At 39.7% G+C, this 274,955-nt stretch overlaps 10 protein-coding genes across 15 annotated transcripts; 7 read left to right on the top strand and 3 right to left on the bottom strand.

Moving 5' to 3' along the window:
- The first annotated feature begins 7,882 nt into the window (after positions 1-7,882).
- LOC127537272 (lactase/phlorizin hydrolase-like) lies at positions 7,883-10,684 on the top strand. Its single transcript, XM_051959428.1, has 4 exons — positions 7,883-7,891; positions 9,371-10,347; positions 10,398-10,524; positions 10,664-10,684. Exons 1-4 carry the CDS (start codon positions 7,883-7,885, stop codon positions 10,682-10,684), a joined length of 1,134 nt encoding a protein of 377 aa, XP_051815388.1.
- A 188-nt stretch (positions 10,685-10,872) lies between these two features.
- Positions 10,873-14,553, top strand: LOC110970898 (lactase/phlorizin hydrolase-like). The gene is given in 6 exon segments (XM_051959427.1): positions 10,873-10,932; positions 11,054-11,111; positions 11,114-11,343; positions 11,428-11,626; positions 12,473-12,675; positions 14,539-14,553. Coding segments are annotated over 6 exon segments (765 nt in total).
- A 1,805-nt stretch (positions 14,554-16,358) lies between these two features.
- On the bottom strand, positions 16,359-25,400 carry gjc4b (gap junction protein gamma 4b). 2 transcript variants are annotated; one of them, XM_051959199.1, is made up of 4 exons: positions 25,095-25,400; positions 21,316-24,298; positions 17,857-19,036; positions 16,359-17,754 (listed from the first exon to the last, which is right to left on the bottom strand). In XM_051959199.1, the coding sequence occupies exons 3-4, from the start codon at positions 19,004-19,006 to the stop codon at positions 17,741-17,743; spliced, it is 1,164 nt and encodes a 387-aa protein (XP_051815159.1). In that variant the 5' UTR covers positions 19,007-19,036; positions 21,316-24,298; positions 25,095-25,400; the 3' UTR covers positions 16,359-17,740. The 2 variants fall into 2 exon arrangements, with proteins under 2 accessions (XP_051815159.1, XP_022076908.1); XM_022221216.2 differs by lacking the exon at positions 21,316-24,298 and having other exon boundaries at positions 25,095-25,396.
- Positions 25,401-47,296: 21,896 nt separating this feature from the next.
- On the top strand, positions 47,297-48,873 carry cxcr2 (chemokine (C-X-C motif) receptor 2). Its single transcript, XM_022221218.2, has one exon. The coding sequence runs from the start codon at positions 47,297-47,299 to the stop codon at positions 48,371-48,373; it is 1,077 nt and encodes a 358-aa protein (XP_022076910.2). The 3' UTR covers positions 48,374-48,873.
- Positions 48,874-54,082: 5,209 nt separating this feature from the next.
- On the top strand, positions 54,083-61,217 carry faima (Fas apoptotic inhibitory molecule a). Of its 3 annotated transcripts, none has more exons than XM_022221214.2 (5): positions 54,083-54,224; positions 55,652-55,773; positions 55,875-56,103; positions 59,430-59,479; positions 60,087-61,217. In XM_022221214.2, the coding sequence occupies exons 2-5, from the start codon at positions 55,660-55,662 to the stop codon at positions 60,234-60,236; spliced, it is 543 nt and encodes a 180-aa protein (XP_022076906.1). In that variant the 5' UTR covers positions 54,083-54,224; positions 55,652-55,659; the 3' UTR covers positions 60,237-61,217. The 3 variants fall into 3 exon arrangements, with proteins under 3 accessions (XP_022076906.1, XP_022076907.1, XP_051815036.1); XM_022221215.2 differs by having other exon boundaries at positions 55,649-55,773; XM_051959076.1 differs by lacking the exon at positions 54,083-54,224 and having other exon boundaries at positions 55,411-55,773.
- Positions 61,218-61,653: 436 nt separating this feature from the next.
- Positions 61,654-71,584, bottom strand: parp9 (poly(ADP-ribose) polymerase family member 9). 2 transcript variants are annotated; one of them, XM_051959075.1, is made up of 8 exons: positions 71,473-71,584; positions 66,139-67,035; positions 65,675-65,890; positions 65,240-65,455; positions 64,771-64,840; positions 63,594-64,066; positions 63,236-63,395; positions 61,654-62,620 (listed from the first exon to the last, which is right to left on the bottom strand). In XM_051959075.1, exons 2-8 carry the CDS (start codon positions 67,018-67,020, stop codon positions 62,346-62,348), a joined length of 2,292 nt encoding a protein of 763 aa, XP_051815035.1. In that variant the 5' UTR covers positions 67,021-67,035; positions 71,473-71,584; the 3' UTR covers positions 61,654-62,345. The 2 variants fall into 2 exon arrangements, with proteins under 2 accessions (XP_051815035.1, XP_022057455.2); XM_022201763.2 differs by lacking the exon at positions 71,473-71,584 and adding an exon at positions 70,854-71,109.
- LOC127537172 (protein mono-ADP-ribosyltransferase PARP14-like) lies at positions 71,134-84,600 on the top strand. Its single transcript, XM_051959074.1, has 17 exons — positions 71,134-71,308; positions 71,497-71,597; positions 72,255-72,285; positions 75,742-76,026; positions 76,580-76,804; positions 76,937-79,179; positions 79,412-79,642; positions 79,897-80,118; positions 80,281-80,359; positions 80,577-80,726; positions 81,176-81,238; positions 81,441-81,614; positions 81,848-82,093; positions 82,186-82,800; positions 82,992-83,128; positions 83,657-83,831; positions 83,972-84,600. Exons 1-17 carry the CDS (start codon positions 71,134-71,136, stop codon positions 84,253-84,255), a joined length of 5,436 nt encoding a protein of 1,811 aa, XP_051815034.1. The 3' UTR covers positions 84,256-84,600.
- Positions 84,601-87,878: 3,278 nt separating this feature from the next.
- On the top strand, positions 87,879-110,747 carry esyt3 (extended synaptotagmin-like protein 3). The gene is made up of 23 exons (XM_022201764.2): positions 87,879-88,352; positions 91,778-91,819; positions 93,644-93,778; positions 93,930-94,006; positions 96,795-96,864; positions 96,948-97,037; positions 97,124-97,179; positions 97,275-97,395; positions 97,617-97,793; positions 98,429-98,511; positions 98,869-98,917; positions 99,693-99,782; positions 99,963-100,025; positions 100,107-100,166; positions 105,573-105,644; positions 105,853-105,939; positions 106,283-106,432; positions 106,643-107,004; positions 107,147-107,245; positions 108,332-108,463; positions 108,620-108,725; positions 109,007-109,056; positions 109,492-110,747. Exons 1-23 carry the CDS (start codon positions 88,023-88,025, stop codon positions 109,529-109,531), a joined length of 2,541 nt encoding a protein of 846 aa, XP_022057456.1. The 5' UTR covers positions 87,879-88,022; the 3' UTR covers positions 109,532-110,747.
- Positions 110,748-111,080: 333 nt separating this feature from the next.
- LOC110956356 (dynein, axonemal, heavy chain 7) lies at positions 111,081-197,456 on the top strand. The gene is given in 76 exon segments (XM_022201760.2): positions 111,081-111,213; positions 111,469-111,519; positions 115,020-115,113; positions 115,285-115,465; positions 115,817-115,871; positions 116,085-116,265; positions 116,514-116,586; positions 116,851-116,976; positions 117,841-117,960; positions 118,582-118,765; positions 118,926-119,105; positions 119,491-119,763; positions 120,076-120,203; positions 120,559-120,637; positions 120,998-121,222; positions 121,407-121,553; positions 122,092-122,271; positions 124,688-124,828; positions 124,983-125,350; positions 126,449-126,635; positions 131,214-131,407; positions 133,620-133,818; positions 134,047-134,187; positions 135,387-135,599; positions 135,714-135,823; positions 141,334-141,502; positions 142,267-142,369; positions 143,030-143,157; positions 143,300-143,512; positions 144,420-144,518; positions 144,840-145,088; positions 146,138-146,287; positions 149,372-149,554; positions 153,009-153,185; positions 153,490-153,621; positions 156,929-157,150; positions 158,232-158,429; positions 160,610-160,765; positions 160,943-161,111; positions 162,489-162,615; positions 163,503-163,722; positions 163,948-164,500; positions 164,503-164,573; positions 164,850-165,095; positions 165,295-165,524; positions 165,734-165,767; positions 165,769-165,877; positions 165,880-165,968; positions 165,970-166,065; positions 166,174-166,207; positions 166,210-166,519; positions 166,906-166,939; positions 166,942-167,026; positions 167,029-167,087; positions 167,478-167,523; positions 167,526-167,662; positions 169,250-169,413; positions 170,275-170,285; positions 170,288-170,428; positions 172,877-173,067; positions 175,001-175,134; positions 175,249-175,584; positions 175,805-175,931; positions 176,234-176,428; positions 180,748-180,840; positions 181,002-181,178; positions 181,407-181,568; positions 181,695-181,895; positions 182,051-182,212; positions 183,002-183,187; positions 185,531-185,668; positions 187,612-187,842; positions 189,172-189,324; positions 191,724-191,901; positions 193,158-193,261; positions 196,513-197,456. Coding segments are annotated over 76 exon segments (12,018 nt in total). The 5' UTR covers positions 111,081-111,144; the 3' UTR covers positions 196,720-197,456.
- On the bottom strand, positions 197,116-231,871 carry slc39a10 (solute carrier family 39 member 10). Of its 2 annotated transcripts, none has more exons than XM_051959144.1 (11): positions 231,804-231,871; positions 222,277-222,356; positions 217,523-218,728; positions 216,634-216,811; positions 208,764-208,939; positions 204,627-204,791; positions 204,323-204,431; positions 203,907-204,227; positions 202,196-202,276; positions 199,888-200,078; positions 197,116-199,702 (listed from the first exon to the last, which is right to left on the bottom strand). In XM_051959144.1, the coding sequence occupies exons 3-11, from the start codon at positions 218,705-218,707 to the stop codon at positions 199,550-199,552; spliced, it is 2,559 nt and encodes an 852-aa protein (XP_051815104.1). In that variant the 5' UTR covers positions 218,708-218,728; positions 222,277-222,356; positions 231,804-231,871; the 3' UTR covers positions 197,116-199,549. The 2 variants fall into 2 exon arrangements, with proteins under 2 accessions (XP_051815104.1, XP_051815105.1); XM_051959145.1 differs by lacking the exon at positions 231,804-231,871 and adding an exon at positions 231,271-231,772.
- Positions 231,872-274,955: the final 43,084 nt, after the last annotated feature.

Below are 274,955 nucleotides of genomic sequence, written 5' to 3'. Positions count from 1 at the left end.
CTCCATTTGCATCAGCAACAGTAGCGCCAGGAGTGTGAGTGTACACATCCCAGTTACTGGGCCCCTTTCCATCAGCATTCCAGCCTCCTTCAATCTGGTAAGCTGAAGACGAAACTCCCCAACCGAAGTCTTGTGGGAATGTGCCATAGTGGTACATGTGTCTGTCGAATTTTGACTGATGTGAGAATTTCTCCCAGACGACCTTTGATTTAGATGGAACCTCTGATGGTGGTAAAGCTGGTGCACGGCGAGGCAGTTGCATCTTCACCCCTTCAAAAACATCAGCTTTCTTCAAAGCAAAACCGTTTTGCTCGATAACCTGTGAGTAGAAATATGCAGACTGCTTTGGGGTTCTCGGCCTGTCTGGACTTTCAAAGTCGACATAATGAAGACCAAATCTTTCACTGTAGCCTTGTTTTCCCTCAAATCCATCCATGAGTGACTGCACTGTGAACCGCTGAACATTCACTCCATCAGTGAGTATTGCTACAAATTGGGCACAAAACAGCACATTAAAGATGGAAGTTTATACCAACTATGTTTAATAAATGTTTTTTGTATCAGAGAAATCTCGGACACTAACCTTTCAAAGCCTCATTGATGTAGCCCCTCATGTACTCGATTCTGCTGGTGTCATTGAAAGTGTCCCCACTGTACTCTGTTGGCATCCCATTCCCAGTTATGTAGATGGGCACATTGACAACATTCAAGTACTCTTTGGAAATATAGTTTAGAAGCATTCTCAGTCCTGAAGGATTAGAAATGATCCAGTCAGAAGCTGTGGAAGACCATGAAGGGTCTGTGCTTTCCTGGAAGTCACCCACTCCCTGAGGACCAGGAGTGCAGCCACCATCACTGTCACTGACCAACCGGGACGTGTAGTGGTTCAGTCCAAAAAAGTCAGCAGTTCCATGTATCCTCTGGCTCTCTGAGAGAGTAAAAACTGGAAGTGTTGCAGGCTCAGAGCCGGGACACTTATTTCCTTTCAGTTCAATCTGAGTTTTGAGTTGTACAGGATAATCTCCATCTACAAATATAGGGTGTGCAAACCAGCCCAGCATGAACTGCAGGTAGCGATCTGCAGCTGCTACGTCTTCAGGTCGAGCGGGGTCTTTGGGTTCAGCCCAGTCAGAGTTGAGTGCAATGCCCACTTTCCCTCCTTGTGTCTTCCTGTAATTGTCATTGTAGACATGCCAGGCTTCAGCATGGGACTTGAGCATATTGTGGGTGACCTGAAAAGGCAAAATATGGTCAATGGACCAGAACAACAATGAAAAAAAAATTAATAAGCCTATTATAATATCATTTCTGTTACCTGATAGGAAGAAACCACATAGTCTTGTATTCCAGGGGCATGCTCACCAGTACCATACCCAGCATGGCTCACCACCCAGGGACTACTGAATGTGTTCCAGGTCTTGACCCTGTCTCCAAACCTGGAGAAACAGAAGTCTGCATAGTCCTTGAAAGCTTCAACAATGGACGGGTTGGTCCATCCACCAGTATCTTGGAGTGCCTGGGGCAGATCCCAGTGATAGAGAGTGACAACAGGTTGTATGCCAGATTCAATGAGAGCATCGATCAGCTTGTCATAATAGAGAGCCCCTTTCTGTGATAGGCTGCCTCGGTGGCCTGAGGGGAAAATACGGGCCCAGGAGATGGAGAACTGGTAGGTGTTGACTTGAAGACCTCGCAGGAGGTAGACATCGTAATCTATCTTGTTGTAGCTGTCACATGCTAAGTCAACGGTCTGATTTTGAAAGGCTTGATCTTCATGACCAAAACGGTCCCAAATGGTTTCTCCCTTCCCATCTGCTACCCAGCCTCCTTCAACTTTTAAGGACTCAGTGGAGGTCGCCCACTGGAAACCAGAAGGGAAGGATTCCTTCAGGAAGGATTCTCGCACAGATGAGGGCATGGTGGCAAAATGGTTTAAAGTTTTGCAGTAAGTCGTTGAACATGATGATGTAAGTAGATTGTTTCTGTTGTCCAAGGCATCTCTTTGATTTTATTGTGTGACAATCAAAGGAACAAGAAAAAAAAGTTAGCTGGCGATACTTACGGGTTAATGCATATATTTAGAGCCATGACAATAGAAAATACCTTTTTGGAGGAGAGCCAGCGGGATGCAAAATATTCACCATGTCAATTCCAACAATAGTTTGGCCTCTGTTACTCACTTCTGTAAAAGTAGAATAAAAAGAGTTATTTTGCATCTTTCCTTCACTGCTTTAAAATTACATTACGTTAACAGTGGTAAACAGTTCAGTTATCCATGAGGCTATGGGAGATCACTGCAGGTGAAGGTGACTGTACTGGAATCACTCATTTAAAAATTGCACTCAAAGTACACAATACTGACTGCCATTTTGATCCAGAATAATAGTGTCAATGTGAATATGAACTTTACAGTACAGTATTTAAGCATCATATGAATTATTCTACCTTCTGCATTTTACATTAAAATGACCTTAGTTTGCAGGGGTTTCCACTAAGCTTCACTAACCTTTCTTCAGGGATCACAAAATAGTGTAAATGTAACCCATTTCATTGTGATAAGAAATCAGTCAAATCAGTTGACAGAGAATTGGATTCTGAGAATGAACCTGCAAGTAAGATTTCAGATAAACTCATCCTGACATGTAGCTGGTTAGTTTCAGGGCATCACTGTATTGTGTTCCAGTTAAACCTGGCTTCTGGTGTCGCTGCTTTCCTCTGAATCAGTTACTCATAGGAAACTGTAGGATTTGTATTTCCCCCATTTACTGTGTACATTGTGAGGAAAATATCTCCATTTTTTATGTCCCTCCTCCCAGAATCCAAAAACATTTCAGAATCCTCACTGGTTACCTTTAACCTATCAGAGGATTGATTTGCTATGTTTTTGCAAACCAAGAGGTTTAGTATCAAGATGCTGATAATAGTTTATGATGAACACTGTGATAGTCATCACGTACTTGAGTTGGTCAAACAATAGTAAAGGTACAGTTAGTAAATAAACTTGACTGTGATTCTATCTCACACATTTCACTTGCCATTGTTTGTTGAATGCAATTTAAAAGATTACATGTAGGTTCCATATTACAAAAGAAAATTAAAATTTTGTGACAAAACTGTCACTATTTTTAACTTATCATGGCTACTAAGATGTATTACTCATACTGGGTTCAAATCTATATATCTGCTATATTCTCTCTCCTAATACTTAAAGAACAGACATGTTTAAAGCACATTGCAAATGCACATGTCCTGGTCTTCAAACGTGACATTAAGATGGGGATGCAGTTATCTCTTGGATGAGTCCAGAGTCTTTCGGAGCACATCACAGAGCTGCAATAAAACACTCTAACATGTACAGGTGGCAGTGTTTTATTGCAGTGCTATCTAGATGTGATTACAATCTTAATGATGTAACAGCATAATAAGAGGAAAACAGAATACTGTTAAACAGCTTTTCTATCAGTGAATAGCATCAGTTTATCCAATTCAAGGCACCATGAGGACGCTCCTGTGGTTTGTGTGTCTGTACATTTTCTGTCTGTATTTTTGTCAGAAGAGTGGGGTGAATGGGCAGGAGGACTTCATGCTTCTTGCAGGGCCTCTTACAAACCAGGTGGTCAAAGGCTCAGGTAGTGAAGTTAATAATGCCTTTGACTGCAGTCATCCCATACCTCCAAGTTCTAAGCAGTACTTTGAGTATCTCAAGAGCCGAGGGGTGACTCACTTCAAGGTACCGCTGTCGTGGACTCAGCTCCTTCCTTCAGGCCTCACCAGCCAGCCCCAGCAGGCTGTGGTGAACTGCTACCAGACCCTGATGAAGCAGCTGCACCAGGTGGGACTTGAGCCTCTGGTCATCCTTCATGGATCCACTGTACCAGACTCTCTGAGATCAAGGTATGGAGGCTGGGAGAGCAAGAAGCTGGTCCAGATGTTTCAGCAGTATGCAGAGTTTGCCTTTCAGGAGTTTGCAGCATTGGCACACTCATGGGTGACAATGAGTCACTTGGAAGATGTTTGGCGTGATGTGCCTGCAGGTGCTCCCAGTTCTCCACAAAATATCCTCCATCTCACCAAGAACATTCACCACCTCTATCATCAACAATTTCCAGACAAAGGTGAGTTAAACTGGCCAGAGATGGACAAAATTAATGAAATGACTAATTTATGGTGTCAGAATTTTCTATTTGTCATTAATTTTAATGGGTAAATGCCAGTGAAACGTTGATTGTAATGCTCAGTCCTTTAATTACTGTCATGTAACCATCAAGTTCTTGTGTAATATATATAGTCTTTTCTGTCACTTATTAAAATATTACCTAATGATTACCTGATGCTGACACCCTTCTCTACATTATTAGCAGCACTATTTAGATGAGTTATGTCATGTCTTAGTCAGCAATACATCAGTATCAGAGATCATTGAAACAGTTTTACATGCATGTCATTGTCCAGCTGTACCCAATTGACTTGTCTTGCATAACAGATATTTTGGCTTAAGTTGTGAAACTATATGTTCCTTCCACTGTGTTATGTAAAACATATCATAAATGCTTCTGTTATTACAGGGAGACGCCTGTCAGTTGGGTTGAGAGCTAAAGATGTGGGTTCTGTCTCCCAGATTAAAGATTCAACAACAGTAAGATGCATCAGCATTTTTTTATGTGTCCATCTTTCATTATGTTGGGCAGAAATAATAATTATAGTAAAAAAAAAAAATAAAAAAATCAGAACTTGATAAATCACTTTTTTTTTTTTAAATGGTTGTACGTTTGAACAGTGCATCTATGGGAAATTTTGTGACAGTTGTGTTGCTCCTAAAATTTATTACAAAGAGCGTCAACTTGTGGGGAAAAGCCCTTATGAGAAATAACTCAATCTTTCAAAACTCCAGTTGGAACTTCCACTTAATACCAGTAATTCATTCCTTTTATGGTACCTGTTGTTTAAATGACAACTATACATGGCCAAACATGTCTATAAGAACTTAAAGAGCTAAAAACTATTTTTAAAATGCCAAGTTACAACTTAAACTTTTAGACAAATGGCATCACAATATTATAAAACTATAAAACCTAAAGTTGAATTCATGAATGCAAGCTGCCCAGTCCCCAAGGCAGCAAAGCAGCCCCAAACCAGAGCATTTCCACCACCATGTTTTACATTTGGTCTAGGAATCTTGTCCTTTTAGTATAACACCAAACATATCTACTGTTAAGTCCGGCGAAACAACCCTGCAGTATTTCAAAAGGTCTGCTTTTGACCTGTATGTTTACTGAAAAACTGAGGTTAAAGTCTCATGTTTTTTTTAGCATGCTTATTGGAATGCTTGCCATGCAGTTCAAATTCATACAATCTCTTTCTGATAGTATCCTTCAGCACTGCAGTTGATGATTTACCTGCAGATCCTGCAATAAAATGTTGGGGTTCTTGGAGAAATCTTTTTTCATCAAATGGTTTGCTCTTGGGCTGAATTTGCTTTGTTCAGTGCAAAGGTTAGATTTCAGAGGTTTAAATAAGATAGGTTCTACCTGTCAGGAGATTTTAATCATTGGCATGTTATCTGGAACCCAAATCTATGGATTTGAATGTGTAATAAATGTGGGCGTTGGTCTTATTCGTTCACGTTGTTGATCAGTTTTTTTGGTTTGCTTTTGCTGTTTGTTGTTCAGTTGTGGAAAGACTTTGAAATTTTCTTGCTTGTTCAAATATGTTGAAAAATTGACAATTTCCACATTGACTTCATTACAATAAGCAGTTGTATATTACTGTGCAAAATGTTACAGACATGTATTTCAATAGTAAATGCCTATTTGTTTCATTGTACAAGCATTTTGTTTTTCTACAACAGGCATGAATGTAATGGCATACTGTGTTGTGCAACATCTCCTATTTTGAACAGATGGACTTCTTGTCAGTGCAGATTGAATATAACTGTACTTTCTCGTCAAACTTTGCAAAAGAGCTGAGGAACTTACAGGTACACTACACATCACCACATCCTTTTTTTTGTAACTTTGCATTTCATATTTGACATTGCTGATATTCTTCAGCCACATGTTATTATGTTGTAGGTTTCCACTGGGAACTTGCCCATTTTGATATTCAAGATAGATGTCCATGATTGCTCTGACAGTCAATACCAGCTTCTTGGAGATTTCCTCCATGGTAAATATCATTATGGCTCATTTAATATGACACAGTTATTCATTTATGTTCATACTACAGATATATTTAACATATACCAAGAACATGCAGTACTGAACATTCTCTGGAAAGTTTTTTGAAATATATAAAGAACTATTATTTCAGGTATCTTCCCTGTCTGATATGTAAAAATGTGTCTGCAGGACATCACCTCTCAGTTCTTTCATCAAATTGACTACATTTTGGGCCTGATAAACCAGTTGTAACCGGAGCATATCAACCTGTAGTTGTTATATCAATGAATGTTGTGAAACATGTCAGATGTCATAAAGAAACTTGGTGGTTTATTGTGCTTAAACAGCAAAATCTGATGTGAATTTTCATGGCCATATTAATTATTTCAAGTATCTAAAGACCTTAAGTAACATCAGAACAATGACAAACACATTGTTAACCTGTCCTGAGTATTTAATGACCAGATTATGAAGGAGTGTCAAGCTTTCAAATCAAGTTGTAAACTGCAATATCGTAAACTTATACAGTACCATAATCATAAAGTTCTTGGGAGTGTTATCATATGGCAATGGTGTTATTGCTATGGGCCAGTAAAGTTGTATAAACAAAGAGTAAAATCACACTCATTGTGGAGTAAAGCTTTAGGACCTGGTTTTTAGAATCTATCCAGCAGTCAAAACATTAAAAAAAATTAACAGTTGTCACTGCTTATTAACTACACTGTGATAAATAAAGGTCAAAAGTTGGATGAAGATTCAAGTGTACACTTTAGAGATTTTAGTTGAGGTAGTTTTCTTAAACAAACTAGCAAATACAAAAAATATGAACCTAATGTGTAATTCTAAAGACTGTATTTCTGGATGTCTCCAAATTTTATTAATGTCAATCATAAAGCACTTGCTAACTCTGTCTTGAACACATGACAGTCCTGAAAAATGATGGCCTGAATATTATGGGATGTGACATGGAGGACATGTTGGGAAAGCTAGAGATCCAGAATCTTCCCATCAGGTAAAAGTTTATGTTATTGATTGACATGTCTTTAAATGTTTTGTTCATGTTTTTTTAATGTTCTCTCATGGGTGTCTCTTTTCTAATAGCCAAGATATTCCAGATTTCACCAAGATGACAGAATTTGAAAACATTTATCAGAATGTTTGGCGTACGTTTGGGGCTCAGACCACAACTGAACGAGATAGTTTCCTCAAGGAATCCTTCCCTTCTGGTTTCCAGTGGGCGACCTCCACGGAGTCCTTCAAGGTTGAAGGAGGCTGGTTGGAAGGCGGGAAGGGAGAAACCATTTGGGACCGTTTTGGTCATGAAGATCAAGCCTTTCAAAATCAGACCACTGACTTAGCATGTGACAGTTATAACAAGGTAGATTACGATGTGTACATCCTGCGAGGTCTTCAAGTCAACACCTACCAGTTCTCCATCTCCTGGGCCCGTATTTTCCCCTCAGGCCACCGAGGCAGCCTATCAGAGAAAGGGGCTCTCTATTATGACAAGCTGATTGATGCTCTCATTGAATCTGGCATACAACCTGTTGTCACTCTCTATCACTGGGATCTGCCCCAGGCACTCCAAGATGCTGGTGGATGGACCAACCCGTCCATTATTGAAGCTTTCAAGGACTATGCAGACTTCTGTTTCTCCAGGTTTGGAGACAGGGTCAAGACCTGGAACACATTCAGTAGTCCCTGGGTGGTGAGCCATGCTGGGTATGGTACTGGTGAGCATGCCCCTGGTATAAAGGACTATGTGGTTTCTTCCTATCAGGTAAGACAATTGCTAATATAATATATAATAGGCAAAATTATTACTTTTTTCATTATTGCTCTGGTACACTAACCAAAATGTACCTTTCTTCTTATCAGTTGGGAGAATTGTTAAAAAAAAAAAAAATATATATATATATATATATAGATATATAGATATATTGCACACCCTATATATATATATATATATATATATATATAAATGTTTATATATATATTTATATTTATATATGTATATATTTATATATATATGTGTATATATATATATACATATATATAAATACTTTTTTTCATTGTTGTTCTGGTCCATTGACCATATTTTGCCTTTTCAGGTCACCCACAATATGCTCAAGTCCCATGCTGAAGCCTGGCATGTCTACAATGACAATTACAGGAAGACACAAGGAGGGAAAGTGGGCATTGCACTCAACTCTGACTGGGCTGAACCCAAAGACTCCGCTCGACCTGAAGACGTAGCAGCTGCAGATCGCTACCTGCAGTTCATGCTGGGTTGGTTTGCACACCCTATATTTGTAGATGGAGATTATCCTGCACAACTCAAAACTCAGATTGAACTGAAAAGAAATAAGTGTCCCGGCTCTGAGCCTGCAACACTTCCAGTTTTTACTCCCTCAGAGAGCCAGAGGATACTTGGAACTGCTGACTTTTTTGGACTGAACCACTACACGTCCCGGTTGGTCAGTGACAGTGATGGTGGCTGCACTCCTGGTCCTCAGGGAGTGGGTGACTTCCAGGAAAGCGTGGACCCTTCATGGTCTTCCACAGCTTCTGACTGGATCTTTTCTAATCCTTCGGGACTGAGAATGCTTCTAAACTATATTTCCAAAGAGTACTTGAATGCTGTCAATGTGCCCATCTACATAACTGGGAATGGGATGCCAACAGAGTACAGTGGGGACACTTTCAATGACACCAGCAGAATCGAGTACATGAGGGGCTACATCAATGAGGCCTTGAAAGGTTAGTGTCCGAGATTTCTCTGATACAAAAACATTTATTAAACATAGTTGGTATAAACTTCCATCTTTAATGTGCTGTTTTGTGCCCAATTTGTAGCAATACTCACTGATGGAGTGAATGTTCAGCGGTTCACAGTGCAGTCACTCATGGATGGATTTGAAGGAAAACAAGGCTACAGTGAAAGATTTGGTCTTCATTATGTCGACTTTGAAAGTCCAGACAGGCCGAGAACCCCAAAGCAGTCTGCATATTTCTACTCACAGGTTATCGAGCAAAACGGTTTTGCTTTGAAGAAAGCTGATGTTTTTGAAGGGGTGAAGATGCAACTGCCTCGCCATGCACCAGCTTTACCACCATCAGAGGTTCCATCTAAATCAAAGGTTGTCTGGGAGAAATTCTCACACCAGTCAAAATTCCAGAGAAAACTGTACCACTATGGAACGTTTCCACAGGACTTCAGTTGGGGAGTTTCGTCTTCAGCTTACCAGATTGAAGGAGGCTGGAATGCTGATGGAAAGGGGCCCAGTGTCTGGGATGAATTCACTCAGACACCCGGCAATATTCCTGCTGATCCAAATGGAGATGTAGCCTGTGACAGTTACAACAGACTTGATGAAGACCTCTACATGCTGAGAGCTCTGAGGGTGAAGTCATACAGATTCTCTTTGTCCTGGTCCAGGATCTTTCCTGATGGTACTCGTTCCTCTCTGAACCAGAAAGGTGTTGACTATTACAATAGACTCATTAATGGCCTGTTAGCAAATAAAATCACTCCCATGGTGACAATTTACCATTGGGACCTCCCTCAAGCTTTGCAAGACCGTGGTGGCTGGGAGAATGTAGACATGATTGACATTTTCAATGACTATTGTGACTTCTGCTTTGTCACCTTTGGTGACAGAGTGAAACTGTGGATGACCATCAACCAGCCTCACTCAATTGCATGGCTAGGATATGGTCTTGGAACGATCCCACCAAAGATTAAGAATCCAGGAACTGCACCATACATAGTTGCACACAACCTGATCAAAGCTCATGCCAAGGCTTACCATACATATGATGACAAGTATCGCGCATCCCAAGAAGGTCTAGTATCCATTGCCCTCAATGCAGATTGGATTGAACCGAAAGATATCAATGTTCCCCGTGAAGTGAGGGCTGCTGACCGCGCACTGCAGTTCCAACTGGGTTGGTTTGCACATCCCATTTTCAAGAATGGCGACTATCCTGATGCGATGAAGTGGCAAGTAGGAAACAAAAGTGATCTGCAAGATCTGTCAGAGTCAAGACTCCCATCCTTTACTGAAGAGGAAAAGAACTACATCAAGGGAACTGCTGACATGTTCTGTATAAATCATTACACAACAAAGATATCAAGTCATGTTACAGGTCAGCTTTCCCCTTATTCATATGAACAAGACAAAGACGTGTCAGAAACAGAGGAAAGTGATTCACCAACTACAGACATCAAAATCAGAGGGCTGTGGCATGGGGCTTGAGAAGACTCCTCAACTGGATCAAGGAGGAGTATGGAAATCCACAGATTTACATTGCTGAGAATGGAATGGCTACGAAATCAAGCACAACTTGGGATGATAGTGCCAGAGTATTTTATTACAAGACCTATATTGATGAGGCTCTAAAAGGTGCACTGATATCTACAGATTTTGTAAGATACATTTTATGATTGTCATGACAGTGTTTGGTCTTAATCTTTCACCTGTATGTGTTTGTTTCAACAACAGCCTACGAACTTGATGACGTGAGGGTAAATGGGTACATAGCGACATCGCTCATGGATTCTTTTGAATGGCTAAATGGGTACGAAGTTGGATTTGGGCTGCACCATGTTGATTTCAGTAACACAAACCGGCCAAGAACTCCAAAGTATTCAGCTCATTTCTACTACAATGTCATAAAGGATAATGGTTTCCCCACACCAGATGATGAAAAGATGCTTTATGGACATTTCCGAAAAGATTTCCTTTGGAGCACTGCAACGGCATCATACCAGGTGCTGTAGCTGTTTAGATTAAGCCTATTCATTGACCCTGAATCAAGTAACTGCACGAGTTCTGATCTGTGTTTTATCTATTTAAATAGCTTTTGTTTTTTGTTGTTTTTTTTATTTCCAGATTGAAGGGGGCTGGATGTCAGATGGAAAAGGTCTCAGTATTTGGGACAAGTTTGCTCACACACCTCTCAGAGTTTTGATGATGACAATGGAGATGTAGCCTGTGACAGCTACAATAAAGTAGAAGAAGATGTTGCTATGTTACAACAACTTAAGGTGACCCATTATCGTTTCTCCATTTCGTGGCCGAGAGTGCTTCCTGATGGCACCACCAATCATATTAATGAGGCTGGACTCAACTACTACCACAGACTAGTGGATGCACTGCTTGCTGCAAACATTCAGCCTCATGTATGTGTAATTGAAGTATCTCAAAAATATTTGCAATGGATGGTTGGTGAATTATTTAGTAAACTTTTTTTCTTTTTCTGTCAGATTACTCTGTACCACTGGGATCTTCCACAAGCCCTGCAGAATGTTGGTGGATGGGAGAATGAAACTATTATTGCCAAATTCAAGGATTACACTGATCTCATCTTTAGTCGTCTTGGCCACAAAGTGAAATTTTGGATCACCATTAATGAGCCATACAACATAGCCAATGTAGGCCATGGCTATGGAGTAGCTGCCCCAGGTATGCTTGAAGTAATGTTTTGCATCTGATACTCTACATCACCCAAACTATGGCTGGTTATTAGCCTAGCCGCTCTAGACCCAGGTCTGAAGACACAAGGGTCTAGGAACTCTCGACAGGGAGGGAGGCGGGCTAAAAGGTTGTCTTTCAAATCACTCTGCAGCAATTGGGTAGGTATACAACCAATCAGCGCAACGAATAGGCTGACGTAGTTCCTAGAGCGCCGGAAATCAGAGGAGTTCAGTGAAGCCTTATTTATATAGTCAATGGGTGAAGCTCAAGCATATTACAGACATGTTAACAGAAAGATTATTCAGAGTCGGTGCTAATGGAGCGCAACGATTGTTGTCGTTTTTATTGTCGACCCTGGCAGAGAATTAAATTCGTTGCCGTGGGTTGTCTAGCGCGGCTAGACTAGTTGTTTCCGGTTGTTTCTGTCAGAATCGTTGCGCCTCTGTCATCACTTAGTTATGCCCGCCTTCTGACTCTACACTTCATGGTGATTCGTCGACCAGTTTTAGGAGCATCCAACCTCGAGGCTTACCGAGGGTAACTAGACCCACCCTGGCAGAGAATTAAATTTGTTGCCGTGGGTTGTCTAGCGCGGCTAGGCTAGCTGGTTATGGGTTTAGTTTAAATTTAGATTTTAAGTGGAATTAACAGAACACTTTAGGACTGGTATTAGGAATGTTCTATAAGTGCCACAAAATTATAGGTTGTTCAAGAAACTTAAACTGTAAATTGTATATCAATCTGTAATAAATCGTAATATTTCCAAACCACAATGACAGAAAGCATACACCATTTAGGTGGCAAATGTTATTTTTACTCACTGTGTGTTTGCAGGAATCAGTTTCCGACCAGGCACTCTGCCCTACATTGTTGGTCACAACCTGCTTAAAGCTCATGCTGAGGCCTGGCACCTCTACAATGAAAAGTACCGGGCCAAACAGAAGGGAATTATCTCTCTCACCATCAACTCTGACTGGTCAGAACCCAGAAATCCCTATAAGCAGGAGGACATTGATGCTGCAAGACGTGTGGTGCAGGTACACCAGTCCCTTTCATATTTTAGACAGACGTGTGTGGTGGTAGTTTCCAACAGTTGTTTTGTCTTTCTTTGTGCAGTTCTACATTGGCTGGTTTGCCCATCCCATATTTAATGGTGACTACAGTGACACAATGAAGACAATCATTCGTGAGCGAAGCCTAGCTGCTGGTCTGCCAAAATCTCGGTAGTAGAAAAACTAAACATACAGTTAAAAAAAATAGCATTACTTAAAATAACTTATTTCAATACCTATAAAAAGTATTCACCCTTCTTGGCCGTTTTCCTATTTATTGCTTTTCAACTTTGAACCATTTGACTCTGACAAAAATTTTCAGCAAAAAATGTAATCTTTCATGTCCGTGTGAAAACATTTTTACAAAATGTTGTCATCTGATTGAAAAAAAAGTAAGTGATTGCATCAGTATTCACCCCCTTTAAGTCAGTATTTTGTAGATGCATCTGTAACTGCAATTACCACTCCGTGACCCTGATGAGGATTAAGTGGTGTATAGATAACAGATGGATGGAAAGATGGATATTTTGTATAAATTTGTTTTCATTTAGAAAAGAAAAAGTGTTTATTTTTTTGCAAATTCTTGTAGAAAAAAATGTAATTAAATTGACCATGATTCAATGTGTAAAAGCAATGAAAACTGAAAACTTCCAAAGCTGGGTTAATATTTTTTATAGGCTCTATATGGTTTTCTAAGCTAGTCTCTACTCCATAGTTGCCTATAAAATAGTCTGAGGAGTACATGTGATCTCTAATATGTATTGTTTGTTTTGGCACATAGTATAAAATATATTTCACATTACAAGTTTCTTTTCAATCTCTCTAGGCTGCCTGAGTTTACTCCAGAGGAAATTCAGAGAATTAAAGGCACCTATGATTATTTTGGGTTCAACCATTACACCACTGTCCTTGCTTTCCCTGTGGAATATGGAAACCTTCAGCACTATGATGCTGACAGGTAAGCAAGTGCCAGCCAAAGAAAAAGAAATGCCTAATTTTGTTTTCGAGCTACTGAAACAATCCAATATATCCAGCACAATTAAATGTATATGAATGTCTTTATTGTGTACTTGATTTGAAATTTAAAATCTAACATATTTGATCTTCACAGAGGTGCAGGGACAATTGCCGATCGTACCTACTTGGATTCAGGTTCATCCTGGCTGAAAATCTCACCCTTTGGATTCCGCAAAATACTGAACTTCATTAAGGAGGAGTACGGAAATCCACCGATTATCATCACTGAGAATGGTGTCTCAGAGCGAGGGCCTGTTGACCTGAATGATATTCACAGGAGCTACTACTATGAAAAATACATCAACCAGGTGTTGAAAGGTATCCAAATACCGTACTTTCATGGAATATATTCAATACCATGCAGGGCAGAGAGAAAGACGAAAAGTGCAGTAAAATGTTTATTGTTTGTTAGACCAAGAAATTAGATTTAATGCACAACAGTGTGTCCATCCTAAAGGTGCTGTTTTCTCTATTAAGCTTACTTGCTAGATGGTGTTGATGTCCGAGGCTACACAGCTTGGTCACTGATGGACAACCTGGAGTGGGCTACTGGCTTTTCTGAGAGATTTGGCCTTTCTACGTCAATCAGTCAGACCCAAAACTTCCTCGAGTGGCAAAGAACTCTGTAAAACTCTACTCCACTATCATAAGCTGCAATGGATTCCCTGACCCTGCTTTAGGACCCAATGACTGCTTACCTGAAGGTAAACTGACACAGAGTTGTTGACATGCCTGTTTTGATTAATGAACTGTTAAATTCAAATGCACAAATGAAAAAAAACAAAAACAGCTCAAAGTAGCTCTAACAGTTTACCTGGTTCTTTGTTTAAGCAAAGAACCAGCTAAACTGTTTTGTCTCGAGTCTCGAGCTAACTGTCGCATGCTATAGTTTCATATACACTCCTATTCACATTCCTTATCTAATTGTGGCAAGAAAGTGAATAACTGTATTTTCCCAAATGTCTAACCATGCAATGTAGTAAAAAAAAAAAAAAAAAAAGATCAAGTCTAAGTTTACAGTTACTGTTACTGTCAGCAAACTGTTCCAAAATAATAAGACAGCTTTGGTACTTATGTGCTTTCTCTGCAGAACCAACTCAACCGGAAACTGACAAGCCTGTGAAGTTCCTGGGAATGAAGCTCTCTGTCAGTGATGCTGAGACTGGACTTAACATCACGTTTGCTCTACTGATTGTTGCATTGTTCGGAATCCTTTGTTCATTTTCATTTTGCTTATTTAGGAGGAAAAAAAGTCCAAGGAAATGCTGATGCTGTTAACGTTCACAGCATCAAAACAGACATGTAGTGGAAGTCTTCAGCAGGAATACTTCAAAAGTTTAAATCCTAAATGAAATAATACATTCAACTGATACATTTGACTTTTCTTCTGACTATTGCTGTGTATTACTGTTGTTCTTGAAACTCAGCTTTGGCTGAAAAAAAACACACAACATGATCCATTCTATTTGATTCATGACTGTTGTCGTATTATGCAATTAGAACCACTGTAAATCCTCAAGATCTGCTTATTAGTACTGCTTCTTCTTGAAAGCACAAGAAATTAAGTCCATTGTGGTGTAAAAATACTTTCTTTAAGGATTCTATTGGTACTATCTGTATTATATTGTGAAAAAAAACATTTTGTTCCATGCATGCTATATTGGATTGGGACATTTGTTTTATTATTTAACAATACTTTGTATTTTTTGTTATAACCAGTTTCTCTGGGTTGGGAATCAATTCTTATAAAGATGGATTTAAACCTGTGGTCTCTTGAACTATCTTGCTACATCCTGAGAGACTCCTGTTGAAACTGCAGCTGCAGTTCGTTGTAAATGCTGTTGCTGTGATCTGTAGAAATCATCCAATGTCACTAGAGGTCACTGTAGGAGTACAGTGAATCTAGTGCATGTCTATGTTAGAAAAAAAGAAGAAACATACTCTACGAAGCCCCAGGAGTCTGAATATGCTTTTGAGACCGTTGTCAGCACACTGCATTGTTCAAGTGAATATACTCAGCTGTGGTGATGACTGCTTATTTAATTCATGCATTGTCTTATCCAAACAGGATGTAACAAACACCATATGTATACTAATGTGGTTAAATAAACACTTAAAGGATGTCTTTAATGATATAAATGGTTACTTATGTTATTGTGCATATTTGTCAGTGTTTTCCGGTTCTCTCCTCACGAAGTCAGCGTTAGCAGGAGCTGAACTACAAAGTCGGAACCTAACAGCTTAACAACTTTCCACGTCAAAAGGTGGGAAGTGGAAACCAATCTAATACTCTCCATCAAATTCAGAATGTCTCCTCATGACCTCCAGCATAGCTGACTGCACCTTTAAAGTTAACTTTAAATACAACATTATTCGTCGTCATCCAAATCACATCAGGTTTAACTCGCATTTTTCTGGAGTAGATTTTCCTGAGAAATTTAGGTTGAACTTGGACACAGCAACGACCTCTTTAAAGGGCTTGCAAAATACGACAGTATTTATAATAGTTTGTTAGAAATCTGAGTAAGGACTTCCACAGTTTAGTGTTCACCAAAGCCAGAAATCATCTTATATTAGCAACTGGCTGACGTTCTCCCTGATAACAGAATCTTTGTTATAAAACCAGACACAGACCAATTGAAAACACGGCATTTGTTGTAAAAATTTATTTCAAAAACTAACCACGAAGTACTATCAATACAAAAAGTATAAAAAGTACAAAAAGTATTGGTCAAAAATAACTTGAGATGACAATATTTGAGTTGGCACTGTGGGTATGATTCAGAATACAAAAGATGGCATCTTATTAGAGCCCGTTCAAGGCATTGAATTCACATTGAAATACTTACATCTGTTTAAAACTGTCATTTAGATTATGGAACAGTGATAATCAAAAATCTGCACTTTCAGATACAGAATATGACATACAGTACTATCCCTTACTTAAACAGAAACAATTAAATGTGGGTCTTCTTGAAAAAAAAAGACTTGCATCTAACATAGTAAGCTAGATTGACAAAAGAATGTGATGATTAAAATGTAATTGAGCTCAGATTGTATTTTTTTTTAAGGAACACACCAGTCCACTGACAAAATCTGGTTCAGAAAGGTAAGACAGTAGTGAACGGTATTCTTTTAAAACTTAATTAAAAAAAAAAAAAAAAAGGTCTTTGCCACAGTGACAAGGGCCTTTCGCCAAAACCACAATACTTAAAACTAACAAAATAAAGAACAGTATCAAATGTTTAAAACAATACAAGACAATATCAAGAGATACATGTGTTTCAAGCATTACCCAGGTTTGTTTGTTCCTTTGGACAAAGGCACCCCAAGTGTGTTCCAGTTACCATCCAGGCACCAGACTTGGGAATGTTGACTGGTGCAGTGCCAACATTGTCAAAAAAAAAAGAAGAAGAAAAGAAATCTTTGTATGAAAATTGACACCTCGCAAAGTCTTCACCAGCATGACAATAACTCCAGTACCTTTCCTTTTTGTGTGGTGCCTTGTCCACTAAGCTTATGTTTGCATCTACAAACACTCACTCCTCACAAAGTACAAAATTCTTACAGTTTAAACTTTTTTTTCCTTTTGCACAACTGGCTTGACCTTACCTTAACAAAATGCCATAAAATGGAGTTCCAGTTTAGGTCTAAGGCAAACTTGAGATTCTCTCACTGAACTTTCAACAAAGGACATAAAATGACTAATAATTCTAAGTCTCATAATAAAAATATATATAAAAAAAGTAGCTGCCCTGAGGGAGAAGTACACGTTAACCTTAACCGTTCTTGTTGCACGATGGCAGTTTGTTAGCACTTTGGATCTTCAGACAGGCTGGTGTCTCAGAATTGCTGAGTTGAGACTCCTTTGACTTGATGCTGGACCACAGCTGGCCATAACACTGGAAGGCTTGGGCTGACTTCATCCACCTCAAGCATAATCACAATGTCACACTCACACATACACGCTCCCTGTTCCATTCCCTTCTGTCCTCTCATTGCTCCTCCTGTGAGCTGATCAGCTGACGAGAACCTACGCGCGGAGACCTGGGAAGACATTTTGTCGGGGTTAGCAAAGCATTTTGCTTTGATTACAGCAACAGTCAGAGCAACAGTAGTCATGACAGGATGCACAGGTAAAAGCCTCACCTTTCTCGCAGGTACTGCTCTGCTTCTCCTGGGCAAAGTTTAGTCTGTTCTGCTCCACTGCCGTGCCGTTGGACTCCGGGCTGCTGCTGCGTGACGGGCTGCTTTCTTCGTTCTGGTACGCCATATCCAGATGCTGCTGGGCCAGTTTTAGGTGCCTGCGCAGCCTCTCCAGCTCCCGTGACGACGCTTCATCTCCAAACGACTCGCGACCGGAGTCTCCCAGGTTATCCCTGAAGCCCAGTTTTCCTGAGGGGTCCTTCTTCAGAGCCGTGTGGTAACCTGGAGGAGGAGCGGAGGGCTGGCGGCAGATGGAGGACCTCTGGCTGGCCAGGGCTGGGTGACGGGGGGTGGGAGGCCGAGGTCGCGGTGTGCAAAAGCAGTCACGAATACCACTGATGCCAAGGTGAAGGATCTCCAACAAGGTAAAGAGTAGACACAAGGCGCTGACGGCATACATGATGAGCAGGAAGATAGTTTTCTCTGTCGGACGTGAGACGAAACAATCCACTGTGTGTGGGCAAGGAGACCGTGTGCATACATATGACGGTTGCACCTCCAGTCCATAAAGGATGTACTGTCCAAACAGGAACGAGACCTCAAAGATGGCACGCGATAGCAGCTGGAATACATAAACCTTCATCAGGCCATCTCTCTTGATGCGACGGCGTCCATCATGCTTTTTGCTGGGCTTTTCCACGACTTCCTTTTCTTTTTCTGGCTCTATTTCTTCCTGGATCATGGGATCTTCCTCCCCGTTATCCTCGGCTTCTTCGTAGTCGCGGTTGGCACCACGGCTCACAATTGGCATCCTTTTCCTGCCCCGGGGCCTGTAATCATCATCCTCCATGCGGGCGATCTTGTGCATAGCAAACCCAAGGTACATGATGGTGGGGGTGGTGATCATGATCACCTGGAACACCCAGAAGCGGACATGCGATAACGGCGCAAACGCATCGTAGCACACATTCTCACAGCCAGGTTGCTGTGTGTTGCACACAAATTTACTCTGTTCATCATAGTAGATCGACTCCCCTCCGACTGCTGTCAGCACAATCCGAAAGACAATGAGGAGGGTGAGCCAAATTTTGCCCACAAAGGTGGAGTGATTGGAAATCTCATCCAGCAGACGTGTCAGGAAGCTCCAGCTCATTTTGCTTGCGGGACAGGGAAGCTCTCAAACCTGGGCAGAATACGAGAGAAAGAAATGTGCGCTCAGAAATAAGAAAACAGTTTCAGTTAAATGATATGATGCAACCCGCCATGAAAGCACACAATGGAAACACAAAGTTGAGTAGCATAAACAGACCAGGTGTGCTCCCTCTCTGGCTCAGAAACAGTCTTGATAACTGAAGTGTGCTACTCTCCCTGCGGCTTTAATGCAGGTTTTCTAGGATGTGTGATAAACCTTCACCCTGGCTGACCTCCATGCATCTGCAGGTACTGTTACACTGCAGACAGTTTCATTGACCTAATTATTTACAGCATCTTACTGCTGCTCAGGTCACCTCAAAGCTGAATTGCTTTTTTTTACTTAATATATATCAACGTGAGAATATCACTTTGTCCATATTTATTTGTGTTCTGCCGGTCCTAATTAGAAACAGGTCGTTAAAGATGAGCATAAGTTATTGAAAACAACTAACTGCAAAACGTATGTGAAAGGATACGAGTCACTGATAACTCTGTTCTGAAAACCAAAAAATAATTGTATTGATTTGTTGTTGTATATGAAACCACTTAAAAATACTCATCTCCTGTGAATTAGTGCACCAGACAGCCACAAGGTGGAGCTACTGCATCACTACCATCACACATCCACAATCCACCCTCTGCTGCTGCCAGGAGGACATGCTCAGACAGGGAACTCTGAACTAATCCGAATAGATACCATCAACAAATTGTACAACTTCAACGACGCCGACATGTCCAGCTTGTGGAGTAAAGTTCTAAGCAGTCAGCCTGAGGCATTTATTAACATACAGAATATACAGGATGATCTGGTTTACAGAGGCAACGCCCTCGGGTTTATTAGAAATCACAGCTAAATGCGTGAAAGTTGCAGTAAATACCCATCCAAATCGGCACAGTCAAGCCCAATCTAGTCTCCACTCCACATTTTACACGCAGGGAAGTCCTCATTTAGTTGCTGGAAGTTGAGGTTTAATAATCTGACTGGGATCTAAAAGCATTGAAGCAGCAATCAAGAGGCCCTGCGGTTTCACACCATCTGGGGCCAACCTCACAAGCAACTTCTGCTGAGTAATTACACACAATTATAAACCACACTGCCACGCTTTTACCAAGTAGGTTAGCAACAATAGTTTTGTTTTTAACGTAGAACAGATGATACCGTTTTGCAAAGTTATACTGTGTCACATTTAGCTGTTGAATAAACAAGGCCCGCTCTGTGACAACTTAGCCACCAAGTGTTAAAGTCAATTCTTTGCTAAAACTGAGTGAATCAGCAATAGTGGTACGCACCAGTCATTTTAAAAATCAACTGTCAACAATATTGAAAATCAAATCATGTTAAATGTGATTAAAGCAGTTCAACAAGTCTGCGTGCTTCAACAAGTTTTCATGTAAATAAAAACGAAACCAAGTAACAGCACCGTCTTACTATCTGGGAGCAGTAGCACCGCACAGACAGTCCAAATACTTTATTATAGTTACAAAACCTGATTGTAACTTGAGCTCAAGACACAAAGTGACACAGTGTTGTGCTCTGTAGTGCCAGTGCAAACACAGGGCAGGGGAGGTGCTGGACATGAAAGCCTCACATTATTCAGCCTGTCCCAGGTTAAAGTGCTGAATGAATCCACAAAGAAATACTCCAGGTGTGTGCAATCAAAACTGGCCTAGTAGGGCCATTTCATACATTTTGTGGAACATCTGCATTATCCTAAGTAACTACTGATCAGATATATCTACCAATTCGATGGCATGCTGAGTTGCAATGGAAATTTCCATCTGGAAAGTTTACTTCTACTGCAAACCAAATACAAGAAAAGCGACAAAGTGCAGCTCAGCGATCACATAACGTTGTACCACAAAGAGAGAAGCTTTTAAACAGGATCCATTACTCCTCCCGGTGACCCAGGAGAGCTTCTTAAAAGGTCATCTGTACTGGGCGACTCCCATGTGGTCTGAAAAAAAACTAAACTGGTGAGTGACCAGCTTCAATTTTCCAAAAAAGAAACTTCTCTTCATGGCTGCTCTATGAACAGAACATTTTTTTCCTTTCTTTGATGATTAAGAGTTCCCATTCTGCTTGTAACCCGCATAAAACCTACAAAGAACAGAGACAACAACAAGCACAACAAGCTCTCCCGTCCTGTTGATCTGCTGTCTCTCCCAGTAATGCAGTGAAGCTAATTTCACCATGTCTCTCCACAAACCGCCTCTTCACAACTGCTGTTTGCTCACTGCTTTTATGTTGTTTTTCTGTTTATTGCTCACATGGACTACCGCTGTCATTATCCTTCATCTGTGGCTTTCTGCAGTGTTGACACTTGCATCCTGCATGAAAACAGTTAAACATGAGTGACAGCTCTTGACTGCCAGGTTTCCACACAAAGATAAGTGGAGGCATGTGGTGTGATTGTGTACGCTGCCGTTCAAAAGTCTGGGGTCACACAGGCAATTTCATGTTTTCCATGAAAACTCACACTTTTATTCATGTGCTAACATAACTGCACAAAGGTGTTTCTAATCAGCAGTTAGTCTTTCAACACCATTAGCTAACACAATGTAGCATTAGAACACAGGAGTGCTGGTTGCTGGAAATGTTCCTCTGTACTCTGTATATTCCATTAAAAATCTGCTGTTTCCAGCTAGAATAGTCATTTAAAAGATTCACAATGGCCAGACTGTATTTATTATTAATTTAATATTATCTTAATTGGAAAAAAAATGCTTTTCTTTCAAAAAAAAAATCAGGATATTTTTAAGTGACCCCAAAATTTTGAATTGTAGTGTATAAGGAGACAAATTTATGGCAAACAGTTTGCTTTATGAACTCCAATAAAGCTCTCTCTTAGGCACACTAAAGCTGCAATGGTTTCCGGATGACACCACTGGTGTCAGGATGCCAGAGATAGAGAAGGAGCAGAAGTCGACGGCACGCTCAGCTGCTTGTAATCTAGGTTAACGGTTAGAAACTGCACCAAGCTGTCGTCAGAGTTGCCACTTGAGTTCAAGGAACACCACTGACTCACGTGCAAGTGTGAGTCTGTGGCCAACTGTTAAGATAGAAACAGCAGAAAGAGGAAGTACATGAGATAACAATCCAAAACTTGCTGAATTTGGAAACTCATAGCCGTTCTGTTCAGCTGCTCTCCATAGTCGAGTGTAAGATTTAAAGAATGACACTGTGTTTGGACCTGGTGCTCATATTCAGTATTCTTGCGACAGTATCTGATCTGAAGTGCAGTGTTTTCTACTTTTTGCGTCTTCATATAATGAAAATAAATGTATATTTCAGCTTTTTCCGATTGCCTGCTCAAATTTTGTAAGTTAGTCAGTTGAGGACACTAGAGGGCAACACAGTGTGGATACTTCAGCTGTACTGGTATACTACCGTTCAAAAGTTTGGGGTCACACAGGCAATTTCATGTTTTCCATGAAAAGCCACACTTTCATTCATGTGCTAACATAATTGCACAAGGGTTTTCTAATCATCAATTAGCCTTTCAACACCATTAGCTAACACAATGTAGCATTAGAACACAGGAGTGATGGTTGCTGGAAATGTTCCTCTGTACCCCTATGTAGATATTCCATTATAAATCAGCCGTTTGCAGCTAGAATAGTCATTTACCATATTCATAACGTCTAGACTGCATTTCTGATTAATTTAATGTTAACTTCACTGAAAAAAAAAAAGATTTTCTTTCAAAAATAAGGACATTTCTAAGTGACCTCAAACTGTAGTGTACATCTGATTCTAGCAAAGTATGGACTTTTTCTTTTTATTCTAACAAGCATTTTTGGCAAGAATCCTTTGAATCTGGTTAAAATTGATCCTCAAAGTGCATCTAAATGCAAGACTCATGATGCAAATACTGTCCACAGCTGTGTTCCATAAATTACTTTTCTACATTTGCAAAAAAAAAAAAAAAGTCTTACTTTAGACGTTTTTTGATCAAAATAAAAACTTAATGTGCATAATGAGAGACGGAAACACACTTTTCAACAGTGAAAAAACTATTTCTGCATATTCGCTGTCTTTGCCAGCAGGAAACATGGCAAATACCAGCTGACATGAAATGATAATTACCACTTTCCCAAATTTTCTTAGCAGTTGGCAAACAACTGGTTTTGCTTCTAGCTTCTTCTGTTCAATAACAGCCATGCCAGACGTAGCCTTTGCTGCCACCTTCTGATGAGCCCAGTATTCCAAAATTTTGCTTCTAATTTACCTAACAATGAACCCACAGTGAATGGTGATACAATACGACACGTGTGCACCAAAAACGGGAGTTCAATTCAGTATCTAGTATTTTTCTTCTTGCAGAACTATTTCCTTTGAGTAGTTTTTTCCATACAGGTATCTTAACTGGGCAAAAACTCTCAGTTCAACCACATAAAAGCAACTATTTCTGAACAACTAGAAAACATTTACACTGATTTTGCAGCAACTCATAGATTTCGTATTATTGGCATCTGTTTTTTTTAAATATGTAAATAACTTTTTTTTTCATCAAAGTACGTTTGACTTAGGTTTAACTGAGGATTAGGTTGAAGCTCTTGTACAGACTCTTAAGGAATGCAGGGATAAAGTCTCTTTTTTGGGAAACAAGTTGTGCAAGCTGTTGAACAATGTAGGATGGAGCCAGAACCTTCAGCCAACAAACAAAAGGCTGGATGGACATAATGTGATGTCTCAACTGGGTTGGCATCTTAGCTGTGATTATCTTATGAGCTTCAGCAACAGTTAGATACATTTAGCAATTTTTAATCCATAGACAGTTTCATTTTTTTAAAAGTTGATTATACTGCATGTGGCACCTCATGACAATCTTGCCTAAGGAAATAAGACCGAAAATGTGCTTCTGCAGTGATTTGCCAAAAAAATAAATCAAAAAGACACTGCTTGATCTCACTTTCTGACTCTGTCACAGCCAACAAAGCATTTTAAACAATTTATCAGAGATTCTTTAATCAATCCTGCAATAAACACGTGTATTTCTCCTTTCCTAACACCACATGTGAGTATCAGTCCTCCATCTGCGGCACTTGACACCAAACAGTCTGTTTCCAAGCAGCAGAACTTGCACACAGGCCGATTGCTGACAGAACAGAGAGGCTTTTGTGGCTCCAACATCTGGGAGGCCACATCCATTTGACCCTCCTGTATCCCGAAAGCCCCGCAGGCGCCGGGCCCGAGCAGGGAGAAGCCCCGGAAAATAAGCGGAGGATGAGTCAAGCTGAGGAGTGACTCCTGGTGGGGAAAAGACAACTCATCTAACGACAGTAACAGGAACTCCAAAAGAAGGAGAATAAAGAAATGCACGGTGATAAATCATCCCGTTCTGATGAAATAAACTGTCTGTGAAATTAAAAGGAATCCTCTTTGGGAGGGGGTAAAAACGATCCTCGTGGCTAACGGGCCACGACGTTAGCACGGTGCTCCACATGCTCCCGCAACGTTTTACCGATGCTTAATGACGCTAAAGGTTGCGCCATATTGTTCGGACAAAGTGTGTGCAGAAACTTTAACCTATAAATATCCCAAAATTCAGAATTCAAAGCTTTACGCGCGGGCTTGTGCGCAACTTAAACGCGAAAAACAATCCTTGCGCGTCACCCCATCACCTAATCCACCCGATATACTGCAAAAAAAAAAAAAAACAACGTTTAATTCAGCTAAATATTCTCCATATCAGTGCAATTATCATCACATGTGGTGCGAATGGCAACATTTTTACCTAAATGTGTTCCAAACTGTTGATAGTTCCAAATAATAGGACCGATTGGTGCGTTTTATTTCGCGCTGCCAGCCAGCCTCTGCGCGTAAACCAAAGTTAGCGCTTAAACGATGCGTTTAAACCCGCTGGTTCTTTAAGCACGAGTTAATAAGACGCTGAAATTAAACTCAGAGCTTACGAAAGCAACTCCCTGTTCAAAAAGTTAGAGATAAAACTAAAGCAAAAGCCCCTTTTTTTCGATAAACCGAAAAAAATACGTGATGTTGCCGCGTCTCTGCGCCGCCGCTCTGTTTGTGTGGATCTTTTTACCTTCAGATTTCAGCTCCTCCGTCTCATCAAAGTTGTCTAAATCGAGAGCTGTTCCTTCGTCTTCTGTCTTGGTAGAAAGAACTCCCGCGGTATTATCAAGTCATCCAGGTTTTGTTCTTTCCTTGCGAGGAGCCTGCGTCCTTCTACAGTTGTGTGTTGCACTGCTGGGTGAGGACAAAGAATATTCCCAAATCCCCCCCTCCTTTTCTCCTCCCAGTTTCAGCCGGGCACCCCACCCCCTGTCTGCGCGGAGTGGAAGAAAACGATCGCCTGCCAGCATTCCTGATGCAATCTTTGCTTCAGTCGCTTTCTAACTTCAAGCCTGGACTCCAGATCCAGAGAGGACTCACTGAGATCTGTGCCAGGGGAAGCACTCACAAAGCATTAAATAACAGGATATCTTGTTTTCAATGGAAAAAACCCACAGACAATATGCCTAGTTTTGTTTTTTTTTTAATTTACCAGCAGAACAAACATACAATTCCAGTGAGGGTGCTTCATGTTAGAACCTGCAGTGTGTTATCTGCATCCACCCCCATTGTTCAGAGCTTCAGGTGAAGATAGCAGCAACCTGATGTTCCAGCCTGATGATGGTAGATTATCCTCTTCCTGTTGCTGCAGATGTTCGGAAGTTGTTGCTACCACGAGGTCCCTTCCTCTGTGTCACACTTTCTTTGGTTTCCTGACCCCCCTAAACATTTCTTTGACCCTACAGTGAGTAATGTCCAGTCAAAGAAGAATGAAGGCAGGATTTTTACCTCACATCATGAATCACAAAGTGAACAGAGTCGGTTATCTAAGCTCAGCACTATGCGGATTCTTATTCATGGGGGAGATGTGGCATCTGCACTGTGGTCTTGTGCTAAATCATAGGTGATATTTCCTTTAAGCAGCTGAATTTCCAGCCAGCTGACGCTGCACCTTTTGCAGAGCAGCGATTTAAATGAGGTACGTGCAGTCCACCCAGATTAAATATTGGAGGCATCCAGTCTCCATCAGTCTCCTGAGGTAGTCGCTCACGTTGAATGATCACATTGTTCTCCCCGGATCTCCTGAAATGCCAGTCATCATCATCACTCCCTTCCCTGCCTCTCTGCACAGACAAGCCCACGCAAAGCTCTCTGCTTTTACAAATTGCTTGTTGCTAATGCACCACCAAAGGCCGCTTCGTCGCATCTTTTTTGATAACCGGCTTTTTTCTGGTGACAGCACACACAAAGAGCAGCAGTTATTGTTTAATATCTGCTGCAAACAGGGGGTCAGTGGAGGAATGCATTGCCCTTCCCCCTTCTCAGGGTGCTGCCGAGGCTCTATTGTGAGCCACAAGCATGCTTTTATTCATAGGGTGTAATGTGGGGGGCACTGGTAAACCACAGTCCAAATGACAGAGAAAGATAATGTGAAGACTGAGCAGCCCAGCCTCGTGGCTCCTCAAACATGTTTTTTTTTTTTTTGCAGTCTTCCATCCATGCCGAGCATACACTGATGAAAAAAACAGGCCTTTTTTAAGAAACACCCTTCTGTGTAGATGGATTTCAAATCAGATAATCAGCGCTGAAATGCTGCTAGGAACACTGATCTTAGTGTGGATGCTGATTTATGGCTCACAATCTGGCGAAAAGCTGCTTGCTCAATTGCCCTGTGATTACACAATAGAGGAGGTTTAACATTCCTCTGGTGTTCCACTGTGGGCACAGTTTTTTAAAAACATAAAGAGCAGTTTATGATTCATCCACACTGATGTGGACATGGTTCTTACACCATATCTCTGCCACTGTTCTTACTCTGTACTTCTCAATGCCTCTTTGATCTTTTCCCACAAAAAAAGCTCCACAAATGTGATGTTGCAATATCATATTCAGAAAAAGAAGAGAGAGGGCTTGGCTCAACAGTTGCCCTCTTGTTTGCTTCAGAACCTGACCCACTGTGAATCATCCCCTTATGATGTTTGCTTTCCTGCGACACACAAATGCACACTTTTCCTGAAAGAGTCAGCCTAGAACTGGTTTTGTGCCTGAATGTTTGTGCAAGTTCTACTATGAAAGTCACAATGTTCCCCTTTTGGCAGCTGTGGTCAGCTCTTTTGACAGCAGACGGAGCTGAAATCTCAAGGGTCACAAAGATGGAAAAAATCTGACTTACTCTCCAGGACCCTAACAGACTGTATTTCCATACCCACTTTGTGTTTCAGAGAATGGACACATATATATATATTTCAGTTTCTGGCAAGCACAGACTTTTACTGCATGTCATTCTCCTGCTTCTTTTTCTCTTATATCCCATCTGTCTTCACTGTAGCCATCCAATGAAGACAGAAATGCCCCTCCAAAAATTAAAAAAAATGGAATTAATATTGAATGTGACTACCCTACTGTTCAAAAGTTTGGGGTCACCCAGGCAATTTCATGTTTTCCATAAAAAGCCACACTTTCATTCATGGCCTAACATAATTGCATAAGGGTTTTCTAATCATCCATTAGCCTTTCAACATAATTACATCATAGGAGTGATGGTTGCTGGAAATGGGCCTCTGTACCCCTATGTAGATATTCCATTAAAAATCGGCCGTTTCCAGCTAGAATAGTCATTTACCACATTCACAATGTCTAGACTGTATTTCTGATTCATTTAATGTTATCTTGATTGAAAGAAAAAGCTTTTCTTTCAAAAATAGGGACATTTCTAAGTGACTCCAAACTTTTGAACAATAGTGTATTTATACATCACCAGATTCATGATGGAGGAGTTCCCATCCTCTCTGTATTAGCACCACTTTTGCAGAATAGATGAACCACATTGGCCCACTAATGCAAAGCTGCAGTCATTTAAGGGTCTTGGTGTTAGCAGAAAGTGCTTGCTGCACGCTCTTGCTGGTTTTAATTTTTCAGCTTGCATTCTTGAGGCAGTCTCCCTGCCAACACACCCCGGAAAATGCACAAGGGCGCGACTCATTTTATTAAATGGCATTAGTGCAAGGTTAACCTGGCAACCGTCCAAGATGACTTTAGAAAAATGAGCAGCCATGTCTTTGCTGTGGGCCAGAATGGAATTCTTTTCTGTAGCAGTACTCGCTGTCAAACTCGCCGGGAAACTTTTTTTTATTATTAATTTGTTCCCTCCTCAAGCTTTATTTATATGCTGTGCAGTTTATTGCTACATAAATGTGACTCTTTATCAACAACACAGAGCAAATGTTAAAGTGTCAGATCTTCCTGCACCTGTGGATTTGTTGTGGCCAATTTTTCACTGGACACAGATTCAGCTGTAAACTCAGGCCTAAACTGTAACGTTTTATTTCACAGTACAACAGGGAAGTGGGTTTCTTCTGCCAACAAAACTAATGCTTTCCATCTGTGTGTTGTTTAGAAGTCTGTGTATCCCAAATAGTGCCTAATAAGGTTCTGCCTCAGATCAGAGTGACTCAGTATGACTTTAAACTATAGTGCATCAGATACAGGCAGACTGGACATATTATTATGTGTATAGAGTTTTAAAAGTTAAATGTTTTGGACATCCCGATCTCATATACCTACATCATGTCGTAAAATAAGAATATGGGCAGAGAAATATGCTTGCAGGCCTAAAAAAATCTGTGCTGTATATCACGCCTACAGTTTCATATGTAGCAGAAGAGCTGCCAGAGGTGTTAGTGCCATGCCAAGGAAAGTGAATGTAATTACAGCACTATGGCCACAAACTGCTTTTGAAATAACAAAAAACAACAACTTTGGAAGTCAGCACTTTTTAACCATTGCAATGAAAGTAATAAGTCCTCAGTGTGTACTAAGAAGCACGCCTTACTTATAATACTAGAATAGAATAGAATAGAATAGAATAGAATAGAATAGAATTACTTTATTGTTTCTGCAACAATTTCAGGTAACAATTCTGTCATTTCTTCACATTTTTTTAATTTTATTCATGAAATTAGGCCTAAATGTTGCAATTTCTGCATTTGAACCTCAAAATGTGATGTTAATTTGTATTTCTCTACAAACTGCATAAAAACCTCCCTTTGTGAGCTTTTATCTTCTACTTTACTGCTCCTTTCTTGTGTTTACTGCTTCCTGCTCCTTCATATCACCTCACTTCAGGAACAATCCATCAGGGGGACAGCGTGACTCGGCACCGGGGTAAAAGGGGGTGGGTGGGCTTAATTTGCAAGGTCACCTTCTTTTGAATGGGGGAAGGGGACTGATGTCCACAGAAGTGGGGTTCCCTATGAGTCTTTGTTTTCATTTTAAAGTCATCCGGAGTGTTTTTTCAGCGCTTCACATCCTGAAAGCATCTCATCCACAACACCACCAACAACAAACATCCCACTAGATCCCATTATGAAACCCCTTCTTTCTGCCATCCAGTCAACACCAGCACCCCTCAGTTGGATGGTCGGGTTACAGTTGGAACAGGCTGCACGTGGGACGCACAAAAGAAGCCTGGTGCTTGTAGGGAGGAGGGGTACAGCGTTACTATGGAAACAGACAGCCCTACCCCCGGAGCAGATGGTGGTGGTGAGGGTATCGGGGGCTGGGTGTAGTGATGGCGGGACCCAGAGATGATTATCTGTCCCAGGTTTCCCTCCTTAAACAACAGCATCTGTGTGTCTTCTTAACTAAACAGGTGGCTTCAGTTTGTGTTAAGTTGTTTGTTAATGTGAGAGTCGAGCTTTGTTCTGCAAGCGACAGGAAAAACTCAGCTATCAGTCACATTGTATTTAAAGCACAGGTAAATTTGCAACCACTTCATTAACTGCATCTTAACGCCAGTGGTTTGGTTACAGTTTTGATTTATTTATTTTTGTTTAACTGTGGAAAGTTGAAACGGTTTCCTCTAAAATTCACCAGTATGATATCAGTTGACATGCCTAAACTACAGTTCTACAATTCTACAATTTCATTTAGCAGACACTTTTATCCAAAGCAACGTCCATCTGAGAGAAGATACAACACAAGCAAGGATCTAGTCAGGAGAAAACAACCTGGATAAGTGCCAAAGAACAATCATGTACTACTGAAAGAGATAATAGTCGCTGAAATCATTCCTCATGTCATACTAGCTATTAAGAAATTCTTGCTTTGCATAAGTACATTGTGAGAGTCAGAAATGAAGAAGCCTCTTGGATGAGAGGTGAAACGTCTTCAAGAATCTACAAGAAAAGTCCAGTTGATTTCTACTGAAGAGCCTACCATTACCATGACCTGGATGACTGAGGATCTCCATTGAGTGGTGTGGTTAATCCACATTTCTTGTTCAAATCAAGTGTATTTTTCAGATTTGCAGTCTTTTTTTAATGCAAAAATCTTTCATCATTTTAGGGATAGCAACACAAAGAAGACATTTCCTTTCCTCTAAGTCCCTCTCTGCATCACAGCTACACATTTGGAATTTTTCTCCACGAAAACAATTCCTTCCTTCCCTAAAATGGCTTAAATGTCACTACTGCTACCTACACATGTGCAGATCAAATGAGATCCAGTGCGTCTCTCTTCGCCCACCTCTCCGCCACTTTCTGAAGCTCAAGCACACCAGCTCAAACATCACTCTACTCAAACTGTGTACAACTGCTCTATGGGAAGTTGTAATATTGCAGTAATTCAAGCCATAAGTGTTCAAACTGGAACCTAAAAAAGAAGAAAAAATGATACATGATGTTCCATCCAGCAACTTGATAGTGCTGGTTTGTTCAATTTGTTTTTCCTGATTATTGATGCATAGCATTTTCAAGGTGGAAGTGGTCGTCCATATTTTTGTCATGATATTTTTACCAGAATATTAATAACTTATATGGGCATGTTAAGATGGAAAATTACAAAAAACAAAGGATTTTTATTGGAGGGGGTCTTTAGTTCTGCTGTTTCTCACTGCTGAAACCTCATATCAGTTTCTGCTGACTGCATGTATCTCTGGGTGTTTCCACACCAAATGCAGCTGCAGGCAGCACAGTGTGGGTGCCAACACAGAGGCCCTGGAGAAAACGCAAGGAAAAGAACAACATGATCCCATTAAATCATAACAGAGGCAGTGTGGTGACCAATCATCCTGGTGTATTACTCTGTAAACTTACTGCTGTATTTAGACAGTTTACCTTATGATTATCCCAGGAGAATACATGTAAAATCCAGTCTCAGTCTGTTGCACAGTGATTTGGCATTAAATAAGCTTCTTTGTTCCTTAAATCGTTACTCAATGTAACCTTTCTAGGTAGTAGTTTATGTCCAACCACTACGTGAAACCGCATACCCACAAGTTAAAAAAGAGCAATCTTTGATTCCTCTGAGCCAGCGTGCTCAAGGCTGAAGAGCAGAGGCAATTCTTTAAAAGGAACAGAAAGAAGCACTTCAAGGCACAGGAAATGTGGTTATTGAGGATGGCCTCTGTGCTCTCCTGCCCCTGCTGCTTACAGCACTTCTCTGAGAAGCACACTTCCTTCCATTTGCATTCTCAGCTTCCATAAAAAGGCTTTAAATGATACTGAGACCTGAAAGTTTTGGAAATGAGGTAGAGAAGTTGATGTATTAATGATTTAGTTGCACTAAGCCCAACATATTGTTCATGCTGTTTTGTTTTTCTGGCATTAACGGGTTCCGCTGTCTATTATTACTTCCTTAAAACGATAGGAAAATTATTACCTTCAGTAAAATAGGGAAAAGGTTTTGTTTTTAGTGATAATGAATTGTACAGGAGTATTCACTCCCAAAAACAGTTATCTCTGTGTGCTTGTACTTTCCTTAACAGACTCCACTTGTAACTTAACTCTCCAGCTGCCTGCATCTGGTTTGGAGGTTTTGTGACCCAAGATAGTTTCCCTATTTCCACTTCTAATGAAACCTATTTCATTGTATGACGGAGCTCTTGACAGGCCACGTATTGAACAAATGCCACAGTATAGAAGTAATTGTGCTAAACTCAGCCTGTTAAACCCCTCTGCCTGTTTGTCATAAGCTTGCTGCTCTGGTCTGACGTCAACATGACTCTGCTAAGGAGTCATAAATGCGTAAAAGATTTGGCAGCCATTTTGCTAAGTCTTGGAGAGAAGTTGGACAGAGAGGAATTATGGGCTGAATAAAACTGCTGGGATCACCATTGATTCAGCATGTATAGCACCACTCCTCTAGATGACGGGAAAATGGGACAATTCATCACCGGCAGTAGGAGACGGCAGAGGAGAAGATGATTTGTGACTTAAAGCCACAAGGATACAAAGTAATCCTTGTGGCTGGGCTTCAGTATCACTGCAGAGCAGAATAATTAGAACTTAAGTCCAAACTTAGCTCAATTCAAAACCTTTTATTGTATCTCAGGGTTAATGTTGTTATCAATCAATCCCCCTCACACGTTCCTGTACAGCAACAGGTCAACAAAGAGAGCTTATTAAGCTTTAATCAATGGAATGACAATCAGTATGAGTTTGGGTGAGGAGCTGTATGTTTTTACACTTGTGTGGGTAGCTTGGACTTGGATTTTGAGTTGCACATGTGTTTATTCCATCTGGTCCTGCCCTCTCTCATGTCTGAGTGGTGATGTCATGAACAGAGGTTTTCGGGTCTCACAGCTTCTTGTTACACCATCCCACTAGGTCAAAGTTAGAAAGTTAGAAAGTCTATATGTTTATATGTGGGCTTGATGGGACATATTACACGTACTCTCCTCAAGGTCCAAAATATTCTACCACAGTAAAACCATGACTGCAATTACAAACCGCAAATTTACTATATTGAGTTACTTCTAGAAGTGGAAATAGTATTGCCAGCCATTGGAGGACATGACGAGCGTCTGGCTCTGTATACGTGGGTTTCAATCCCAGGGCTGAGCAGTTAAAATACAAAAGGAACTGATGAATTTTAAGAGGAGCCACATAGTCTGTTACTTTTCACAGTCAGTGAGTAAAGCTGTGGGAGTGGTATCTCCTTGTTCTCACCCCACTGTTGCTTCATAAATGAAAATAGGAAACCTGAGTGTTAAGAGGCAAACCTAATTGCATACAAATGACTTTCCCAATTCTCTAAATCTGAATGAAGCCATCCCGGTGTGCCATTGAAAACACAAATGCAAATGTGAAGATAACAGATCACCATTCTTGAAGGTGAGAATAGCAGATGCTGTTAAAAGCTACGACCTGGTATTTATCAAGCAGACATGAACTGAAGAGCCTATTGCCTGAACAGCAGAAGTTTAGGACCATGCAGCAAGGACACTGTGGCTGTTACTTCTGGATGAGGATGGAAACTTTCTGTTACTTTCTTTACAACATGTCTAGCCGGCATTGAGTCGATTGTGTGAGGGTGACATAAAATGTTCCTAAAGGAGAGGTCTGCCTTTTTTCTTTTAAACTCACCTCACACACATTGTATTCCCTTGCTGCAATAAACAGCCCATTGACAGATGGTCAGTGCTGTGAAGGCTGCAATTTTTTAAAAGTATTTTTTTTGATTTGGCGAAATGTTCCCAGTGCATGCTCAAAATGGAACTTGGCTTCCATTCAGCTCCTGTAATGAACTTACTTGCCATTCAGGGAGCACTGAAAATAGAATGCTATTACAGTAATCACAGAAAAACATGTAATGACTTGATCAGCGGGTCAATGTATGATTGATATGTCAGCAAAGATAGAGCTGGGGTCATTAAATTGTCAAAAATAATCGATGAAACTAAGAACACCAGGACATTCAAACAATGAACAGGTTTATTTACCTATTTGCTTGCAGGTATCTCTTATGTTTGCCAGTTTCATGCTGTCTTCCCATTGGACCTTATAGAGTACAGAACCTTGGCATCCAAAAAGCATCTGTTTCTTTGATCCTCGTGCCAAAGAACCTCCTACAACACTGATAAAACCTATCAGTGCCAGGCAATCCTCTGTATTTTGCTGTACATAGAACCATTAAATCTGGTGTCTGTGGCAACATTCCTGTACAGGCACGTTTGTAATGATGTGTTTTCCATCAATTATTGGTTTGCCAAAGCAAATAAAGGTAACAACTGTAGCAAAAGGAGATGGAATAAGCTCCAGCAACAAAGAGACATGACCAAGAAAAGTCTCTGCTGCTCTAGATTAAAAAGAAAGTACAGAGGTTTAAGATTAACCCTTTAAAATAGTTTACATGGACATTATATTTTAAAAAACAAATTGTTTAGGTGCATTTGTCATAAACACACATCAATGGTGTTCGACTGTATGTAAGGATGGATTAATTATTCATGATGTTACCTACAGGTTTATGGAAGATTTTTTAAAAACGTAGCTTGCTTACCATCTTGGCAGTGCCTGACTCTTATTAACTCCCATCTCATCCAAACCTGAGCAAATAGGTGAAGCGTGAGTGGAGCTAAGGTGAACCACGCAAACATGGCTGGGCCACTCCATATCCTTTGGCGACACCCACATGTCTCTCAAAGTTGTCCCATTTTTAATGATACATCTTAAGCCTTAAGACAGTTTGAAGGGTTCATGTATATGAATATTCACTTTTCAGCAGTTGTCATGAATGGGGAAATTAGCTATTGACATCCATGTTTTTATTTTGAAGTTGAGCAAACTTGTGGTCTACAGGGACTCACTCGCTTTTGGTGCCACCCTCAAGTGGTCATTTGAGGAACTGCAGTTTTAGAAAGTCACATCTTAGAGTCTTGTAGAATGTAATTTCTGCATTTAAAATCCAGAAAGGTGCATGTCATTACAAAACAGTTCGCAAAAATAAAAGCAAGCTTGGAAATACCACTTATATATGACAATGAACACAAAGGAAAAGTGACTCCAAAGCAGATTTAAACTTGTCAGAAATGTAAAACCTCAGTCAGATAGATGTGTCCATTTCAGATTGGTTCATATTGAAAGTGTATTTATAGTTAATTAATTGTATTGCTGAAACAATTAAATCCTGTTTCATTATGTGTAATCTTATGATTTACTATCTTTAAAATCCTTGTTGTGGGTCCTGATCCCAAAACTGGAAAATACTACATGTGCTATTGGTGTTTGATATTGTGGGGCTTCTTGCAGGAGAATGAGAAAAAGAATTTCTCATCTCTCACTGAATTTATGAAAGAACGACTTTTCAAAGACAGAAACTTTGTATTCCATTAATTCAATGAGATCAGTGAATCTGTTATTAATTAATGTAACAATGCTGGTTTGATACTGAAGAACTAGACTGGAAATGAATTGTGGTCACATTCTGAAAATCTCCCTTCTCACATAATTTCTTGTCACCAATCAAAGGAGGATCTGGTGGTTTGGCACATGGATCGGAGTATGAAAGACAACCAGACTTTCCTGTCTGATCTTCATGAGTAAACCTGCTCTTACCAGCTGACTAACTCAGTGAGCTCACATTAGTTAAACACTTCATCTTTCAGTTTATCCACATGGAGAATTTCCATATAAGCCTGACAAAAACAGGGGGAGGAGGTGGTTGTTTATAAAAACATGATCACAGATTTATAGTAACAGCTGTGTCCTCCTCCAGAAGAAGCTTGCTTTTCTTTCCAGTTAAGCAACAAAACAGCTGTAGGGTTTTAAAAAGTGGGGCCCAGCAGCATCCATAGCCTGATTTTTTTCTTACAAATGGACTGAACTCTTAACTCATCCAGTCAAGTAAACACACTAATGCTTGTCAACTAGAAAACATAATTCAGACATTTATGGGGGACAAACTCTTCCGTGTTGCTTACTGTAAGTTAAGAGCACAAACATTCTTCATTTTGGTAATGCTGGGTTGCATAGAATTCCACAAAGGAGATAAAATGACATAACAGCCATCTCTATCACTGGCACTAATAGTTAGCGTGCGGAGGGATGATTCCCAGGATGCACTAGCTCCACCTCTAACAAACAACAAAGCCACCTAATGAACCCTTTCCATTCAGGAAGTCTCTGCTGTTGAATAATTCCATATCTGTTATTAGACTGCAACCCCAAGCCATTTTTAGAAGACACACAATAAAGAGGCTGCCTGGTTCTATGTGCTTCCTTTCTGTTGCATTAGAGCTGATCAAGTTGCTACCAAAATATTAAGGACAGGTTGAGTAACGTCAGCGTCGTGACTCACTGTTTGAAGGCTGTTATTCAATCCCCATTTCACAGGTGTTTTTTATCATCTTGTCAGGTGACCAAGTATGATCTTGGCTGCCTTTGCAGATAGCGTTTTGGTGCAGAAGGATCATGAGATTCAGAAGGAACGCCTGAGGCCTAGCAAAGCCAGCTGTTTTTTGTTTTCTGGGCCGAGTAGCCTGTATGTGCACATACATGTCCCCCCTGAGTGTCTGTCCGCATGAGTGTGTGACACTCATGCGGACAGGGTTTGTTGTGTCTTGCTACACAAGGCTGTGCTCAAGTAAAGTTAATATAGAGGGACAAAGATATTGGTGTTACATTCAAATCCAACAGCATTACTCTAACAATGAAGAGGTAACAATAAACCACAAATGTCCAATCAACAGCCTCTTGTTGAACAGGCATGCAGTGCAAAGTCATCAGGCATGAGAGCATTGTGAATAAACTGTTGAGTCACCGATTGCTGACGCACGTGGTACAAGAAGAACTTTTATTTATTAAATGTGTCCACAGAGCTCGGCAGCTTTGGATGTGTGTCGAGTCACTGTATACTGAGTCAATATTGTGTCACTGCAAGTCCCGTATCTGTATTGTGGCTGCTATATGGTGTAGTACTCATTCTTGTTATATGAGGTCAGTGTGGTTTTATAAAGGAGGGGGTTCCACTGCATATAGAAGAATAAAGTTTCCAGGTCACTGAATGAATGTCAGATGGGCCTATTCTGTCTATGTCCTCTGGCACAAAGAGCTGTGGCCTTATGGGGTTTATTGAATACATCACAATGATCAGCTGCAACATTTAACCATCTTTCTATCATTGTGTAGCCCCCGCTCATGTCACCAGTAGAGGTCTAAACCGTCAGGGCATGAACACAGGACATCTGGAGCTTCGAAGGAGGTTGGGGCCTTTTCCAGCATGTCTCTTAGATAATCAATTATATTGGTATCTGGGGAATTTGGAGGTCGGGTCGATACCTTTAACTCTTTGTCCTGTTCCGTGAGCCGTTCCTAAGGAGTTTTTGAGGTGTGTCCTGCTGGGGGAGGCCACTGCTATTGTAGGGAATGTTCCCACATCACTGACTAACATTACTTATAAGTTCTAATAATCACTGAAAGATAATGCTTTAATCTCGATTTTTTTGAAAAAAAAAAAGAAAGCTTCATGTACAAAAGAAAATGTAAAGAATATTTATCATTTCAAAAAAAGGTTCATTTGTATACAGTTAAAGGTCAACCAAGATGTTATATTTTTAACTGCAACATTCAAAGAAAGTTTTGAAGATATTTCCAGGTTAACAAAGAAAAAACAATCGCATGCCAAAATTATAAAAAGAAATGTTTTCAAGATGTTATTGAGTGTTTAGATGACAAAACGATGTCATTAAATATTCCCAGAATCTTGCACAATGTCAGATGATATCAAAAGAGGGAAATTCTCTTTGCACTGCTCGGAAAATATTTTATGATGTTAGGACAAAAGAGTCCAACAGCAGGAACGAAAGTTTGCACTGAAACAAGACGATGAATGTTTTTCACTTCACCTGTCAGTGGTTTTAATCTGATCAGCGGATATGGAAAAATAATTCTCTGGAGGACACAAAAGTCACCCTCTTGGCTGACTTTGGTTCTCTGTCAATATCACAATCACCTTTGAATGTACCTGGCCACGCAGCATACACAATGTTTTCCACTCACTGAGAACACAAACATTTCTTGCGGCCTGTCAAATTGATGTGGCTTGGGCACTGATTTTATTGGTTCCCACACAAAGCCCCGCCTAGCATGATAACCTTAAGCTGTGTACTGCCTTCTTTGTGGTCCTCAGGGTGAATTGCACAATCGCAAAGTCAACCTTCTCAAAAATCTACCCTGCCTGGTTTGATTAGTCTGTCTACAGGCGCATGGGAGCTACAGCTGTTTGTCAGTCACCTTTAGATTAACTGTTGGAGTCAAAGTGCAATCTGTCCTGCCGTTGTTCCTGATATCTGCATGCTGTAAATGCAAAGGACACAATCACGTCATTCCAGCAATGTACAAAGTTATGGTGCCTCAGAACAAGACACTGTCACTCTGCTGTTGTTAAGTTTTCCTCTACAACCACATAATAATCTCCTGTATTGAAAAAAAGCACCATAGACATAGTTATTGCTCCAGTAAAGCTCGTAAATGTCATCCTCACATTTGGGCTACATTGCTTGTCTTGCTGTCCGTACAGCGTTCTTCCTACTCCAGCATTAACATACCGCTCACAACTTTAATTATGTGTTAAAGCTGCACTAATCAAAAATAACTACAAGTGTAATGAGAAAGGGATCACTCATGCAGTGCCCATCAGCTCTCCAGAGCCTGTTTGCTTCTTTTAGCACAATGGGCTGCGGGTTTTGTGGCCTGGAAACTCTCTTTTCATCACCATTGTTTCCAGCTGCTGTGGGCAGCTGCTTTCTTTAAAAAAGAAAAAAGAAAAAAAACTTTGAAGAACTGACTGTACCCTTCCTACCCAGCTAAAAGAAAACAAAAAATAGTGCAAGTCATTCAGTGAAAACAGCGACTATGTTTACATGCACATTATTCTATTACTATTATTTAGAGCATGAATGGTTGTCAGTTATTCAAGACAGGGCATTTTCCAACTAACAAGTTGTTTGAGTGTATTTGGAATATGCATCTAAGTGTTTTTTTGGTTTTTTTTTGTTTTACTGCAGTTTGTGACACATGGCTTTATGTCTGTTGTACACAAATCAACAGTTTGCACAGTAGTTTACAAGTAGATGCTTGTCCAAAAGGAAAGCCCACACTGGTGGCTGACAGGAGAAACAAACATACTTTAAAACATTATTGAAGTCTTGGGTATTAACAACTCTGTAGATATGTACAAAAGAATTGCTGTCCTTTTTCAAAACGTTGGCAGAAAGAATAAAGACAGAGGCTGTGTTCACACAGTTGAACAAGTCCACCACTAATGGAAAACATCCTTTCCAGTTGTGCCTGAGATTTTTAGGTAAAAGGTTTAATAACCCAGACTGTAATACAGATTTTCTGCCATGCTTTTCAGAATAAAAAGTGTTTAAGTCTTTTACAAATGAGATCAGCACTTGTGTTTTTAAGATGATTTGTGAGCAAAAACACATCAAAAATTCATTCATTTCTCATAATGACAAAAAAGTGTTCTTCTGCCATCAATGAAAAGGTCCTATTGTGGACACAATTGTTTACTTTCAGGTTGCCAGACTCTCAGGAGGAGTTCACATTTTGGCAAAAGGGTCACGTTTTTAGAGAAACCCAGGCACTGTGAGCCTTCCTCAGACACTTGAACACACAGATCTTTCACTGTTTCAGGCACACAAAAAACAACACGCCACCAGCGTGTGGGTTGATATTTTCTTTCCTTCTCTCTGCTCTGTGAGCTAACAGGCAATTTATTTTAAACTTCACTTGGACGCTCAAAAATACTCCTAAATGGCACAGTGGTTGACCTCAGTTAAGACATTGGTTTTGGAACTTATATGCAGTGGTTCAGGTTTTTGTGAATCATGCTGAGTGTAATATAAACCCAGAAATCCAACCCTGAGCCTGGCTTCTTGTGTAAAGGCCAGTAGACACACCTTCCATTGAATTACAAAAAAAAAGGTTTCGATTCAGTTATAAGACCATCTGATGTCATCTTAAATGTAAAACAGCTCCTCAGTAATCAGAGGCTTTGGTATTAAAAAATGGGGAAAGTGTCATGAGACTCTAACCCAAGAAGCAAGAGTACAAAGCAGATACCACAGATGACAGAAAAGAATGCAGACAGTGAAACTCAAAAAAGACACCTTTTACATAATCTGTCACTCAAAGTTCTTACATAAGTGGGCACGTTTGGCCTGTAAAGTTGAACAGACAGTGCATTGTTGTTCGCTTACAGTTTTTCTTTTCTTTCTTTTTACAAGCTGTTCCATGCTTCACAAACTTTAACCTTTCGTGTGCATGGATATTCTACTGATTGCCTCCTCTCTGGCTCCAAGCTTCTCTTTATGATCCTTTTATATAAACTTTGTTGATACTACTGCTACCACTAACACTCATTTTAGCTTTATTGCTGGATTCTGAGACAAAAAAAAATCTGCATAAAACTATCTTTATCTCCAAGTGTGACAAAACAGTGCAGCTCTATTGACTACAGCATTAAGTGGGTCTGTATTTCTGTAGAACGTGGATTCCTGTTACTAACATGCTTTTCACTTCAACCTTTACAACTGAACTAACTTCCTTCCTTATATTGTGAGTGTGAAGAACATCTGCTGCATGTCTTTGGAATAAACATCTGACATACACATAGGTTATAGAAACTGACTTTAAAGACAGAGCGAACCAGACACACTGTACAACAGCTATACACTAATTCTACTGCCGGCAGGCCAGGCCTTTCACCATTTCACAGATGAAAAAGAAGGATGAGACTTTTTGCACAATAGAGGCATTAATACAAGCACTAAGTCAGAGTGTTTATACTTCCAAGTATTTATGCTTGGAAATGTGACTAAAATATAGTGTGCGACTCTTACAAAATGTCAAGTATGGTTCATGGATAGTAAAAATAACAGTTTAAAGAATACTTTGTAGCTGGACGCTTAAGCCAGATTAAAAACAAAATATAACAAAGATATTACAGAAGCAAATACTGACTGCAGTACTGAATTCCTAAAATGCTGCTGCAGGCACAGAAAGACAACCAAAAGAGAGCTGTTTCTGTCCCAACAATAAAGATCTTTACTGAGTAAATGAAGTGCACACTCGCTACTGTTTTCTAATCCAACTTGACCCCAGTTTAAATAGGCACAACCTTTCAGTGGTGTGTCCACAACCTAATCTCCAGCCATCAAGTAGACAAATCAAAAGCAAACAGGGCTGGATGGGTAGATGGGAGGATTGTCTTGGTGGTTTGTTCATAAAGCAAACAGGCGGCTTTATGTGCTGGATTTTCCTTTGTGGCCTGAATGTTAAAATAGCAAAGCCTTCACTGAGACCTTATACGGATGCTGGAGGAAAGAATGTTTTGGAAAAAGCCTCCCTAATCATCAACGATATGAGGTTAGCACCCCTTATCACAGATAATTACACAAAACAGATAACATGCACCTGTTCTTTGGAAGTATCTTAGGAATCCAAAGCAGCTCCAGGAGAATAATCAAAATGTTTGTTTTGAACATGACGAAAGCATGTGATTTTCCTTGTGACAGACCTGCAGAAAAACACAGATTTATAATTCAGGCAGACCAGTATCACTTAAATCTTCAATGGATCAGCCTCCCCTAATGCCACACACTAACAGTTTATTTGTATTGTAGCTATAAAATGCTACAAACCACACAGGGGTAAAACCATCCAGACTTTAGCTCCCTTATATATTCAGGTTTCACCACGTTCCAAAAATCTAAACATTAATGATAATAAACAGATCTCTGTGCACTGAAGTGAAACCACTAGAGCATGACTGAGCTGCTGTTTTCAACAAAAGCATTGTAGTTCCATTTGCACATAGTCCCTAATCCTCAAGAGTTCAGCCTCCCAAGTTAAACTTTCAAAATTCTAGCTCCTAAGCATACAAGTCTGAAACTGTTGTACTGTGTGTTTTGAAACCCGAGGATATTTCCACGTGCTCATCAGACACGCTCCTCGTTGTCTATTTGTGTAATGACTAGTGCAAACAGAACCATCCTTCTCCCTCTGGCATCCTGGAGCACATGAGGTGCAACAAGTGTTTTTTGTAGCATCTTGATATTTGTATGTGTTTTCCTTTTGCTTTCCTTTTTTTTTTTGTATATTACAGCTTTTGGAATGTGGAAAATGCTAGTGTGCTCTTTTAATAATTTGCTATCATAGAAATTTTATTTTCTGACAGCAAGTGGTGTAATAAAATGTGTTTATCTTAGACTGTAAAGGATAATGCCATGGAACCTGAGGGTTATAAGGTAATAGCTTTGACTCTGCAGTTTGCTCAAGAAGACATAATCTTTTAAGAGGACCAATGAGCAGATGTTGCAGGTTAATATGCTGACTGTACAGGATTAAAAAAAAACACACATCAGGTGCTAATCTTCAGTAATATAACTCATTTTACTCTGGTACAGTCCAGCTTTAACAGAACATCCCATTCACAGACTGTCAGTGAGGACAGACTGAACCTTATACACAGCTCTCAGTATAACAGATTTTAATCTATTCTGTCCATGTTGCATCAACTTCTGAGAGCTGGAGTTTTCTTTGAAGTATGCCTCACTGGTGATCATCTTGTGATATGGTTCATTACAAGCTCAATAGATTGCTGTGTTGCCTAAACACACAACGAGTCACCAGATGCTCATTCAAATATAATGTGGATGATCAATATAATGTGTGGTCTGTTTGCTCTCAAGTCTGTGCGTTCGTGTGTATAAATAAAGTTATTGTGGCAAGGAACGCCAGGAACTGTTGGATGGAACTAAGAGAGGCCTTGTTTTCAACATTGTCATGTCGCAAGGGGCCTTGCACAAGGAATTCCTCTTCATAGAGCTGTGTATCAACAGAGGAAAAAAGGTCAGCCTAAGACCACGAAGCTATTACTTAAGAAAGTGTTTCCGAAGTTTCAGTTTTTTATCAACGTACTTGTTTTTCCGAAGCAAAGGAAATCAATATTACTTTGTCTTATTGTCTTTCTTAAGTAACTTCATTGAAAAGTTGAAGTGCTTTGTTCACATACTGTATGTGTTAGTTACAGCACATGGGATGTCTGCAGGACAAGGAAAGACATTTGGTTTCTGGCCAATCTTTCAGGACAGGATCTGCTGACTGGAGCAGAATCTGGTCCAACAGATGGAAAAAGGCAAAGGTCTTTAAATGGATAAGGCAGGGTTATTTATGCTGGGAAACTTTTTTGTTTAGTCAACATTCAGAGCAGGTAAAAAGATTGTATAGAGTCACCAAAACTTACGACTGAGTGAGTCTTATAGTGGTGAGCAGAAAACTCAGTGTAACATCTGTTTATGGTAGTCAGCTCTTGTTCATTAGAATGTCATTTAACTTTAATCTTCTATAGGTTTATCGCTACCACCTTCTAGCTGTTTTGAAAAGTTACTGTTTAGTAATGGATCTATGAATCCCTGTTATTGCCTGGTGGTAAGTGAAATAAGTCAAATATATGGGAATAGTTCAAAAAGTCAAATGATTGACCCTCAAAAGAGCAACAGACAAAAGTGATGTGCTCAAACAAGTGTCGTGTAAAATAAAACTTGACTCTTATTTTCACAATTTAAATAAATAGATAAGCAGATCAGAGGCTCCAGATTAGGTCCCGATGATTAGAACCTCCAGACAAGTTAAACCAGTCTGAATTAAACCTCTGACATCTTGGATCCACTGTTCTCTTTGCTGTTCAAGTGTGTGGTGTCATCATGCCAAGATCTAAAGAACTCTGTAAGACCTTCAGGGAAAGGGGATTATAAAAGACCTTCAAATCATTAAAAGGAAAATAAAGCTGCCAGTTTGTCCAGGACTGACAGGCCCTGCATATTCAGGTCAAGAGAGACTGTTTGATTTCAAAAGAAGTCTCCAAGAACCTTAGAACATCATCACTGGATATGCAGCTAACTCTTAAAACTGCTGCTGTCCAAGTTCATGTATCAGAAAGACATCACACAAATTTGATTTCCATCAGAGGTGTGCCATAAAAAAACTTTGCTGTCCAAAAAGAACAGCTTTTGGAGTAATGCGCTCCTACGTGTTTAGCGGTGTTTCAGAAAAAGTTCCTCAGACCAGCTGTGAAGCACTGAAGCGCAGATGTTCTAGTTTGGAGTTGCTTTGCTGCCTCAGGGACTGAGCAGCTTACAGTCAGTGACTTAACTCTAAATTTTCATCTATTTCTCATCCTGTCAAAGATTACTTGAAGATAATGTGAGGCCATTTGTCAGAAACCTAAACTTGAACTTGAAGTGAACATTTCGACAAGATTTATTCTAAGCAAACTAACAAATCTACCAATTCTTGAAAACGGAGAAACGTAGGGTGATGGAACGGCATGGCCAATGTCTAGATTTGATTTCCACCTTGCAACTGAAGAAATTTTGCATTGAAAAATAGTCCGAAATTTCAGCAACGTGATGCCAAACTGACGGACAATGATGTATTAGTCTGAAGAGGACATGCCTCTTTTCCCACAGAATAATGACATCTATTCATATTTATCACTGTCTCAAAGATGATTGAGGTTTGCTTGATCAAATATGAAAATGTAAACAGTTTCCATGAGATGTATTTATAATTTCCATTCGTATAGGTTACTGTAGACTTAATGTGTACCTGAAGTCACAGTTACAAATGTCACTATTTTGGTGTTTTGTTCCCAGGGTTTGCTGTTTGCTGCCTACTTAGTTCACGCACTTCAGACACAGACTTCTGTTGCCCCCATCTGGACAAATAGTGAACAAACAGTAGTGTTATTTACAGTTCCACTGTCAAGTTCTCAAGAGACACACTCTGATCAGAACATGCCGTGAGATTATTTTGATCTTACTGTATGCAAGATTAGATGTGTCATTTTGTTTTTACAAACCAGTTCCTGTTTCTGCAGCTGTAGACTGGATGTGAGATAACTTAACTTCATGTGGAAAGCTCCAGAATTCATCATGCTGATTTTAGGACTCCCCTGATTGTGGCAAAGTCATGTAGTCTCGTGAATCCAAATTAGATATTTGTTGCCATCAATTTAACAGGAGAACCAAGATGATGGAACATATTTAGATGCTAGAGGTTCAAAGCCACTGCTTCCATTATGTGATGAATTAACATACAGGACTGGTATAAAACAGTAAGCTATATGTGTGTGATGTAACTGTTTTATTAATGCAATAAGTAATTTTAAAGCAAGGTAATTCAATGTCATAGACTGTATATAGCATTTTTCATATTTTTATGAAGCCCAGTGAGCTTTATATTAAAACTAACACATTTAGAGGCTAAAAAAAATATTTTATTTGATTTGGATCTCTAATGCGACTTTAGTTTTGACAGATTTCAAATAATAATGGAAAGTTTCTTTCTTTAAACTCTGCTGGAAAGGTACACTTTGAGTCACACACTTCTCACAGTAAAGGTTACAGACTGTGTCAGTCATGATTTCATTCACAAGAAGTGGTTATCCATGTGAAAATCAGCAGGATGTAAGACAGCTAGAAATGGAAACGCTTTTTCAATTACCTGAGACCTTATCAGTCTGATATGGACTCTTTCAGTGCACATCAATAAACTGACAGAATAATGTACTGTACGAAATATTATTTATATAGTGTTTTCAAGTCACTAATTTTAAGACGGGGTTGATTAATGATCATCCAAAGAAGAAAAGAGAGACATATTGAAAATGGTTAGAGACCAATTTATACTTTCCTACTCTGTGAATTTGGGTGATTTTACACACACACACACACACACACACACACACACACACACACACACACACACACACACACACACACACACACACACACACACACACACACACACACACACACACACAAAAAAAATGTGTTGTGCAGCTGCAGTTACAACAACACACTCTAACAGCAGACTTTTACTTGCTGAAAACCTTTATTTAATAGAAAGGCAAAAGTTACATTATCAACATTTCTCTGCAGGTTCAGCTTATCAGCATCTTGTCACCTTCTGCATTCACCTGTGTGATCGAACACGAATGTTCAGGGAAGATAACATGTAGATTGCTAAATACAGATGAAGTCGGTGGTTTGCTGACTTCCTTTGAATCATCCACTTTGCTAATATATCAGCAGCGTCACTACTCTGCAAACACAACGCATACAGGGACTTCTACTACGTCTCCTTGACAAGCCGTGTTGTTCTTGTTTAAGCTGTGCACAGGTGAAATAAAAAGAGAGATGAAGCTGCAACTTTTCACAGTTACTCTATTGAAGTATTTGGTAGTAGCCAATCAGGCAGGTGGAGAAAAACAGGTAAGATATGGAATTCTGAAATTTTCTTATTTGTTGTGAATGTGATCTAAGGACAAAAGAGATGTGCAGCTGTGCACGTTGGACTGAGAAACAGTTCAGTGTCATTGTATTTCAGTAGAGTTGCAAATTAATACTGCTATGATACAGTGATATGTGACTATGTTTATAAAGTGAGATTATTGAGAATTTTAAATGGCTAACTGTCAAACAATGAAAGTTGCCTGAAGCTTTTTCATACAATGATCAGTCAGGATATTGCAGATGTAACTGCTGTGGACTTTTGCACACAGAATTTGTGTGCTTTGACGTAAAATAAGAGTGAAGAGGCATCTTGTTTGTTTAGTATGCAGAGGCAGTTCCTATCCAGGTTTCTCGACCACTGACTTTGTTCATTTCCAAATTATTTAGTGACTGGAGGGCCGATATCATTATCTTTTGACAGATTTGCTATTTTCCCCTGTTTCCACTCATTATGCTGAGCTCAACTCTCTCCTAAGTGGAAGATTATACATATGTGAGAGTGGTATTGATTTTTTCATCAACCTCTTGAAAGCAAAGATGTCAAACTTTTAAAGAAGCTAGTGGGTTTAAATTCACTATATTTATACAGGTGGAGCGCTCACTTGTGTTTAATTCTCATTATAATCAGTATTACTAAAATAATACTATAATTTCATGGTTGAAAAACACATTCATACCCTCTTGAAAACTGCATCCAAATCAGTTTCACATCGACTCCAGGTGTTACAACTGAAAGTCAAAATATAGCTTTTTGTTCAGCTTCACAATTTTTTCGATTGCCAAAGTATATTGTAGTTTCAACGTCAAAATTACACCAGCTTAATTTCACTGCCAGATTAATAGCAACAAGCATTTTTTCCCCCGGATGTGTGATCTGTTTTCAGAAATTTTAATAAGTGATTTCTTTTAAAAGTCCATTTTAGGTCAAATTTAAGGTCATAATCCAATAACTGAAAGAAAATATGAAATTTTCATTGAGCTTTTGGGTCATGACACCTATGTGTGGTTTAGGCTGATAGGATGAGAAACCTGTCAGCCTGAAATGTATTTTTCAAATTTCATTCAACGCTAATCTCTCCTGTGCTGCCTTGTTAATTCTAGCGCAGCTCCTTCTTACCAGTTGTAATGATTTTGTCTCTGTTTAGGTGATGTCTACTGATGAATCTGAGGGACTTTCCGATGATCAGTACTGGAGTTCACTTGAGAACATTACTTTTCCTTATGGAGACGACGAATCATCTACTCCCTGCAACATCAATGTGCCTGGATTTAACAGCTTGGGCCTGATGATCGTCTACTTCATTGTGTTTGTTTTCAGCCTCTTCGGCAACAGCGTAGTCGTCTATGTGGTCTGCAATATGAAGAAAGGCAGAGCCAGCACAGACATCTACTTGATGCACCTAGCGCTGTCAGACCTCCTCTGCTGTCTCACCCTGCCGTTCTGGGCTGTGGATACGCACTTTGGTTGGCTCTTCGGCAGCTTCCTGTGCAAACTCTTCTCGGGCTTTCAGGAGGCCTCAGTGTACAGCGGCGTGTTCCTGCTGGCGTGCATCAGCGTGGACCGTTACTTTGCCATCGTGAGAGCTACACGTGTGCTGCCCTCCCATCACCTGCTGGTCAAAGTGGTGTGCAGCATTGTGTGGCTGGTGGCAGCAGCGCTGGCCTTACCTGTGGCCATTAAGAGGGAGAGCATGTACGACATGGACCTGGAGAAGTTCGTCTGCTATGAAAACCTAACTAACGAAAGCAGTGACCAGTGGCAAGTCAGCATACGTATCCTGAGGCATACGATGGGCTTCTTCCTGCCTCTGCTGGTCATGGCGGTCTGTTACGGCTGGACTGTGGTGACACTGTTCCACACCCGCAGTCAGCAGAAGCACAAGGCCATGCGTGTCATCCTGGCAGTGGTGTTGGCATTTATAGTGTGCTGGCTGCCTCATAACGTCACTGTGCTGATTGATACACTTATACGAGGCGAAACGATTCAGGTGACGGCCTGTGAAACTCGCTACAGGGTGGAAGTAGTGCTACATTTGGCCACGGTGTTGGCCTTCATGCACTGTGCGGTGAACCCAGTGCTGTACGCCTTCATTGGGGTGAAGTTCCGTAACCAGCTGCTCTTAGCTCTCTACAAACATGGCTGCATCAGCAAGAGGCTCCAGATGGCTTACAGAAAGAGCTCTGCCAGCAGTATCAGATCCAGAAACACCTCTGTCACTATGTGAACCAAAAGTTTGAATGGAGGATTAGGTGGCGGCGATTTTAATTTCTACCCTCAGGTGGCTAATTGTTGTAATACAACCTGAAAAAAATAAGAAAACTAATATTTGTGAGAAGGTGGTTAGCACTTTCACCTTGCAGCTAGAAGATCCCCGGTTTGTGTCCCAACCTGGGCCTGGGATCTTTCTCCATGGAGTTTATATGTTCTCCCTGTGCATACATGGGTTTTCTCCAGATACTGCTTCTTCCCACAGTCCAAAAACATGCTGAGGTTATTTGGTCATTCTAAATTGTCTGTAGGTGTGAATGTGAGTGTGATTGTTTGTCTCTATGTGTAGCCCTGTGATAGACTGGTGACCTGTCCAGCGTGTCCCCTGCCTTTGCCCTAAGTCATCTGGTATAGACTCCAGCCCCTTGTGACCTTAATGGGGATTAAGTGGTGCATAGAAAATGGACGGATGGACGGATGGATGGATGGATGGATGGATGGATGGATGGAGGGATGGAGGGATGGAGGGATGGAGGGATGGAGGGATGGAGGACTTACAAGACTGCTAATAAAGTTCACATTGGTTAGTTACTTCAGACCCTCAGCATCCTGCCATAGTCCAGATGTAACATTTACATGCAGGACTGTATTTTTATTTTCAAATGATTTCATTACCATTGATCAGTGAGTCCAAAATGTTCAGACTCCAGAAGGAAAAAGCAAAAAACAAGCAAAAATGGAGAACTTTTCATCAAAGTGCATGATGAGAAAGTTGCCCAGCTCGTACTATTTCCATGATGCCATACTTACCCTGCTTTGAGAGCTCGTGCAGTTATAAAGATTTTACTGTTGTGCATTTTACAAAGTGTGCGTGTTTCTTCATGAAATGAAAGACCTTTAAGTCCCATATTAATGAATTGTCTTCAGACACTGCAGTGTCTCCATTTCAACACCTGATGTTTTTGTTTTGTTGACCTGAAAGCAAAAAAGCTTTTCTGCCTATCAGATATCTTAATCTTTTAAACAGGATGAAGTGGTGAAATCTGCTCTCTGCTTTCAAAAGCGGTGTACATTGCATCTCTTAGATGATGACTTTCATTTGTGCAACAATTCTGTAGAAGCTGTGGCTGCAGGAAACAAAACATTGTGGCTGATAATAAGTGTTGTAATAATACAGTGTTGCATGTTTTTCACTGTCCATCGACTTGCTTTTTCCATTATTAATAAAATATTTTCTAGATTTTTGTGTACAATGATCACATGAATGTCTGTGCATGTGCTGATGATGCAGGTTGATAAGTTCATCTGGATCCAAACCCACCTCTGATGGATTTGTGAGAATATGTGTTACAAGAAACTGTGCAGCAAACATGGTTGCAAAACAAAAATGACATGTAAAGGAAGGATATGTTTTACAGACTCTCATCATATGAATCCTTATTGGATTATAGTTTTAGTGTACAATCCAAAAAGCCAAAAGCAGATAAAATTGTTGAACTATACAACAAACATAGGTTTAGCTGATATGCAGTCTGGAGCTGTTATACACAGAAACCTGTCATAATAATAGATTATTTTGAAAAGACAGTGCTGGTTCTAACTCAACTGATGCTGGTTTTTAAAAACAAAGCATATTAAATAGAAGTGGTTTATTTATTTTAACTTTCCAGGCATATCTGCATTGTTTTATTTATTTTCATTAAAAATTTCAGCACTCCTCCATCAACCAAAATAAATACAGTTAAAATTATTTCAGTTATCAAACATTTGGCCATCCAAATACATTTCGGGATGAGCAAAAACAAGTTTTTCTCACCAAAATGACTGAATTTCTGCTAAAACTCCAAATGCTGTCTCATGAGTTGGCCATGTTCCTGTTAGTATTTGTGGTTTGACATTGCACTGATTATCAGAATGACTGTGTGAACTTACACAAGTACTTACCAGTAAACCAGCAAACACGTCTTTCAACAAATAATTCTCATTAAAAGAAACAAATAATCAAATTCATGTGTCCTAAAGAAAGGCAAAAACACAAACTGGATCTATGTCATGATTCATCGGGGTGCCAGTCGTGTCTGTAGGAGGAGGTTTGAATAATGTCTGCAGTAGAGGTTTTATGAGGTGAGGCTACTGATCCTGAACAAAGTGGGGATGGCTGAAGCGAAATGAATTCTGGGAAACTGGCCAGGTGCAGACAGGTCGTGAATCTATCCCATGGGAGGAAAATATATTGTGTCCATCTAGAGTCTTTACTCTTCACAAAGACTGACAACACAAGATGACCTGCAGATGATCACAAAAATGTTCCAGAAGTCTGTTGTTTTACTCCTGATAAAAAAAGAGGAACTTAATAGAAGAAGTAGGTTGCAGTATCTTTAAAAAAAAAACAAAAAAACAACACTCATTATTTAATATGACAGTTTACTTTCAGTTGTGATAATTAACAAGTTCATTTTCTAAAAGAAGTGTGACACAGTGTTTTGGTACCAGAGTCAAACTGCAATCTGACAGTTAAAATCCAATACTCCCTCCCAATCAAACACTGCACGGAAAATTGGTGGGAGGCTTTTTTTTATTGTTATGTTCAGTTTCACAACATCCCAGTATGATTGAATGTAAAAACATGAAGCTATCAAGAGTCATTATTACCTTGCAGTTAATTTTTTAAAGGTATTTGCTTGGCATTTTTTTCAGCTTTATTGATAGAACAGCAGTGACAGAAAGACAGGAAAGTGGAGAGAAGAATTGGGGAAGGACCTGCAGCAAAGGCCCATGAGCTGGATTTGAAATCATGACAGCTGCATTGGGGACTATAGCCCTTATTTATGCATTACCCACTCAACCTGTTGAGCCACCAGGGCGCCCCACTTTGCAGTTAATAATTAACAGTTATTTTATTTCAACATGAAATAAAGCAGTGTATAATTAATTGTCAAACATTATTTTATTTTGGTCCCCCACTTGTAAAAATCAGAATACACTACTGTTCAAAAGTCTGGGGTCACCCAGGCAATTTCATGTTTTCCATGAAAACTCACACTTTTATTCATGTGCTAACATAATTGCACAAGGGTTTTGGAATCATCAATTAGCCTTTCAACACCATGAGCTAACACAATGTAGCATTAGAACACAGGAGTGATGGTTGCTGGAAATGTTCCTCTGTACCACTATAGTTATACCATTAAAAATCAGCAAGAACAGTCATTTACCACATTTACTATGTCCAGAGTGTATATCTGATTCATTTAATATAATCTTCATTGAAAAAAAAACTGCTTTTCTTTCAAAAATAAGGCCATTTCTCAGTGACCCCAAACTTTTGAACAGTAGTGTATACTGAAATGGATATATGGACTGTGGGGAAATCAGTAGCGAGGTTAAAATCTCGATACGTAATCAGTGGTGTAATTCAGAAAAGTGGCGTTACGCCCTTGCTATCAATTCTCAACTTCCTCAAAGGCACAACCTGGTGGCAGAAGCTGCTTTTGCAAACATCAACACTTTGAAAATGTATCCTATTTCAATGGAAAGGGCCACAGGTTAAGATCGTGGTCCTGCTTCACTTCCACCAGCCAGAGCATGAAGCACCTGTCAGGAACACTCACATACGGGCTTTGCAAAAGTTCTGTTACACTCGGTTTCATGATCTTTAGAGACGTTTACATGTTGGAGTGAAAAATTCCATTAAATTCTATTGAAAGTTCTACCTTATAGGCAGGTGTCCTTAATACAATTTTTTTTCTCCAGTGAAGTTGTATCAAGATGGAAGTCAAAAGAGTTGAGATATCTGCTCTCCTTCGTGCTGAACATCAGCCGGATGACCGTCCACAGAGTCGCAGAGAGGCTAAAGAATGGTGAAGATCTTTCAGGTCTTCACCATTCTTGAAAGATCACTGAAAGATCTTCACCATTCTTGAGCCTCTCCGTGACTCTGTGGACGGTCATCCGGCTGATGTTCAGCTGCTTGGCTCTGTCAGACTTGTTGTGGCCAGCATGAAGGAGAGCAGATATCTCAACTCTTTTGACTTCCATCTTGATACAACTTCACCGGAGAACAAATTTGTATTAATGACACCTGCCTATAAGGTAGAACTTTCAGTTTATTTAATGGAATTTTTCACTCCGACATGTAAACGTCTCTAAAGATCATGAAACCGTGTAACAGAACTTTTGCAAAGCCCAGTACATGGGAGGAGCATAATCTGCACCCTTGATTAATTTAGGAAGGGGACCATATGAAGTGAGGTCTGGGGGTCCTGAGGAATTTCTGAGCTCCGGACACTTCAATTCCTGCAATCTGGTGAGTTTTGTGCACCAATTTGTTGTTTTTATACATCAGTTTGTAGTAAAAATGTCTTTATTTTTGAAAAGGAAACCACCAATTTCCAGGGTTCCTTCAAAATATAATGAAATATATGGTACAGCTGTGCCACTGCCACAGGCAGCTGGTCAGAATGGTCAAGAATCAGCCAGTCTGTAATGCATTAGATGCTGTTGGAACACAACTGTCTGTGTTTACAATCAGTTGTGTTTTATATCACCATGAGCTGCGAAGCTGCCATGCAAGAAGGAATACTGCTTTCCCTAAAAGTAGCACCTTAAAGCTTGACTGAAGCTTACTGCTGATCACATGGACAAAGAAAATGCCTTCTGGAGGAAAGTTCTCTGGTCAGATGGAACAAAAATGGAGCTATTGAGCCACAATGACCAGAAATATGTTTGGAGGAGAGAAGGTAGTCTTTAACTTGAAGAACATCAAACCTACCGTCAAGCATGGTGGTGGCAGTTTTGTGCTTTGGACCTGTCTTGCTGCCACTGGAACTGGTGTTTTACACTAAGTAAAGGGAGTATTGAAGAAGGAGGATTACCTCCACATTATTCAAGAAAACCTACAATCATCTGGCAGAATGTTGGTTCTTGGACACGTCTGGATGTTTCAACAAGACAATGAGACCAAACACACAGCAGAAGTAGTAAAGAAATTGATCATTTAGGCCAGAATTAAGAGCACAGACTGGTCTCCCCAGTGTCCTGAATTTAAAGTCCATTATAAACCTGTGATTTATGTTGAAGAAACAAGTCTGCATCAGAAAAAACAACAAGTTTAATTAACCTGCAGCAATTCTGTCAAGAGGAGTGGTCTGAGATAGAAGCAGAACATTACCAGGATCTTGTGGAAGACTACCAAAGCACCTAGTAGAGGAGAAAATGGGATGTTTAACCTAACATTAAATAAGATGTATGTATGCTTTTGACCCAAGTGATTGTGTAATAATCTCAGGAGACCTACAATAAATCTATGGCAGAACTAAAATGCATGATGTGTTGCAATGATGTGTATCAATAATTCTGTCAAGGAAGTCTGGCCCAGTCCCCAGGTAATTAGGGAGTTACTTCCATATGAAGTTATTTAACATATTTAGAAGCTTTTAACCATGAGAATAATCCCTTCATAGCTTGGCTAATATATCTGATGCATTCATGAGTTACATGTTACTGTCTATAATAGTCCATATATTCCAGTTGACATAGTGCTCACAGTAAACCAAAGCAGGACTGTTCCAGCACAGAAAATACTGGAGTATTTCTGGGATGAAATAAATTGGTGGATTGAGGTTCAACAGGAGCAAACAGTTGCTTTTTGCCCTTTTATTACAGGCTGGTGGCCACATCAGACCTGCTCTCTCCGCGGTGGGCGGGGACAAGGCTGCGCGTCGGCTGACATCATGTTACCATAGTAACAGCATAGTCGCAGCTCGTCCGTCGGCTTTGAGCAGCAGCTAACAGCCGCTGAATAAACTGGGATAAAGTGGTGCGCTGGTGAGCCACGGAGCAGCACGGATCATTACGGGAATATTAAGGTAGACCCACTGTATAAGGATGGATCATATTCTGGAGCTAACGTCTCAGCTTATCCTCTTAGCAGCGCTAGCAGTCAAAGCTAACATATCATCAATGGATCAACGCGTTACTGAGCTAATGCAGTAATGCTCCTGTTTCCTTTTCAAAATAAAATGCCGTTTTGTTCTCAACATACTTCTGATCGTAAACAGAACTCTGAACCCGTTGTATTTCATTTATGGAAACTAACATTTTAAGACATTATAAAGCTTAATCACTCAGACTTGGTTAAGAGAATATATTTTTTGTAATCTACTGGATGTCAGTTTTACGTAGAGAAGGAAAAAATAATAAAAATGCTGATGAAGTGCTGAAAAATAATCAAAATCCACACAATGCAATTTGAAAATCGCAAAGGCTGCAATTTAGGTTGGATATTATGCAGCACATCAGACTGAGGGTTTATTTTTTTACTCATTATTTAAACTTGATTGCAAAATACATATTAGATGCTGCTGCTGAACCGTAATGAACCTGCCTGGTCAACTCACCAGAGATTCTTCACCAAATGGTCCTATTGTTTTCTTATTGGAAATACTAAGATTGAGATGAACTTCTTTCCTGTCAGGTAGTAATAATCCATCACATTTTTAAATCTATTACATCATCAATTTTGAACAAGAGCTTTAAAAAAATATTACAACTCGCAATATATCTGGTAAAGTGACACCTAGACATCCAAGGGATTTCCACATCAACTTTTAATCTTTATACTGTCATCTACAGGTGTTATGTTTATAGATGTAATGTGCTTATACTGCAACATATTGTATGCACTCATGCTGTACCGAACAGGCTTTCACTGCTTCTTTTGCACTTCTGACTCCCTTTTTTGTGTTTTTATGCTCTGGTCATTAAGAGTGAATATAATCTCAGATTTTTTTTTTTTTTATGACCATAGAGATAACAAATGTTATGTATCGTAAATGTCTGTATGAGTCATTAAATCTCCTTAATATTTGAAAAATTTTGTACATATGTGGTACAGTTTGTAACTTTTTAAAGTGAAATAATTTTCAACATTAAGATTTCCAGGGTTGTGGGAAACCGCAGGACGCATTTTTTTAATCGAGTATTGCAACTATTATTTTGAAGGGTACTCTTTGACACCGGAAGTTCTGATGCCAGTCAGCAGCAACTTAACATTTTACCTTCAGCCATGTTTTTAGCATCTAACATTATGCCCTCTGCTTACTGTGCTTAGCCAGTTGTGTATGATGGTGGAGACACTCTTAAACTTACACACAAAAGAATTATTAGCTGTCATTTCTGTGTCACCGGCTAACTGTTAGCATAGTTTGTTTGCTAACGTCAAGGAAAACAGCTTTTAGCCATGCTCTTGTTTCGCCATTTAATTGTTTAGCTTGTTTGCTGTTGTCTCCAGCAGAAGCTAGCATGTCGAATGATCTGGCTGGTGTGTGGGAGGTGGCACTGAGTGATGGAGTCCACAGGATAGAGTTTGAACACGGCACGACCACCGGGAAGAGGGTCATCTACGTGGATGGAAAGGTTAGCATCCACAGTGTGTTGTCCTGAAGCCAAAGCTCTTGTTATCAATCAGTTTGTCATGAGAAGATGAGTTAAATGTCATTTTCTGATGCTACCTCCAGGAAATACTGAGAAGGGACTGGATGTTCAAACTGGTGGGGAAGGAGACATTCAGCGTGGGCCAGTCAGACACCAAAGCCACCATCAACATTGATGCAGTCAGTGGTTTTGCGTACGAGTACACCTTGGAGATCAATGGGAAGAGCCTGAAGAAGTACATGGAGAACAGGTCAAAGGTCACCAGCACCTGGGTGCTCAACCTGGACGGCATGGACTGCAGAGTGGTGCTGGGTGAGCTCCTCTGTGGTCCTGTGTTATTCACAATCTGTCATGATCATCTAGTTATATCAGTTACAGCCTAGTATTGGTGGAAAAAAACTACAGTGATGGTGGTGTTTGCTCACAGAATATCTGATGTCAAATGCACATTTAGACAAAGGATCAAGAAAACAGTGCCACCAAGTTGTTGCACATGGTGATGGTTAGGTGGATGGATGCCTTTTTTGTACATACTAAAGGTGGTAACAATTACACAAAGACAAAATAAATACAGGTACAGGCCTAATTGAAACATCAGCAGCACAAGCACATTGTGTAAAAGATAAAGTAAAGTAGGATGATGGTGGTCCAACTTTCACACACTATCTTGGCATTTTCTATTTTCTTCACAGTATTTAAACATAGGAATTTGATGCAGAGAAATAAAAAAAGATCCAAAATATACACAAGATACTTTCTGGAAAATGTTCACCTTATAATATAACAAAGGAAAAAAGTTAGAAAGTTATTTTTTACTCACAGTGGCCCTCAGTGCAGTGGTTTGGAGGTCATAAGGGCTTTCACAGGCCAGAAGGGTGGAGTTCTGTAACCTCTTGAGGGTGTCTAGTAGGATGTACAGTGCAGACTTATGGGTAGTGGTTTATAACCTACATATTTAATGCTTTTTCCAAAATAAATAATGAAGCTGGGAATTGATTTGAAACAACAATCAGCATCTGCCAGTTACTGTCAAAGCAATTCCACCTTTAAATATCACCACTGGCTGTCATTGTCCATTCTGATAATCAGCTGTGATCGATACAGAATTGATCATGGGCACAGTGTGATTCATGCGTCTTCAGGTCTGCCTTCTAACATCATGCTGGAGCTAAGGCTAAGCTCTTTAACTGCTTTAATCTCCACGCCGTCTTCAGCCACCTCTGTTCACCGGCCAAGATAATCCTTCTTATAATTGCACTGCTAACAGATGATCAGGTGGCACACACCCTAAAGCATGATCAGCACACAGGAACTGCCCATGCACATTGTTGGCAGCGGTTATCTATACATGTCAGCAGTAGAATCTTGAATATAAATATTTCACTGAAGTGGCAGAAATGTGAGTGTGGTCTGCAACAGCATTTTGTCACACTGCAGGTAATGTGTTTACAGACTACAGCTGATGATGATGACAAAGTTAAGAACATGCCGTCACTAAAACCACCAAGTCTTCCTCATTTTGGGGTACGAGACAGTCATTATTAGTGTTTTCTCTCAACACTAAACATGGATTGGACATGTTATCAAGATTAAGCCATGCTTCTTAAAATATTTTAACAAAACTTTGAGGACTTTGCATTCATTGTGTATTTTATTCTTACATGTGCCACTGCATTTTCTATAATGCATGTCAAAACAAGATATACACTGCTCAGAAAAAATAAAGAACACTTTGAAGGCAAATCATATTTAATGGGGGAAGAAAACAAGCTGGTTATCTACATTGCCATGGACTGGATAATGTATTAAGAACGAAAAGACAGCACATTGTTTGATGGAAATGAAAATTATCAACCTACCGACTGTCACTGACCCACCACCAGGCCGGTCATTCTGAACAGTGTTACAGGCAGCATAACGTTCTCCACGGCTTCTCCAGACTCTTTCATGTCTCTTACATGTGCTCAGGGTGAACCTGCTCTCATCTGTGAAAAGCACTGTGGCGGACCTGCCAATGCCAACCGACCTCCACGGTGCCGGGAAGTGAGCCCACTAGAGGACGTCAGGCCCTCAGACCACCCTCATGAAGTCTGTTTCTGATTGTTTGGTCAGAATCAGAAAAGGTTTTATTGCCAAGTAGGTTTTTACTTACAAGGAATTTTCTCTGGTGCTCTTGGTGCAAGTACAGATAAAATCCAATAAAATAGTAAGTAAAGAGATGTAAGAAATATGGATAAAATAGACAAGGTATGTACAGTTACTACGCAGTAGTAATGATTATAGTCAACAGGTCTGTAATCGTTAAGTCCAGTGGGTCTTGGCTTCTTCGGGACAGGGATGATGGTGGAGGTCTTGAAACAGGCTGGAATGTGGCATGTCTCCAGTGATTCATTAAAGATGTAAGTGAAGACTGGAGACAGTTGATCAGCACAGTGTTTCAAGGTGGAGGGGGAGACAGAGTCAGGTCCTGCTGCTTTGCAGGGGTTCTGCCTCTTGAATAGCCTGTTAACGTCTCTTTAAGCTGGGTTTCTGGGCGGGGGGGTCTGGAGTTGAGGTGTGGGGAATGGGGCCGGTGTGAAGAGGTGGGCTGGAGGTGTGAAGTGGGGAGATGGGGTCGTCAGCTGGCCATTGCCTGTCAAAGCGACTGTAGAACTCGTTGAACTGGTTTGCTTGGTGCAGGTCGTTGGTGGAGTGGGTGGACAATGGCTTGTAATTGGTTGTTTTTTGCAAGCCTTTCCAGACAGAAGCGGAGTTGTGAGCAGAGAACTGTTGTTGGAGTGACTCTGCAGTCAGACCAGTGGCCTGCTGGAGGTCATTTTGTAGAGTTCTGGCGGTGCTCATCCTGTGCCTCCTTGCACAAAGGAGCAGATACCTATCCTGCCGATGGGTCGAGGACCTTCTACAGCCCTGTCCTAGAGTAACTGACTGTCTCATGGAATCTCCTCCATGCTTTTGAGACTGTGCGGGAGACACAGGAAACCTTCTGGCGATGGCACGTATTGATGTGCCATCCTGGAGGAGTTGGACTGCATTTAGGGTGCAGATATGGCCTCATGCTGCCAGTAGTGACACTGACTTTAGCCAAATGCAAAATTAGAGAAAAACAGTCAGAAAACATTAGGAGGGAAAAAATGTCAGTGGCCTTTACCTGCAAAACCATTCCTGTTTTGGGGGTTGTCTCATTGTTACCCCTCTAGTGCACCTCTTGTTAATTTCATTAACACCAAGGCAACTGAGACTGATGGAAAACCACCGCTGTTACTTACTTGACCAGATCAGTATTCCAGAAGTTTAACTGACTTGATGCAATACTTGGATTAAAAAGTGTTCCTTTCATTTTTTTGAGCAGTGTATTTGCTATTTTTAGAAGACAAAGCCATCACGCCAAGTCCTGCAAGTAATTTAAGGCACAGAACAGAGACGAGTCAGGGCAGTGTTGTTCTGCTTAGTCTGGGAAACCACAAGATAATCAGATACCCTGAAACCAAAACCTAACAGCAATAGAAACAAACAGCTCAAAGCTGGCTGAACACATACTGTGAGTTGTTTAGCAGCTGTTAGCTGTCAGTCACACTGCATTCTTTTTACAGGCCAACAGTCATTTACAATCGATTCAGCGTCTGTTTACTTTCTTTCAGAGAAAGACACAATGGATGTGTGGTGTAATGGAGACAGGATTGAGACTGCAGTAAGTTAACATAAGCCACTTGACTCTGATTTGTTGCGCAATAACCCATTTCGTATGATCAGATGTGAAATTTTTATATTGTATGTTTTTTTTTTTCAGGACAGAAACTTTTTGCATTGTTCTGATTTTATAATTTGTTACCCCAGTGTGAAAGTACAATCAAAGGATGAGTGTGTTTGAATGAGTGGTTGACCACAGCACAGATAAATAAAGGATGTAGTATTTCATTTAAGAACGTATACTACCGTTTAAAAGTTTGGGGTCACTTAGAAATGGCCTTATTTTTGAAAGAAAAATGTTTTTTTTTCAATGAAGATAGCATTAAATTAATCAGAAATAAAGTCTAGACATTGTTAATGTGGTAAATGACTATTCTAGCTGGAAACGACTGCCTGCATTGCCCCAAACTTTTGCACAGTAGGGTATATGTCATTTACATCATTCCCTGTAGGGAAATCTAAAGCACCGTTTTTTTTTGTTTTGTTTTTTTTAAAATTTACCAAAAGTGACCGCTAAGGCCCAGTGGTTCTTCATTTTCTGCATAGGAAGAAGATCAAGACCTTAAAATATTACTCTTCATAAACACTTTTGTCATTTGCGTCTACAGGGGGAGTTTGTGGATGACGGCACAGAAACACACTTTACACTCGGGGAACACAACTGCTGTGTGAAAGCTGTGAGCAGCGGGAAGAGACGAGACGGCATCATTCACACGCTGCTCGTAGATGGCACAGAGATAGCTGAATGCACAGAGTGATTGCGTTACATGTGTTTACATTCGTATGAGAGCAGAGATCGGGTTTGTATTTGTGACTCTGCATCTTGAGACTGAGTGCGGGTGTGGATTAAGGACTGTAATTTAAATCTATTGGAGTCAGGGACCAGCTGACATAAATATGTGCTTCTAAGTGTTGATGGCTATACTGTGCAGGGTTTATTAGCCACATATGGGTAAAGGTTGTCCTATAGTTAATATAGAAAGAGTAGAAGGCAGGGCCTGCAGTCTGAGCAGTTTTAGAAGACAAAGTGCAGCCATACATGTCAGTCACAAATAAAGATTTACTGTCTCAAACTATTCACACTGGAGAAAAAACAACTTTATATTGATAGGTCTATGACCAACCTGGGTAATATTATTTACACAGAGAGATGTGCCACATTTATCTACCCAACATGTTACTGCGGGCAGCTGCTGTTGAGGTTGTAGTCTCAGATGTCATTACGATGAGAACTACCACCCACTTTACAAACAACCCGCCCTGGTAGACCCCACACTCTCTGCTCATCATGGTAGCTTGCTTGTATTTGTCAATATTGCACCATAGGAAGTTTACATACCAGGGTACGAGATTATTCCTTGAATGTAGCACCATTCCAACATGCACTGGAGTGGTCCTTGTTTCTGTCGACATGCTAAATGGTCTTTGTTTTATTGTTGAAATCAGTCGATATTACAGTTACATGTAATTAGCTTACTGCTGTAGATGTCAAAACATTTGAGGGTGCTTTGTCTACAATTTATTAGCTGTAACAGTTACACAGACAATCATTCCCATGTGACAATATTGCTAGTGATAAAATACACCTGAAATACACAAACACGTGCTGATATCTGGTCATACTTTCTGTTGTGTTTAGAAATGTGGGTTTTTTTCATTTTAATGTCAACTATTATTGTCATACATATTTTTGTAAAAATAATGGTTACAGATTAAAGATGGAACATTTCTCCAATGTATCTCAAGTGTTGTTTAAACAGAGGCACTCACTGTTTCTTCAGCACTGCTACAATACAGTGAAGATTTCTTTTTCTGTAAATATTAGTATGAACCCCTAAATTCCACTTAGGTGGCAGCTAAAAATGCCAACTAAATATACTGGAAAGCAGCTGAAAGCTCCAGTAAATAGACGCAGAGGGATTTTGTGTTCATTGTCATACAATTTCTAAAAGTTCAAAGGTGATGAACTTTGATGGTCAGTAGACTGTTTCTAGCAGTTATTGTATCATTATGATTACAGGGGATGTTTTGTTGATCATGTCATGTATAAAATCCTAGCCTTTAAACATTTATTTCATTTTGTATAAAGTAAATTGCAATTAATTTAATTAAATCCACGCAGCTGATGAGGTTTTGTTGTGCTGAGTTTCAAATATCCACTATTAGTAGACCAAGTTGGGCTTCTTCAAGCACTTTTTCCATTTTTTATTAAGTAGTTGAAACTTAATTACAAAATACAGAATGATTCAATACAAGTCTTCAAAAAAAAAAAAAATCTATCTGCCCCACGTGTGTCCTGTGCTCACATGGCAAATTTTGTCATTTCAGTGGACTTGACAATCATGGTGTATTTTACAATTATTACATTTGTTGCTGCTCTCATGTAGTCTACATTCCTGTCACCAAAAACTTTGTATGTGTTAGATGAAGAATAACATTGTAGTCTTGTTCTAAACTAAATGAAGCCAGTTCTGAATGATTTGTTGCTTTAATGAGGTTTACTGATACGGAATCATTTTGTGCCCCTAAACACACAACCTACACCAATGAACAAAGTATAATATTGCTGCTATAAGACATCACATTTGTAAAGCTGGATCACTGGTTGATACATAAATGATTAAGCCACTCCTTGCAATACCAGTGCTGCTATATAACGTACGTCAGTCACCACAAAAGAAACTCAAGCTACTACTGCAGTTACATAAATTTTAACTGTAAGAAAAATAAACCTAACATCTGTGATTTCTTTATAACTTTACGATACTAATCTCCATCGTGTGGTTACAAGAAATACTGCAAACAGTCATTTCTTTCTAGTAGTAAATGTGTTTGCAAAGGATGTACTCAAGCTTATTTAGAGAAATCTATCTCTTCTTACAGGTGATAATGTACCTGGGCAGAGCTTGATAGCCACTAAATATGACAGTGACATCAGTGCCTCCAGTCACACTGTCATATAAAATGTGGGGATCTTTCCCTTTGGCGGGTGGCAGAATGAGACCTGGTTTACCAGGGCAGGAGTCTCCTGTCAGCACCTCAGCCTCCACAAAGTAAAGATACTCTTCATTCCTCTCCTTCCACGTTTTCATGGCCGCCATCACAGTACTAGTGAAGTAGATGCCATCACCATATGCTGGATCTATATGCAGAGGGAGATTAATAACTGTAAGTTTACATCTTTATATCCCTTCTCACTTTGATGTTATGTTCAGAAAAGTTAATAATTAAAGGGAAAAAATAACCCTTGGCCCCAAAAGCTAGGGGATCCAGTGTCTCTGTTATACTTTCATTATGGTTTGGATTATTTTCTGTCCCCTTTGAGGGAAAGGTTACTGCGAGTCAATGTAAACTTGTTCTGAGTGATCACCTTTATCCTATGATGAAACGTGTACAATGATGGACAGTGGTCTCTTCCAAGAGGGTGGTACCATGTCTATAAGGCATGACGAGTGACTGAATGGCATATGCTATGGCCTTTGCAGTCACAGTCTAACTATGAGATATTTTCAAACAATGTACTAGACAGCACTCTCCGCCATCATCATCAAAACCCCAAATGAGGGAACATCTATTGGATCAATTCGGAAGAGTTCTAGGTACTTGTGGAATCAATGCCAAGGAGCACTGAAGCTGTTCTGACAGCACAAGTTGACAACACATCACTAAGACAATTCATGTTTGTATTTCCTGTAACTGGTCACCTGTCTGTATGTGTCAATGATCATTAATGCTTATTGTAGCATCATCATCATACCTTCAGGTGGTGCACACTCTGCATGGAATCCAACTTGGCTGACCATTTCACAGAACTGTGCAGGTATGCGTTGAAACATTCTTTGAGGAGTGGAGGTGCCCAGCTGTTTTTTCTTGAGGTCAAACAGCAGCTCCAGCGTAGAGTTCTCCACTTTCTCCACCTAAAAGTCAAGTATATCACTGGTCATGCAGTGCCTCAAAAGAGACACTTACACAGAATTTTACATAAATTAGTATCAACACTTCTCAGTTTGAGGAAAGAGTGCATCCCGTTTGAAACTCAAACTGTGATATTAACCAAATCACAAAACTAGTGTCCTATGACAACATCAAGCATGCTACATTTATACATAATGTACCTTTAATATTCTCGGCCAATGATTTTTGAAGGCAGGCTGTCTGTCTGAAAACTCTTGGCTTGAATAGTCAAGTACCGTTCTTTTAGGAAAGGACACTTTATTAGCCGTCAAAGTTTGCAATTCAGACTCTTCCTCTGAGACAAACTTCTTCTGGATGGTGCAGAGCATGGCCTCCACCTGCAACGCAGCCATTACAACATCTTCCCGAGAATCCCCGCTTATATTTATGCATGCATGACCCTTGGCAAGAAACTCCTCGATGGAGACACCCCTTTTGTGCAGACGAGTCAGCTGCCAATATTCTTCCTCGCTGAAGTGCTGGATGAAGTTGTTACAGATGGTAACAGTGCCAGAGGATTGGAAGAGGTCAGTGAGCCACTTCTCAGCCTCACGTGTTGATTCCTCAGAGAGGCCAGTCAGGCTCATCTGAGGAGATGGAGCTCTGCTGCCGTGGAAGTCATCTCTGGGCATTTCTAATGGAAAAGACAACAAAATCACTGTGGCAAGAAAATTATAACAAGGTGAAACAAGGTTAGTTAAATCATAGTATCTATTTTTTAAAAGAACTTTAGCTCGACTACATTTGTTTTGCTGAATTCAATGAAAGCTATTACAATAGTGAGATACAGCCAAGCTTTCTCCTTGTTTTGAAGTTTCTGTTATTTCAAGTAAACTTCTTTCGGGTATGCAAATTACTATAACTATATGAAAGTCTCAATATTTTACAAGGCCTATCCTGGTGACTTTCCACATTTTAGACCATAAAGAACAAATTTCACACCGTTACAAGAGATGGATATTAAACTAGCCAGCTTTTAAGAATGAGTCCCATTTTTGTAAGCAGCCAGCTTGTAAACTTCAAACTTGTTACATAACGATAATCAGTTTTCCACATTCTGTTGTCACAGTTAGTCTTTCTTTATTAACTATATTTATGCGGCTAGAAGCAGGGAGATCTGAAAACTCTTTGACTGTAATGTGGTGATATAATTTATCAATGAAATGACTTGTGAACTAGTGAGTTTCACAAGCATCATAATGAAGCTACAAGGAAAACAATGAGTGGCTGCAACATAAAATCTTTTCAGGATGTTTTTACTGTTTGTGGACTGGCAGTGCTTCACATAGTGTGTTCCACAACTATCCAGTGTCTGCTGAACTCAAATATTGTTGTTACCAGATGTAGGGCTGTGATGAGAGGCTGATGAATAATGTTGCTGAAGAGATCTTATTTTTTCCTCAAAAGCCTGGAAAGAGAAGATTATTAACACACACACACACACACACACACACACACACACACACACACACACACACACACACACACACACACACACACACACACACACACACACACACACACACACACACACACACACACACACACACACACACACACACACAGAGTATTCGTATGAGACAAATTATAAAGCATAAACAGCATTTCACTTAGTTACAGAGCACTGGTAGCTTAACTGGACATATCGGCATTTCTCAGAAGGTGTGAGGAGTGTTTCACACTACAGTAAAAACATAACCACTTTCCATCGAACAGATGAAGGGAAATATCAATGATACTTATTTATGACATTGCAATTTTAGTATCTTAATATCAATGTAAATCACGACGTGTTCTGAAACACAACCTGAAATGTGTCATCGTCATATGGAAATATGACAAAGTGAACTTCCATCATCCTTTGACACGATCGGGCGAAAAGAGCCACTGCATCCAACATGATCCTGGCAGATTCTGGTTTGGTAAAGCCGAGGGCTCCAGTGCCGATGGCAGGAAAAGCGATTGACTTGTGTCGACTTGCCGCTGCTCTTTGTAAACATTCCAATACAGAATTGAAAAGGATCTGAAATGAATCAATATGTGGACAGAAGCACAGACATACCTAAGCAAAATATAGAGTAGTAATAGTAATATTTATTACAGTATTACTTACTGTCATCAAGGAACTAACTCTTGAATTCTCTTAAACATTATTTGAGAGTGAACAGACCTAATCTAAATTGGATATAGTTACAGCATAATATGGACTGTTAAAAAGTCTCTTGACAGATTATTACTGTACCTCATTTGCTTTATGGTGCCACTTCTCAATGCAAAAAGTGTGATACACTTCTTTACATGGCAGCTTGTAGGATTTTGTAGGAATGACTTGGCCATTCTTATGAGCCTTATCCATTTCTTTTTGCATTCCATCACCAGCTTTCTGCAATAAAACTCCGGAGATTCGACCCGAGCTCAGGTTTCCATCTGGTGATGCAGTGTTCACAATGATATCTGTCTGAGGGGGCATGAAAAAGAAGAGTAAATATTAAAGGATTAGAACAGGAGTACAGACTGTTGTCAGATTTAGAAGTCCCCCAAAATCTAAACACCCTCTTGGATCACAACAATGTTTAACCTGAAACACATATTAATATACTGTACTGTAAATAACAAGTCAAACAAGCAGCTATCCACATTAAATTTAATAAAATCAGTAAAAATAAAAATAAAAATTGACATAATAAAGAAACATAACAGATTTACCTGTTGTTCTTCAAGTTTATCCTTCCTCAATTTCAGAAGGACTTTTCCAATCTGGACTGTAGGAGGTGGGGTGTTGGCAGGACCTCTGGATGCGCTTCCTGTTGCTTGACTGTAACTCATAGGCTTTTGGTTTGCAAGTATCTGATGGCACGCTCTCTCCATTTCCTTCACTGTGGGCTCATCGTGGTTCACAAAGAAGATTTCTTTAAGACGATGTCCTTTAGAGTAAGAACTCTGATAGTAACGCTTCACAGTTGACACTATGGTGTCGGCACATTCTGGCAGCGGGTAGTGGAACAGCCCAGAGCTAATAGCAGGAATGGCAACTGTCTTCAAATTATTTTCCTTAACCTTGTTAAGAATGCTCTTGATGGCCTTCTCCAGCAGCGATTTAGCTTGTGACATCTCAGACTTGGTAGGATACTTTGATAGATCTGGACCCACAGCATGAATTATCTTGTTGCATTGTAGTGTCCCAGCACCACTGATCATAGCGTCTCCTGTTTCTAATTTACCATGTTTATTGACATAATCATCACACTCTTTCTGGATTCTGGGACCACCAGCCTCAGACAGAGCTTGGGCAAGGCCACCACAATGCTGTAGATGTGAATTTGCAGCATTCACAACTGCATCCACTTTGAATTTGGTGAGATCAGCCTTCCACACAGACACCTGAACACCCATAGGCAGACTGAAAGTACACCTCTTCTCTGGGGCAACAGTCAGTGATGCAATGCTCCGATCTCTCTCAAAGTCCACGCCTTCAAAGGTAGCCACACATCCAAATTTGCAACTGAGTATATCGCTAAGACCATGTCCACGGCGTTTCACAATGTTAAGTGAATATCCATGAAGAGGAATGTCTAGTTTACTGTCCATGGTTCCTGAACAGACCTATGGAAACACAATGTGTTAGTAAATCATATAATGATGACAGTGTCACATCTTAAATATCAGAAACAGAACCAATGAGATATAAAGTGAAGAAAGACGACATCAAGTGACAATGAGTGAAGATGTCTCTATATGCTTCTAAATATGTTCAGATGAATAGGTGACCAATAAATATGGATATTGATTGAGGCAGAACTGGAGCTGGCACGAACAATAGATTAACTGTAGACTGTTGCATTTATTGCTAACTGTTTTGATAACTGATTATTTGGTGTAAGTGATTACTATTTTATTTCTTTTTTCAAAAAGAAAAACAAGTAAATATTCTCTGATTCCAGCTCCTTAAATTCAAATATGTTCTGTTTTCTGTACTCCTCCATTACAGTAATCTGAATATCTTTGGATTGTGGATAAAACGAGACTTTTCAGGAATGTCATCTTTGGTTTTGGAAAACACTGATAGACATTTCATAGACAAAATAACTAATTCATACATCCAAAATAATTCTCTGATTAACTGACAAAGAAATTAATTGCTAGTTGTGACTTTAGGCAGTAGGGAAAAGACCATCAAACTAAAACAATATAGATCTTATTAATAAATCAAAACAGGGGCATTGTGATGATTATTAGATATTAATGCAGTTATTCATCACACCATGGTCTTTAATTGAGATTATATCGATACATATACAAGTCTGCAGCTCAGAATTCCAACTTAACTTTTTTTGAGGCAGAAGTATAAACTATTAATCGCAGGACAAAATAAGGGATCACTTAAGGGGAAAATCAATCCCACATTTGTGAACACAAATACTAATAATTTCATACGTTGACAGTGTTATCAGGTGGAAAATATTCTGTTGTGCATTTGAAAATAATTTTTACTGGCCTACAGGTAACCCATAGTACACAGAATTTCCCTACAGTCCTTTACTTGCTCTCAGTAAGTGCATCCATCAAATCAATGAGTGGATGCATCAAAGATTTCTGCAGCTCAATGTAGACAAGACTGAAGTGATTCTATTTGGCCCCAAAAATAAAAGGTCTAAGATCAGTGCTCAAATTGACTCCATCTGGAATTTCCCTTGCAATTAATAAAGTATCTATCTATCTATCTATCTATCTATCTATAAGGTACAAATCAAGCCAGAAACCTCGGTGTCATTATTGACTCAGACCTGAATTTTAATAATTATTTGAAAACTGTTAGTAAGTCTGCCTATTACACCTGAAGAACATCGATAGAATCAAGGGTTTCCAGTCTAGAGAAGACACAGAGAAACTTGTTCATGCATTTATTTCTAGTAGGTTAGATTGTTGTAATGGTGTCTTTACAGGTCTTAACAAGAAATTAATCAAACAGCTGATCCAGAACGCTGCTGCTAGAGTCCTACCCAGAGCCTTAGAGATAATAAGAGTTGCGACACTCCCATAGGGTGCCGTTGTACGCTTTCTTTCGGTCTACTTCCGGGTTGTGGAGGCTTGTTTAGTTCCAAGCACGGCTTCGACAGTGATAGCCACCGTTCATTTGCACTGCAGGTTGTTGAGTATATGTGGAGGTAAGTTGATGAAATGCCTACCTCTTTTGAATTGTCAACTGCCTATATTTTATCAGAGGCTCTTTATGATGCATATGCTGAGCTTTATTTGTATTTGCGCAGCGTAATTATATATATATATTTTTTATCTTGGTAGACCACCGAATTTTTGCTACTTTTTTTTAGCTCGACTCTGCTGTTAGCTGTGAAGTTATCTCCAGGGATATATTGACGGATTAATTGTTGATGAGTCGCTACCTCTTTTTTAATTTTAACGTCTTTATATTATATCAGAAGCCCTTTTTGGTGCATACATTTATCTGTATTTGTGAATATTGGCAGATGACCGACTTTCAGGCATTGCCATGTGCTTGTTAGCTCTTCTTTGAAAGCTACCTAGCTACATCGCTACCTCTTTTTAATTGTCAAGACTACGTCCTTTATATGAGACCCTTTATAATGCATAAATTTATACTTGTAAGTATTTAACATATATATTTATTAATATCTATTGTATCTATCTATCCACCAGCATCCCGAGAGCCCTCACTGAAGACACGAAGACCCTCATTGTTTCTCCCATTGTCAATAAAACATACTATTTCATTCATCAAAGCATAATGAGTTGTTATTCTTGAATATATATTTTCTGTATGTCTTAAAATGGTTATAGTGAGTCAACTCCTGCCTCATCAGAAGTGGCTGGACACTATCTGCTGAATGGACTGTTGTTACTCTGCTTTTCAATAACTCCCAGACTACGGGTAAGTGAATCAGAGAAATATAGACATTGTCTGGAAATACAATCATCCAGCTGGGCAAAAATTAACATCTTCAATCATCTTACATTTCTGTGTAAAAGTCGATTTTCCATGCTAACACGAATGTGAAACATTCCAAACTCCAAAACCCCAAAAGTGTCTTTAATATGTCACCTTACGGCTCAAAATGTAAAACTGACATTTACATACATACTCCAATGAATTAATAATCAAACAAGAACTTGGAGGTGTGATTTTATTCCTTTTTTACCGTGAAATCGCCGCTCTCAGTCCCATAGAAGGAAATGACAGCGCTGCCTGTTTGGAACTATTCAGGCTTACATGAACCACGTGACCGCCCCGCTGCGAGAGCATGAGTGTCGCAACTCTTACTATCTCTAAGGCTCTGGTCCTACCTAACACCAGGAAACTGGTCCAAATTACACCGGTCCTCAAATCACTACACTGGATTCCTGTTAGTCAAAGGATAGAGTTCAAAATCTAACTCCTGGTCTACAAAGCACTGAATGGTCTTGAATCAGAATACATCCTGGACTTATCAGCTCCCTATGAAGCATCCAGAGCCCTCAGGTCATCAGGGACAGGTTTACTGTGTGTTCCCAGAACCAGAACCAAAAACAGTGAAGCAGCATTCAGCCAGCCAGCAGCTATTATGCCCCTCACCTGTGGAACAAACTTCCTGAACACCTGAGGTCTGCTCAAACTGTCAGCTCTTTAAAGATTAGGACTGAAAACCCTATTGTTTACTGCAGCTTTCTCTTAGATTGTTCAATCTATTTTCTTGACTTTTAATGCTTAATTATATATGCTATACAAATAAATTAAACGTCTTACACGTGCTGTTGTACCTTCCCTCCAGTAGATGGAGACAGTGACACTGAATGTGGAAGGTAATGACGCCAATCAGTAATCATTCACCCGCACAGAAACACAACCAGGATGTGTTCCTGCCCCAAATTACATGGAATAGACTGACTAATGTGCAAATGTGGTTTGGTTGTGAATGCAAAAGTCATTCACTTTACTTTTTGTCAAATGCAAAGTTTGGAAAACCTACACAGAAGAGAAAAAACAAATCTACTCATAATCATATATCACATAGGTTTCCCTGCAGTTCACTAACTGGGTACCATATTACATTGACCGAATTTGCACACGTCCCTGCATACATGCTTACAATAACTACGCATTTTTGCTTTTAGGGCTGGCATTATTCCAAACCCAATTAAAATGAGTATAAGTCTGCAAATGCATAATTTAGTTGACAATTTTTGTGACTTCCAAGTTTCCGAGTTCGCCATTTTTTCTTCTAAAACCTCAGACAAACACGCTGACGCACAATGTCCGCGAGACAACACAAGTCGCTGAATGCTACTTATTCATGACAAAACCTTATTTACGTTAATGTTAACGCTAATATTCAGTTCAAATAAAGCATACTTTCAGTTTTAAACAAACGAAGAGGTAGGTTTTTATGCAGAAATTAGATACTCACCGACGTATCTACGCCTGGAAAGTCCCGAGGTAAAGCAGAAAGCGAAAGAATGAAAGTAAGGGTGCGGACCTGCTCAAACTGCCCTCGTCGGGATGCAAGCCAACTCTAACTTAATTTTTTTGTCATACGACTTCTGAAAATATGACCTGCCTTTAGCAGCAGCCCAGCCTGAGCCAACCAGTCCTGACTATAGGGCGATAGGAGTAAACAGAACAACGTCTCATTTCCTAGGAAACAAAAGTGAAAGTAGCTTCAGGCAGACGGTGCCCGGCCAGCGACCATGGCTGACGCATATTGTTATCCTGTGCTCGTCGAGCTCGAAGACAACAACATACCGAAATTAAGAATTAAATTAGTGAAATACTTCCAAAGTAAGAAAGCTCGCGGTGGAGACTGTGAGGTTGACTATGAAAACGGCAGCAGGACGGCGCTGCTCCTCTTCCGCAGAGAGGAGGGTGAGTCTGGACTGAAAAACTACTTTCTGCACTTTGCACACTTTCGAAGAGCTTTTTTTTTTTTTAAAGTAAAGTTCGTTTTATTGAGTGATTTATTTGTCATTTTCGAAACAAACATACAAAAAACATTACCCGCTTTATAGTCAGTCGACTTCCTTACTCACAGTGTTTTCATGTCTTCCTCTCAGACCAGCGAAATGTTTTGGGGAAAGAAGCCCATCAGATCCGTTTGGATACAGGGGTTTTGAAGATGACAGTTCGTTTACCCCCAGAGGGGAAACCCACACAGGTATGTGCACAAAAAGTCACTAAAATAAGGCAAAAAAAAAAAAAAAATCAGTCAGATGTAGCAGAACTTGTCGGCAACAACTGTGTGATCTTTGACGTCAAATTTTAATCTTCAAGGTAATGAACAGATTATTTGTGGGACTCTACTTGGGCGTCATATAAGATGTGCCAGTGCTTTAAGACCTACTGTGTGAGGTTTCAGAGGAAGTAAAACCTGCCATAGTTTCACTCTGTTCTGCAAGATTAACTGTCTGTCTTACACGAAATTACACTAATATTCAAGTCGTTGTGATTTACATGGGGACGCTTGAATTCCTACTTAGACTTGAGTTATTTTCAAACAGAGATCAGTATGTTTTAAAACAAACTGATCTCTGGCCCTGCACTGCATTTTACTGGAAGTCATGTGAGTCATCATAAACTCAAGGCGGTGCTGTATACTTAGATTTCTCCACTCAGTTCCTGCTGTGTGCACAAACCAAAGTCTGAACCACAACACAAAGTACTTGATGAGCAGTATTGGCTTTTGTTATCTTGACACGGTGTTGTTTCACTTCCTCTTCAAACCAGCTCAAAATTGGGGTGTTGGCATACACAAGATGTCAGTGGAACCAAAAACAAAAGTGATTAAAATATATTTTTTATTTATTCTATGCAGGAACCTCCTTCTGATAAAGCCAACAAGAAATGTGAGTAAAACAAATGTGCAAAACTACACTCTGCTTGCACCAAAGGTTTGTCTGTCACAAATATAATTGTTTAATACAAATTTGCAATCTCAAAACACACACAAACACACATACACGTACACACAGAGATCTTCTCACATTATATAATTTACCATACATGTGCAAGGAAGTCAATTAGTGGTAACTAAAAATACAAATATTAGCCTCCCTGAAGCAGAAATAGGTTAATCCATTGTTAGATTTCTTTTAAAGATTTATAAAGCATACCGTAAACCTGTAACTTTGTATTTTGCAAAATACAAAATTAAAGTTTTACAAAAAGTTTGTTGAAGTTATTAACATGAATAATTTTGTTCACTATAGCTGCATATAATATGCAAAAAAACAGTGCCTTTCTGTGATAATTTAAACATTGTGGACCGTAATTCCAACTCCAATCAAGCTGAAACGGGGATGTGTTCATTGTCCCAGATAGAAATGTGTTTTCCTCCTTTTATTTAATCATGTACCTGTAGTGGAAATAGCCTCACATGTAAAAATATGTTTATATGTAGCAAAAATATTGCCTAATATATAGCCTATATAATTGTAGAAACTACACTTTGTGGTTAAAATTGCACTCATTACCAGGGACACTACTCAGATATTAAATTTAAGCCATTAAGACACCTTTATCAAAAATATTTCAGGTTGAATTACCGTACATTTATCCAATTTACTTGTGCTGAATAGTCTCATAATCAAAAGGCATGCACTCTGATTTCATTGACCTCCAGTTCCCCAAACAAAGAAATACATGGTAGAACTGATGATAATTATACACAAATATTTATTAACTAATACTACAAATAAACAATAAACAACAATGACACATTAACAACTGACAGTCAATAAATGAATGAATAAATGCAGATAAATTAACTACCAGTGATCGTCACTGGAAGCAGTTGGTAGAAAGCTGATGAATTTAGAATCACTCTGGAATTGGAAAACCAATTGTAATTTGGAAATTCACCTGTTTAGGAAAAGAAAAATGATACTTGCGTAGGCTTTGTAGGAGGGAGAGGGAGGACGCTGCAGGATGTGAAGCTGTGATTAACTGCTGGATGAGTTGGTTCAGGAACACAGTGACAAAAGAGGCACTTTTTCAAATTTGCATTGCGAAAGTGTGCCAAAGTAAAACTATGAAGAGTTGAACCTCATAGTTATGAAAAAAATGCACTGTTGCATTATTGAAGTTAACTTAAGAAGTTTAACTTTCAGTAAAACATTGATAAACAAAGTCTAGCTTAAATTGTAGGAAAGAATCCTGAATAATTATATGTTAAAAAAAAAAATGTGGAAACATACTCAAGTAACAAGCCCTAGTTTAAGCCATATGTTTTTAAAGCCATCATAAAAGAACAGAGTTTTAAACCTTTGTTTAAAGTCAAGTTTTAAGTTTTAGTCATCATAAAAGAGGACCTGTTGTGGATGTGTTCCTCCCAAGGGGTAGTGTTGAGCTTCACTGTCCACGAGAGATCAAAACCCAAATACCTTTCCAACTTACTTTGGTTCGAGTCTTAAACGTACCCATCCAATTGTTAAATATCTAAGATAATCACAGATCTGAAAAACAACTGAGAAAGTGATTAATACAGTTTCCAACATAAAATGTTTATCTCTTACAGTTCCTGAGATAATATAAAAAGTGTAAAAAGGAATACAAACTGTGGAATTTCAGGATACATGAAAGTAAATTTCTAATATAACTAAGACCACAAGCATATATTATCATTATCAAGTAAAGTAAGACTTAAGAGATCTGTATCCAGTATATGTTTGGAATAAGACTCTATGTATTTTATTGCAGTGACAGAGAGAAGGTAGTTGTTTGTATATTGTGTGTGTGTGTGTATCTTCCAGAAACACTCCAGATGTGATGCATTCTTTGATACTGGTCCTGATCAACCTGGTATCATAGATTGAATCCAGATGTTGAGATAATCACTGCAGTAATGCTTAATTTCCTTATTTTGTGAATTTAAAACTGTTCAGTTCATTGTTGTAAAGAAAGTTCTGGGTGTTAGGGAGAGAGAAAGGTCAGGAAGTGACAGTGAAGAATGAAATCTCCTCCTCTCCAGGTGTGTTTTTTCTCACAATTGGCACTTTATGACCCTTATCAGATCATGATTTTTCAGGTATTTGTCGTAGCTATGCTGTTGCGTTGGTTGGGGAGGAGGTGGACTGATTTGCCACTTGATTGACAGGGAAAGCACCTGCCCTGCAGTAAATGGAAATTTACAACTCTGATTTTCATTTCCTCTAAACACTTGAAGGCACCACTTTCACAGGATTGTACTGACAACGCACTGGATGGCCATCTGTTTGCCTTCAAGCTTTAAGTTTTCCAAAAGACAGCTTGTCAAGAATGTATTGCTGTTAATCACTGAACTCAACAGGAACAGTTTCTTTAGTTTTTACATGTTGTTTCTAACTATAGACACTTGAGAGTTTGTTCTACTTTGATACTGAATTTGAACAGGGTCAACTAGTGCCAAAGTATTTTTTTACATAAAGATTAAGTTTAAGGTTCACCTCTCTCCACATGTGCCTCATTTGTCTTCCTTTTCTCTCTCTCTGTCTCCACTTTTCTTTCCATTTTTGCAGTCTGTTTGTTTAGCAAGTTAAGTGTCATGTATAACAAAACATGAAAATCAATTTCACAGCCTTGTAATGTCTGGCTTGCCTGAAGTCACTGTGGTCAAATGTCTGAAATGGCTGTTAAATCACTCCTCCCTTCTCCAAATCAGTGTTGACTGGATGCATGTAGACTCTTAAATAATAACTAAGTAAATGCATGAAGACTTGCAGCCTTGTTTAGGATAGACTACATGTATTTTCAGAAAATAACATAGATGCAGTTAATTATGTAGTATTATCAACATCACAAAGCAACAGCTTCACTACTGCACTTAAAAAGGTGGCAAAAAGGAAACAAAGAGTGTGTAAAATTAACACTGGCTTGACCACAGTATCATATATATTACATTTTTAAAAACTTGATTTGCATATTTTTTGGGCTTGGGCCAGTGTTTTAGAGCAGTGGTTCTCAACCCTGTTCCTCAGGACCCCATGTCCTGCATGTTTTAGATGCTTCCTGCTCCAACACACCTGATTCAAATGATCAGCTCGTCATCAAGCCTCTGCAGAAGCCTGATGACGAGCTGATCATTTGAATCAGGTGTGTTGGAGCAGGGAAGCATCTAAAACATGCAGGACATGGGGTCCTGAGGAACAGGGTTGAGAACCACTGTTTTAGAGGATGCAACCTAAATAAATCTAAAGTAATGCAAAACATTTTGAACTAAATTTAAAATGTTTAGTGATTTTTATCCATAATTGATAGTTATCAATAATTGATTTTAGCGTAATAATTGAATGTTCTTTCATTTATCCTTCATGTCTCATTAACAGCGAATGCTGCTGTGACCAACAAACAGTCGAGTGCTGATGAACACCAGACTGAAACTAAAGCTGAGACAGAGGCCAAAGGCAGAGACGATGACACAGCTGATGAAGATCTGTGTTCCACCTCGGCTGTTTTAGGAAATATTCCAGAGACGTTAAACCAGGAGTTTTTGGAGATGCTAATAGAGAACATTGCAAAAGATCCTGAGACTCCATCTGACTCCCAAAACTTTGTTTTGGAAGTCTTTCGTGACAAATCCTCTGCTGTGGTGACTTTCCAGAGTGGAAAAGGTACCCATTTAGTGCACCCTTGTGTATGTGTGCAGTAATAGGTATAAAAGCTTCCTTGTGTATGTGTGCAGTAATAGGTATAAAAGCCTAACTTCAACAGTTTTCCTTGTACAAACAACCAAAGATGCCCTTGTATAACCTTTAGGGTATGTCTTGTGATTTTCAGCATTTAGAAATACTGCAATGTGACTTTCAGTGGAAAAAAATAACAACTAAAAGTTGAATCTGTGTGAACCAATGATAGACAATCAGTAGTACTGCTTCACCTTCGTATTGCAATAAGACACTGTGCGAAGGTGAATTGGAGTCACTTGTTAAACAACACAGAGGTCACCTCACATTGAATACTGTTATTCAGTATGACATTTCTGCTGTTAGTCAGCAGAAAACACACATGCCAGATGTTTATGACAGAGTGTACATCTAGTAATTCAGTAAATCACAGATTGCGCTCATAGTAGAAGCTGACAAATTGGTGTACTTATAACTAAATCAGCAATACATGTTAAAGGCACACTGCTATATTCCTTAACTTTTTATCCCTGTTTCACAGAAAACACTGACTTTGTGACAAGATGCCCTCAAAACAGGACGTTCAAAAATAGAGGATTAACAGTCCGACCTCTCGAACTAACAGAGGAAGTAGTTGTTGAGGACTTTGGAAATTTTAGGGAAGAACTGCTCCGCCTCTATTTTGAGAGTAAAGGTGTGGATGTGGAAAATGTCATGCTCAGTGAAGGGGAACAGTCTGCTGTTATCACATTTAAAGACCACCAAGGTTAGTTCAGTCAAACTACACTTTTGATGTTCTTTTGTGAATGCCAGTAATATACAGTGATAGTGATTACAACCATTGCATGAATTCTTGACAGTGTGACAATTGATTTTCTATTTTTTTTTCTTCTTGTAGCTGTTACCAAAATTCTGAAGATGAAGCATTGCATCAAGCAGCAAGAAGTCAGAGTTTATCCTTATTATAAATCTTTGGGAATAGTCCTCTATGGCAAAGACGAGCCTTCACTAAAACTTCCTGCTGCCCTCTCTGAACCCATCGACGGTGCTGTCTGGAGATACCTTAGTGACAATCAGTCAGCAGCAGAAAATATTCGTAGTGACTTGGCAAAACACTTCTGCAACGTAAACATCAACCAGACTAATGTGTGCTTGAGACCTGTTCCTTCACTACTACAGCAAAAGGAGTCCAAAGTCCTTATCAAAGAGTGGAGGGATACTGTGAGGTCAGGCTTTGCAGAAGCTATGTCAAAATTCAAATCACTGAGCTTCCATCCAGAGTCAAATGTAATGGAAGCATCTGAAGAGAAGATCAGAGAGATGCTTATGAAGGAAGATGTGGTTGTAGTGACTGATAAAGCCAATGGTGTCCTATCAGTGGGTGGTCCTGTGAGTATTGTCAACAGACTTGAGAAAGCTATTTCTGAAGTCATTAACAATATTGTGAAAAGGGCGCAGAGGGAGAAATTGAGTGTAACACAAGAGATCAAAGTGCCACCATCTATGTTCCACATCCTATGTCAAGATGGTCTCAAGGACAAGCTTCTATGTGTGTACCCAGAACTCAAAATGTCATTTGGAGAAGAGAGTTCAGATTTGAAAGTAACTGGCTTAAGGGATGAGCTTAATGCAGCAAGCAAAGCTATATTTGATGCAATGTTTGCATTGAAACGGCAAAATTTAGAGCTTGATAAGAATGTGCTTGACTTGCTGAGGAATGAACAACAAGAGGAGCTGACAGATGCTCTCCTCACATCTAAAGGAATAAATGCAGCATTTGAGATCAGTGCAAACAGGGTGCAGCTCGTTGCTGTTTCTGACACAGACCTAGAGGATGCTGAAGACCATCTGGGACGGCTGCTGATATCTGACTACATTGATGTTGAAGACACTAATGTCCTAGAGAAGCCAGAGTGGCAGTGCCTGGTCAGTAAGTTAGAGAATGACAACAGTGACTCGTACCCAAGAACTGGAATCCACACAACTGGTCAGCAAGTTGTGGTGTCTGGCCCAAAGGATAGTGTCAGCAAAGTGAGCTTTGAACTTGACAAATTCTTAATGGAGAATGCTCTAGTTGAAGACACTGTTGAGGTCGAGCCCAATGCCATCATAGAGTACATTAGAGATTTCAACATATCGCAGTTGAAGACATTGGAAGACAGGGTGGTGGTGTCATACAGAAAGGGTGCCATCTGTCTGAACGGTTCAAGAGTTGATGTGGTAGACTGCAAGACATTCGTTGAAGACTTAGTGTCTAATGTGTTCTTTGACACTTTAAAAGTCTCTAAACCTGGAGTGAAAAAGTTCTTCCAAGATAAAGAAGCTATGTATGTTTCCTCCCTCAAAAATGAAACTCGTTGCCTGGTCCAGCTGGTTGACGAGACTGGTAGTGGACAGGATCACTCATCCCTGAGACAAAAACCACAGCCAGTTTACCAAGTTCAGACAACAGATGGAGTAGAAATAGCTGTTTGCAAGGCTGACATGTGCAGTTACCCTGTGCATGCAGTTGTCAATGCTTCTAATCAGACCTTGAAACATGATGGAGGCCTTGCGGCAGCCCTTTTGCATGCTGCTGGCCCTCAGTTGCAGGATGAATGTAACAAACTAATTAGCTCGAAGGGACAACTCAAGCTTGGCGACTCTGTCATAACTGGTGCTGGAGGGCAGCTTTGTTGCAAACATATCATTCACGCAGTGGGACCACATTTTGATGCAACTAAACCCCAAAAGTCTGCGGCGCAGTTAAAAAGAGCTGTTAAAGGAAGCTTAGAACTTGCTGAAATGAACGGCTGCGACTCTGTTGCTCTACCTGCCATCAGCAAAAGTCAAGGCTTTCCCCTCAATCTGTGTGCAATCACCATTGTCAAAGCAGTTAAGGAATACTGTGATGAGAATTATGATGATATCAACTTGAAGAGAATCCATCTAGTGAACAACAACGACAGTGCTGTCCAGGCTATGGAGGCTGCTGTCAGACAAGAGTTTGGAAATAATGGTGTCAGTCATTCTCAACAAACTCTTCCCATCAAATCTGCTAAGTCTACACTTATGAAGTCTGCTGACACCTGCTTGTGTCATGTACAAACCAAGGAGGGCTTGGACATCAGACTTACAACAGGGCACATAGAGGCTGCCACGGTAATTAACATTTTTTTGTCATACTTCATTGAAAGCAAATAGAGTGAAATATTCTGAAGATAAGAATAAAGACTATTGCAGTTTATAGTCATAAATATTTTTCCTGTGCTCTTGCTATAAAGTATTACTCTCACTGAATGACTGTATGGGGCTTGACTGATGTTACTGACTGATTCCTGTTGTACTGAGGCTTGACTTTTCTGTTGTATAAAACGTGTGAATACATTTTCAGACGGCGGTGATCGTGAATACTGTATTTGAAGATCTTGCACTCAACAGAGGGGCAGTTTCAAATGCCATCCTGGGTGTGGCTGGATCCAAACTTCAGCAGTTGGTTAAAGCAAGCAAAGCCAATGGAACTTTTGGCGAAGTCATTGTCACTGACGGCTGCAAACTGAAGAGCAAGCAAGTTTTTCATGTAGTTTCACCTCACTGGGACAATGGCAGTGGCACTGCTGAAAAGGTAGAGTGTTACGTCGTGTAAAGTAAATGACCTCTGCAACATAAAGTTGATGATAATTTAAAACACGTCTTAAGCAATGTACTTAAGATCTAAATTGTTTAAGTTCTGTTTTCTGTGTAAACCCAATTTGTGTAAATGACTTTCAGCTATTTTCTGCACGTCACATCACTAACTTTCAATATACAGTAGTTCCATATATGCAGTATTGTTAGATATGAGTAGTAGCAGTATTAATATTTTGCTGTGTCTTTTAGACCTTAACTGGAATCTTCAAGGATTGCTTGGACAAGGCAGAGGATACTGGGCTGACCTCCATATCTTTCCCTGCCATTGGCACTGGAAACCTGGGTTTCCCAAAAAACCTCGTGGTTTCTTTGATGTTGGATGAAATTTTAGCATTCAGCAGTAAAAAACAACCCAAGCACCTGAAGAAGGTTGTCATTGTCCTTTACCCCAAAGATTCACAGACCATCCAGGTAAGCAAAGATAACAAGCTTTGATGGACTATCACACTCAGCTCTACAGGATAATGAGCTTCGTAACCCACCACAGCAACACTTTTTACGATCTTTTCTTGGACTTCTGCTTTTGAGTAATTGATATGTTTTGGTTGAAGAGTTCTCTAATTCTGTTTGTAGGCTTTCAGTGATGAGTTCAAGAAGAAGTTCCCCAATTCCTCCACTGGTTTACCGTCTACCAGTTCATCACAAAGTCCAGGTAGGCAACGCTGTTTTATGTCCACATGTTTGTGTAGTTAAGGTGTAATGTAGCAAATGCTTTTATGGAATGAAGCACATTAATTAGTGTATTCATATACCCAACATTTTTTAAATTTGATATTATAATACAGCGGGCAAATCTTAATGAAGCTGTATATTTACAGTTGTAAGTTTGGCATTTTTTTTCTGTAAACTCTGTTTATGTCCACTGCCAGGGGGCCCCTTCTCTAAAGTTGCCTCAAGCTCAGGAATGCATGAGACTAAAATGGGAAGTGTGACTGTACAGGTAGTCACGGGAGACATAACCAAGGAGACCACTGATGTTGTTGTCAACTCCTCCAATGAGGATTTTTCTCTCAAGTCAGGTAAGTAATAACATTAACTGGAATATTTCAGTCATGCAAAATAATTAAAATTTAATTCATCCAAAGGCTCCCACCAGCCAGAGATTTTCATAGTCAACTTTCAATCGCACATATATATTATCAATTTAGTTATCTAAATGTATTTTTTTTAAGAGTGGCAGAAAATAATTTGACTTCCAGTGGTGAGTAAATTACAGAGAAGTACAAACCTGGAGCCAATAAAACCTCAGTTTTAATTATCACAAGTGTATGTATGAATTAAGCTGCAGCAACACCAACAGAAATAATTGGCTAATGAACATGAATGTGTTTGAAAGAAACAACAAGGTTACTGAACATTTTGTTCATAAACCTAATCATATATCATCTTTTTGCTCCCACACTTTGAATTTCCTACATTAATTGTACACTGTGGATTTGTTTGCATTGGTTTATTTTTCCACCTCTAGGTGTATCTAAGGCTATTCTGGATGCAGCTGGTCAGGCTGTTGAAGCAGAATGCCAAACTCTTGGTAAGATAACTCACTTTATGACAGTATAACCAAGAGAAAACACCAAACTCAGTTTTCTTGCTTGATGATAGAAAGGATACTGAATTAGTAATAACCCATTTCTGTAGTCGCAAGATTGTCCAGAAAAGAAGTGTTGCTTAAATACACATATTCATGGTTGTCATGGTTTAAAGTCATTCAGATTTACTGCCTATACCCGCAGGTTCGCAGGCCAACAAAGGCATAATAATGACACAGCCGGGTAACCTGAAGTGTAAGAAGATCCTTCACTTGGTTGGTCAGACAGACCCAGTTAAAATCAACAAGGTTGTGAAAGATGCGCTCCAAGCGTGTGTGAAAAACTACACTTCTGTGTCATTTCCTGCCATTGGCACAGGTGAGCTGTATCAGCAGATTTCAGTATTGTATTTTGTTGAATATATTGACATGTATCCTCAAATATTATTTAGCTGACAGTGTTACATGCATAAATAAAACTCTGCAATTCTGTTTATGGCAATTTCAATGTTTAAATTGCATTTTGGATTGAAATTATTGCTAAATTGTCTTAAGAGTTCCTTCTTTCCGTGAAACAAATTTAATATCAGTTTTAATGCTGTGTCTCTTTAGGTCAAGGCAACGTACAGGCAAGGCAAGTGGCAGATGCCATGTTGGATGCAGTGATTGATGTGTTGAGCCAAAACACCTCCAGTACCCTCACAACAGTCCGGATAGTTATTTTCCAGCCACCTATGCTCAAAGAATTCTACAACAGTATGCAAGACAGAGAAACTGCTGACCCACAGTCTGCAACACCTCTGACTGACCCTAAGTACAAAGGAAATTTCTGGTTCAACATTGGCTCCAAAATCAAATGTAAATGCAGAAAAAAATAATTTGGGTTTTCACAGCTATATGCAATTTTGAGTATTTGATTCTAACCTAGGTCTTGCAATTTGTTCTTTCAGCAATATTTGTTAGTGAAAGTACTGACAAGCCACAAAAAGAGGGAGATTTTGTCATTGAAAGTCTGAAAGTGGACCCTGCCTGCTTTCACATCTGTGGTGGCACACAAGCTGATATAGACTCAGCCAAGCAGTGGATCAACGACCTGATATCCAAAGAACAACACATCCTCCCCATTTCAGACAACACCATCCTTTGCTTCTCTGATGCAGACCACCAGCACATTGTTGAGATACAAAAGACCATGGGCGTCTGCATAAAAACTGAAAGCAAGAAAACCCAAGCCTCACTCACAATTGAAGGCCTCACCAAGGATGTGCTCAAAGCCAGCAATGAGATCCATAAGATGCTGAGGAAGGTGAGAGATGACGAGGACATGAAGAGGAAGGTGGAGCTGGCTGGCACAGTGGCAGAGTGGCAGTACCAGCAGCAGGGGCTTCAGTTTCAGAGCTTCGATGCAAAGACCAACTTTGAGCTTGAACAAGCACTGGAAAAGAATCTACAAAATGTCAAAGTCAAAGTCAACGGTCAAGACTACACTGTCACCATTCCAAATGGACCAGCCACTGACAGCAAAGGAAATGCCCTGCAGATAAAGCGGATTGACAAACTAAAAGGTATTTCACAGATAAATGAGTTACCTCTCATTCTGTTTCTAAGTCCTCTCAAACAGACCACAAATCTGTTTCTAGTTTTTAGCTGAGTTGACTTACTGCTTTTGCTACAGGTCTGGCATCTGTCACAGATTTTCTAAGTCCCAACGTAATGCCAATCACATTGACATGAAATTTGTCTGTTTTGCCACTAGATGAAGACGTGCCTGAGCACTGGGCTATCATGCCGGCTAACACCACAAGTCTGGCTGTCACCATCAATGCTGGGACATCAGAGCACACTGAAATCCTCAATCTGTTCAAAGCTTCCTGCAATCGAGCAGTTACTAAGGTAGCATTAAACATCCATCCATCCATTATCTATATACCGCTTAATCCTCACTCGGGTCACAGGGGGGTTGGAGTCTATCCCGGCTGACTTGGGGCAAAGGCAGGGGACACGCTGGACAGGTCACCAGTCTATCACAGGGCTACACATAGAGACAAATAATCACACTCACATTCACACCTACAGACAATTTAGAGTTACCAATTAATTTGAGCATGTTTTGGACTGTGGGAGGAAGCCGGAGTGCCTGGAGAAAACTCACACATGCACATGGAGAACACGCAAACTCCATGCAGAAAGATCCCAGGAAGGCTGGACACGAACCAGGCATCTTCTAGCTGCAAGGCAAAGTGCTAACCACCAAGCCACTATGCAGCCCAGCATTAAACATTCTCACATAAAATGTTTTTTACGTGGCATCAGCAGATATTTGTTAAGAGCAGAAAACATATTGTGAGAATTAGATTTTTTGGGGGGAAAACGGTAAACTCATAGCAGATTGCACCAAAGTGTACTTTGCCCTTCTCTTAGATTGAGAGGATCCAGAACCCTCCACTATGGAAGAGTCTTCAGATCAAGAAACGTGACATGGAGGTGAGAAATGGTCATCAGAACAATGAGAGACGTCTTTTCCATGGAACCTGTGAAACCACAGTGACTACAATCAATGAGCTCGGCTTCAACAGGAGTTACGCTGGAAAAAATGGTGAGAAGTTTTGGGAATTTTTTTTTGCCTTTGTCAGAGACTTCATAGTGGAGAGATGCCAGAAAAGAAGTAATAAAATGAGAGTAATGTCAAATATGTTACCGATCAGCTCACTGACTCTGCTGCTGTTTCATTTTCAGCTGCATGCTATGGTAATGGCACGTACTTTGCTGTCAGTGCCAATTACTCTGCCCATGACACCTACTCCAAGCCAAATCAAAAAGGGGAGAAGTTCATGTACCTCTGCCGAGTGCTGACGGGGGATTTCACCGTTGGCCAACAAAACATGATCGTGCCACCATCCAAGGGAGCCGTCTCCGTTCAGAAATATGACAGCGTCGTGGACAAAATGGTCAACCCTAGCATGTTTGTTATTTTCCATGACAGTCAGGCTTATCCTGAATATTTGATTACATTCAAATGACACTGCCATGCACTGAGAAAAAAAAGATACTGCCTTAGATCACTAGACTACTTCTTAATAATCACAACATTATTCATGCATTTGTTTAACTGTCTCATTAAGATATCTAGTTTAAACTTGAAGTGAGTGCAATCATATAACTATTAGCTGTTTTCAGGTTTACAAGCAACAGGGAATGATCACAAAGTATTAGTAGTCAGACCCCGATAGTGCCTTGAAAATGTATCAGTGAACATGCCACAGATTTATCATGCAAGCAGAAATCTGTAAATGGAATAACTTCAGAACTTTTGTCTTCTACATTATGCACTGTGTAATTGCAATAAACAGGTTTTATGACTCACACTAGGCTGACTGAAGTACCATCTCTGTTCCAGGAAATCATGTGATTGCATAAGCTGGCCTGTGTTTGCATAAATCAAGTTAATAATCACCTGCTGTTTTGGTAAAAAACAAACAAACAAACTGCTGTTCCAACAAACAAGCCTGAACAAATGAAATGTATTGACTGTTTGGTGAAAAATAAATACAGCGGTGGAAAAACGTTTTTGGACACACTTAAAATTATTCACAATGTCAAATATTATCATGAATATTTGTGGAAAAATCTTTCGTGTTTCAGTGTGTGGCTGCATTAGACAGCCGCAAATACAAATGATATTTTTTGCTTATTTACAAGAAAAACGAACAAAACTAAATTCTACCAAAATGACCCAATACTCAAAATTTCTTACATTTATGGAACCAATCAATTTTCAGTTTTTAATGGCTTTTTTAGGATTTGTTTAGTATTATGGCTGTGATTGTACTAAAAGACAATGCACTTAAAGAGTGCACTTCAGAGGGATTCTTAATGCAATGTTTCACAAATGCATGGGGTGTCCGAAAACTGTTTTCCACCGCTGAGTATAATCAGTGCAACTACATACACTTGTGAACAATAGCTTACGTACACTTGTAAAGGCCATGCACAGTACATGTTCAAAGAAGGGACAAAAAATGAAATGGAACTCCCCAAACAAATGAAAAAGTCAAATGGTCAACTGGTCTTGAAACTACTCCAGTATTAGCGTGATCAGTGTTCGCCATCATACTGAAAATTAAGTCATCGCCTGAATCTCAGGCTGCTGCACTCTGCAGCAGGCATCCGAGCTTCAGTCAACCCTCCCTGTCTCAGTTCCTGAGAAACAGATCAGTAATGTGATGCTGCAACCACTAGGCTTCACTGCATTAGTGGGTGATGAGAAGAGACTGGTGCTCACCAGACACAGTGCTAAAAAATTCTGGTCAAACAACTTCACTTTTGTCTCATCAGATCAGATTCCTCTAATACTCTAGGAGTCCTTGCAGTGCAGTTTGTTTGACTCCATGTGGGCTATCATGCCTTTTATCCAAACTGGCTTTTGTCGAGCTGCTCTGTCATAAAAGATTGATTGATAAAATGCCACTGAGATTTTTTCATCTCTGTAGAGAGCTTTGGAAGATCTATTAGAGCTACAGTTAAGTCCCCAATCACCTTCCTGACAAAGAACTGTCCTGCTTGGTTGCTCAGTTTGGCAGACAACTCTATGATTGTGGCCACTGTTGTCTCTCTCAAAGCTTTAGAAATGGTTTTGTACTACTGCCTTCACCAGTGCCTCACCACACTTTTATTACAGGTTTACAGAGAGTTCTTTGGACTTTATAACCTGGTTTTCTTCCTGACATGCAGTGTCAGTGGATCTTATACACACAGGTCAGATAAACTTTATTGATCCCTAAACAGGAAAATTTCCATTTTAGGTGGGGAGATTATTATTTTTTCAAAAGTATCCCATTCAAAATCAAATTTACAGTTCAAAGTATACAGAAATTGAAGGAGTCTGTTTTGAAGCATCTTGCTGTCTCCAAAAAATTCTCACTTGTTAAGTAAAATTGCGGCTGAACCAGAAAATAACTGCCTTTTATTGGGCAGAATTTTCAGATACTACAAATCTTAAGCCATAGAAAAGTTGCACATGCATAGTTTACTCTCATGTTAAACAGTATTACAGAGACAAAAGAAGAGAGGTCACCCTCAAATGATACTCTTATTTAAACTGCAAAACCTCCAGTAAAAAAAAAAGAGAGAAAAGTTTTAATGCATTTTATCCCTTCATATATTGAAGACATTTTGCAACCACATTTGGTTCACTCTTGTCAGTTAATTTGGGGCTGTACTACCATTAAATATTCACATGTACTGTAAACAACAAAATCTTATTATTACCAATGGTAATACCATGTTTCTAAAAGCGTTTTCTTAATATGATGTATTTCTATTGTTGATGTTTTTATTGGTAGCACTTTGAGATTTGTTTTCAAATGTAAAGTGCATTATAAATTAAATTTCTTCTTATTATTATTACTAAGTTTCCAGACTCATCAATCACATGTGTCAAAGGGAAATCACAGACTTCTTATCACACAGCTTTATTAAAATGAGATTCTCTGCTGGACTCTCTGACGCCATCTGCAGGACAAACTGCACCAGTGTACAAACAGTTCCTCTGTATTATCTCAGCTCCACTTCCTAAAAGAACCAACCGTATTAAATAAATTAAATGATCTTATGAAATAAATTACTTTTCATGTCATTTATCTTACGATTTATTTCTTAGCCACATTTATTTATTTCATATTTCCTTATTTATTTAAACCTTAATAGAAACTCATGGAAACTCACTACATTTGATTCAGAATTTACCTAAATAAATAAATAATTTAAAATGAATCTTAAATAAATAACATAAGCAATAAAAATGAAAATTTTAAATGTGTTTTTATTTTTATTTTTAAAGGACAACTCTCATTTATTTAGGGATTTATTTCTTTTCTGTATTTATTTATGTCATGGGGATATTTTCTTATTTTTTATTATTATTTTATCTTTTTATTATTTGAAGAAATTCACAGAAGTCCACTGTATTTTATTACATTCAAATATAGACATAAATAAAAATAAATAAATTAACAAACCTGTAAAATAAATATTCAACCAAATAAAAAAATAAATACATGTAGGCTAATATATATATAAACTCATGTAACAAATGAGATAAATCGCTTTTTATTTAAAATATATATATGTCACGAAACTTTCATTTCTTCAGTTATTTATTTCATAGAAATATTTATTTATTTTTCTATACTGTGGTAGTCCATACATCCCATCTCTGTAACATAATTTATTGGTACAGTTATTGCTCCTCGGACTATTTTATCTCAATTTTAACCCTTAAACGAAGTTCACAGAAGCCCTCTACTAAGAAAATATAGAAATGAATGTCATAATTAATACATGTTTGCATGTGTAATTTTTTCCTCCTGCCACATTTATTTATTTCATAGGAATATTTATGTATTCATTACATTATTCAATATAAAAAAATAAAAAAAACGACATCTTTAATAAAAGTTTTCCCAGGCAGCTGCAGCTGCAGCACAAACAGACGTGATTGTTTTTGTTTTTTAACTTTTATTTTATTTTTATTTTTTTCTGAACACATTCCCCACCCATGGGTACAGGTGTGTCTGTACCTGCCTCTCAGACGTTACAAACACGGAAGTTTTGGGACTCTCCCGGTTCTACCACTTCACCGAGGGCGAGTTTGGCTGCCCTGTTTCCTGACAGAAAGCCGAGCCAGAGACAGCCGAAATAAGCCACACCTAAATCTGTTCAGGCACTGAGAGGAAGCAGCTCTTCTGGACCTTTTAGAACCGGGGTCCTTAGCGGGTGTAAAGAGTCCATGGCCGGGCAGATGTATCCAGGCAGCCCGGCGCAGGCGGCGGATCACGGGGGCAACTCGGAGCAGCTGAGCCCCTCCGCTGTCAACCGCGTCTTAATGGAGTTCCTCATGTACTTCGGGCGGGCCGTGTTCTTCTTCTACCCGGTGTACCTGACCGGCTACCTGGGCCTCAGTATCAGCTGGGTGCTGCTATGCATGCTCATGGTCACCTGGTGGAAGAAAAACCGTCAGTGGAAGGACGCACGGATCGGAGGTGCCATTGAATTTGTGGACAACGAAACGCACGTGATCAACACAGAGCTGAAGAGTGGATTACAGATGGCATCATGGGTGTGTATTCTGCTGGCATTTATTATCAGGGAGCTGTAGATACTGTAGATCACTGAGAGTTTCTGCCTTGCTTCAGAGCACTTCAGCAGCATTGATTCAGCAGCATTCAGGCATTACAGAGAGCGCCAACCTTCAATGTACTTTTTAATATCTTTATTGGTTGAACTGAAGCTGTAGGTTATGCAGTAATGCTTAGAAAAACCTTGAACTGTAGGACATCATGCCACTCTGTTGCCATGACAGCTGTATTTGCATGACAAGCCAGACTGAGGCTGAACCTCCAGCCAAATGTCGTGTTATTTTGCTCACCTCTTCACATTTGCTTACACCACACCCACTCCAAAAGTGACTCATGGGACCCACACAGGCAGAGACAATAAGAGAGAGCTTCTCCCAACATCAGAGGAATGTGATCTGTACAATAGATGTGAAATCAGATCACATTTTTACAGGTGGGGTAGTTTGTATCTTGCGGCCTTCTGTCTTTGTGTGTGTGTGTGTGTGTGTGTGTGTGTGACATACTTTATGGTTTTAAAAACTAAAATGCAGGTTTGAACACATGCAAGATTCCAGATCTATCATGTGATAAACAGATTAGCAGATCTGACTGATGATATCCACCCAATGTAAATATGTTCTATAAGCAGTGGAAGAAGTATTCAGATCCTTCCTTCAGTAAAAGTACTAATACAGCCAAGTTAAAAAAAAACTACATTTCAAGTGAAATGGGAAATCCTGCATAACTTCAAGTAGGTAAGTATTAGCAACCAGATGTAGTTAAAGTGTTAAAGTGTAGGTTTGGTCCTCTGACTGATATATTAGTATATATAATATCATTAGATTATTAATAGTGAAGCATCAGTGTGTCAGCAGCATGTTAATGTTGGAGAACTACTTCATATCCAGTTTTATATACAAGTATAACAAATAAATCTGAGGGCTTATCAAATAATTAATCAGAGAGACAAGAAGAAACAGCTGTTCTGATACATAAACCCATTTTAAATTTAGGTCTTTAGGGAAAAGTCATCATTTGGGAGAGCTGTTAATTCATAGACATCTGAAATGTGACCGACTACACACGCCTTTCTCTATTTTTTAAAGGTAGTTGTGGTTAGTTGTGTGGGATCTTTATGACGAAACTAACTAAAGCTGCCACATACACACGTGGACAAAATTGTTGGTACCCCTCAGTTAAAGAAGGAAAAACCCACAATTCTCACTGAAATCACTTGAAACTCACAAAAGTAACAATAAATAAAAATTTATTGAAAATTAAATAATCAAAAACAGCCATCACTTTTGAATTGTTGATTAACATAATTATTTAAAAAAACAAACTAATGAAACAGGCCTGGACAAAAATGATGGTACCTCTATAAAAGATTGAAAACTATTTGACCAGAGTGACATGATTAACTCAGGTGTGTCATTTAATTGACATCACAGGTGTTTCCAAACTCATAATCAGTCAGTCTGCCTATTTAAAGGGAGACAAGTAGTCACCCTGCTGTTTGGTGAAAAGGTGTGTACCACACTGAACATGGACAACAGAAAGCGAAGGAGAGAATTGTCCCAGGACATCCGAAAAAAAATGATAGACAAACATCTTAAAGGTAAAGGCTATAAGACCATCTCTAAACAGCTTGAAGTTCCTGTGACAACAGTGGCTCATATTATTCAGAAGTTCAAGACCCACGGGACAGTAGCCAACCTCCCTGGACGTGACCGCAAGAGGAAAATTGATGACAAATTGAAGAGACGGATCGTTGGAATTGTATCCAAAGAGCCCAGAGCAACCTCCAAAGAAATTAAAGGTGAACTCCAAGGCCAAGGTACATCAGTGTCAGATCGCACCATTCGTCGTTGTTTGAGCCAAAGTGGACTTCATGGGAGACGACCAAGGAGGACACCACTGCTGAAAAAAACTCATAAAAAAGCGAGACTGGAATTTGCAAAAATGCATGTTGACAAGCCACAAAGCTTCTGGGAGAATGTCCTTTGGACAGATGAGACCAAACTGGAGCGTTTTGGTAAGGCACATCAACTCTATGTTCATAGACTCAAAAACCAAGCATACGAAGAAAAGAACACTGTCCCTACGGTGAAACATGGAGGAGGCTCAGTAATGTTTTGGGGCTGCTTTGCTGCATCTGGCACAGGGTGTCTTGAAAGTGTGCAAGGTACGATGAAATCTGAAGACTATCAAGGCATTCTGGAGAGAAATGTGCTGCCTAGTGTCAGAAAGCTTGGTCTCAGTCGCAGGTCATGGGTCTTCCAACAGGACAACGATCCAAAAACACCCAAGAATGGCTGAGAGAAAAGCGTTGGACTATTCTAAAGTGGCCTTCTATGAGCCCAGATCTGAATCCCATTGAACATATGTGGAAGGAGCTGAAACATGCCATTTGGAGAAGACACCCATCAAACCTGAGACAACTGGAGCTGTTTGCTCATGAGGAGTGGGCCAAAATACCTGTTGACAGCTGCAGAACGCTCATTGACAAATACAGAAATCGTTTAATTGCAGTGATTGCCTCAAAAGGTTGTGCAACAAAATATTAAGTTATGGGTACCATCATTTTTGTCCAGCCCTATTTCATTAGTTTGTTTTTTTAAATAATTATGTTAATCAACAATTCAAAAGTGATGGCTGATTTTGATTATTTAATTTTCAATAAATTTTTATTTATTGTTACTTTTGTGAGTTTCAAATGATTTCAGTGAGAATTGTGGGTTTTTCCTTCTTTAACTGAGGGGTACCAACAATTTTGTCCATGTGTGTAAATGTACAGGAGTAGAAAGTAAAGTGTGAAAGTATAAAGTAACAAAGTGGAAATACTCAAGTAAAATGCAAGTATCTCAAAACTCTACTCAACAAGCCCTCAAACTCATCGTTGTTTGTGTTTTTGTTTTACTATATTCATAGGTGTTGAAAAATATCATTTGAATGTCAGGGAAGTTTTCCCTGGTTAGCGTCTGGCAGAGGTCTCTAATGATTCTTCAGTTTATGTGGATAAGATGTGGACCTATCAGATGCTGTGCATTAGAATGAACATTTCCTGTTTTACAGTCCACAGTTGTGATGCCACAAAGAAGCTTTGGTAAGCCTTTGCGCTGCTGTGCTTGTTTATAACTCAGGAATACTGTTCCTGGAATTTCTGGAATGTGAAACATCTGTGTAATATTTTCTGAGTTGGATCCACCCATCTTAAAGGCACTTGATTTTTCCATTTGACTGATTTCATTTTACTTTGACTCGTGACATTTGAAAATTTGCATGAAGGATGACGAAGAAATAATGAGACCACAACGTCTTCCATCGCCGCCATCATGCATGTCACTGTGTTGTTGTGTGATAATATCAATCAAAGTTGTTGTGGTTACGGACCAACTTCTAATGTCACTGCTTCTTCTCTCCAAAGGTCCATTTCACTAATGTTGAGAAAGTGCACTGGGTTAACAAGGTATAGTAAAACCATAAACTTATCCTACCCTGTCCTGCTTTTGTGGTTTTATGAGTTGATGTTTTATCAAGGCTAGGTTGGTGTCAGTCTGCTAAAGACAGCTGGTGTTTGTTTTTTATTTTTAGCTACAATTTAAGGTTCAGAACACAACCTAACCTAACCATTCCTGATTAAATAACTACATTTAAAACATGCCACTCTGGCTTCGATGTCGCTGCTTTTTTCCGTCTGTAATCACTACTTTGTGGTCTGGAGCAGTGTCTGCACTTAAAACGTTGAACACTTGGACAAAGCCACTGTCAGGGTCAAAGAGATAAACTGGCAGAAAACATGCAGACTACATATATTGTCAACTGCATTATTTCATTACGACACAAAACAACGTATCTTGACTGTAAAGGTTTCTGCACACCTACAGTCTTTTGTATAGAGGTGTGTAGGAGGAAATGTCCATTTGTTGGAGATGAGAGCTCTCCCACACACTGTCCTTTTACTTAAGGAAACTGGGAAACGCAGTGTTTGGATCATTCGACCTTCATCAGGTAAAAACAATATGCCAGACAGATATAGCCAACACTTCCTCAGATAAAGTCTGTCAGGAACTACGAGCCTGTATGCATTTAGCAGGTTAGAAGCAACATCCTTCCCTTTAAACTGGACTTTTACTCATCTACGATAAACAGAAATGACATCAATTTGTAACATAAAGGTTATAGAATTTCAACCAATTCATCCAAAATGACAATAGTAAAATTAGACTCATGGTAGATCTCCCTGTCAAATATCCATCCATTGTCTATACATCACTTAATCCTCATTAGGGTCACGGGGTCATGATGAAAACATTGTGCAATAGTCCTTAAAACACAGAACAGACAAGATTTGGGGACAAACATATTTATAGAATAATGCTGATTTGCAAGCAAAGAAGCAATTACCATAAAATGGATGACGAATGAGCTGCCTAAGGTTGAGGATTGGGTTGAGGTAGTACATTATATATATGTGATGGAAAGGCTAACTTTTTCTTTGAGACTGGGGGTGGACAGATTTGAAAGAATTTGGGAAAACTGGATAGAGTACATAAAACTGATCAGGTCTGGATTCATCTGAGATGCACATTGTGGAAAAACCCCTAATTCATAGCTACAGAAGTTGGAATGTTTGTTTCTGTTTATTTCATTTATTTATATTTTACTATAGTCACTACACTGGTAACATAGTGAAACTCTGTTTAACCGGTCAAAATGTATGCTGGAATACAAATAACCACTGTATCCTGGGCATCATTTTATTGTGTGCATTCTTTACCTTGATTTAAAGTAACACACTGTGGAAGTCTTCCCCTTTCCTTTTTTTTTTCTTTTTTTTGAACATCATGCTTAAAGATATTGCATCTGCAAAAAAAAAACCTCAGCCATTGTTTACCAGCTGTATGCAGAATGTATGCTCAATTAAAAAGCAAAAGAACACAGAATAGATACCTCTGAATGCATCAGAGGTAACATATAAATTTCATGTACTTGCTACATTCAAAGTGTTGGATATATCTGTCTGGGTCCTCCATTTTACCTGATCAAAGTCTGAGGACCAAGACACTGCATTTCCAATAATGATTTTGGAAAGCAGGGAGAAAATGTGTGGCCGTGGTCCCTTCTTTTATAAAATAAAATATGAAACCTAAATTCAAATATACAACGGGGTTTGATGCGACATAGTCTTAGTATTCACCCAACTGAACTGTACAGCTAAAGTTACATTAGCTATTTGAGCAAGGTGTTGAATCAAGGTGTTTTTATATGCTCTGTTTTGTCATGTGTTCAGGTGTTGGAGCAGGCGTGGCCTTTCTTTGGGATGTACATGGAGAAGTTACTCAAAGTAAACATCCAGGCGGCCGTCAGGCAGTCCAACGCTGCACTCAAGACGTTCACTTTTACCAAGGTCCACTTTGGCCACATTGTGAGTTGGCATTTATCCACCACTTCTTCTTAGTGTTCAGTTAAACAGTGGCCACACAGTGTTTTGTCAAACCAAGTGCATTCATGTGATTTTACAATCTTTAGACTGAGGAAGGTTGAGGAAGTTCCTCTCATTATCTCCCTAATTTCAGCCTCTCAGGATCACTGGAATGAAAGCCTACACCCATGAAGTGGATCAGAGGGAGGTGGTTCTGGACTTAAATATTTGGTTGGTGAAAGACATTTTTGGCTTTTCTTTGCTTCTTTATATATTTTCTCAGTAGGTGCTAAATGTGTCACAGTCTTTGTTCAGAGTTCACTTTAAACCTTAAGCAACAACTCAGTCATTTTCATCTAACCAGCCCAGCGGATGGCAAATGTTTGTACCAGAATCCATCAGCGCCTCCACTTTATCAGACGACTTAGGCTTTTTGGTATCTGTAGAGAAATCTTGTTGATTTTTTTGCTGTGCATCCATTGCATCCATACTTAGGTACAGAGTCACCTGCTGGTTTGGGGCTCTTACAGTCAAAATGTAGATTGATAACCTGGTGAAAATAGCAAGTAAGATCATGGGTCCCCATGCTCCACTCTTGCCATAAAACATGTTTATACAGGCCACCATCAGGCATGCAAACAGCATTCTGTCTGACTCATTACATGTCCTGTTGACAGAGTATGAACTGTTGAATTCAGGCAGGAGATACAGCGTACCACTGTGCAGGGTCAACCATTTTATAAACTCTCTTATCCCTCAATCAGTCAAGCTCATTAATGTGCAGTTAGGTGTAGCTACCAAAAGGAGGTTGTTAAATGTTGGGTATGTAAACTACCGTTCAAAAGTTTGGGCTCACCAGGCAGTTTCATGTTTTCCATGAAAAGTCACACTTTTATTCATGTGCTAACATAATTGCTCAAGCATTTTCTAAGCATCAGTTAGCCTTTCAACACCATTAGCTAGCACAGTATAGCATTAGACACAGGAGTGATGGTTGCTGGAAATGTTTCTCTGAACCCCTATGTAGATATCCCATTAAAAACCAGTTGTTTCCAGCTAGAATAGTCATTTACCACATTAACAATGTCTACACTGTATTTCTGATTAACGTCAACTTCACTGAAAAAAAATGCTTTTCTTTCAAAATCAAGGACATTTCTAAGTGACCCCAAACTTTTGAACCATATACGGTAGAGTAATTAAATGTTGGATACGTATGTATGTATGTACAGTCCCTGACAAAAGTCTTGTCGCATAAGGATATAGTAACCTTAAATGGCATATAACTTTATTTCTAATCAATCAGTTCTCACAAAAAATGGTTCATTTTAATGTCAAGGGCTTTTACATTAATAACTGGGTGCAAATTGAACCCGTTATAAAGTGTCCTGATGTTCACGTCTTGGCAAAGCCCATGACATCTGTTTTTGCTAGGACAAAAGTCTTGCCATGTCTTTAAATGATTCAACCAATCACAGATTAGAAGTTCACCTGTGACAAATACTGTAACTGACACATTCCCAGGTGTGTATAAAAAGAAACCCAAGACACAAGACCTTCATATGAATCCCACCCTGACCCCAAAAGCATGCCAAAGATCCAACCACAGACCAAAGTGCTGATCATCAAGACCCTGAAGACCAAGTCTGCTGCTGAGGAGGCAGACAGCTTTAATGTATCCAAAAGTCAAGTAGAGATGATAAGAAAAATATCTGAAGAAACTGGTGACGTTTATGACGAGCCCAGGTCAGGCAGACACCTGTTAGAGAAGAGCATTTGTTGCTTCGACAGTCCAGGGCCAGCCCTTTTTCAACTGCAGCAGAGTTACACATGAACTGGTTGCCAGAAATCCCTGTATCTACAAGAACAGTTTGTCAAATTCTCCCACACGGTGTTCTCCATAGTCAAAATAGTGCATAGAAACCAGCATTAAACAGAAGACAACAAAAAATCGTGTTGCATTTGTCAAGGTCCACAGCTTGCAGGAAGGATAGACAATGAAAAGTGGCAGAAGGTTGATTTTTCTGATGAATCATGCATTGAACTGCATCCCAATCAACGCAAATCCTGCAGAAGCCGCACTGACCCAAGATTCACCAAGAAAACAGTCAAGTTTGGTGAAAGAAAAATCATGGTTTGGGGTTACATCCGGTATGGGGTGTACGAGAGCTCTGCAGAGTGGATGGAAACATCAACAGCCTGAAGTATCAAGAAATTCTTGCTGCCCATTACATCGCAAACTATAAGAGAGGGCAAATTCTGCAGCAGAATGGTGTTCCTTCTCATACTTCAGCCTCCACATCAAAGTTCCTGAAAGCAAAGATGGTCCAGGAGCTCCACGATTGGCCAGCTCAGTCACCAGGCATGAACATTATTGAGCATGTCTGGGGTAAAATGAAGGAGAAGGCTTGGAAGATGAAACCGAAGAAACTTGATGCACTCTGGGAGCCCTGCAAGACAGTTTTCTTTGCCATTTAAAATGACTTTATCAATAAGTTATTTGAGTCATTGATGAGACATATGGATGCAGTCCTCCAAGCTCTGGAAGTCATACACAATATTAATTTTTTTGCAAGACACCATGACTGAATGTTCTGATGTTTTGATAGCATATGTGTATTCAGAATAAAGTGTATGTATAATTTCAACATAATTTTTGTATGCGACAAGACTTTTGTCCAAGCAAAATCTGACCTTTCTGTCCTAATTAAATGATAAAACTCAATGAATGATACAGAACTTTATTTTGGCATAATAAACATAATCTAGAGGGCTTTGTCATTCATATGAGTAATTTCTGATTTCAATTGATCAACTAAAAGTCCAGTTGGTATTTGTTGTTCCTACAACTTAAGAGAAGCTACAAGACTTTTGTCAGGGACTGTATGTATGTATGTATGTCAGTGTGTATTTTGTCTTGTGTGTTGCAGTGCAGCTGTTTTTTGCCTTCATCCAAGACTAATTTCTCCCATGGGAGACAATAAAATGAACTTGAACTTGAGCACTGTTTACTTTGCAGTTATGACGGTGATGTGGACATCGATGCTGAGGTGAAGTCGCCGATCACAGCTGGTGTGAAGGGACTTAAAGTGAGCAACTTCCCTTTGTCTCCATCACCTTTCAAGCATTTTTCAGCTGAATCCTACTGTTAACACTGCTGTGAATCTTCCAGCTCCAGGGGATGCTAAGAGTCATTTTAGAGCCTCTTATTGGTGAAGCACCGCTGGTGGGAGGGGTCACCTTTTTCTTCATTCGCCGCCCTGTGAGTGCTCACAGATGTGTTCAGTATTTTATTGTGAAAACTGTGTGATTAGACTTGTTGGTTTATTTTATTTTCTGTTTCTTCAGACGCTACAGATCAACTGGACAGGTGCAACCAACCTTTTGGACAGTCCTGCCTTTAGGTTATCTTCTACACAATTACCCTTATTATCATTCTTTATGGTCACTCCAGCCTTCTGGTGTTTAGTCTCATCTCATCTCATCTGTCTCTTTCCAGTTCACTGTCTGAGGACACGATAATGAACATCATCGCCTCTCTCATGGTGCTGCCCAACCGCATGTGTATTCCCCTCATAGATCAGGTCAAAGTGGACCAGATGAGGTTCCCACTTCCTCGTGTATGTAAGATACACTGTAACTTTTCCAATTTCCAGGTTTTTCCTTTTCTTTCCACCTGTTGCTGGTTGCCTTACTAAAATGCATTGCACATTTTCAGATGAAAAAACAAACACCCTACCAGCAAAAAATATAAAACTTTAATGTTAGTTTTATGCTGTTAGGTGTGCTTTGTTAGACTGTATTGTTAAATTGTGAATCCTCTGACTCCTGTGGTCCTCAGGGAGTGGTGAGAGTCCATTTGCTGGAGGCCAGAGACCTGTTGGCGAAGGATACATACATGATGGGCTTAGTGAAAGGCAAATCAGACCCCTACGCCACACTCAGAGTCGGCAACCGACAAGTCAAAAGCAAAACCGTCAAAGAGGATTTGCACCCAAAATGGAATGAAGTGTATGAGGTAAAGTAACACAAACACACTGCAGTTGTACACACTTTGATTTCAGTAATGATACTACCATTTCATTCATTCATTTATGGGTATTTAGTATTCTTTCAGTTCTCCCTCAATAAACTAAAACATGCATGATGACTAAGCCAGAACAAGATTTTGTTTTTTCAGCTAAAATTCCATCCCACAAGGCAAAGCTAAAGACTTTTTTTGTCGTAGATACTTGGATCTCTGTGACCAACTGATTGTTTGAAGGCAGAGGTTGACACATTCCACCAGTTTCTGTTTAGTTCCTTTGTCACTGCTCTTTCATATATAACATTAATTGTCCAATATAGACAGATGACAAATTACAGAAAAGCATGCATATAAATGCTAAGAAGTACCAGCTGATCCTGATTTTGTATCAAAATGGCAAAAAATTAAGTCACTTTTGAAAGAGCGTTTCTTGTTGGGGCATGAGGGGCAGGAGCACTTGCGGCCCAACACCTTACTGAGACACTTTATGTTGGTTTTTCATTTATTTAATCACCTATCTGTATCTTATTTAGTATATATCGTCTGCTTAAAGCCTTTGTCTCGGTGGTTCGAGCTTTACTGTCTCATCATTTAATTACATCCACTTTTTCCTTGTCTGTATGCAGTTTGTTGTGCACGAGGCCCCGGGTCAAGAGCTGGAGGTGGAGCTGTATGACGAAGACACAGATAAAGATGACTTGCTTGGAACGTAAGACACCATCTAATGACAGCAAAAACACATGTAGTTTATACTTTCTGAGTCACTTGTAATGTCTTCACAAAGTTTTTACAAGTCATCTTAGTTCTACTTAAAAATTAGAGATTTTATCACTTATTTATGTAGCATACTTGCCACTTCCTTTGCATTCATAGGCCACAATGGCATACTGTAATAAAATCAAAGGAAAAATGCAATTTTATTACCAAATATATATATAACAATACAGTTATTGTCTGAACATGTATTTTAAGTGCTGCAAATAACAAGCTCTGAATCTGAATCGAATCCTTGACAGGCTCGACAATGTCATTTTTGCATTGCATTTGAATTTACTTTCTGCTTTAGATATAACCTTGACTTCGGCGAGGTGAAGAAGGAGAAACAAATGGATCAGGTGAGCTTCTTTTAAACCTTTATTTAAGGAATTTTAACATTTTTATAAAATACATATAAAACGGGGGAGATGTATTTTGTTACCGGAAAAAAAATGACAGCAAAGTAGCATTCTCTTCAAATTTCAATTATTTTTTTTTGGAAAAGCTCAGTCCTCTAGACCTTAGAAAAAAGTCATCCTTTATGCTACAAACATTTCTTTAACTGTATCAATCCCTTGGGTGAGGCTTGAAGTCTTGTGGTCACTTTTTTCTTTTCAAACAAGTATTATTTTAAACAGTCTCAAGTCTTTTAAATCACAGCCTCTCCTATTACACCAAGATATAGATGATTTTAAAAAATGGATCAAGTTTGTCCACTCAAATACCCTGCACTTCTTTCAGTTTGCATAACACAGATTTCTATGCTGTTAGAAAGAGTGATGGTCCAGCATTGCAGTTCAGTGTAGGATGATTCATTGCTATTGCTTCTTCATATCACTCTCTGATCATTGATTTAACCCCTAAAAACTCATCTAAGCACCTCAAAGTTACATATTTTTCAGACTTTTCCATGAAAATACTCACTTCCTTCTTTAAAATGGCTTTGGCGCAGCTGTCCAATAGAACATACAGATCTATGAAGTCCCTGTCTCGTCTCCACCCACCTCTACCTGCTCATGGCAGCATTTTGAGTGTTTATTTCACTCATGTCAAGCTGATAGAAATGCATTACTTTTAATGGAGCTGCTCATAATAAATGTCCTGTAAATGAATGCATCTCTCCTTCTCTTGTAGTGGTTTCCTCTGGAGGGGGTTCAGTATGGGGAAGTTCGTCTCAAGCTCCAGTGGCTTTCCCTTCAGGCTGACTCCAGCCTGCTAAAGGAGGTGCGTTAGTCTTGCAGTGTTGCGTCAGTCACACTTATTGGGATCAGAACACTTTCATTTAATATTTTAGTTACTTTTAGCGTCTCTGCTTTCACCCCTAACTGTAAGTTGCAGCTGTGTATAGCTCAGCTCCTAGCGGTTGAAGTCAGCTGTATAAAGCATCCCATCACTCTCTTCCAGTCTACAGATGGGCTTGCTTGTGCTATGCTTGCAGTGTATCTGGAAAATGCCTCAAACATACCGGTAAGTGGCTTCATAGGGTTCATGTTCCTGTTGTGAGAAGATGATGCCAATGTGCTGAACTGTTTTCTTACTCGTCTCCAGAAAGACCACAGTGAGATCACAGAGCATCACAAACATGGGAAGCATTCAAAGGAAGCACGGGTAAGACGAGAGCTTTTTAAGTTTTCAGTGTTCTTACATAAGGCTGTGCTCTTAGGATTTTATATAGGGCCCTAGCTCCTCATGGGCCTTTAAGTATGTATCATGTGTCTGAAGGTTTGTTGCAATTTGCTTGACTGCTGATTTAAAAGAAGCATTGACTATTACAGCAGCATTTTATGTCAAAGAATGAGGACCTCACAGCAGGTCTTGCGTTATCTTGTTTTTGTTGTTGCTGAAGGGCCCTTCTTTTGTTTTGAACAAACTGCTATAACTTGTATGACCTTGTAAGATAAGCAACACACTGGTGATTGGGCAACTTTAATCTGTTGCAGTACTGAGGAAGAGAGAATTTGTCCATCATCTCTCTCAAAGAGAATTACAAACGAGACCGCTTCTTTTTAGAAAGACAGTCAACACAAAACAATTTTTTCCCCATTGGCTTATTTTACCCTCATAAAAGGCTGTGTGTTTGTTTATTGACTCTACTTATGTGGCACAGACACATGTCACATTACTTAAAACTGTGGTTAGCTTTAAACTGAAAATAAATAAACGTTTTATTCCTCTGAAAATAAGCAGACATGCATATGGTTGATAACGAATAGATGATCATCATGTAAATAAATGATAAACTATGAGTGTACAACTGAATTTGCTTTTGCACTATCAAAATTGACTTTGTGATAACCAAATTACCACAAACAGGTGATCAGCAGGAATTCGAAGCTAATTTCTGTCCCCAAGAAAGAAGCTTCATCTCATGAAAAAAAAAACTCTCTTCCTCACTGAAATGATTTTTTCCTCCATTATTCCTCTGCTCTGAATATCTTTTTAACCTTCTTTCTCTGTCTTTAGTTCAGTATTTTATATATGAGCTGTATTATCAATCATTAATTAGGTCCCAGAATAATATCATAACTCAAACTTAGTCCAGTTTCATTATCCTCATATTTTTAGACGCATTATCACATAAACTTGACCATAAACTTTTAATGGTCAAATTGACCTTAATAAACACAATATCAGAGGAACATGGAAAGTGCTAAATGGATTAATCAATTATAGAAGGACAAAAAACAGTTTTCCATCAAATTTCATAAATGGAGATCAGATTATTGATAATATGATGGAGATAGTTGAGCAATTCAATGATTATTTTGCAAATGTGGGCCTAAATTTGGCAAAACAATTAAAGGACAATCATTCGGTTGATGACCGATTAGATAGTTTGGTTGATGTAAACTCCAACTCAATGTTTTTAAGTGCAGTCACTCCAAAGGAACTCATTGATGTGGTTGCCAAATGTAAGGATAAATGGTCAACTGATCCGGATGATTTGACATGTATTTGATTAAGAGGGTCATTGATTGTATAGTTGAGCCGTTATGCTATATTTTTAATTTGTCCTTCACTACAGGCGTTTTTCCATCTAAAATGAAAACTGCTAAAATTGTACCATTATTTAAAACTGGAGATAACAAACAATTTAATAATTACAGACAGTATCTCTTCTCTCACAGTTATCAAAAATATTGGAAAAATTATTTGTCAGCAGACTTGATAGTTTTATTGACAAGCATGAATTATTAGCTGATAATCAATATGGTTTTCGAGCGAATCGGTCCACTTCAATGGCGCTAGTGGATGTCATAGAAACAATTACTAGTGCTATTGACAACAAAGAATATGGTGTTGGTGTCTTTGTGGACCTAAAAAAGGCATTTGACACAATAGATCACAATAGATTATTATTTAAACTTGAGAGATGTGGTATTAGATGAGTAGTTTTAGATTGGATTAAGAGTTATTTGGATGGAAGAAATCAGTTTGTTCAAATGGACAGTTACAAATCATCACAAAGGCGTACTGCATGCGGAGTGCCTCAAGGCTCTGTTTTAGGACCTAAATTATTCATTCTTTATATAAATGATATTTGTAAGGTATCTAATAAACTTAAGTTAACTTTATTTGCGGATGATACTACAATTTTTTGTTCTGGTAATGATCTGAGGTTACTTTTAGATTTAGTTACAAAAGAATTGACTAAACTTAAATCCTGGTTTGATTTGAATATATTATCAATAAATCTGAATAAAACAAAACTAATGTTATTTACTAATCGTAATGTTGATATTCCAGTAAAAGTTACTGTTGACAAAGTCAGTATTGAGTTGGTAGATGAAATAAAATTCTTGGGTGTCATTTTGGATGGTAAAGTCAGTTGGAAATCTCATGTTAAATATATTGGTAGTAAAATAGCAAAAAATATAGGTATAATGGGTAAAGTAAAATACGTTTTGAATGAGATATCTTTGTATATGCTGTATTGTTCTATGGTCTTGCCGTATTTGATGTATTGTGTTGAGGTATGGGGAAACACCTACAGAGCTACCACACAAAGACTATATATTCTACAAAAGAAAGCTATGCGAATTGTACATTGTGCTGGGTATCTAGATCATACAAATATACTGTTTTTGAAATCGAAGGCATTAAAACTGGAGGATCTTGTGGCTTTTAGAAGTGCTCAGCTTTTATACAAAGCAAGCAATAAGATGTTACCTATCAATTTACAAAAAATATTATCTTCAAGAGATGGGCTTTATTGCTTAAGGTATAAAAATAATTTAAAACAAAACTTTGGTCGAATTAAATTGAAATCGATGTGTGTTTCGGTTTGTGGGGTGGCTCTGTGGAATGGTCTTAATGAAGGTATTAAATCGTGTAAGAACATTTTGCAATTTAAAAAAAGTTATAGAAATATGATTTTGGAAAAGTACAAAAAGGATGAACAAAAGAAATAGTTGGTCATGATTCATTAACAAATGCATATATATATTTTGTTTGTTTGTTTTTTTCCGAATTGTGTTATTAGTAAATGCTGATCTAAGTTAAAATCTGATTTAATATATATTTAAGATGTTTTTAGTTTTGTGCAAAGGGGTGAGGGTATATAAGTACTAAGTACTTCTACTTACTCCTTTTCGAATATGTAAGAAGGTGAAGTGACTAAAAGTGTTGGTCACTTCATATTTGATGTTCGAAATAAATAAATAAAATAAAAAAAATAAAAAAAATATCATAACTCAAACTTAGTCCAGTTTCATTATCCTCATATTTTTAGACGCATTATCACATAAACTTGTTCTACTAAATCTAACACACTTTGCAGTACTGAAACATCATTGCTCCTAAAAAGGCAGTACATGTGAAAGATACAGCAGCTCCGTCCTCCAGATTTATAGCTTCTATCCGATGAGGATGGTGTTTCTCTTTCAGTATTAAGTGAGACATTCTGGTGGCTTTCTTCTTATTATAAACCCTTACAATTGATATTGTTTTTGTATCTTAATGTCTGACAAAAGCCTCAGTTAGATCAGATACTTTCTGTTAGTGCTCCAGGTGTGTTCGTCCCTGCCTGTAGCTTGTATTTCCCGTTTGTCTGGTGCATGCCTGTCATTTTCTGTGGGTGTGTTGTTACCAGCTGGTGTTCATGGTGCTAGATTTCCTCCTTAACCTGAGGCATGTTCAGTTTGACTTTCACAACATAAAAATAGTATGTGTTTAATAAGTAAATGTGCTTTTAGAGTGGATTTAGTTGTGGGAATTTGAACCATTTATTCGACAATCATTAAATCTGGACACATTTGTTAAGCAAACATAGCGATGTCTAAATTCACAGGTCGCTTTTAGTTTCTTTGGAACAGTTGTAAATACACTCAGTTTTACAATTTGCCAGTTGCAAGCTATGTGTGAAAATTATTTAGGAGGTTTTCCAATTTGCCACATGAAAAAAAATCTCAATCCAAGGTGTCCTAACTTGAACTGTCTACAAAAACCGTGTCCTCTGATCGCCCTCTGCTGGTCATAGTGTGAAAATACATTAAACAAAAGTGTGAAGGTCTGTTTAAGGTTCATTATCTTGGAATGTTAAAATGAAGGTCAGCCTTGAGTTGCATTCCATTCCCCTGATTCTTGTTTTTAAAAAGCAGTTTTATGCGTCCCAGGTGTTGTGATGTGTCTGCAGTCTGCTTGTAGACAAACGCCCTCCATACGTTTGTTTACTTCATTCACACAGTGTTTTGATGATAGCATTGTGCCAAATGGAGACCACACCAGAATAATTTTTCAAGTGCAGTTACTGTATATCATTGATCTACTATTACTACTCCTGGATGTTTAAAATCTGATTAATACTATAGATGTTCCTCTGTCACATGAGTTGTGGAGTTGTGCTGGCACCAGGATTTGAGGCTTATTTTATTGCATTCTGCGAACACTTGACCAGATTAGGATATGGCATCAGTTTGAAGGCACAGGGTCAATGCCTTGGTCTCCCCTCAAGCTGTTCCTGAGCAGTTTTTGCAGCGGGGCAGGGTATTTGATTTGTCACCCATTTGATTCTTAAAGTTGTCTCATTTCTCATCCAAGATGCTTCCTCAGTTCTAACTGACGGGTGGGGGATTCATCCCAGGTATATTCTACAATTCTACAATTTCATTTAGCAGACGCTTTTGTCCAAAGCAACGTACAACACAAGCAAGAATTCAGACATAAGGAAAAACCTGTAGTAAGTGCAAAAGTGCTTCAAGTGCGATTGGTCAAAGGTGTTGCCATCAAGTTGCGGAAGAATTGCTAACCACCCCCACCCCCCCTTTTTTTGGTGTTTTTGTTTTTTGTTTTTTCAACATTGTCAGCGATAAATAAGTGCTGGGTTTTGGACCACCTGACTTATTCTACCCCTAAGGTGGAGTCAGATTAAGTGCCTAGGTGTTCTCTGAACAATTGTCTTTTAAAAGTAGAAAGGGACTCAGCAGAACGCACAGAGTTTGGTAGTTTGTTCCACCATTTGGGAACAACAGAGGATAAGAGTTTGGCTAGAGATTTCGAGCCGTGCTGGGCTGGAAGCACCAGGCGTCTCTCACATGCATAGCAAAGTGGGCGTGAAGGGGAGTAGACCTGGATCAGGGAATCCAGGTAGGCTGGGGCCGTTCTTGTAAATATTTTGTAAGCCAGGAGGAGAGTTTTGAATTTGATTCTGGCTGCAACTGGAAGCCAGTGAAGGGAGATGAACAGGGGAGTGACATGAGGTATATATTCTCACCACCAATTGATGGTTGCCAGACTACCTGGAGACTCACCACCAGTCAGTTAAAAGTGAGGAAGGCTGCTGGATGAGAAACAAATAAACAAACCAGAAAGATGTCCAGTTGCCTTCTACTCAAGCCCTGAGAATCTACCCTGAAATAATTTCAGGACCCAAGATTACATAGAATTCTGACAAGATGATTAATATTATTCCCCTCATTTGCCAGTGGTTTGAATTTTGTAGCTCAGTGAAACAGTGGTAATAGATTAGAGTAGACAGAGCTGAACATGTACTCACCTGATTTGTTTTGTTTGCAGCTCACAAGGAGAACTGCCAATCCCAACTCCTTTGTGGAATTTTCCATTGATAAGGATGTTCAGAAAAGCAAGGTATTACTCTTTCTTCAACACACTGACACACCATTTTCCCTTTAACTGTTTATACTTTTTTGGTGTATTATATTTACTGCACAGCCTGGAAAATGTACAAATTCTAAATGTAAACTCTGCGGTGCTGCAGTCACACAGCACCGTAACTGTGTTGCTTTTTATGCCGATGAAACCATTCCATTGCAGTTCTAAACTTCTTTTTCAACAGGTTGTGTATGCATCTAAAGACCCAGTGTTTGAGGAGGGATTCACCTTCTTTGTGCATAGCGTCAAAACACAGCAGCTCACAGTTCAGGTTTGTCATTTTAGTATTGTATGCACTACATAAAAGATTTCTCTTTCCATAAGAGTGGTTGTTGAAACACAGTATGAAAACGCTTGCTGTGTGATAGTCTCCCTTTCTTTAATAACCACTGCCAACACCACAAAAATATAATGCTGAGTTCTTTTAGCGTGTTCCCACTTCTTTCTGTTTTGCTGGGGATCTATCAGTTGCCTCAATTGACAGTGGTCGGACCTCAATACAATTCAAATCCAATCACCATCTTTATAGTTTATGTACCAGCTACCACATGTCCGTTCCTCAAGGGGTTAATTGATTCACTGTTCTTCATGTTTTCTTTGTTCGTGTGGTTCAGGTCAAAGAGCCTGAGAAGAAGACTGCACTCGGTGTTCTGAACTTGCCTCTCAGTCGCCTGCTCAACACCTCCAACATGACTCTAGACCAGCGTTTCCCCCTGGAGCGCTCTGGGGCAAACAGCCATATCAAACTGAAGGCCACTCTCAGGGTTAGCACACAAGTTTGCAACCTCATACACATTTCCTTCCCTATTTGCTTAGTGTTCTTAGCTAATCATCTCTTTTTTGCCTGCTATTCCCAGCTAATATACTGTAGCTCATGTTATTCAACAAAACACCTCAATCATTAGAAAGTGAGGTCTGTCACACTGATGTCTATCGAGTCACTGAGATTAGTCATGTCTTCAAAACCACACCAGATTCTCACTGAGGACCAGCCGCCACCCAAGATTATTCTGGATCCTCCTCCACAACCCAAACAGCAAACGCTACAGAGCAACCAAGGAGGTGACGCCAGTCTCTCCACTGGTGTATCCTCGACTCCAGAAGTTTCCTCCAACAACATACCCGCTGCCTCTCCTCCGACCCGATTGGCTTATTCACAGAATGGCTCAAGTGAAGAATATTTAGCTCACCCCCATGGCTCCTACCTGGCTGGTGAAACCTGGAAGTCACCTTCTTCCCCACAAAACATGCGTCGATTCGACTCTCACAGCCTGCTGTCAGAGAACTCCATCGCTTCATCACGTTTCGACCTCTCAGACGGAGCCTGCTATCCAGAGTGAGTCCCTGACCTTTTCTGTATCTGTACACGTCTTTTTCAGGCCTTTATTGCTGACTTTCTTCAGATGTCTTGAACTTAGCGAAATGGGTTTTATCAAGCAGTAGAAGTGACATTTTCAAACTTATTTTCCCCTCGACAGGGCCATTAGAAAACATCAGGGTTCATTTGGAGAGATAAACCTGACTGTGCGGTATGCTACCCTGAGGAACAAACTCATCGTCATTGTTAACTCTTGCAGGTACGTCACTAAAAAAACATACTGACTAGTATTTTTAAGCTACTTGCCTGTGTATTTGCTACTGCATTTAAGATAAGACAAGATACACTTTACTGATCACTCATCATGAAATTTACTTGTTAATAGAAATCAGACATGGAAGAAGTAATACAAGCAATGCCATACAAGTACAAGAAAAGCACTCAGAGAGTGTAGTACTCTGCCAAGGCTGCTCAGTCGTTGTATCATTTCCGACGGTTGAAATCTTTAATAAAAAATGACCTTCCAGTGAGCACAGGTGTGTGTTATCCATGTGTACGTTTTATATGGATACCGAATAGTGTGACCTAAATATGTAGCGGGCAGCAGGAATTGATGGGACTCAGAAACACCTCCACAATTTGATCAGTTGTTCCTTGCGTGATTTTCTATGGAAAAGTCCCGATAAGTCCACAGCAGCCGATTTGTAGTAGGATCGCAATCATGTGATCATCAGCAGGCAGCTGCTGCAGTTTTCACTTATTGTCATGGTTACAGTGACACCATGCTGCTATCTGGCAATGATACAGAAATTTTTATCAAATCCATGGATCCAGACTTTAAGCAGCATCACTGCAAAAATCGAATCACTTGGTCCTTGTGCCATTTCTGACCTTCCCTAAAAATTTCATCCAAATCTGTTTTAGAGTAATGTTGCTAACAGACAGACAAACAGATGGAGAAACGTACGGTGATTGTCACGTAGCTCCACTGTGTTCCTTGGTGGAGTAACAAGAAGGCTAAAAATAAAGATATAATGAAGATTCTGTACAACTTTCACATGTACAGAAGTGGGACAATGAATATATATTTGTGTATGGACAAGACATGCCTTGTAAATTTTTATTTTAACCAGTTGTTGGAATGTCATTAACCAATTTGTACTGAGAAAACGTAGATGCCAGTAGTCAGTGTTTGTTTTGAATGTTGACACTTAAAACTAAATAAATAAGAGAGGAAAGTTGTAATTAAATACACAAATGATTTTCTTATCAAATTTCTCATGGCAGCATTATTGAAAAGAAAATGTGGCTATGATAAGCTGTCATGAGTATCTATTTCCTACAGGAACTTATTCCCCTGCAGTGAGAACGGCACAGACTCTTACGTCCGCCTGTATTTGCTGCCTGACCAAACCTGGAGACACCGCAAGAAGACGCATGTCAAGAAGAGGACGGTCAATCCTGCCTTCCATGACAAGTATGCTTACTAGATTTGTCGCACATTTTTGTCAAAAAAAAGAAAGAAAATTTGACACATTCATAGTTCATAGTTTCTGTATATTCAAAACTCAAAGGTTGAGACTGTATCTGTCACTTATATTTCCCTCTACCTGCCAACCCTCTTATATTGCAGGTTTGAGTTTGATGTGCCACTTCAGGAAGCACATACTAGGAAGTTGGATGTGGCAGTGAAAAATAACAGGATGTTTCACACTCGAGAGAGGAAAGACATTGGCATGGTGGGTTATGCTCCTTGTGGTAAAAACATGTATTTTTTATTCCTGAATCAAGATTTGAAAGGTTAGTGGCAGCTGAAATGCTTTATGCTGTTAGTCAGTCACTGGTGAGAGAAATATACAGCTTCTAATTTTACAACTTTGCCTCTTTATGGTTTATTGTTGTAAATGCTTTTATTTTATACATAATTTTTAGAATCAAAGTTCCCACCCCTTTCTTTGTTACACTTTTGCAGTTTTCTGCTTCGTCTGGATAATTGACTGAATTTTGCTCATGCCCACAGGTGATGTTAGATCTTTCACAGCTGGATATAGTCAAAGGCATCACAGAATGGTACGGGGGACATTTTTTCTAATTTTTCATGATTTGCGAAACACAGTAGCTGTACATGAGATGCAAGTAATGTTTGGTGTTTTATTCTGAATGGAACACAAAGTGAAATTTGATGTATTCGATAAGAACTGAGCACAAGTGTGCTGAATTGAAGCATCGGTGCTCCTTTCTGTAATTATTTACACTTTCTTGCAATCATCACTGTGTGCAGTATGAAACTGCCTAACCAGGTGAAAAAATAATATGAGGTTAATTAAATTTTCAGCAACAAAATCACTTTTTAGTACCGTTACACTGATCATTTGCTGTCTGGCCCAAGTCTCGTTGGAAGGCTTAGACCCTGTCTTGTGAAATAGTGACAAAGAATGGTTGTAAAAAAATCTTGTTTGGTTCAAATATAATCATATGAATATCTTGCATCTCTTTTCTCCTAAGGTTTGAGCTCACACTGCCCGGGCTGAAGAAATTGTTCTAGCAGGTAGACCTGAAAAGCTTTTGTTTGCCGCTGAAAAAGCCCCTCCTCAGCCACTGCAGTGCGAAGTGCTGACACGATGCTTCGAGAACTTACCATCACAGACTAGCGTTGTTTTTTTTCTTCCCAAAACACATCCCAGATGCTGGACTTCGCTTACAGTCATGATCACAGGCACATATAGTACCATTTCAAGCCAAAGGTTTTCTTAAATTCTTATTGGAATGTGATATTTAAGTGTGTATTGTCTCATTTTCAGATATTTCACAATTCAACATACTACCCAGATAATATTGGTATGATTTGTGTCAATTTATTGTATGCAATGTGTTTGCATTGACAGTAGAACACAAATAATGCTGAATAGGAATACTATTTCTAAGGATTTCTTTGCCCTGGAAGACAATAATTCATCAGAAAAGATTTGCATCTTAGGAGAAACAAGACAACATTTTTATTTTGAATATCTTTGGTGACAGATTTTCGAGTTCATCTGAGCCAGAGTTATCCTTTTGTATTTTCATGTAAATAATTTTATTGACAGTTTTTATGTAATATACTATAGGAAATAAAGTTACAACAAAATGTGTTAGCTGCAGCTTGTCAGAAGAGTCATTACGCCATGAGGAAGGGTTGCATGCTTTAGTACACATAAATGCTTTTTTACACATTGAAATGCTCACATTTGCAGCTGAAATAAAGAATTTACTGGAACTGAAACAGCTTTCAAACACACATCAGATAAAGTTCTTTGATCGAAAGCACTTTTGATTCAATCTCAGATTTCCAACAAAGTTATAGTCTCACTGTTTAAAATAATCTCCCACAAAATTTTTGGATGGCTTCCATGTTTCCGAAAAACAAACAAACAAAAAATAAACAAAGCAAACAAAACACTACACTTGATCTGCCTTTGTGCATTTCAGTTTAATAAATAAACATGACAAAAAAAGTACCAATTAAGCAGCACATTGCATTTATGTTTATAATTCATGAAGCTAATAAATTAATTACAGGTCCTTTTAGCTGGCCTGTTTTTAGACTGCCATAGGCTTATGAGTTATCTGCTAGAAACATTACCAAGTTGAACCTGGGATTTTGTCTTGATTAATGTTTACCTGTTTATCTGTTGTGGAAAATTACTGCCAATTCTGATGTAAAGTTGATGCTTTAAATTTTTTCAGCCTATATTTATGGCAAATAAACATGTTCAAACAAATATATGCTGGATTTGAAATGATCTCAATAACTGTGAATATGATCCATTGACTGGAGGAACGAATCTTTTTTAGCACGTGTTTATGGGACCAAAACAGAAACGGACTTTACCATTATTCAGTGTAAATGCTTACGGCTCCTGACTAATAGGGTCCTGGATGACTAATGCGATGGTGCAATGTTTAGTTTTAAAATATATGAATTACCTTTTATATACTAACCTTCGGCAGTATTTCATTGGTGCACTCTTTCCTCCCCCCGTACACTACAGATTAATGGACTATTCCTCGCTCGCCTAAACTTTGTCATTGCTGGGGGTGCCTTAGCAACGGCCCTAGCAACAACACAAAGATTTCGTTAAGGAGCCAGCGTTAGCTCATGGCAATTTTGCACTAAAAATGAATTTAGGCAAGAAGAAAGTGAATTTTACAAACACTCGACCACTTTTACCGGCAAGTCCAGCAAAGGTAAGTTAAAAAAAAAGGTATCATGTCGGTTAGTGAGTTTGAAAATGTCTAACTCTACAACATTTAACCGTGTGTGTGTGTTAACTGCCACCTAACTGGACATATTTTTCAATTGACTAATTGATTTAGCAACGCTTGAGTACCAGTTCATTTGGATACAGTAGTATTACGTAGCTACCAACCATAGACTGTATATACAGTGTATGCTACCAACAGGTGCTCAAGTGTTTTGCTAATATTATTATTAATATACAGCAGAACTATTCGCAGCTTCTTCCGCCGTTGGACGGTGCAAGTTCAGCAAAGGTAAGTTTAAAAAATATATATTTTGTCGGTTAGTGAGTTTGAAAACGTCTAACGCTACAACATTTAACCATGTATGTGTTAACTGACACCTATCTGGACATAGTTTTAAATTGACAAATTAATTTAGCAAAACACTAAACAAAACAAAGCATTATACAAGGCTTTTTGTAATGAACAGATGCTTACAGTGCCGTATAACAAAAATATTTATCTGTAGTTCTTGAAAATTATATGAAGTGCAATCTGAAAATTAAACACAATCAAAACAGAAAGGGGGGGGGGGGGGGGGGGGGGGGGAAGAAAGAGAGACAAAAACAAAACATAAAGCTTGGGCTGTCTTAGCAGATCATAATTCTCAATCAAATTGAACAGTTTCATTGCATGTTCACTCTTCATTTTTAAAGGGCTTTAGTGAAGAAGACAAAGTTCTTTTGAAACACATAAAACCTAGGATTTTCCCATCATGTGTTTGAATTTTCCAGCATTTTTAGCAAATCATAATCTTTGTTTTCTGATAGAAAATCATAATATCTTTTTTTGAAGAAAAGGTTCAAATAGAACATTGGTGTACAGCCAGTCATACACTGCTCAAAAAATTAAAGGAACACTTTTTAATCTAAGTATTGCATCAAATCAGTCAAACGTGGGATACTGATCTGGTCAAGTAAGTAAAAGAGGGATTTTTTAGTCAGCTTCAGCTGCTTTGGTGTTCATGAAATTAACTACAGGTGAAACTAGAGGGGTAACAATGAGACAACCCCCAAAACAGGATTGGTTTTACACATGAAGGCCACTGACATTTTATTCCCTTCTTGTGTTTTCTGACTGTTTTTCAATAGTTTTGCATTTGGCTAGGGTCACTGTCACTACTGGTAGCATGAGGCGATACCTGGACCCTACAGAGGTTGAAGAGGCAGTCCAACTCCTCCACAATGGCACATCAATACATGCCATTACCAGAAGGTTTGCTGTGTTGACCAGCACAGTCTCAAGAGCATGGAGGAGGTTCCAGGAGACAGGCAGTTACTCGAGGAGAGCTGGACAGGGCTGCAGAAGGTCCTCAACCCATCAGCAAGACAGCTATCTGCACCTTTGTGCATGGAGGACCAGGATGAGCACTGCCAGAGCCCTACAAAATGACCTCCAGCCAGCCACTGGTGTGAATGTCTCTGACCAAACAATCAGAAACAGACTTCATGAGGAAGGTCTGAGGGTCCAATGTCCTCTAGTGGGTTCTGTGTTCACTGCCTGACACAGTGGAGCTTGATTAGCATTTGCCATAGAACACAGGAATTGGCAGGTCTGCCAATGGTGCCCTTTGCTTTTCACAGATGAGAGCAGGTTCATCGTGAGCACGTGTCATGGACATGGAAAGGTCTGGAGAAGCCATGGAGAACGTTATGCTACCTATGACATGGTTTAGCATGACCGGTTTGGTGGTGAGTCAGTGATGGTCTGAGGAGGCATATCCATGGAGGGACGCACAGACCTCTACAGGCTAGACAATGGCATTCTGACTGCCATTAGGTATCAGGATGAAATCCTTGGATCCGTTGTCAGACCCTCCACTGGTGCAATGGTCCTGGGTTCCTTGTGGTGCAGGACAATGCCTGGCCTCATGTGGCAAGAGGATGCAGGCACTTCCTGGAGGATGAAGGAATTGACACCATTGACTGGCCCCAATACTCACCTGACCTAAATCCAATACAATGCCTTTGGAACATTATGTTCTGTTCCGTCCAACACCACCAGGTTGCTCCTCAGACTGTCCAGGAGCTCAGTGATGCCCTGGTTCAGATCTGGGTGGAGATACCCCAGGACACCATCCATCGTCTCATTCGGAGCTTGTCCCGATATTGTCAGGCTGCATACAAGCACATGGAGGTCATACAAACTACTGAGTACCGTTTTCAGTTGCTACCAATGAATTTCAGAAAATGGACCAGTCTGCTACATCAGTTTTTCACTTTGATTTTGGAATGTCTTGAATTTAGCCCTCCTGGGGGTTGATAATTTTCATTTCCATCAAACAATGTGGCATCTTTTCATTCCTAACACATTAACCAGTCCATATCAATGTAAATATCCAGTTTGTTTTTCCCCTGCATTGAAATATGTGTTTTCAAAGTGTTCCTTTAATTTTTTGAGCAGTGTATATATCAATCCAAAATGCTTCTGTGAAAAGACATCGAAAGAATAGATGATCAGTAGTTTCCCATACCCCAAGATGTGGAACACAGAGTGACATCCATGGAATTTGAAAGGATGCCTCTAATTAGATGTAAAATGGTGACAGGAATTACTTTTGATACGGAAGTGAAGGATGTACGATTGATATTTCGAACAAAAGTTTTCATGGGACATCATAAATCCTTCTCCATCAACAAAATGAATTACAGACCAGATGTTTTTTCACATCAATTCCTTGTTGTACAATCATTTGCTTTTGATCACAATATATCTGTTGTGTGAAATTGTGACTGTACAGTATTTTCCAATAAAAGAGAACTTGTTGGTGAAATAGGGAAAGTTTAACAAGTAATCTTTGAATGGTGAAATTACATCGTAATAATCGATCAATACCTCCTTATTTCTTGAAAATTTCTATAGTAATATGAAACCAAAAACTTAAAAGGGATTTTTACAAATTCTTTTTCAAAGTTCCATTTATGAAATCGAAGTCTATGGCTTGTAAAACTCCATTTTCATATTCTGTAGTCATTTCAGCTTTTTCAATATAGTGATTTTTTTTCTTTTCCAAATATAACCAAAAATAATCGGGTTAATCTTCTTGATGACTCTGTTAGAAACAGCTAAAGAATGCTCAGGATTTGTACACCTCAAGATTCCTTCCATCTCAGTCAGAAAAACCTGACCTAGTAAACTGGTATCTCTCAATAACCAGGAATGAAGTTTAGCTTGGTGATTTTCAAACACCTTCCACATTTTCTTGTTTTCTCTTTCAGTAATATGTTTTGACATATGTACACCAAAATATTTGACACCCGACCTTATAGGAATGTTGTATGCATTTGTTGATTCACAATGATGGCATAAGCTCACATTTGTTTAGGTTGAGCTTGAGCCTTGAGGCCTTGGAAAAAATATCAATGGTTTGTGTTGTCTTTGGGACTTCAGTTAGCTGTTTCATGCATGCAGTTGTATCATCCACTAGCTGGCTAGTAATTGTGGATTTGCCAAACTCATCTAAGGGAGCAATGTTCAAGTCCTTGATAAAAATAGAAAGCATTTCAGTAGCAATAATAAAAAGAAATGGAGAAGTTCCGAGGCCTAACTTGACATGACAAGAGCTTACTATCTCTGTAGTTAGTTAGCATGGAACGGTCTACACTGGCCAATAAAATACCTAAAAATAATGATTGTCTTGACCTTTTCTTTTTTGCATCGTCCCTTTTAAAGTTCTTAGGTCGAAACAAATAGATTTAAGCTAACTTGTTTGTGAAAACAACATCAAACTATTGCTCAACACCATTGCCCAGGTCAGAACAGAGCCATGGATGGAAGCAAAGCCATCATTTAAGCCGTTTCCTCTATTCAGCCACAAACCTCAAGGAGCCGAGGCAGCTGGGAAACGTGAGTTCAGTTTTCAAAGTAACATTTAAAGTTGAGTTGGTAATATTTTTTGGACTCAGATAAAATTGATGTCAACTCTAATTAGAGATGGTCACATATTATTATACACTGTTGAATTCTGTAAATGTTTTGGTTAACCAGTCAGAACTTTTTGCCCTACATGTGCTGTAGAAGATGTGCTGAGTGATTTGGCAACCAGTAGACCAAATGTAAGGTATGGCAGACCCCAGAGCCTGGTCAAGAGGAGAATGGCACAGCAGATCCGTGGGATGTCCAAACGCTGCATCAGAACTCGCTTACAGAACGAAGAGAAGCAAATGAATTTTCGTAGACTTTTGGTTAAATTAGCGTGGTGAGTTGGACAGTTTTCAAACAATCTTTTAAATTTAATTATTTGTCTGTTGTGACATTTCATTGAATGCATGTACCATCTCTCCATCAGTGAGTCCTCTGTATGGTTTGACAGCAAATGCAGGATGTGACTAAGTACTTAATTACTTAAATAAAATGATCCATTGAATTTGGTTTCTTAAGATAAAATGTCTAACCAGGCAAAACCTTTTTGACAGCGTCTTTTTACTGTGAGCCTCAATTAAGACCACGTCATATCTACTTTACACTATAAAAAATAGCAAATACCATCTGTATCCACAAAGTAACATTGGTTGTGACACCTGCTTTGCACTATTTCTATGCTTTTTAGCCATCAGGAGAAAGAAGAAGATGATGACCTTACAGCAAAAGCTCACTGTGAAAGGGTAAAATTCAATACACACTTGATGTTATGTGCTAAATAACATCCTTTCTTTTGTTGTGTATGTGCTAATAAGGAGGACATTGTGCACCATCATTCTTTTACATAATCTTTAACAGACACTTGATTTGTGACCATTTTTTTTGATGTGTTTTGTGTTGATGTGTTGCATTTATTGTTGCTGAAAATAATTTAAAAAGAAATGTTGTCCTGTCAGAAATATGACCTCTTCATCCAAAAAGGGATAGACCTAGAGCATGTGGTTCCCTTGGAAGTTTCTTGGCTGAAGAACATTCAGGAAATGGTCCCTTGCCACCTGAGGAGCATGAACACATCACTGGAGCAGCTGGTCGATGAGATCAAAGAGGACTATTTGTTCAGCATGAAGTCAGCAGTCTGTATGTATTTAATTACACTTCAAGCTATGGGCATTAATTAGATGCAAGCCGATAACCTACTGAAATCCATTTATCCATTAATCCAAAATCACTAAATATAACCAAGATAAAAACATTTACTCATATAACTAAATTTTTAAAAAAAGTATTTTTATTAACAATTTTATGCTTAAAGAAGTACAATTTTAATGCTTACAGCTGTATTAATAAAGTATTGTTGTTTCAATGTCCTGTGTCTGTGGTTCCAGTGAAATACACCTTTAAAGATCCAATGACATTTGGCAAGGACATCATAAAAGATCTGCCCCCTCACAGACTTGAGTAAGTCACTGGAATGGGTTGGGAGAATGCTGTATGTTTTTTCTGTGAGAAGTATGCTGTGCCTTTACTTATAAATACTACATCAGGTAGCTGTCATGACCAAACCATGTGGAGATTTCTTGTTTTTCTCTGTACAAAGAAAATCTGAGTTTCACTAAGCAGAGACTGGAAGCCTTTACTTTAAAATATAAATGGTATATTTTGTATTGGCTTCAGAAAAAATATATTTTCTTTACTGTCCCTCTGTTATTTTTCCACTGTCAGATTGGAGATCATGCCAAAACCATGGAAGAAATCTTTTATCCAGGCATGGAAGAGGATGAATGAAAAGCTTCACTCTTTCAATCCCACCATGCGGCAACTGCTGTACCTATGGCATGACTCTTATACGTAAGAATACACTGATATATTTTTATGTACACCTGAAATTCATTTATTTTTGCTCTTTTTAATACCAAATGCAATGCAGGCATTAGAGGCTTGATCAGCTTTTGTTAAATTATCTTTTTATTTTGAATAACTACTAATAAAAAATTATATCATATATTTAAAAATGACTTTGTAGGTAAATACATTTTGTAGTTTTGTCAGAATAAAACAACATGCCTGATGCAATATTTTATTTTAATATTATTAAAATGATTAAAATGTTATTTTCTAGTATTTGTAAGTTAGAACCAACATGTGAAAAGTAGACAGTACAAAGTAACCTACACAGGGTGAAGACATAAAAAGCACATACAGTGCCAAGGAGTGTATAGTGCACAATATGCATTTATGTAAAAGAATACATAGACTACATGATATTTTAAAAAAACATGGATAATGGCAGGCTGTATTGCACACTTGGATGATACTCCATACAGTGTCTTTTCCATAGATTAAATGAATCAAATATGGTAATTGTAGGTGTATTGATACACTTAAAAAATGCAATAATGGAACTAGATGGAAATGGCCCTTTTTGACCAAAAATAAAAAATATTCACTCAGAACAAATGCTGTACAAGAAATATATCTTTACCTGCTTTGTGGTCTCTCTAGCTCCTGATTTCTGAGGACCATTCTTTAGGCTCATATTCAGTTACAGAAAATGATGTCAGATCTAAGATTTATGTGTACTTTTTTAAAATTTGTGATCTACTGTATTATATCACATCACACACCCCTGTTGATCTTGGTAATAATGGATTATTTGTTCTGTAGATTCATATTTGCCTTGTAATCTTACTCCAGTGGTTGACTTGTTTGCAGCAATCTCCGTCTGATAGATGTGACGAAGTTCCACAGCAGAGATGAGTCCTTTGAGCTCTCTGTGTTTGAACAGATGATAAAGGAACAAGTTAATAATGCCAGAGGAATCCTCCTCAAAAAGTAAGTCCACATTATCACCTAACACCAACATATTTGTCTTCACTTAAAAAGTAATAGGAAGTGAAACTTCTTGAATAATTCAGAGTCATGCTCAAGAGTACTTTACAGTGCAGTTCAGCAGTGTCAGAATTGATACTTTGAATTTTAAAGCTCCATGACTGCCAGCCATTGTGAACACAGGACATCTTTAAAGTGCTATCAACTAAATGAGTCTCCTGTAGTATCAGTGAGTAGTAGGTTTATAGGAGGTTTACATGAACAACAATCAGTGTTCTCTTCTTCTAATTGTTCTGTGGAGGTTAGCTGATGGTATGTTTTTTAGAAAAATCCTTACCTCTACAACATGACCTGATGTAAGTTTTAAATTATTTGTCTTGTCCAACAAATACAAATCTTGCATCGGCATAGAGCTTTTAATTGAACAACCCAGAGCTGAACTAACTCTGCATTTTTACAAAGCTTGGACTCAGCAGCCAGTGAAATAACAGAGGAGTGACTTTATGTCCAACACTAATCTTACTGAATGGTCATTTTGCGGGTATAAATTGACTTTTGGATATTTGCATCTGTGGTTGACATTCCCTTAATTGGAATCTCAAGTATGACTTTTTTCTGTTCTAGTTGGGTTCCTGAAGTGCATAACATTTACTATCAAGCGTTCAGGCGCAAGCTGGTGCCTTTCACAAGCAACACAGCAAAACTTCAATCTTTCTTCAACTGCATGGCTGCACTGATGACAACCCAGCTGCAGAGTCTTGTAATAGAGTCGATGATGGACTATACACACCTAATTTCTCAAGACCTGGTAGGTGGTAGGAGGAAGCTTATGCAGTTTAGGGTAATGTAGCTTAGAAAAGTACAACCACCCTGGCTGTAATTTAACCCAGATAACTAGCTGGGCACTTAAAGTTGTGCTGTTTTTTTGGAAAAGAGGCTTTGTTTTAATTTGTTCTGCACCTTCTTAGCATTCAGATCGAGCCAGTGAGCACCCAGGCTTTGTTCTGCATCTCATCCTGGAGGACAGGGAAATCAAATATGACCCCGACTTCCAAATATATGAGGAGGCCCTTCTTAATATCTATGAGCTTATGCTCAGATCTGTCAGCATAGTGCCTCGTGTGGAAACCAAACTGTACCCTGAGTGGGTAAGAAGCCAAATCTGTGTTTGTGGTATATAGAGAACATTTAGTTGAGTTTATTTACTGAAAACTAATGCATCCTAATTTCACAGTATTGTCATAATATCCAGTTTTGTCTTCAGTGAAACTTCTTGTCACAGTTGTGGACTGAGAAAGATTTCTAATGCTGACACTCAATACATAGGATATCATTGAATCACACATGTTTTAAGTTCTAGTATTTAGCAGTGATTGCTATGTTTTTCCTCCTAGCATACGATTTGGGTGATCTTATTCTGTATTTTAGAATCACGTTAATTTATCATGGCATTGCATTCATCCCCTACTTTTATCACAGAGTAATACGTTTAGCTTTCTGCCTGAGTTTTTACCCTACTTCTTTTTTTTCCAGCCAAGCTCCCAGTTTGGAAGCACTCTAAAGCCGATCATCCTTCCAGAGATTCTTCAGGCCCAGCAGGACAAGGTGCGCAGGGTGTTCTGGGATGAGTGTGTCCGGCCCAAGGAGTATGTCCACGAGTATGATAAATATGCTGCACTGGTATCGAAGCAGACAGAGGAGGATGTGAAGCAGTTCCTCAGTGAACAGCACTCGTTTCAGGAAATTGTGGCAGAAGTTAAACACTACCAGCAGCTTGCTGACCAGATCCAGTACACACCATGCAAGGTACTTACTCAAAGAAGTCCTTCCCCCAAATCCAGCAAAGTCAAGTAACTTATCCATCTCTGGTAATTTGATGGATTTAGTCTTTTTCAAATGCAAATTGATGATATTTCATTGATGTCTAGCTTCACTGATAATTAATATTCCAAATAAAATACTGCCAAAAAGTCACAGAATTAGTAAAGTTTATAAGCCACAATCCTTGAATTCTTAAAGCAGACAACTGATTATGCCCATTTAAAAATCAGCTATATTCTAGATTTGTCACTGGACATTATAATTACACTGTAATAATTCTGATACTGCTGACTTTAGGTGGTACATTTCGGCATGTTTGAGGTCCGGTCCCACAAACTCATCCACTCTCTTGTCAAGCGTGCTCAGGAACTACAACAAAAACTGGTTACACGCATGCTGCAAGACCATCAGGACATCAACAAGAAGTGAGTTGTTTCACAGGAGTATTCTATATCCCCATCAAAACATAATTTCAAAGTGCTGCTGAAGCAAGTTCCCATTAAACCAATTCCAGACAGGCATCATTTTGACAGATGCTGCTGAAATATGTATAGTTAGACTTTAGTGTTCAAATCTAAATGTGTTACTCTTGAGAAGTAAACACTGCAGGTCAAAGGGAATTTACATAAATATGCTTTTTGGTTCAGAATCAGTGTTAGCTAGTGTATTGGCATCTGTCCCGATGGTGCTCTCCAGCTCCAAGCTGTGTCATAATGAGATTGTAAATCTGTGAAATCCTCTGTATATAGAGCTGAATTAATTCTGCTCTCCCTTTCACAGGCTCTGTGATGAATTTGAGAAGATTTCAGAGAAGGCACTAAGCACACCATGCGATACTCAAAAACTGATAGAGCTTAAGGTAACCGCCTTGAATTCACATCACACAGAGCAGCTTCTTGCATTAAGCCATTCACAACAATCCTTTGCATCTTGTCCGCAAAGCAGTTACGGATTGCATTTTACACTCAACATCTAGTCAGTAAAACCTTGAATTTTTATTTTTCGTCTTGTGGTTCTTGAAATAGGCCCCTGACCTGAGTCAAACCTCAGAATACAGCAAGAAAGGGCAATTCTTTATTAATTTACTGCTACTACTAACTAGCTTAGCATGGACAGTAGCAGTGGTAGTGATTAAATGCTTTATTTTCAAGTACAAACTACTTCTTCTATATAATAAAGTACAACTCTGATGTATGTTGTGTCTCTCTGCACCCTTCAGGCCTATATTAACAAGGTGAAGACCACAGAGATGCCACAGTTGGAGCAAAGATTGGCAGACTCCAACAAACAGTTATGTTCCCTGATAGACTTTGCCACCCTGTCACCAGCTGATATGAAGCTTAACACAGAAACCATCCACTGGTTTAAACGCATGCCATCCATCTTTGAGGAGCACCGGCAGATAGTTACTGAAAAGACAAAGCAATATCAGAGTAGCCTCAAGGTCTGTGTTTCTACTTTTTCCATGAATCTATCGTGTCTGTAGAAGTATTGAGATCTGCTGAACATAATCTGAATATTTTTCAATCCAGACTAGAAGAATTTTCCAAGTAAATGGATATTGTGAAATGACATGTGGTGATAGCTAGAAAACACAAAGAATGTTTCTGTGCATGCACTCTTTCCAGCTCTGCCGGGAACGCTTTGTAGAAGAACTGGAGAGCTACAGTTTACAGGTGGAAGAGTTTATTTCCTTTGATGAGCTGGCGGATCTCAGCAAGTACCTGAAGAAAGCCAAGGCCCTCAATGCCAAACTGGAGTTAGCTATGGAAAAGGTATATCTGAATAAAAGCTATGGAGAGGGAGGACAGGCCAATATTGGAGTTAAGTTGTGCAGAACATGGGCAGTTCTACTGAAAAGCAAGACACTGTATAATATAGTGACGCACAAAGTTGGTGACATTAACTTATTCAGGAGTGTAAGATCCTCTTTAATAGCATGACTCACAGTTATAGAAATTTTGGTTTTAGAAGTACTTTACATCCTAAATTATATTAAAGAATGTATGTTGCATGAACTACCACTAAAAGGTACAGAATAATAATTATTGTGTATAATTGCGTCGTATTGGAAGAGTAAAGTATGTGCTTGAAAATATTTAACCTCTAGAGGGCAGCATTGGATACAAAAAAGCCAAACAAAAAAGCAAACGCAACAGTCAGCAAAGATGCATTAGACTTACCTTGTAATTATTATGTGTGATCCATACATTGACAGGCATCTACTTTTCCAGCTACCTTTTCATTGTATGTCTTATTTCTTTCTCCTTAATGCCCTTACCTGTCACCCAAACTTCCTTCCACTCTGGAAAGATTGATGATTTCAATCAAGAAGAGGAGGCCTACGGCTGGTCTGTTTCCCAGTATCCGCAACGTAAGAAGATCCAGGACAAGTTGACACCCTTCCTGTGTCTGTATGAGACAGCAACTGATTTCCTAAAACAGTACGAGCATTGGCTCCATGGACCGCTCTCTGATGTGAACCCAGACAAGGTACAAGCAGTAGAAAATTACTTTTTATTCAATACAGATGAGACTTGGGAGTTTACGTGACATGAAATTGAGTTTAGCAGAGCTCTGTTTTTCACTATATGTAACAATGACATCCTCATTTTAGCCTCACTGCTGTTGAGAATACCATCATACAGGTACTGAAATATATGTATATGGATAATGAGGGAAGACCTGATTAAAGAAATGATAAAAAGTATGACCGAAAGTTATGTGTATTCCTGAAAGATTGTTTACTGTGCAACATAAGTAGTTCAGGCTGTTGTATAAACTGTATTATGAACTGTCAAGGTCATTAGGGACAATACATCACACTAGATATTTCTGTGGTGCTCTGAACACTTGGTACAGCCTTGTAAATATAAACAGGTTGCTACCCTTTAGAGTACCATTTGAGTATAATATTTACAAAGGGGTCAGGTTGAAAATATGATGTATGTCCCGTAAGTGACATGCAGATCATCTGCAGTATAAACAAGTGCACCTTTGTAGGTCCTCTAATCAGTGAACAGCTGAGCACTGTGTGCAAGGACAGGTAAACTGTTTTGCAGTAAGAATATTCCATTAGAGTTGAGACACCCGTGGTGGGTTTGTGTGCCCATAAATAAATTTTGATTGTCAGCAATACTGTTTTTGTTTAAAGCTTTGAAAACCATCTCCCTCATCTTTCAAACTGTTACCATGTGAAAACCTCCAGCTATTTAGGTTGCATCCATCGTAACTTTGCAAACTTTTTAGCACACATACTTGCATGCAGACACACTCGCATACATACACAGACGAATTTATTGAGCCTTTTTGGCTCATTGCATTAAGTCTTCAAACACACTGAATGTCATAAATCATATATGGCATACCATTATTTTCTGCCTCAATTTGCTGTGTCCACATAGCATGTGAAATGCACTACCTCGTGTTGGAAACAGAGATGTGTATGTGTGTAGGAAAGTTTGCATGCAGTATTCTCGTCTCCATTTTTTAATTGACGTCTCTGTTTCTGACATCGCAGTGTTTTATTGGCTTTTCTATGACAGCCTTTTTGTCTTCTTGTACAGTAAAGACAGAGCAAGGTAGGATGTGTAGGATGGTTCAGCATCAGCAAGACAATTCAAAGAACTTTATGTAAGACAAGTTACGAAGCCCAGTTATAAAAGAAACACAAGGCAATACAAAAAAGAGACTGAAAAAAGTAAGAAACTGACAATGGAAATTAGTTAAGAATAAAAAAACTAATTAAATATGAAAATAGTGCAGTTAGAATGTAGTGTGTAGCTGTACTCCACAGGTGAAACTAATAAGAATAATGACTTTGTTCTAACGAAGCTGCTCAGATGTAGTTTTAATAAAAAGGACCTTAGATCCATCTGTCAGCTATGCTTGCTTTATCTTGTAGAAGATTGTGAGTGGCTGGAGCCAATTCCAGCTGAGATTGGGCTGGATAGGACACCATTCCATCACATGGTTAACACAGAGAAAGACAACTATAGACACTTACACTCAACCCTACAGTCAGCTTAGAATCAACAATTAGCCTAACATGCATTTCTGTGAAAAGTGGAAGGCCACTGAAACCTCACAGAGAGAACATACAAACTCTACAAGCAAATTTCCAAGTGGTTTGTAGCGGCAGTGCTAGTGTTTTCCACTTCATGTTTCTACAGATTCTTTCTACAGAAACATATTTTGATCTGGCAGTCACTTAGTACTTATCCTGACAACCATCCTAAATCCCCATAGCAACCTCTCCCATTCATCCTTGCAGCTCCCTGAAAATACAAAAGTAACTATCTAGGACAGCAAAGCATCCACCTACAAGCCACCTGTTACCTTTTTAGCAACCACCTATAACACCAAAGGAATGACACATGAGCACACTAGCAAATGGCTAAACTGGCCACAGCAGCCAAATTTAACACCACAGCAAGTGCTTAACCACCATCCTAAGCACTCAGGCTGTGCACACAATGTTACAACTCCTTTCTGTCTTAAGTCTTTGAGACGGACTGGCTTTTATCTGTCTGCCTTTCTGTTTGTCAGACTGGTTTGTGCTTTTTATGTGTATTCTATCTTGTATCCATCAGTTTCTCTGATGTTCTCATATCTGCCTTTGATCTAATTCTCTTGTATTCATTTCTGCTTTTTCAGTACTTTTCTTCTGTCTTTTATTATAACAGCTTGTGCTGTTGTAGCTTCTCCACAGCCACTTTTAATCAGCAAGCAACTTGTAAGAATTCAGAAAAATCTGTTATGTCCACACTCGAATTTCTTTAACAGCTGAACTCACAGAAGAGACTGAAACATAAGAAGACATTGTTTTATACACAGTACTCAAGCTTATTCTAAACTGACATTCATATCCATTGTAATTATTTCCTGTGTAACCCCACCACTCATATAGGTAGAAGGTGATGTTGGCAACTACTGGCGCACTCTATACAAGCTGGAGAAAGGCTTCAGTGAAGTACCTAATGCCCTTAACATAGCCACTACTGTCAAAACCAAGGTCGAGGCCTTCAAGGAACATATTCCTATGATTCAGGTAACCCCTAAAGAGAAAGATTTGTTCTACACAGAAATCATAATTACTTTAATTTATGTTGCTTTGTTGTTGTAACTTAGTAAATCATGGTTTAAATGGAAATGTGGCTACATAAGAATCTTTTTCTTTTGCACTACCACTTCTTCTTTAACAGGTACTGTGCAACCCGGGCCTGCGTACACGCCACTGGGATGCCATGTCACAGTTGGCTGGCATCTCCCTGGAAACAGCTGATGGCCAGGCCAGTGTGGCTCACTTCCTATCCATGCACCTGGAACAGCATCTGAACAGCTTTGAAGGCATCAGTGAGGCGGCCAGCAAGGAATACTCTCTGGAAAAGGCGATGGAGAAGATGGCCAGTGAATGGAGTCATATGGAGTTCAGCCTGCTTGCATACCGAGAGACGGGCACCTCCATCCTATCTTCTGTGGAGGAAGTACAGATGTTGTTAGATGATCATATCGTGAAGACACAGACTATGAGGGGCTCACCGTTCATTAAGCCTTTTGAGGTGGAAATACGGTAAGAGACCAGAGAAACTAAAGAATCATAATGCATTACTAGTTTAGAAGCAGTTCCCTCACACCATGATGTACATAATGAGAACATTCCATACACTCATTGTTGCTACAGTCCTTTGGTAGTCTGTGTATTGCTTTCTGCTGGGCTACAAATACAGGCATCTGTGCCCTACCACTCTCACCGCTAACGTTTACAGATTCTGTAATTTTGCTGCCAAAATCGATCTGTTTTTGACAACAAGCTGTGCTGCTCTGGACCCCAGCAGACAAACTGAGAGACATATATTCATAGATGCTTGTAGTGAGTTAATGGTCTCTGTCCAAAAGGACAGCTGCTGAATAGATGTCACAGTATGTGGATTAAAGTTTCCACAACAATGCCAGTACAGATCATAGGAACTTTAATCTTTTTTTTGAAGTCTGAAGTGAGGTACAGGTCTGTTCTGAAATGATAATTGCCTAAATCTAAGTTACATTTATTTAGATATTGTTAGAATCTCCCAGGTTTCTGCCCTTGATATTTCCAGAGGTCAGTGAGATGTTTTATAAACTAGAGCATTGTACACAAATACAACAAGCTACATAACACACACACACAGATCTGATACCTCAGTCTGAAGACCTAAAATGTTTATCTGCCTCAGAATTGTTGTTAAAAAATCATTACTATTTAATTTTAATCTCCCACTGAGTTCAGCAAATAAAATTTCCCCATCCTCTATAATTGCTGAGCTTGTTGAATTATTATGTTACTGCGAGGCATAGTTTGTTACAGGATTCCTGCAGTCTTTAAAAATATATTGTGATAGATTGCGATGAAGGCTTGTGCAAGAAGATTTTGATCAACATTTGTAATATAACATTAAAATTTTATAATGCAATTATCTGGCTTCAGGGGGGAGAAGATGATACCACAGTAGGGATAAGGAAATCAGTTTGTCAATACCCATTACAATGCACACCTTGACTCAATCCCATCTACCTTTGCTCCTTATTGAAACTTTAGATTCGAAGAATACCTGACATTAAATGCAAGATACTACATAGACATAGCTACGGTTCACTTCATATTTATCATCATTGTTATGACTAATTTTAGGGAATGGGAAGGCAAGTTGCTGCTTCTCCAAGAGATCCTGGATGAATGGTTAAAGGTGCAGTCCACTTGGCTTTACCTGGAGCCTATATTTAGCTCACCAGACATCATGATTCAGATGCCTGAAGAGGGACGACGTTTCACAACTGTTGACAAAACATGGAGAGACACTATGAAACAAGTTTCCTTGGTAAGTCTAATACGTTTCTAATCACAGTAGTGTATAATTGGATTGCTGTTAAGAGGGAGCAAATAAGGTAAATGCTGAAAATGATTTGTAATATAGTCAGGAGTCTGGTGGCTTGAATTGCAAATGTATCTGCAAATTCAAGTACAACATATACAGCTAAGGCCTGTTATATATTACCAGGCAGCATACTCATTAGAATATAAGGTTGTCTAGTAAAATCACATCAAATTCAACGCACAGCTCTGGTGCATAAGGCAGCAGAAACCTGACCATGTGGGATGATATGCATATATATACACGGATACATGCACAGTGGCAAGAGTGACAGCAGAGGGTGGAAGTGGAATGCAGAGAAAACAAGGAATCTCACACAGATACAGTAGAGCATAAGAGAGTATTTAGACAAAGAGAAGGGAAGGAGAGAAGAGTGGGAAAAGGATAGAGAGCAAGGGAAAAACAAGAGAACGAGGATAGAAAGTGAGGGTTGCACCAGCATCCTCAAAGAGTTTCCAAAGGGTAATTGGCGTCCTCAGTAGACCTGAAATGAGACACATCAATTTCAGGCAGTGTCCTCCAGAAAGCCCAGCCTGACTGCACCATCAAATAGAAATTATGGATTTTGTCTGGAAGGGGCAGGGGTGTATGGAGCCACAAAGAAAATGAGGTCACCAAGGGACAGGGAGCCTACACACACAGATGAGCATGTGTACTGTCTAGTCTGCTGTTAGCTGTGTTCACTGTGTTATTGAGCATGTTGGTGCAAATGTTGTTGCAGTACTTTTTACACTTGGAATTGGCTAACCCACTTTCAGAAAATCAGGGCTCAGCTGAAGTCTATCTTGGGTTATTTCTGGAAACGCACAGTTAAACTGATTACTATCCATTATAAAGATGATCTAGACAGGAGCTATGTATACTTTACCAGACAATTCTTTCATTTTATTTCACTGAAAAGACAATTGTTTTTGGAGTGAGACAAAGCAAAAGTATCATTATGCATTTATGTAAGAGTATCATTGTAATTTTAGTGTATGAAGTTAGACAGACTATCACATGAAAACAGACATACCCACTCCTTTCTGCATAGCAAGTCTCGAAGAAATGTAAGATTTTTACTGCAGTTGTTTCCAGAACAATGGACTCACTAGTAAGTGACTGTGTATTTGCTATAACTTATACCACTATGGCTGGCGAGTTTTTGCTGTAAAAGACCAGATGGGAGACCATTGTTGCACAACATGCTGAAGTCCTTCTCTGTTTATTATTGGAGGCACTAATTACAGTTGTCAATCATTAATCATAAAAAACAAGACCCAGCACAAACCTGAGACTATCTTAAAACATGCTCAGGGCATTAAAACAATTTTTTATACTATCAATCAAAACATGTTGCTTTTAAACTTCATTGTGAAATCTGCGTGTTTTTCAAAATTTCGCAGCAGTTTGGAAAGCTCTTTATACATAATGTATGTTTATCATTGTGAACTTCTATTATAAAACCCCCAAAAATTATAAGTACTGAAGATGATAACAAAATACTACAAGCTGTCTGGAAAATGTGAACGGGGCAGAAAACTGGCTCCTTTTTTTTAAAGAACTGTCTTTCAATCAACCTGGTAAAGATGCTGCTAGTTGTGTTTGTAATGTGGCTATGGCTAACTTGAACGTATGGACACACCGGTGATGACAGTAAAATATCCTCTTTATAAATTTTGGAGGAAAAAGAAATTTTTGTAGGTATATAAGGAATGACCCCAAATGATAGTGGACATTACACATTGAGTTGCTCCCTATCACATTGGAACTGTTAGCTCACAGCTCTGACAGATATTTGATTGAATGAATGATTTATATTTGAGTTTGAATGATTTAAGAAACATAAATATATAGTAAGTTTTACATCTTTAGTATTCGTTTTAAACATTCTTAAATTTATGTTGGGAAACCAGTATTTTAGGATAAACAGTTATCAAAACTAAGATTGTGATTCACACGACATTCTTTATCTTTAATCTTAAACTTCTTGCGTGGTTTAAAGCTAATGATTCTGCCAAACCATACCATGAAGGCCAGCTATAGGAAAAAAAACACACCCCAGCATTGACTTGTACTGCATCAAAAGCTGACAAACGGCACATCCCTTCACTTCATCCGTAGCATTGATCAGCAGTGCATAAAATTAGAATCATCTCAACTACATATGATGTCAGAACAGTGTGAGCAAAGAGGCAGGCTGCAGTGCAGCTCTGCTACACGCACATCACATCAGGATGTCATGTTTTAGCCCTGGCTGTTGCCATTACATCAGCCACTAGGAGCTGCTCAAGATCCACTCATCTTCCAGTTCCTCACAGCCTCCACATCGCAGCATTTTCCAATTTATTTATTTTTTCTGGCTTTTTTAATGTGTCACTTACCTACTATTGCATGCACAGTTGCAGATAAAAACAGGGCCAAATCAATTTAAAAGATTTATTTTGATGAACCTGCGTCCTTTTACCTATGCAGCACACTACACTCTTACCCCTTCTAATGAGCTGGGGAAGGTAGAAACAGTTCATCTCTGAGCTCACAGAGAAAATGACTGGCATATTGTTTACCAACATACTGATGGATTCAGCCAATAACAACAACAGTAATATTCGGTAAACGAGTAGCTCGCTTAGTATTACATTCCCACACATGCAGATGTAATACTCTGCATGATTTACCTTCAATATACAAAGCTCTTTTTTTTGCCCGGGATGTGTGATTTGTGTTATTTGAGAACAAAGAAAAATATTTTATTTATGTCATGGTTTTCCTCCATGCAGATTATAGACCTGCCGTATCAGCTGAGGACAGTTGCTGTCCTCCATTGAAGCCATCTGTTTGGTGCATAAAAACTACATTATCACACATAATACATGCATTAAAACATTGTTATCCATTCAGTGCGCACATGAATAGCTTCCCGCTGGCACAGTGATGGCAAAAATAAACCTATTATTACATCGTCCTCTTAAAGAATGGGCCAAAATCAGAAATGTGATGACATTCATGAAAAGACAGAATTACAGTTCATCAGGCCCCCTCACCCAGTATAATTGTCTGTGCATAAAAATACAATCAAAACAGACCTTTGGCTTGTGCTTCATCTATTATACCTTTGAGATATTAAGCTTGATTATTTTATTTGTCCTTTAACTCTAGGCACTGTAGTTACTGAATCTTTTCTCTTTTACTGATATTGCCTGTTAAAAATCCCCTCATTATCAATGGTTTTAAACAGTGTTATCTTTTACTTGTATAAATGTGGTGATCCTAGAGGGAAAAGCCACATTTAAATGACTCTTCCATCTCTTCCATTTTATCCATACATTTTAGGATATCAAGAACAATCATATAATAGTGATGATTAAGTCACTGCAATGCCACATCCAAAGATATTTCTGCCTATCATGTCTGTTAGAATTGTTGAAGAATAAAAAGCAGTAATGGTATGTTGGTATGATATTCCGTGTTTTTTATTTTTTCAATTTTTGCCTTTGGTCAACAAAGTGGGCAGTCTGGAGGGAGACAGTAAATGACAGACAGTGCAATAGAGGACATACAGTCAGTTGTACCTTGGGCGTTATAACTATGTGTCATGCACCATAACCACTCGGCCATGTTACTCCTTGTTTTTCATGTTGACTTCACAGTAGTTCTGCATTTTGCTCCTTCCTGCATTTCATCTCATACTATTCATAAGTTGATCTCAGGCTTCATTTCAGAATTGCTAACACTGTCATGTGAGAATTCTCAGCATTCACTGTCCAACTTTGAAAATTGGATAGAATTTTTATTTAGACACTTCCTGGGGCTGACAGTTTCAGAAGATATTGAATTAGTGTAGAGATGAGACATATCAGAGCTGAAATATTTCATAGGTGCTAGACAGGCCTCAGGTGAAATCTCTATTACTGTCCCACTGTGGATTTTTTAGGGCGCTGTGTGACAAGTGAACCTCACAGTGGAACATAATGTGGATGTTACTCAGGAAGAAAAGGCAGTGCTTTAGTGTCACTTTCAAACAGCAGTGACAACACTGCATTGTAGAGAAAGAGAGTACAACAAACTTATCTTTCTGTCATTTGTGTCTTTAAATAACAAAAATGCACATTGCATTTTAGAATTTTCTTTAATTTTTGATCAGAAAACATACGTACATATGGACAACTGTGTCAAACATTTCATTTATTGTATAAAAGTTGAGCTGTGCCTGTCTGTATACATGATGTGTTTAAACTCCTGGTTTCTTTTAAGAACAGTCACTAGGATTGCTCCATTTGAAAAAGCTCAATGGTAGACAATAGGCCTAAAAAAAATATATTTGATTAGTTATCAACTGTAACAGTTTGCTGTCTTTAAAGAAGAGACCTGGAAACCTGAAATAACTCCAGATGGACCTGAAAGGGGCAAACTATATGCATTTTGAATGTGTGTCGTACTAACTGGTCTTGTAAATGTGCTGTAATGAGTTGATGATGAAGATGTAATTTCCAGCCTTGGTGCTTGGCCAAAGCTTTAAACACTATTCTCTTTAATCTGATGTAGGACAAGCACGTGTTGGCAGTGATAGCCATTGAAAAGATGTTGGAGCGGCTTAAGAAGTCCAATCAGTTTCTGGAACTGATCCTCAAAGGTCTTAATAACTACTTGGAAAAGAAACGTCTCTATTTTCCTCGGTTCTTCTTTTTATCCAACGAGGAACTGCTGGAAATCCTGTCTGAGACCAAAGACCCCACAAGGTAAATTGTCATGACTGTGTCCAAAATCATAATGATATTTTTATTCTTTTAATTATTTTCATGTCATCAATTACACTGTGTAGTGTCACTGCATCAGTGTTGCGTGTAGTTAACAACCCTTAATACCAGATGGCCAGCCAAAATTAGTTTGTCTGTGTACACAATTCTAAATAAGCTTAAATCAAAACTAGCTTTTTTTTTTTTACTGGAGACTTTAAATCTGAAAAGATCCAAAACGGAGATTTAGCATGTGAAAGGAGAAAATCCAGACACGGAAATAAATATAAAAGAAACTGGAAATTGATTTTACGGCAAGAAAATGTTCTGCTAGCTATGGTAAATTAATTATAGAAACCCTTTCTATTTCTCCTTTAGTTTTCACTCTGCTATTCCTCAATTCTCTCTCTGACTGCTGGGAATTCTCATTACACCAGTACAGACACACATAGTCATCAGCTTCTCTGTTAAGAAGGGATTTCTGCAGTAGAGATGTGGGCTGGCTTTTAGACTAAGCTTTGTTGGGAAGTTAATGCTGGGGAAAGCTTGTTTTTTGGGGGAGAATTTGAGTTATCGGTCACTGAATGCAAAGCCCTGACAAAATGACTTACTTTAGGTCTTGGGATACAGAGAAACAGAGGTGCTGAACTTTCAGTTTTAATGCTTTAGCTTTGGAAAACATCCACATTGAGGCAATATACCTACAAATAGCCTACAAAGCGCAGAAAAATAGGGATATTGAGTGGTATTGAAAAGAGGAAATTAAGTGTATATTAATCAAGAAGCATTACAAACATTGTAAGAAAACATTAAAAACTTGAAAACTTGAGGCTAGAGTTAAGTTACCTAGAACCAAGGACAAGTAAAGGATTTACATCAGCAGATACCACAGGACACAAAGTGAACGTGAATGAAAAATATCCAAATGAATCCCCTGCTGCGGATTTTATAGATGCAGCTAGATTCTATCAGAATTCCCCAGCTACACTGTAAGACATATTCTACTAAGTTGAGTCTTAAAATGTTACTAGAAGCCATAATCACAGCATGATAAAGCAGTGAACACCTTTCACATTTTCAGCCACCATTCACTGTGAACTCCCCACTAAAACATAATTTTGTGACCATAGGTCCCCTTTTGTTCCCCTGGCTCTTATTGTCATTTTTTGAACTGTACTGATAGTTACTTATATCTAGGATCTGATGATAAATATAAGTGACACTCAGAAACATCTGAAGACAAAGTGTTGCCGTAACCAGTGTTGCAGTTTCTCCCAATATCCTGCTTAGTTTAAGCTTGAATTTTAGCTCTTAACTTTGTTATTCCTTGCCTGCTTCATGTCCTGCTTCTTTTGCTTGTCAGAATTTCACAGGAAGGAACAGTCACTGAAATGGAGTGCATTGTTACCCATTTATTAATAAATGCAAATTTTAAAATCATTATCTGCAACAAATAGCATGCACACTCAGTGTATATGTAGGCTAATAGACCACCCTCACTCCAGCAGTCAACCGTATTGAGTAGAAGTCCTAATGTGTGCAATTTTCTGTGATTATAGTATTCTCTGAATTATTGTGTTGGCATACGTTTTTGTTCGTAGAAAATGAGACAATCCCGTTAATAATTAGTTCAGTTTTTGTGTTGCTTTGAGCCCATGTACTGCACTGCCTCTGCGTCAGATCTGCAGGTGTAGGAAGCAGGGATGCTCAACAGACATTTGTTTTCTTGCTCGGGGTCAGTTTGTGGTGAAGATCAACATTCATTCCACAATGTCTTTTTTTTATATAAAGTTAAATCAGAGGTTTTCAAGTCCTATAAATATGGGACGAAAGTGCATAAAAACAGAAATTTGTCTGGGTGATATTGAGTAGTATATCAACAGCTCAGCAGCAGAAGCTGTATTCCTCTGTCATTGTCCGTACTCACTACATTTATATTCAATTTTGGTGTGCACAAAGAGACATTTGTCAAAGCTCACATCCTGATACCTTGAAGTACAGCTTGGACAGGTACATAGCCAATGTAAATAGCACAAATTTTTAAGTTGAATGGAGATCAGGTTACAGATGTGAGTGTAATTGTTCATACTGGCAAGGCCATAGAAGGTGTGGAGAGCCTGTTTAAATACACTTTGGCCATTTGAACAGATATACTGCACTGTAGACATTAGGCAATACCTAAGTAATTCCATTTCCTTGCATCCCTCTCCATAAGGGTGCAGCCTCATCTGAAGAAGTGCTTTGAAGGCATTGCTAGTGTGGTGTTCACTGATGTACTGGATATCACCCACATGAAGAGCAGTGAGGGTGAAATGGTGCAGCTCCTAGATATCATTTCCACATCCAAAGCCAGGGGCCAGGTGGAGAAATGGCTTCTAGAACTCGAGAATGGCATGATTGCCTCCCTGCATAAGGTGCTGTGTGGATTGTTATTGCACTATTTTTATAGCTCAGCTCCTATATAGTGTATAGAGGTAGTTGAAAACAATGGTCTTTCTTAACTCAGGAACTGTGTTTTTTTGTAATGCTTTTAAGAAATAGACTCAGTTTTTAAGTTTTATTCGCTTGTGGGTGTTTCCCACCAAAATTGACCCTGTATGTTTAAGGATTTACCTTATCGCCTTTTCTAAAATCCATTGCAGGTAATAGGACATGCAATGGAGGCATATCCCAATGAGCTGAGGATCAACTGGGTGCGTGCTTGGCCAGGCCAGACCGTGTTGTGTGTTTCACAGGTGTACTGGACAAAGAACATCCATGAAGCTATCAGTTCAGGACAGAAGGTGATCAACTCTTTGTTGTATGTGTTGAATTATAGTTTGCATTCTTTCTATTATTGTCCTTTAACAAAGTGTAAGTGGACTCCTTACAGAGACTCACCTCTTTCCCTCTCATCTCAGCTCTGTGTTCCACAGCTAAGCATCTGTTTTTATGAAAAGTAAATCCCTGTCTGTCTTTGAAAAACCCTCACTGTCTTTCAACAACATATACTGCTGTTCTGATGATACATGCACAGAACAATAGGCTGTCCACTGCACACACTGTTTCTATATGGTGACATATCACATCGTGGTTCAGAGTGTTTTATTGTGACTATTTTTATGCAAAAACCAACTGCACAGATGTCCACACTTTCTCTTAAAAAGCAAGCAGGCCCACATGTTTCTCAACTACAACATGCTTTGAAGTTACAATAATGTCTCTGTCAAAGCAGTAACCATGGCAACATACATTGCACAGTATACAATTTCAGACAGCACAAGGAACAGTCTGAACAAAGGATTTAAAAGGTTCCCCAGATGAGGTCCACAAAGTTTGATTGCAGTTGGGCAAACTTTGTGACCGATGCATTACTGTACAGTAACGACTTGCCTGGATGAACTATCTCCAAGCAAACATCCCATTCAAAGTAGTTGGGCTTTAAAGACAGACATACTGTAGTATGTAGTAAATTTGAGATGAACAGTTGACATAGCCATCAAGAGTCTGCTGCTATAACAGATACTGTTTGATTTTTTAAGATATATTTTTGGCTTTTTTCGGTAGACAGAGAGACATACAGGAAAGCAGGGAGAAGAATGGTGGTGCAGTACAGGGCCGTGAGCTGGAATCAAAGCCCGGCCACTGGGTTCATGAGTTGCCCCCTCAACCAGTTGAGCTGTCTGGCTGCCTGTGTTTGATCCTATTTTTAGTGCTGGGCGGTAAAATGCCCTTGTGTCACACACATTTTTTTAATTTAACATCTCTTAAGAATTTGTGCTTTTTACCTATCGAGTGATGATCATACCCTGCTAGTAAAAGCACTAAAGAAAAGTGTGGCGTCTTTGTTTTGGACATCTTGACAGTGATGGACTTAGTAGTTTGTTCAGGGATCAAACTTATGACCTTATGTTTGTAGATAAGGTCTTGATAGCATCTCCTCTCTGTCTTGATAACCTGCAGCATGCTCTGCTTTCTGTTTAATAATGCCTCTCTCCCTCAGGCCCTAGATGCTTACCTGGAGCAGAACAATAGACAGATTGACGACATTGTGGCACTGGTACGGGGAAAGCTGTCAAAGCAGAACCGGGTGACCCTCGGCGCCCTCGTTGTGCTTGACGTCCATGCCAGGGATGTTTTAGCTACGCTGGTGCAAAAGGGAATAAGTGACGAGAATGACTTCGAGTGGCTCAGCCAACTGCGCTACTACTGGGTGGTATGTGGAAGGGGTGTGGGTGGGTTGAAGTGGTTGGGGAGTTTGGGAAATAATGGCTATTCGTAATACTTAATCACTGATTGACTTCAGAATTCTAAATCACACTCTGTGCAGGAAAACCACCTCCAGACCAAGATGATCAATGCTGGTTTGCCTTATGGCTACGAATACCTGGGCAATACTCCACGTCTGGTCATTACCCCCCTCACTGACCGCTGCTATCGGTAAGCTGCTACACCAGCATCACAACAGTTAACCGTTTCTTCCTTTCAAATGTTTATTTGAAATGCCTTGAAGTCTTGGCTTTGTAAAAACACTAAACTCTCCAAGGTTTTAGGCACTCCTCAGATCACAATTTAGCAACTTATTGTTTAGCAATTAGGTTAGGACATGCAATTCATGTATGACACAAGTTCCAACAGTTGTTTACAAACTGCTATATTTTTAATTAACTGTTTCACAGTCCCTGTCTGTCAAAAGTTCACATAGGCTGAGCTGACAGTTAAACAGCTAGGAAAATTTCCCAAAAATTATCTCATGACTTTGTGGCTGAAAAGATAATTGACTTAATTTGAGTCAATTAGTGTTGTTTCTAGAAACGTTTGTAGAAAGGTACCCCACATGTTTGATCCAAGTAAGGCATCATGGCCCCTTCCTCCTCTGTGCTTCACCTTGGACCTGCTGACAATTGGACACAGCTGCAGAAGGAGTGCAGCTGTGTCCAATCTCGTCAACAGCAGCTAAAGCCTGCCTCACCCCACCACTCCCTGTCTGCTCATTGTCCCTGCTGGCTTCATGACAGCCACACTCTGCCCTGGCCTACTTCTGCTGGCTCTCCGCTGGCTGCTCAGCCCTGGTCGGCCACAGCTCCGGACCCCCCCCGCCTGCTCTGTCCTGCTCGGCCTGTTCCAGGAGCTTTCCCCCTCTGCCCCTGCCTCAGCTTCCACTTCTGGCCTCTGCTGCATTTCTGCAGCCACCGGCCTCTGCTGCATGTTGGCAGCACACAGTGTGTGCTGCCACAGCCTGCCAGCTTCCACACTGGTCTGCCACCCCAAGCCCCCCAGTTGGACCTTTCAGTTGTGAGTCATGCTGTTTTGTTTTAGTTGAGGTTCTAGCCCTCGTAGTGGCCAGTTTTTGTTATTATTCTTGGTTATCTTAGGACTCTGTTTTGGTTAAAATCGTTAATTTCTGAATGAAGTTTGGTTTGCCTAGGTTCCTCTGCCGGTGGTGTGTTCTGTTAAAGTAAAGTCCTTGTTTTTTGTTTTTTTTAAACTACTATCCATCTCCTCTGTGCCTGCACTCTGGGTTCAACCCCCACCCCAATCCCTGTGACAGAAGGCAACTCTACAAAGTGCTAATCTAAAGTGTCAATAAATTTGTGTCCCACTATGAATGTAATGAACGGAGAAAAAGCTTAAATGCATTATCCTTTCTACTTGTATTCTCATATTTCAAGTTCCTAAAGTACAGCAGTGGTCTTAATTGACCAAAGGCAGAGAATCTGAGTTCAAACATATTTATCTATGGTGCCTATAAACTTCCATCTTCAATTGTGTTTCCTTCTTGCATTCTTGTCTTGTTTCATGTTGAATTCTCACTTTTTCCTGTCCATCTTCTAATTAGTGCCGTCCTAATGTGATGTTTTGCTGCTGATGGTGTTAATTTCTTGTACATTAGTGGTGCCAAACAAATCTTTCTTGCAGTAACAGGGCTTTACACCCAATTGTATCATCTAAAATTTCATTACTCACAGTCTCATTTAACAATGTTCACTAGTGATACCTACCAATTAAAATTGTTGACAACAGGTGATAGTCTGGAGACAGTGTGAATATTTGGTCAGACAGCTGTTGCACCTTGCAAAAATGCAATTGCCTATAGTCAATGGCTGCCCCATCATTGTCATAATTAGATATGTATCTTATACATAGTTGAATTCTTGTAAACTGTAGGCTCCGAACAAATAATGCCACCTTTACTGCTTGTTTAGCAGAGAGTCCATTTATGCCAGCAGAGGGAGGAGGAGAACATAATTTATTCTACAAGATCTTTTTTTAAAGGACTTAATCATCAATTGATCCATGACGGTGTGAAGTTATTCCAGTGTTTTTTTTGCTGCTTGTGTGCGTGCATGTCAGTATGGAGATATGGTCTATGATCAGTTATTACACACATTTAAAAAGTAGCTAAGATTATTACTGGTATCTTTTATGTTTGGATTTTCAGATATTTCCGTTGGTAAGATGAGTCACTGATTCACTCAAAACATACCATAATCCAATTAATGATTCTTTATAGCACTGAGTGAATAGAGTACTGTTAAATACTTTTAAAAAAAAAACTGAAATAATACATTAGATTATTAAAATTGTGATAGAAATGAGGTTAAAGTCAAATATACAGAGACATATATTTTAGTAACCAATCATACAAGGCTTTAAAAAAGCAAAATATTAGACTCATTCATAAACTCGCAGGTAACCGGTGAAAGGCAGCAAAGGTTGCTGTAAAGTGGTCCTTTCTCTTAGTGTGTGTTAAAACCCTGGCAGCAGCCCTGCACTTTCTGTATGTTTTGCTTCCTGATTCCAGAATAAAGTGCACTGCAATACCCCAGTCTGGGGGAGATAAATGCACAAATAACCTTCTCTAAATCTGCAGGGGAAAGAAATGACCTGATCTTGGTTATCTGTCTAAGTTGTGTAATGCAGGACCGTAAAAGTGTGGTTACTTGAGTGTTAAGAGCAAAAGAGTCAAAAACACCCGCTACTGGCTTCTTTTTGTACAGTGTTAGATAAGGCACCCAGACTAGAAGAGAGATTGTTTACACTGCTGGTGGGACCAAAGAGAGTAATAATAACTTCCATTTTGGAGACAAATTGTTTCATGCCCACTTTTTAATTGCTGCCAGACAGCACTTAATATGTGAAACTTGAGGTCCGAACAGGACATACAGTGGGTACGGAAAGTATTCAGACCCCTTGAAATTTTTCACTCTGTGTCATTGCAGCCATTTGCCAAAATCAAAAAAATTTCATTTTATTTTTCATTAATGTACACTAAGCACCCCATCTTGACAGAAAAAAACTGAAATGTAGAATTTTTTGCAAATTTATTAAAAAAGAAAAACAGAAATATCACATGGTCAGAAGTATTCAGACCCTTTGCAGCGACATTCATATTTAACTCACATGCTGTCCATTTCTTCTGATCCTCCTTGAGATAGTTCAGCTTCTTTATTAGAGTCCAGCTGTGTTTAATTAAACTGATTGGACTTGATTAGGAAAGGCACACACCTGTCTATATAAGACCTTACAGCTCACAGTGCATGTCAGAGCAAATGAGAATCATGAGGTCGAAGGAACTACCCAAGGAGCTCAGAGAGAGAATTGTGGCAAGGCACAGATCTGGCCAAGGTTACAAAAGAATTTCTACAGCATTCAAGGTTCCTAAGGGCACAGTGGCCTCCATAATCCTCAAATGGACAAAGTTTGGGACGACCACAACTCTTCCTAGACCTGGCCGTCCAGCCAAACTGAGCAATCGTGGGAGAAGAGCCTTGGTGAGAGGGGTAAAGAAGAACCCAAAGATCACTGTGGCTGAGCTCCAGAGATGCAGTCGGGAGATGGGAGAAACTTCCACAAAGTCAACTATCACTGCAGCCCTCCACCAGTCGGAGCTTTATGGCAGAGTGGCCCGACGGAAGCCTCTCCTCAGTGCAAGACACATGAAAGCCCACATAGAGTTTGCCAAAAAAACACATGGACTCCCACACTATGAGAAATAAGATTCTCTGGTCTGATGAGACCAAGATTGAACTTTCTGGTGTTAATTCTAAGCGGTATGTGTGGAGAAAACCAGACACTGCTCATCACCTGCCCAATACAATCCCTACAGTGAAACATGGTGGTGGGAGCATCATGTTGTGGGGGTGTTTTTCAGCTGCTGGGACAGGACGACTGGTTGCAATTGAAGGAAGGATGAATGCGGCCAAGTACAGAGAAATCCTGGAGGAAAACCTCTTCCAGAGTGCTCAGGACCTCAGACTGGGCCGAAGGTTCACCTTTCAACAGGACAATGACCCTAAGCACACAGCTAAAATAACAAAGGAGTGGCTTCAGAACAACTCTGTGACCGTTCTTGACTGGCCCAGCCAGAGCCCTGACCTAAACCCAATTGAGCATCTCTGGAGAGACCTCAAAATGGCTGTCCACCAAAGTTCACCATCCAACCTGACAGAACTGGAGAGGATCTGCAAGGAAGAAGATAGATAGATAGATAGATAGATAGATAGATAGATATAACTTTATTAATCCCTTTGGAAAGTTCCTCAGGGAAATTGTGGTTCCAGTAACAGCATAGCACAAAACAGTACAAGATAAAATACAGAAAAGAAAGGAACACCTGAAATAGATTAAAATTTAGTGCAAAGACAAGTACAATCAAAAGTCAGTATATAAATAGAAAAAACGAAATTGAAAAGTACGAATTAAAAATTAACGTTATGTGTTATTGCAACTCTCCCTTGCCATTCCACATATCCTGCTGGGCATTATAATGCACTATACCAACAGTGTCAACATCCCCCATCACCTCTTCTCCCTGTACCCCTCCCCCTCTCACTGAGTGCAGAGTTGTACAGTTTGATGGCTCGGGGGATAAAGGAGTCTTTAAAACAGTTGATCCTGCAACTGGGGAGGAGCAGCCTGTCACTGATCAGGCTTCTCTGTGCCCTGATGACCGTATGCAGAGGGGGACTAGCATCATCCATGATGACAAGTAGTTTGTTCAAAGTTCTCCTCTCTGCCACTGTCACCAGGGAATCCAGCTTCATGCCAACAACAGAGCCAGCTCGCCTGATCAGCTTCTCCAACCTATTTATGTAAGTGGAAGAATGGCAGAGGATCCCCAAATCCAGGTGTGAAAAACTTGTTGCGTCATTCCCAAGAAGACTCGTGGCTGTACTAGCTGAAAAGGGTGCTTCTACTCAATACTGAGCAAAGGGTCTGAATACTTATGACCATGTGATATTTCAGTTTTTCTTTTTTAATAAATTTGCAAAAATGTCTACATTTCTGTTTTTTTCTGTCAAGATGGGGTGCTGAGTGTACATTAATGAGAAATAAAATGAACTTTTTTGATTTTGGCAAATGGCTGCAATGACACAGAGAGTGAAAAATTTCAAGGGGTCCAAATACTTTCTGTACCCACTGTACATTTGGATATTGTTTGTTTAACAACCGAAACTGATGCCATGTATAGCACCCAGCATTGACCTTTGGGGGACCCCACACTGGAGAGGAGGGAAGGAGGAGTAGACATCTCAAAGCATGGCAGAGAAAGACCTGTTTGATATATGAAATACACCACCCAACATCACTAATGCCAACATAGTTATTCAAATGACTGATTGTGACATTATGGTCCACTGTATTGGAGGTTGAGCTGAGGTCAAAGAGAACTGAAATGGTGCACAGACCACAGTTGGCTGCAAGCACTGATTCGTTGGGAACCTTGACCACAGCTGCCTCTGTGCAGAAATCAGACTGTCATTCATCAAAGATATCGGAAAAGTGGACCCAGTTTTCCTAAAATCTTTGACAAAACAACAGCTTGGAGATGGGCCTAAAATGATTTAAAATACAGGGATGTAGAGAGAGCTGGTCAGGGTTCAGAGTTTATTTTAACTTTAACAATTTTCAATTTACTTGACAGTTGATGTTCTGTCTTCCTTCAGCACTTTGTTTGGTGCCCTACACCTCCATTTGGGAGGTGCCCCTGAGGGCCCAGCTGGTACGGGAAAAACGGAGACAACCAAAGACTTGGCTAAAGCTGTGGCCAAGCAGTGCGTGGTCTTCAACTGCTCTGATGGACTGGACTACATTGCTCTGGGCAAATTCTTTAAAGTGAGTGACTTCTCATATTATGGTTTCTTCTTAAAGGATTCACACTAAAAAGCTCTAGATATGACTGAAACCTCGAAAAATGCTTTACTTAATTAGAGGTATTATATTCAGAAGAAGGCAGCTACCTTCTTCTTTCGGATGGAAGTGTGCCAAAACACATACTTTTACCTGGGAATATTCCGCCAGCATAACTATTAGCACTTCAAAGGGCCAGATAAAAGGAGATGACACAAGGGTCAAGTTTTCTTTATTCTTATTTCTTTCTATCCCAGAGTGGTATGCTAACATTTAAATGTCAGCCTATAGAGACCACTGCCACCTGTCCTTTTAAGATTTATGTAATAAAGTTGTGCTTTTATGGTTGCCTGTCGTTGCACAAATAGAAAATCTATGAAGGAAATGCCACATGAATATTTGTGTAGGAATGGTAGGATGTAAAGACTTATCCTTTCAAAAATCACACTATGCCGATGGCCCAGTAAGGGGACCTTGTTCACTTCCCACAGCACCTCTGCAGCTAAACACTGTAATATGATTACACTTACATATATGTCTTGAGTGTGTGAAGCTGCAAATGCTGGACCAGATGACTGAAACACTGAAATTGCTTAAACCCTATTGTCACTTCCTCTCGCTTGCTTCACTGAATTAACTGGCACAGATGAGCAAAACTTACTTCTGCAAAATTTAAATTTGTATTAAGGAGTTTAGTGTGTATTAAAATGTGTGTGTATATGTGTGTTTGAATGTGAACTTGTGATCAGGGTCTTTTGTCCTGTGGTGCTTGGGCCTGCTTTGATGAGTTTAATCGCATTGACTTGGAGGTGCTGTCAGTGGTGGCTCAACAGATTCTCACCATACAGAGAGGTTTGTTTTTTCACTTTCTTTCTCTTTGATCTATGAATATACTGGCAGTGTACCAGGAATGAATTTGGCGAAGTTTCATCAGTGAAAAAGCAGGTTTTAGACTACAAAGACATACAACACTGAGCTAAGGCAATCTGTGTAGGCTGGCCAGCAGAACTTCAAGCACAGCTTTGTTCATCGCAGCACAGCAGTGTGTTTATGCGCGCTGAATGACTTACATTATCACATGCAAAAGCGAAAGGGGTAGCCCAAAAGTGAAGTTTGAAAATGTTAATAGGTTTCTGTTGCTTAACTGCTAAGATGTTTTTCACAGGTGTAATTAGACCTTGAGTTTTTTGTCATCTGTTTTGTTTGTCCTAAACTGGCAAACTGTAAAGCTTCTAAGCCTACAGCTGTGAATGTTTAAATGCCCATGCGTGTCTATATGTGCATCTAGGAAGGATGTCATCTACTGATTTGGATCACAGATATGGTGGATATGTTGTCTACAATGCGAGTTTCATACAAAAATAGAGTTCCCTAAAACTGATGACTTCACGACTGATTTGTAGCCTTTAATAGTTTCAATGTTTTCACACCTTTCTAGTCTTCAGATGTCTTCATCAGAGTTGGTATGCAGAAAGACACACAGCAAATATATATGTACATCTCTGTGACCAGGAATTGCTGCCCATACTGAAATGCTGATGTTTGAAGGCACAGAGCTAAAACTGGACCCCTCTTGTGCTGTGTTCATCACAATGAATCCTGGCTACGCTGGACGCTCTGAGCTACCAGACAATCTCAAGGTACTCTATCATATATCATAAAACATATATAATTCTTGGTCTTGGTCTATATTATGACAGTTCAAAATATAGCTTAAAGTACATCAGAGTGTTTTAAGTGCAATTCATGCTGCCGTTTAGCCAAATTGCCTCTTCACCACAGGCTTTGTTCAGGACTGTCGCCATGATGGTCCCAGACTATGCACTGATCGCAGAAATTGTGCTGTACTCATGCGGCTTTGTGACCGCACGGCCTCTCTCTGTAAAAATAGTGGCCACTTATCGACTTTGTTCAGAGCAACTATCGTCTCAGCATCACTATGACTACGGGATGAGAGCCGTCAAGTCTGTGCTAACTGCTGCTGGAAACCTTAAGGTATGTCGAAACCATTTTAATGTGGTATGGTCTTTGTTGTTTGTTAGGTTTTTTTTCCCACAGAAAAAAAATCCCGGTCAATTACGCATAACTGTGGCACCTCTATCATCTTGTTCATTTTTTTACATGCATGATACTGGTATTGTGAGAAGCTTTAATTCTGATCTCTTTTCAGAATAATGCAGTTAAATAGAGCGGAACAATCTTTAATCACTGAACTAAAAGACAAATAGTAAGCAGAGCCTAATTGGTGCTGTTCTAAGTTAAAAAAAAAGTAAAAAAGCAAACATGCACATAGCTGAGTGCAGTGTCTTCTCAAAACAGATTTAGTTGAATTTAATGCAAAAGAAGCAGGTCTTAAGTCAGGGGAGTTTACGTATTAGTAGTTCTGTGGTACTATTTGTGTATTTTCTCCACAGGAGTAATCTCTCAAACGCAGTGAGGAATCTGAATTTTGGCCCATACCTATGCATTTTCCAAGCGCACTGTGACAAACAAGTTTGCAGAGTGCAGTGGTGTGTGAGAAACAAAGCAAAGAGCTGTAAATTAGACCTTCAAAGGAAAGGTTATCAACTGGCACCTGCCTTTTTTGTGCAAGCAGGAAATATGCAGTCATTTTGGTGACCTAATGCATAATACATATCATTTTATGTTCTCTGGTTCGCTACAGGCTTAGCAGACACACTAAGCCTAATTCCTTTCAAAAATGTTCTTTTCCAATGGAGAGGTGTGTGTATACAGTCTCTTCTTGAATTTGACAAGAGAGCTTCAAAGTCACATGTATCGCACACAGTAATACTTTTTGTCATAAGACCCAGTAATTCAACCGTTTCTCATTACATCTCTGCTCATATGTTTCTGTTCTTTCGCATCCGTTCTCCTTGGGGGTGGGTTTATTTCACTGCAGCTCACTTTTCCAGAGGAGAATGAAGACACCCTGTTGCTGAGATCCATTATTGATGTCAATCTGCCTAAGTTCCTGGACCATGATCTGAAGCTGTTTGAGGTGTGTGGAGTGCTTCTCTTCCTAATAAATGGAGCAGTTCACATCAGCTGAAGTCAGCCTGTGTTAATTCCAGTTGGTTCACTTGAAACTGTGATGCACAAGGACAATTTAAGTCTGTTTAAACAGTTCACTGGAATATATGTGTGTATATGAGTGAATGGGTGTTCTCACTGTCCTCATCCAGCACATCTAAAAATAAGCTTGTTTCTTTCCATTGTGTCATGATTGGAACAAAAGTGTCTGTGTGTATTCTATGTTCCCTCATTCTACTCCAAGAGTCCTCTTTCATGGATCCCTAAATGCAATACATTTTCATTTCAGGGTATCACCTCTGACCTCTTCCCGGGGGTCAAACTTCCAAAGCGAGACTACAGCATTCTACTGGAGGCCATTAAGGAAAACTGTCAGCGCATGAACCTTCAAGTCACAGAATTCTTTGCTGAGAAAATCCTGCAAATCTTTGAGATGATGACAGTGAGGCATGGCTTCATGCTGGTGGGTGAGCCCTTCGGAGGAAAGACCAGTGCCTACCGTGTACTGGCAGCAGCCCTTCATGATGTCTTTGAAAAGGTATGCTTCCCTTTTAACTCTAGCAAGTACACCATAGAACAGTGTTGATGATGTACTTGTTGCCCGCAAACAATAGGAATTAAGAAATATAAGCCACTTATTCCCATTATAATAGTGGGGGAGGTAATTTAAAATAATGGCAACAGAAGTGAATAATAGTAGAACATTGGGACAAGTTGAATGGCATTTATTATGTTCACATCCAGTGTTATCCTTTTCAATTTGTCGGGAATTTTGAGCACAAAGCCTTGTTTTCAGATGGTTGACCATGCATTTTTTTATTGTTTTTGTTACAAACTTTGACAGGATGTCTTCAGTCATTGCAACATGAAGTTACCTAGTCTGTAAAAAATAATCAGAAACCTTTATGTCACATTAAAATATGTTATGCTCAACATCCAAGGCTTATCTGAGTTACATGTTTGTCCCAAGTAAACACATCCATCCAATTTGTCAGAGCTGTAGTCTTTGTTTAGTAGTTATCGATCTCAGAGAGGACCAGAACCGGCTTGTTGTATTTACATGGCTGAGAGGGCTGAGAGGCATCCCACCAAGGAGACAGATGAAGGCCTGCTGATGGAATGCCTTGGAATGCCACATTTATCATCGTCATCCTTGTCGCTGCACATCCACTGATCATGTCCAACCCCGCTCCCTTCTTTCTCTTTTTTTTTAGTGTTGTTTTTTTCCAGCAGATTGCTTTCTCATTGCTTTTAACTCAAAGTGACACCTCGTCTGAATTGTCGTTTGTTGCAGTTTTTACTTCTCTTCCTCAGTTAACAGAAGTTCTGTCATAGTGACAGTAATTTTCGAAGCAATTTATGAGTCTTGGCAGAGAGTAGTAGGTCAAATGACTCGTCATACTCATTTAGACACTTTTATTGTATTTTTTCCCAAACTACAGAGCACCCCTGTATATCTAGTTTTTCTATATGTGCATGTGTGTGTAATTTGTATTTGTCTGGACAGCCTAGTTGTCCAGGCAACAGATGTTATTACAATTTTGTCAGTTGATGATACATGTGTTTTTTGTGTGGTTGTTAAATCAGGGTCTAATGGATGAGAACCCGGTACAGATCACAGTAATCAACCCCAAATCCATTACTATGGGCCAGCTGTATGGCCAGTTTGACCCCATCTCTCATGAGTGGTCCGATGGCATCCTTGCCGTCAGCTACAGATCCTTTGCTGCCTCCCAGGTAAGATGCCCATGCTTCCTATGGGTGTTTAGCAAACACATTGAAGGTATTGCACGGTTTCATTTAATAAACAGATATTAGTTCAGATGCAATCAATCAAATGGCAAACACCTCACAATATTTTCTGACTTGTGAAGCCATCTATCTGCTATTTAAGCTGTTCAAGTTTAGTCAGTTGCCACCTATTCTGCTATTGGATAAGTGAGTACTTGAATTGGAAAACAGAGACCAAATAATGTAACGGACCCAATGTTTTGTAAGAGTGCCAAACGGTAACTCCATGTCATGCTACATATTGGTCCACTGATTGTGTACAGTCTGTGGTCCATTATATTATGCATCGAAGCATCCATCCATCCATTCTCTATACACCGCTTTATCCTCACTAGGGTTGCAGGGGGTGCTGGAGCCTATCTCAGCTGACTCGGGCGAAAGCAGGGGATACCCTGAACAGGTCGCCAGTCTGTCGCAGGGCTACACATACAGACGAACAATCACACTCACATTAACACCTACGGGCAATTTAGAGTTTGCATTGAAGCAATATTTTTTTATTACCAAAAAACTCAAAGACAAATTAAAATGTTATTTTCTTGATCAGACACAATGATAAATTTTTTGTTGAATGGTGAATTCTGGTGAATATATTTATACCTGTGTTTTAGAGTCTGAAATTTAATGTATATTGCAAATACTGTAATTCTAAGTAGTGGTTTTACCCTTAACTAAAACTGTGGTTGAGTTGTTGCTAGCCAGTCAGAGACAATGATTTTCTGCTGACTTGCCAGGTGCCATAACTGCTCCTAAATGGGGCAGTGGCTGAAGAGAAGCTTGAAAGGTGCCTTACTAATAAACGATTCCATGTTTATACAGGCTGCTAACAACACACATTGACAGCAACAGCATTTAGGTAATTTACAACATGCCCAAAAACTGAATATAGTCACTGTTATGAAATAAAAATACAGGCTCTTATGTTTGAAGTTCAATGTACTACATGTTAGTTTCACTGAGGCTCCTCCACCAGTCATCCAAAAATGTCTAATGCAATCTTGTATTTAGTTTCTTGCACACCAAACTGTTCTCCACATGTAGATTGTAACAGAGAGAAACAAATATAACTTTTGAACTGTCCTTTTGGAATTTCTTAGGTTGGGGTTCATTGAGTAGGATAGTCAAGTTCTGAATGTTCAGTTTATCTTCTCTTATTGTCATTCAACTGAATTAGTAGTACTGTTGTAGCAGCTGTGTCTCTTTTTTAAATTACTAAGCTTCCACAGAAGTGAAAATGACATTTTAACCTAACATAATATTTGTATACCACAGATATTTAGACCAATGCTATCTGCATGGAAACAGTTTAAAACACCTTTATATCACCAGTTAAAACCTTAAAACATTTGTAATATATTTCTGTTTCAGCTGCATTGTGCAATGTAGATACATAAAGGCTGTTTCTCTGGCTGGAAATGTTTCCTCAGAATAGATATTCAGGCAGACAACAGGAGAGATGTGGAATTATTTTATTGCACTATGGCATATGCCTCCTTTATAATGACTTATTCAGATATGAATACCTTATTGCAGGAAACCGCTGCTTCACTGTTCCCTTCTAGATAAAACTTTAAAGCATGTTCCTCTTGCAGTACATTAAGATGTGATCAGGTGTACGATTCAAAGCTACCCTTCTGTAGGTGGCTGTACAACACAAAGATGAGAGTATTATAGTCTCCTCGGTCTCAGTTTATGAGTTTGGGATGGATCATTTTACTGTAGGCATGACATTCCAATTAATCGCGGCTGGTAGAAAGAAAGCATGCAGTGACAGGTAAGCAAAAGAAACATTTGGCTGTCTTGTTATAATTAGGTCTTTAATAACTCTCTTCCTTTTGTGTGCATTAATAGCTACACACACACACACACACAAACAAGACACATGTGGGTAGACAATTTACAGATTGCGGTGATGGCATGTCTTAATGGAAAATCATTTGTTCATTTGCTTCTCAATTTTTTTTTCAAATGAACTTGTCATTTAAAAGAACTGACTTCATATAAAGTTGTCATTTTACAAATTGTTTTTCTGTCGATGAATAAGGAGTCAGAGAAGTGAAATTACATACTGATGCAATGAAAATAGAAAACAAGAATAAATCTTGTCTTAATTCATTTACAAAAAGTCATTTTCCTCTCTGGGCAAAAAGTTCTTCTTTGTTTTGCTTCCCTTTTTCTGCGACACATTTTGCTAAACTAATTGTATCTGTGCTAATCTGCAGTCAACAGCAGTGTAGTGTATTAAATTCTCTCCATACACAATATACATTCTGTTTTTTTTTCCCAGACAGATCATTACATTACAGCATACTCACTTCCCTCTCAAGCACCAGATGGCCCCAGCCCAGGCATCTCCATTTGTTTATATCACAACAAATCAATTTAAAGCACAGCTCTTGCCAGCCCATTTAACTGGAGAATTGACGCTTGTTGTCAACTTCCATTATGACAGTGAAGGTGTTAATTTATTTAGCAAACATTCTTCACTTAAATTACAATGCACAGGTGTTCTCCCATGACCTTAAAAGTATGCACAATGATTTTTGTTTGTGCAAAAGAAATCAATGCACCATGTGGATACCACAAAGGATACAGACACATTATAAATGCACTGAGAAGCATTTTTCCCCCACAAACTTTTAAGGTCTTATGAACTTTAAAGTTCCACAGTTTAAAAAAAAAAAAAAAAAACAACTTTATGTTTAAGCACTGCATTGCTCAGTTTCTGTTAGATTTGGCTTGATTTTTCCTTGAAGTAAGACGCTTCCTAAAGGTGTAAAGGTTTAAGAAGGTGTATGTATAACTCAGTCTGTTCATTTGGGCCTCCCTGCTTCTCTCTCTGCATTTGTCAAGCTGCCTCAGCGTCAACAATTGCATAATTCTACAAGACTTTATTTTAGCATGTTTTTGTCAGGTATGATAATGCAGCCATTTTGGTCAATATTATTGACTGTTTTTGACCTTTTAGCCAAATTAATGCTACAGGATCAAGTTATATTGAAATTACTCCTTCCTTTTATTATTTTTCAGAGCCCTGACAGAAAATGGCTTATCTTTGATGGCCCAGTGGATGCTGTGTGGATTGAGAATATGAACACAGTGCTCGACGACAACAAGAAGCTGTGTCTGATGAGTGGTGAGATCATTCAGATGTCGCCACAAATGAGCCTCATCTTTGAGCCCATGGACCTGGAGGTGGCATCACCAGCCACGGTGAGAAGCACTCTTACTCTGATTAAAGACTTTATCGTAGCGTGCCCCGTTTTTTCTCATAGTGTCACTGATGGAGTGACAGATGTGGAAGTTCTGACTGCAATGAATACAGGCATTCCCTTGGAAGTACTTTTCTTACTTTACTTGGAATTGCTGACGAGTTGCAAACAACAATTTGCCTTTCATCGCAGATTGAGACAATGTAGCATGCGATAGATAGCTTTCCTATAATTCTATTTTTGTGGATCTCTCCCTTTGTCTCCAATTCTGAAATTGGCAAATTCCTTTTGTAATGTGGTTGTTATAACGACCACCTCTTCTGTTGGCTTTGGATGAGTTGACATGGCAATGCGCTAACACCAGGTTCTTCTTTTCACAAAGCCACGACAATTTATCAGGAGGGCATAGTACTTAGTATGGATAGTCATGCAACCTTCTTCCCTCCAATTCCATCCCCCACTGTGCAGGGATTTTTCTATTAATTTCAAAGATGCTAAAGGAAATATCCAGGATAGGCTCTCTATTCACGTCTCTAGTCCTTTGAAATAACCTGCACTCAATATCTATTTTGCAAGGCATACTGTAAAAAGTTATTTAATTGTACCTTTACTTATGGTAGGAGGAACAAAGGCTTTTGTTTGCAATGCATAGATGCCTTGAGAGAATACTTTTGCATCTCTCCTGCTTTACTTTTTTATTAAAGAGATTTCTATTTTTGATTCTCTATACCCTGCCATCTGTTCCTTTCATCACAGTGAATGCACATGCATCAAAACTTTTGTGATCACAGTTAACTCTTCCCACTCTGCATGTTCCCTTTTGTGCGCTGTTAATCTATCGTTCTTTCTTTGACTGTGAAAGTTATTTTTCTCCCTTCATGTACTATCATAAAACCTTTCTTTTTCTGCTTTTTTCTCCTACCATACCCACATATACAGTTAAGTGCTATTTGTATGTCTTGATACATCTCTGCTCACCACTCTTTTTTTTTCTTAATCTTTAATTGCCTTTCTCTGTGGGCCTATTCATGGGGTGTTATATGGAGTTGCTGGGTTGCATTAAAGCTTTAGCAGTAGTCTGTAACGCTGTCATCGGATTATTATCAGATGTAGTATCATATACGAAGAACACATTTATTTACACTATTCTACCAGTGCAATGGATGGAGTGCATTATTATCCCCCGCCTCCACGAAGTGGAAAAGGGGCATATAGGTTTGGCCTCCGTCCGTCCGTGCGTCCGAGATGAAGGGGACAGCTTTTCTCGGAAACTATTACAGCTAGGATTACGAAATTTAGTGTGTAGCTTCACACCATGGACACTTTGATCAAGTTCGAAAATGAGACCTGTGTGCTAATATTTAACAGAGTTATGGCCCTTTATCACTATTTTGGATATAGACTCATATGAAGGGGACAGCTTTTCTCGGACACTATTACAGCTAGGATTACAAAATTTAGTGTGTAGCTTCACACCATGGACACCTTGATCAAGTTCGAAAATGAGACCTGTGTGATAATATTTAACAGAGTTATGGCCCTTGGTCACTATTTTGGATATAGACTCATAGACATCACATGTGGCGGGGGATATTGATGACCATGTCGTCTTGTTATATTTGCATAAATGTTAGCTGCCAGCATTGCTTCAAGTAGTTTTCTGACAAAAAAGCTATTGTACTTCTGAGGACGAGTCAGAAAGTTTTGCTCATCATTAATACTACATACACACGTGGACAAAATTGTTGGTACCCCTCAGTTAAAGAAGGAAAAACCCACAATTCTCACTGAAATCACTTGAAACTCACAAAAGTAACAATAAATAAACATTTATTGAAAATGAAATAATCAAAAACAGCCATCACTTTTGAATTGTTGATCAACATAATTATTTAAAAAAACAAACTAATGAAACAGGCCTGGACAAAAATGATGGTACCTCTATAAAAGATTGAAAACTATTTGACCAGAGTGACATGATTAACTCAGGTGTGTCATTTAATTGACATCACAGGTGTTTCCAAACTCATAATCAGTCAGTCTGCCTATTTAAAGGGAGACAAGTAGTCACCCTGCTGTTTGGTGAAAAGGTGTGTACCACACTGAACATGGACAACAGAAAGCGAAGGAGAGAATTGTCCCAGGACATCCGAAAAAAAATTATAGACAAACATCTTAAAGGTAAAGGCTATAAGACCATCTCTAAACAGCTTGAAGTTCCTGTGACAACAGTGGCTCATATTATTCAGAAGTTCAAGACCCACGGGACAGTAGCTAACCTCCCTGGACGTGGCCGCAAGAGGAAAATTGATGACAAATTGAAGAGACGGATCGTTGGAATTGTATCCAAAGAGCCCAGAGCAACCTCCAAAGAAATTAAAGGTGAACTCCAAGGCCAAGGTACATCAGTGTCAGATCGCACCATTCGTCGTCGTTTGAGCCAAAGTGGACTTCATGGGAGACGACCAAGGAGGACACCACTGCTGAAAAAAACTCATAAAAAAGCCAGACTGGAATTTGCAAAAATGCATGTTGACAAGCCACAAAGCTTCTGGGAGAATGTCCTTTGGACAGATGAGACCAAACTGGAGCTTTTTGGTAAGGCACATCAACTCTATGTTCATAGACTCAAAAACCAAGCATACGAAGAAAAGAACACTGTCCCTACGGTGAAACATGGAGGAGGCTCAGTAATGTTTTGGGGCTGCTTTGCTGCATCTGGCACAGGGTGTCTTGAAAGTGTGCAAGGTACGATGAAATCTGAAGACTATCAAGGCATTCTGGAGAGAAATGTGCTGCCTAGTGTCAGAAAGCTTGGTCTCAGTCGCAGGTCATGGGTCTTCCAACAGGACAACGATCCAAAACACACAGCCAAAAACACCCAAGAATGGCTGAGAGAAAAGCGTTGGACTATTCTAAAGTGGCCTTCTATGAGCCCAGATCTGAATCCCATTGAACATATGTGGAAGGAGCTGAAACATGCCATTTGGAGAAGACACCCATCAAACCTGAGACAACTGGAGCTGTTTGCTCATGAGGAGTGGGCCAAAATACCTGTTGACAGCTGCAGAACGCTCATTGACAAATACAGAAATCGTTTAATTGCAGTGATTGCCTCAAAAGGTTGTGCAACAAAATATTAAGTTATGGGTACCATCATTTTTGTCCAGCCCTATTTCATTAGTTTGTTTTTTTAAATAATTATGTTAATCAACAATTCAAAAGTGATGGCTGATTTTGATTATTTAATTTTCAATAAATTTTTATTTATTGTTACTTTTGTGAGTTTCAAGCGATTTCAGTGAGAATTGTGGGTTTTTCCTTCTTTAACTGAGGGGTACCAACAATTTTGTCCACGTGTGTAAAAATAATGTTCTTCTAAACTCTTTTTAAAAAGGTTTTTAAGAACAGTGGGTTTATTTTGTGTATTCAGACTTGATATATGTTTATGGCAGGTGTCTCGGTGTGGTATGATCTACATGGAGCCCCATATGCTAGGCTGGCAGCCTCTAATGCTGTCCTGGCTTAATACAATGCCATCAACAGTCAATGCAACGCACAAAGAGCTCATCACTGCCCTCTTCAACCGCATACTGCCAGCCTGCCTCCAGCTCATTCGAAAGGCCACCAAGGTGCAGAACTGATAAAAACCTTTCTCAACACATACTATACATAGTCAAGCTGGCAGTGGTTTGCTAATGAATAATGTGTTGTCTTCACTCAAACATTTCTTTTTCCATGTTTTGAAGTTTTAAAGAGTTTGTGTTATTTTAGTTTTATGTTTCAATTACATATAGAAGTGCATGTTCTCAACTGTGAAGCCTAGTAAGCTTTATTCACGTTTTAATGAGTTTTGAGTCCAGTTGTTCATTCCAGTGTTCTGACATCACTTCTGTGTGAGCTTTGGTGTGTGTTGCCTCTTATGTTTGATTTCAGGAACTGTCCCCGACCTCTGACACCAATCTGGTGAAGTCCCTGATGAATCTCATTGACTGCATGATGGATGAGTTTCGTGATGAAGCAAAGATGAAGAAGATAAATGAAAACAATACTTGCTCCTGGCTGGAGGTTTGTGTTCACACCGCTACTAGTAGTACTACTAGTTATTCTTTACTAATAATACTAATTATTATTATTAAATGTTATCACAGTGCTATTAACAGTGTTAAGAAAGTGAGCATGTAAACACACAAATGATTCCAGCGTTCTAAAGCAAATTAGGCCCGCTACCCCTTACTCTGCAGTGGAAAGTACATTTACTCAAGTATTGTGCTTAAGTACAATGTTGAGGTACATGTTATTCAATGCTTCCACTTCACTACAATACAGATGGAAACATTACACTTTCCGTTCCACTTCAGTTATCGGACAGCTTTAGTACTTTTAAGAAGATTTTACACAACGGAATTAAAGGAGGCTTTAAAAAACACACACAGTTAAGGATTAAACTAGAGGTTTCCAACATGTTTTTATCTTCTTGTGTATTGCAAAAAGCAGTATGTAATCAGGTTCACATTTCAGATGCCTGTGAGTTTTAAACTGTTCCAACAAATAAGGATTTTTCCTTTAAGCTCCTCACATGGTTTAATTTGAGTAAATGTTCAAATAATCCAATATCTCATCAAAAATCAGAGAAAAAGTCCAAAAACTGAAAACAGATTTGTCTATCAGAACCTATTTATTCTTCTTTCTACTCCAGTTGAACAAAGGACACCTCTTCATAGTGCCCTTGTGTAAAAACCCAGCAGCTACAACAGTGACATGTTGTTTATAAACTGATACTTCAGTATTGATAATCCAGTGTCATAATATACCAGTCAGAAGGACCAACCCAGTACTTATACTTTAAATTTTAAAGATCTGAATTTATCTGCCAACACTGTAGTTGTGTTATGTGCTCAGAACAAACTGAGAATGTGTTGGATGAAAAAAAATTGCAACTGGCACTGTCAAGTTTTGTTTTGCTTTGTGTTGATGTTGTAAGACTGGTTTTGCTCGAAGAAGCATAAAAGGATTCATACATAAAGGGAGCAACTGCACTTAAGGGGTAAAGTTCCAGATTTCCTGAGCTGTACAGCAAGAGAAAATGGAGCCAGTGACACGGCGAATATGCTCACGGACCAATGACACACATTTTACCTACAAGGGTACTTTGAAAAGTTCTCGGCCTCACCTGGAAGCATTTGGCATAACTCCCATTTTGGGGAATAACTGTATTCTAGAAAACCTTATATCAGTGCCTATCAATGTGGCACATGTGCTGTGTGTACAGGGGCATTGTCCTGGAGCAACAGCACACCAGCTTGAAGCGTTCCTCATCTTGCAAAAAAAATTATGACAAACATCAGAGTTTTTATGGACAATGAGATTAGGATTTATAGTATTCAGTTATGCCCCCAAAATGGAGTTACACTCCTTGTTTGTGGGTGAGGCCAAGAACTTTTTGAAGTACCCTCATAAGTTTACCTAATTGAAGACGTTAGAGTCCAGTAAATCAAGCTATAACAAATTGTGTTGCTGTTGCATTGTTTATGAAATGTTAATTTATTTTGCTGTAAAAGGAAACTGAAAAATAACTCATTAAAATTATGATGTGAAGAACTGAAATTTGAAAGGTCAAACAACGCTTTCATTTCTATTATCTGCAGATTGATTACCATAATTTCCGGACTATTGAGCGCACCTGAATATAAGCAGCACCCACTAAATCTGAAAATAAAAAAAGTTTTGTACATATATAAGCCGCACCCGACTATAAGCCGCAGGTGTCCACGGTGTAACATGAGATGTTTACACAGAAAGATTTTTTCTTAAACTTGTAATTAAATACATACTTTTTTCTGAACAGTGCCTGTAACACGGCATGAAACACATTGAGTCAGTTCACGCTGCCAACTCCAACCTCTTACCGTTGATTCATTGATCAATGCCAAGCTAACGTGCAGCAGCTCTATTTCCTTCTTCGACAGGCAGATCAATTGCCTTTAAATTAAAAGCTGTGTTACCGACCCGATTCTGCCAGCCGCCGAACCGTGGTTGGGCAGCCTCGGGTAGTGCTAGCGCGCTTAGCTTAGCGCTAAAACTTATCTTTAAGTTTTTTTATTGTATTGTATATCATCGTGGTGCGTTTCCACACTCGTCTCTGCAACACACACACACAGCTGCAGCGCTCCTCCTCACATCACACTCTCCCACACACACACCGTAACCTGCAGGTTAAGGAGAGCAGGCTTGACCTGCAGCAGTTGCATCATACACATTTCTTCATGTTTTCCATGATGAGGGTGTGTGCATGAAGCACAAAATGACTGATCTGAAGAATTCTGTGTGTGCTTGATTTAATTTGAACAGTGTCAATGGTCCACTGTGACCTGTTTGGTCATTTTATTGGTCTGATGTGACGAGACTTAATGATGGCATGAAGCTCGCACGTAAAAATCTATACATTAGACGCATCGTTGTATAAGCCGCAGGGTCCAAAGCATGAGAAAAAAGTAGCTTATAGTCCGGAAAATCAGTTGAATTCAAACATCTGATAGTTATGAACTCAATTAAAGATAAGGATTTTCTGTTGTGGTACTCATTTTAATAGTATTTAAACATACATCAAAAAAGTCTTCTTCAAACAGAAAACCGGATACTGTATTAACAAAAGAATAACTCTTTTCAGTTATAAATTTACTGTACTAATCAGGTCTGTCTCCTCACAGGTCTACAAAGAAGGAAAAAGTTTTAGCAGATGAGCCCCTTCTTCTGCCCCCTGCATGAGTTCCAATTGATTTTTTTGCCTCTGAATCATGTCTTTTGAAAGCACTGCTATTATCCCCCTGTGGCACACTGCACTGATGAATGCCTTTCAACCTTCTCTCCCATGTTTCTCAGCCAGTCATTATCAAAGTGTTGAATTAATCAGCTTTTTAACAGCAGGAGCTATCATGAGGCTGCTAAGCCTCATTTCCAATTCCTACAGTAGCCCTGCTGTTTTTTTTCCAACAAAGACATCTCTTCTCTGCGGATTGTTTTTTTTTTTTTTTTTTTTTGTCTTTTTGTTTCATAAATTAATCTGTATGCTGGTTGACATTTGCATGACTGCTGTACATATAAATCATTTCAGTAATTACAAGTTTTTTTCTGTGCAGTGAGATTTTTGACAAATCCTAAATGTGCAAAGGGATTTTTTTTTTAAGGTTTGGGTTTTCTTACAGTGTCAAAAATATATGGAGTAGTACAGTACTTGTGCTTGCTACTTACAACTTCTGCTACTTTAACCTTCGAGACTGAGGGACTTTCGTCATTGAACAATACATGCACGTTGTATGCAAATATGAATCTGATCTAATCAAAATTGGTGACAGTGTGCTTGTCTTTTACACAGGGCATTTTTGTGTTCTGCCTGGTGTGGTCAGTGGGTGCCAGCTGTGATGAGTCAGGCAGGGTCAAGTTTGATGGACTGGTAAGAGAAATACTGAGTGGCCCCTTAAGTGAGGAGACCAAGGCCCACTATGACATTCTGGCCACTGTTGAGGCTCCTCCTAAACAGCTCACAGTTCCCTTACCCACTGAGGGAACAGTGTACCAGTATCTCTTCATTAAAGAGGTAAGTCTGCTTTGGAAACTTGTGGGACTGAGAGCAGTTTGCTGCTTTTTATTTTATTTTATTTTATTTTTTACTTTGAATGTCAACTCAAACATTTTGAAATATGACTTACTTCCTTATTAACTGTTACACAATTAGCATGGGGACAAAAACTAAATATCACTCATACACTGAAAAACACAAATGGTTATTTTATGCAGAAATTGTGTTTATGCCATTATTACTACAATATCTGGCAACAAACAAAAAGAACATCAAGCACCTGTGGACAGGCCAGCGTGACGTACCTTTTCTTTTTCCCTTAGATATTTCTTGAAGAGGGGCTGCAATTTACTGGCTATCTGGGACCTTTATCGTGTCATACTCGCTAGTCTCATGTTGTTTTCATAGTAAAAAAACAAACAAACAAAAAAACCTTACAGCTGCTCTGTCTAAATTCATATTTGAAATTTTCTTAATTAAATTCAGTTTTGAAAATATATTGCATCAGAAGTTTTAAGAGACAAACTTTATACTGTATCTGAACTGTATGACTTGTTTTTTTTTATTATATATTACTCATTATGGGCATTTTAAATACAAGACAGCTTTAGCCAAGGCAATCCTAAAATGAGTGTTTCATATTGGTGCAGGTCATATGAGAGTACTTCTTAGGCTTTTTTAAAAAAAAAAAACTTTATATTTCTTCTGTTCTTCATAAACAAAAACAACTGCTTTGGATTTGACCAAGAAGTCTAAGACTGTTATGTAGCTTTTTAGTGCAAAAAGCTAACACAGTGTGGATACCACATGTGGCTACAGAGCATTTGCCTCATACATATCAACTATTGTTATTGATTTAGAATGTCGATATTAATAAATTCTGAGCGCACGTAAAGGGACGTATAAAATTAGTGACCTTTAGTGTACAAATGCCCGTATCTGTTTATGTGTCACACTTTAGACAAATCAATGTGTGTGCTCCAGGTGATCAAATATTCCTATCTGCAGTCTAAGATACTATTGTATCTGCACAATGGTTGTTTATATACAAATGCAAATCTTCATCATCTCTTTTTTTTCCCCCCAATTTCCTCTTCAGGGCCCAGGCAGGTGGGAGCTTTGGACAGATAAGCTAAAGACCTCTCCCCCCATATGCAAGGACATGCAGTTCAACGGGATTATTGTTCCCACGGAGAACACAGTATGTTATATGGCACTGATGGAGCTCCTTGTCACTCACCAGAAGCCTACTATTTTCATTGGCCCCACTGGCACTGGAAAAAGTGTCTACATTACAGTGAGTTGTCTGATATGTAATATTTTGGTACATGACATATAGAAATCAAACGATAGCAAAACTGATGCAAATGCAGTGTGTAGCATAGTATAGAAAAAGAATCATTGCATTTTAGCTGCCTTTACTTTTCCAGTTCGTCTAAATATTGTTGGACAAGGCTTGGCAGTACTTTGTCATTATTTACCAGAATAATATGAGGGCATATGTGGCTATCAATGCTAAGAATAAGACTACTGCTACTACTACTTTTTAAAATCATATTGATAGTTCTTTAAGGTACTGACAATGCTTATAATTACTTAAATGATATTGAAGGGACTTTATGAAATTTCACGTACAAAATGTATGTTTACATTTAGTGCTTCTTACCAAACACATGACATTAAAAGCATGTTTCTTTTCTCATTATTTCTCAATCTATATTTAAAAGCTAGCAGTCTTCTTCACTATCTTTACATTTTTTGGTTTCTTTCTCTGCCTTTACCACCACTAGTTGTTGTACAGTTGATTAGCAGGAAACCATGGGCTAGAATGCAAAACCTTCATGCTTATACAGTCTTGTGCACAAGATGGAAAGAAAGTTGTAACAAATTCATCAAACCATTTGCCCATTGTGCTGCAAGTGGCCAAAAATGACACAGGTTATCAATAAGTGTGAGCTAATTTGATTTGCTTTAATTTACTTTATTGACAGTGATATATGCTGAAATTAATTTAAATTAGTGTTTTCATAGGTAGTAAAACACTGCCTATGCTATTCATGGCATCACGTCTTGAACGAGTGAACACTCATTTCTAAGAAGTGTAGTTCTGGACTGGAGTAAGTACTCTGAGCACACAAATCATTTGGAGGCAACACAGCTACCCCAGGTGTGAAAACGGCCACCTTGGAGGAATACAGAGTATCTCTCAGCAGAATTTTGGCTATTTATATCAAGGACTAATCCCCCCTCCCAGCCTTTGCTTCATTAGTTCATCCATTAGTGTGCTCAAACTTGAGACACTGGGGTGAATAGAGATCATCTCACTGGGGAGCCTGCCTTGTTCTCCACTTCCTGCCTGTCTGCTTGGTGGAGCAGCTCTGTCCCATGCCGCAACCAGCAGAGCGTGGCTGAATCCCAAATCTGGCAGAAGTGATAAAGGAAGACCGACACTCAGGCCATGTGAATACGAATGGCACGTTGCCCGCAGTAGTGCTGTCAGACAACTTTACACTAGGCTCCTTCACCTGCCCCACACTACTCTGGAGTATGACAGAGACAAGCTGTACAACTGGTTTATAATTTAGCCAGCAGGATGAGGATGCGTTTCGGCTGCATCCTGTGGTCATTCTCATCACATGTCTCTTTTCACTGTGCAGTTCATCACTCACATGATTTTACAAGCATGCGTATGAACATTGTGCTTACGTGTACACAGTGCAAACAAGAGCATGTGCTCTTAACCCAGAAGAGATAATGTAGTTTTTGTTCATACTAACAGTTTATCCAAAAGGGCCCTTTTTCTTATAGCTTTTACTGTAAAGTCCTTATGTCTCTCGTGTAGAATGAAAAAATTATGGATTTTACCATTTTGGTCTGCATAACATTACTTTAGATCATGTCCTTAGAGGGCAACTAATTTCCCACTTCATTTCAAAGTCATTTTCAGGGATTAACTGAGATCCAATTGTTATCTAATGAAATACTCAGCAAATGCCACATTTAATTACATTATGAAGCTTATCACAGCCATTTGTCAGGATAAAATTGGAAATGCCTATTTTGTGCGTACTCTACTTATACAAGGTATTTTTTGGCATGTAGAGAGAATGAGAGTACTTTACAGCCTTTTCAGCCAAATGAGCACTTTTCTGAAGTGTGCAATTATTAACACCTTCATTACATTTATTTGTTGAATACTGTCCATGATATTTCCAGATCGTCAAAAGTCACTTCAGGTTTTTGAACCCACAATAAACATTGATGTTAATGGAACAAACTCTCTCCTGGGTACAACAGCAATGTTTTTGTCAAGTGTCACTTTTCTTGATAATATCTCTTATTTATCATGCAGTGTCAGAATTATGCATTATTGTGTGGTTGATTAATTCATTTTGAAAGTATGCCATTTACAATGCACTTCCAATCTGTCAGTTTTGATGATAGTTTGTGTTCATATTTCAAATATCTCTTGCCCAGGACTTCTTGTTGAATCAGCTGCAGAAGGATGTGTACAGCCCATTATTTATCAACTTTTCCGCCCAGACTACAGCTGCCCAGACCCAAAACATTATTATGTCCAAGCTAGATAAGCGTCGCAAAGGAGTGTTTGGCCCTCCCCTTGGGAAGAAAATGGTACAGCTTATTTATCCTTTTCATACTTGCCATCTATTTTTGTCGGAGTGCACTCATTCTATTTTGACAGTTTGACATACCGTATTAAATGCTAAAAACCACAAAAGCATATTGTTTTACATCAGTAGACAATATATGAGTACATTCCAAGTATCCTAATGTTTCTTATCTTATCAGGTGGTATTTGTTGATGATGTGAACATGCCAGCCAGGGAAGTTTATGGTGCCCAGCCTCCTGTGGAGCTGCTGCGTCAGTGGCTAGACCACTGGAACTGGTATGACTTGAAGGACTGCTCAATGATCAACCTGGTGGATATCCAGACCATATGTGCTATGGGACCACCTGGTGAGTTGCAGCTGTGGTACCTTAAAGTTTATTAGAAAAAATATTGTTACACCATTGTTTATCAAAGATGATTGATTGGTTGACAAATGGTGGACTGTTTTCTATCTGTGGAGAGTATTTTTTTTCATCTGTTGTGTACCTGCTGCTCAAGTACTCTGGAGTCAGTGTCACAAATGACTCCCTGCTGTTTTGTGATGCACCAAACCGCCTTAAGGTTTTTACAAAAGAACATGTTTGCCACCTTTGCCTTGACTGCAGCTACAAGTGTAAACATGAAAGCAACTCTGTCCACTGGGGCAGCTGGCAGCGACAGCTGCAAAAGAAAGGGGGTGAGCGCCTCTCTCAGGTGGCCACACTGCAACAGTATTTGCTGCTATTGCCTGAGCTGGCAGTTGTTTAGTTTTTCTAAGGTCTGTATAGGTGTGGTAACCTCTGAATCCAAACCCTAGTAAAATAGATAGAAAAAAAAATCAAATGAAGCTTTATTGTCATCATATCAGATGAGATGGCGTTTCTCCAGGATCCAAAAACCAGATCAACAGTTAACTGCTTGTGAAATGAAGCTGTTTATCAGTCTGGTGGTTCTTCCTTAAAATGTTGCGGTTGTATAATCATGTCATACTTTCAGAGTTGACTTGTGATATTACCGTAGTTGGCTAAAAATGTTATTGTGTTTGCCAGTGTAAAGTTTTGTCTCCAGCCGCGATTAGTGCTGTTTCAGTTGTCCCTGTTCATATTGGTAGAACAAATATGTCAGCAGTGGAGCTAGAACTAGCTGTTGACTGTAAAACTCCACAGAAAAGGTATCTTCAGTAGACTCTATTGATTCAAGTGGCCTTGTAAGTCATAAAGACTCGGATGCCATGAAACATAAGTGTTTCGCTGTCCCTGTGTGCAGTGTGCAACATTGAGTGGTGTTGTTGCCTGTTATGCAGCAACCAATCAATCAGCCACTTATAACAAGTTTTACAGTGTTCTATAGATGTGGGAAAAATGCTTTTAATGCAGTATGAGGTTACCTAGTAAATATCATTGCACTTAGAGCATGGAAGGCAATCTTTAACATATCATCTCTGACAAATGCCATGGTTGTTGGGTCATCTTTAACACATTTGTACACTTTAAAAGTATAATAATATTCAAATAGAGAGGAATAGAATGGCACAAAAAGAGCTTTTAGTACACCAGTTTGAAAAAAAATTTCAGAGACAGAATGTGGATGCCTACGTGTATGAAAATATTGCCTATAGTTACTGAGTACCATAAATACCTGGGTACTGAGTGGGAGTACTATGATCACTGGTTGAAAAACACCTATTCAAAGTGTTATCTCTGTTCAAGAATAGGGTTTTAAGTCTTTGTCCTGCTTGTTTTTAGGTGGGGGACGGAACCCTGTAACACCTCGGTACCTGCGTCACTTCAACGTAATCACCATTAATCATTTTAATGAGAAGACCATGTATACAATCTTCTCCAGAATCATGGATTGGCATTTCACCATACGGTAACTATACTCAACATATAACTTGCATGTATGCATATGTTTAGGAATTATCATGACCAAATCTGTACATACCGGGCTTTGCAAAAGTTCTGCTACACTTGGTGAGACATTCACGAAAATGAACACAAAGATTTTTTGGTGCAATAAGATAAAACTTTTGGGTGGCTACATTTCTGATTAATATTATCATTAACACATATATTGAAATATTTGGAAAATAAAAATTATCTTATTGCACCAAAAAATCTTTGTGTTCATTTTGCTTGCATTTTGCAAGTGTAACAGAACTTTTGCAAAGCCCGGTATACCAGTAATACAGACAGAGCTGCCGGTTCTTTATTAGCCTCACCTTTTGAATTTCAGTGTGAAGCATTAAGTTGTTTATAGCAATAGAAAAGATTGTAAATTATCACATACCAAAGACAGTTGTGGCTGCCAAGGCTGTAATTATTGCAAGAGTAGGAAGGAGAAGTGGCAGTTACCAAAAATTATTCTATACATCAGTTTTTGTGTCAATAATTAGAGGATTAAAGGTGTTCTTTTCCCCTGTCTCTTCTTGCCCTGCTACATTGTTTACCTCAGAGACCACAAGCCCTAAAGCAATCAAATCTTTTGGACAGGTTTCAAATCTACCCAAGCACTCATGCACACAGAGATATCACCTGCATTTTAAAAAGATACACATTTTGATTTTTTTTTCCTTTGCATTTGGTGTCATGTTGTGAATGCTAATGATAGGAACACAAATCCTTGATAATACAGTCTATATTATATAGGCTACATGTTTAGTTAATACAGCAAATCCATTACTGGTTCATTCTCCTAACTAAACTGTACGAGAGAAACCGAACGGAATCTGAACAATAAATCAACCATTTTATCCACAGGTTTTCCTTCCCCAACTCATTTGCGGCCCTGACTTCTCAAATCGTCAATAGCACCATGTCAGTGTACCAGGAGGCCACCAAGAATTTGCTACCAACCCCCACAAAGTCCCATTACTTGTTCAATCTGCGTGATGTCTCCCGGGTCATCCAGGGCATCTGCCTGTCGCGACCAGAGACTACAGATGAACCATCTGTCATTAAACGTCTCTGGGTCCATGAGGTAACGTTGCACACAATAAACAATATAAAGCACCTAAGAGCTGCATAACTAAAGTAAAATAAAAAAGATCCTGAAAACACAAAAATTGATTTACTTTATATTATATAGCAGCTTTAGTCAAAGTAACATCTTCCTGTTACTTGTTGCACTAAGAGCTAGATTTGTCACCCTGATTGTGTTTATATCTCTGTAGATCTCTCTGACTCCTCCCTTGTTAATCTTCAGGTCCTCAGGGTATACTACGATCGACTGGTCCATGACACAGATCGGTCCTGGCTTGTAAACTATTTACAGGTCGTGTCTCAGAGTCACATGAAGGAAAACTTTCATCAGCTATTCCAGCATCTGGACCAGGACCATGACGGAAAAGTAACTGACGATGACCTGCGCAGCCTCATGTTTTGCAACTTCCACGACCCCAAGGGTGAGGACCGCAGCTACTGCGAAGTACACAACCTAGACCAGCTACGTCAGGTGGTGGAGTCACATCTGGAGGAGTTCAACAACATCAGTAAAGCACCGATGAATCTGGTGCTCTTCCGTTTTGCCATCGAGCATGTGTGCCGCATTTCCCGCATCCTCAAACAGCCACGTGGCCACGCCCTGCTGGTGGGGGTGGGTGGGAGTGGGCGTCAGTCTCTCACTCGTTTGGCTGCCTTCATGGCAGAGTCTGAACTTTTCCAGGTCGAAATCTCCAAGACCTATGGAACCACTGAATGGCACGACGACCTAAAGTTAATCATGAGGAAGTCCGCAGAGGGGGAAGCTCATGGTGTCTTCCTTTTACAGACTCTCAAATCAAAATGGAGTCATTCCTCGAGGACATTGGCAACCTGCTCAACACTGGTGAGGTAAAGTGAATGGAAGGAAGCATGGAAAAGGGTTTAAGAATCAAGAGAAAAACAAATACTGTACCTTAATTGATAGATGAGTTGAGGTATAGATAACATATAAGAAAATTGATCAGTGTTGAAGGATTGGATAAATAAAAAATGTATGGATGAAGGATGAATGTGTGGAGACATTGAAAGATGGATGAATGCTTGATGAATACATGTTTAGATAGATGGATGTGGGTAGATAGATGGTAAAAAGCTGCAAACATGTAATCATTTGGTTGTTTCTAGGTGCCTAACCTATTTGCAGTTGATGAGAAGCAAGAAATCTGTGAGCGAATGCGTGTGCTGGACCGGCAGCGTGAACGTGACAAGCAGACAGATGGCAGCCCCTTGTCACTTTTCAACATGTTTTTAGAGCGCTGTCGCACACAGCTCCACGTGGTGTTGGCCATGAGTCCCATTGGAGATGCCTTCAGGGACCGCTTGAGACGTTTCCCTGCTCTCATTAACTGTTGCACCATTAACTGGTTCCAGGTGAGTGTATGTATGTTGCATGTGCTCTGGTGTTCTGTGGGCCCCATCAAAGTGTCTCTTTAGAAATTAACCATTGAACAGACTATTTTGAGCTTCATTCAACAGTAACTGATGAAATTGCTAGTAAACCATAGCAGAGATTAAAACAAACTATTTCTGGCAGCACAATGGCAGGATAACATATTTTCTGCCTTGTTAGACCTGGCCTGAGGATGCCCTGCAGGCAGTGGCTTGCCGCTTCCTTGAGGACGTTGAGATGACGGATGAGGCTCGAGTAGGCTGCATCAACATGTGCAAGAGCTTCCACACCTCAGCAATTGAGCTGTCAGTCCGCTTTTTGAATGAGTTGCAGCGCCACAACTACGTCACTCCAACTTCATACCTTGAGCTCATTTCAACATTTAAAGCCTTGCTGAAGAGAAAAAGAACGTAAGGTCAAATTATATCTTATTTGTAGTTATGTTTATTTTATGTTTTATTACTGAAGATGCTATTTTTAGATTTGAGATCAAATTGGTTGTGTCTCAAAAGTTGATATTAGACAAAGACTTGATCAGGATGTCACAAGTCAAGGGCCACAAAAGTCAAATTTCAGTCTCTATGTGTAAGCATTTTATCTAAATCTGTCTTTTTCCCAGTGAGGTGATGAACCTGAAACAACGCTATGAGGTTTGGTCTCGAAAAGTTAGAGTCAGCAACAGATCAAGTGGCTACAATGCAAATTGAACTAGAGGCTCTACAGCCACAGCTGCTTGTGGCTAGCAAAGACGTAGATGAAATGATGAGGTGATTGAACATGAATCTGTGGAGGTGGCTGAGACGGAGAAGGTGGTGAAAATGGATGAAGCCATGGCCAACGAACAAGCAATGGCTTGCTAAGGCCATCAAAGATGAGTGTGATGCAGAATTAGCTGAAGCCATGCCGATCCTAGAGGCAGCCCTGGCTGCACTGAATACTCTCACCCCTAAGGTAAAAGCAGCAATATGGTTTCTTCCTAATGTAAAACAATACCCTTGAGATCTGGGTTAAAGGCTTGGCATACTGGAGTAGAATAGTGATTTGTGTTTCTATCTACAGGATGTCACGCTGGTGAAGGCCATGAAAGCCCCGCCACAGCTGTCAAGCTGGTTATGGAGGCAATTTGTATTCTCAAAGGCATCAAGCCAGATCGTGTGCTGGATCCATCAGGCACTGGTAAAAAAGTAGAGGACTTTTGGGGTCCAGCCAAAAAGCTTCTGGGAGACATAAGGTTTCTCCAGAGCCTCTATGAGTATGATAAGGACAACATCCCACCAAATGTCATCGCCATAATCCGCAATAAGTACATTACCAACCCTGACTTTGTACCAGAGAAGATTAGAACTGCATCAACTGCAGCTGAAGGCATGTGTAAGTGGGTTTGTGCCATGGACAAGTATGACAAGTAAGTGATGTTCCTCTCCTCCTCACATAATCACATAATATTAAATCAGATCAATTTGATCAGATTATATATTATGCCATGTATCATCTATGGTTCTAATGCAATGAGGGAGGTAGTTGGCAAACCTGATTAAGATTAGATATTAGATTCATTTGTTAGTTTCAACTTAATATGTAAAACTGAGTACATCTCTATAGATGAAGTAAGATTTAGGGCATATTCAATTGTATAAAAAGCTTTGACAATATTATCCAATTTATCATAGGTTTGTTTCACCTTTATTCACACATGTCAAGTAAATCCAGCCTATCCAGGAATACATGGACTGAAGTGCTATTTACCTTTTGAATGTAGATTCTTGAAATGAAATGCTTTGTGTCTTTCAGAGTGGCCAAGGTGGTGGCTCCAAAGAAAGAGAAAGCCTGGCACAGGCAGAGGGGAACCTGCGAGTGGCCATGGAGAGCCTAAATAAAAAGCAGACTGCCCTCAAAGAAGTCCAAGATAACTTGAAAAACTTCAGGAGACTTTGGATGCTAATAAAAACAAGAAAGCTGACTTGGAGAATCAGGTCTGCAATTGTATATCCGTGTGTAATATTTCAGGTGTTAAAAAGTAATCTTCTTTACAGTTTGATCACTGAAATACTTTGAGTCTCTCTTTAATGGCCAGCGGATATGGTTAGTGTGTGTGGAGCTAAGTAGCTGACATTTCAAAGGTTTTCCATATTATATACAATAAGCAAGACCCAGGAAAACATTTTAACAAAGATGATGATGTGCCACTGACAGGAACGTTCTGGAAAATATTATCCATTGAGCCCATTCAACAGTCAGTGCAAGTTAGTGACTGAATCACACCAATTTGCTCTGGCAAACATGATCTGGACTTAGTTCCTTGACCTGTGAAAACCACCATAGTGCAACACATTTTCTCTTATCTCTCAAATGGTACCCTCCAGGTGGATCTGTGCCGTAAGAAACTAGAGCGAGCTGAGCAGCTGATTGGAGACTTGGTGGAGAGAAGACTCGCTGGAATGAAATGGCCTTCAAGCTGGCAAAGCTCTATGATAACCTCACCGGCGACATCCTCATCTCAGCAGGCATAGTGGCTACCTGGGGAGCCTTCACCTCCAGCTACAGACAGGTACAGACAAATGAGGAAGTAGCACATGTGATATAGATAGTAACAGCATATTACTAGAAGATGAGTTAACATTTGGAGTTATCATTCCCAGTAACTGTAAGGCTGATGATTTCTTTTTACTGAGGACAATCAATAGAGTGTCTATTGAGCACTGTTTCAGATCTATGATGCTTAAGAGCATTTTGGTGAAACGCAGATACTTTGATTTACCCAAGGCACTTTTGATTTTTCCTCCTGCTAACCTCAAATGTCTCCAAAAACACTGCCCTAATCTTTTATATTCGGTCACATACCGGATCACTCTGTCACAAAAGTGAATGGAAGAGTGTTGAATTGGGTCATTTTCTTGCACATGGTTGGGTTTGTGAATGTAAAATGGAAATAAAGCATTCTCATGGATTGTGTGCATCATGTCAAAGTTAACACTGATTTTTGCTAACTTATGTCAGGTAATTAAAAACATAAAATCTGAAATAAGCAATTGGAGACCTTCTGATTGCAGTGAATGAGTCTCAAGTGACTGTAGTATAAAGGCACCTGTACCAGTCAGTGGTGAATCAGCATTCATGGCTTTATCTAGACCATTAAACAAAAGAACACTCCAAGCATGAAAAGGATATTGAAAAAGATAAGTCAGCGGATGGATACAAGAAAATTTCCAATTCACTCAATATGCCTTGGAGTATAGTTATAAATGAAAGAAATGTGGCATATGGACAAATATGACTAGAGCAGAACAACCTGATCATGCAAGATACTACTGAGGGAGGCTACCAAGACACCTGTGCTCTTCTGGAGTTAGAAGCTTCAGCGACTGAAACGGATGAGAAACAGAGAAACAATTGCCAAGAGTCTTCACCAGTCAAAGCTTTATGGTGAGAGTGGCAAAGACAAAGCCTCTGCCGAAAAAAAAACAAAACACTAAAGTTCACCGAAAGGCATGTGGGAGACGAGAAGAATGTTCTTTGGTCTGATGACACTAAATTAAGCTTCGTGGCCATAAGACTACACACTATCTTTGGCAGGCTTCATTTATTGCTCATCAACACAAACACACCATCCCCACCATGAAGCATAGTGGTGACAACATCATGATGTGGGGATGCTTCCTGGCAGCAGGCTTGTAAAGGCTGGATGGTAAAATACATGCAGCAAAGTATAGGGAAGTCATGAAGGAAAGCCATCTGCAAGAGAACTGACTTAGGAGATACAATTTCCTGCATGATTCATTTTCCATGAATAACTATGCAATCACTTTACTTCATTTTATGTTTATATTCTGAAATAATTGACATTACTTTGTAGAAATCCGCTTTCACTTTGATATAAAAGAGTCTTTTTTGCAAATACTTGTCACAACTGCCACATTACAATGACAGTGATTAAATATTGAAAAGCAAGAAAAGGAGAACTTTCAAAGGGGACTGAATACTTTATAAACAACATTAGTCTTTTTTGTAATATGTCTGGATATGCTAAAATGTTTACTAGCATGTTTTATTTCTTTGCAGGGAAGTGTGTGTGTTTGCTTCTTTGTATGTAGAAAAGTGGAAATGAACTAATTAGCATTAATGTGCTCCTGTGCAGAAACAGACAGAGGAATGGATGAATCTTTGTATAAGCAGAGAAATCCCATGCTCCTCCTCCATGTCTCTCATGAACTCACTGGGCGATCCCGTAAAGATTCGTGCATGGACCATTGCTGGCCTACCATCAGACACTTTCTCCATAGACAACGGTATCATAATCTCGTGAGTACTGAAGATAATGTTCATTATTGCATGTTATAGGAAACCTGTACTGGAATTATTGTCACGAAAATCTACACAGAATTTCGACAACACATTAACAAATGTCAGTGGAAATATCAACTGAAACCGAAAACTGAACTTCAAACACACTTTTCACAAAAGCTGCTCTTCAGAGCTGTCGTACACCTGCAAATTGTAGCTGGGATAGAGAAAAAGAAAGTCAGTTGTTTTTTTAAACCCAGGAGGCCTCTTCTTACTCTGTGCATGAATGCTTTCATTGAAACTGCTCGCTGCTGTTTACTTTTTTTATGTCCCTCAGTGTGCATAAGGAATGGGTTACACTGTTTAAATGCATTGCAGTTGTATGTTTTTGAAACCAAGATAATTGGTAGATTAACAAAGGCTCAGGATTAGATTAGTCATTGCCAGTCAGTTTAAATAAGAGGCTACAACATAACTGCCCTGGTTCAAACTTGTGGTACAGTTAAAAAGTAATATGAGCTTGACCTTGCAATGTAAAGTTCTCTAAATTAATCACGTTACAATTTATTTTTATATGAATAAAATCGACTTCTATTCAATTCAATTGACATCTTCTTGTTGGTCTAACAAGAGCAAAAAAATTTTTAACCATACTACAAAGGCCTCAGGTGTGTTATCAAACTGTTGGTTATGTAACTGTACTCTGTCTGAATGTTTATGTCTAAGCTGCTCCTTACGTCTCAGTTCTTGTCCTGCAATACCCACCTTGCTGCTAGGACCTTTCACAAGTTGCAATTACACGAGGCTCTTTCACTCTGACAAGGCAGCACCTTTTGATCAGTCAGCACTCTGTGAATGTGTGTGTGTGTGTGTTTGTAGTAACTCCAGGCGGTGCCTTTGATGATCGATCCCCAAGGCCAGGCCAACAAGTGGGTGAAAAACATGGAGAAGGCCAACAACTTGCATATTATTAAGCTGAGTGATGCTGACTTCGTGCGCACTCTGGAGAACTGCATCCAATTTGGCACACCAGGTAAACACAAGGATTTCTCTAGTTTAATGCTTCTGCTGTTGCTGTCTTGTCAGTGTGCGCGCCTTACCCACATTGTTGCAATTCCTGTTCCTGCCTGCTGAGGTCTCTCTTTACCACAAAGACTTGTTGTTGCTGTGCAAAGAATCCTGCTCTCCTTTGTTCCCTGTTCTGCAGAGGAAGAATTCAGATATGACATATTTCAGCTCGTGAGCCTTTATTCAGAACTACTGCATTAGTATGTCAAAGTAATATATATATATGAAGAGTTCATTTGCAATTTCGTTTTATAAATTTTAAGAAAACTCATTTTTATTGTTTACTTGAGAATAATAATAACACTAATAATTTATTTTTTCTCTATTTTGTCATGTATTTTTCTACTGAGTCAAATCCACTCAACTTCAGTTTGATTGATATTATATCAAGTAACCAATAAAAAAAAGTTTTCTGAAAATGTATCAAAACGGAGTCATCTGTTTTGCAAATGAACTCTTCATATATACATACATATATATATATATATATATATATATATATATATATATACATATATGTATATATCTCACATAAAGCCCAGTAGAAATCAATTATATTTTCTGCTCTTACCATTTTCTTGCCAATTAAAAGGGTCAAATTGACACGTGTAGGCAGATGTGCTTTTTTTTAAGAGTCTATCTTCTTTTTTCACCCTATGGCCTTGAAGTGGAACAGCATTCAATCCATAGTGCTACTGTGTGGATGTGACCTTTTGATCCACAAGCTGGTTTCTGAATACACCCCACCATCTCTTTTCAAAAGCACACAACATAAAAGGCAGCTCAAGCAAAATACTTGTACTTTTGTCCTCTCATATGAATCTAAGGGCGCATAAGAGGGAACATCAAGAGAGGAATTAGAGCTGGGAACACAGCGAACTATACAGCCATTAAAAAGACATCTAAATAATGACCCGACTCAGCCATCCATCGGGTCTTTGCTTACTGGCAGACTGCAAGGCGAACAGTTCAGAGTGCCTTGTCCTTGCAGGGTGCAAAATAGTCCCCAGAGGGTTCAGTTTCACCCTTCATTGCCTGTTTTCTTATTTTGCAGTTTTAAGGTTTCTTGCTGTTTGTATAGCAGCCTATAATCCACATGATGTACTACTGCCCTTTCTTTTAGCATGATTGAACTGATCTCTTCCTGTCAAATCTCTTGAGCGAGGCATGCATTTATGAAATAATAGGAAGTGCTTTTACATTTGCAAAAATATTTGCAATATTGATGTGTTTACTACAGTGATGCTCCAAATCATTTTGGGAAGGGTAGACCTGATTTGGTTAACTATATTAGAGAAAATTCATCAGCTATCACTGCCTTTGAAAGCTGCATAAGAACTTAGTTACTACCTAACGGCATGATGTCAATTATAGATGGACTAATGTTCTAAACATGAGAATAGCATTACCATACTCAATGTGAAAACCCATTAATAATGAGGTCATGGGAATAAAGCATTTGTATCTTGTAGTGTTTTACATGCTTCACTGATTTCTGGATATTGCACGTGCATGTCCTTGTCCATAGAGCTTTTTGGGCTGCAATAAAAGCACTCATCACAGAAAGCTCAACTTAGAGTCAGCTTTAATTCATCTTGTAACTCATAATATGAAAGTGCTATAGCTCTACCATACATACAAATTTTACAATATAGCAGTACAGCTAAAATGGGTTTCCACATGAGGTATTAACGTTAGTGGTGGGGAAGGTTCTCTCACTGTGCCGTTCCAGGTATATGAATATCATCTATTTAATTGAAAAAAAAAACATTTTTTAAGCAAGATGATCCAAAGTGCTTTCTACAGGCAGGAAATTGGCCCCAGTGGTATAAAGTAAGTAGCCTACGTGAAATAAATGCGGCATGAAATCTGTAAGCCTGAACGCAATTCAAAATAATACACTGAAATTACAAGAGGAAAATAGAACAAAAAAACAAGAGAATTATTTAATCAAACAGGACAAAGAAATTCTATCAATAATTTTCTGGAAAAATAGACTTTTATGTATATTAGCTTACCAAATTGTAATTGGAAGGCTGTTCCAGAGCCGGAATCCAGTAGAATAAAAGCATATTATCCTTTGTTACTCCGGCCTGTGAAATAGCTTTGTAGTAGCACTCGGATCTAGATCTACCAAGCTGGCAAACTGGTGCATTAAAAAAAATTGGAAACCAATACAATGATAAGATTGAGGGTTGTTGTGGGGAAACATTTTGTCTTCGCCAGCTGTCTAGCTGCACAATATGAAATTGTGCAATACCTCATGTTGAGGCAGAGCTGGTCAAAAGAAGACAATTAAATAGCGCCCAACTGAGGTTATTTTTAAAAGAGTATGTATAACGACAGGTCTCTACTGAAAAAGAACACATCAGCTGTTATGTTAGAAAACATTAATTTCAACATTTTCTTTCAGTGCTGCTGGAGAATGTCGGCGAGGAGCTGGACCCCATCCTGGAGCCATTGCTGCTTAGACAGACCTTTAAACAGGGTGGTGCCATATGTATCCGTCTAGGAGATTCAACTATTGAATATGCTCCTGACTTTCGCTTCTACATCACCACCAAGTTACCTAACCCCCACTATCTGCCTGAGACCTCTGTCAAGGTACTGTAAAGGAAAATAGCCTCAGACTTTGCTATAACTTTTAATACCTAGTTATAAGTTCTAGAAACACTTGATTATTACCATGGAAATGCAGTGATTATAATATTTAGACATTGTACTGTTATCATTTTTGCTGTAACAACACTTAAAAATATGTACTTCATCAAGAGAGATGTTTGATTTTGGGCAAAATTTTTTTAATTAGAACAATGTGGATTTGCAGCAGTTTCATTGCTGCATAATGGAATGCCACCAATTTCACAAGAGGGATAAAACAACAAGAGTGCCAGTATTCAAATGCATATCAGTGCCAAACACCCTGCTGCAACCTCTATCCACACCCACACCACACACAAACATTCTCAGACCAAGATGAACCCACACGTACCTTTAGTCATCAAAGCATAGCAGAGCATTTCCTGACGGTAGGCACACACTGGTGCTGTTTGCAGCAGGTGTCAGTGTTGTTGTAATGAGCCTTGTGCAATCTCCCATGCTTTCTCTAGCAGCTCCTTCCACGCAGATGGAGCTGGTACTCTTTACCGCAGCCAAGGATAGATGTATCTTCCACAACACAGCTTCTGCCAGAACAGAGAGGAATAATAAAATACAGGCACTCACAGGAATGAACACCAATATGTGCATTCCTTTGTCTTCAAAATATAATTTTCGTCACAAACAATAATACCAAACAGCACAATTTCTTTTCGGAACACTTAATTTTATCGATCATTTGTAAATGCCATGTTGGCATTGAATTTTCTGTTCGTCCTATGGAACCTGTACATTGTTACAGGTTGTTTTGATGAAGGAGGCTAAATGTACTAGGCAAAGTCCCATCAGTCAAAATACAATATATCACGCTTCACAACTGGGGCTTCATTTCTTTTATGTGATTTTTTTTTTTTTTTAATTTAGTTACAAAATGTTTGTAATCTGTTTTTTTTTCTCTGCTGATACATGAGCACTGCCTTTCCTCTTTGGCTTCTTATTGTATCACACTGCTCAAATGACAGCATATTTTTACCTCAGCAACACAGTGAATCTTTGTTCACTGATATCACCTTCCCAATAGAACACAGCCGCCCGCTTCCACCCCTCCCTCCCAAAAAAAAAAGTATTCCAAGAAAAGGAGCATTAAAGGAAATTGCATTACAGAGAGGCAAGGGGTTGGAAAGCATTACCGAAGATCACATTTCAAGCATCTATTTGCAGGAGCCCGGCTCTTTATGGGCAGCTATTAGATTGATTCAACTCATTTTTCACAACTGGCTCAACCCCCCCCCCCCCCCCCCTTTGCTTAAACTACTTTTTTTTTGCCTACAGTACAGTACACTATTCGGGATCCATTCTTCTCATTAAACCATATTTGAAATGCAATAGTTCCACATACAAGAGGGTGAGCATCTAGAAAACCAGCCCTTAAGCAGCCCGAGGGACAAAGGGAGGCGAAGAATGAGGATGTATGTGTGAAAAGGACAAACTGGAGATTTATATGGGCTCTGAGTCTTTACCACCAGCTGAGTGGGTCTCACGGCATCAATAGAAATGGAATTAGGCCCCGGAGAAGTGCACTCGTTTATTAGGGCAGAGAGTAGATAGCAGATAAGCAGATATAAGCTTTTAACCTCTGGGTAAGTGCAAAGCAGGTTCTACTATGGCTGTGGTAAAAGACACTCCTTCACTTTTTGCTGCAACACCTTTGCACAGAAATGGGGAGGGGAAAGTAAATGCATCCTACCTGTGCTTTGCCAAGGCTGGAGTGGTTGTTGTAACTGACTGGGTAGGAGGTTAGTGGGGAGAACAGCATCAATGCCAAGATAAGGGGTTTGCCAAGACAACACCAGCCCCTATACATACAAGCATACATATTTATTTGTGCCTGTTTATGTCTGTATACTGTATGTCTGTGTGTGTATACTGTGTGGCATAGGTGACCCTGCTAAACTTCATGATCACCCCAGAGGGCATCCAAGACCAGCTCCTCGGCATTGTGGTGGCTCGGGAGAGACCCGACCTGGAAGAAGAGAAACAGGCTCTCATTCTACAGGGAGCAGAGAATAAAAGGTACAGTAGCAGCAACCAGACCCAGATCAAATGATTTCAACCAATCAAATAAAATGTCTCCTTCCTTACAGTGAAAACTGCAGACATGTTAAGTTGTACTTTCATTTTTGTCAGAAAACTGAAGGAGATTGAGGATGAAATCTTAGAGATACTCTCCTCCTCCAAGGGAAACATTTTAGAGGATGAGAAAGCCGTCAAAATTCTCTCCTGCTCCAAGACTTTAGCTAATGAAATCACAAAGAAGCAGACTGTGGCTGAGGTGACTGAGCAGAAGATTGATGAGACCCGCATGGGCTACACACCCATTGCTGTGCATTCTGCCATCTTGTTCTTCTCTATTGCTGACCTGGCCAACATTGAACCCATGTACCAATACTCCCTCACCTGGTTTATTAACCTCTTCATCAGCTCCATTGATGGCTCAGACAAGAGTGACGACTTGGAGCAGAGGTAAGTAGGCCTGACTAATGTACTAGTAAAATACTAATTTCAAGTAACCAAACCTTTGCTTTATGGTTTCTTTACTCAGAAAATTCCTTAGTAAACTGTTATAAAAAATGAATTTAATGCAAGTAATAGTGCATGAGTGTGAATGAGTTTTTGAGTTCTGTTGGGATTTCTGCTCCACTACACAAGATTATTAAAAAGCTAGTATGTGTATCTTTTTCAGACTTCAAATCCTGAGAGACCACTTTACCTACACACTATATGTCAATGTGTGCCGCTCACTGTTTGAGAAGGATAAGCTGCTCTTTTCCTTTTGCCTCAGTGTAAATCTGCTCATGCACAACAAGCTGGTAGGAATGTACACATCCCTGCACACATTTGCAACACAAACCATAGATGCTTGAGAACACACCCCATATTTTTTTCTTAGTTTGTTAGTGATCAGCTAATTAAACAAGCCGGTTAGTGTCATTTTCCAGAATTAGTCTTCACAGGGATTGCGTTAGATTATCTACATCATGTTTTTGCAATTTGCATCAAATTTTCCTCCAGAGAAATCCCCCAAATTGTCAACCATTAATCTACTTAATCATAAAGTCCTGGCAGCTGTGTTAACACTTTAATAGCTACATGATGATATTTATCATTTTAGGTGGATGAGGGGGAGTGGCGATTCCTTCTAACGGGTGGTGTGGGCCTGGACAACCCATACTCTAATCCCTGCACTTGGCTCCCCAAGAAGTCTTGGGACGAGATATGTCGCCTTGATGAGATTGAATCTTTCAAAGGTTTGCGTCGTGACATGGCTCCCCTCAGAAATGAGTGGAAACAGGTCTATGACAGCTCGGTGAGTTTCATTACATACATCTACATGCTTGGTCTGGATGAGGTTTTTTTTCTATGGGTGGTGTATATGTTTCTGTTATGACAAGGAAGAGGGGGCTTGGTATCCTCCTGTTCATTGTGAATCACAGTCTACCAAAAAAATCAACATTAAAAGAAAAATAATTAAAAAAAGATAACTAACAGGTGAAGAAACTATGTAAATTCTACAAAATATGATGGTTAAATTGATGAGTGATTTGATATGGCTGATGCCTTATTGTAGGATTTGTGTTAACTTTTGGCTGGAAATGTGACTGTAGCTAGCAGTTAAGGAGGTTAAAAGTTTGAACTGGGTCACATTTGACAAGGTGTTAGATCACAAGATAACACAAATAGCTACAGTCTGCTGGCCTTTAAATCAGCCTCTGGTCATAGATTAAATCCCTAAAATCGTATCTCTATGTTTCAGTCAATTATACATTTAGGCTTTTTTTTCATGACAATAATTCATTCATGCCCTTAAAGCTGCTGTCCGGAGTTTGAATCGCAGCGTCTCCCAAAACACTGTTGGTCCCACCGTCCCTCTGATTTAGCCCCATTATTTGTGCACGCGCGCAGCACATGAGAGGAGTGCCCGGAGTGCTGCAGCATCTTACCTGTTTTGCTGTTTTCCACTCTTCTACATTTAGTACATTTAGTAAATAATAAAGGAATTACGTTAGAATGCTGTATTGAGTCTAACTTGTCCTAATACCAAAATAACATGAATCTGCTAGGACGAACGAGTAAAGTTTCAATATGTGATTACACTCGTGTATCCCTCTCGATGACGTTGTTTATCAAACTTAGTGCATTTACGCGTGTATATGTGTTCCATTGTTTATTTATTTCTATCTAGAGTTCAGAATTGCATGACTCCTCTGACGAAGAGTATGTCCCAGACGCCCCAATCTTCCTCCAGAGGTCGGGCATCTAAACGAAGCCGTCAGGCAGGCTATGGAGGCCGTGGTCGGGGAGCGACGCGAGCACCCCGAGCCAAAAAACGTCCTGCAGTCTCTTGGCCTGACAAGCCGTGGGATTGGTAACTTTTCTGGAAGTTGCTGATCCCTGATGCTCTCTCCTCCACAAGCAAAACAAATGTGCGCGCGGTTGCGTAGTGCGTAGCTCGCCCACCTCTGCATGGGCTTGCTTGCTGTGCGCGTAACCGTTGATTGACAGCATGACAAAGCTGAAGCTCGAACTTGATTGGTCGGCAGCGACCGGCGCTTTTTGGAATAACATGGGGGTCTATGAGAGGAAGGCGGAGCTCAGGAATAAATTTTCATATCGCGTTATACTAACTTTATATTATAGTATCGAACTAGACTAACACATTTAAGCTTTGTTAAAAAATGATACATAAATTGAAAACTAACGGAAACTCCGGACAGCAGCTTTAAATGGCCTAGATGTAACAATACACTGTTGCGTCCTCTAGAATATCTCTACCTACCCCTCCATTCCTTGTTGCTACTCAAGCACACCAGCTCACATATGACTATGTTCAAACCCTGTTAAAGGACTTTATGCTTCACAGTGGCAAGTTGTTGTTATACCAGTATTAGATTACTTCAGCTTTACATGTTCAAAATCAAATTGTGAAGAAGAAAAATGATAGGGAAAGCCCCACTGCACAAATTGATGGGACTGGTGAATTGGAGTTAACTATTTAGATGTGCCAGTCAGTTAGACATGAGAAAGATTTTTGGGTGAGTGGTGGAAAGTCTTTAAGAAACTGAAAGAGAAGTCCAACTGCTTTTTACTGAAGCTCCTAAGATTCGTTAGGTCTGTTACATATTCAATTCTAGCTGCCTGAATCTGTGTTTACAAAACAGCCATGTGTACTTTGCAGCTTCAAATGCTCAGGCATAATGTTGAATGCTTATTTTCTTTGTTACTGTATTGCTTTTTATTGAAAGACCACCATTTGGGGGGTGCCAATCAACCAGATTTTTCAGAATAAATAGATATTTAGGATTGCTACGAGAGATTTTGCCAACATATCCTGTATGTGCCAGTAATATGGACTTTGATTTGACGCCTCATCACTCTGCTTCGAAGTTCAAAATGTTTAACCAGCCACACACTTTTTGCAGGTCAATATCCAAAGTGTGTCCAGTTAGATTACAACTGACTAAGAGGGTGACTCTTACAGGAAATACCTCTGTGTTTTCAGGTATATAACGATTTTTGTCCTTTCAGCAGGACTTTGTAAAATAATTATCTGAAGGTGGAGTTTGCAGTTCTGGAGAGGGATTGTTGGTATTTAGCTACTTAGCAAATTTACATAGCATGTGCCAGACTATTGCTCTGCTGCTCTGCCCCCTGTTCCCTGTCCCCTCCTTCTGCTCTCCTTACCTGTGTCCACGAGCGTAAACATACACAGGAATGGTGTTGAGTGGATTGGTCCCAGCCATTTTGTTTCCAGTTTACAAAGCCAGGGCTGTGTACAAAAACTGAATTATTTTTCAGCACACACACAGAACTGACAGAGAGCAGACCATAAGAGGATATTCACCAGATTTTCAAAAAAACATATTGAAGAGTGTAGCATACTCCACTTAGTATACACCTGATAAGTCATATAGCAACATACTGATGTTGGTGTTAATCATAGTTATTGACACTAACAGTGTACCAGACTTTGTGGTGACCCGCAGCCCAGACAGCTTGTCATGTAGACTAAGATTAGAGTAGAACGTGTTCCTTGGCTGCTTTTGCTTGTAAAACCTGGACAAGAAACAGATCTAAATTTTTTGTTAATATGAGCGAAAGGGTTTGATGGCTTGTGCATGGACAGTATGTGAAGAACGAGAACACAGGCAAACCTCAGCAAAATATTTAGCAAGATGTGAAGTGCGTTTTGGCACAAGAACAACCGGCCAGCTTTACCCACTCCGTAGCTCAGTAAAAGCGCACAACATTGATACAGTTTTCCCAAGCAACTCTGTTTCTAATACTGCCTGCAATCTGCATGTCTTCAAATATGAAAATGATCATTTTGGAGCTTAAAATAGCTTGAAAATGGATTTGAGCATTTCTTTGTTTCCAGAATAATATTCTACTGTCTGACTGTTTATGTAACAATCTTTGAAAAAACAAAGAAAAATCTTATTCACATTTTTTATCATGTTTTGCTGTATATTGTTCTGCTTTTTTGTTTACATTTTATTAGTTTGAAATTCATATTTTATCTGAAAGGAAGGATATGGAAGTAAGAAAGTTGGCGCGGAAAATAATTTGCCTGTCGGCTGTAAACGACGCACATGGGCACTCCTTCCATCTTTGAATCATAAAGAATGTAAAACCGAAGTTTTACTTAATTAAATCTATTCAGATCCTGTTGTGCTAGTCACATTTATGCTATCTAAATGCAAGAACAGCTGTTTAATCAATGCGTCATGCACACAAGCATGTGTGCGGCACATGTTTGTCTCTTTGCTGTCACATGCACGTACATACACTCTTTGATTTATAATCAACAGAATCAGCTGCAACACTTCTGTCTGATTAAATCTACTTTGTTCCAGTTGTAGAATTCACATTTACTCAATCTTGATGCAAGAACAGCTGTTCAATCAAGCACACAGGCACTCAGACTCACACACGCTAACACACCCCTGTTCACACAGAGAATCCCCAGGAGATCCTAAATAGGTGTATCTGTCTCAGAGCACCTGCCATCACACGTAGCCAGAAGTCTCTCGACAAACAGCCGTGGGGAAATAATTTGAGAAGTTCCCTCCGCCATTGCTCACTTCCTCTGCTACACAAATTAATCAAACATATTGCCGTGACCCAGTACCCGGTTTTTTTTCTGTTTTACCAATGCTGTGTCCCTCCACATATCCCCCTTCCTCAGCCTTTCCTTTTTCATACATGTTGAATTTTCTCCTGATATTCCCTCCCCAGTCACATCACATATTATCCATCTTTTTGCTTAATTAGGTTGCTTAATCTTGCCTGTCCAAGAAAAGTTAACAAAAATTAATTTAGCTGCATGCTTCTTTAAGGTAACCTTGTTGAAAGGGGCATATCTCTTTCCTTAATAAATAAAAATGGTTTTGTACTCCCTTATTCCAAACAGATTTAAAATATTTACTTGGCTTTTTAGGCCTGTCATCTTATTTAGGTCTGTGCAGCAGATGATGGTAAAAAAAACAGCTTATATGTGGTATATTTTTCCAGCAAAGGCTATATCATGGTGGCACTATTTAGCAGCATACACATATCAGTTGAAGAGTTGAGAGTAATTCCTATATATGGAAAATTCTAAATGGGTTTTGCTGTGCATATTTGCAGAACCCACATCAGACTCCCTTTCCTGAAAAATGGCAGGCGAAGCTGAGCCAATTTCAGAAGATGCTTTTGATTCGTTGCCTCAGACCGGACAAGGTGAGTTAATCTGGGGAATTATATCAATATACATGGGCTTTTTGACATAAACACACACACACACACACACACACACACACACACACACACACACACACACACACACACACACACACACACACACACACACACTAAATTCAATCCATATATTTATCTTACAGATTATTCCCATGGTGCAGGAATTTGTTTCAGACAGTTTGGGCCGTCCCTTCATTGAAGCACCACCCTTCAACCTAAGCAAGGCCTTTGTTGATAGCCACTGCTGTGCCCCCCTGGTCTTCATCCTCTCCCCCGGCTCAGACCCCATGGCTGCTTTGCTCAAATTTGGAGATGAAAAGGTACAGAGACATCTGGAAAATTCAGCAGCTTTGAAGCCTGCTGTGTGTACTAACTCAAAATGAAAGGGGAAATTGAATCCTCTAGATTTACCAGGCTACACACTCACATAGATCTAAAAAGGACTGATTTTTTTTTTTTTTTTTAAATTTGTGCCTTCCAGGGCAAAAACCAGCTACATAATTGAGAGTGTGTGCATGTGTGTGTGCACTACTGTTCTTATCCCTCAGGGCTTTACTGGTAACAAGCTGACCTCCCTCTCTCTGGGCCAAGGCCAGGGTCCTATTGCTATGCGTATGATTCAGACAGGCATTACAGATGGCACTTGGGTGGTTCTTCAGAACTGCCACTTGGCCACCTCATGGATGTCGACATTGGAGAGAGTTTGTGAGGTCAGAACATACACACAACACAGATGCATGCTTTCTACAAACTGCTGCTGAACCTTGTGGGAACAGTACTGCTACACTTCTTCCATCTTCTAGTTGTGTTTAGTGGTTTCTTGTGTCTGTGTGCAGGGCCTGAGCCCAGATACCACCCACCCAGACTTTAGATTGTGGCTAACAAGCTACCCATCTCCCACTTTCCCCGTGGCGGTGCTCCAGAATGGGGTAAAGATGACCAACGAGGCTCCCAAGGGCCTTCGCTCCAACATTGCGCGCTCCTTCTTGATGGACCCCATCTCTGACCCAGAGTTTTTTGACAGTTGTAGCAAGCCGGTCAGTGTGCATGCATGCCTGTGCTTGTATCAAGCTGTGCATATCTATCATGCCTAAATCAGTGGGTGCATTCAGAGTGTGTTTGCTTTAGCTGTTGAAATACTAAACAACCATCACTGTTCATCTCACACCATCTGTGCGTATCCACCTATCAGGCCGTGTTCAAGAAACTACTGTATGGCCTGTGTTTCTTCCACGCCCTGACCCAAGAGAGAAGGAAGTTTGGACCTTTAGGCTGGAACATTCCATATGAGTTCAATGAAACCGACCTCCGAATTTCTGTGCAGCAGCTACACATGTTCCTGGAGCAGTACCAGGTAGTTGTTTTAGAAGTTATTTTTTTGTTTTGATGGTTGTGTTATAACTGAATTAGGTAAAGCATTGTTTTCCTGCAATTTTCTACCAGTTTTTGTAATTCAGTTAAAATCAGTTATGAGAACACACTATCAGATTTAACAAACTGCCAAATTCCATACAGTATGGGCTACAGTCTCGTGTATAGTAATACAGCTTTGTTATTTCATTCATACTCTTTATGCACTCTTATTATTGGTGTTAGTCTCTCTGGCACATACTAAAACTCAACTTTCATATGCAGATTCACATTCTATGTATATGCAGTATTTAGCGTCTAAGCCCATACTAGAAACCCTGACTTTTGCAAGTGGGTTCTGCTTCGCTCAAGTATTCGCCTTCATAAGTCATATTCAAAAACCCTCTTGACATTTCTCCACAAACAGCACTCCCACCCACCACCATTCCTAGTTCCTCTGCTGTAGCTGAGAAAAAAGTGATAGAAATAAACTACTGAGGATATCTTTTTTGAATGCGGTGACATTTTCAGCATGTAACCAAGTGTTGCTCCGTGAATTTGTAAGTGAAATCCTCCACTAGAAAATGCCACATGGCCACAACCTCACCCTTCCATGGCCCCGTTCTGTTACAACAGCCTCCTTTGCAAGTGCATGTCCTACGCTGAATTTCAGTCCGTTTCGGTCACAGTACACACAAAACAACAATGAACAAAACAATACTTCGAAATTCAGCACTGGTTTTCACTCATCTATGATAGATTCTCATAAAGTGTGATTCCTTGTTGCCTACAGGAAATACCATTTGATGCTCTCCGCTACATGACTGGTGAGTGTAACTATGGAGGGCGTGTGACGGATGACTGGGACAGACGAACCCTGCGCACGATCCTCTCCACCTTTTACACCTCAAAGATCACCGGGGACCCTGACTATAAGTTTGACCCCAGTGGGCTGTACTACGCACCCGCTGAAGGAGACGTAAGAAACACAAGAAGTCACAGAATCGCTACAAGTTACTGCAAACATCCAAACACAGATATTAGCATTCGTAAGATTTTTTAAATAAATCACGACTTCAGATTTGGCTGTAAGCACAGTATAAGCATAGGATTTACAAAGATCAGGCAATGCCATATGTTATTACCAGATATATTTTGTACAGCATTTCACATGGATTGCAGCAAAGTCTGTTTTAGATGCAAAGCCTCCCTAAACTGACTTGGCACTCAGTCATTCAGTCACACTTAGCAGGCTGCAGATGCACTGCGAGGAAGGGCTGTTTACTGTTTAGTAGCTCTTTTAAACGTATCATCTATGAAATGTAGGTGTTACATGTTTGTTTTGCTACCATCACAAATGACTGATAAGTAAATGTTTGTTTTCTTTGATGATACTACGCTATCCAGTATCTCAGTCAGCTAAATGAGGTATTTCCTTGCACTGTGCATACTCTGGCTAGGTTATAGAGTTGACCACATGTATTGGTGACTTTTTTTTTGTCAGAGCTGTGCTTTGATGCAATTTCTTTTTTTTAGTGCCGTTGTCTCAAGATTATTTTAGTTAATTATTTCATTATCTTGAGAAAACAAAGCTTGTTTTCTGGCGATAATGGTCGAAAGTATCTAATTATCTTGAGAAAACTAAAAGCTGATTTCTTGAGGTAACGAGATCATTTATCACGAGAAGACAACTTTTCTCAGGATCACGGGATAATTATGGAGAACTTGAAATTGAGTGTCTGGTTCATTTGATCACACCTGATTTCAGCCTTCAGAATTGCTGTCATTACTGTCAACAGTCTCAGCAGGATCACTGAAGTGCACTCACCTGTGAAGTTGCAGCTGGGCTTGTCTTCTCCACAAATGATAAGGACTGATCTAAATGTTATCTTTAACGGCAACATTTCTGTAATTTGTGCCTGTGTTAGACCTCGACTGAAGTACAGTCTGATGTGTTGATCAATAATGCTCCTCCTAAATCTGACATTTTCAGCCAAAATCAGTTGCTGCACTTGTCAAGATGCCATCTATGCGTGCTGGCAGGCAGTTTGCAAACAAAGGAGCTCTTTTTTTTGTTAATGTTTGTGATCAGAAATGACAGGTACAATTATAAAGCACTTGATTTAGCTTTTATTTATTATTATTTCTAATAATAACAATATCAATAATAATGAGAAAACAGTTTAGGGTTAGGAGAGAGAGAGAGAGACTCTTATTTCAGTAATACCAGTTAGTAACTTTATAAAGAAAGAAAAAGACTATTTTACTAATCCACCCTCCTGTGTGGAAGAAGTACGCCTTTGTATTCCTGAGTGCTACGGTTCATAAATAGGTCAGCTATTTGATTTTCTGTTTTACAAAGGAAAAAAGGAAAACCAAGCCCCTTGGCAAGAATAGCATGCATGGCAGTAACTTCATTAAAGTGAATTTATGATGACTCACCCTCATGCATGAATCATAAATTATTAAATAGCCTAATTTTGCACGTGATCCATGATGACGAAGTTACAGAAAAAACAGAAATGCATGGCAAATATAGCATACTGTAAGTACAGAAAACACCTCAAATTTTGCAACAGCTTCATAGGAGAGCTCATGTCTTACTGAAAGGAAGGAAGCTTCTTGTAGCCTCCTTGTAGGTCGCTTTGTTATCTTAAGATAGCAAGATAAACTAACCTGGAATGGTGAGAAAATGGCATTAAGAAATAATAGCACACTTGTTTTCAGCTCCTGTAGTTTAGCCATGTTAGGCAAAATGTGATTCAAATATGAATCATTTGTCATATTTAAATATCCTCCAACAATGTCGCTTTTCTTCAGTTGTAACTGCACAGTATAAACAGTTCGTGACCACAGACTGATCCATTACAAAACGCTGCTGGCGGTATCATTGCCTTAAAAACTCAACAAAAGTTAAAGTCACTCACTAGTTTTTAAACTAAGCATATTACAGGACTCATAGTTCTTTTGCACTGTTGTTGAGCTACCTTTAAAAAGTCATTAGGAGATAAAATGTGTGTAACAAGGCACAGCAGGTGACCGCCGTCAGTGAGGGTTGATATATTTGTTAACACAAGTACAATCTATGGCATGCACCGTTTTCTTTGGCATTTTGTTCTCCCGTGCTGCACCCCCCTCCAACCACATCTTTTATTCATGAAGTCACATTTACATAGTCATTAAAATAAATGTCAGCAATCTAAGGAGCCGACTTGTTTTTCAATGAGTGTTATTACTTGAGATGTTTCCTGATGTTACATTAAAAATTGTCCTCTTGCTTCACTCCACTCCTCTCGCTCTGTTTTCTGCATTCCTGTTTCAGTACAACAGCTACATAGAATACACCAAGTCACTGCCGCTCAACCCATCGCCAGAAATTTTTGGTATGAACGCCAATGCGGATATCACCAAGGACCAAGCTGAGACACAACTGCTGTTTAACAGCATCTTGCTCACACAGGTAAATCAATCTTGACCAATTATAAAGCTGGCATTATAGTGATTAACTCTTCGTCAGGTACTATGAACAAATGCAAACATGCATATACAGTACACCTGAAGTATTCAGTCCATTGTAAAGATTTTTTTCAACTTTTGTGACCTTAACGTGGTCGAAAAATATCAGTCATGAAACGCCACTGTGGCCTGGTGTGGGCAAATGTGAAACAAAAAACAAGACTTTCAGAGCCAGCAGCCCCGAAGCGCTTCCCAAACCAATGCGCCCCCTCTTGGCCAACATCCCAGATGCTCAGTTGGAATCCCCCTTCACTCAGTTGGTAGATTTTCAAATTGTAGACAGCATGCATCACACTCTGACCCAGCAAATGCTTGACATGTAAATACACACAAAATAAATAGACTGGAGTACATGCATGAAAGCACATTTAAATAGACAGTGAACCAATTTCTCACACAAACACACACTGAATCATTGCTGTCTTTTATGGTGATCCTCTCCAGCCCTAAATGTTTTATCACTCTCCATTAAAATACTACATTAATTAAAGAGAAAAAAATCTAAATATTTCAGCTTTTTGTAGTGAGACTTCTCAAAAAACACAAATCCCTCTTACTAGGTTTTCTTATTTTGGACACTGCAGAGACACAGTGTGTCTCACAGGGACTTTGGTGCAGCTATGTGATCGCACATCATTATATCTCAGCTCTGCAGAGTTAGACGAGGTTAACCTGTTGTGGATTACATCCTAGCACTTCCTCACTTCAGTCAGTGTTTGCTGCAAAAACAAATCCAAGGGATTTCACATCAAGATGTACTTGAAGATGAAAGAAGTAAGGCTTCTCCTGCAAAGTGTAGAAGGATATTTATTTATTTGTGCATCCATTTATTTATTTTAAGATGAAAAGCACCGTCTCTCCCTTCGAAAATGTTTTACTATGCTAAAAGTTTCAATTGTCTGAAGTCCTAACTACACTGGATAAGAGTGAGTCTTTCGGCTCCGTATATACAGTAAGTTTATTTCCGACAGCATCAGACCTGAGTTGCTACAAACAGACAGAAAATTATCTCAACACGCATCGGCACTTCTAGATTTCAAGTTAAAATTAGAGCTCCGTGGAGTCTGGCATTTATTCAGATAAATTCCATTTAATAAGATTAATAATGGCTTCAGTCATGTGTGGACTTCATTAGCATCTAATACGGTCTCATCAGTCTCAATGATCGATAAACAGGGAGACACTTCAAATGGAATGAAGTAGCTATTTATCATTCTCCTACTGTAACCCCAGTGCCATCAGCCAATGATTATCCATTACCGCTGGCTAGTGACTAAGCATCATATAGGTAAATGGTGCAAGTTGGACTGAGAGAAAAGCAGAAGAATCACAGATTAGAGTGAATAATTATCAGCATGAATGATGATTGGAATAGTTGATAACAGTGTGTTGAATTACTGTGTGGGAGAAATCAGGGGGAAAATGCAGTGAAGCCTTTCATCTCATGCTGTATGATGGGATCCTAAGATTATACTTGCTAGAATTCCTCTGTGTACAGAGGGATACAAGTAGCTATAGGCTAGTCTGAGAAATCTCTACAGTACAAATTAAAAAAGGGAAGGTGAAATTAAGAGATAAGTGATAAAACTTTGATATTCTGTGTCATTCTGTGCCCTTTCAGATGCTTACTTCTAAATGAGTCTGGCACAAAGATGATGAAATATAAGCAAAGTCAAGTCAGAAGTCAAACTCTCTTAACATCAGGGTCTTTTCAGGATCAAAATAGCACCAATGCAAAAGAGTTCTTTTAAAGGGAATGTATAATTTGACAAGTCAAAGACAGCAAAAGATAATTTTCCCATAAAACGATGAGCCGTCAATCAATCCAAACCCCATGTCCTCTCTCCCCTTCTCATCAGTCGTCTTTCACTCTGTGTCTCTGATCAGTGCCGCTCTTCAGGCGGAGATGCCAAATCCTCAGATGACATGGTCTTTGATGTGGCAGCTGACATCCTGAGCAAGCTGCCTGGAGACTTTGACTTGGAGGCAGCAATGAGAAGCTTTCCTACCAGCTACAATCAGAGCATGAACACGGTGCTGGTGCAGGAGATGGGCCGTTTCAACAACCTGCTCCGCACCATCCGAGACTCCTGCATCAACATTCAGAAGGCCATAAAGGTACATACATCAAGCTGGTGGAAAGGAAGGGGGTGTATTTACAGTATCGCATTTCCACCAAGGGAAATTTTATGCCATTGATTCTTTTGGTCCACAAGAGAAATGTAAAACAGTAAATGCTGGCTATTAAGTCTTTAAACTCAACCCTGACCGAGTTCTCAGGGAGCTTTATTGTGTGAAAACTTGTAGCAGGGTATTCGGCAAAATGCACTATAATTACACTAAATTTGTTTGTTTTAGATAAACAATACGGCCAAATGATGAATAATCATCGATTTTACACTCCTGCTCAATGAAAGCAATAATTCATCAGTAGAGGCACACCTCTGCTGAATGATTACTGAGGAAATGCTGGTAATACATCCTGCAAAATCAGATACTGTAAGCATTCAGCAGAATACTCCAAATGCAATAATCTAACACACATTTTCTATTAGTTTAACAAAGAAACAGTGATTGTGAAAGTGAAAGAAAAAATCAGTGTGTTACTGTTCAGACACAGAGACACACAGATGCTTGTTAGATCATACTCTAGATAAATAGATGGATAGGAAAACTAAGAGAAAGGGTCCCTTATCTATAGCGGAGTTTAAGTAGCTGCCGGTAACTGCCACTACTCTGTAACAATTAAGCACTCAAATATATTTTAAAGTTTTAATATAATATGTTTATTTCCTCAAATTGCCACCAACAGACTTGGAAATTTGAGAGTAGTTACTTAGACCATAACATCCTCAGGCAAAATGAATACTGGCTGTTTTTCCAAAACTCTCGAGCTTCTAAAATTGTCTGTCATAAAAAAGACCATAATTAGTTTACATGAAATTGATAATACTTCAGTGATTTAGTTCAGGGTTTGTTCGTTTAAAGACCCAACAGAAAGTCGTCTGAATATGTGTATGTGAATATGTGTAACATTGCGCGCTCAATTACACCACTTTCAAAACATTAAAAAAACATGCGTGAACACTCACATGCTTCTCTTTATACTATTTAATAACCAAACACATTTCCTCTCCTTTGGAGATGTACCATTCTCATGAGAGTGGATGGGAGAGAGCATGAAAGAGTCAGGAAGGGGAATGAGCACATCATCATTCATGCTGGTATCAAAGGCCCCCTACAGAGCAATAAGAGTTCCTATTATGTGGCTGTCTGTCACCTGGTATCTCCAGAGAGAGTTCTTTTTTTCCAGTATAAATTTCTCTCATATTCAATTCAGCGTCAGAACAGCCTCACATTTTCAAGTTGTGAAAATGCTAAACATGTGTTTGTGGTGTAATATGCCTGTAAATTTGTATGTACCCGTGTGTGTGATTTGGTGTGCAGGGCCTGGTAGTGATGTCTGCAGAGCTGGAGGAGGTGGTCAGCAGCATCCTGACAGGTCGCATTCCAGCCATGTGGATGAAGAAGTCCTACCCCAGCCTCAAGCCACTGGGAAGCTACGTCAATGACTTCCTAGAACGACTCAAGTTCTTACAGGTGTCTGAACGCTCAAAATCAAATTCTAACAAGTAATTTAGATTATTCATATCTATTAAGTATGCTGTTTGAAACAAACAACCTCAAAGAAGTAGGCAGTGGGGAACAAGTACAACTGAAAGGAACACAGGAAAAAGAAGCAACAAAAGACAGTCCAAAGGTGTTCATGATGTATTTCCTACCTTTGCTCAATAAAAGATAGACCTTAATCTCTTAATCACTACTTAAGCAGAGATTAGTGCATACATATTGCCACGGTCACTGCCAGTGACAGGCGAATCAACAGTCAGCATGTAAGTGAAAAGAAAAGAACACAACAAGACTGATTAAACATTAGAAATCTGTTATGTGATCAGCTCAAACAGATTTAGCCTTACCTTACCAGAAGATGAGTATGGGGAAAAAAACAAACATTAAATGGAGCTGCACAGTGACGTAGTGGTTAGCATTTTCAGCTTGCAGCAAGAAGATCCCCGGTTCTTTCTGCATGGAGTTTGCATGTTCTCCCTGTGCATGTGTGGGTTTTCTCCGGGCACTCCGGCTTCCTCCCACAGTCCAAAAATATGCTGAGGTTAATTGGTTACTCTAAATTGTCCGTAGGTGTGAATGTGAGAGTGATTGTTTGTCTGTATATGTAGCCCTGTGACAGACTGGCGACCTGTCCGGGGTGTCCCCTGCCTTCGCCCGAGTCAGCTGGGATAGGCTCCAGCACCCCCGCGACCCCAGTGAGGATAAATCGGTGTATAGAGAATGGATGGATGTTGGCTTGTTTGTCATCTCAGAGTGACAAATGAAAAAGCTATGTATTTGTACACTGTGCCTACTATAAATAGTGAGCTGTATGGGTGCAGTGTACAAGCCTTAAGCTGTTTCATACATTAGTAACACAACAGTTCATTTCACTGTGGCAAATCACTGGAGGTAAGGGAACATACTGTATTGTGCTTCTCAGTCATGGGCAGAGTTGGCACAGAATGTACGGGCAGCCGCATGACCTACCATGTGAGTCTGTAAAGTGAGCTGCTTCATCTGACAGCTCAGTCAGTTCCCACAGCAGAAATATTCCTCCTGTTCATCTGTACTCAGTAGAGTGAAAAGAATGCTCTGCGTGTGTGTGTGTGTGTGTGTGTGTGTGTGTGTGTGTGTGTGTGTGTGTGTGTGTGTGTGTGTGTGTGTGTGTGTGTGTGTGAGAGAGAGAGAGAGAGAGAGAAAGTTATCCAACTGAAATGTCCACCCATGACTCCCCACAGGGGGAACTGAGGAGTCACGAGTTTCTTATGTGAGGTAATATACTTTTTAACAGAATATTAGGCCATTAGGAGCAAAAATTATTGATTCCTGTTGTAAAAACAATTGAGGACAAAAACATCAGTTTTATAACTGTGCCCTCAATACCTCAAAAGATGTTTTTAGTCTACCTTTACATGAGGATAGCTTTCATTAATAAAATATTGCAGTATATGGACTAACACAAAGTACAATGACATGTTTGAATTTGTTACCAGTCATTTTTACCTCCTCCTTCCAGTGTTTATGCTAAGCTAGACTTGATCTGTTTGACTGGCTTACAGATGGGAAAAAAGGAGGGTCTAACTGTAAATAACATTTATTAGGTGTGGCTTTATGAGCCCTCATACCTTAATATAAAAGTCATCATAACCTGTGCATGTATGTAACCTTGACAAACGTTCACATTATTCCCTCCATACTTTCTAAAAGAACTCTAGCTGGCATGGCTATAGATTACTGGCTACTTTAGTCCACATGCTGTGTTGGTGACCGGGAGTCAAGTCCTCCTGGAGAGAAGTGATTAACTCATTGCCAACATCTATGAATATAAATCTGTTTGTCCTGTTGTTTGCTCGCTGAGGTCCAGGGCAACACAGCTCTTTTCCAAAAAATGCCAGCCTTCTGGGAAGCCAAGAGAGTGATTATCCAAATTGGTAATTCGTAAACATATTTGTTTATAGCCATGCTACTGGTATATGGTTCAGTGAATGGCTGTGTGGTCTGGCAGCTGATCCATCATACATACTCGGATATCACAGGGGATCAAGTGAAGAATTCTATTCTGACACAATAATTGTACAATATCATATTGTACTGTTCTTGTGCCCCTGTCATGCCTGATTTTATGTCTTTGTTGTGCAGTTTGAAATATATATCATGGCTTTTCTGACACAGAATTGGCCTATAGGAGCAGACTATGCATGGCAATAAGCATGATCAGTCCATGTACAGTAAAAGCAAAGACTGTATGATATTTTATTTGACAGAAATCTGTGAATTTTCTTTTGATTATTATGGGTAGCCAAAACTCAGCCTTGTCAGCACATGTGAAAGCCAGAGGGTCCACTGTGTTTTATTCCTACATGTCATTCTCTTCTCTCTGTGTTCAGGACTGGTACGATGAGGGTACACCTGCTGTATTCTGGATATCAGGATTCTTCTTCACTCAGGCTTTCCTCACAGGCAGCCAGCAGAACTATGCCAGGAAACACACCATCCCAATTGACCTGCTCGGCTTCGACTTTGAGGTCCTGGATGAGAGACAATACAAACGGCCTCCAGAGGATGGTAGGATGCTGCCGGGGGGAGAGGAGCGTACACTGGAAGAGAGAGGGTGGTTGTAGGTTACTAGTTAAAGCAGGATATTAAGACAGCTTCTGAAAGGTTCTCATGTAATAAAAGCAGAGATAAGACATCGGGAAGATGGAGAGCACTTGTAGACGGGAATGAATCAAAAAGATGTAAAAGGGGAATGCAAAGTGAGGTTTCAAAGCAGAAAGTGAAATGAGAGGAACATAAGCCGTGGGTGCAAGAGAAGAAACAAACAGATGAAAACTGACATAAGGCTGACTGAATATCAGAGAGGCAAAGTATAAAGTGAGAAAGTAAGTTAAAGAAAAGCCTCCCTGCCTCTCATCAACATGCAGGCCTACATCAACCCCTCGCTGTGCCTTTAGCTGTGCTGTGAGATTCTCAGTCAAAGTCTCACATAAAGCCTCACCCTCAATCAGTCCCCAGCTGGGCCCCCATCACCCTAACACAGCCTATACAGCTAAGCTACAAATCTGAAGGTGTGTTTGTGCATTTGGGTGTGTGACACTGACAGGGTGCCAACAGTCAGTTATCTCTATAGTGTGCCCTTTTTCCCACCGTATTAGTGGAGGAGCTCACATGTACAAAAAGAGTGTTACGGCACAGAGGTCAGTTCAGCTTGATTCATGAAATGTCCTCTTTGCTGGAACATTCACCATCTACATGTGTTGTTGTCGCAGGTCCCCGTACGTGCAGGTTATGTACTGTTTGAAGAAGGTGGTAGGTGATTTTAATATCAGAACTAGAAAAGCACTCAGAGAGTGCAGACCTCCGCCAAGGATAGAGAGGAAAACAGGAAACCCATGCAGTAAAGGATCATGAGCTGGAATTGAACCTGCGTCTCTGACACAGTTCTGTTTACGAATCACCTTCTTAAGCAGTTGAGCTATCTGGACACCTTGTTCCAATTTGTTGGACGACATACTAACCTATGATGTTTTTGTCCTATTTTGGCCCACATACTAAAACATACTAAAAAATTCAAAGTGATCCAGAATCCAGGATCCTTTCCGGATTGCCACCAAAATGAAATCAGCTCTTCCTCTTACCATAGTCTACATCCCCTCAAAATTTCATGTGAATCTGCCCTGCCGTTTTTGAGTTATCTTGCTAACAGACAGACAGACGGACAGACGGGCACACAAACGCTGGGTGTCACATAACCTCCTTGGCGGAGGTAATAATGAGTAACCTGTCACGGATACCTCTGAAATGCGTGTCGTTTGTGTCAGGTGTTTACATCAGAGGTCTGTTCCTTGATGGGGCCCGCTGGGACAGAAAGACCAAACGTCTCGCCGAGTCCTACCCCAAAGTGCTGCATGATCCTATGCCTGTGGTGAGGAGCACAACACTGACACTGTACACACAATGCTTAAAATCATTAGAATATTTAATTTTCTCAGAAGCAGCCTTAAAAACAGTGTTGTTCATACGACAAAAGGCGGTGCCAGTCTGCCACGTGTCCTGTTGCTTTTCCTGTCATACCAAACACAAAAAAACACAGCAGCTGGTTACACATTACACTGTACTGCCACATCAGTGATGGTTCCTGAGGTGTGCCAGGTACAGTCTGTAAACATAGCACTTCCTACAGTGTTTGGACTCCATCTATAGAAAGCATGTACAAACAAAGTCAGCATCAACTACTTCAATTACAACTCTGTTAATGATGAATTTTAGAGGTGTGGATGGCTGAGATCATCCTCATTCAGTCTCTTCTCAGACCAATCACCACTTGTTTTCTTGTCACGTTCAGTCAGCATGCCTGTCGTGCACAGAGTCCTAATTTGATTAAAAAAAAGTCACAAATTTTGGGCTACACAGTAACAGTCCATGCGGACCCTCGTTGATACTTGCAGGCTGGGATGGATGACAAAATTCACATCCATGGAAAGCATGAATTGGCCTTAAGGCCCAGAATCAGGCACTGCCAAGATGGCGTCGGCTGGAGCTATCACCCTAAGCTCTGAAAACAGTACAGTCTGTACAGTACAACAAAGTGCAGCACTATGAATACCTACCAGGAGAGGCTGTCTGAAAATGTGCACTGCTGTCACCGTATTTAAATGATAAAGACTGCGATACAGTGTGAGTGGATTAAAGCCTTGGAGCCTGACTCACGCACATCCAAATTCACATCCCCTCTTCTCGGTTGAATTCTTGTCGACGTATCACTTGCAGGGAGGTGTCGTGCATATCAAATGAAAGTACACGACTTGACCTTTCCAGCAATGTTAGCTGCTTACCTGTCAGACAGAGTGTTGGTGCTAAAATAAATGATATTGAATTTACATCTGATTTAATCATTGTGACAGCCTGCATACAACTCTGTCCGTTCCACAACCATTACTCTAGTTTGAATTGCTTTTGAACATCACTGCATAGGATGTTAATACCTCGTTATGTTCAAATATTTGCCATGCAATTGCTGCATGTTATCGCCTCATTGCAAGAAAGAGCACGGCTGGATTTTTGTAATTGTACTTGCATATTTTGGCGTTCTAAAGTAATAACATTATGAAGGCAGATCAGTGCTCTGTAAAGTCAGATCTTTATTCATTTCTTCAGCCATCTCCACAGTCCTGCTTCTTAGTTCAATAAGTCACGAAGTCATTTTCTAATCTATCGTTTTATATTGTGTGCCTACTGCATGTCAAAATACACAGCAGAACTAACTCATTCTGATGATACAAATTGTTTCTCTGTGTGCCAAATTAATTGTGCTTCGAGCTTGCAGCAAATTCTGATTCTATGCACTGGAGGGCCTGAGGCAAAGATGCAATTAGAGGCCCCATGTTTGTGGGGTTCTAAGTCATACAATATCCCACCATCGTGGTTCTAATACTGTCATTTCCAGACAACCTCCTCTACACAGGTAAAAGAACGTATCTCTACTGCCAACCTTAATGATTAGACACGTGTAAAAACCCAACAGTTTCATCATACGCAATATTCTTCCCTAATAAAAAGGCTAAATTAAAAAAAATCTACAAGTATTGTTTCATCAAATGATGGAGTACCAGAATAGCGTAGAGTGCTCTGAATAAAACAAGATGCAGGATGAAAGGTTAGCACTCATAATGACCGATGAGCGTAGCTTTGGACTTAGTGGATCCAAAATTGGAATTGGTGCATTTCGAATCACAGTTTTGAACACAGAACTGATTCTTTAGCAGAGAAAAATATGGGTTTACACTTCTTAACTATTACTACGACCTGCTTTAAGATTTGACACCTGAATGTGGGCTCTATTAAGCCTTAGTGTAAGATAAATTTGTAGTGTATAGCAAAAATCACTGCAGGCGGCAAGTCAAAAAAAACCTTGTTGCATAACATATTCTTACATAAAGTTTGAGGGGAGGCGGTTTATTGATTCCGCTCCCTGAATCCCACTGGGTGTCAGAAAAGAGGGAAGATCATATCTTTCCTCATAGCAGATTATGAAAATGGGGTAGATTCCATAGTTATTTGGCATGTAAACCCCTATGAGGTAGCTGTTTTTTTCTCTTGCTAACCAGAGACCAATACAACAAGAAAGCGAACAACAACCTCAGTACTGTAGCTGCAGCTTCACCCAGGAGGATGTTCACAGCTCCTTGTTCTCTGGACTCGACACAGCCGCAGCTTCAGCACTATTTTACATTCTGCCTGCAGGATGCCTGTCTCCTTTGCTTCCCATCCTTTTATTAATTAACAGAGCTTGATGTGGTGTATGAAAGTAGACTGACAGAGTGATGGAAACAAGTGCCAGTGGCTGAGAGTGGCGACTGATCAAGTTTTCCTTCTCTCTTTGTTTTTTTATTCTTTCCCCCTCTCTGTTCTCTCTTCTTCACAATGCTTTCAGTGACTATGAATAATGCACAAGACTGACTTTTTAAATATTCAGACATTTCAGGGCAAGTTATTAACAGAATCAGTTTTTGACAAGAGCGGAACTTAATTAAAAATGTGTTTATTATTTGTGAGGGGAAAAAAACAACGGCGGCTGCGGTCCCTGGCTTTGAAATGCAAATCTTCACTGAGGCGCCCGTTATGGAACTCGATGAGTAGTTTTCAGGCTGTGACTCAACAAACTGTTCTTGTTTTTTCGTTTTAAAGATGTTTTTTTGAGTGGCCCAGTTTATCCCTTTTGCATAACCAAGACTGCTAAACAGCCCAAGGGGCCTTTTCCTTGTTAATGCCATTGTTTTATAAGTTTTTGTCCCCAAAGTTCCAATTTGTAAGTTAATGTTTGGATAACAAATCGAGATCCAGGTTAGTTTCCACGGTGGCACATGTTGGTCGCCCCGTCCTTCCCTTTGAACCTTTGATCTTTACACCCACCCCACTCTTTAGGCATTTATCCTGCAATCGGGACTGTTCACTTTTGATGCACTTCAGTACAGGCGTACCAAATTCAACAAGCCAGTTTAATTACTCAACCAGTCAAACACTTAAAGAAGAAAACAATTCCCTTATAAGTGTCTGGCTACTCATGACAGAGTGTACATCATCATTAAATTTTCAGATCACATCCTTTGACCCAGTAGCTCCCTGCTCGCCCCTCTGTAACGTCTCTGTTTCTCCATACGTCTCTCTCTCTGTCAGATGTGGTTGAAGCCCATGAAGCGACAGGACATTTCCAAGAGGATGTGCTATGTGGCGCCTGTCTACAAGACAAGCGAGCGGCGTGGCACTCTGTCCACCACTGGACACTCCACCAATTACGTCTTCGCCATGACACTCAACTCCGACATTCCTGCTGAGCACTGGATCAGACGAGGTGTTGCACTGCTGTGTCAGCTCAGCTCTTAAGTCTCTGGTTTGTTTTACCCCTGAGCCCATTTTATATTCTAGCATTTATTAAAAAGAAAACACACACACAAAGGCTCTTTGGCCTTTTTATGCAGTACATCAGGAAGCCACATTGGTAGATACTGATAATAGTCTGACAGCTCTTCGTAGTACGCTGCAGTAACTCAGCTGCAGCTCCTGTGTTTGGTTTGTAAGTTGATGCATCTTTTGGTGAGCTTTCTTATTTATTTACATATCAGCTTCACCAAACCTCCTGATCTGGGAACGCAAACAGAAACAGGAGACGAGTGAAGAGAGGAGTAATGGGAGTGTCTCTGTTAGAAGTGTTATGCTGTTGTGGTTTTGCAGCTGCACACCAGTTGTTTCAGTAAGATCATCAGAAAACAGGAGTCCAGGATCTTTTCAGAGTTTATTTTCCTTCCATAATGGAGAGAATGCACAGACAGGCAAACAGCAAGGATGTCACATTTTGAATTTTATATCCAGATTACTAAACAAATACACAGATGACAAAGCAAAAATGATCATGGGCTGTTTTTGCCCAATAAACGGTGAGGAAAGTTTGTCTTTGGGGCATAGTGTCAGAAGTGTCATTAACTCTTACTGAACACTCAACAGGGCAGTTTGGATTTCAGTTAAACAAGTAATGCAGGAGACATGATTCCAAAAAAATTATTTTAAACATTCAGTATTTATATTGTATGAAACGACTGAATAAATGTGTATTCATATTTAAAGGAGGACAAATGATGAGCTTCATTTGATGGAAAAATACATTCAGGTCCCGGTGCGCTAGCATTAAAAATGAACCTAAGATGGAAAAATAAAATGTCTGCAAAAAGATACAGCATACAGACGACAAGTTGTGCTCTCTCACATCAGCATAATTTGCCTTAAAGGCTCGAACCAGTTACACTACACCCCAAAGAACTTCCTGCAATCTTCACACAGTTAATTTAAAAAGTAACAAAGGTCATCAATAGTTTAACTTTGCAGTACAAAGAATGAAAAAAACTTTACACTCAACACGATGTCTGTACCGTTTTACTCATGCTTCATGCATGATTCAGTCAGATCAATGACGAGTTGACTGACGATGGTTCACAGCCAGTTAAGACAGACGATGGATGTCACACAGTGACTGGATAAATGAAGGCACACTTTATTTGGTGTGCTCTAGCAGCTGAAGCTAGGTAAGGTAGCTTAGCATGTGTGCCGCAAAACAGCCAATGGAATGTCGGGGTGGGGGCGAGAGGGGAGGAGGAGGGGTGGTGTCAAGCACCAGCCACTGTAAAACCAGTCAACAGAGTGACTCTAATATACACCCCCAGAAAGACATAGGAATGCCTGTAAAACCTATTCACAAAAAATAATCTTTGTCCGATGTTTTGCTAATTATGCTAAGGGAGCTTTAGAAAGCAGACAGTTTATAGTTCTGCTGGGACATTAAGTGGACTGATTTTGCTTAGTCTGTCTCCGATTGTCAAGAAGTGAATTCATTCTTTGACAAATGTACTATAAAAACAATTAGCAGGAAAAATAATGTGTTATTTCAATAACTACTGACACTACACAGACTTTATATAAAAAAGAAATCTGCACTAACTGTGACCACTGAACATTCTACTGTAATTAAATGTCCATTGCAAGGGGTCCGGTTGGAAAAGCACCTTTTAGGAACTCAAAGAGGCACCCTCTGGAAATCTAGTAAACTACAACACTTTTGATGACAAGTAGAACTAGTTCACATTTTGAAGTTCACAAAGAAAAGCAAAATAAAAAGGCCTAACAGGAATATGTCTCATTTGGCTACAGATTGTCAAACCCTTTACAAAAAAATAAGAAATTGGTCAGACATTTGTTATGTTCATTTACTAAACCAACAAAACAAAACACTGATTACTGTAAATGCTGATTTGTAAAGACTTTGGCAGCTTTGTCAGCAGCAGTTACCACTATGCAGGTACCAAAAGCTGTGATTAGATGATAAAACATAACTTCGAAGGAATAACTGCAGAAAACTACAGAAAAAAAAATGGGCCATTCAGGAAATTTACTACAAACAGTTGGGGGAACACTTTTCTATTTTGACACTGCAGCTTAGAGGCCGTTAATATTCTGCAGGTGAAGCAACACGAGTTAAAGAGTGTATTCCAGATGTAGCAGCTAACATCTCTTTAAGGACACTGTGACGGTGTGTGGTGTAGCTATGGAGCTGCTCCAGTGGCCGGGGCTTGGCACAGAGACGTTTGATACACAGCCTGATGACATCAAAGGGCGGTGATGGATGGCAGGTGGAACACACACCACAGATGTACGCGGTATGGATGAGGAGACACAGTACAGAGCGGATGAGAGACGAGGAAGGGGGAGGACGACGACAACACATTAACAACAGGTGATGATGGATAGGCGGCGAGCTGCTGGGCCGTGATAGCTGCCTCTCTGCAGGAACACACACCCTGCACCGCCTTGCTATCTACAGCTCTTTTTTTAAGGTGGAGTTTCAGAGGAGAGGAGGTGCTTCCTGCTTTGGGCCACAGCCTTTTGCTCTTCTGTCATTCAGCCTCTTTTGCTTCCCAGGGAGCAGACAGATTGGAGCTGACAGAGGAGAGGCGATGGAGGAGCAGAGTGTAAACATCGCTAGCAGAATCATGGGATATGCATAAGCTACTGCTGCATGTTTTGGAATGGAGGCACGGGCCATGAACGAGACTCACATTGCATGCAAGACTGGCCCGTTACATCGCAAACAAAGCATGTTAAGGCCAAGAAGAACAACACTGATACATCCAGCTCTCCCCTCCCTCGCTTCCTCTCTCCTCCTCTACTAAAAGTCAAAATTGAAAACAATGCGGTCTTCGAAGATGGCGATGAGCAGCATGATGCCGAACCCGGTCAGCATGCCCAGGTTCTGCAGGATAAAGTGTCCCAGCTGGCAGCGCTTGTGGTCCTCGCTGTCCCCATGTAGCATTTCTGGCAGCTATGAAAGACACAAAGTAACCGGTTGGGATCAGAGACAGACTTTTTGGAATTAGCAATGCAGATCAGGAAGCAGCGAGGAGAGGACCAACGGCCCGAGTGGGAGAGGAGACGGTGAAAGTTAAGCTGATGCTGTTGGGGGACAATTATCACTTTGGGGCTGTCGAGTGCACCGTGCCAACTCACCATATCCACCAGAGCCACATAAAGGAACATGCCAGCTGTGATGGCGAAGATCCAGCTGGTGACATTGTGCGTGTACTGGCCCACAGCTGTGCCAATCACCATGCCAACGTAGGCCATGAGGGCGGACAGCAGATTGTAGACGATGGCCTGCTTCACCGACATCCCGGCTTTCAGCAGCACTGCAAAGTCACCTGTCAGCCAGAAGACACACTCATTTAAACAGCATTACTACAATTCCCAACACACACATCCTAACATCGCGCTGCTGTGGTAGGAATGAATCTGTTTCTGAAAGGTGAAAGCAATGGAAATGCTGCCGCAGTGACACCGGAACGTCCAAGTTCTGTTTACAGTTTGCAAACTGACATGCACTCCGCAGCATATAAACTCCTCGGTGAAAAAGCATGGCACATGTCATGCTGTGTTTTGGAATTTTTGTATTTCTCCACTCTATTTTGTGTCTGCCTTCAGTGATGATGTGAACCTGTTCTAAACAAACTCCCTCCACACATCCCCGCTACTGTGTGTCTCCACGAAGGTGAAAAACAGAGCTGCACTTTCTAAGAAATGTATCTTTAACTCCCCTCTGATGCACTTATGATTACATATGCATGCCGTAGCCTCTCTACCCTCTTCAATCATTGCCGGGCCAAATGCGGGGAGAGGCCCAAGTCTCAGCGGAAACGCCCTGGATTTGGAGAGAGAGATGATTACTGAGAAGGGGGGTGGCCTACATTTCCTGCGCCGTGTAACAAGCGGCCTCTTTTCCTCACTAATTACCACAATGAATATATTACCACTCTGCTCTCATCCATCAATCAAGTGCAGAAAAAAGCGGGGAGAAGTTAAAGGGAGACCGTCTGCACACACCTCACTTCAATGGCATTTTTTTCCCCCGCTCTTCGACTTATCCTGGCGTTATCCTGCCTCCCTGGTTCCAATCCGTCAGACACTCAGACACGCCTGCCGCCGCCTCATCTACCGCAATTAACACACCCATCACTGCCAATTAGCTTCACTCTGGGTGGTTAAAGAACCCTCATAATCATCATCTTTTTCCATCCAGCTGCCAGTCAGGGGACGGCTTTTGTGTTCAGGAGGAGCTGAGAGGTGCACTTGTCAAACTGCTGGGTTTGTCTGACAAGCAGCCCGATGGGGGTGAGTATGCGACAGCAAGTGCTGCTGAAGCATGGGGTGCACAATCAACAGGAAATGTGAAATTACACAGGGACAAAGAGACTTATCTTGCATATCTTCACATGCCCGCTTGAGACAGGACTTGGTGCTGCAGTTAGCCATCTGGAAACTCAAGAACGAATGAGTAAAAATAGCAATAATGGAAAAAGACTTGGACATGAATCGAAGCAGGGGACCATCTTGTTCTGTATGATGATGCTGACAGGCACAGCCAACAACTGCAAGAGTTTTTAGCACAGCTACAAATGACAGAGTTTGAAGCAGCATTGGTTCAACCCAAATGTGTTCTATGTTCCTTTTCAATCCACAGTTCCTTATTTTACCCCTAATTACAACAATAAGAGAAGGACAGACCCTGTTGATCCACACATAGAGGAAGCAGCCAGACAAACCCAGGCTATTATTCACTGCTTCTACCACTGTGGTAATTGACACAACTCTATTCATCAAGCACACAAAAGACGCAATGAAACTGCACCAGGATCAGACACATCATCAGTACTGATCTGCTGTGGATGGGGCCCATTGTCTGTTTTTCGCCCGATCTCACCACCTCTTCCTCTCACTATAAACAAACAGGCAGAGGGGAGCAGAAAAAAGTACAACTCTGAACAAAACTGTTCACTGTCGCTGAATCAAACTGAATCAAAGGGGCCCTCAGAGAGGACAGACTGAATGCAAATGAGAGCACCGGCAGCTGTACCGTCTTCCAGTCTGACTGTATTGAACAACGTGCGCCAGGCACACTACATCATCTTTACTGACAGACAATGACAAGTCATCTCGCTGCTGTCAGACAAAAGCCATTAATTTGGAAAAAAGTGCATTTTTTTCTGGAGTGAAGAGAAGAGTGATGACTATTGACAGTGCTGGGTTTTTAACAAGTTTCAGGGGACAGAGACCAGCTCTGATTAAAGTTTCAGTTCAAGAAAGACAAGAGCTGCTTTGCATGAGGGCAATGATTTAGCCACTGATTATCATTATGCGCAAAGCCTTCACAAAACACCTTTGTTGAACTTGTTGAATAAATCAAGTGTGCAGAGTCTCTAGTGTGTAATGAATAAGTGACTTGTTTTTGCTGTTTTTTTATACTTTCTCTTTGCTAACTTACCAAGTTCATGAGGTAATTCGTGGCAGAAAACAGCCACTGATGTACTGATGCCACCTGTCATGTTTGCACTGAATGCTGCGCCTGTGGAGACAAGTTCAAAGTGTCAGAGAGAAAACCTGGAGTTAGAGGAGAGGACAGACACCCCTCTCTCAAAAGGCAGATGCTGTGTTTTTTTTTTTTTCATTTTCGTATATGAGGAAAAAAATCACTCTCATTGTTGATGATAGGCCATTCATCATTTGTAAGCACCTCACTGGATTAATTTTTTTTCTAGAGATCATTATTGTCCTTTTTAAAACTGTACTGTCTCTCATTATCAAATGCAAGATTCAAGTTTCATGAAGTAACCTTTGAAACAATGACAAACAGGATCTAGAAACAGTTTGCTGCCTAGAAGGTAAAACGTTACAGTATGGTTTGGAAAACTGACTCGTATATGTAAATATCATTTAAAGGTCCCCTTAGTTAAAAATATTTTTTATTGTTTTACTTTTATTGTCTTACTCTTGCTGTTGGTTGCAAGAGACGACACAAGAGTCTTTATGCACCCTCAGCATTTGAGGAACTGAAGATCCAGTGGATTTAATGGCAATATCCTCACAACAATAGCAAAATCTTTCGTGTTGCTGTGATGTTTGGCTAGTGTGGCTAATGTGGCTATCATCACCATGAGCTTTGATCATATGTCTAAAGGTCAGTGTTTTGTGGAAATTGTAAACATAGAGGACATTCAGAGATGGTGGAAACTTTAAGGCTGATTTGGAACCAATAAACAAGGACTGCTAGCCAATTCACAATAAAATTGTTCTCATTTGCATATATTTTTGTTGCTAGATAACAGAACAAGTGCAACTGCAACGGAAATGCTGCCTATTGAGATTACATGTGACTCAGCAGTCGCTTCAGAGCCATTTGTAAGGTGCTGCGTAGCACTGTCGTTTTTATAACCAGATTGTTGTTTGGCACATGCATTAAAACAGCTGTCCTGTACATTTAGTGACACTCCCATGCAAAATGATCGCCCCAAGAGAAAATTAGAAGCAACAGAACCTCTGTCCTGTTTTTACTCTGCATTTTTGCACTGTCTGTTTTTATTAGTTTATTCTTGTTCTGCCTTTATACATTTTCTCCTTTGAAGCTGCTGTAATGGTGAACTTTCTCCACTGGGGGATCAATAAAATTTATCTTATCTTAACAATGTGCATCTGCTGCTGTGCAGTCAACTGTTTTGCTGTGAGCTTGGAATCACAGATGTAGAGAGTGTCTTCTTCCTGAAGGGGGCGTGGACAGCAGGGGCTCAGCTGTTTTTAGAGCTACAGACATTTATCAGACCCTTTGGAGCAGGGCTAAAGCTAGAGGTTATACAGTTATGGTAGAATAAATTATCTTTGCGGTATTTGAGTTGACACATCCTGAAGACCTCTGTGACTGTCAGTACTTTGCTTAAAAGTGTCACAATATGGGACCTGAATGGTGGAGTTTGGAAAATTGTGGGGAATGTTAACATTACAAGACATTTAAAAAATCATACATTCATGGAGTTTAAAGGTTACTCCTTTCCATTTTTGAGTGATTGAAATTCTATATTTCTTCCACATGAAAACAACTGAATCATTTCCATTAGCAAGTTTGCACATGAACTCCTGCAGGGTTTTCCTGGTTTATAGACCTGCAGTGGAGACAGAGGAGTTACAAACTCTAAATGTGTTACCTATGGCGAGGCCGTCACTGAAGTTATGCATGCCGTCTCCCATGATGACCATCCAGGCAATGCTGGCTATGCCTGCATCCTTCATCTCCTGGTCTGAGTGGCAGTTTCCTCCATGAGAGTGACCGTGTCCGTGCGAGTGTCTGTGTCCATGACCGTGCTGCTTAGCTTTGCGACCATTCTCCCTGGTGGGTGACTGTTGGTCTTGTTGGGGGTTTGTGGGTGCCAGCGGTGTCTTGGTAGTGGGAGAGTCTGGTGTCTGGAGCTCTGTGAGCTGTGTGTCATTGTGACCATTGTCGCAGGAGATGGCTGTGCTGTCAGGATCTGGACAAGAAAAGAAATGTTACTGTGACAGAAACAGACAATAAAGCCATGGGTCATAACCTGCTGTAAAGATTTCATGACTGAACACTTCTTACCTTCAGTGAGTGGCTTCAGGTGCAGCCACTCTGCATCTGAGCGTCGATTTAACATGTGATCTGACAACTTCCTGCCGATCTTGCCCTCCTCATTCACCTTCTTCATGCCCTGTGAGCAATGGAACAACTTTATGCTCCGTCCACTGACTTTCATTACATATCAGGAATTTCTTGTATTTTGTGACCTCAAAACAGTCCAAACTCAAGGAATACAGCAGGCACAATGAAACGTTGAAGAAAATAATTTTGGAACTGCAATGTTCGGCTTAATAGACAACCTACAGTCAGGTCACGTTTATCTTACCCTTTGGTCTTTGTAGTGCTTAAACATGCCGATGCAGTGTTCAATGATGAAGAGGAGATAGATGCCAGCCAACGCTGTTAGCCCCTTCCACACCCCATCAAATTCTGTTGCCAGATCTGTGTTGTGGCTGGTCCCTTGTTCGCTGTGGTCGTGCTGCCCTTGTGACTGGATGTAGGAAGAGGGACAGAGGATGAGTGAGATACGGATGAGGATCACATATTCATGACTACATAAATTTTACCACTTTTGTACCACTGTGAGAAAGAACACTGAAGAAACGAGCCATGTGGGTGAAGCAGAGGAAATAGTATGACTGTGATTGCACACAAAGTTGATGAGCAATATGATTCACTGGAAACTGGTCAGTGAAAGAGAACTTGAAAGTTTTAGCATCATTAAAAAGAACTAGGTCATTGCTCATTACCGGCCATCACAAGTTTCCCAAATGACAAATGTGGCACTTATGTAAGGAGTATTTAGTAATCTTTATTACTCACAAACTTCACACTGAAAAAAGAAACATTCTATACGTGGAGTAGCTTTCTTCTTGTTCCTACAATGATGCTATGCCTAGATGTTTAAGCTGCTAAATTTGGGTCCAAGGTTTCTGGTCTAGATACTTCAAGATCAGAGGTCCTGCTGCTAACAGACAGCAGGACTTTGGTGTTAAGTGTGATAACTTCTGAGAATGAAGCAATTTGGTTTTCCTCAGAAGACTGGAAGTTTCCTGAGTCTTATGAAACCTCTAGTCTCCAGGAGATTAGACTTGGCTCTCCTCACTTGACAAATGTGGGGATCTCTCTCCTCTTTGACTTTATTAAACGTCTGTGGCCTTCACACAGCAGCAGGATCGACATGTGTACGGAGCCATAATTCTGACAGTAAGATTTGGCATTGAAAAATGTTGAATTGAAAGCTAAAATACAAACATTGAAGTTTCAATCTTACTGGCAGTGTTTTCACATGAGGGTCGGGGGCTAGGGGGGGCGGGGCTTATCGCGCAAGAACGCGCTTCTTGGTTTTGAGGAAAGGGGACAGGAGCAGATTGCCCTGCTCTGGCTAACGCCATTTTCGTTTGACCAAGCATGGATCAGAGTTCACCTCAGGGGCGGATTGAACGTTATGTCATTCGGTCGTTTGACCGAAGGGCCGGTACGCTGGTATTTATTTAATAATTTTGATTATTGGGCATCCGACGCCCGTATAGCTCATAGGGTTAAGCAGGCGACCCATGTATAAGGGCTGGAATCCGACGCAGCGGCTTGGCTTCGATTCCTGCCTGCGGCCCTTTGCTGCATGTCATCCCCCTACTTTTCTCCCCATCTCCTGTCCCTCTTCACTGTGACTATCACAATATAAAGGCAAAAAAAAAAATTATTTTTATTTGTTAACCCGTTAAACTTCAGTGTACCGCCGGCGGTACACTTACTAATTTGCATAGGAATTTCAAGAATGTCCGAAGGCTGCAAACGCGATTATACAAACACTATACGCCGATGGAAAGCTTAGATTCTCATGAATCCGCCGGTATAAACCACTTTCAGATGTGATTACCACAGCGGGTAATATAAACACATTTGTCCGACAAACAACGAATATCCATCCATCCGTTCTCTATGCACGGCTTCAACGTACACAGCGCGACTCGCATTTCCGGATTCATTATTACACACAGATGAAAATATTCCACAAAAAACGGCCATAATCCAACCTTGGACATCCAAACGACACAAGCCAGTAAAATATTTTGTCCAAAACATGTCTTGAAGTCGGAATATAATCCACGAATCGGTCGTTTTCAAGGAAATGCACCTCGCAATGCGCGTCCAATATTCCCTGTATTTCTCGTCATATTTTTTATTTACAAATAGAATATTAGCGATTTTTTGTACTGAAAATGGCTGGAATTGGCTGCAGCTTAAGCTGCCAAAATATTCAAATGTGTTTTATATTCTTCCATCTGCATATTATATTTATTTCCCGATGGTCTTAATGCGTGTTTCACAGGTAAAATGTTTGAAAAAGGATTTTTTATGGTCTGAATTGTAATCAACTCTATGAGCTGGGTTTGAGTCGATTGCACAGGTGGGCTGGTCTGGTTCAAAAAGTCCCGGGCCGAATTTGACTCCCAATCCGGCCCTGGGACTTCGAAAATGCCAGTAAGTCTGTTTCTCTTTGTACGTATTAGTATATAATATTTTTCCACACAGAACCTCGTGGCGTTAAAACCACTTTAGGCTTCATATTATGCTAATTTAGCAAACGTGCTAACGTTCTCTAAGCTAGCTAATGTAAAAGGGTTTTGACTTGTATCTACAGACACATTTCCACTTACAGGAGGGATTCTTCATCAACTTAAATATTACTATTATTATTCAATATTATTTATTAAATAACTTAAATATTATTTTGCCACAATTTGCCCCTCCAGAAAAAACGCAGGTAAAAATCCTTGATTCTGCTAGTAAAAAACCTTGATTCTGCGGACTAAATCCTTGATTATGCATTAGCTAGCTTAGAGAACGTTAGCACGTTTGCTAAATTAGCATAATACGAAGCTTAAAGTGGTTTTAACGCCACAAGGTTCTGTGTGGAAAAATATTATATACTAATACGTACAAAGAGAAACAGACTTACTGGTGTTTTCGAAGTCCCAGGTCCAGGTGAACTCTGATCCATGCTTGGTCAAACGAAAATGGCGTTAGCCAGCACAGGGCAATCTCCTCCTGTCCCCTTTCCTCAAAACCAAGAAGCCCGTTCTCGCGCTATAAACTTTTTTGTCTTTTTAGACAGTCAGATGAAGTTAGTTGAAACTGGAGTAGGTTTCTGGTTCAGCATTAAAAACTGATGTTTAACCGGCAGCAACATTTTATTCTAGTATCAGTGAGATTGTTATTCTGAACAATCCACAGAATACAACGTATACAGTTTCCACTAAGGAAACAGTCCCTATCAACAAAGTGGTCTGTCCCTCCCTCCCATGATACCTGCTGAAACTAAATTTTATAAGCATTTGTAATTGTAGGCTTTATAGCAGCTTTGTTGTGTGGAATTGCATTAGACTGTACAGGTACATCTGACAAAGTTGCCTGTAGTGTAGCACGCAAGTGTTGGATACGATACACCACAATGGGTTTAAACTGCTGCAAGCAATTCCACCTTGGAAACAGCTGAACTGTCGGATGTGTAGCAGAACATTATTTACTGCCAGATCCTGACTGATCCTGTGTTCATGAAGTAATAGCTGCTCTGCCACGCACACAAACGCAGACATCAGTCTTAATTTAAAGAGGAACTTATTGTTCCTGCTGCTGTGTGATGCTGCAGGTACTTATTAAAGTTGAAGAAAAGATTCTGACACTTAGCCAGCTGTGGGAAACAAAGAGGATGTCAGCAGGTACACAATTACATACAGTGACACTTGAAAAACACCACTGTAACATTCAGACATTAATCTGAGCTGCTTCAGACCTGCTGAAGTCACAATAATAGCTGTATTTTGCCAGATATGTCATCATGTTACCTAATAGATACCCATGGTTTGGGACACAAGCTGGGACCAGACCTACTCCAGCTGTGTCACCTGAGTGAGTGTGATGCTGAAAGACCCAAAACACCCAAAGACTCAGAATAAAAAAACATCAATGATGATATGTGCGGGTGCATCACGATGATGTTAAAAGAAACGTAAACTGGCAAGCTGAGGCTTTTGAACTCTGCAGTTTTCAGTTTCATTTTTTTCTGTGTAGAAATATGAAGAAAATCCTGAAACACTGGAAAGTGATTCACTCTGTGTAAGAAGAACTGTACTGCCTGTAACACATCCATAGGCTGTATTTGTCCTGTAACATGCAACACTCTCCCCTTGGCTCCAACGCGCCATGCTAAGTCCCTCTCTGTTACATTAGTTTTGAGAACCAGAAAGAAGCTGAGCTCTAAATATTCAGGGGAAGGAATCCTATAGGACGTACTCAAAGATGGAATTGCATGCTGTTTACTGTTTCCCCAGAGGCCTAGCCAACTGTATAACTGTAAGGGGAAGCCATCCACTTCTGTTTTCTGCTGCTCACTGTTGTGGTGGTGTTGGTAGGACTGCATGGCTACACCAGATGTTCTGGCATAGTGTGGTGTACTCACATGTGGCAGCAGGTGAAGGAGAGCGTCACCACTGAGCGTGCCCACTGCCAGCGCAACCAGGAAGGTGAGCAGGAACTTAAAGCAGGATTGGTTGAGGATTGGCACCAGTACGACACCCAGCAGGGACAGCAGGCTGATGATGGTGATGGACACAAAGCCCCAGATCCAGACCCACACTAGAGACAAGAAAACAAAGGTAGAGGAACAGATGAATTAGGAGTGTTATTTATTTGACGGTAAGTGTCAGGAGACTGGTGTTTGTTAGCTGCATGACATTTTTTTATGAGTAGTGCGACTTCCTTTAAAAAAAAAAAAAAAAGACAAACACAAGACCTTTATGGCTGAATCAAATTCTGTCACAATTTTAGTCAGCCAACAAGACTTTTAGGAATACACCGTACACTAACAGCCACAGCTTTATCATTGTCTGGCTGCTGGCTGAAGGTATTTTTCCCCATCCTGTTCGCATGCGAAGGAAACTATCCTCCAGAGCTTTTCAATCCATGTGTCCTTGTGATGACACATGATGCCTGAAGCAAAAAACATGATGTGACATTTTAGCAGAATTCTGCTCGCCTCATTTTTCATTCAAGGCCGCAGTCATGAGACATGAAGCACAAGAGAGAAAGTGAGAAAGGTGTGCTATCATTTAAAGTGTCAGTCCAGCTGTCAGTCCAAGATGCATTTCAAAACAGCACAAGACCGAGTGAGAAAAAGTTTGTGATTCTTTCGTCAAAGATGACAAAATGTTTAATGTAGTATGAAATTCAATGTCACACCAAAGCTGCCGCTGTGTTTGCTAAAGCGACGCTGGGTCCTTCACTGCTGACACTCAGCTAAAGGACATCTATTGACTAAAATACTGTGTGCATGTAATGCACATCTCACAGACAATTGACTTCAGTGAGGCATTGTAGGAGCAGGTCTCAGTTCTGCACTCAGGCACTGCTCAGCAAATACTGCACTGGAAGCAGCAAATACACATTCACAGATTTACAGGGTTCTTTTTAGAAATCAATATTTAAAGCAATGAAATGTATTTGCTCTGTTTTTAAGGTTAACTATGTGACATATTTTATCATTACTTGTGTTCCATTAGAACTGTTCCTAATTGGTCACAATATAACAAACAACTGAACTCTGATAGAGCTTAATTCATATAAACAAAAGCACCACAGGTGACGCATAGCCAGAGGGAAAAAACACTAATAACAGTAAAATCACAGCAGCAGAGACACTTCCTCTCCTCATCTAATCGGCCCCAGGTGGTACAGCTTTTGAAGAGATGATCTGAAACATGTCTTATGCCTGACAGAGTGGTCTTCAGAGAGACTGAATCAAGCTGTTACTGTACCATTACCCAGCTGCAGGATTAAAAAACATGACAAAAAAAACTCTCCCCAGCCAGCAGCCACTCACAAAACAGGAGGCTGGAGTTCCTCCTCAGGGAACTATTTTAACTAAAGAGGCAGGGCCTGATGCTGAAGTGCTGAATACACAGACACTTGTCATTAGCTTTGGGAAGCCGGTTTCCCAAACCCTGATGCTCATTGTGATTTTACATGTGTTCTCTGAAGTCTTGACAAAAACAGGAGGATTTTTTTTTTTTTATAATGATGTTGGGGAGTACAGTCGAACACATCGTCTAACAGCATCTGCACTCAATTATTCAGGCTTTCTTTTAATTTGTCATCTCTAATCTGTGATGAATTTACTTGTTGACACTTCTTCTAAAGGCACAAGCTTTGATAGAGCAGTGAAGTCAGTGTACAGACCCAAACTGAGCACTGCCGCTCTCTATGCTTTTTGAATTCAAGCAATATAAGGTGCAATATATTTACGCAGCTTTTTGATGGACTGTTTATTTACACTCACTAAACTGGACAAGATCAACGGTGAAAAACCTCAGAAACTTCTCTGCTTCTGTGCACATTGATTGATTACTCTTCAGTTTCTACTTCAAATCAATAGGGAGGTTGAATACTATGAAATCAGTTCACATCTTCTCATAAGAAATCATAGACAAAAGAAAACTTATGACACAGCAAACACCTTCCTCAGCTACGTCAGTGCTGCTCCTGGTGTCTCCATCCAAAACACTGCGTAACAAGGGGCAACAACTACAAGCGTCATTACTTTTAACGTGATGACCCACATTTATTAACTGGAGTGATATTTTTAAAACCAAGATCACGGTCATGATGAACCACCATGATGTGATAGACACTAGTCAGCTTAAACGTCATAGGTTCATGCTTCTATCACTATTTTGTTCTAAGAATTATTTTTGCATCTACAATAGTCAAGTTTCACTGAATGACATTATTAAACATAATTTCTCTGGTCATTGATTAAACTCCTAAAAATCATGGTCTGTGTATCAACGGTACATGTTTGGAATTTTTCCATCAAAATAATCGCTTTATGCCTTAAAATAGCTGGAATGTAATTACACTCCTGCTTCCTCCAGAATGTGCAGCTCTATGAAGCCCATTGTGTCTGTCTCCACCCACCACTTACTGCAGTTCAAGCACACCAGCTCACCTACAGCTCAAACACAGTAACACTACTCTGCACTACACAACAGCAAGTTGTAATACTGGAGTAATCCAGCTGTAAAAGTCTGACTTGGAAAGCAATTCTGAAGAAGTAGTAGTACACAGAAAGCCCCAACCTGCAAGTATTTTCTCCTTGTGTGTTATGAAAGAAACCCTGGAAGACATTTTTTTTTCAGCTGTCACCAGCGGTCTGCAGTATCAAGGTGGAAATGCTCAGCCATTATGTTGACTGCTTATTTCAGTCATGATAAGTCTTCCAGCATTAAAGAAAAAAACACCATATGGACATACTAACAACATAAAACAGCAGACTTTCACCAGAGGCTGGTTTACTAAACAATAAATGCAACATTAAAACTAGAAAATAGAAGACTGAAAAGGTAGTATTAAACTGCAGATGGTTTTAGATCATCACAATGACAAAAAAAATCAGAAAAACACACATCAATAAGAACAAAAACCACAATGGTTTTCAATAAAATCGAAGTCAATGCAAAGAACAGACCTCTTCTGCCTCTGGCCATACAGTATATTCGAGCTCTCATTTTTTATATTTGACACTCAGTCTGACCCTGACAAGGCCAAGTGTCCTCTGAGGAAAATGCTCCTGTCAAAGTGCCACAGCCCTGCTTTTAAAGGGGACTAAAACAGAAGCTGTGACGATGGTGGCCAATCTCAGTCACTAACACACTCACTTATAGTGAATGACAATGGCGTGTTGCTGGACTCGCCCTGTTTTGACATGCACAGCAGGTGAATCAGCCTCCAAAAATACCAACGTGCGTCTGTCACACCGTGAGCACACTGCACACTTACTGTGATCACAAAAATAGAGTGGTCTATACAGTAGTCCAGTCTATATTTAAAAATGATGTATCTTGGAGTCATTCTGTGTTTTTCTTTTGTGCAATACTGATGCAGCAGATTTCGTGTTAATTAGGAAACAAAGTAAAGAGCTCATATTTCTGTTGAAGAGAAGTCTCTGATGCAGTGTTAAATTTACAATTAACAGTCTGATACAGTTTATGTCCACATGCTTTAGTAAGAACAATGTTATAGCCTGTTCACGTTTGACCCTTGTACTCTTTACTTTTTGTGGACAAAAGGAACAAAGAAATACTCCCTTCTTTGTATGCTAAGCAGCAGACTGTTGTACATTTGTAGAGCTCTAGTTTACTGGATATATACTACAGTTCAAACGTTTGGGGTCACTGAGAAATGTCTATTTTTGAAAGAAAAAGCATTTTTTGTCAATGAAGGCAACATTAAATTAAGCAGAAATACAGTCCAGATATTGTTAATGTGGTAAATGACTATTTTAGCTGGAAACAGATGATTTTTAATGGAATATCTCCATAGGGGTACAGAGGAACATTTCCAGCAACCATCACTCCTGTGTTCTGATGGTACACTGTGTTAGCTAATGGTGTTGAAAGGCTAATTGATGATTAGAAAACCCTTGTACAGTTATGTTAGCACATGAATAAAAGTGTGAGTTTTCATGGAAAACATGAAATAGTCTGGGTGACCCCAAACTTTTGAACAGTAGTGTACATATTATGGAGAGACTTTTGTCCTTAAGACAAACAGGCTGAATTCACTTTCTCATCATTGTTGAAAATGTCTTGACTAACCCGCACTTTTTTCGTTTAGTTACCTCCGTTTTCAAAGTGCCTTACAAAAGCAAAGGTTTTACAGCTGACTGCTTTCTTATTTGTCGCCAACAGGCGGAACATGGTGTAAGCCTGAGAGGAAACTGTAGATTAGTCAGATAGTCCATCACTGCACCACTGCAGGTCCTCCACAGTCACGCTGCTCATCTACTTCTCTATCTCATTACCTTTATGCAGTTGTGGTTTTGTGTGTGTATGTAGATGTGGAGGTGGGCAGGGGGTTGCAGAAGGGCGATTGAAGGCAGCGATAAGGGAACAGAAGAGAAGAGAAGGAGACCAACTGGCCTGTGTCTTCTCTCCAATTATGCATCTCCTGTGAGCCATGGCTCAGAAAAATGGCCCAGGGTGTTGCTCAGGCTCTCCTAATTGGCACAGCGCAAAAAGAGGGGGAGTGGAGACCAGAAAGAAATGAACTGCGAATTTTCTGAGCTCCCCCATGGATGCAAGCAGGAGGTAAATGAGCGGCAGCTCTGCGGCGTGTGGTGATGTCTATGGTTGAATCTTGGTGCACCATTTTTGAAAATCCAGCGCCTCTAGTTTTCCACTAATGAGGCGCCATTCCTGCCCTTTTGACTTGTTTGCGCTGTCTTCCTCGTCATCATTACCATTTTTATGACCGTTTGCCATGGTGGCACACTGCAGCCTATCAGGCACACATGATACAGGTCTATCCAGAGGGGAGTGTGTGTTTAATAATTGAAGATTGAAGAGGGTGTACATTTAGGGAATTTTTCCAGCCTTACAGTGGAACTTAAGTGCTTGCTGCCTAGACAGTGTTTCTCCATAATAGGTGCAATACTATAAAGTCTAAGTCATTTGCAATGATTGTTTTTCTTTAAATAAAAGTACCACTTTCTAGTTTGAATTGCAAATAAATTCTGGTTTTGTAGAACAAGATACCATGTTGCCCACCGTTGGCAGAGGCGACTCCTCAAATTCTATTTTGCATCCATAAAGTAAAACTAAAACACAATAACACTGCAGGCATAATACAGAACATGGGAACATGATCAGACTGATTTATTATAGATGGTCACGATACATTTTCATTTCAGACACCTCTGTTACCTATTATGAAAGATTTCCATGCTCATCCCACTAATAGACCACAGAACAGGAAGCCTTCAGATTTACAGCCAGTGCTATGGTATGCATTATTGTGAGCAGAAACTGACGCTAGTGTTCGGTCTTTGATTTGTACGAAGCTTTTATGGTTTTATGAGTTTTATTTCATGACCTGTAACTCATTAACCCTAAAACACTGTTAGTTTAAAATTTGCATTCTCATAAACCTAGAAACACTGCAAGGTCCCAGAGCAGGACTTAACTCTGACCTTCATGCTTTATAGCTCCTCTTTCATTTCAGGTTTTTTCTTCTTGAATATTACTGATTCAGGGATGTGATCGGAATACCAATTAAGAGAAGAAAGCTCACTGAAGGAAAGTTTTTAACATAAGTGAGCTGGGTTCTCGGAAGGACGCAAAAATGTTCTTTTTGCAATTTCAAAATGGTCAGCACATGATACAATCACTCATTCACTGCCAGGAATACGAAAATAATTAAATAAGTACAGACACAAAGCTCCAAAAACAAATCATCAGGGTTTCATCACTTAGATGATCAATGATCCTGATTTAGAGCATCTAGCACACGATGTTCAAAATTATTAATGGTTGCATGTGATGTGGCAAACTGAACTACTTATTCATTTAAACAGTAGTTTTCTGAACTTGAATTTCCTTTAAAATGCTTCTTTGTACCTAAATGACATAGTCGCATGTGTGGGGAGAGGCCAAGCTGACTGTTTCACACTTATCAGCTCTCTTAATACATTTACCGTCTATCAACTCCTGTTGACGGCCATTAGTTATGCGTATGCTCACTGGGACCTGTGACTGACTGAATAAATCAATTAACTGATAATTATGCTAAATGCTGCATCAAGCACACATGTGGATGTACCAAGATTCTTCCACCAACATTTCGTTTATATTTATGCCTTCCACACTTCAAAAAGTGGCTGAATTTCAAGATGGATCCATTTAACTACAATTTAACGACAGTTTCCACAATATACAACTGTGACTATTAAAGGGGATTTCTAAAATTTGTTTTAAAAATAACTACATGTCATGCGATTTTGACAAACTTCTCCAAGTAGAAATGAAGGTTAAACAAACGTGATAGTAGTGACATAGATTTGCGGCTGTGTGATTGTGTTATCAGGATCAAAGAGCACAGTTAACAGCTAACCGGAATAACACGGCTATTGATAATGATAACGGCACAGTGTAGTGTGACTTTTAGACATCCACCCATTTTTTTACACCTGCTTATCCTGTGGAGGGTGACTGTTAAACAAACAAACAACCTAATTCTCTAACTACAATTTCACCCAGTCTAGAGTCTTACATTCAGAGACATCGGAGTTTATTCTTCCTTTATCTGTAAACAAAAGTTAATTAAGCACTGGTGTTGTAGAAATACATGAAATGTGAGATTAGTCTGCAACAGTCTATTCATTGGGTGAGATGTGACACAGTTTTAGACGTGCTCTCAAATTAAACAAGCTTGTACTGACTTTCAATATCCTGTCTTCTAGACTAATGTCAGTGTTCATCGCTCTCTTGTGAGTGTTCAGTCGGCAGCTCTGGATAGCAGAAATGAGAAGAAAAGCGATCCTTACCCACAGTGGGACTGCCCTATCAGTGAACTGAAAATGAGAAAAGATGAAGCCAACAAAAGTGGCCATACCCAGGGGATAATGGTTGTAATTCCTGGTTGACTTCAATTCTTATTAGCGTAAAACATAGCTTGATTATTCCAAGTAAACATTCTATTATGCAGGCTTGCCAGGCTTCCCCAAGAGAGGAGCTCCAGGTTATACATCCTGATATCATCACGTTTTGAACTCAGTGCTTTACTATGGTGTCCCTGTGGCTCCCCACTTACAGACAGAGCTGTTCCCTCTGGCTGATGGTACCAGATAAATACCTTAACAGTTGGCTTTTTTCAAACATCCTTATCACTTTACTGTTAAATACTCTATTATTTCAATTAATTTAATTACAGGCACTGTTTCAATAATCTTACATTATCAAAGTTTTTTTTTCCATTCACCTTCTGCCATTTAAGTTGAGATAAAGGTGTGATATGAGGCACCCTCACAGTGATGATTCCATCACAGGCTAATTAAGTTTTTATCGTTCAAGAGATCAAACACGCTGAGTGTACTGTAACCAAAATGTGATGATATACTAATGAGTTGAAAGGCACTGGTGATTGTTATCTTTTGTGTTGGTTTCATACAGAAGTCTGGTGAGGCCAAGAGGATCTCACTGCACATTGGGCAAACCTCAAACCCAACGCTGAGGATAAGCACATGCTTTACCTGCATAGTGTACTCTCATGAATAACATAAACCAGAAAACAGACAAAATAAAAAACACATAAGACAACCCCAAATAAATACCCAACAGGCAAACACACTTATCTGTTTGATGACCATAATCCTACTGTGATGTTGGGTGAACCACATACAATGTCTTAAGTATTCCCAACTGACTCTACTAGGTTGACACTCTTTTTCAGCCTTTACAGTCAAAATGGACCAGATCAATACAACACTTTGGTCTTACCAGAGCTGACAGGCTCCAAGGCTTCCTGCTCCACTTCCATCTGATGGTAATGGCGGATGCAGACGCGACTATCTATTTGGTAGAGCAAGGCAGGACACAGATAGGTGAACTGCCTTGGGGAGATGAGTGACTCAGGATTCAGGCCATAGTAGGTGAGGAGCTGAGTGAGGTTCAAACACTGGAAGCAGAAGGAAATAGTAGGAAAAGTGAATATTAAGGGAAGAAACCTCTGCCCACACAACAACATCAGAACAATTACGTTGTGCCACAAAAGAAATGCGTAATAGCAAATAATTAGCCCATGTAAACTTGAAAAGTGTCTAGTAAGTGAGCTCATGACTGAAACAGACAGATAGGGGAAAGAAAAACTGAACATTTGTCAACCCTGCAATTAATGTGTTTATCCTTCAAATAAAAAGCCCTCTACTTGGAACGACGCATTTTAACCAACCAAGGAATCTTAAGACTGATTTTGTGGTAGTTAAGTACAGACTGATAAACCTCAATGATCCATAAGGAAGCCAAAGATTTCGTGGTGTTTTTGATAAGAGCAACACATTCATTTATTAAAGGGGACGTGCCACATGAGATCGTAAAAACTTCTGGTTCTAACCCAACCAAACACAGTAAATGACTGAAATCCTTGTGGAAAAGCTCAACATTTCTATCCTACAACTGCATCTATGCAGGCTAACAATGTGGTACATTCAACTTACATGTGACCTAAACTGGCCAAAGGTATTTTTTGGCTATACCAGGTAGCTGGAATACTAACAATAAATTACTGTAAAACTGCTCTGGTCATCAACTAACTTCCTTTAAAACATTTGTTCACAGAATCAAGAAAAACACGTCCTTGAATTGCCCTCAAAACTATCAAATCTCCTACCTCCTCATGCTGATGTGACAATCCCCTTGGATGTTCAGACAGCACAGGCAAAGTGGGTGCGGCATGTTCTACTGGTGCTTCTCTCTTGTCTTTATGAAAATGGCCATGATCATGTTTGTGATTGGAATCATGATTGTGTTCATGTTCATGTCCGTGATCGTGTCCGTGTTCGTGATCATGTCCGTGATCATGTCCGTGTTCGTGATCGTGTTCATGCTCGTGGCCATTAGATGGAGGTGTGAGAGAAGGAGAAGGTTTTTTTCGACCTCGCTGTCCTTTGCCTCTTGTAGGCTTCCTGGGCTTCTCGGGTTGGCTCTGTGTTGGGGCAGGAGAGGACTGCAGGACCTGAGGTACTTGGGACGGCTCTAGATGACCAGAGGGTTGCTCCTCCTTGTTGACGGAAGTGATGCCTGTGCTTGTGTGCACCTCATGAATATCATTGTGGTGATGTTCATGATCACTATTGTTGTGATCACTGTGGTCATGAACATCCTGCACATGTCCATCAGAATGTTTGTGATGGTCGCTATCCTCCACTTTAGTGTGGTCATGATTATGTCCATGGTCATGGTGATGAGCATGGTTGTGATCATGGTTGTGATCATGTTTTGTGGGTGCACCAGCACCTGGACTGGCAGCAGTAGTCTGGCTGCACTTTGTGGGAACTTGTGTTGTGTGTGTATGGTGGGAGCCTGGTTTGTGGTGTGAATGACCATGGCTGTGCCGGTGGCCATGGCTACGGTCTTCATTGGTGGATGAATGTGTATGTAGCCCCTCCTGCAAATCCAGAATGTCGAGGTGGGCTACATGGTCATGGCCCAGATCCTCATGATCCACACCCACCATCTTCACTTCTCCCAAACCCAAGCTAAACAGGAGACTCTGAAATCCCTGGAAATCTAAGCGGTCCTTCTGGCCATAGCGCCTGAACAACTGCTGGATGAAAAAGCGCTGCTCCTCCTCTAGGGCGTCCCCTTGAGGACTACTGGACACTGGGGACACAGTCGCTGCTCTAACATATGGAGCCTCAGAAATCTGCAGGTCGCTGTGGGCGTGGTTGTGGTCCCCATGGTGATGACCACCATGCTGATGGCTGTGTCCGTCTCCATGGCAGTGGTTGCACTGATGGAAGAGGAAGGTGAGCACACACAGGAAACAGAACTTGGTGTGCACGTGGACCCGCATTGTCCCCTAACTTCTGGTTCCCTGCAAAAACAAGACAGCAACAGCTTCAGAATTTGAATCGCTTCATTTTCTCAAACTGGTAATTTAGAGATGACTGTCATGGTTAAAATTAATAGGGGTTTCAAATAATTGTGAGCACTGTTAGACTCTAATTTTACCACATATAATGAATAATGCTGAGGTATAACCCACCAGACAAAAACAATAAGGAAAACAATTTAAGCAGCCAAGTAAACATCAATCAGACTGTGTGAGACGGTGAGTTTGTGTTTGTGATTAGGACTTCATATGGTGTTGTTGACTGTACCATGCTGGGTTAGACATTTGGAGAAATTTAAAATTCTTACAAAACAGAGACAGGCTTCTGGATTATTCTTGTCCGGTAGCTCCAATAAATAATCATTTTAAACTTAATAAAATAAAAGATGAAGGAGGCTCTTTGTGCGACTGTACGTGGGTTGTAAAAGCATTGTCTGTTTGTGGAAGTTTTTCTTCTTAAAAAGACTTTTAAACTTTTTTGCAAGAAGAGTGCCTCACGTCTTTCTCTTTAGAATAATTTTCTTCAAAACAAATGAAAGCTGTTTTTTTCCCCTTTGGTAGAACGACAACAACAGTAACTTTGAATTTTTAAATCAGGTTTGTAAGACAAATGTAGAAGTTAAATGTCTATTTCATCAGCTGAAATCTCACTTATATATTACAATATTCATATAGGTCAATATTAGAAATGACGAAATACGCTGCATGACTCAGTGGTATCAAGCAATGCATGATGCTTCACTAATATGCATGTCAGCACAACAATATATTAGTACTTTTGTCAAACTAAACTCACTTTCTTTTTGTCTGTAGATATATGTCTGTATCTGTCTGTCTCTCTCACAGACAGACAGACAGACAGACAGACAGACAGACAGACAGACAGACAGACAGACAGACAGACAGATAACGCTGAATTTGTACTTTGTTTTCACCTGTCACTGACAGTGGTAAAGTCTTTATACTCTGGATGGTTGTTATTATTTTATTGTTGTACGAGTGGTGTGTGTTATCTGTGCAGCAGACACTTCTGTCCAAGACAAACTTCTCCCAAGAGAGACTAATAACGACACACCTGGACCTTTCTAATCACTGTGTCCTTGGAGTCTCATCTTTGACTGGCAGAGCTCTACAACATAACAATAATGCTTTATTACTATGTTATTCCACACAGAGCAAATAAAAAAAAAAGATAGCGGAATATAAAAGACACAAAGACTCATGCATCACCTGCAAAATTGCTGTAGAGAAATAACATAATATTTTGGACTCCACAGTCAAATAATGTGGGTTAAAAACAAGAGTCAATAGATAGATTTAACACTGACTCATACAGGGAACCCGAGATAAAATAATCTACAATAATTATCATCATGAACATCAACCACTGATATCACAAGGTTAAACAGTCCTGATGTCATCAAATCAGTGATCAATATTGTGCCGACTGAACCAGATCAGGTCATGTCAACAGCTCACTGGCACACTGACAGCTTGTAGAGTGAAAGGGTCAGAAGCAGGTCACATGGAATTTTAGGGAAGCAAAAATACAATGTGGACAACAAGCTTGCAAATCACAGACAAACAGAGCATTCAAAGCTGCTACCTTTAACTTAGAATAACATTTTTAATAACTGAATCAGAGAGCCTTCTGGAGCACAATAAACTCTACTGAGAATTGTGTAACAAATTGCTTGTTTTCCCCCACTTTAAAAAGCCTGAAGCAGCAATATCATTCCAGTCAAATGATCCTCATAAGATCTCTTGTGAAGCCCGTGGGTGGCTGATGTATGAGGGGTGGGGGTGGAGAGGAGTAAAGAGGGTTAGATGAGTTAGATGAGGAATACTGCTGGAAAATGGTAAGATGACACATAGCAGAGACCAGACAAATACATGTACATACACACACGCACAGACCTACAAGCCTTTGGCAGCCAGCTTGTTAGTAAAGTTTGTACTGAATTTACAGCATGTACATCATAAGGGAATAGATTTGTGTTGTGCAGACCACAGATACTGCTAAAAAAAGGGTGATAGATCCTCCTCACAGCTGTCAAGGCTCGAAACAACAGATTGTACACTGTAGGTTGGTGTGAGCACCACCAACAAAAAACAAACAAACATCACAATAGGACTACAGTAATTTCCTTCTAACACCCCAAACAAAAAAAACAAAAACTCAGAGGAAAGGCCACAAAAAAGAAGTACAAGATCACTTAAAAGTTACTACATGAGAGCCTTATTTTAAAGCAGAAAAAAACAGTGTTTTGGTTAAGTGTGGAAAAAAAACTAACAAAAAAAATCTACTAATCTACACAGTTCTTCTTTAACAAAAATATCTGATCTTATCCTGCAATATAAAAGAGTTTGTTGTCCATAGGGGACAGCTTGTCTGCACACAAAATACATGCGATGCACCTACATGTATGTACACAACACAAATTCAAATTCTCTCTTTCAAAATGGATGGATATGAATACGGTATTTGTATCTGTTATACAAAGAAACACTGAGGAAAGCTCCATCAAAAGAAAAAAAAGAAAAAGTCCCTGTTTATTCATCAAGGTACTGTCTCTACAACATCAACAGTATATCAGCTGATGACTACTAGCTCATAATACAGTTCTCTCTCCCCATATAACAAGATCAAGAGATTGTGTTCAAGCAGTGCTTCTTTTCTTTCTTTTTTTCCTTTTTTTTTTTTTTTTGGCTTCTTTTCAGTAATGTAATGTTATATAGTGGTCATTTGTTAAATTCCAGATACGGATTACAGAAATGTCTGCACAAATTACACGAAAACAAATTTCAAGAAGCCATACTAACAACTTGTTCCCATTTAAACAAAACAGTAAAAAATGGCTGAAACACAGAAAATATTTCAAACCGTTAAAAATGAAATGGGCTACGTAGCACTGACTTTATTCTCATTAACAAGTACGACCAGAAACAAGAAGCACGTCTACTTACCATTGCTCTTGAATGTGTGGTGTGTGAAATTAGGTTTGACCAAGAAGTGAATGATGGTGCTCTGAGTCAAAGTTTTGGACGTTAAGTGTGGTTACAAGGCTACTTCCCCACTGCCAACAAGACGGTGTTTATTAACATGAGACAGCAGTGACCTATGAACCTCACAGCAGATAGGTTGGGGCAAAACCAGGACCTATTTTTAAGAGCACACCCTCCAAGCAACAACAGAGCCTGCAGTGTTTCACAGTGATCACAGTCTTTGTTGTGCTTGGCCTTTAATGGAAACAAAAGAATCTCTATTTCACTGGAGAGTTTAATTGTGTGTTACACAAGCTAATGTAAAAAGTAAGCATGATAAATCCATTTTAGGGAAATTTTTTTTCCCCTCTGAATTGAAACGGAGTATGATCCTAGTTTGTGCATTCATTTACAAGCCAAAAAACTAATAAATGAAAAGCACTGATCCCACTGTGTTGTCAGAGATTTAATCACATTTGTTTCAGCACAAGACATAATCCCATCATTAAATAATCCCATCATTACACATTAACTCGGTCACTCACCAAAATGTTTCCTCCTGCTTGGCCCCCAGTCGTGGTGTAACTCTAAAAGGGGCTTTAACAACTCTTCTGAAGCTTGTAGTCTGGAAAAACAAAGTGGAAGTGAAATTAGAAGTGAAAAAAGGGTTATGTGAAACAGAAATCACGTTGTCTAGAAAACATTAATACATTAATCCATTTTTGTCTTCACAGGGGGGCTGACTATTGCACTATTGTCCTGAACAATCAGTTATGAACAGAGGACTAGATGTAAACAATGCGGCAAAGTTTGAAACACCTCATGTTCACTCACTGCCAAACTATGAATGAGAATGACTCCATATCTGCATGTGAGGATTCTGTATGAGCGGTTAGCAAAGAAATATTACAGGGAAAACAAGTTTGGGTTGTACTGAGGATAAAGGTGTGTATGTCAGAGTTGGGCTGGAGAGTTAATCAATTTCATATCAAGAGAAAAATTTGAAACAATGCTATTAACACATTCAAAAGCACACATAACAGAACATATGAGGTGTGGCTGGTAAAAAATAAGACGAATGCATTAATCATTGTACACTATGTGTTTCAGACATACCTGCTGTAACTTGACTGGCATTATTTAAAAAGCCACACTTAATGCATTGTCTAGTGCTTTCGAACCGGGGTTTAAACTGTCTTATCAATGACTTTATTGACTTTGCAGATTCTAGCCGTCTTTTATAAGTCATAATGCTCCATAACATTTAAAAGGTATCATACAGTAAATGCTGAACTGAAAATAACATATTCAAATCATTCAGCTCTATATCAGACCTGGCCACATGTTGGAAATCACAACACTGCAAAAAATTCTCAAATGTGGACTCACTCATACTAAGACTGATGAAACTGACCGATGAAAGTTTTTTCTTTTTCTTTTTTTTTTAAATGACAGTATAAATCAGGGAATATGTTGAAATCAGTAGAAATGCTCCATGTGTAAATGAATGAGTACTGGCTGTTTTAGAATAGTATTCAAACAACTTCTGCTAAAAGGAAAAGTGAAAAAAACAGCATAAACAAACCATTGTGAGCATTTGCACAAAGAAATGGAGGGATCTCTTCAGGGCCTACTGTAATCTAAAAGTCCCCTGTTTAGTTTTGCCAGCTGCAGCTGCTACTTGACCATGAATGTGTTTTGTTATTGTTAATTTAACATCCTGAATTGCTGGAAAATTGAACTACACAAAACTTGAAAACTAATGATTCGCCACTTCTGAAACCTTTGCCTATACATTATTCCTAAATAATATTCCCTCATATTGTTCCCCAAGTTGCTTCCAACAAAAGGACCACTGTTATTTCTCTGATGGGGAAAAAAAAAAAACTGCCTGTGACCCCTAAGCTGCTTCATATGATTCTCACACGACCATAAACATCATTCTCATCTCGGTATCAGGCCGGTGTCCGCTGGGAGCCAGACCGAGAAATGAAGCAAATAATCTATTCTAGTATTCAAGTTAGGTAGCTGAAGGGTTTGTGTTTACGGTTTCAAAACAAGTATATTGTTTTTTTTAGCCAACAAAACCAAAGCATAGAGAGAAATAAGATTTAATAAGAGATATGTAAACTTTGGAGTCTCACATGGGCATTTTGCAACATTATGTTTAAACTGCAACTCTAAAGAATTGCAATTCAACATAAAATTCCAGTACATGTGCATATGGTTCCCCAAGCGTTGTCATATTGCAAACTCTTGAAATGAGGTAAATCCTCAAAAAAACAAGCATGGCTGTTTCACAGGCCTGTGATTGTTACATCAGGAAGGATTAGGCCTCCACTTTTTGATCCATACTGCTAAGCTAGGAAGCTATACAACCAAAATCCTGCACTAAGTGGGGAGTGAGAATACAATTTGTTCTTCAAAAAAGGAAAAAAAAAATGTCAGCGGAGGTTTTCTTAGTAAGGCCCGAGGCACAACAGGGCAGATGTTAGCTGCCACATGGACTCAACTCCCAGCAGATGGTCTGTAGAAATCTTGAAACACCACAATCTCCCGTCATATGATGAGATTCAAGAAAGAAAGAAACATATGACACACCTCAGCTTGCGTGGCACATCTCTACCTAAGACAGCTGAAAACATCATAGATTGGGCAGTGTTTTCAGCTCACACACATCACTGGTTTCTAAGCATTCATTCAACAGTGGAGAGCTCCACTGACACATGGCAACTCTGACAAAGTGAAATAGTTACTTAGCTTAATTGTCCACAAGAGGCACACTCAAATATATGCTTTGCAGTTACAGACATGGTGCTTCTGTCAAAACACGGTCAACCACAGATAACTGCAGCAAAACGCTGGTCAAGGTAGTCATTTTCACACGTCAAACAAGCAATCCTCTAATCAAAAGAGGCTATTTGTCACAAGCTTTGCAGTAGGTCTCCAGCAACTACTCTGACTCACATACTTCACATATTCATATTAACAGTCAGTCTGAAAATAGCACTCATTATCACAGATTCAGCACAGGTGGTCGGTAAAGACACGTATCTTTCAGTAGAAGCTGATCCCCAGGTACTTGCCATCAAGTGAATTACAAGATAAATTTGTCTTGTACATCCAAACCTTACCTCCACAGCGTTATAGACAAATTAATGACCGAGAAAGTCAAACCTCTCCAAGTGATCCAAAGTTCCAGCTTGTCCGAACCGCTTTAAATGTCCATGTCACTGTCTAAAGCAGACTGTGCAAGTAGAACTAATCTACTGAGAAAACAAGGCTGACACAACATATGGTTAAGCAAATACCCAGCATCCCTCTGGGGTTTGAAATTAGGCTGTGGGCTACCATTTCACATGCAAGTTTGGATAAAATGAATGTAAAGAAAGCTGCAGCCTCCATCGTACACTCAGACTGCTCCTTGCATACCACACTCATACAATGTTGCTGATTTTAGTGTGTGTAGCCTTGAATTTTGCACAAGAAAGCAAAATGACGCAAGATCTCTGTGGTGAGACGCAGGTGCATGGCTGATGCTCTGTGGCCTGGAAATGTGTTCATCATAGTGCAAAAGAGTTTAAGACTAGACACTGGGCAAGTAAGCAGAACAATAAGCTGAGGAACACATTGTGCTCAGATCAAAGAAGTAACACCTTGGCAAAAGCACAGAGAGATACATACCTGTAGTCAGAAAACACCCCGGAAGGACAGAAGTTCAGAGTACACCAATAGAAAACGTTCACGCCGGCACTCACATATCTTTACAGGTTAAATGTTTTGAGGCTTTTGAGTCCAGTGACTTCACTAATTTGCACAGGGAGGCGGGGAGGCACAGGGAGGGAATGTGTGTGTGTCTGCGTGTTTGAGCAGTCAGGGAGCTGTGTCTGAGATCAACCACCTGACCAGCAACACATGGTGTATACATGTGCATGTGTACTACTGTTAGGGCATGCATTGAGGTAAATAAAGTACCTTGGGAGGTCTAAAATGTACCAAAATGCTTAAATACAGTGTTATCCCTCCATGTTCAGAAAAACACTGGAATGTCCTGCTAAACATCCTGACTACACTTGGTGAAACATTTTAAGCCCAAACACCTCCTAGTAGCATCACTGACCCACGCTTTATCTTATAGGTTTAGCCTGATTACAGGGTAGCATAGGTGACATCTACTCAAGTCCTACTGAAACAAGGCTATGGTTAGAATAGCTGTATCAGCTGATGCATGCTCATTAAAAAGACATCTGAAGTTGTATTAACTAACAATTATTATTTGGTTAAGACAATATTAGTCTGGCATTTGGCTGTCAGCAGTCTGAGTTTTTTTGGGCCAGAAATGACGTGCAAGAGGAGGACCTAGCTAAGAACACTACGCATGTCCACATGGAGAAATGTATTAGTCACAAGGTAATCAGGCTTCAAATCATATCCTGCTTTCATCTATTTTACTCTAAATAGGACAATAATTTTTATATACCATGATGAACGAGACTTCAAACCAGCAATGGAGACCATAAACCCATTAGGAAAATGTTTCCTGATTTAACCAATAAAGTCCAAAGCAGGGTCATTGTTGGAGCCAGTGAAGTCGCTCCCTGCTGGCCAACAGAAAGATTGTAGGTTTAAGGCACTTCTACATTGGCTTCACTTTTCAGACCTTGAGGCTCTGTCCAGCTTATATTTAAAGTCTCTGATGGTGAAATGAAGGAATACCAGCAGCTATGTGTGGACATACTCCACAGCATGACTAAATTAATGAGGATAGGCTTTTGAAATACTGACCTTACAGCAATCAAATGTCTAAACTTTGCTCTTACACCAGGTGTTGCTTCAATTCCGGATGCTGAAAAGTGAAATCTACTACAAGAGTGTTCATCACCTGAAATACTTTCCACTAATTGTCCTCAAACATCATCATTCAGCACAAAATGTCACAAAATCTGCCAAGTCTATTGAGAATATAAGAACATGGCATACAGTTTAGCCCGACTATGTGGAATATTATTCCTAAAAACATTAAAAAATACAAATATAGGACAGCATTATGATCAAGGTTTAAATTCCCTGTCTGCAAAAAGACTGTCTACTAAACAGCAGTGTGGGAATGGTGCTACATGTTGAGGAGATTGTGAGCACTGTGAGCACAAAAACAAACACACCAGTCAGGTCTGTCTTGACAGAATTCTTATTAGAAGCCAACAGCTGGAAGTAATAGTGACTTTCAGTCACTATTACTTCCTTATATATACTTTCTTACTTATGTTAAGCATCAACATAACACACACACAAAAACATGACTGCGACCACTACAAAATGTATGGATTTCTAGACACGTGAAGGTACCGATGAGATGTGAACGATATGCACATTTGTTGTGTTGCAAAATGCTGGGTGTTTAACAACATCCAGTGGCTCCTTAAACAATAAAGTGTTTTATTGATAAACATAGTTGCAAATAAAGTCCAGTCATGTACAAAAAAAAAATCACAAAAGGACCTTTTTAGGAGATCTCATGGCTTTTTAAGCACACTAGATTTTCTGAGCTTATTCTTGAATTTGAGGATTTATTTCAGCATCACTGTGGCTCAGAAAAATGCCCTGATACTGTGTCCTCACTGGATCTGAAACAACTGAAAATTCAAGGACACTTGGACTGTATACTATCCAGATTTAACAAAATCCCAAGCCATGACATGACCAGTGCTCACTGTGTTTGCGTTCTCTGTATTCCAGTGTAATCCACAAATAAGCAACAAAATCATCTGTAAACATTCACATATACAAGACTGTATTTATTCCACATACAGAAAGCCTACGTTAGAAGTTGAGCAAGCAAAGCTAAGACCAAAGCACAATTTCAGCAGCGGTATTCAAGCCAGTGTGCATATATGATATGAAAAACAAATTTGGTTGCATTGTAACACAGAAAACATGTGAACTCATGGGGGCTCATCTGTGTTTACTGAACCCACATGCTCTTTTCCCACACTGCCACCTCTCAGCCATAGCACTGTACTTGTTAAGATTCAGGAACTTTAGAAGTTGTTTACCACACTACAAAAGCAATACTTAGCCCTAAAAGCATTTCAAAATACACAATGACACAATACTAGTTTGTACATAATATTCTTAAGCTATACTTTTAAGCTGGAAGCTGCACACATAAGGTGGTACTTGTACACAGCGGTTGTAAATAAGGTTGGTGAGGAGGCAGCTTAACACTTTAAAGGGGAAATCCACCTGTATCACACACAAAGGCACACACTGAGTTTTCTTTTCCTCTTGAGTACTACTTAGGCTAAGTAAACGGCTAATGTTTTGTATTTCTGTGGAGGAGCTTTGTTCAGTCTCAGAAAGAAACCCTAATGGCATCGTTCAGGGTTACTACAGCTAGGTTTTAAGACTGTTAATGTATAACAGGAAGCTGTATTACACACTGAAGGCATGGAGCTAAAAAAAAATGGATATGTAGAAGACATGAGAAGTCACATAAAAGAAGTTATTGACTACATTACTGGAATTGTCAGATCTAACATTTAAGGAGCTTGAACCATATTAGGGAACAGGAGTTACGATATCTCAATGTCTTTTTTCTTTCCAATCCCTCCATCCTCCCACTCTGTCATGAAATGTAACTCTTTGGAGTGACACTCGTGGCTGTGGAGGGTCTCCTAATGAAGGGGTAGGGTATGAACTCACCGGAAAGCTTTGGGAAGCCCCCTCCTTTCCCCAACAGAAACAGAAATCCCAAATCAGGATCTGTGGGGATTTATACTGCTATCCTGTGGATGTTTGACCATAATGTGCTACTCATCGCCTGCCACAAGATGCCTGCTATTCTGTTCAAATTATGTATTATATTAATAATAACTCTCTTTAGTCATAAAGCGTTTTGAAAATAAACTGAGCCATAAAGAACTTTACAGGATGGTTCAGAATAAACAACTGACCACAAAAAATTGAAAACAAAACAAAATCAGATCATGACAGTGAAGCACAGAGAACAAATTAGGGTATTATTTTACTAGATGCTATCTTGTACCTTATTCTCTTCATATTTATTACAGTCTAAATGTGTTTGTTGTTTTAGACACATGAGAAGAACAACAAGCTACAAATTCTATATACATCTGGGCTCCAGCAAAGAAAGAACTTCTGTTTCTGCTTCTCATAAAACATATGTATTTAGTTATCAGTACTTTTTGCAACAACACAAAAACCAGAGGCAGAGTCTTTCTAGAGAATATTTTCACTGAAACCCCTTTCATTATATACATTACCGTGGCAGTCCTAAAATAACTGGATGGAACTCATATTTGTCTGTGTCTGGAGTTTGGTCCATTGCAGACACAAAGCAGCTGCTGCAAAGTGTAGTCTATAAGCCTGCATTTAGGTGTTGGAGGACTTTATTACCCACTCTCACTTAATGCTGGTTGGTCTGGAATGTGGCAGAGCCTCCACAGGAATGGAGGAAGAGTAGGTGAGGGTATAGAGGGTGTAATGGAAATGAGCAAGCCTCTCCGGCTTATTTACTTCCTGAAGCGCCTGTTAGAACCCATATCATGCATGTTGAGTGAGATTTCTACAGTCCTCAAAGCACAGTTAAGGTTGTAGAATGTTAAGCAGATGTAGGAGACCTGAATTATCATCCACTTGGCACATTTTCACAAACAGGCTATATGGCACAGATCCATTTAATTCACATTGAACTTGTGTGCACTGTATATACCTTTTTTGTCACCCTCCTCATTTGACTAGGGCTTGTGAGAGAGAACTGTTAATACCTGGTTAATACTAGATATAGTTAACTTGTTGGCTAAGGAGAGCAATTCAGTTTACTTCTTTATGCCAGGCCTTAGCAGAGCTACAAAAATCACTGTCCACCCTTATTCCGTTTGTTTCTGCAGATTGCTATCCAAATTCTACATACAATTCAATCTTCTTAATGAAAATGTGATTCAGTACCAACTTATTTAACATGATATTTATATGGTTGATGAGTGATTTAATGAGTTACAAGCACTGCTTAGGTCACTATCTGCAAACTGTAAGGATGTGTGAGGGGATTTCCTTGAAAGAAGCAAATGATCTTTTCTGTCTTTGTGGTTGTACCAGTACATGTAACGGTGAGAGGTAGCAGGAAACCAGTTTCGCTACAGAAAGAAATGGAGACAAGCTATAAAGTAAAAGTAACACGGTTTCTTACAATAGCCAGCCATACAAGCTGTGAGATATTATTTTCAGATGATACAGTTCAACAAAATGTTGCTGGATGAACTCACACTTCAGTAAAGACAGTGGACTATGACTCGTGAGTGGCTTGTGAACCTGTTGCATTTACCTGCTTATCATTTTTCCCAAATCTAATAGTTTAAGTTAATGACAGTCATTAAGGATAATCTGACAAAGTTTCAGAGCATAAATGTTTGCGTTTATAATTTATTTCTGACTTAATTTCTATATTCGTGACCATATATTTATTGCATTTATGGCAACAACTGTATGTAACAGCTGTTAATTTGCACTGCAATGCTCCAATATCAGCACACCATATGCAGACTGGTGACAAATTAGAGGAAAACCCAACATAAAGTGATCTGGTATGGTGCCACTTCATCCTGCCAGAACACCTTCAATGCACCTGGACTACAAATGTGAAAGTCTTTGAACTCTACTGGCAGGATAAACAGAATTCTTTCAAATGATTTGTTTTGATGATAGTGGTGGTAGTGAGTGCTACAAAATTGCTCCAAAGCTGTTTAACCGGCATGAAATTTGGTGATTGTGAGGCCCAAAGCGCAATAGCTGCAATTAACAGCCAATTTTATGGTCAGTTCATCCATTTTTTTCTGTTAATCGATTAGTTGATGTATATAATTTAGGAGGTTGATGAAAAATATTTGTGTTTAAACAAAGCTCAAGATGATACCTTCGTATCATCAGTGATTCAAAGAACCAGGCAAGATTCCCATTTTAAGAACCTGGAATATGAGAAAATAGCTGGTTACTTTAACAGCAGCAAATGATTTTCACCATTTTAGTTCTCATCAAACTATTCAGTGACTCATCATGCCCAATGGATGGGTGGAATTGTCCATCCCGGAAGAGACCACTCCTATCAGAATAGAAATGCTTCATCATTCCAGTGTTTCATGCGATCATAAACGTGTTCAATCAGGACAACTTTGTATTGATTTGCAATGACCCTCCCCTAGTCTGCCTGCAAAATGCCCAAACAGCATAAAAGAGAAACTGGATGTGCTCCCGACAGAGGCGAGGCATACAGACTTTTCCTTTAATCTGTCACCGAGCTGTAGGTGTTTCATACCTCTAAGCTGCTCATATGGAGGAATAAATATTACAATATAAGAGCTGAATATTTATCAGTGGGGCGTGTAACGCTGAAATGTCAAATCTGCATATCACTAAAAGCAGTCACTTCACAACGAGGGGTCCCATGCATGCAGCGCCCGGTAAGGTGGGTGAAGATGCAGGTTTTCCCTTTTTTTTTTCAAAGCCATTTGTGCAGCAGAAACCTTGTGAGAAGTTAGCTTCGCCCTGAGTGTCTGAGCAGCGCTGCCGCCCATCACTGATCCAGACTGAGGAGGGCTGAGCTGCACGTGGTGCGCATAAAACCACGCTAAGCGAGCTTTCCTCTCTTCCGTGTCATTGAAACGTGACTCCCACACAGCAGCGTGTAAAACCACAGATTTAGTTCTTCATCCGGAGATAACTCGTCGCAAATATCACAAACCCCGCATAGTAGTCCGAAGTGCGGTTCCAAAGCCGACCAGCCCCTTTGTTTTGAGCACAGAGCCCTACAGGACGAGCTAACGCTAATGCTAGCCTGGAAACGGAGGCAACAACTAAAGCAGCTAACGTTAGCTAGCCCACGACTCACAGGAAATTAGCTCACTGCCTACAATGAGAAAAGCTAAAATATACTCTCAATAATTCCTCTACAAATGTTCGCGACAGTGGTTAACAACAAGTACACGTTGTAGCAGACGCTGCCCGGGTCCATGTTGTGGGAGTGAATGATAACAAATGGGTTTTTTTATATAGTTACCTCACTCGAGTGCCGTGTGCATCTCCTCTCCGCTCGGTACCAAAAAAAAAAAAAAAAAAAGCTCCGTGTGCTTTACGTCAACGCACCAAAGGTCCGCTCATTCACCAACAGCTCTTACGAGGTTTCCGCAGAGTCCCAGATGGAGCCGCGCTGCAGTCTGCGCAATGTGCGCAGCACCCTGAAGAAAGCTCTGACGTTTGTTTCCGCCAAACTGTGTCTGGGCCGTCATATGACCATCTGAGGAAATGATGTGTTCTCACAGCCATGAGTTACTGCCACAGCCCCAGAGTAGTCACAGCAGGGATTACTTGCATACACCCTGTTATTTCAGTTCATACACACACCAAGCAGGATCCCTTGTGTTTGTAAGATGAGGTCATCACCCTTTTCTTTGACAATACACTTGATTACAGGGTGTAACTTACACAAGTGGAGAAGCCAATTATTTACTTGTGTCAGTCAACAACAACAACAAAAAACTGTCAAATATGTCCATGGTAGTCTAACATAGATTCCATAGTTAATGGAAAAGAAATATAAACACTGTAAACCTGGGGTGTCAAACTCATTTTAAGTTTGGTTCATGTGCCACATTCAGCCCAATTTGATCTCAAGTGGAGAGTAAAATCAGAGCATGATAACCCATAAATAACATCAACTACACGTTTTTCCTTTATTTCAGTGCAAAAACAGTATATAAAACAGTATATTCTGAAAATATTCACATTTAAGGAATTATCTTTTTACAAAATATTCTCAACAAACTGAATTTTTTTAAGAAAAATAAATTCAGTTTCAACAACTCTATGCCTCAGTTTATAATTTACACATTACAACTTACGGATGACAACGTGTCTATGAAGGCACAACACATCTAGTCTCAGGCAGATGGAACTGAGCCATGTAGTATTTTACTTTATGATAAAAAAGCAACAAAAGTCAGACAAAAAATTAAAAAAACAAGACAAAATATTACAAAAATGAGACACAAAATGACAATAAGAACTTAAAAAGTAAACCTACAATAAAGACTGATGGAGCCATTTCAGTTGGTAACCAGCAGGTGGTGCTGTGACTAGTTACCTGTGTATTTAAAGGCCACACTAATTAGCACAGGTGTGGTGCAAAGAAAAGGTGAATTGTTTTTGGCCGTGGCGTGACAGACTATTGGAAACTTTGCTCTTTGTTAAGTTTGATGAACTTCAGAAGGTAAATAAGTTGATGAGTTCGTTCATAATTGTGAGTTTGGACAATGACCCTTTTTGAATAGATTCTACTGGTGTTATTTTTGGACGAGGAGGGAGTACAAGAGCACAGAGGGGCCAGACAGCCACACGTTCTTAACAGAACCAAGTCTGCATCACCAATTAGTCAAAACAATCTCTATTTGATCACATTGAAACTGTAAGTTGTGGATCAGATGGCGACGGCAACGCTGCGATCCGATCAGCTGTAATCCACAAACTGTGGTTCTGAAGGCACTGATCTTTACCACGGCTACGGCAGGACGCAGGAGAGACCCGACAGGAGGAGTCGCGGCAGCAATGGGCACAGCGACGAGCACCGGAGACCGGGGCCGGGCAGTGGACCCCCCATTGGCAAGGTGTGGACGTCTGGACACGGTGCAGCGGGTGGCGGGTTGCGGACGGAGATAGGAGATTCTGGCGCAGCGGCGGCAGCAGCAGAGGTGCACAGGTCTCTTTTGGATCGAGATCTAATAAAAGGAGGTACATGGTATGGCTGCCACACACATACATATGGCTATTATATAAAGTGTGCACACAAATGTTAAAATACCAGTGCATTGGGTCAAAACAAAATAAACTTCATTTCAAGTTCAAGACACTACTTCAAAGGAAAATACTTTATTTTTATGGACATAATTTATGTTGGTGTGAATTTCTGAAAAGAAACTTTTAAACCAAAAATTGTGTGTCATTGAAAAACGGTGAAAAAATGTCTGAAACGCAAAATGCTTTGAAGGTTCAAATTGATAATCACGGTAAAGATTGAGATTTGTGTGAAAAGATGACTGAGGCAGTAGAAGTAACTGCTGAATCTCAGACTGTTGGTGAGGTTTCACTCCCAGTCACAAAAAGAAAAGTGCAACTTACTACAAAAGCACTAATTTGTAAAATAGGAGATTTAGGAAAAAAAACAAGAAATTCTAAGCTTAGTAAAGCTGCTGAATTAAAAAGGACAATTCAGGAGTTATTGTGTGAACCGGAATATAAAGCTGAATGCAACTTACATTGTAAATGAACTTAAAATGTCTGGCCTTAATGGAAACGGGTACCACAGTCTTCCAAATGTGTACACACAAAAAAACTATGCCAGTTGATAGAGCAAACATAACCACCGCGGAAACACTGAAAAAAATGGCCCTACCTTAATATCGACATCCCTGAAATCCATGCAGAAGTGGAGTTGTTAATTGGTACGAATGCCTCGAAGTTGCTGGAGCCATGGGAACTTATAAACAGTCAAGGTGATGGACCCTTTGCCATTAAAACCCTACTGGGGTGGGTTGTCAGTGGCTCATGGGGAATGGAAAAGTGAACATGACAACTGCCATTTTGCCACTGTGAATAGAGTGAGTGTCTGGAGCTGCTATTGGAAAAGCAGTATGAATATGATTTTAATGAAAAGGCTGCTGAAGACAAAGCAGAAATGTCAAGAGAAGAGGCAAAGTTCATTGAAGTCAGTCTGTCAAGGTGCAAAATGGACATTACAGTGTAAAAGTACCTTTCAAAGCAAAGTAGGTGACAATGTCAAACAATTGTGTTGCTCAACAGTGCCTCACTGGAATAAAGAAGAAAATAGAACGGGATAAAAGGTTCCATCAAGAGTACATGGAATTTTTGACAGGTGTCATCAACCAAAGTTACACTGAGAAAGTCCCAGAGGATGAATGTGGTGTGGTGAAAAGGTGAAACCCTCAGTTGGACAAGATTTGTCAACTGAAGACTTGTCTGCGGCAGAGACTGCAGTCATCCAGTTCTGCCACAGAGAAAGATTTAACAGTGAAATGGGTGCACTGTTGTCTGGGAAACCTGTGAAAAGGAGCAGCCCTATCTACAAGCTGAACCCTGTTCTTGAGGATGGACTACTTAGGGTAGGTGGTAGGCTGTCTAAGCCTGCAATGCCAGAAGGAAAAAAAACATCCCATTATTTTGTTAAAGGATCAACATATTTCCTCCTTAATCCTTAAACACATTCATCAACAGACTGGACACAGTGGGAGAAATTGCATGCTCTCAAAACTAAGAGATACTGGATCACACATGCAAATGCAGCTGCACAAAAGGTCCTGTCAAGCTACACTTTTTGTAGACGTCACAAAGGCAAGTTGTGTGATCAAAAAAATGGCTGACCTCCCCAAAGAAAGAATAACTCCAGATTTGCCTCCATTTACTGACGTGGGAGTGGATTACTTTGGACCCACTGAGATAAAGCAAGGATGTTCAAAAGCAAAACGGTATGGAGTCATATTCACATGTATGGCCAGCAAGTCTATTCATTTAGAAGTGACGCATTCTCTGGACACTGATTCCTGCATCAGTGCCATACGTCGATTCATGTGCCGGAGAGGACCTGTGTCTCATTTTGGTTCTGATAATGGCATAAACTTCACTGGAGCAGAAAAAGAGCAATCGGAAGGATAAATGATGGATCAATCGAGAAAGCCTAAGTGCATGACAGTATCAAGTGGCGTTTCAATCGTCATCAGCTTCAAATCATGGCGGTGCTTGGGAAAGCATGATCAGGGTGGTTAGAAAGGTGCTGGTATCTGTGCTACATCAACAGATCTTAACCGATGAAGCCTTATTAACAGTCCTATGTGAAGCAGAAGCGATCTTAAATGGCAGACTCATCACAAAGGTATCTGAGGAACCAAATGACCTTGAACCTTTGACACCAAACCATCTGCTCACACTGAAGAGGAACCCATCTCCCTCTTGGCATATTTGAACAAAACGACCAATATGCAAGACGAAGATGGAAACGGTCCCATTATATCGCAGACTTATTCTGGAAAAGATGGTCAAAATAATACCTTGCTGCATTGCAGGAAAGGCAAAAGTGGAATAACATCCAACATAATCTCAGAGTGGGAGACATTGTTCTGACTGCAGATGCAACTGCTCCAAGGAACTCTTGGTTAATCGGAAGAGTGATTAAAACACTCTCCGTCAAAGCAGGCATAGTCGGAACAGTACAAAAACAAATGTCATTGAAAGACCTGTAACAAAACTTTGTTTATTGGTAGAAAATGAAGCATAAAGTGTTTGACTTGTCATTAAAAAAAGGCTACCAACTACGAGGGAGTACAAGAGCATATCGGAGCGGCCAGAAAGCCACGCGTTCTTAACAGAGCCAAATTTGCGTCATCAAAGACAATAAAATTGATTCGAACCAAAATTGAATAGTTTTAATGGTTAAAGATTAATGTTTTGTACATATTTAATATATTGAGAAGATTTTTGTTACTAATTACGCCTGTAGCCAGTTTGTGTCTGGCTAATTGGTGAGTCTTAAGCACTGAAGGCACAGAGGTCATGTCCTTGGCGCTGAGTCTGGGAATGTAGGGATTTTAATTGCCCTGAGAGAGTTTTACATTCTACATTTAAACACAAGTTACACACAGTGAAGTTTTAAGGCTGATTGTGGTGCTTTTTACACATGGACTGTTTAGATGCAATTAGGATTTACTGTAGAATTATTACAATGGAAGAAAAGTAAGTAAACAAATAAGAATTACCTGCATTTATGTAGAAGTTTGTTTAAAATTTAAAATGATTTTGATCCAAATTGTGAAAGACACGGTCTAACTAAATTAATGTTGCATTAAAGTTGTTCTTGTTCACAACTTTCAAACATTCACACAGGAAAAAGCACAGATTTCTAACATCAATAACAGCTACTTGGAGTCAGGAGTCATCAAACCTGGAGTTAAATCAATAATACAACTTTCAAAAAACATTCAAGCGTTTAGAATTTGCTGTTCATAGTAAGTGTTTGCTGATGTGTACCTAACAAAATCAGGCTACCTCAGAAGACATACTGCCAAAAAATGATGATTTTGCCAAAGAACATCTTGGCACTCCACAGTGCACAGTACTCCACAGACAACATTTTGTGGACTGTTTGATTACAACACGCACTGCTACATACGGTGAGAAAGGGGAACTGCACTAAAATGAATTCTTAAGTTTAACAGTGTATCTTATAGGATAATGTCAGAACGACTGTCTGCCAGCTGTAGTGAGACAATGACAGTCATTCGCTAATCCCTATGTAACACGCTGAGTTTCACCCAGTAAACAGACTGTGGACTCTCATGAATCACCATCATGTTGTCATAATTTTGGTGTCTCATGACTAATTTTCGCATCGAAGAATGACTTGGACTCTATTCTCATTCCACTGTAGGATTTTTTTTGAGGAAGCTATCTGATACATAAATTTGTACACCCAGAATCCAAAATGGTGGAAATTTAATATTCAAGATTCCCTTTAATCATGAATATACAACACCATGTTGTATAATGAAATTACAGATGCTGATCCTGGATGCTACTCACAAAAAGGATACATTATTTAAAGAATAAAAACAATCAAATAACAAAAATAAAGCTGTATTTGTGGAGAAATGTGGAGGAGTAATTCAGTTATCTTACAGCCTGAGGAGAGATACTGCTTCAAAGTCTGATGTTATGGCAGCAGATGCTTCTGTGTCACTTGCCAGACAGCAGCAAGGCGAAGAAGCTGAAGCCGAGGCGGGCATTATCTTTGAGTGTCCTGTGGGCTCGTCTCACCAGCATCACTGATGCTCCATACCGGGGTATTTTCCATACTTTTTTTTTTTTTTTTTTTTTTATCATCCGCTGCAGAACCCTCCTGTCTCGGGCCATGCATATTTCATACCGGTCTGTGATGTTTCCAGGTAGGATGTTCTCTGTTGCTGCTCTGTAAAGGGTAACAAGTACTTGTCAAGGAAATTAGATCACCTGAGAAGTACAATCAGTTCTGAGCTTTCTTTTCCAGAATGGAGATGTGTGATGGCCATGACAGGTTCTCTGTGATAATGACAACCAACCTGAAACTGTTCCACTTCAGCTCCACTGAAGCAAACAGACACGTGTTTTAGCCTCTTTTTTCCCCCCCTCAAATCAATAATCATTTCTATGGTTTTGATAAATTCTTATTGTTCGTAATCAGGTTTCCGATGTTGGTATCTGTTGGCAAAAATTCCAAGTTGTGATTCCCAATCCATACTGTCCGGGGTTTATTTGTGAAGACACCCAATATCCAATTGCAGACCGTTGTTTTTGAAGCCCAGGGTGCCAAGATTTTTCGGACAGTCAGGTCGACTGTTGTTTAGGTGGTAGAGCAGGTTGTCCACTAATCAGAGTTGACGGTTTGATCCCTGACCTCTCCACATGGAAAAGTGTGGGCAAGACATTGAACCCAAAGTTGCACCTCTATAGCAGACGAGCACCATGAATGTGTGAGTGTGAATGAGAAACACGGTAAAGGGCTTTGGGTGCCATTAAGGTAGAAAAGTACTGTATAAGTGCAGACCACTTACCCTTTAGTTGCCTGAGAAAGGTTGTATTGAATGCTGAGCTGAAATCAAACAACATACATCATTCAGATTTGGGTGTTTTTTCTAGGAGGCAGCAGTGATCCTCTGAGCATCTGCTGGTTCTGAATGTGTGGAGGTGAGCAGGCCACTCATTTAAACGACACACTGCAGCATTTTCAGACACGGGGACAAAAGTGGCTATCATGAAGCAGGTGAGAACACTCTGATCTGACAGTGACATGTTTAAAATGTCTGCAATAACGTCAGCTAAACGATTGGCATACGTTTTTTACGCAGACCGGGGATGTTATCAGGCCCAGCAGCTTTACTCTTATTCATTCTCAGCAGGATTCTTCTCACATCCTCTGTGGTTACTGATAGTGGCAGGTTCTCCGTAGGCGGAGTAGACTTTAATATAGTGCGTTTTATAGTAAAGAGGAATTAAATCTGGACACAGTCTGGGGGAGTAAAAATACGCTTGGATTTGTCACCAGTACTCATTAACATAACTGTACAAGAGCATTATATTATGTCAGTATAGGTATGAAAAGTATATTTATATAATAAAAGCTGAGTAGGTTTACAGCTCTGTCTTGAATTTACATTCGACCATTCCTCTGGGCCTCACATTTATTTGCACTGGACTTTTCATACAGTACTGTAAGCAATCAGCAACTTCACATATAGCACTTCAAGGAATCTATCAAAGTGATATGCTCCGAAATGCTCTGTCCCACTATATTGTCTGATATAGGCACAGCTGACCTTCTCCGTCTGTGTGTAGGTGGCTGTGTGTGTGTGTGTGCGCGCAGGTGAGTGTGAGACATTTGGACACTCGGAGAGAACACACAGCTAATTTCTGTCAGCCTTGCACCAGCTGGGTCCACTTCCCAGCTCCTCCCCCACCCCAGGTTTCCGCTCTCATGTCTGCTGTCTCTCGTGATCAGAGGGAGATTAATATCGAGTGATTGGCAGCCATGTTCTCACTTAGCACTCCAGTCATGGTGCCCCAGGGTCTCTGCCAGTCGTAAAGCAATGGTGGAAGTGCCATTGTGGCTTTCACTGTCATTTAGCCAGTACCCAGCCCCAGCAGACAGAGGATGAAAAGTGCCAACGACCGTATTGAATTATGAGCTCGACTCAGCCCCGGCCATATATACAGCCCAGCACAGGGAGCCATTTCCTGCTGAAATGCCTCTTGCTGCAGATTACTGAGGTAATATTTCCTGCACTGCAACAAGAGCGGTTATGGTCCGCAGGCAATCTACCTGACGCAGCTTTTGCCCATGGAGCTACAACTGGCATGAAAGACGAGGCGTTGACTCGTGGTGGAATTGCCCTTTTTATCACCCAGTGGTTAAAAAGTGAGGTGATTTTTAATGAGCACAACTAGTATAACTTTTCACACCAACCTGCAGCCATAAGAGGTTGAACAGCGACCGTGCACAGTTACAGACTCCAGTGAAATTCGTGTTATATAACCCATTCTAAACCTATATTACCAGAGTCAAACTAAGGTCATCCATCTTGAACATGTCCTTCTACTTGATGGAAGTAAGAATTGGGGATATGCAGTGTGTGTATGCGTGTGCATGTTCCTGGCTGACATTTTGCTGATACAGAGCAATGCTGGCACCCCTGCAGATCTGCTGGATCTGTGTTCTGGAAGGTAGCCAAAGACAGAAAGAGAGAGAAAAGGGGAGGCAAGAGAGAGATACAAGTGACAAGTTTTAAATATCAGCTCATTAGCCACCTGTAAACCAATCTAATGAGCACTCATGGATTTTTCATTGCCTTTAATCGGGTAGAGGTTGAAGAAAGGCGAGGGCACATGCTTGTTTTCCCCTTAGGTTTGTTGTACTTGCCAAAGCTATAATGCACACACGTACTACTCTGAAAGTCAACCAACACCCACCAGCTCCAACTCACACAACCTCGATCGATGCATGCAGGAAAGAGTGTGCAACAAGCTCCATTAGACTGCACTCGGTCCATAATGGAGTATCCATTGATGATTGACTACTTGGCAGCTTTAATCATCAGGGGTCACTGACATGTAGTCTTATGGAAGTCATTTTCTTTTTATAAATCCTTTTAAAAAGGTGACAATGTTAACATGTTTTCCAAAACCAACTGATTAGAAACGCACATAAATGTGTCCAAAATGGGTTTTTTTTCCTTCTACAAGAGTAGAACTGCGAGTCAAAACACTGAATTTTCAACATCACATGAATGTTTTGCAGGATAAATAGCAAGCAATTTCTTACCATAATTTTTCTCTCTAAAATCAAACTCTGAACACCAGACTGCTCCTACACATCTGGGAACTATAACGCTTTATGGCAAATCTTATTTACCCAAGGTTTTGATTCACGAAACAGAAGATCAAGGAAAGAGACATGATTTTTTTTTTTCTTTTTTCACAGAGGCAAGGTCAGATTTTACCGGTGTATGTCTGAGGTTTTGGGGCGTGCGTGTACCATGTTAGTTGTCTCTTTGAAGTAAGTTTTTGAGAAGTGGATCAGAAGAGGCCAGTGATTTTTTTTTTTTCTTTTTTTTTTCTTTTTCAAAATCTCCTAAGTGCAGAGAATTTCAAATAACACCTCGGGCCATTGTTTGGAAGAGGATTGAAACCTCTGATTCTACATTAGTTGTGGTAGAAGCCGCAGTTGCACATCAGAGACTTTAACAGGATTTCAGAGTGACAACATTGTGTTTAGGCGAAGGCAGGGGACACCCTGGACAGGTCACCAGTCCGTTGCAGGGCTACATATACAGACAAACATTCACACTTACGGTCAATTTCAAATCACCAATTAGCCTCAGCATATTTTTGGACTGTGAGAGGAAACCGGAGTACCTGGAGAAAATCCACACATGCACAGGGAGAACATGCAAACTCCATGCAGAAAGATCTCGGGAAGGACAGGATGCAAACTGGGGAAAGTAGGTGACACCTGCTGCAAGGCGAAAGTGCTAACCACTGCATCACTGTGCAGCCTATATTATATTATGATTAGCACTGTTGCCTTACAGCCAGAAGATTTTGCATGTTCTCTCTGTGCATGCGTGGGTTTTCTCCAGGTACTCCGGCTTCCTTCCACAGTTCACAATCATGCTGAGGTTAACTGGTATTTCAAAATTGTCTGTAGGTGTGAATACGAGTGTGCTCGTCTCTATATGTAGTCCTGTGATAGACTGGTGACCTGTCCAGGGTGTCCCTTGCCTTCCCCCAAGTCAGCTGGGATAGACTCCAGCCCCCTCACGACCCGAATGAGGATTAAACGGTGTATAGCTTATGGATGGATGGATATTATGTTTTTTGTTTTTTTTTAATATTAAAAGTCAACAACAAAATTAAGTGCTCCAGGCATGGTACTTCTAGTCATGTGATAAATATCAGTCCAATTGTTTTAGCTTTGTTATGCTCTCTGGTTTTCTCTGGTCTTTGATTTTTCTTCACAGCTAGTCATTAACTTTGTCTGTGTGCCACGTCGTGCTGTGCGGGTAGCTTTATGAGAGCTGCTTTGCTGCTGAAGCCAGGGTTGATGAGAGTTGGGCATAATTAAAATGAAGAGATGGGTGTCGCTGAGGTTAAAAAGCCCTCTTGAGCTGCAGAGTTGGGTCATAATTCTGTGCATCATCACTGTGATTGACCACTTTCACATTAAACAGTCATTTGATTTATACTTGTACCTTTACAAAACAGCAGGGGTAGAATTCATTACCAGCTATCAGAGACTGTGGAGGGTTTCTCTCTTCTCCTGAGGTAAACCTCTTACTTGTAATCTCCGAATGTGTTTCATATATTCAGCTAATCACCTTACCATCATAGTCAGCGGTATATAAACCTGCCATTCTTTTTTGCATACCATCAATGAGTCATTATCATGGAATACAATGGACTAAATTAAATAACGTGTCCATTTGTCTTCTCCAATTGTCTGTTAATGACATTATGTATGTATATTCATGAAGGCTTTGGAAGGCCCCTTGTTAATAAATATGTTAGTGTGGCTGATTGGTAAACTGTTCTAACATTGTTTTATGCTTTTATATATGAGCATAAATATACCATCATTTATATCTTGACAAAGGCCTAAATGACAAATGGAGATTTAGATTCAGATTCCAGGCTACAAAAAGCCGTTTTTGTTTACAGCTTTATATATTCTCCTAAATACACCAATCTGTCTCTAGGGTCTCCAAGGTGTGCCATATATAAATAAGTGTTATTCAAGACTCCTTTCACGAGAAGCAAGAGCTGATTTCTGTACAAGATCAAGTGTTCACAATAAAAGAAAATCATTCTTTCAAGCCAAATCTTGTCTTCTTCCACACACAGAGGAGTACGTTTGATTCCTGACAGCTCTGACATTTTCTTAAATCCAGCCGCAGCTCCTCCTGTCAATAGCAGCTGTGGTGCTATTTCTCCCTGTGTGAGATCTTACAGAAAAAGAGTCGGGCATGTTCAAAGGCTCCCTGCAGGGAAACATAATTTCAAAGATACTCAAAATTTCATGTCTACATACCAGGACCAATCACAGTACAATAGATTTCATTTGCTTTTAATTACATGACAAAGATGAGGAGAAGCATTTGACAACACTGTACTGACTTTTTATTTTTTTTATTTTTTCTGTAAAAAGGAGAACTCTCTGCTCATGCCATTTGTACTTGCTGTAGAAAGCGCACATTATACGGTTGTTAAACTGATATAATAAGTCTGTGGAACATTTTGATGATCCGCTGCACTGCAGCCATTAATTGCACTGCCTCTAATGTTTTTCCTCAGTCGTCTTTCTCCTCACTCCAGTGGAGCCCCAGTTAATAGCCAAGAGGTAAAGCTGATTCTGAGCTGATGAAATTACCAACCTTATGAGGGCTTGAGGAGCTGTGGTAAATGAGAGATAACTGCCCACATCATTACTTTCGATACCTTGATGAGGCACCCAACTACCAGGTGTTTCCCGACATCAATTACTGCAACATTCAGTTAACAATATAAAATGCACAGATTTTAGTCGACTCACCAAGTAAACAAATGTTTGGATTGCAGGTGTGCAGGGTTATAGTAAAAAGCTTCTCTTTGGAGGATATACAGTGAGGAAATACTGGCTACACAAATGTACAAGGAGATTTTAAGAACTGCATAGCTTGGTAGCAAGAACTAGATTGGGAGATTGTATACTACAAAAACTACTCGAGATGTGCTGGATACTACCATTAAATACAATGACTCCAGCTCGACTTCATGATGCTTCAGCTTCAAATGCTTGTCCTGAAGGTTCAAAATATAGAAACATAAAATATATGTAACAGAAGTTGTAACTTTAGTCAGAATTGTATCATTTCATCTGATTTCTGTCACCATCATGTTATTTAAAAACAAGAAAAGCACAGTACTCCAATAAGACTGCTCAGTCGTTGTATGATTTCCGATGGATAAGTCCCACTAAGTTTAAGATTTGTGGTAGGATCGCAATCATGTGATCGTCAGCAGGCAACTGAAGTACCGTTCGCTTGTGATGCCATGCTGCTATCTCGCAATGATACAGAAATTTTTACCAAATCCGAGTGTCCAGACTAAGGTGCATCACTGCCAAAATCTAATCAGTTGGTCCTTGTCATTTCTGATCTTCTCTTAAAATTTAATCCAAATCATGAGTCTGTTTTTTGAATAATGTTGCGCACAGAAAGACAGACAGACATACGCTAATCGCATAACTCTGCCATGTTTCTTGACAGAGTAACAATGGTGTAGCATGAGACCTTAGGAAGTCATCTACCATGTGACTCCAGTCATTGGCTGCTTATTTAAGGTGATTTCATCCTTCCCTTCCACTATCTGTGCGATACTGTTTATGCTGAGGATCTTTTTTTAGGTGGATTATCCATTTTTTTGACAGTGCTCGTGTCCCTGCATGCAAATGTTCCACCACAACAACTCCACCCATCACTGTTTTGAGTGAACTCCAAAGCCGCATCATTCACTTAGCCCCCTGACAATGACAGTGTTTGGTTTGAAGAAATACAAATAAGCCAAGAGTGTAATGGGGGTAGTGCAGCCAGACCATAATGTACTACAGAAGGGGCTGGCAAAGCAAGATTTTGTAGCTAAATGGTGTTCTATCGATAGCGTCATCAAATCAAAACGGTATCATGTCGTTCTAAAAGTCATGGACCATTATCATAGGTGGTTGTTTAGCCTGATGCACTTTTAAATACTAATCATCTGAACATAATCTTTAGATATATAAAATTGATGTGCTAACCAAAATCAATAACATTAGGAATTCTAGGGATTTTCCTTCTTGATTTAACCGATATCAGTTGATCAGACTCAACATTGTACATCTGCATAAAATTAAACAGGTGGTTGTAATATTGTGTAAAATGTGTGTATTTGTCTTTGACATTGATTGCTTGTATGACACTTAAAGATCCGATGCAAAACATTTAAAAATGGCCGTGGGCGTCTCAAATACTGACATACTGCAATTATTTGAAATACGATAATTGCAAAAATTAATCAAATCGCTAAATGAAGTGCAAACAAACAACTCCCTTTAACAGTTTAGCAACCATCAGAAACCTTATTAACTAACAGTTAAACCACGGGGCCATTTCTAGGACAATTCCAGCACTGTTCCCTCACCCTTCCACTTTCCATCTCGAGCACTTATTTTTGCCACCTGCCTAGACTTGTTTTCTTGAGAGATCACAAAGAAAAATTTATGAGAGCTGTCACTCAGATGAAGCATTTGTTCCGGGTGTCATTCTTTATCCCCTATTCATCTTCTGTCTTTCTTTCATTCTTTCTTTTTTGATTCACACTTTTTCTTTTCTTGTCTTCCTCCTTCATCTCCGGTGTGTTCACACACAAAAGACAGAACTCTTTGCATCCATTGTGTGGAATGCACCCATTTTTAGCACTGTTAAATGCAGTGATATGCACACAGTAGTTTTTTATTAGTGCTGCCCCACAAAATAAATTAATAGCCAAGAAAAAAAAACATTAACACAAACCTTCCCTTTTGTCTTTCATATCTCCCAGGTATGCCAGTCATTCTACGGAGGACAGATTGTGACGTTCACCTCATGACAAAAATAATAGCTGGCATTTGCATTTCACTTGCATGGGAATTCTTCACTTTTATCATTTCTTTTCTTCTGGAAAAAAACCCCCTAAAACACAGTGCTGCTAATGCACAATCGCTCCCATTATACAGTCTTCCATAGTTGCAGATAGCCCACAGCTCAGCATAGCAATTGAAAAGGTGATTTGATATATACAGATTTTATTACGCTACCCAATCATTATCATAATTTTACGAGTTTTCCGTCACATTTGTTATGGAAACTGTTCGTCTGATGGCCGTTCCGTGCCTCTACCCTGACATCCCAAATCCGTTTTTCCACGTGCTGTCACGATCCATCAGTTTAATTTGAAAGATCACAAGCGTACTTAGCCACAAGCATCGATGCTGTTATTCAATAAGACGACCATGATTCATTCTTCATCTGTCAGAGAAACGGCGAGAAAAGTGCGAGAGGAATGCATCTTCCCTTTCATCCTGAACAGAGTCGACTCCAACACGTGACCTGTCACTCAGATCTGTGCATATGAGGTCAAGGGAATGCTGATTATTTTCCGTATGTCAAAGGTTAACTTCAAGAAAAATAAGCTTCTTTCACCACATCAGGGAGTATGTTAAACACTGTCTCAAGGCATGAGTGAGGAGGTGGATGAAAAAGGATGAGTCTATCCGTGCAGACAGGAGATACTACAGAATACAAAAAGACACTCAGGGTTTAAAAGAATCATTGACCAAGTTCCGTATCAAGCTCAGTTAAGTATCCTCATGCTTTCAACACATAAATTATCTCCCTTTTCAAATTAACTTCCTTGTGAGAAAAGGTTCTTTGAGCAGCAAACTGTTTTTCAGTGTGTCTGGACAGCAGCAGTAAAATGACCTTCACTGCATTTTCTTCTTGAAAACTGACTGAAGTAACACGACTGGCAGGTTGCTATTGTCAGTGAACGCTCACTCATTGGTCCTTCTGGAGTGAATAATCCACCGTCAGACAGTATTAATTTAATTCTAGCAAGCTTTTAATTTAGGTTTAAAAATCTTCATTTTCTCACAGTTATTATAATCTTCCTGCAGGAAATCAATACAGCTAATGTCATAATAGGCTAAACTCAGGACTAATTTAAACCATCTCTAAGAAAGCTAATTTTCGTTAATCTGGTTTCAAAGGACACTTTTTGTTAGTGCCAGGCCTAATCCCTGTCCTGGAAATAGGCCTGAAAATGAACAGAAAAAGCCAGAGAGAGCTCACATTATTTGCATGCTGGCCCTTAGCAGCAGCTTTACTTGGCTTATGTCTGACGCAGACTGTGCCAGGGTATCCTCCGAAGCAAAGTCGACTTCATCACAGTAGAGGAAGGCAAAAAAAAAATGAAAACAAAAACTTGTTTTAAAAGTCCTCAAGCGTGGGATCAAGTTTCCCCAGTGTTTCATGATGTCCGATGACATTTAGATAGCAGGCAAAGGGCTCTCTGTTTGAGTTCATTAATAAAAGTCTAAAACACAAAGTGAAAGCAGATAACTCAGAGTTATTCCCTCTAAAGGTCAAGTGAATCTCGTGCAATTACTGAGTGACAGGCTGAATCTAGAATGCGCCAGAATTAATTGAAAAAGAAGGGAAAGAAAAGAAGTGCTTGTACTTGGTTTCATAGACTATAAATCAACGATGTATGGATTCTTTGTGCGCCTTTGAGTAATAGTGCAATTGCTAATTTCAGTAAAACTTGGCTATACAGAGCGCAAGTGTACACACAGTGTGGCTCCAGCTACATCAGTATTGGCCAGATTTTGGACTGGACAGAGAATATTTCAGAATTATTGGATGGACTGCAACATTTAATACAAGCAGGTCAAAGTTCCCACTTGTGTGAAATCGCTCGGTATGTATTAGATGAGCTATGTACAGATTTTCAAGGTCTCCAGCGGATGAATTCTAATCACTTTAGCGACTCCAGCAGATTGGCATTTGGGGTTTTTTGGTGAAATGTGTCACGTACACCAATCAATCACAATGTTAAAACCACCTGCCTAACATTTCCACCCGTGTGCCGTCAAGACAGCGCTGACCTTTCAGGGCATCGACACATGACCTCTGCCGATGCCTGGGGTGTCTTATGGGGTGTTGCTGTGGGATGTTAGCAGGGCATCCTTTGGGCCCTGTGTGTTGCAGGGTGGGGCCTCTGTGAATTTGACTTGTTCCATCGTGGATGCTCGACCAGATTAGAATCTGGGGAGTTCTGAGTCTGGGCCAACACCTTGGGCTCTTTGTCAATTCTGCTGGAGTGTCCATGCCATGTTTGGGTGTCCGATATATGCCAAAGTAATACTGATGTAAATGTCAGGATCCAAGGTTTCAAAGCAGAACCTTGCATTGTAATGAGTTGATCAGTGTTGTTCACATCACCTGTGGTTTTAATGTCATGGCTGATCAGTGCATATTGGATAGACCGTACAGTTTGGTGCACTTTACAGCTGCAAAGAGTCACCTTATACAAAGTGAAGTTTACAAATGCATAATGCACTTTATTATCACTGCTGCTGTCAGTTTAGGTCTGTTTATTCATTTAGTATATTTTTTTTTGTACTTTAATACATTGTGTCATCTGGTTGAAGAGGATCAGCAAAATAAGAATTTCATGGTACAGTGCAGCTGCCTAGTTTCTGTGTATGTGACAATAAACCTCTTGAAACTTTAAACTGGTCTCCTTCAGAATAAATTGTATCATCTTTTCTGGTCCGTTAATATTAAGCCGAGCACTATCTCTCTTGAATTTGTCTAGTACCTTTGTTTACAGCTAAATACTTGCAAACCTAATCGCATAAACCCTTGTTACCTATGTTGTATGATAATTTGGAACATTTTAGAATGCTGATTTTTTTTTTCTAATCCTATAAGATCAAATGTAGCAAACTTCAGACCAGTTAAACATCAGTCTTGTAGTACTGTCATTGTGTACCTATTTTGCATACTGTTAAAATTTAGCTTTAAGCACCTCTGTGCCTTAGTATACCCTCAGAAACCATTAGCATGCCATCATCTTGTGTATTACCAGTTGATAAGCAATTAAATAATGAAGCTTTTATATCAGTATTCAGCTCAACCTTGGAGTGTTAAGAATGTGTTTTTCTTTCCTTTTTTAAAAACTTTGAGTGTCTGAGAATGAGTGGGTAAATGAAGAGAAAACTGATAAGCAGTTTGGTTAAAAGTGCAACATCATTGCAGTCCACTTACACGATTAATGCCATTATTTCTTATGTTACATAGTTCTGACAAAATTCCCTTTTCAAGCTCACTTCATCTTCTCTGCTAAACCAGGAAATGTGTGCGTTTCAGTATGTGTTCTTCATTTATCTCAACTTTCATTTGCTTCATTTCAAACTTGTGACCTCGAGGTGTAAAAACATGAACTAAATAAAGGTGCAAGAGAAAACAGTTTTTATTTGCACAGTGGAAGAAATCGGCCCAAAGGCAAAGTGAAACTAAATGCTTAAAGAAAGGCAACTATATTTGCATGACTTTCTGTTTCAGTTCTGAAAATGGTTTTAAGATGAGAAAAGAAACATCGTCAAGAAATTCAACCAGTCCAGCTGCCTTTGTTTTAGTACTTTGATGAACCATAAACAATGGTTTAGCATTGTATTGTAGATTAAGACTGAAGATTGACTCTTTTTGTTTACAATATAATTCCATATGTTCTTCTAGTTTTCAGTCCCTCCAGGCTTTTTTTTTTGAGTTTGTTGCGGCCTAAAATGCCTGAATTTGCAGCAGCTTTTATAAAAATTGCGATGTACGTTGCGATGTTTTGAACGTATTTGTGATGAAATTGTGGGAGACAGTGACAGTTGCTAAAAAGTTGCATTTTTTTCAGCTTTTAGAACATATTTCAACATTTTAACTGACAATATCTATTCTGAATCTAATTCTATAACACCCTCCAATCCATTTACACAAGCTCACACACCACAGTCGAATATTAGCGGCATCCAGATACTGGTTTAACATGAAGTGGTTGGTAGATTTAAGGCACAAAATGATAACTTACTACTGAATGAATCATATTTGGACATATCTACCAGTGGCTTAAAAGGTTAATGTCACATCCTGGCACACACATATTCACACACAGACGCTCACAGCTTGTCACGTCAGCTAACAAGTAAAGCACTCAGAGCACAGTACTCCACCAAGACTGTTCATTCCATGTTATGTTCAGATACCGAATCACGTGACCTAACTATATAGCGGGCAGTGGAAAATGATGGGACTCGGAAACAGCCCCACAATTGAATCAGTTGTTGCTTGTATCATTTTGTATAAGTCTGTAGCGGTGGAATTGTAGTAGGGTCGCAATCATGCGATTGTCAGCAGGCAGCTGAGGTAGTGTTCACTTGTTGTCATTGATACCATGCCACTATCAGATGCCGCGCCACTATCTCAATGGGAAATCCTCAACAAAATTTGTGGATCCAGACTATAAGCCGCATCACTGCCAAAATCTAATCACTTGGTCCTTCTGTCATTTCTGACCTTCTCTGAAAATTTCATCCAAATCCATGAGTCCGTTTTGGATAATATTGCTAACAAAGGAAGGATTCATGTATGCCGATCATCACATATCTCTGCCGCATTCCTTGGCGGAATAATTAATCTAACTTGCCTTCATTCTTTCAGTACTCGCAACAGATCTGGGTGCAATAGCTTCCGTCATGGTGTTTATCTGGTCTGTGGTCCGCTTATTTCAGCCATTCTCCTAATATGTTTCGTGGTAGAAAAGTGTTTGTCAATTGATGATTTTTGTTTGTATTCCACCACAATGTTGCACAGGTGCAAAAGGGTGCACCTCCGCTTTTGTTAGTTCGGATAGGTCTGCATTTTGAAATCATAAACAAGGAAGTGAATTCGGTGACGTACGTGCATTACATTTGTGCTGGGGACTGCTATGATTGGTGGAACTCACGGGAGAATGGCCAAAATTGCGGTGATTGGACAAAAGGTCGTGCAGAAGTCACAGAGATCGGTTGAATTTGCGTGAATTGTTGCGATCTCAACATTGCGAATTCTTGAGGGACCGCAGAGAGGATGAAAGTGAGAGAGGCTCAAGAGATGAGTAGGAAGGAGGCAGAAAGGGTGAGAAGTTGGAGAAGAGGGGAGGCAGAGGGAGCCCCACGTCTTATTTTTGTCCTCCTGCAGTTTGGTGTTGTCTTCCTGCAGACTTTTATTCCTGCTCTCCATGGCTTTTATTTGCTTCTTCAGCACCTCCCTTTTTTTCTTGATCTTTTCTCTGGAGGTTTTTGGTTTCTTGAAGTTTTGTAGAGAGACTTGCATTTTCCAGTTTAAGTTATGAGAGTTCATCTTCTCTCTGGATGAACCATTCTCTGATCTTGTCCTTAGCATCCGTGACGTCTGCCCAATTCATGGTTTGCGTCTGGATCTGTGAAGAGGCCTGGTCTTCTCTCTGGGCAAGCTTCTCTTTGACCTTGTCTTTACCTTTAACAATGTTGACTCATGTCATGCCTGCAGTTGGGGATTTTGATCAGGCCTTGTCTTACTAGGTGACATTAATCTGGCTCTTGGCCTCCAACTAGAAAATTGTCTTGTTTGAATCCAGTCCAAGATGCAACAAAGGTTGGAGACCGCTGCTGTAGAGGATTTGTCGATCTGTTAGTGGGAGAAGACTGTTTGTAGTTCATAGATGTTGCTTGTAGTTTGTCACCATCTTTTGCAGATGATTCGAGGAAGAAGACAGGAGCTGCTCTGACAGTTTGGAAAGTACACGAAATGGTCAGACCTCACCTGTATTTAAAAACATGCCTAGCAACAGGGAACACACACACACACACACACACACACACACACACACACACACACACACACACACACACACACACACACACACACACACACACACACTCACTCTCTCATGTGGACCGTTTATACCACATCAATACAGCCTGCCATTTAAATGTTCAGTATGAAGTAAAGTGGCTGACAGTGTCTGTTTGTGCTCAGTGGTTTCTTCATGACCCCTCTGCTTTCGGCTTTGGAGACATGGCTAAGTGTGTTATGTGACCTATTTGATTATTGTTGTGCTATTTGAAAGAGAGAGGAGGAGACACTGTGAAGGGGAAAAGAGTTGTTCATTATTAAGCTCTCTCTGGGTCAGATGTACACTCTAATAACAGGCAAACCCTTATTTGATGATCTGTGTCTATTTATGAGGAACCTTTTTGTAATGCCTCACTTTTATCTCAGTGAAAAAAAGGGCCTGAATCTCACACTCAATCTCTCTTGGTCTCTTTTCTGAGTCTTTCTATCTCCCTCTCATTATCAACCAGCCAGTAGGAACTCTCCGGCATCAGAGCACAGAGAACTTTACCAGTCATCCAGCACCATGGGACTTTGTTATATTGCAAATTTTGACACCTCCAGCACAGATATGACAATGAGACAGCTATTCAGTGGTCCTGCAATAAAACCATAGCTGCTACTGAATTAATGTGCTTTTGTTTAATAGGGAACAGTTCCCTATGACCTTCTTAGAGGCAGTTCACATCATTCTATCTTTATCAAAGGAATAGAGCTCATGCAGCATGAAGCGTAGCTTTTATTCAGGCAATAAAAATCAGCTCACGGTTGCCATGTATGAATTCCTAATAACAGTCTTTTAATACTCTTTTTGACCTGCTCTGTCTCAAATACTCTTTTTCTTTGTGAAACATGCACCTTTTCTCAGGAGTATTTGATAGGACGAAAACAGCTCTCTACTGTATACAATGCCATATTTGTGAAAAAAGACATATCACTGGGTGCAGTTTCCATCTACAGGGTAGTAATGAACTGTCGTCACCACTTCTGTTACAATCAAATCCCATCAAAGTCTCCTTGTAGTAGCTTGTTGCAAGCTAGCACCAGTGTTCCTGCAGATATTCTCAGGTTGTCATCCCAGCACAGCAGATGGATACTGGAAATAAAGCAGGACAACAGTCGATTAAAAATAACGTTTGTGTACATTTGATTTTGCAATAGCAAATGTGTTTATGAAGAAAATAGAATGGAGTAAGGAGGAAACAATTATATTGGACATACAGCTGACTTTACTACTGCGAAATGATCTTATGGACATACTGTATGTGCCAAACTCGTGTTGTCACTGTATTTCTGTTGTTATCGTAACATGTATTCCTGATAACTGGACTGTGAGTAATATTTTGGCAGTTAACATTTTATCAGTGCAGTGAACTTTTCTGGAAGAAATTTCCGTTGTTTTTCAACGTGTCCCATCTTCCAAAAATTACATTCTGATACAAGTGAACTGCTTTGCCATTTACATTTTGAGAGAAATGTAACTTCTCTTTGAAAGGTAAGACTGTGACTTAGAACAAAAGACTTTCAGTTAGAAAGCAGGGGACTGAGGTTCACTTTGTGTGTGGGCAAATAATTCTTTCCCCTTTCTGAAATGGGCTTCTTACAAATAATCTGACAGCAACAGAACGTGTCCTATACATGTCTGAATGGGCACCCTGGTCACTGTTCCGTTAAAGTCAAGACACCAATCTTACAAGGTCAGACCTTGTGACAATTCCATCTCACTTTCAGCATTGCACAAGTCTGAACTGCATGCTATCACATTAATGGATACATAAAAATGACCCACTTCAACTTATGCGAAGGAATTTAGGGAAGGCTTTTTCCACATTTCAGCATGTATATTGATCCAAAAATATGAACAGAGAGATAAAGACACAGTTCACAAATCATAAAACACTGTTCTCACTCAAAAGAATCACCAGTAATACAGGTAATCTAAATTCCGACTAAATGTTAACAGGAGCTGAAGTTTAGTTTGTTGTTTCCAGCTGTTTGTAGGAATCTTTTCTGTGGGTTACTAAATCCCTGCAGCATCAAATAGCAGCAGGATCTGTAAGAGTGTCTCCAAAGAGAGAGCGTTGTGACCATTTTCACTTGTGTAACAACAAAATGACGCCTCCAAATTAATGAATTACTCTAATTCTAATTTATCCTTGGCTTGGGACTAGGATTAGTTCATGTCTGGATCTAACAGCAAGTCAAACTGTGTACTTTTCTTCAATGTATCCCACGTTTTAGAAGAACTTTAATTTTAGTTTTTATTGTCAGTCACTGTTTGCTTTTAGTTTCACCAACTGCTTGGTGAGGTTTGGGCACCAAATCATCTTGGTAAAGTTCAGGAAAATGTTTGGTTTTATATATAATTCTTTCACCACACGTTCAAAGCTTTTCCTGCATTTTCTAGTTTACCAGGGTGATGACTCCTGCCCCATTTAATACATGATTGGCTGGCTGAAAAGGAGTGTCAGTAAAACAATAAAATGCGTTGATTAGAAATCCATTTATGATATGTCCAAACAAATAGATGAGTCATGCTAATTAACTGCCACCTAAAATAGGCTTTATGACTTAGAGCAGACCATGCATCTACCTGCACACAGACATATCAGCTGTAATGTTTCAGATATTTTATTTTGAAGCTTATAAACAGAAAAAGCACATAACTTCCTGGAGTGAAGAGAAGGCTTCTGTTCAAATATATAAACAAAAGCCCTCCAAAAAACAGACAAACAGTACCAGAGGGAGACATAAAAAGAAGAAAACAAAAAAAAAAACACAGAGCATATGAATCAGTGCTATCTGAAGGGTTAAAGAAAACCGTTCATCCATTCCTTCCATATAAAAAAACACCACCTGCCTGTCAAATTCTGACAGTCTGTCATTGTGGATATGTGAGAATCTCTCCAAGTGGAAGGTATCAGTCACACTTGTTATCCAGAGTTTAAAAGTTGGCACCTTTTCCAGAAGAAAAGTCAATGTTTTTTGCACAAGAGACAACAGGAGATGATACTGGGTGCTCCGTAGGTTCTTGGGCTTTCAGACAAACCAAGTATAACCGGGACTGGATCTGGCTTCTCTTGGACTGTCAAAAACAAATATCGCAAGCTGGAATTCTTGCGAGGAGCATAACTGTGAAGATGGTCTGCTTCTACTTGGCTGCATTTCTTATAAACTGGTGACATTTCTGGGAAGGCTTTATGTAGTTTTACCCTTAAGTGGTGCAGGCAGTGTAAAACTTTAAACTAGAGGCATCAAACAAACAGCCCACGGGCCAAAACCGGCTTGCCAAGGATTCCAGTCCAGCCGGTAACACAACTTTGCAAAGTGTAAAAATTATTGAGAAGACATCAACTGCAAATTGTACACTTCTAAAACCATAAATTTGAAATAATTCCAAGACCTTGACAAGTTGATCATAAGATAAAATACTTTATTGTTCAGTTCCAGATATCTGTGACTAAATGTTTTGTGCCTTTATAGATACTCTGTGATCTGTAAATTGTTATACAAATGACTAAATGATAAACTCAGGCATAATAGTGTTGAAATTGAACTTATTTTCATTAAGAAATTTCAGGTTGTTCATAATGTTTTGTAAAAAGATAGTTCCTTAAATGTGAACATTTTTCACTCTGTACTGTCTTGCACTAAAATAAATGGAAATATTAGGAGTTGTCGTTACTGATGGGTTAGTATGCTATGATTTTACTGGTTCAGCCCACTTGAGATCAAATTGAGCTGTATGTGGCAACTGAACTAAGATAAATTTGACACCCCTGCCTTAAGCTGTATTGAACAACGCCTGACATTCAAATATTATGATACTTTTGACCCTTGTTCCAGATGTCATCTGCTCTCTCCATCCTCAGTTTGTTTTCCCAGACATCTTTTTTACAGTTCACACTTGTCTGTAGCCTTGCAATGTCGTGTATAGGAGGTTTCTTGTCATCCGTCTATACAGCGTCTCAGACACTACTCCTGTCAGGTGCTGCACTTTCAAAAGTGTCTAATCTGAAGGCATCTAAAAATGTTTTACTTTGACTGACCACATTTTTCTGAAGCTGCCAAAATGATACAAATGCTGCAGTGATATATAAATCCCCAACACTATACAACCCTAATTCCCTCCATTGATTAAAAGCTCCAGACACAGGTGAAAGAGGATGTGTTGATATCAGAGAGCTCAAAGCTTGAATATAGTTTTTCTACTCATCTCCAAATCTGTATGGTATTGTGAATAATAGGGCTGTAATTGTAGAAGGATTTTTTTGACTGGGAGACATTGTAATAGCACCAAGTGAGTAGATGTGCTCTCATATGTAACCAGCTGGTGAACACAATCGACTCATCCAACCAACTGGACATAAAGCAGACATTTTCCCTCCAATAACGGAGCATAAAACATCGTAAAACTCAGCACTACACTAGGTTTCCACCATCACAGATGACCCTTTCTCATCCTAGTGATTTTGTCGTTCCAGATAAACATTATTAGGAGGTCCAATTTCAAAGACAGACTTCCCCAAAGTACATAGATAATGTTGAAAGAGGAGTAGCCATAAGGTTTAAAATACTCACCACTTAAGCACGTTGACGAGGTGATGTGTTACTTCACATTGTACACAAAGAACAGATGAGACAACTGGGAACGCCATTAGTTTTGCAAGCATTTGTTCGTAAACAAATGGACTGAACATTTAAAATGTCGGCCCAATTACAGCAAATAGCCCATTTTTGGCTGTCTGAATTTGCGGATGTTTGTAGAACCTGTTGAAACTTGGTGCAGTCCAAATGCAAAAGACTTCTTCAGGACTGTTTTCGAGGGTGAAAAAAGTGACTACTACATGGGCTCTGGATGTATGAAGCTTCCAGAGTTTCATACATAACAAACCTAAGACACCAATTCTGTCAATTTCCAAAGTGTGGCTTTCTGCATTAACCCAGCCAGCCAGCGACACATGAGCCGGGTCCTGCTCAAGGTTTTTTTCCCATTAACAGGGAGTTTTTTTTCTTGCCACTGTCGCCTTAGGGCTGCTCTGGGGGCTCAAGCATTTGAATTCTGTAAAGTATCTTGAGACAGTTTGAATTGTAATTGCCGTTATGTAAATGAAATTGAATTGAATTGTATTATTATTATTATATATTCTTGAGTGTGGCTGAATTACTCCAATATATGTAGCTTATTGTAGCTTTACAGTGTTTTCAGTGAAACAAAAAAAAAAATCTGAATGTGTCATTTTGATAAGCAGTGATGGGTGAGTGGTTTAATCAGTAATCAAAAAGGTGAAAATAGAACAGAAAACCTGAGCTGAACAACTGTAGTGTGAATATGAGCTGGTTTCCATCGTGAATCTGTCACAGCAGAGTTGAGCAGAATTGAGGTTAAAAGGCAAAAGTCAGTCATTTTCCTCATGTTGAGAAAAACAGTAAAAACAAAAGGGGCTTAGGCGCTAGTCAGCTTATGGATGAGAGAGTCTAAAGAGTTCCCGACAGGGCAACAGAAACAGAAAGACTGTAAGGGCTGATTAAAAAGAAGCCCCTATGAGTATTTGTGCCACCTTGCACCAACCTCGAGTTCCAAAGAAAGGGGAAAGCAGGCTAATTAAAGGTTAAAATTGGTTGAATTCATCCTGAGCAAGACATTGTGTGGACCCAATTTCACAGCAATCCATTCAACAGTTGTCAACAACACAAATGGTGGCACCAGAGTAGAGTTCAGGGCATCACTAAAGATTTTAGGATATATCATGTTGGAACCATGAATGTCTGTTCAAAATTTATCAACAAGCCGTTTGACAGTTGTTGAAATATTCTGCTGGGTTAAAGTGCTGAACAGACCTACAGACCAAGCACTACATCGCTAGAATGGCTAAAAATAAACAATCCCATGTATGCATCCAAAAGTTTTAAAAGTAAAAACTACTAACTTCTCCTGCTGCCTGATTACTGAAGTTATACAGTCATTTTTCACTGAGTAAAAAGTCATTGATTGCCTTTTTTCAGATGTTATCCAGCACTGGATGTACATGTTCTTTGACCTCCCTTATTTATATGGCTGAAGATGAAACAAGTGACTCCGACTTGATACATGCTAATTTCTGATAAAGATATTCTCTATTTATTATGTATAAGCTAAGTTTGGCAAAGAATAGCTCCAGCGAGTCCCTGGTGAATAGAGCAAGGCAGGAAGAGAAGCCTTCTCTAACCCACATGCTTTGGCCCTTTGGGAAGTAACACTCCTCTGTGCATATTGTAAGTCGTGGAAGCATTTTGGGCCAGAATGAATAAGTAATGGGACACAGAGTAAAGCAAGAACAAGCTGGCTGAATATTTCATCCCTCCAGCCCCGTTCTGTGACCTAAAATTTGGACTCCAACAACAGACTAGTGGCAATTCGAAAAGATCATGAAAATAAATGAAACTGTTCCCACTAGTAAGGAAATTGTTCCCACTGTAATAGCTTGAGGCAGATATGAACAATTTTCATGCAGTAAACATTAATATTCTGCTCATTCCAATGCTTTAATATGAGGCAAATCATCTGTTTTAAGGCTTCTTGGGATACTTATCCACCTGTGGTCACTGTTTCAGTGAAATCAGGAGCAGATGCTGTGGTTTCCTTTTAGCAAGAGATTTTTTTTTTTTTTAAAGTAATACCTCTTTTGAAGCATGTAATGATGATAACTATCAGTCTACTTGGGTTTTTTGGACTTTAGTGAGCATGCTGATTGAATATGTTCCAATATTGTCTAATTTTATACTCCTGCAATAATTTGCAGTCATAATTTTCAGTCCTCTGACAAATGAAATGACAATCGAGTTAAGTACAGCTTTAAGCACTTTTTTTATGTTTTTGAACACAAAATGATCAAAATTAAAAGGGCTTCTCATCTTTGGGGGAAACTGTGTGAGATGCGTTATCTCAGCAGTCTGTATTTTGCACCAGAACACAGTTTGCGGCAGTCTGTGTGCGTTTGCGTTCTTTGATGCTCGTAAAACTATTCTTGCCCAGCACAGACGTAACTAACCTTCTACACTCAGGGTCTCCAGAATCATGTTAATCCTTTCAACATGAGTCAGAGTTGTACGACAGACACACTATGGTTTGACTTGAGCCTGTGGTCCTTGTCTGTCAAAGTCAGCGACAGAAAACAGTTGAGTCTATGGACACTTCAATGTTATTTTTGCTGTCAGTTTCTTGTACATAATGTTTTTTAATGAAGTATAATAGATAAATTGATTGACATACTGTATGCAGTAGACAGACAGTGAGTGATGAAAGTAGACCTGCATTATTCAGGTTCAATGAAGGGGCAATTAGGGAGAGGAAATAGACAATAAGAAATGCAACAAATATAAGACTCACCGCTGAGAGTAAAGCTGTAAGACTGAATCTGTGCTGTAGGAATAATAAATGGTGTTGCTATGCAACTACCAATCATCTGTCAAAAAGACAATGCTGACTTCAAAAAGGATTAAAAACTAGAAAAGATGAACGTCTGTACTGTAGTTGTCACATCCTGATGCAGGAACTGAGACATGTTTCATGTGCAGAGCAGAGGACAGAGCTCTACATGTTTAACTTGACAAACTGACAGCTCCATCTTCAAATAAGAAAATACCGATGTACCTGTATGAGAGATAGTTTTCAATATTGTGAGCTTTGAAACAAGCAAAATCAGCTGAAGTGAGTGATTGCAGTCATGGTGTTGGTGGAGCAGAGCTCCTCTAGCTGCCACTGACTGCTGTAGTTTGGCTTTTATTCTAAAAGAGGACAGCTTCCCTGAATGAGAACAAGAAAGAGAACTTACCAGGCTAATATTACGCCATAATCAAGCCAAACATAAAAGGGAAGAGAGAGGAGGATGACACAAATTGAATGTATGGGCTGAATCCTGATTTATTCAGGGTGTTTCTTGATGTCATTGTCAACTCTGCCTGTGAGGCAGGAAGCCAAAGCAGCCATACAAGCTGCAGGCAGAGAGGCAGGAGGACAACATACATGAAAAGTAACCTGATGAATGTAGAAGCTTAGCCCTATGTTCAGAAAAACAGTGTTGCTTACAAAATCGGTTACAGACCCCCTCAGTAAAAAAATTTTTTTTTTTACCCTTAACATATCTGTATGGTGTTTTTTTTGTTTTGTTTTTTTTTTTTTGGAAAACACATCATGAGCAAAACAGGCAATCAACGCTATAATTTCTCCACTCTGAAAGTGCAGTATGTTGATGACATTGTGGAACCTTCTTTATCATTAGTCTTCAGAATGGGCTTACTGGTTGAACATTCATCCATCCATTATCTATACAGCACTTAATCCTCATCAGGGTCATAGTGGGGCAGGAGTCTATCCCTGCTGATTTAGGGTGAAAGCTGGGGACACCTTGGACAGGTCACCAGTCACAGGGCTACATAGAGAGGCAAACAATCCCACTCGCATTCACACCTTTTTCACACCAATTTAGAATTACCAACTTAAAAAAATAACAATCTAAATATGTACCTTTTATAAACAGATGTGAATTTTTACAGGATAAATCAATGATTAGAGAGAGACTTGAACTTATTTCACTTTAAAGTCAACTGTTTTCAACTCAGTTACTGCTATGTCTGATTGAATATTTCTTTTGTCTGTTTTTAAATGTGTCAAGTGTTCTTTGGGCAAACTATCCATATTTTGAGTTCAGTGTGTATCTGCTAGAGCTCTTACTATTTGAAGTTTAAATGATTGACAACTAGCAAAAACTCCACATGTACATGTCCTCGACTCATTGTTGCTTTGATTCTTCACATTATGCTTTCTTCTAATGGAGTGTTTTCAGCTTTTTGCTATATTCTCAGCTATCAAAAACATGCCCCACTCTGGCCACTTTATTCTGCTGTTACATCCATATTTAAAGAGACTGCAGGACCTCCAATTGCCCCCTGGACTCACAAATCTGAGGTGGTTATATTTGATTTCTCTTTTAAATTAACATTCAAACTACACATCAATCAGTACAATTGAATTACATTTTATTTATGTAGCACCGTTTCACTAAATAAGTCATCTCAGGGCCCTTCTCATACTAAGGTGAAGACCTGACAATTCTATGTTATAGAAAGAAACCCAACAAATCCCAAGATTTCCTTGGAGCAGTGATAGTGACATACTTTTGAGTAAGACTGCATTGTGAAAGACAGAAGAGCCCCTAATCCTTTATTGAATCTGTTCCACTGAACTCCAGCAGTGAAATAAAAAGCTGTCCAGTTAAAAAAGTAGCAAATGTCTCAACTTTTGCTGCAATACAGCACAATGGCAAAGTGCACTTTCTCTAAAGATTCTTGCTGCTCTTGTGATGTGATAACTTTGCAGCGCTTTAGCAGCTTTCTGCTCCCATTATAGATGGCTGTGCAGTGTCATCTTATAGCCTTCAAACTCAGGCCTCTCTAACTCAAAGTGGACGTCTAGCATCACATTCCATATTTCATCTTCTCACTGCTACAGCTCTGTGATTTTATTTTGTTTTATTTAACTCCAGGGCTGTTTCTGGTCAGAATTCCCATTAAGGTTATGTTCCAGAGAGGGATTTTTTGTGTGTTTTTGCACTATTTAGTAGCGCATAATTACAAATGGGATTTTGAGTGAGTTTTTTTTTTAACCTCTGGGACAGAGCCTGAAGCTTTACTCCAGCTTTCAACAAACTTTGTGCATCAATATAGCCTTGTAGAAATCTTTGAATTCTTTCAACCACCTGCATCTTTTAGGATTCAGTGTTTTGGTCAGCTAACACAAAGTATAATCAAATTTATTTCACATTATTAGACAGGTTATTTATTAAAGATAAGGCCCCTTAATGTGCCTTAATTACTTTGACCGAGTGCCAGGAAAGAACACCAGAGACAATGTGTGATAATGACTCAAGAGATTCTGTTTTCAGCAACAGCGATCACCATGATGTTTATTCATGCCTCCTGCAGAAAGACTGTTGTGTGCAGGTCGGCTCTGACGGGCAAATATGAGCCGCCTCAAATATTGGCAGTGCAAGGGGGAGGGCTTGATTCACAGCCCTCATTAATAGTCGAAAGCAGTGGCACCATCTAATTATGAAGCTCATCCATCAACTGTAACAAGGACCGTCATCGATATTTAGTTGGGCATAAAAGCCGGCACGCTCTGCTTTATATGCTAAGCGAGACGCCACAAAGAATTTGCAAGTTTCCAATCTTGACACTAATGGCTTTCCATAATTTAATGAATGATGTATTAAACTGAGCTGGGAACCCTGGCGAACTGGAGGAACGAGCTGGGAGATGCAAACAAAAGTCAGTGCCTGTAATTTACTTGGGGAAACTCTTGACCTATGTGGGTGCAGCAGGGAGGGAGGGAGGCTACGCTCGGTCACCTCACCACCTCTGGTTGAGCTGAGCGGGGACGCGGGTGTTAAAGCGTTTGTTTTTTTGTGTGTGTGTGTGTGTGTGATGGGCTGTCATTGGAATGCAAAGGCCAACTCTGTCTCCTGCTAATTAACACCTCTTAATTATAATGAACTGACTGATGGGCCATGCATATTAGAAGGAAGGGAAGAGAAGATGGATAACACTTGATGCCGTCGGTTGTTGCTCTTTGAACCACACCAAACAGTCACACAGCTGTATCTGTAATGAGCATTGTGAGCAAAAACCCTCATGCGATTTTCTCTGCAGATAAATTTAATAATTCCCAATAATAATGATTACGACTTGTACGCGCAACAGAAGGATGAATCACCCTGCATGAATCAGTGAACAGAAATGGATCATTATTTGAAACAGCTGTTCTTTAACATTGTTTTCAGCTGCGTGTTCATTCATGTTTGGTTATTAACAGAAACTAAGATTTGTGTTTGTTACGGAGAGCTTTGTTCTCATGGGTTGTGAGATCATTTGCACCCCCAACACATGCGCATTGAAATTCTCCCTTACGGGGCTGCAATTTTTTCCTCTAATGAAGCCATTATTTTGCCTGTATCAGATTTGGTAGTGTGAGGTTAATGGCTTCATTAGGCAACAAATCGCCACCCAGGGCCTGTGTAACGCACTTTGCCTTCCTGTCTTGGCTATATTTCATCGTTTGCCATCTATGAAAGTATTAAATTACACGGGAAACCGATTAGCCCAGGCTAACAACATGGTAGGCTTTTATTGCACAATGCGATTCTGAGTAACAATTTATAATAATAACTGGCTCTATGCTGGTGATTTAGCACCTTATGGGAAGGATGTCTGTCTGACATCACAGATGGAGACAGAAAAGGCATACAGTAAAAGATAAACACCCACTGACCTCCAGTTTGATTTTTCTGAGGACAAGTATTGGGCAAAATGGAACACTTGTCTGGTAAAAAAGAATCTGGTTTCTTAAGCTGAACATTAAACCAGTCTGAATGTGTCCCTGAAGAAATCATTAAGCATAAGAAGCTCAGAAATACTCTCCTGTACACTATATGAAGAGCTCTTGAGGATAATATATTTAGAACATCAATAAGAACATGTACTGTCCACTTACAAGAAGGGGGCTGCACAGTGCCTCTGTGATTTGCACTGTTGCCTCACAGCTAAAAGATCTTTCTGCATGGAGTATCCATGTTCTCCCTGTGCATGTGTGGGTTTTCTCCGGGTTCTCCAGCTTCCTCCCACAATCCAAAAACATGCTGCTCTGAACTGTCTGCATGTGTGTGTGTGACTGTTTGTCTTTATATGTAGGCCTGTGATGGACTGGTGACCTGTCCAGGGTGTCCGTTGCCTTCATAAGTGAATGTGGATTTGTAGTAGGATTGCAATCATGTGATCGTCACCAGGCAGCTGATGTGGTGTTCACCTGTTGTCATAGTTACTGTGACGCTGTGCAGCTATCTCACAATGATACAGAAATTTTAGCAAATCCGTAGATCGGTTACAAGCCACATCCCTGCCAAAATCTAATCACTTGGTCCTTGTGTCATTTCTGACATTCCCTGAAAATTTCATCCAAATCCGTTAGTCCGCTTTTGAGTAGTTTTGCTAACAGACAAATGCACACCGATTGTCACATAACTCTGCTGTTCCTTGGCAGAGTAATAATAAATAAAAGTAAAGGTTTTATATTCAGAAGATGATGCACAAAACAGACATGTTAACAACATCACACAGTTTGGAATAAATATAAAAATGATCATTGTGCAGAAGCCCGTTAATTTTTAAGTAGCCTTTAAATTCTCTCTGAAAAGGAGCACAAAATATAATTACAAATAATCTAAGGACAATCTAATCTTTCTAATCTAATTCTGTAAGGTCTTGACCTAACTAAGTGCCCTGAGATGACTTGTGATGTTATAATTTGTTATTATATCAATAACACTGAATTAAATTAAAACTTTACATAACTGCATTGCAAATCTAAATGTACCTAGTCACTTCCTGCCACGGTCACTGCAGTTACCACACAAAAGCATCACTCCAGTCTCCAAGTGCACATTCCTAGTGAAGTGAAGGTGTCAGGTGTGTTGAGTATGTGATTCTTTCAGTGTTTTAAAATCAATTACGATGCACTCTTTGAGATGTGGCCTATTCAGTCACACACTTAAAATACATGGTTTCACAGGCGACATCTCATAGCTAACTCGTGTGCAGCTGTAATGTTTAATTCATGTCTGCGTGTTCCACTCGTTCCATTCCAGGTAAGACTGTGACAGTCGCTGTCACATAATGGAGTTGGGGGAGTTCTGTGGCAATAAAAATGATAATCAGCTGACAGACAGACAGAGGCATATTGAGTAAACAACTATAAAGCCACGGTGGGCCGTGTCGAGTACCAAACAGCTGCCTCCAGGGTGGAGCTTCCTTAAAGTTGTGATGTTATCTTTGATAAAAGTGTGCTATAAAATGTGGAATGACAGAAAAATAAATCCTGGTTAAACCCCATCCTGAATCACACCTGGCCTGTATTCTAGTAATCAAAGCAGATCTAAGTGATGCTAGCAGCAATCTTTTGGTCATAAAAATCTATTAGATCTGTTTTAATGCGACAACAGTCACAAGTGACTTTTAATGCCTAACAATGAAGAACACTAGTTAAGAAAAAAAAAAATTCAAATATGTATTGTGTACAGCAGAAGTGTTGGGACTATGCTGACAAAGAGTAAAACCTGAATAGAAAAGCCCCCGATTGCTTTAAAGATTTTAAAGTCATTTAGGTAAAAAAAAACCAACAACAACAACAAAAAAACAGAGCTTTTGTGTTTTTTTTTTTTCCATATTTAATTAACCGGCACAAGCACTCAGTATTCTCATTAACTCCTACGTTTTCTGTGACCTGTGCTACCATTTCCTCTGAACTCATTCAGAAGAAGCAGCTGCACAAAGAAATCATTTTCTCTGCTTAATGGGAATGTGATTGAATTTATCGTATAGTGTCCAAAGATGCATTTTCTTTTTTCTTCTTTTTTTTTTTTTTTGTACAAGATTAGTCTGTAACAGATGTGGAGCTAATATAGAAAAAAAATCCCCCAAGCACCCAAACATCATGATTACACAGAAGTACAGAGGAAAATCCTGCGCCTACATTAACTGACTTTATTCACACAGAATCCTTTTACCTTTCGGGTGATGTTCCACCTAAAATTAAATTAATCCTCTGTGTATCTAATGGATAATTTCCTTACACACGATTAGAGATTTGAGACATCCAGGCCCAGATGTCATCCAAATGAATGTAAATGACTGTATTAATACACATAGGTGATTCAGGAACAAATAGGAATTTGTAAATACTTTGTGTAAATCAAGTGTGAACATTTTATGCTCTAATTCAGCGCTTACCTAACTGGGGGGCATTGCCGTATTGCAGAAGTAGCACGCATAAAAAGATGAAATGTGGAATAAAGTGACCCAGAAGTAAAATTCAATGAATCTCATGCATGAATGAACAACAGCAACAACGGCTACAAAACAGGATTTAAGATGAATTCAGACAGCGAGATGACATGAACAGTCCAAGAGGAACAAACAAGGAGACAAAGAAAAGTCACCATCATCAACCAAACACAAATATCACCTAAAATATAACAAAACCTGTTTAATTCTCAGGGTCACTAGAAGAACATTGGCATATTTATATGAAAAAACTATGGTGGTTTGCAAAAAGCTGCACATTTTCATTCCTACAACAGAGCACAATGAGAAGCATGGGTTAAAAGGTGTGATAAATATTCTTGATTGTGTTTTGTTTCAAAATCAGCTTGTCTGCTTTTATTGTCACCCCCAGTATTGTCATTGGCTTTACGAGAACTGGCCTGTTGGACATGTCGGAAGGTGGTAACACATGAAAACAAAAGTGGGGCATGACAGGAAAACTTTGAGAAACACAGCTTTAGTTCATTTGCAGTGGCACCTAAAATGTCAGTGCAGTACTAACACATTATACTAGGATTGTGTGCGTGGATGCACACAAACACAACCTGAAACCGAAGCAGTCAGGTGTTAAACAGAACTAGGTGATAATGACTCCTATTTATAACAATAAAGAAGCAGTTTGTCCTGGTTTACACTGTTTGTCATTGACGTATTTATCAAGAGAGGTACAGATTGTTTCATTCCAATGCAAGCTGCTCACCTGGGAAATAGACTGGAACGAGGATGAAAAAAAAAGCAATCTGATGGTGATCAGGCTAATAAAATGAAATAATAAAAAGGAAAATTCCAGATAATTCAAACCTGAGCAAAACAAAGTGAAATGAATGTTATTGATTGAATATTATATGTGATGAACACCAACAGACTGACACATTTTCTAATCTGTATTCCATCAGCTGCAGTACAGACCGTGTGAAACAGACTCAGCAGCATATCAGGATCAAACATAGAAACATATTTCTGCATTTTTTTGCATCGCCAACTGAATACATGTAGGTTCCCATGGCAGCACAAGTCATATGATTTGATTAGTACAAACACACTGCTTCTTTCAGCAGAAGAACGTGTAGCTCAGGTTTTGAATCGTCAGGAAACAAGCTGGTAAAGGGGAGATGCTACCATTGGTTTGGTTTGTTTGAGGCGATGAATAAAAGGAGTATGAAACAGACAGATTTTTGACAGTGATGGAAAGACAAGTGAAATAAGCAAAAATGTCAGTCATCAAGTTCAACTTGCATTTCATTTTGCACAACAGGAATACTTGAGTATCAAAGTGTTCTTCTTTTCCTTAATGTTGTTGTTACTGTGACTATATAGCTATATATCCAGCTTCAGGCATATGGGTTCTGTTAAGCGTCTTGAGACAATTCGACCTGTAACTGGCGCTATATAAATATAATTAAATTGAATATACACTAATGAATCAAAACATTTGGATACCTGTCAAAAACATACTACAAAGGCTTCAAAGGTGCCCTGTGTTACCTTCAGAAGTATCAAGGCATTAATAGCCATTGGGTTTTGAATTGTAGCAACCATCAATCAACACTCTGTTGTTGTCCATGCTTTGTCCCTCTCAGACCACACGTTAAGCAGAAACAACAGTTCCTGCTTCATAAATTGTATTCTTCTATAGGGTGCATTAAGACGTCTGCAGGTAAATGATTGCTGAGAGCGTCTTCATTGTCGCCTTCATCTTTCTCGTGAGGTTGCTGCACTACAGTCAAATGATTCCCGTCTCTGGTTCACAACAATGATCTCCTTTGAGGCCATGATTGGTCTGGAGACGAGGGATAACTGAGAAAAAGCTCAAATCAATGGATAATGAATACCAATCAATCACTGGTGGGGAAGGTGGGCATATGTGGCAACAAAGAGAGCTCTCCTGGTCTCTGGCATCTCTTTGATTAATGCCTTGTCTTGTCTTGCATGGTGACCGGGGCTCCCTTATTGCATTGCAGACCACTGTCTGGAGACTTCATTTTCTTCAACCTCAGTCCCCCAAACCCCCTCCATCCTCCCGTAGCTTTGCGTGATGATGCCTCCCAGCTGACCATGGCAGTAATGCGACCATTAATAGTGTTGCCATAGTGATTAATCACAAACCCTGGCCCAGTCAAAACTTGTTGTGCTGTGTGAAACAATAGATTTTTAGAGGGCACTTTCTGTCGCCCTTGGTTTGACTTACTGCACACCACCTGTGCAAAACCACATTAACAGCAGTCATTAAAATAACACTCCTTTCATTTCGTAACCGTACCAGACTCCCGTTTATCAAAGTCTGATGGTGCAGCTGTAGTCTGCTTACATGTTGCACATAGCAGCGTCGCTCCTGTAGAGGTGACACATGGCTTTAACAAATGAGATGAAGTGTGAAACGACAGATAAGACGAAACTTAATTTGAGCCCTGTGGGGATTTAGATCGCTGCGGCGGCAGTAATAGGATTCAGCAGGAAAAGGACAAAGATAATGAAAATGCAAAACTGAATGTAAATAAACAGAAAAAAATAATGAAACAATAAATGAATCAAATATATGCAACTGTCTGGCTCTAACAGTGTATACTGGTGTCTGATTAAACGTAACAGGGATGAAGATATGGGCTAGGGGTGAGAGGAATAAAAATGCATGAGGTCTAGTTGATCAAACTGATTTACAATCGGTACACACTAGCAGACCCAATTATGTATTTTATGGACTGTCAAATCAGAATTCCACATAGATAAACAGTGTGTCAGATGGTGACAAGGGTTGCCATTTACGAAACGGTGTCTATCAGAGGGAAGCATCATTACTCTGTGGTTGTCATTCAGTATCATTAATGGTATAAGTGGCTGCAGTCTTTAAAGATGTAACTCATTATGAGATTTCTATGAACTCAGACCTTGTTATAGATCTTTTCAACAGCAGCAATTCAATGCTATATTCTGGAGTTACCCATCCATCTAGTACTTTAAATTGTTCATTAAGTCAAGTCAAAACAACAGCCACTGAGCCAAAGTGTTTTGCAGTAGAGAAATGAGACTGGCATTGCAAAATTACCCAACAAATTCAAATAATAAAGGCAAGACCTTATACCTATAATATCATAAATTATGAAAATATGTACTATAAAATGCAAATTTACCTGATTAAATTTGATATTAATGTTAAGATCCTGCAATATTTTACAAAATCCAAACTAAGCAATTTAAATGTTACAATTAAGAACCTAAAATATATACCATAACAATTTCCATTACCAATTTGAAAATTGGTTGTGTTAAGTGGGATGCAGAAATTGAGGTCTTAGTAAGCACTCAGGCCTTAAGGTAATAAAGGTTTTAAGCAGACAAATTAAAAGATCTAATAAAGAAGCATTATAAGTTAACCACATGATTATGCTTGCTGAAATACATATATTCTAGAGTGTTGATTTGATTAAAGTGATGATTCAGATGATTTATTATGCTTAAACTAAGAAAAATGATTCAAAGAAGTGATTCAGTGTAACTGGATGTGCTTTTAAACTGCACTAAAAAGTGTTCTTCTGAGCTGCTTACACAGGATGGGAAAAGCAGAAGTGACAATGGCAGCAGTTTCCTCAGAAATGAGGAACTTGGAGTTTCCACAGGCCTGACAGGATGGGCCGAGGCCTGCTAGCAAACATTGTCATAGCAACAGTGTGTGTGTTAACAGTGTAAGATGTATTTGCTGAAAAGAACATGATTCTATGCAACTGTTGTGTGGGTAACAGGAAAAAGGTTGTGTCTTAAACTTATGAGTCAAGTAACTGGGCTTACCAAGGAGATAGAATGGTGTGTAAAATGTGTATGTGTTAAGCTGAAGACGAGCTAAGGTATAAAAACAGGAGCGTAGAGACATTATACGGGAGTCGTTCGCCGGAGCTGCCTGAGAGCTACAAAGGAGAACTTGGCCAGAGTTCTGAAGACTCTTCACCGGATCTCTTGCCCGAGAGACATGAAGACAACGCAGGACTTAGGCTCCAGAGTTCGCTGAGGACATCATTGGAGGCAAAGTCTTTTTCTGACTTTGTTCAACACGCGAAGACCACACTCTGCCAGACGGAGAGTCCTAAGAGGTTTGCAGTTATCCAGACGAGACCAACAGAGGGAAGAACCGACAACATCCAGCGAGGCGAAGGAGGCAGCAGCACAGGACTGCTTCCCTCCACGGGGCTGAGAGAGCCAGCATCCCATCGTAGCCTGGAGAGACAGGGTCTTCCAGCCACCAACACTGAGAAGACTGCTGAGACGTCCGCACTTGCGTCCCAGCAGCTACTAGAGATAACAGGCAGACCACGATTGGCTTACGGGACTTCTCCGCTCCCCCTGCAGAGGGAAGAAATCCCTTTGCCCACAAAGAAGACATCAGACCGAGTCTACTGGACAACTGAGGACTTCTCCCAGACGCAAGTCAAGACCGGGCGTGACAGCTAGGCCTGGCTGTCCATCCTCTCTCTCCTAAATTACTAATTAGAGAAGATTGTAAGGTACGCTCAGCTAGCTTAATTTAGTTAAGTATTAGTAATCAGAAAAAATTAATTGATTAATCATGAATTAATGCTGTGCCCCTGCTAATTTTGCTTAATAAAACGCTATATTGCATTTAAAGAGAAGCCTAATGAAATTATTATAAACCACTGATTCTGCATAGTGGTAAAAAGTTAAGTTGATTGTGTGCATTAAATCTGATGGTTCTTAAAGGTTACTTAGTCCAGTTTGAGAGTTTAAAACATTACCCCTGAGGTTAGTTTTCCAAACCTCTAAAACTAACCTAGGAATAGCACCAAGTGCATGCAGTCATAAGAGGAAAGCTGCCGCTAACAAACGTGATTGATGAATCAATTCTACTACTTAGAGGGTTGCTTAGTAAGAGAGTATTTATCAGCTAAGAGGGGTAAGACATTTGGATGAAAGGCAGTCAGAACCTAGGCGTGTTCCTCGACGCCAGCTTAATTATTCTGCTGAATCCTGTTAGGTGAAATTCTAATAGGCAGATAGAATCTGACCCTTTAAACGGAGAGCTGGTCCTGAATTAACCTGAGGCAAGGGTTAAGGAAGGCTAGACAAGTTCAGACCCTACAAGATCATATACTAGTATGTCCCTTTGAGCATTAAATTGGTGATAGTGGAGAGGAAGAACTCCCTTTTTAACAAAGGGGACATCTGGTAGAACCAGGCTCAGATAGAGCAGCCATCTGCCTCAACTGGTCAGAGTGAGGGTGAGAGAGACCAAGACAGCAGAGACAAAAAGATGAGAAAACAAACACTAGACAGGTTGGTGAGACCAGTAACTGCAGATCAGTCCTGTGCATCTCGGGAGTCAGAAAAACCTGCAGAGTGGTACCATATGTCACGGCCGAGTGGGGTATGTCTCTCAGATTGAAGCCTTTAAAATAGAATTAAATTGGATAGTTTGGATTACAACGATTAAAACTGACAACGCCACCTAGTAAGGGACTAGGACCCGTTTTAAAAGAGGTTCTTAACCCAGAGGTGAGCAGTGCATAACAGAGGGTAAAACAATTCTTTCTATTCCAATAAACTTATTCATAAAAAAAATAACATTTAAGAATAAACAATAAAAATACCAATAAAAAGTTAACAGGCTAAAAATTCTTAAAATCAAGTCACTACGGAATGGGTGACCACTGGACTCGTCATGCGGGGCCTTTTCTCTTTGACGGGGGTTGAGGGGGAGCTCCTCCAGTCCTCAGGGGCCACGGTGCTGCGCCTCGCGATCACACAGGCTCTGGAGCCTGGGAGAAAGAGGATCTGCCAGTGGGGGAAGTAATAACAGGACCCACGCGTCTCCCTCCCGTGTGTGGCGACTCACCGGGTCTGGGCGGCGATATCCAAGCCGCCCAGTATGCCGCAAACACGCGTTGAGCACCGCCATGCGTTCCAGACCTGGCCCCACTTTGTGGCTCCCGTGCATCTCTCTCTCGCTCTTCGGTCGTCCTGTCTCTGTGCCGGTGCTGTGCGCCGTTGTTTCAGCCTAGTAGTCCGCCCTGGTGCTCGTCATACACCGCCGCTTCTGTCCAGTTATCTATCGTGCTGCCCTTTGCACGCTGCCGTTCCCCGCTGCTTCTGCCGCCGCCGCACTCCTTGTCTGTCTGCGGCTCGCCATGGCGGCTTGCACCGCCGCGCGCCCTGCGGCTCGCCGCGCTGCCTGTTCCTCTGCTCTGTCTGCTTCCTTCCGGCTCTCCCGGTCTTTGTCTGATTGTGTCTTTTGTTTGCTGTCATTGCCCCAGGTTCAGCCCTGTTAATGAAGCTGATTGGCACCAGGTGCGCTCAACCAATGTCCACAGTCTGTTCTGATACACACCAGCAGGTAGTGGGTGTGGCCTAAACTCATTTGAAACAAGGGGATAAAAAGGAATATGCAAAGAAAAAACAACACAACAAAACATGCAATTTAAGAAACCAACACAAGAATCAAGCAAATAATTTCACAACAAAATATAAGAAAACACACACCAAATAATCATGCAAATAAAGAAAGTCAAAGTAAATAAAAGGCCATATTCCCACACATAGACTGTATATATAGTGGACGTAGCATCTGGCTCCAGAATTGAAGTCCACCCGGAAGTGTCAAAAACTTGCAATATCCCGCCGTCCGCTAGGGTTGGCTCCAAAAAGCTTTTGCTCCATAGATCCCAATTCATTTTTGGAAAAAATAAAATTTGATAGACTGATTTTCTACAGCTCAGGATTTTTTTCCTGTTAGTTTTCATGGTCAAAATGAGAGATCAGGTGGCCGATCTTAAAATAAATCAATACTGAATTTTAAATAAATAGTTAAAGTTGGCGGAGCCAGGGGGCGTGGCTATACTTGATAGACAGCAACAGAAGCCTCTGCGGTAAAACGTGGGCGGGATAAGAGAGTTCTCAGCCAATCCTGCCCCGAGTTGCTCTCCGGTCCAGTCTGTTTGACGCTTTTTACGTCACTGGCTCCAAAAAATCTAAAACGGCGACCAGGAAGTAGCAAAATCCGGGCTTCATTTTCTCGCCGTTGAAACCAACGGGTGACGTCACGGTTAGTTTACGCCTGAGTGGTACAGAGAGGGAGGACAGATTAGACCAACTACAGGAAGGAAAAGACACAAAGAAAAAAACATACAATAGTGCATCTGCATGCAGGGAGGGATATTCATCAGCCACAGAAAGCTCGCTCATGAACACGTGAATACAATTATGAGTGGGAAAGCTACATCAAAGCACACTGGCCAAATTAAAAAAGAGGCAGAATCATGAAAGCCAAAGCGTAAAGGAGAAAACTAAGGAAAATCTGACAGCTAATCAATAAAAAACATCAGAGTGATAAAGAGAAACTAAGTATGAACACAAGGGCAGCCTCAGGAAGGACTAAAAGCAAAGGAAAACCTTTAATTTTGATTTGAAATTGTCAATGGTGGAACAGCATTTAATGAGGAACAGGGAACTGTTTCAGAGGCTGGGAGTGGTAATGGAAAACCAGTGTTGTTTTTGAGGAGTGAGTCGGGGACTGAGAGCAGTACATGAAATGATGACTTCGGTGGCATAGGGGCAGAAAACAGAGTTGACATAGTGGTAATGGTTTGTAGAGCTAAACTATTAATTAAAGTAGTATTTAAATTTTAAACACAACTAGGTGTGTGGGTCTTTTCTTTGTACTACTTTAGAGCCATTCTGAACTAACTGTAGCTGGGTAAGGTTGGATCGCATCAACCCCATATATGGGAAGTTACGCTAGCCCAGCCTTGAGCAAATAAAAGCATGGGTAAATGTTTCCAAGTCCTTCAGTTTCAATTTTGTAATGGCTCTGTGCTGACAAAATCTGTACCTCACAATGTTGCAGACCTGTTTGTTGAAAATGAAAGAGGTGTCCTGGAATACACCAAGATTTTTTGACGACATTGGGCCCATTTTTTTTTTAGACAATGAGCCAAGCACAGTACTATGGCTACTATCTGAGCTGAGTGAACCAAATATAATAACCTCCGTTTTGTTCTTATTCAGTTGAAGGAAATGTCTTGCCATTCAGTGTTTGATGTCATGAAACATGCCAGTGAATGAATGTGGTCAGATGAAACTGGAAGGTAAAACTGTGTGTTGTCAGCACAACAGTAATGAGACATATTGAATTAAAAACAAGAAAAGCACTCAGCACAGTACTCCACCAAGGCTGTTCATTCCTCCACATGGCATTGTCAGAAATGTATCATTTTTTTAATGCAGCATTTTGTTTATTAGTTATTGATAATCATAAATCATGGCAACATATAATGTAGCCATTTAATGTAGATGTACCCACAAATAAAATGAAGTTGCACTGAGCAAAAGTACAGTGGTGGATTTTTAGTCAATCACGATCATGTGATTGCCAGGAGGCGTAGTGTTCACTTATAGTCATAGTTACAATGACACTGTGCCGCTGTCTCACAAAGATGCAGAAATTTTTAACAAATCCGTGGGTCCAGACTATAAGCTCCATCACTGCCAAAATCTATTCAGTTGGTCCTTGTGTTATCTTAAATTCCTGCACTGGATTCCAGTTGAATATAGAATTGAATTTAAAGCTAATTAATGGTCTAATCCAATTTAAAAAATATTAGAGATATGTTTCCAGGGTACATACCTGAAAGGCCTCCAGGTCTGATGTTAACTGTTTAATTTTGACCTTCCCTGAAACTTTCATTTTTTTTTTGAGTAATGTTGCTAACAGACAAACCAATGCTGATCGTCACATAACTCTGCTGCGTTCCTTGGCGGAGTCAAAACAGGACACATGGATAGCAAATCCAGAGAAGACAAAAAGGTTCTAAGATAGAACTCTGAGGGACACCACATTTAAGTACAGTGGGAGAAGAACCACAGCTTACTATTTCAGCTACAATAATTCTGTCTCACAGGCAGTAAGTTGATGGTGGAGTCAAAATTCCTATGCTGGATTTAAGCTGCTTTTATAGCACGAATTTATTACAAGATGGCACCTTAGTCATTACAATGAAACCTGCTTTTAATTGTGCCCTGAAAAAAAGTACTAAAAGTTCTCAGTTTTGGTCTTGTAGATCATGTGGGACAATGATGCCTTAATCCTCGAATTGTTCCTAAAGTTATTGGACCGAATGGATCAAACTTGGATAATATTATCAGTCATTTGTTAGTCAGAAAAATGTATTTACAGTCTTACGTTTTCCCTATAAGTGGAAAAATGCATGACATAATGAGAGTAGGTGTTGTAGTAATACATTTTGACCACTATGGTGAAATTTATGCAGATCCCAGCACTGTTTCCTGGGCTGGCCTTGGATGAACAACAATTCACAGGAAACTATGCAGGCATGGAATCCAGCATTACTCTTATCTGAATCTGAACAGACTCGACGTTTATTTTTTTCCCTCCCACAACAATATCAGAGCTGTATTATGCAAACACTAATAAAAACTCTACGTTTCCTGCTGTTGTTTCACATAGTCACTTTATCGAGAAGTAGTCACAGGAAACTGTTCGTCACCACAGATTGCATTGACAAGTAATTCATCAAAAATGTGTCAACAAAACCAGACGACAACCACTACTTCCATTGTTTTTGACAGTGGATCAATTGTTTTTTAAGAAACTCGAAGCAGCAGCAGTTTTAATAAACTGTTGGAGGCCACAGACTGCACAGCCCAATATCTCAGCAAGGTGAGTAACT

Source organism: Acanthochromis polyacanthus, chromosome 14, assembly GCF_021347895.1.
Source record: "Acanthochromis polyacanthus isolate Apoly-LR-REF ecotype Palm Island chromosome 14, KAUST_Apoly_ChrSc, whole genome shotgun sequence".
Taxonomy (NCBI): domain Eukaryota; kingdom Metazoa; phylum Chordata; class Actinopteri; family Pomacentridae; genus Acanthochromis; species Acanthochromis polyacanthus.
Note: the sequence above shows the minus strand (reverse complement) of the source record. Positions and strands in the feature narration are given on the sequence as shown.

Excerpts from the sequence above, each read along its gene's own strand:
- LOC127537272 (XM_051959428.1), top strand. Across the intron at positions 10,348-10,397 it reads TATGAACAAGACAAAGACGT|GGCTGTGGCATGGGGCTTGA; the intron begins GTCAGAAACAGA and ends TCAAAATCAGAG. Across the intron at positions 10,525-10,663 it reads CTTGGGATGATAGTGCCAGA|CCTACGAACTTGATGACGTG; the intron begins GTATTTTATTAC and ends TTTCAACAACAG.
- gjc4b (XM_051959199.1), bottom strand. The coding sequence starts at position 19,006 with ATGAGCTGGAGCTTCCTGACACGTCTGCTGGATGAGATTTCCAATCAC.
- cxcr2 (XM_022221218.2), top strand. The coding sequence starts at position 47,297 with ATGTCTACTGATGAATCTGAGGGACTTTCCGATGATCAGTACTGGAGT.
- faima (XM_022221214.2), top strand. The coding sequence starts at position 55,660 with ATGTCGAATGATCTGGCTGGTGTGTGGGAGGTGGCACTGAGTGATGGA. Across the intron at positions 56,104-59,429 it reads GGACTGCAGAGTGGTGCTGG|AGAAAGACACAATGGATGTG; the intron begins GTGAGCTCCTCT and ends ACTTTCTTTCAG. Across the intron at positions 59,480-60,086 it reads GAGACAGGATTGAGACTGCA|GGGGAGTTTGTGGATGACGG; the intron begins GTAAGTTAACAT and ends TTGCGTCTACAG.
- parp9 (XM_051959075.1), bottom strand. The coding sequence starts at position 67,020 with ATGGACAGTAAACTAGACATTCCTCTTCATGGATATTCACTTAACATT. Across the intron at positions 63,396-63,593 it reads ATTGGCCGAGAATATTAAAG|GTGGAGAAAGTGGAGAACTC; the intron begins GTACATTATGTA and ends CTTGACTTTTAG. Across the intron at positions 62,621-63,235 it reads AGAGTGTGCACCACCTGAAG|ATCCAGCATATGGTGATGGC; the intron begins GTATGATGATGA and ends CTCTGCATATAG.
- LOC127537172 (XM_051959074.1), top strand. The coding sequence starts at position 71,134 with ATGGCTGACGCATATTGTTATCCTGTGCTCGTCGAGCTCGAAGACAAC. Across the intron at positions 71,598-72,254 it reads CAGAGGGGAAACCCACACAG|GAACCTCCTTCTGATAAAGC; the intron begins GTATGTGCACAA and ends TATTCTATGCAG. Across the intron at positions 82,094-82,185 it reads CATTGGCTCCAAAATCAAAT|CAATATTTGTTAGTGAAAGT; the intron begins GTAAATGCAGAA and ends TTGTTCTTTCAG.
- esyt3 (XM_022201764.2), top strand. The coding sequence starts at position 88,023 with ATGGCCGGGCAGATGTATCCAGGCAGCCCGGCGCAGGCGGCGGATCAC. Across the intron at positions 98,918-99,692 it reads AGGAGAAACAAATGGATCAG|TGGTTTCCTCTGGAGGGGGT; the intron begins GTGAGCTTCTTT and ends CTTCTCTTGTAG. Across the intron at positions 100,026-100,106 it reads AAAATGCCTCAAACATACCG|AAAGACCACAGTGAGATCAC; the intron begins GTAAGTGGCTTC and ends ACTCGTCTCCAG.
- slc39a10 (XM_051959144.1), bottom strand. The coding sequence starts at position 218,707 with ATGCGGGTCCACGTGCACACCAAGTTCTGTTTCCTGTGTGTGCTCACC. Across the intron at positions 208,940-216,633 it reads CTTGGAGCCTGTCAGCTCTG|TGTGGGTCTGGATCTGGGGC; the intron begins GTAAGACCAAAG and ends TCTTGTCTCTAG. Across the intron at positions 204,432-204,626 it reads AGCACTACAAAGACCAAAGG|GGCATGAAGAAGGTGAATGA; the intron begins GTAAGATAAACG and ends CATTGCTCACAG.